The 288,358-nt window shown below is 39.0% G+C and overlaps 3 protein-coding genes and 1 long non-coding RNA gene across 6 annotated transcripts; 3 read left to right on the plus strand and 1 right to left on the minus strand.

Annotated features, from left to right (window-relative positions):
• The first annotated feature begins 1,000 nt into the window (after positions 1-1,000).
• LOC131692583 (uncharacterized) lies at positions 1,001-19,848 on the plus strand. 2 transcript variants are annotated; one of them, XM_058979719.1, is made up of 2 exons: positions 1,001-1,226; positions 18,051-19,848. In XM_058979719.1, the coding sequence occupies exons 1-2, from the start codon at positions 1,159-1,161 to the stop codon at positions 19,762-19,764; spliced, it is 1,782 nt and encodes a 593-aa protein (XP_058835702.1). In that variant the 5' UTR covers positions 1,001-1,158; the 3' UTR covers positions 19,765-19,848. The 2 variants fall into 2 exon arrangements, with proteins under 2 accessions (XP_058835702.1, XP_058835703.1); XM_058979720.1 differs by lacking the exon at positions 1,001-1,226 and adding an exon at positions 1,499-1,546.
• A 63,189-nt stretch (positions 19,849-83,037) lies between these two features.
• LOC131688025 (bromodomain-containing protein DDB_G0280777-like) lies at positions 83,038-89,307 on the plus strand. Its single transcript, XM_058972152.1, has 4 exons — positions 83,038-84,024; positions 88,247-88,927; positions 88,997-89,235; positions 89,304-89,307. The coding sequence occupies exons 1-4, from the start codon at positions 83,038-83,040 to the stop codon at positions 89,305-89,307; spliced, it is 1,911 nt and encodes a 636-aa protein (XP_058828135.1).
• Positions 89,308-102,234: 12,927 nt separating this feature from the next.
• Positions 102,235-236,612, minus strand: LOC131689152 (putative uncharacterized protein DDB_G0271606). Of its 2 annotated transcripts, none has more exons than XM_058974032.1 (4): positions 235,778-236,612; positions 116,200-116,494; positions 112,962-116,133; positions 102,235-103,486 (listed from the first exon to the last, which is right to left on the minus strand). In XM_058974032.1, the coding sequence occupies exons 1-4, from the start codon at positions 235,793-235,795 to the stop codon at positions 103,090-103,092; spliced, it is 3,882 nt and encodes a 1,293-aa protein (XP_058830015.1). In that variant the 5' UTR covers positions 235,796-236,612; the 3' UTR covers positions 102,235-103,089. The 2 variants fall into 2 exon arrangements, with proteins under 2 accessions (XP_058830015.1, XP_058830014.1); XM_058974031.1 differs by lacking the exon at positions 235,778-236,612 and adding an exon at positions 123,584-123,620.
• LOC131689153 (uncharacterized) lies at positions 125,256-126,209 on the plus strand. The gene is made up of 3 exons (XR_009305351.1): positions 125,256-125,405; positions 125,505-125,912; positions 125,969-126,209. It is a non-coding gene; the product is annotated as an uncharacterized LOC131689153 (long non-coding RNA).
• Positions 236,613-288,358: the final 51,746 nt, after the last annotated feature.

Below are 288,358 nucleotides of genomic sequence, written 5' to 3' on the forward strand. Positions count from 1 at the left end.
GAATGAAATTGAAATTTTCGGAAACACTCGAAAGTCAACCAAGTCTAGCACTACTATTTAACATACAACGCATTGAGGTCGTAAAACTAAGCTTTTGTCGCTTGGTTGACAGCAAATTAAGAGCACTGGTAAGGTTGTGAATAAGCGGCTTCTCTCTACAACGTACGTTTGCTCTGGTGATGGATAATTATGCGCTTGGTGGCACTTTTGGCTAACGATTGACGAAACGATGTGTGTAAGTTGGGGCAGTGAGCCTAATTTGGCCCCGTTTCTATTTTCACCCTACCCATGTGAATCCGTTAGTTAGAGTAACGTGTGCCATCTTTGTTTAATGCGTTGACTGAAATGGAAGGACAAAAATTCGAGTTTTCTTTACGTTCAAACACGAGCCATTTTCCGTTTTCAGGACATTTTGAATATTATATTGGTTCTTAAGAACGAATCAAAGGTGTTGATGCCAACGTATACGCATCGTTCGTAGATCGAGGAATAGCGCCAATATAGGCTCTTTACCCTATATGCGCAGTGTTCTGAGGAAGATGGTTTTTATGTTGCAGCTTCTCCGACGAAGGGTGCAATTATTCACGCTAGTGAAAATTGTGAACAATTCGGGTTTACACAGCGTTTGCCACCGTTGTCGTGTTTGGTAATGCAGTACGAAATGTGACTTCATGAAAAAAACTGGAGTGATTTGGTTTTCCAAAATTGAAAAAATCTTATACTGTTAGAAAGACTATGTGCTCAAAAATGTGTATAACACGATCCAATGGCGCATTTCAGCCAACTAACCCCTTAAATAGAGTAGACTTGTAGTAGCCTTAAAACGGGTGGCATCAAAATCTGCTGAAGGAATCATGGAAGTAGGCAGGCGAAATGGAAATTGAACTCATCACCGAGTTTCGTTTTCCTTTCGTGGCTGCGGTGGAGGAGGCATTGCATTGTCAGCAGGCGTAAAGTGTCCTCGAGAGTTGATATGATTTCAGTTGACTTTGTTATTCACGATGATCCGGTGTACTTCGATCGGTTGGCTGTGCCTTTGTGTTTGACGTTACATATTTGCTGTCATTACGAATCATTTGTCTGGAGAAAAGTGTTTGGACAATCGAATGGATTAATTTTCGAGGAACATCATCGAAGTGCTGAAACATATATCAAAACATGAATACTGGTGGTACCTATGTGAAAGCTTACAGTAACAATTGGCTGTCGCAGTTCGGACTATACAAGTGAGAATGTTTCTACAAAATTTACGTAACCGGAAATGAAAGTGATTCTATTCTACCGCACTCACGTGTATGCAGCACAATGCAATTTTTACCATCTTGCATTGAAATTAACAGTCTAAAGTGTATTCTACTTCATTATGGTTAGGTCTCTGAAATAACGCACACACCTAGAAAAAATCGTGTAAATTTACATCTCCTGACACTGACATATACGAGCATCAAAAATGACTTCCTTTTATGTTTGATTTTAATTTTACATGACGTTGAATATCGTAAATCACGTTATTTTACTCCACATAGAGCGTTTGTTCTGAATGGCAGTAAGTGTGATTTTATATCATTGTGCATGTAAAGTATAAGTTTCATGTAAAATTAAACAGAGCACGACTATATTTCGCCATTTCGTGAATTACGGTTTGTTAAATTATGTCATGCATGCAATTACGTCAACGATAAAATTCAAATTTTTTGGTGTGCATCTATTGTTTTATGGAAAAGAATAAATTAGTATAGATTTTTCGTAACCATAAATTATACAACGATGTCGGTAGAACGTCGAAAAAAAACACACCTAGAAAAAATAGTGTAAATTTACGTCTCCTGACCATGACATATACGAGCATCAAAAATGACTGAGTTTTACGTTTGCTTTTAATTTTACATGACGCTGAATTTTGTAAATCACGTAATTTTACTCCACTTATAGCGTTTATCCTGAACGGCAGGAAGTGTAATTTTATGTCATTCGGCATGTAAAGTATATGTTTCATGTAAAATTGAACGGAACACGGTAATGTCCGTCAATTCGTGAATTACGGTTTGTTAAATTGTGTCATGATTGCAATTACGTCAACGATAAAATTCATATTTTTTTGGTGTGCATGTACAGTATTGGTGGCCCATAAGAGACAAACAGAAATTATTTCGAGCTGGTACACATCGCGCAATACCATGGCTAAGTATTTTTTTAGGGGAAATCTTTAATATTTTTTCGTGGATATACTGGATATTTTCTTCATTTATGTAGTTTCGGTTCAAGCTCATTTTAAGCCTATCAGATGTATTATCAGATGTGCATTCTCTAATCGGTACCGGAAAGGCGGAAAAAGGACCACTCAGCAAGCTATGTTTCCACGCGTCTTGGGGGCCGTACACAAATGACGTAGCTTTTTTTTCGGCGATTTTGACTCCCCCTCCCCTCTCGTAGCATTTGGTCACAAAATTTTAAACTCCTCCTTGTAAATAACGTAGCATTTCCCTACACCCCCCCCCCCCCTCCCCTACCCCCTGCTCAACACGGAGGTGGGATGAAAAAAATACAAATGCTTTGCAATTCTTTTAAATTCAAACAAACTTTTATCAATATTTTAATTATAACAGCAAAATGCGAACAAAAAAGGCAATTTCAAAACAAATATAGTGTTGATAGCTTTGTTTTGAATTTTATATGTCATGGAGCATGAAGAGAAATTCTCTCAGTTCACAATCCTGCAGCTTCCAAAGATTCTAATCAATTCACAATTCCCAACCCCTGCTATAGTTTTGAATTAAAACTGACCCTCATTTTTTTAAATTTCCCTCCACAAAACTCGCACATAGAGCCTCCTGGTTACAGACACTTACGGACCACAGCTCCTGGCATCTTAACCGCAAGTTAAATAAAATGGAGAATATATTTGAAGGAACTGAGGCATTGACGAAAAATTAATAAAAGGTTTTTAAAGGGTAACCATTAGAGTGGGACATGGTTATATGAAAAAAATAAAATTTGGCTCCGAGTAACTTTTTGGGTCCAATTTAGCTCCCAGAACAACTCTGCAAATTTTTAGCTCGATCGGTGAAACTATATATTTGCGCCCACGGTTTAAAGTTTACATGGGATTTCGTATGGGAAAATTGTCTTTTGCAAATTAATTCTTCCAAGAGTCGCCCGTTATCTCCTAAAAATAAACAGATGTCTGATTTTTATAGGAAATTTGTCAAGGAAACAAAGTCTAGAAGACTGCAAAACGATCTGATGCTTGTGGAAAAAGTTATTAAGCAAAAACCGATTGATGCCCTGAAGATTGATGAAAATTTCAGTTTTCATAGCATCACTGCTTCTGACGGTCTAATTATATACAAAATTTTTAACTTTCTCTTATTATGTAAAAAAGAAGCCTCAATTTATCCCTCAAAACCTTGCGAAGTGACCAAATAGTATAGATAAACGATTTAGATACGTTAAGACAGGATTAAAACAAAATTGCGTATAATTGGACAACCAACAGCAGTGGTGCTAGAAAAAATGAATAATTTATCAATCGTCAGAGCATCAATCGGTTTCTGCTTAATAACTTTTTTTCTCAAGCATCAGATCGTTTCGTGGTTTTCGAGACTTTGTTTCTTTGTTAAATTTCCTATACAAACCACATAACGATTTATTTTTAGAAAGTAATGGGCGGCTCCTGGAGGAATTATTTTGTAAAAGTTAACTTTCCCATACAAAATCCCATGTAAACTTTAAACAGTGGGCGCAAAAATATAGTTTCACCGATCGAGCTGAGAATTTGCACAGTTGTTCTAGGACCCAAATGGTACCTAAAAAGTTGCTCGGAGCTGGAATCTATTTTTTGTCCCACCCTAGTAACCATATCAGGGTAAAAAACCAGGACAGTCGAAAGGGTACTGCTCCCCCCGTTACCTCTCAGTCGGCATTACCTTTTCCGCATGTTTTCGGCAGTTAAAAAGTGCTGGGTCTGGTAGGCAGAGCTTCGACTGTAAAAAGATTCTGGGAGTCTACGAGGAAGAGCTCTACCAGAAAGTCTCTTCGGAATTCGATCACCAAGAACTTTTTTCAGATTTACACAAAGGTAGTTCTTGCTACACCACCATCAGCAAACGTTTCGTGCTGACATGGTCTGTGCCGGACCAGCGAGGAGTTTTCAGTACTAAAAACACGACATTGACGTAAATCAGAAACATCAGCGATCCTAAGTAGCTTTCCTGTGCTATGTCTGGCAATCTTCAATCACAGCCATTATCTCTCGATTTGAGAGCTGCAAAACCTTCCGTTGTTAACAAAAATTTATCCGTTTAATTGATTGTTATATGAAAACTGGTGGATAGCTTGTGTAAATAATATTAGTTTGAGCCCGAGCTTGAAAAAATTGACATCCCTGCGTGAACTTGAGAGAAAACAAAATTCAATTCATGCCCGTCACGATGAATGAAATGTTTGGTTCGTTTCCCTCGTCATTCGTTCTCCCGACACAGCACATTCAGGTTCAGACATGTTCGGTTTCAGAAGCAAACTTATTTTTTTCCATTCTACCTATGAGAGGGATTATTGAGCAAAAGTGCAGAAATGTAGAAGATGTCAGCTTCTAAACTATCCACATAAAATCACCGCGAAAGCTTCCAAAATTCTAGGTTTCGTATTTCATGTCACAAAATTCTTTAAAAATATACAGTACTTGGAATGGGTCTACTGCGCGCTTGTCCGCTCCACCCTTTGCATCAGTTGTATAGTCTCCATTTTACCAAAATGGTGTACGGAAAATTGAAGCAATTCAACACAAGTTTGGACGCTTCGCACTTCGTCATCTTCCATGGAATTACCCCGAAAATTTTCCGAACTACAACAGCAGATGCAATTTGATATAACTTGATACACTAAGTGTTCGTCGAAATGTCGCTAAAGCTTCATTTGCTTCAGATCTAATGAAAGCCCAATATTTATTGTCCAGAGCTTCTACGGGCTCTGAGCTTCAACACCAGGAGCCGAAATTTGCGTACCCATAATTTCTTTCATTTACCTGTTTCATGGTATCAGGTCAGGTATCAGAATATATTGGCTCAAATGGCACGTTCCCCGTATGTAGTCGGGGATTTGTGCCTTGCCGTGTCTTTTCATCATTACCTGAGCGGAAGGAAAGGAGAAGGAGCAGGGAGGAAGTAGAATTGGAAGGGTGGGAAAAATAACAACACAAACATAAAAGAAAACAAACAGCAGGTAAGTTAAACTCACAAGTAGTTTAACTCGCCTGCGAGTAAGCCTAAAGCTCTTTACCACATTGGATAAGAAACTTTAGTATGTCTCTGAGTTTCAGTCGTCCAAACATGATATCTTCTATGTAAGGACGGCCGAAAACTCGAAATCGCAATTGCGCTACCGCTGGACAGTTGCATATCAGATGATATGAGGTTCCGTAGTCGGATTCACAAAGATCACATGAAAAGGACTCAGCGCGCTGAATAGTTGCCATGTGATAATTGAGTTTGCAGTGGCCGGTTAAAGCCCTGGTCAGCATGCCGCAGTGGAGCTTCGAAAAGTGTAGGAGATTTCTCGAAGTCACTGGGCACGGTTGTTCTAGAAATGCCTTTGTTTGGCGACACGTTTGTAGATTATTCCAATAATTGCGGTGCTCGGACGAAGCCCAGGACCGTATTTTTTCCCTTATCCAACTTGTCGAAATTGGCAGGGCTGGCTCAGGACCAACGAAGTCAATCGCTGAACCCGCCCTGGCCAATTCATCAGCCCATTCGTTTCCAGTTATACCGGAGTGTCCGGGCACCCAGACAAGGTAGATAGTGTTGACAATGCTTAGTTCTTCGATTTGGTTTCGGCACGCGATCACTAGCTTGGACCGTGAGTAGTTTGAGCTAAGGGCTTTGATTGCAGCTTGGCTATCGGAGCAGAAATTTATAACCTTACCGGACAATCCCTGTTGAAGGGCCGATTGTACCCCGCACATAATCGCGAAGATTTCAGCTTGGAATACAGTACAGTATCTACCTAGCGAGTGAGATTGTTCCAATCTCATTTCGCGACAGTAGACACCAGCACCAGCACGTCCCTCCATCAGAGAACCGTCAGTGTAACAGGCCACTTGCGTTTGTTGTTGTCTCTCCAAATAGCCAGACAACCACTCCTCTCTGGAAGGAAACTTCACCTGGAATGTCCTAAAAGGAAAACTACATGTGAGTGTTATGTCGCTGGGAGCAAGAATGTTTTCACCCCATGCAACCATTTGTGACCACAGTCGTGTATGACTGGTAGAAAGATCAATATGGTTACTGTTCCAGAGCCCAGTAACCTGCAGCCTGTAAGCACATGATAGTGCTTCTTGTTTAAGGTGTATGTGTAATGGTTTGATGTTTAGCAGGGCCTCAAGGGCAGCAGTTGGGGTAGTAGTGAAAGCACCGGTCAACGCCATGAGCGCCATTCTTTGCAGATGGTTTAGCTTCGACTGGACCATCGCCACCTCTCCCTTCTGCCACCACACAAGACACCCGTATGACAGTATTGGACGTACAATTGTCGTGTAAATCCAAAAGATGTATTTAGGTTTGAGACCCCAGGTCTTTCCAAAAGTTCGTCTGCATTGCCCGAAGGCCATGCACGCTTTCTTGACTCTGAACTCAATGTGAGCTGACCAGTTCAATTTGGAATCCAATATAGCTCCAACGTACTTGACTTGATCCGCACACAGCAGCTCAGAGTCAAAAAACTGTAAGGGACGAACTCCGGTTGTTATTCGCTTCTTCGTGAAAAGAACCATTGAGGTTTTGTTTGGATTAACTGTTAATTTAACGTGTTGACACCACTGTTCGACAGCTCTTAATGCTTGTTGCATTAAGTCGAAGATTGTTCCGATGCTCAGTCCGGTAATTAATATGTGATAATCGTCAGCAAACCCGTAGGTTGGAAAACCAAGCTCATTGAGCTTTTTCAACAAGCCATCGGCAACTAGGTTCCATAGCAAGGGCGACAGAACGCCCCCCTGTGGACAGCCGCAAACACTCAACTTCCTTATCTCTGCCTGTCTCAGTGACGAGCAAAGGATGCGGTTGCTAAGCATTGCGTTTATCCAACCCGAGATACATGCGGATACCCCGTGGCCGCGCGTCGCTTCCAGAATAGTCTGGAAGGACACATTGTCAAAAGCACCCTCAATATCCAGGAATACACCCAAGCTGGATTGCTTGAGCGAGAAAGCTTTCTCAATGTTGTAAACAACATCATGAAGCAGTGTGATCGTAGATTTCCCACGCTGATATGCGTGTTGCATTTTATGCAGCGGATATTCCACCAAGCATTCATTTCTGATGTGATGATCGACTATCCGTTCCAAAGCTTTCAATAGAAAAGAGCTAAGACTGATAGGCCTAAAGCTCTTGGCCTCTTCGTAGCTCGAGCGCCCACCTTTGGGAATGAATTTAACGCTTATTTCTCGCCATGCTTTAGGGATATACCCGGTAGCAAGACTGGTAAGCATAATCTTTTTCAAGACAGATTTGAGGATATCAAACCCCTTTTGCAGCAGTACAGGGAAGATTCCATCTTTTCCAGGCGATTTGTATGGAGCAAAGCTGTCAATTGCCCACTTAACCGATTCGGTGGTAACCAGTATGCGTGCTAGCGCCCACGAGTCCGAATCACCAGAATGGGATGCGTGATCACTGTTCAGCTCCAAATCCATACAACCCGGGAAATGAGTGTTGAAAAGACAATCGAGGACATTTTTTTCGTTCGTCATATAAACACCATCACTGGTTTTTAAAGAGTCCATCTCAAAATCTTTCGATTTTGAGAGAATTTTATTTAATCTGCTTGCCTCGTTCAGATTGGAGATATTTGTGCGTAGGTTTCTCCATCCAGCCCGCTCAGCAGATCTAAGACATTTTTTATACGCTTTTCGAGCTAATTTGAAAGCTCTGGAATCATCCCGCTGACGCCGATTCCAAGCTGTTCTCATATCCTTTTTCTTCTTATCCAGATCAGCCCTCCACCACGAGGTTCCCCTATAAGTTCTTACAGTACGCAGAGGACAAGCCTCCTCGTAGGATGTTACAATGAATGTGTTTGTTGTAATTACAGCTTCGTCTAGATCGTCGATTTGTTCTATTGTTGGGAGATAACCATGGAATTTTGTAGCTAGGTTCTCCGTGTATAGATCCCAGTTTGTAGATTTTGGGTTGCGATATGTCGCTATGTTTAAGGTGACATTCAGATGATCGAAAAAAATGAATTTATGGTCAGATAGAGAAGGTTCGGTTTCATTTAGAACCTGCCAGTTGCTTAGCTCGTGCAGAACTCTATCAGAGCAGAGTGTTATATCCAACACCTCTTCTCTTCCAGATTTTACAAAAGTTGGGCGGTTTCCTGTGTTGAGGATATGCAGATTTGAGCTGCTGATATATTCCATCAGCTGAGAGCCTCTCGGATTTATATCAGAGCTGCCCCAGATGATGTGATGGGCATTCGCATCACTGCCAATGATAAGTTGAAGACTATTATTTTCACAGTATGATACCACTTTCTTTAATTCATCCGTAGGAGATGGCTCATTGTGAGGCAAATATGCCGAGCAATAAACGTATTTCCTTACAATGAATTCCGTTGTCACTTTGACAACTATTGCACAAATGTCACGAGTTGTTAGTTCGGACAAAAGATGGGCCTCAATAGCATTATTTACCAGGATACATGCGCGTGGCATTTCCCGAGCATTATTCATTCCACTTTTGCTAAAAACCACAAAAGCGGGAGTTAATAGATTACCAACAAAAAAAATCCCTGTTTTGAAGTAAGGCTCCTGAGCCAAGGCTATGTGACCCTTGCCTTCCTGAAATAGACGAGAAAGGTTCAGTGTTGCAGTCCGTTTATGCTGAAGGTTTATCTGTGCCACCCTAAACATTTGTGAAGAGAGTTGATCACAGTGTAAACCTGCAGCAGAACGCGACACAGCAGCAAATTGAACCAGTCTGATTTTGGAAGAACCGTCTTTATTATCTGTGGAATGTGAATTGATTTACCCGCCCTACACAATTTCCTGTGAGAAAAGCAGAGTGGGGGAAGATGATATAAACTAACGATGAAACAAGAGTGGTTCAGGTATCGAGAACGTACACGGTATACTCCCCCTATGCCGCTCACCAGACCATCCGAGAGATCAATCAGCACTACTGAATCAGTAATCTGCATATGATCGATCTCAAAGAATGACCAGCAACCGGCACGGAGAAAGAGTTCCACCCTCGTCCCCGACCACTGAACCGCCATCAATCCAGCAGAATTTAACTCACCTCTAAGGAAAACACGAGAGGGATTTTTCGCTCTCGGGGGCAATCGCAAAATTTTTGCGATGTGGTTTCTATAAACTTCGATTTTTAGAGCGGTGCGAGGTATAAACTCTTGCATCCAAATGTGTGAAACACACGTTTTTATTCCACCTCCGCGCCAATAGTTCCCCTGCCCTAAATAAGATGGACCGAAGAACACAACACAAGGGCACGCGAGACAGACTCCTATTATCCTACATTGGGCAGTAGAGTCGACAGCAGTACTCGATTTTATTTTAAACCGAGCAAGCAGGGTAGGCGGAGAGGCCGACCGTTTAACTACCCAGCAGTGCAGGGTGAACACACGAAACGTGAAATTTTTTTGCAATTTATGACGATTTGTTTTAACCATGTATGATATATTGGTTGCAGCGGGAATAAAAGTTGCACCCGTATCAGAGCCCTATAATACGAGTGGGCAAACGCCAGATGATCCGTTCGCGACTGGATAGTGAGCCCCTCCAGCCATTCAGTCCTCGGCACGGAATTACACATTGACTTGAGGCTCCTAGTTTGGTCGCCTTTTACGACTGGGACAAGGAAACCCGTGGTGCTATTCTATGGCTTTTCAGCTGCCGGCTACCACACGGCAAGATTTGTAGTGAATAGTTCGGATGCTAAAAACAGTAAATTTCGGTTGGAAATATAGAAAGATAAATTTAATTGTTTCTTTGATGATGATAATACAACACTGTAATTGCAGAATTAGCTCAGGTTTCCCCCAAAAGGCATACGGGCTTTTTGTCGCAGCACCGTAGCTGTATTAGGGAGAAGCGGTAGTGCAGTTTAAACTCTAATCGCTCTAGGTCTCTGATCGATTTGTCATCGACTCCGATGATGATATTTTTCCTGCCGTCGGAACGGCTCCCACTGAGAGAGAGAATCCGCCAATATTTTGTGGACACTCTAGGATTCAGCCTGGAGATGTTCCTAAGAACCTCTCCGTACTGAATCCTAGACTGCCCACAAGACGGAATCATACCTGCTACTCTGTGGAGAGGCGGCGGTGGGGAATAATCCCTCACAGTAAGCCGACGTCCCCGTAAATTACCAATTTTATTCAAAGCTGCTTTCAGCCAATCAAGACTGTGCAGATTAGCCGCCTCCAGCCAGAGTTCATCTCGCTGGAAGCCGTACCCGTTGAAAATCGGCTGCTCCTGACCAACTGGAACAGCATTCTGCAAAGCGGAGAGCTCCACGAGAATAGAGTCCGCCTGTCGTTCAATTTGTCCGGATGCCGTCGCCACCAGAATCCTCAGGGACTGCGCCATCTTCATTTGCTTCTCCTCACCCGGACGCAGGATCGGAGTTAATTGTTTCCGTTTAGAAGACGAGGCACCTGCTTCGTCTGTGTTTCCTCCTATCGGGTTTTCTGGTCCTGCGCCCGTTTCGTCGGGGTCCCTTAGCAGCTCCTCCGAGTCCCATAATTTCTTTCATTTACCTGTTTCATGGACTAACTATGGTTATAATGAACCCATTTCCAGCTTCTGTCGCATATTTAATCAGTGTAGTACTGTTTTCGATTTTCACCTCTCCCGTTCTGTACTTAAACGTAAATTTATACGAATCCTATCTACTTCATAGTATAAGAGTATACCATGTTTGTTTTGTTAGGAAAAAAGGACCAAAGTAGTGACATTAACCTTTTTAGCCAATTCACTCCTAATGATTTTACCCAACCCCCTCTAATCTGAAACGGTCGGTACGGTTGTCCTCGTTTTATCCGCATTCATGTTTCAAAACGATTCGTTGGTTAAATTGTTCATTAAATGAATAATTCAATTGCTGGATAATATTGAAACATCTTCAAACCCAACTCTGCACAGTAGGCCTGGCCGTTTTAATATTTGCGACATATTATAATATGCTTCAAATACTAACAGTGGCGTAGCCAAGGGGGGGTTTTGGGGGTTAAAACCCCCTCCAAACCAAAATATTTGAATTGAAGAAAAAAAGTTTTATGCTGACTAGTTTATTAAATATTCAAATAATAATTTTGGAAGTATATTATCTGTTCATTACATTGAGAACCTAATGTTTTAAACGTAATGGGACTTTTTGTAAATTGCGAGAAAGGGATCTTGTAACCAATATTTTAGTGAGGATCCTATAGTTGATAAATCATGTAAATAGCAAGCAAAATAGCTCAATGAAAACGCCTTCATAGAAACTGATGAAAAATGGCGTTTTACGCCTAACAGGTCAGAATTGGTTTTTATGTGCATTTGATTTTTTTTTAGGTTATCACTTATATAAAGTGCTAGCTAGTGGCACTTTTTCGCTATTTGTGGTGTACATTTGGGTATCGAATTGAATGGCGCCAAGATTCCATCATTTGGAAACCGTCAGCTTTTGGAGGTTTAGTATTTAGCAGCATAATTTTGTTGATAAATTTTTCCAGTTGGATGCATTACTAATTCCAATCAAATTTAGTTCGAGACTCTTCAGCAAAGTATTCAAGAATGTTTTTGCAAATAGCTTGGTTGAAGATATGAATGCAACCCGTATTTGTGCATTTTAGGCCATATTGCACTACGATTCCCTTACTAACCATTATAGGCGGCAACGAAGAATTTGGGAGAACACCTTGTAGATGACGTTTACTATCCTAGTATGCAAAAGTGACTTCAACGCCACTTTGGTCAAAATTAACTTTTTCGTATTTTTAAGTTCACTACGAAAATTCGCATCTTTCAGTGCAAACGATTTCAAATAATAAAAAAAATAATCCGAAAAGCAAAGTGGTGAAAGCATGCTTTTACCGCACCATGCAAGATTTGAAAATTTAAAATTTTCCTGAAAAATATACTCGATGGCATTTACGTCCCCTTTGCATACAAGGCAGTTCAGTAATGTGATTAATCGGTCATTAGTTGCGAAAATCCCGCTTAACACATTTTTTATAGATGGGACATACTACTCCCTACATCCTATACTTCGGTAAAATCTCCTCCTTCCAGATCTTCAACAGCACCCAGTGGAGTGCTCTAGCCAACTCCTCTACTCTGTGTTTCAGTAGCTCACATGACAGTTGATCATTGCCAGCGGTTCAACCGTCCTATTTTTCATGAATCTTAGGTAGATCCGGCATCTGTCAACGACTGCTCCAAGCTGATTCTTGCAATACTCTTGTCGTCTACTGCTTCGCTATTTAGGTTCGTCATAATATACTTATCAATCGTGAGAATTTCTGCACATTATTTATATGGTTCACAGACTATCCTGTGCGATAACCGGTTTATACAATGCCCCCGGCCTACCAGGATGTTTTTGTCACCGATTACGAGCCCTACATTCCGCCATAGGCAGCTATCATAGACATGCTCCAGCTGCGCATAAAATGCATATTTCTCGGCTTCGTGAGGTCAGTGTACATTGATAATGCTCTAGTCGAAGAAATAGCCTTTGATCCACACTACAAACATCCTTTCGCTGATCGCCTGCCACTTGATCACGCGTTGGCGCATTTTGCCTAGTTCTTGTGCCGTCGCTCGATCCCCGCATTTCCGCACCTTCTGCCCGTCTATCAAAGCTCCTCCAATTCTATAGTTTCGAATTGGTGAGTTTTCAGCTCATCCTTTTCTGCTTGATTGTTAGTAAAGTGGTGTTTTTGGGCCACTCGTTGAACTTGACCTAACCTGTCTCGTAGTCCGCCACCCACCATAACCGACACCTACGACAGGTATTTAGTTTTGCCTACGTTAGAGTTATAGCGCCCATGCCCGCTCACACCATTCATTTTCGCTATTACTGCAGAACACGATAGTACCCAGTTGATCGCGGTCTATAGATTAAATGTCATCAATAGACCCGCCAACATTTTTGAAAAATCTAAGAATTTCGTCAAAACCCCCTCCAAACCAAATTTCTGGCTACGCCACTGAATACTAATGTAGACAAGAAAAACACTAAAGTATAACTGCAGTGTTTTCCAGGATGCTTTTCAATACTGGCTGTGTAAGGGTTAGCATAGAATAGAATACCATGTTTGTTTTGTTAGCGTATGTTACCTGTAGAATATCTGTTAGTTTAAGTTGAATATGTTGTTCTGTGTATCATTAGGATTCGATGTATTCTGTTGATGCGAAAAGATGAGGAGGTTTTATGCCTATTCAAGAGAGAATTTGTTATGTTCTGTTTGAAAGGGCTTTTCCCTGCTCTAAATAAACGAAATAAACCAAAAACAAATAAATGCTTTGGTTGGTTAAAGAATTTATATTTCTTCTGCACTCAAGCATTCCATTCTGCATGAAGTTTCAGTCAGTTGGAAAGTTATTGAATGAGGGAGACGGTGAATCTTAATTTTGTTTTCGGGAAATACAACCAGAAATAAATAATTGATTTTGAAATTTCGCAGCACTGGTTTGAGCCAGGGCCGTCTTAAGACTACGCGGGGCCCCTGGACACTATTGCGCTAAGGGGCCCCAATAATTGAACAGATGTACACAGCTGTAGAGTAGGATGATCTCAAAGAATAACTCCTAGCATTTAAGAATTATTTCTATTCCATGCCACCCTGAGACTCTTTTTCAAATTTGTGCCAAATAAGTCAATCGTGTTGAAAATATTTCAAAAAATAAAGTGGGCTTTAAAATGTATTGAGAACAAAGTGTATTTCAGATGTTCACAACCAGGTGTCGTTGCTGATGTCTAAACCGCCAAACACTCTAAATGCGGTGGTGGGAGTTCGATCTCAGTGTAATGGACTCACCAACAATGCTATAGTCTTCCTAGACTATGTAATCTGACCTTCATAGTTGTAAGACGTTGTTTGAGGATTAAAAGGGCCTCCATCAAGAAGGAGGAATGTTGGAGCATGATCTGTTAAACTTCCGTTCAACCAAAAACGAAACGCACAGCTGTTCATCATTGTTTCGTTTAGTGTTGATCTTGAGAGTTTCTTGATATTCCTGATATGATGATACTAAACAGAGTCGACTTCCGACTTAGGAAAAACGCATATTTTCTCTTTCAATCGAATATTGTAAATTTACTTACAGGTGGCCGAATTTGGGAACCTTTAAAATCAATCGATATTATTTTGAGAAAAGGCGCACGAATCTCCTTGAAATTCATTCATTTTATTCGCATTCCTTTCTGCCGGAATAGAAATTATGGGTCTTTGAAATATTATTTCTTCATTGTACGAATTGTTGACGACGTTGCTTTTTTGTTACATATATTCCGCCGTGTTGTGCATTCATTTATTGTGACCGGTTTGAGTAGGCGTAGCATTTCAAGTAATAATAATAGTATCTCTACTAAACAAATTGGTGTTTTGAAGACTGATATGGTGGTTGGTACATCTTCCTACGAGAGAGAAGTATAACCAACCGATGTGATATCTAGGGTTCTGTTGGTTGAATCGCTGCCCAGTGCGGAGAGGGACCGATGGAAAAGAAACGTGAATATTAACATTAGCTAGCTAGTTTTTAGCATTTCGGATTCTCCTCATTAGTAACTAGCATCATCTTGGTGCCAGTTATATGATAAATCTAGACTCGCAACAAAATTGGCACTGGTTTGATACTGAAACCATTTAACTAGCACCAACATTATGCTAGTTACTGATGAGGAGAATCCGAAACGTTAAAAACTAAATTTTAGTTACGTATGGTGCCTTCCGCACAAAACAATTGGGATCTACCAAAAAAAACTGTTTTTCTGCTTCCCGAAAATTAACATTTTCACTATACAATATTAGAATACTTTAATTGTCACGTAAAGTTCGTTTAAAATTGCTTTCAAAACGAAACATAAAAGTTACTCGAATCTATCAACATCATCTGAATAATTCGCGTCAATGCTTTCGTCATTTGTCTATAAGCTGTGGCATTGAATTTAACAAGGAAAAACTGAATTTGGAAAATTACATTTTTTTTTATTCTAACAGCACAAAAATGTTCTACTTGTGTGAAGCATACTTTGAGGACACACCACAATACTAGAATATTTTTAAAAATATGGACGCTATGAAATGTCCAAGGTTCTATAAATATCCTCAAAGGCACGCACATTTATAGTGGCACATTTAGTCTAATCTAGGGTAAAGCTAGGTTTGATACATGTAGACACTTTTACAAGGGCATTTTAAACTTCTTTTTTGAGATTTCATGAACATTCGTCTTCAAAATGGATTAAAACGGCTGTGATAGGACGGAGTATAGTGCAAAAACAACATTAAACACATCCACACATCGCTTGCCAAACAAGATTTTCTGGTTGGCTTGCTAAGGTCCGGTGCCTTCCAAACTTTGTATAGAGGGTGTACAAAACGTTTAATTGCTGTCGTTGAAAATAAATTGAAACTTGAATCGAAATGTTGGATTGACGTTTCAATTGGTTCGATAGTCATGCAGTGCCTCGTTTCCTGCTGCTCTGATACCTTTTAAACATCTTGATCACCTGGGATACAGTGCAATGTGCGAGTTGTTATTGATCTATTGTTACCCACATATTAAAAAGTAATGAACAATTGAGTACGATTTTTCTTTGAAATAAAGTCTACAGAAGGATTTCATATTCATCCTAAGTGGGGGCCCCCAAAATTTCGGGGCCCCTGGCCCTGGCCCAGTGTGCCCATGCGTAAAGACGGTACTGGTTTGAGCGCGACATTCCATACTCACTGTTATGTAGGATATTGGTTGGTAGCTGTTCAGCGTCCAGGCGTGAAGGCATGTTAATCGTCCATTAGCTATTTCATTTATTTAACAACGCCTCAATGCATTATCTGAGCCGTGGGTCTTTTAATATTATCAATGTGTAAATAAAAATATATAATCAAATATATTGTACATCCATCGGCTCTCGTGTACGCGATTTGTTACTTTGCGTAACGATGATCATATTTCATGTTGACGATCTATTTACTTCATTGCCTTTTGTTGCTTGTGGATCACTTAGTCCGCTTTCTCTCGGTTTATCGTTTTCGTTCATGTTATCCTTGCTGTTAATGTTGTATGGGCTTTCACGATTACCTGTTTTGAGTTGTTTGGGGGGCCTACGGGTTACGATCGCGTATCCGTGTTCTTTGTTATTTACTTTATTATAGGTGGTACTGGCACTTGATTGGGAAGTAGTAGGCGCATCACAATGATCGGACACGCTGTGCGTAGGTTCTGTTGTTCCAGTATTCGTTGGTGCCTGAGCTGCAACGCCAGTGGTTTGTGATTTAGCTGATGTTGATAAAGGGCTGTGTGATGGATATGATTGCAGATGATATTGCTTTGTTAGAGGTTTGTGTACATGGTTTCTCGTAGTGTGTCTACTTGTGTAACAACGTGGAGCACGCAGGGGTCTACGCTTCATACGTGCACAGCGTGATTTGAGATTTGGTCACGCGTTTTGCTTTGAATTGAAAGTTCAGATATGAAGGAATTGGTTCTGTCACTCGCATTCTCATGAAACAAACACCGTTGGAAATACCTAGCAAAATTTTCTACAGGTTTCAAACTTAAAGGATTCCACCGTTAAGTAGTCCGACATGATGGTTGTAATAAATTATTAATAGTTTTACAGGTGTAGATAGTGTTACTAGGTTTTAATTGCCGCAAGGTTCTACTGTATCGATTTTGTTGGCTATTTTCGGCAAATTTGAGATTAAGAGAAACGAAAGCAATGAAATTGAAAGACGGATAGGTATTCTAGAGCGAATCAGTTATAAACTTAGAACGGAAAACTAGAACTAGGCAGGCTCATATGGGCATGATCGAAAGGAAATGTGAAGAATTTGCCTTCTGCAGAGTAGGAGTTGGGCGTTTCACCCAAGTCTACCGCATGGTCTATGGTAGAACATAACTCATCATCATGTTTTACCGCCGGCGTCGGCGTAAAGTGCTGTTAGCCACGAAATAGTAACTTTTCTAATCACTACGTATGGGTTTATTGTGTAACTCAGTTGAAGTCACTCAAGTTACAGCAAAAACTGTGGTTGCCAATTGACAAAGAAGCAGTCATCGTTTTTGTTCAGCGTTGCGGGAGAACATTATTTTTGTAACATATTTTGTTATAAATTAGGTCTCGTAAGTGGTAAAAATAACAGAAATTTATAACAAGTAACAATGGGAGATATAGTTTTATGATATGATATAGTTATGACATCTCGATATCTTCGTATTGAGGCCGAGTCTTATATACTAATCGACTCAGCTCGACAATTTGGGACAATGTATGTGTGTGTGTATGTAACGGACAAACTCTCATTCGTGTTTCTCTGCAAAGGCTGAACCGATTTTATCCAAACCAATTTCAAATGAAAGGCCTAACAGCCAGACGGAAGGATTTTAATTTGTTATTGATTCTGACGTTTAGTTTCCAAGATATAGATACTTGAAAATCTAAAAAAGGTAGGTGGGTAATGTGTGGGACATAACCGGAGAGATGTAGAATACATAAGGAACCCGTACTTCAAATATGTTGATGCTCATTGGAATTTCAGTAAAGTGAGATTTGTTTGCTGATTTTCGGTGAAATATTTTCCGAGACTCAGCTATCAAACGTCACTTTTACTGAGATCTCAGCAAAAAAGTTGTTTGCTGAGAATTGAGCTGTTGAGATTTCGGCAAAAGATGCGAAAAAACCTGATATTCGGAAGAAAAAATTAAGTGTGTATTTTCCACTTCATTTTATACCATTCAGATGAAATAAAACTTTCTCTCACAATTTCAACTTGACGATAATAACTAAGTGACTACTAAGAAACCATTTTCAATATTTCAGATATGAATCGCCACATGAGACGCCCCGGATGCCTATCCGCCATCATCGTAAGATATCGCTGTATGGTATTCTTGGAATGGCATTCGTCCTATTCTTCATTCTTTTTGTCATCGTCAACAAGTCGGAGTCCAGCAAGGGGCAGTTCATTGCAGAAAGTTTCTCCAACGAAACCAGCATAGAGTCCAGCATGGGGCACATCATGCTGACGACACCCCTTTCCGCGAGTGACAATTTCCTGCTTCATCAGCAATCAAACAATGAGTCGAGTGGCGAGTCGAAGGAAGTAGCTGAAGCTATCAAACAGCGTAGATTCCGCCGGCTGGATTCGGAAACGGCTCCATTAGAGTTTAACGACAATTTGGTACTGTTCCCAAGTGCGTATCTTAAACCTCCACGGCTGGGTAGCATGCGGAAGTTCTCGGAAGAGTTTTCTTTCGATGATACCTACCAACCTGCCTCAGTTGCTAGTCCGCGTCCATTTGGAGTTCCTCTCGTTTCCGATGCAGTGACTCCGACAGGTTTTACAAAACAGAACCGATCTTACGACACAAATGATCCACAGGGCATTTACTCAACTAGACAACGAAACCATCGCGGTTTGGTGAACAACATTCAAGACGTTCTTAAACAGATATCGTCTACGAAGAATCAGAATCTTAGATATGCTCCGCAACTTGAGCAGCATCCGTCTGAATTTAGCAATCCGATGTACCGGAACCATAGAGTAAAGTTTACCGGGATTTATCGTCATCCGAGAAAGAACGGAGACATCACAACTCTCTTTGGTGACTACTCGAAACAACACGAACTTCACGTCTCGAAACCACAAACAATCAACAGTCAGCTCAGTATTCCCAGTGTCTTCATGCCGGATCCTCTGTACAACTTTCGTCCAGCAAACCCAAGTGATATAAATTTGCTTGCCACTAATCAATTCAGATTCGCTCCCGAAAGAGGCTATAGTGGTGAAGAAAGATCTCCTCACGGTATGCCCTTCTCAATCATGCTAGATGTTCAACCGATGGCCGATGGCAGCCTTAGTTTTCGACGTCCAACCACGAGAAATAGACCTACGCCAAATTTCTCCAACATGAACCTTCAGCCGAACTTCAACAACCACCATTTTGCTCAGGTCAAGCATGCCGTGCACAATCAACAGTATCCAATGGAGGACAATTATTTCCGTAGTTCAACGACTCACCACCGATCTTCGCATGCTACTCTACATTCCGCCATGAAACCGGGAAAACTAATGGTTCATTTGAATCTGTATCCGAAAAAAACATCTTCCGAAGCATCTCGCAAGTACGAATTAGATCAAAGTGATTACGACATCAATCGGCTTAGTCTCACTGGAGGAGACACCCTTCCGGATCCGGAACGACACAAAGCGCATCCAACACTGCAGCCTCCACGAAACTATCTCGAAGTGTTTCCGTACGAGTTGTTTAGTACGAGCAGCACAACGACAACAAGTCTTCCGCCGGTAGTTGCTATCAATCGTCCGCATTCGAATATTTCCGTCGAAACGATCAAGTCGCTAGAAATACCAGCGAACATTACGTTTGATCCACAACCTCATCAGCACGTTAAAAGGACACATGTGGAGCCGCGGGAAGGTTTGTCTCCGGATACGAGAAGTTTTCAGACTCCCTTTGGATATCAACCGACAAAGTTGGAAGTTTTGAATTTCGACGCACATGATGCAGTTTGAAACTAGTTGAAAACTGAAATATGGAATTGAGTAGCAGATTAATTTATTTAATATTATTTATTGATAGATCAGAAATAAATTCACATGAACCAGCTTTTTATCATATTTATCTTTTGTCGGCCTCGTGATCGCAGATTTTTCACCTAAGGTTTCCAAACCTAAGTTATACATCAACTGAACCCTTCAATAACCCTGAGATCTTCTCTGAAGCAGTGTTGTTGAGTTTAAATAGCATGCTTGCTTCGTTCTTAAGAAGCAGTAACATAAAAAAACTGGTGTGGAAAATGTAAAATACTCGCATTTGAAGGGAGTGAAAAGTCCAGTACAACGCACCTTTATTCATCCTACCATTGGACCTAATGCGTTGAATAGAGAGAGCAGAAACTGCTCTAACTAATGTATTCAAATGGGTGGGATGAATACAGAAACTAAGATGAATTAGGGCACAGTAACCCCTACAACTTGCTTAAGGCTAAGCAAACTGTAACAAAATAACAAGGCTTTCATGTTTAGCTGGGGTGCGAATGCATCCCACGAAACGGTGCCAGGAGTAGAACAATGTAATATTTTAAACACCTAGTTTTGAAAAATTCGTAATATAAAACAGAGAATTGACGTTATCGTAAGTAATTTCGGTAATTATACTTTTGGGTTCACTTCGTTGTGAACTCCAGTATAGCGACTTGACTATCAGTGTTGCATTTCTAGCATACGCATAGGCGTAAAATGATAGCGTAACGCATATCTAGTAGGACCAGTAACTCAAATTCATATTCGTACTCCTCTAGTACATTTATTTAATATTGTTTCAAAACTCGTCGCTGGTGTGCTATCTTATGACAAACGCAATTTTCGGGTAAACTGAGTTAGATACAGTGACACAATCTCATTTTCGTACACCGCTATGCGGAATGCTTATATGCATTTTACAAGTAAAAAATTAGTTTACGAGACATTTTATTTACGTAGAAATAGTCAGCATAGGGAAGATACAATAATTATCTTTGTACTACAAATGCTCGTTTTTTCAAAAAAAATATCATAATTCTAGATATAGTCAAATATATACTCAATCTAATATTCGTATAGCACACATATTTTTTTAAACATCGATTGAAATTTGTTTAATGAATATTCAATGTGGTAGTTTTTGTTTGTAAATGCTGTTTTCAAGTTCAAGTATTGGAATGCTGACCACTATTTTTTGTGTGTGTTCAACTTAAATTTTATACTATTTCTCTAAATAGTAGTTTCTAAGATCATTCTCATTATAATCCGGATCGTTTCGCACTTTTTATCCATATACTACCATTTATTTTACTAATCAGTTAATAAACGGAGTCCGCAGTGGATAATCCATAACATTTGAACAATTATAAATGTAAACGTTTTTTGCACGCCTTATGCGTTTCCCGGGCCCCGTGGTGGTGTAGGAACGCTATGTGAGAAGCTGAGCTACAAGCAACCGGGCTGGGCATAGGTGGTGGATAATGCTTAGTCGCGATAGCAAGTAGTTGTGATTCGCGAACCGAACCAGTAGCGGGGACTGACTGCGGGTATGGCAGGATGAGGTAGCGGGCTCTACACGTTCTAAGCCTAAATACCACATGTCCTAAAGCAGCCCTGACAAGGCGAGTCAGCGCCATCTTTAAATAAGCGGATAGCCCAAATCTCTCTCCTCCCGTGATCCTTCAGCGTTACTGCAAGGTTGGCGCAGGCCTAGCTACCCGAGCAGAAGAAAATATCTGCGGAATACTAAATTTAGGTATCAATATCAACGACTGTTTACCACAATATGGTAATAATGAGCTCTACATAAGAGGTAAAATACAAAAATAACACAGACATGTTCTACAAATAACTATTTGATTATGAAACGAGTTATTATAATACCTGAATAATAATAAAACATTTTTCAACCTTCCAATAATAAAATGCACTCTATGGAGGTATTCAATAAGGTATTGGTTTGGTATTTGTAAAAATAACTGGAATACATAAATAATATTAAAATAAAGTATTATACCTCATTGAGGTATTAAGCAGGTATTGAAAAATGTTTCTTCAATACCTGCTTAATACCTCAATGAGGTATAATAATCAATTAATACTAAGTTTTGGTATGAATACCAAAAAATAGTATGCTCGGGTTATTGCCCAGTTATTTTCTCCCGGTCGGGTAGCCGCCCATAAAAATAGCATGCTCAGGAAGTTCAACAAGAAATTTCGGATGGACAAAATTGGAACAGATGTACGCAACGGAAACGGACAAGAGACTGGAAACATGGGACATGGAACTACAGGTCGCTTAACTTTATCGGGAGCACTCGCATACTCGCCGATATAGAGAAAGACCGCAAGTTCGACATTGTGGCGCTGCAGGAGGTGTGTTGGAAGGGGTCTACGGTGCGGGTTTTTTGCGGGAATCACACCAGAGCTGCAGCAATACACACGAGCTGGGTACAGCTTTTATGATGGTGGGGAGATGGAAAAGCGTGTGATCGGATGGTGGCCGGTTATCGACAGAATGTGCAAGTTGAGGATCAAGGGCCGGTTTTTCAATATCAGCATAATTAACGTGCATAGTCCCCACCTCGGAAGTAGCGATGACGACAAGGACGAATTCTACGCGCAGCTGGAGCGTGAATACGATCGCTGCCCAAGACATGCTGTCAAAATCGTCATCGGCGACCTTAGTGCTCAGGTTGTCCAGGAGATGGAATACAGACCGGTAATTGGAAGGTTCAGCGCCCACCAGCAGACGAACGAGAACGGCCTAAGACTAATCGATTTCGCCACCTCCAAGAACATGGCCATAAGAAGCACCTTCTTCCAGCACCGCCTCACAGTGTTCGGAAACGCAAAAAACGTGAACTTAATTCACTAGAGGCTAAACCATCGAATATATTCACTGGGTGTCTTTGGAGGAATTGTTCATATGAATATGCCCCACAATCTGATAACAATTTAAATTAGGTATGGCTTACTACGATCGAACTAAAATAAATTGACTTTTTATACTGACTAGGTAGAAAGTTGGTGTCTTCGACAAAGTTTTAGGAATGCTCGTAGTGAAGAATTTTGTTGAAGAACTTGATCTTGTAGGACTAAAGGTTATCGATTTATAAGACGTTTTCTATGGCAACCCCCTTAAATCTAGTTTTTTTTAATATAACTTTTTCCATTGTGACTTTTCGTGCAAACTATGTTCAAAACAAATATGTAGTTATCAAAACTACATAATATTGTCGAAGACTGTTTGTAAAAATATTCATTAGTTTCAAAGTTATTGAAGATTTTTACATTTTTACATTTCTTATAAAAGAAATGTATAGAATTCGCTCAAACTTTCAAAAAAATTTCCGAGGCCCGGAGGGCCGAGTCTTATATACCAATCGATTCAGCTCGACGATTTGGGACAATGTCTGTGTGTGTGTCTGTGTGTGTGTGTATGTAACGGACAAATTCTCATTCGTGTTTCTCAGCAATGGCTGAACCGATCTTATCCAAACCAATTTTAAATGAAAGAACAAAAAAACAGTATGAACGCTATTAATTTGTTTTTGATTCTGATGTTTAGTTCCCAAGATATGAATGTTTGAATGCGTAAAAATGGCGTTTTTTGCAGTTTTTTGAATTATCTGTCGAAATTGACAATATAGATTAACAATGTATATGTTTTTAGACAGCTTTAACGAATACCTTTCGAACAAGCTATAGATTGTTGAAATCGGACTATTATCAGAAGAGATATTTAACATTAAATGATTTTTATCATTTCCCATTGCCAGAAATATGACCAAAAACATGTAATCTATTATTAACGCCAAAACGGCTTATTTTAGGTCAATAGTATCTTCGGAGAATATAATGGAGGCAATATGCCCTTTCTTTTGGTGTTGTGCTTTTTCAGATTAATCCTCCTATGAGTGAGATATTTTCACAAATTTTCTTGGAAGTGATTATATCGAAATGATGCCTTCAGCAAATTTGTAGCTCTTACTTTTGCGAATAACTTTAGTGAAGACTTCAAATATCTATTTTGAATACTTTAAAAGTTATGGCTTGTTGTTTGTGGATTACTCTTTGTCGCCTATTTTTTTGTTCAATATAGTAATAATGCATTGAAATAAGCCAAACATTATTACGATAAAACGAATTTTGTATTTCATTTTTCTATCTACAACCGCTAGAAATAATCACCGAACACTTCCAAGTTGTCTGGAAGGAACTAGATAACTTATCAGTGCAAAAATGTTCATTTGTACGAACCTTCTGACTGCAATTTTTCAAACTTATAACCATCGGATCGATCTGAAACATATCGGAAAATGAAAGCGAAGTAAATAACTCCAAGAAACGGTGTAGCCAAGAGAAGGTTTTGGGGTTTAACACCATACAACCCCCCCCCCCCCCCCCCTCCGCATCAGCCAAAAAAATATTGGATTGAAGTTGATAATTTATTGATGCTGACTGATTTAATTCAATATTACAATAACAATTATCTGATCCGTAGATTGATAACCTGTTGTGGTAAACATCATGAGGACTTTTGATAAATTGTCGGAATGGGGTCCTGATATGTAACTGATCTATTGGTCTTGATTTCACAGTTGTCTAATAGCATCAATATCAAATTCCTGCCTGAAAACATTCCAATAGAAAATTTCAGAGTTCTGTAATCAATGATAATCCTCAGATTTATTTTCAAATTGAGCTCGTTTTTGTAGAGATGTACTGTAATAAGGGTCTTTATTTAATAGAAAGCGAAGTTAAAATTGATTTAATGTCTATGAAACATAGAACTGCTCACCAAAAAAAATGCATAACTTTCAACATTTGCTAAAAATGTTTTTGCCTTTCTCATTCACTCTAAAATTCGTCAATCTAATCCCGACCGGCAGGGCCGAGTGTCATATGCCAATCGACTCAGTTCGTGAATATCGGAAAATGTCTGTTTGTGTGTATGTGTGTATGTGGAAAAAAATGTGACCTCTGTTAATCAGAGGTGGCAGGATCGATGTTCACAAATGAAATGAAAAATTTTCAGAATCAAATTTGTATTTTTGATGCCAAATGACTTTATAATGCATGAAACATTGCGATTTGATGTAAACTCGAAAAATATAATGTTTGACAAAAATTGACTTTTTTGGACTTTGGTACATTTTTGCCTTTCTCATATAGAAAGGTTATGCAATCACTCTAAAAATCGTCAATCATACCGGCCCGGAGGGAGTATGCAGTGAGGGGTTGCTACTTTAAAATTAAAACTAGTTTAAAATTTCTTAACAAGTTGAAAATTTTCGGCAGGACCCGGACCTCCCGGATCTTTCTCCATGATCCGCCGCTTGTTTTAAGCGATGTTTCAGTATCACATAGTATCTCAAGATCGTGGCTGTCGATCCATTGTACGTATGTGCAAATCGTACTGAACATGTAATATTCATTTCCACCATTGTATTGAACATAACCAGCCATGGAATCGTAGTCTGGAAAAATGAGACAAGCACAATTGCACCACTAGGTGGATTAAAACAGGTTTTTATTTTGGGAATGCGTCGAGTTGAGACGAAAACGTAATATGATTTATAACGAGGATAACACTTTCCGAATGTAGAGACAAATTTATGAAAAATGACGATTTCCATTCGACTCTAGCAGGTCCTGATCGATTTTGATGAGCATTTTATTTTTGTTGTATGACCAATTATATGTATAGGTCAAATGTTCAAAAACAGTAATTTAAGGTCAAGATAACATCATTTTGAAACCGCCAATTTCGGAGGTTTAGTATCTTCGATGAGTTTTACAAACGTTAAACAGCGCACCATTTAATACAATAATTTTGACGCTATTCCATCCAAGAAGTATTTATGGTGAATTTTCTCAGGTTAATATTCATGACTACAATAAAGTCTCAACAAATTCGCTAAAGACACGAACTCTGTTACTATTTTCTGAAAAATAATTCTGCATAAATTTAAAACTTCAAAAATTGCGGTTTCGGAATTATGCCGTTTGGACAGTAAGATCGATTTTCACCAAACCCCCACCAATTGTAAAATTGGTATTGAAAAAAAACGTAAGGGCGATACTTCAATGCTGATAGGTGGGACCGAAAAAGTAAACAATCGCCAAAGGGGCGATACTATCATTTTGTCAATTTCAATAGCAAACACAAATTTTAATTTAATAATTTCAGATACTTCATGAAGTTTTGGGTTTCGATCACTGAATCATGCAATCTAGGATGTAAAAACACAATAGTTCTTAAATAGGAAATAAAACCAAGTCTGGAAATATTCACTGTTGATTTTCTTTGAATGGTATCACTGCTAGTATCGCCCTTTTCAAGAAAAAGCGTTGATTTCTTAGTTCTCAGTCGCGTTGGAAATTTGAGTAAAGTATAAATTTCAAATCGATTCAAAGAAAAATTCGATTTTTTTGGCTCAGTACAATATACATAACCCCTTTAGGAAAATTCAGTTTTCCCACCACAATGCATTGATTGAGGAATTTAGATATTTTATTAACAGAGCATTAGCAATAATTCGTTTGTATGTCTATTTTTTGGGGCATTTTTTCGCTTTCCCATTGATTTGGTTTGAGATTTCTAGCACTGATGCTGTCATATGCTGATTTGAACGATTCTCTGAGTTCTGCCACTATCCCATGTAGTATGTGTTATCAAAAACATCGCGAAGCATCAAGTTCTAAATGTTCTCAAACGATATAATATCCGAAGAGAGTGATAAGAGTTATAAGAAATGTCTCATCACACTGTTAGGTGGATTAAAAACGTTTTTTACACCAACTTCAATTACGTATAAGAAAAAAAGGTGCATACCAAAATGCACGAACGGGAACTTTTTTCACTGTCTAAAGTATTCACAATAAAGCTAAGAAGATTTGGCGCGTGGCACTCTAGAACCCTATGAATAGGGTAGGCTTACTTTATCACATTTTTTGACATTTTCGAACAGTTCCTGTTCGTGCATTTTGGTTTGCACCTTTCTTTCTTATACGTAGGTGAAGTTGCTGTAAAAAAATGTTGAAACCATGAATAACTTTGAAACTAATGAATATTTTTACAAACAGTCTTCGACAATATTAACGTACGCGCAGCATCTTGAAGCAGCGCTGCCGCCGGAGGAGGAGCTCATCGATGCTCCCTTTGAGGACTGCTGGACCAGGACTAAAGCAGCCATAAGCAGCACTGCGGAGTGCGTCCTGGGATACGTACAGAGGAGTCGACGGAACGATTGGTTCGATGGAGAGTGCCAAGGGATATTGGACGAGAAGAATGCAGCACGCGAACGTGGAGTCATATCGACGGAGTCATATCGACGGATGCGAAAACAGCAGACTCGTCTTTTTCAGGACAAAAAGCACCGCCTGGAAGAGTCTGAGAGAGAGGAGATGGAGCTGCTGTATCGCTCTCAGGAAACGCAGGCGTTCTTCAAGAAGCTGAATGACTCTCGCAACGGTTTTGTGCCGCGGGCCGAAATGTGTAGAGACAAGGAAAGTGGCATCTTGACGGACGAACATGAGGTGGTCGAAAGGTGGAGGCAGCACTACAATGAACATCTTAATGGTGCGCAGGCGGACAATCGGGCGTTCGAGGAGGACGATTATGTCAGTGTCGCAACCGACGGGGATGTACCGGCGCCTACTATGAATGAAGTTAACGAGGCTATTCAACAGCTCAAGAACAACAAGGCAACTGGTAAGGATGGTCTAGGAGTAGAACACTTCAAGGTGGGTCCAGAAAAACTGACGGAATGCATGCACCGGATAATCGAAAGAACCTGGGACAGGGAACAGCTACCGGAGGAGTGGAAGGAAGGGGTCATCACCCCGATATACAAGAAAGGCGGCCAATTGGACTGTGAAAACTACAGAGTGATCACGGTGACAAATGCCGCTTACAAATGCTATGCCATGTACAATACACTGATTAGACCGGTGGTTCTCAACGGGCACGAAACGTGGACAATGCTCGAGCACTCGAAATCTTCGAAAGAAGGGTGCTGAGAGCGATCTTCGGTGGTGTGCAGGAGGATGACGTGTAGAGGAGAAGGATACAATATAAATATAATATAATATAAATAAACCTAATACACTGAAACCTCCATTTACGAACTCTTTTTTTACGTAATATTCGATTTACGTAACTTTTTACGAACTAAATTCGAAATAACGAACACTTTTTGGAAAGTTTGGGTTCGTACAGTACAGCATGAAGTTATATACTTATGTATTCTTAGTTAATTGTTACTAATATAAGTTGGGTATTTTCGAAACGGGGATGACGAGTGCATGACGGAAATCAATGTCTTGAGCCATTTTGGAATCCAAGATGGCGACTTCCGGTTTAGATAAATTCTCTATAACCTCAACAATATGGGTATTTTCGGTATAGAGTTGACGAGTACATGACGGAAATAGAACCCATATTGTTCGTTATCAAGAATAATGCTCAACCGGCAATCGTCATATTGAACTTGGAAAAGTTTCCAATTGTCCATTTTCAGCATCTACTTGTCAAGCCCGTTCCAAAAATACCCATATTGTTAGGGTTATCGAGAATATTGCTCAACCAACGAATATTAATAAGAATGTGAAGCAAACTTTTTTACGAACTAAATCCCAAATAACGAACACTTTTTTTACGAACTAATTCAATTTACGAACCCCTGGTTTGGTTCGTAAATGGAGGTTTCAGTGTATAAATATATGCTTTAAGTTCTTTTCCTGATCGAATTTCGAATATTCACCATTTCTTTAAAATTTATTTTAAGATAGTCATATTAAAATACACATTCTGATCATTCCATCAATAAATACCAAATTTCTAGCACTTCTAGTGGACATATTATACCCCATACAATAACTTCACTGTCCCTGCGCTTAGCTACTGTTATAAGGCTTTTATGTTCAGGTCTGAGTTCGATTTTCTCCACTCGAAACAACAGCCGTTTTAGTCAAAGATATTGAATTTGGACTCGTAGACAAAGTTTGCAATCTTTCCAATATTCCGATAAAATGTTTCAATGTTGTTTAGTAAATAACAATCAATTGTTTAATCTTCTTATTGATGAACGGTTTCTTGCTCAGAACCCAGACAGTGTAATTGTCCGTTCTCCATACATTACGAACCGTATCAGAGCAGACTTATACTAAAATGCTATGATTCAATTTATTTACCATGTATATAACATTATTTACTCGATGTTCTCAAATTTTTCTAATTAAAAATCGTTTATCCCTCATGGTAATTTTTTTACAGTTTAAGTTTTTCGCAATATCTGCTCTGCGTTTTGCCACATCAAAATTTTTAACGACATGTTAAATAGTTGGACGCAACCTTTGAACAATTTCAAAGATTTTATGAAGTGATTTAGCTTCATTTTGGTGGGTAATAATTAGTTTTCGTCCCATAATAGCAGTTAGTTTACTTTATTTAACCATTACGTTAATTTAAGGAAATTTCTTAAACTAGTGTTGAGGAAACTGTGCCATTCTGTAGTCATAAAATAAATTTTACTAAGTAAACCAAAAAAATAAAGAAATAACAGGTCTTAAATTACAAATTAATGGACTTTTCAAAACTGTACGAATATGAAATTGTGCCATTTTCACACCAAGCAATGATTTTTTATGTCTAGTGTACGGAAACTTGCACACTTTAGATTACAAGATATAAGAAAATGACAGATGATGATTGTACTACCACATTTAAAAACAATAGTACCTACATTAAATAACGCCAAAATTTATGAAACAATATTAAACATGTACACTAGATGTGAACGAATATGAGATTGTGTCACTGTATGCCACATTACATCATACCCATTGGCCCTGATTATTGAAATGAAATTGGAATTCTCACAATAACTCTGCAATTATCACGTATGATAATAACCGACAGCGAATGTAGTATCAGGACATTACTTTTAATAAAGCATTTAACTTTGAGCCGCGAAATTCACAAACAAAATAAGTAAAAGAACATTGAGTCATTAGGCCGAACATAAAATAAACCCGTCTTAACGTGGATGCACAAATCCCGTCATACACGTACCTATTATACTATTAATCTGGTTCTACTGATCGTTGGAAAACTGTGTTTATAGTATCATATACGCGATGATAGGTTAAGCAATTCGTATCATTTCAGGCCCGTGCGCAGAAAATTCTCAAGTTGGGGGGGGGGGGGGGGTTTGATTTTTTAACGTTTATTTTAAAAGAAAGAAACACTCAAACTTTGAAGATTTTTTCAGAGGCCTGGACCTAGTCTTGTGAACCAGACAACTCTGCTCAACAAATTGGGTAAATGTTTGTTATCGAGAAGGAGTCATCAAAAGACACCGCTGCATAGTGGTCGGAAACCCCAAAAACGTGAACTTAATTCACTAGAGGTCAAACAATCGAATATATTCACAAGGTATCTTTGGACGAATTGGTCGTAAGAATATTCCCCACAATCTGATAAAATTAGGCATAGCTTACTACGATCAAATTAAAAAAAAATAACTTTTTATTCTGACGAGGTAGAAAGTTGGTGACTTCGACAAAGTTTTAGAAATGCTCGTAATGAAGAATTTTGTTGAACTAGTTGAACTTGTAGGATTTAATTTTATCGATTTGTAAAGCGTTTTCAATGGCAACACCCTCAAATTTAGTTTTTTTTAATATAACTTTTTCCACTGTGACTTTTCGTGCAAACCGTGCTCCAGACAAATGTGAAGGCATCAAAACCACATAATATTGTTGAAGGCTGTAAGTAAAAATACCCAAGTAAAAAAACATTACAAAATGAGCTTAAAAAATTCTTACCTTCATTATGCGTAGTTCGGACATTGAAAATAGTGCCTGCTCGTCCATCTTGGTTTGCACCTTTCTCTCTTATACGCAGTTGAACTTGGTGTAAAAAAATTTAAAATTCTTCAATAACACTAAAACGAATGAGTATTTTTAAAAGATTTACATGCAGTCTTCAACAGTATTAAGTGGTTTTAATACCTCAACATTTGTCTGGAACATCGTTTGCACGAAAAGTCACAGCGAAAAAAGCTATATTAAAAAGCTAAATTTAAGGGGTTTGCCTTAGAAAACGCTTTATAAATCGATAACATCTACAAGCTCAAGTTGTTCAACAAATTTCTTCATTATGAGCATTCCTAAAACTTTGTCGAAGACACCAACTTTCTACCTCGTCAGTATAAAAAGTTATTTTTTCTAGTTCAATCATAGTAAGCCATGCCTCAATTTAATACGAACAATTCCGCCAACGATACCCTATGAATATATTCAATGGCTTGGTCTCTAGTGACGTTTTCGGCTTTTCCGACCACTGTGCGTTGCCTGCTGGCTCGTGGTGGATTTGGATTGGTTTGTGGTAGTTGTTAAGCCAACCGACTAAACTGAAACCTCTTGTATCCCGTAATCCTCATCCATCCGGGGCAACCGTTAAGTACTGCTTAAGTAAGGATTGTGTTCTTGCTTATTTTGTTTTGTGTTAATCATCATGTTTTTATCCATAGCTACTTTTCCTCACTTGCTGTCCAACCTTCGCGATAACCTGCTCAGGTCTGCTGCAAATATCGTCAGCTGTTGAGACAGGAGGCGTCGACCAGAGGGATTTACATTTGTTTACAACCACCTTCGCCGGGCTTCTTATCCTTCTTGGTGCTAGTCGTGCCTATTTATCAGCTAGCTGGTGCAGCGAACTTCTCGGCGGCGGTATTTCACCGTATACCGATGCCGATTTTCGCGATCTATTTCGCTGCCACTCCAACGGAATAATCATTGGCGGTAAAATTTCTCTAGGCAACAATATCCCGATTTTCTCCAACTTCGTGTTTTTCCTCTTTAGCTGCCGATGTTAGCCCGCTGACCGACATCTGCTGTCTACTCACTACTGTTGTTAATATCGAAGCTTGTCGAAACGAAAATCAATCCTTCAGAGAAGCCGTCCAACTTGGCATTCATCGCTTTCCAGCCACCCTTGCAAAGTTTCGTCCTTGGTTGCTTCATTGATTTGTTTCTAGAGTGACCAAACTCAAATGACATTTTATCAGTTTGTCTTCACATCTCGCCCTGAGCAGAAGCAAAAAATCGTCCTGCGCAAATGAAACAGTCAATTCTACCTAAAAATCAATCGGTGCCTATCACACAAGCAGTCCATATAACAATAGCCTATACCTACTGTGCGATTTAGTGATGAGTGACGGTGCCCAGCAAAAAGCAACCCAGATGCGGCCGAACTGTGTTGCTGTTGATTTTTCAAAATGCCCCGTAAGACCAGCCATTCGGGAAGTGGAACAGTTATTAAAAGTGCAGATGGAACTCAATCTGGCTGAAGTGAAAACCCTACAAATGCATCATACCAAACATTGCGTGCTGATTTCGTTCAACAACATTAACCAAGCTGAGTCATTCGCCTCGCGAAACAACATGCAGCACACCGCCGAATGCGGCAATGTTAAATATAGCATTCCCGTATACATCGAGAACGGCGCTGTAGAAGTTCGGGTCCATGATTTGGCTACGCGTACCCCTGACGGCGCGATTAAAAAATGCTTGCAAAAATACAGAGAAGTAGACTCTGTTACACATGATACATGGAGGAATTTTTTCCCGGGCATCCCTAACGGTGTTCGTGTGGTGAGAATGCGTGTGACCAAGCCAATTCCCTCTTACTTAAGCTTCACAGTGTTAGGAAGGGACGAAGCTCTCATTCAACAGACATCATCAGTCACGTACCCAGGGCATTCCTACGTGCCAGTTCTGCACGAAGAAGCTACTCCTCGGAAAACCTTGCGTAGAAACTGTTAAGGAAAACTCAAATCCAACTGAAATCAGCACACAACCATCTTCCGCTAAACCACTAACAGCTGCAAAACCAACATCTATGGATCAAGCACCAACAACCAGCAACAACAACAACGAAACGAATGCCGATAACGAACATACTAAAACGACCCTTAAGAGTAAAACACAAACTGGAACATCCGACTGCGAGCAGCAAGAAAGTAGTACGGATGAGGACATGGACGTTAACGATAACGCGAAAGAAGACAAACGAAATGAACCTCAACTTGCAGTGGACAACAGCTGCGCCTGAACGGGACCAAAAATTTAACATAGCTGTTTTTTTTATTTATTGTAAAAAAACAATCGGCCTCGTCGAGCTACCGCATTTGGGCCTAAATAAATTTATTAATTATAAAAAAAAATGACATTTTATGTGTCAAAACAGTTTGCAGTATATTTTTTTCCTGAACAGGAAGTTTTTAAATTTTTAAAGGTAATTCAAAACCCCTAATCGGGGGGTTTGTACCACCACCCCCCCCCCCCCCCTTGCGCACGGGCTTCATTACATTCTTGAATGGCTCGCCATTCACGAACTTGATGAACTACGTGTCGACGCTGAAACACTTGAAACGAAAAAAAAAAATATAATTGGCTTTATCACGATTAGCTCAATGGAATCTTCTTACTAGCTTATTCTGGCATACGGGGTGGCGGTATGAAGGCAATAAAAACCGACAACCCACAGCCAATACTCTTTTGTTAAATGATAAAATGCGAGTGCATTTCACTACAAATAATCATAGTGGAATTAAATGGCAGAAACCTGTGTAAAGTTCTACGTGCATTCCACAAAGACTTCCGTTCGCGTATATGTTCTGATGCTCAAAAAAGTTACTTGAAACTTAATTTTAAAAAAGAGCCTGGACTAGGATGACGCTTTTCAGAGTAAAGGCAAACGGTATGCCGCATACCTATTTCTATATGAGAGGTAAAAATGTGCCAAATAAATAATTCCAAAAAATCAATTTTCGTCAAAAAATATTTTCTGAGATACACTCTTAGAAAAAATGAAAATTACATATGTATGACGTATGTAACGTAGCGACATATTTTTCTGTCTGATAATAGAATTTTACATGCTATGATATGTAAAATTAAATATAAATTGTGATTCTTTTGCTGTAAAACTCAGACTGAATGACCTAGGAAAAACCGAATAACTCACATTTTTACATGTAATTAAATGTAAATTTAAGTGAATTTATGCGCATCTGGCAAGACGTTACGATATTTTTATTCTGTAAAATCTCGATTTTTCATGCAGTTTAAAGGTATTTGGCATCAAAATTATCAATTCGATTTTAACATTTTTCGGATCCTGTTTATATGGAATCAAGAACCGTCGTTGGGTCAAAGCGCCTTTGGTTTGTCATTATTGATCTAGACTGGCAAATCCAAGTAATGTTTATTAAGTTTTGCATAATTTTTATATCATCCGCTATAAAATATTTTTCTTTCATAGCCTTATAATATGGTTTATTTGGAGTAACTCTTTATTAAGGGTGCTATTTATCTGTATATGAGTACGATATATATATATATATATATATATATATATATATATATATATATATATATATATATATATATATATATATATATATATATATATATATATATATATATATATATATATATATATATATATATATATATATATATATATATATATATATATATATATATATATATATATATATATATATATATATATATATATATATATATATATATATATATATATATATATATATATATATATATATATATATATATATATATATATATATATATATATATATATATATGTTTTTATCCCCAAATTGGTACAATTTAATGTATTTAGGAAAGTTTGTGTGTGAAACTTTAAAGAATAAACCGAAATAAGTAATACTCAGATATTTATCGCTCGTTTAGATATATAGATAGTAACTTTGACAAATATTTTCCCGAGATGACATCGAAACTCGACGACGACTAAAGACTTTTAGCATCAAAAATGCTAATTCGAATGCCTTTGAAAAAAAAAATATTTCGGCTTAAACGAGAATTTCGTATATGACCTGACAAAATCGGCCCAACCATCTCTGAGAAACTGATGTGAGTTTGATAATTTTGAAATATGGTCACTTTTCCTGCCGAAACCTTTTATTGTGGGTAATGTGGCCAAAGGAAGGAGGAGGGGGGTTGGTGGGAGATATATTGTAGCTAATTTAAAATCCAGGTTCGGGAGTACCATCCCAACGGCATCTAGTCCCGCCCTCCGTTTGATGGCCCTGAATATGGTTCACTGCAGGAAGAAGTTCAATCACGTGTAAAATTTCAAGTACCTGCAGCAGACGTAGAATGACTCGGGCACTATTTGAGGCGCTGTGCGATGTAATAATTTACAATAATTAGGATTTAACCAAATTTGAAGCAAAGCTGAACACACCTGAGGAAACCGGTCAAAAATAGCATCGAACACATTGTCCGGTTGGTAGACTATTTTGGTCATAATCAGCTCTAATCGATGCATAGACCCATACTGCAGCTTGTATGAACTTGACACTTTGAATTCCCGCAAAATTTAGCGTCTTTGTCTAGGATAGAAGCGTATAAATACTTGATTAGCAGTAAAAAGCTTCTCAGTCCAAAGTAGACGTTTAGTTGGAATAAAACAAATTTTGTCAATACTTTGAATCCGCTATGGTATGTAATAGAGTTTCTGTGTGAATTGTGCATAATTACTAACGTAGTGTTTGCTTGCAGATTTGGTTGTTCCTTGGTATGTTTAGTTTAACAGAAGCACAGCTACGATACGACATTCAACCAAGTGTTGAAAGCTATGGTACGACAGACGAAAAATGCAGCGATCCAACTTGCGGTTATCAATATCCGGTTCCAAGCTGTATGTTGATGCTTCCAGAACGTGTAACAGTGACACATACGGTTCAAATGGAAGGATTCTGTGGACCTTGCAACACCTACCTCCCGGCGGCGGCGGCGGACACAAATGAAGTTATAGCTGTAAACGCTATTCGCATCGATACGGTTACTTCAACGATTCGCTTGATGGACTTAACAAAGACTACTTTTATACGAGGATTAACTTCAACTACCATTGTTACAAGCCCTCCTTATATCACAACCATCACGGAAGCACCACAAATAATAACGGAAACGATCAAGGGGAAACCTTCTACATCGATAGTTACGAGCACCGGAAGTCCGCTGTTTATTACGAAGTTAGCAACCCCAACAAGTACCACCACAATAACAGCCCCAGCAGTCACCACAACTCGAGCATATACTCCAACTATAACGATGGTACTGGAATATCCTCCGACTACGATCAGCCGAAACATCACTCGAACATCATTCATTTATTCGGAGATTGATGAAAGGACGATCACACTAACCTCGACACCGGTGTTCACCAACATTATATATGCCGATCCCATCACCAAAAATATTACGCACAGATTTACAAAAATCAACACCATCAACGGTAGTACGGTAACTGAGAACCATACTTTAACACCGGTGGCCACCAGCTTTCAGTATGCGGAGACACGCACAGTCGAACGAACTTACACACCGACCGTCACCTTTTCCGTGTTCGTAGACTCCGCGGTTACGGTAACTAGAACTTTGCGGTCTACACGTACCCTAGTGCTAGGGTATAATGAAACTACCTCAACAAGATCGACTACAACAACCTTTCTTACTACACCACTTCCATCGATCAATGGAACAAGAGTTGCTCGATCAGCTTCGGTTGAACCAATATCTGTGAGTGCTCTGCTTTCAGATCTTTATGATCCAGTTCGGAGTTCTGTTGCTGTCACGGCATCAAAAACTATACCCGTCTTCTCAAATAGTTATATTGCACCATCTAGCAGTGTGCCAGAGCGAAGCAGGTAAATAAAAACTTTCAAAAGTGCACTGAATTACGGTTTAATTTATTGTGGAAAAGCGTTGTCCGTGAATTGTTCGTGTTATATAAGTAGGAACGGAAAATTACGCTGGCGTGATTTAGAACTTGTTTTCATATGTACGAAACTGATTTTAGTGAAATAAAACATTTATCATTAGTAATAATATATTTTAAATGAGTTAGAAACACTTTTTTCGAAGACATGAAAAGTAAAGCCTTGGTCAACTTTTCTTGGAATTATCGTCTTCTGTATCACCAAACTTCGTAGCCGATTCTAAATGAACACGACAATTTCAGGGCTAGTGCTACGATTCCACTGCTTGGTCGGGGCAAAATGCCTGATGGGATCCAAAAAGCGGTTATTGATAACCAGTGGCTTGGGGGGGTGACGAAAATCGTTGATTTTTCGAAAATGCTTCAATATAATGTAAGTTTGATAAAATATTCAACGTTCAGAAACAAAACCTGTTTTAATCCACCTAGTGGTGCAATTGTGCCTTTCTCATTTGTCAAAACTACGATTCCATGGCTGCCCGATCAGAATGAAATAACAGGATTATAACAGAACACATTTTTTGTAACCTATTGTGTTATAAATTAGGTCTCGTTAGTAGTTAAAATAACAGAAATTTATAACAAGTAGCAATGCGAGATATAGTTTTTAAATATTTCTGTTATGTGTTTCTGATCGGGTGGTTATGTTCAATACAACGGTGGAAATGTATATTACATATTCAGTACGATTTGCATATACATACAATGGATCGACCGCCACGATCTTGAGGTGCTATGTGTCGACACTGAAACATCGCTTGAAACCAGCGGCGGATAAAGGAAGGGGATCCGGAGGGTCCGGACCCTGCCGAAAATTTTCAACTTGTTAAGAAATTTTAAACTAGTTTCAATTTTAAAGTAGCAATCCGTCATTACATACTCCTACCTACGCCTAAATAAGTAAAAAAATAGCCTGGATTAGGTTGACGATTTTTAGAGTGATTGCATAACCTTTCTATATGAGAAAGGCAAAAAGGTGCCAAAGTCCAAAAAAGTCAATTTTAATCAAAAATATTTTTTTCGAGGTTTCATCAAATCTCAACTTTTTATGCATTTTAAAGTCATTTGGCATCAAAAATGCAAATTAGATTTTGAATTTTTTTCTTATTCCCCCCTTTGAGAATTTTTCATTTTAGTTTATATGGGAATTTGCTGTGTGGACGCACTCTTCAACCCGAAACTCTGGAACCGGAACTCCAATCAATAAAAAAAATTCAATAGCAGCCGATGGGAAGGTTATACCTCTCATTTTAGACTAAGTTTGTGCAAATCGGTCCAGCCATCTCTGAGAAACAGAGGTGACATTTTTTCCACATACATACATACGCACACACACATACATACACACACCGACAATTTCCGATCTCGACGAACTGAGTCGAATGAAATATGACATTCGGCCCTTCGGGCTGGGATTAGTTTGACAATTTTTAGAGTGATTGCATAACCTTTCTATATGGGAAAGGCAAAAAATTGTTCCGGCTTATTTGGGAATTTCATACGTAACCGGACGATTCAGTCTATATTTCTGGAACCATAAATGCGATTCCTACGAAATTTCATGGAAATCTATGAAGATAATATCCCTTTCATTTGAGACTAATTTAGTAAAAATCGGCCCGACCATTTCCGAGAAACTAATGTGAGTTTGGTAATTTTGAACGATGGACATTTTTCCCGATACTTCCGGAACATTTTACGGTGAGCAATGTGGCCACCATGGGACTTCGAAAGAATGGTGGGCGGAAGGGTTTATCGGAGGTGTAACCAACCGCATTGTATACCTTCCATTTGATACTTGGTTTATGAAAATCGGTTCAGTCATCACCGAATAACCGATATGATTTTAATTCTGGAATATACCCGAGACCCGGGACTTCCGGAATTGTCGATAGTGGACAATAACTTCAAAGAATCTTTAATTGGCCATCAGTGATCTAGATCTGCAAATCAGAGTTATTTTTGTCCATTTCAGTAGATTTTGAACCTCTCAGATATTACGATTGTAACGGTTTATATGGGAAATTCCTGTATGACCGCATTAATCAACCTATAACTCCGGAACCTATAGTCAGATCGGAATAAAATTCAATAGCAGATAATGGCAGTGTCATTTCTTTCATTGAAAATCAAGTTTGTTCAAATCGATCAAGAATTCGTTGAGAAATAGATGGGATATTAACTTAAGAATTTGGCAAGTTCCCCGAAGGCATCAAGAACCGTCAAAGGTGGCCAATGTGGTCAAAACTACTTCAATTGGCCATTATCAATCTAGACCCGTAAATACAAGTAATATTGCATATATTTTAATATGTATTGCATCATTTGGATATCATGGTGGTACCAGTTTAATTGCTGTTTGACCGCACTCTTCAACCCGAAACTCCGAAACCGGAATTCCGATCAACAAAAAATGCAATAGCAGCCGATGGGAAGGTTGTACCTTTCATTTGAGACTATTTTTATGCAAATCGGCTCAGCCATCTCTGAGAAACAGAGGTGACATTTTTTTTCCACATACACACATACGCACATACATACACATACACACACAGACATTTTCCGATCTCGACGAACTGAGTCGAATGGTATATGTGAATCGGCCCTCAGGGCCTCGGTTAAAAAGTCGAAGTTTGGAGCGATTGCGTAACCTTTCTATATGAGAAAGGCAAAAACATTACCAGCGGTTACCATTTCATTCTAAAAATAAGAAAAAAAACCTGTTTTAATCCACCTAGCGGTGCAATTGTGCCTTTCTCATTTCTCTAAACTATGGCACGGAGGCTTTTTATATTCAACATAATTATGGCAATGTCCATTACATTCTTAGTACACTTTGCACTTATACACAATGGCATGCCTGCCACGAACTTGATGAGCTACGTGTCGACGGTGAAACACTTGAAACAAAAAAAATATCATACTCCATTAGCCTAATCAGCATTAGATCAATGTTATCTGCTTGCTAACTCATTTTGTCATGCGGGGGTGGGTATGTGAGGAGGGCGAAAGTCCCATGAACGAACGACTCCCCAGCTTAAATTGGTATGCTTTGTGATATAGTGTTGGTTTAAAGATGATGGGGTTGAAGGGGAGGGGTATGAGGGCCGAGGGGTGATTTAAGGAGATTTTTAAGGGAGGGGAGTGAACAGTAGAGGGGGGGGGGGTGTAACCCCTCTCCGTAAACCATCAACTACGCCCCTGTTAAAATCCAGAAACCTTATGCGAGTCGAAAAAAAATTAGGGATTAGGTTGACGTTTATCAGAGTGATTGCATAACCTTTCTATATGAGAAAGGCAAAAATGTGCCAAAACCCAAAAAAGTGAATCGTCGTCAAATTTTTTTCGAGTTTGCATCAAATCTCGACGTTTCATACACCTTGAACACATTTAGCATCAAAAATAAAAATTCTATTTTTAATTTTTCCTATAGTTTATATGAGAAATTTCTGTGTGGCCGCACTCTGGAACTCGTAATTCCGGAACCAGAATTCCGATCGATCCAAAATTCAATAGCAGCCGATGGGAAGGTTGCACCTTTCATTTGAGACTAAGTTTGGGCAAATCGGTCCAGCCATCTCTGAGAAAAATGAGTGACATTATTTGACACATACGCACATACATACACACACATACACATACATACACACACATACACACATACACTCACATACAGACTTTTTCCGATCTCGACGAACTGAGTCGAATGGGATATGACACTCGGCCCTCCGGGCCGGGATTAGGTTGACGTTTTTCGGAGTGATTGCATAACCTTTCTATAAGGCAAAAAGAATACTTTTCATATCTTCATAGCGTTTTAAAATGGAATATATCTTACGTTCAACATCACAAAATTTCGAAACCATCAACTTCGAAGGTTGGTCATCATATGGTGAATACTTCCCAGTGTTAACAAGCTCCTATCTCATGATTTCCTGAGCGTCTATTGATGACATTTTATCTGCAGCCCGACATCGACTGGGTACTACCGTCTTGTGCAGTAGAAGCAAAATGAGAAGGTGCGAGTGGGCATTTGCGCTATAACCCTACCGTAGACAGAACTGAATACGTGAGGTGGCAAAGAAACCCCGCGCGGCTGTCCGAAGAGACAGGAGGTTGTGTCAAACCCAACAAGCTGCCTGGAAAACTCCACGTTACGGAGAATCAGGAGGACAAGGCGGATCGGAATAATCTATCAAAGCCCACGTAACGAAAAAGGACTACGATTGGAAACTTGGCACATCGAATTGTAAGTATTTTTGCTTCCCTGGGTTCGAACGAATCCGACGAGCTGAAAATTCACAGCTTCAAAGACATAACATTGTAGAAACTTTGCTTGGCAGGACAGAATGTGTGGAAAAGCGGGCATCGCGCGGTTACATTCTACTAGAGCGACGGCACAACAAACAAGTTGGGAATCAGCTTTGTAGTGCTGTGCAAGATGCGCCAACGCGTAATCAAGTACCAGACGATCAGAGAAAGAATGTGTGTAGATCAAAGGCCATTTATACAACTACAACATCGTTAACGTGCACTGCCCTCACCAAGCGTGACCCGAGAACGAGAAAGATGCATTTTACGCGCATTTGGAGCCCGCGGCAGAATGTGAAGCTCCTCATCAGTGACATGAACCCCGCCCCTGAGATCACCTGATTAACAAACTGAGAACCAAATCGACCAAGTTTTAACGATCGAAAAAATCTTCTCCAGCATCACAAATGTGCGCATCTTCCACAGTGTGAATATAGATTCGAAATCGCCTACAGGAAGATCGGGATACCGAGGCGATGGAGCATCTGTACAGAGTTATGAAAATTCTACGAGTAGGTAAATCGCTCAAGCAAAGGCTATGTGCCGCAGGCTGACATATGAAGAGATACAATTGGAGACCTTCTCACGACCGAGTGTGAACTGATCCATAAGTGTATTATGACGAACACCGAAATAGCAGTAGACGACGAGAGTATCGCAAGAATCAGTCTGGGGACAAGCGCAGCCGACGACAGATTCCCAGCGCAAGATGTACCGAAGATTCATGAGGTGATCGGCGGGTTGAGGACTGATAAAGCCGCTGGCAATGATCAACTACCATTTGAGCTGCTAAAACACGGAAGAGAGGCGTGGTTTTAAAGTTTTTCTGGAAGAAACAGATTTTACTGGAAGATTGGATGGAGGAAGTAGTTTGTCCCATAGTTAAAAAGGGTGTTAAGCGTGATTGCTTTTTTTACGATGGAGAATACATTTACGTACTACTTTCCCCCAGGGACTACCTCTCGGTATTACTTCTGGGGGAATGGCTGTACTTGATGTACTCATTCACTCTCGCTCACGCGTTCATACGTCCTGTATGAGGCTTACTTGGGTGCTCTCTCTGTCGCACCTTGATTCACTCTCTAACACTTCACATGAGGCTGACTTTTGTGCTCACCTTTTTCATTCCTTGCTAGACTTACTTTTGTGCTAGCCTCTAACGTACCATGTGAGACTGACTTGGATGCTCACCCATGCTGTTCGGCAGTTTCGTCTACACCTGAGGAGTCAGGGCAGGCTGGGACTTCCGCGTGCCCGAACCTGTGGAGGTACTGTCGGAAGCAGCCATGGCCTGACAAGAATTGTGTCAGATGGAAGCGAACTTCCCCATGGGGTCTGCCCACCCAGCTCGATATGTTAAGTATCAGCCGGTGGGTCCACCTACCTTTCGAGGAGTTATCCCACTCACGCTGCCATCTGGCGACCGAGGTCACCCTGGTGCGCTCGCGGGCTCCTCTTTTTCCACGTAGCTCGAAGCACTCCTCATCTTCCCGAATGACCAGCCCGACTGGCATCATGCTCGCTATCACGCAGGATGCATCGTGTGATACCGTGCGGTAGGCAGATATCACTCTGAGGTACATCACGCGGTAGGTGCTCTCCAGTTTCTGTAGGTAACTGGTTACCCTCAGTGCTCTTGACCATGACGGGCCGCCGTACCTGAGGATAGATACGGCAACGCCTGCCAGTAACCTGTCTACTGGCGCACACCTTTGAGCTGTTGGACATCATCCTCGATAGTGCCGCAACAGCAGTCGATGCTCTCTGGCATCCCATATAAAATCGCAAGCGCATAACACTAAAAAACCAACTAGAGTATTCTGAGTTCTAACATAATTTTTCGTGAAGTAGACGAGAAATGATTAAAAACTACGTTTTTGGTTTACTTCTAGCAGATCAGGGTCAATTTTTATGACCGTTTGAAGATTTTCTTAATTTTGGCCAATAAAAATTTGTTTTTTATATGAGAAAATGGGAGTTTTTCCCTTCAAAACGGCATATTTCAGGATGCGCTCATATTATGTTGGGATGATAAGTGATTTTTATGTAAAACTGTCTGCGGAACGCGATGGCATTAGAATTTTCAAAATTAAAATATATGTATTGAGAGAAAAATTAACTTTTAATATTTAACCGAAAAAATCGCATAGTTGAAAGCCCTGCTGGCAAAAAAAAAACAATATTTCTAGACTCCTTGAACAATTTTCTTCAAAAACCAACTTGCGGTTTGACTCTAGAGTAGGGGAACATGGGGAGACTTGACCAAGCGCAAAATTCTATTTTTGGCTATGGCGTCTTCTATTCGATTCATAATTTTTTTTCAAAAATATTTTTATACTTGTTTCGATCCCTTAAGGTAATTTTGAAAGTTTGGAGTAAAAAATCCTTTCCTTGCAGAAAATATTACGTGATTAATAAATTTGCATTAAATGATGTAATTTTTTATCAAACTTTGTATGGACATATCTACTCGACTACTAATTACTATTAAAGGACTAATATACCATCTTAATCCTTGTGAAGCAGTGAAATGATTTTACATAAACTGGAATATTGGAATAGTTATTACTAGAATTCGCATGAAATTGAACGCAATAACTAATGATGGGGAGACTTGACCAAGATTTTATGGGGAGACTTGACCAAGTGGCGATCAGCTGAAGAAAGATACAAAATTCCTAATATTTATTATGCCTTGGTATCTACTGTTAATGTTAATCACGCCGCAAAAAAAATCCCACCCCAAACATAAGTCTTTATATTTTATAATTTGTATGCAATGTTAGCAATAGTAGGACTGATTTCGTGACGTGTTAACATGCAATGCAAGCAGTACAGTTAATCCTTAAAAAGAAATGCATTTAAAAAAATCAAAATTTATCAAATGCAACTCTTTTATATTTTTTACTGCTACCTAAGGATCTCGACAATAGGGGAAAAAATAATTACAGTATGTTTTATGTCATTATTTTTTGTTATGATTTTTCAAAATTCTCTTGGTCAAGTCTCCCCACGCACAGTGGGACGAGCCCGGACTTAAGTCCATATATGAAGGTTATGCGATATTCTCACTAGTATTTTTCTCGTATCAGCTGAGCCATCAGAGACATTTTCGCGAGATTTTAGGTGATTTGAATGCAAAATGAATTTTTGACAGCTTTTTGAAGGGCATAACTCAAGTGTTTTTTGCATTATTTGACCATAGGAACTACATACGATTTTTCCCGTTTTTCAAAGAAACGGTTGATTTTATGAATTGCATTACTTCACCAAAATTATCCGTGTGATAAAGTTACATCGTAAAATCGCCAAAAATAAGTCACTATTTGGTTTAGTTAGTGTTTAGATAACTGTTTGTCATGAATTTTTATTGAATTCGAACTTCTAAAGCGATAACAACAACGACGCCCGTGAATGCCCGCGATCACACTATGCTCATTCGAAAGCTTTTCATTTTCTCTTTAAAATGAGCCTATGCTAGTTTTGCGAAAACTTGCGATAAGCAGTCAAAATTTGAAAAAAAAACTGAATGGAGACGCATGGTTATTACTGATATTTAATTTAAATATTCACTTTATGACTAGAATAATGACACTAATTTATGCACAACTTTCAAATAGCATTTAGAGCACGATCTACAAGGGTTTTACTAGTGATCAAGAGTAAGGAGCCGAATGGGAAGTATGGTTTTTAAGTGGTAAAGGAATTAAGAATGTTTAAAATTCAGTAAATATTTTCAACCATCTGGAATGTGTCATAAAATGTTTAATGAACTATTTTTGCTAACTTACGCAATAACTGTCAAATTGAGTGAAAACAGTTGAGTTCTTGTCATTTGGTGAGGCTATTTTTTCCGAGTTTGCATAGCACTGATATAGCTTAAGGGTATGCGATATTATCCTAATAAAATAAGACCATTTTTAAATGAACCATATACGCGAAAAAAGGATTTTGGATTTAATTTAATTTATGGTGTGAAATAAACAATCTAAGCAACTTAAAACACACCTGCGAAAACAAAATCGTTAACCATCTTGTTGATTAGTGAATGTAAATCAATATTCCACTAAGACGCTCAAAATGTTTGTTTTGAAAATGAAAAATAATGTAGTTTTCATGCCAAGTAACGCACTAATGAATTAAACGTTCCAAAATTAGTCGATCACATCGTATTTCATCTTTAAAAATAATATAGTCATTTCTAAAGCCACATAATGAGAATCAATTCGTTTCAATACGGAAAATAAATTCCAAAATTACAATTGGAAGAAATCTTTATAAAAGACAAAATATTTACTTTTGAGCCACTCTAATAAGTAGTAAAGTTAATTTCTATTTTCTATAACCAACATAGGAATTCAGCGCACAAAAATGTCTTTAAAATTTTTTTTAACCTTCACAGCAAAATAATTATTTTTGAGCCATCCTAATGTATAATGATTTTTTTTTGCAAAAATTAATATCAAAAACGATTTAGCACACGAAAATTAATATACACAAATTTTAAGAACGATTTAGAAAAAAAAACATTTTTTGAGACACCCTAATGAATAGTAAATGTTTATTTTTGAAATGTTTTAATATCGAAAACGAATTCAGCGTACCAAAATTACATAAAAACGTCCTATATGAACCGATACGGAAAAGTTTGGACTTTAGTCCACCTTTTGTTCTAAGCCGTGCCACTGTGCCACGCCTTGGTCAAGTTTCCCCGCAATGGGGAGACTTGACCAGAAAAAACGATCACAGAAAAACTTTTGTAACTTTTCAAAAATTAAATTAAAAATTTTGCAAAAAATCATGAAGACGCGCAATAACTTTGCGCATTATATCTGAATGATTTTTGGGGGATTGAAGGCTTTTTTAGAGATTTATGCAGTTTTAGCTGAAAACCTGGTCAAGTCTCCCCATGTTCCCCTAAAGAGAACCGGAGATATGATCAAAAGAAAATCAAGGGTTTTGGCAATTTGCCAAAACGGGGGGTGCTCCCATGACTCGAGGGGTGGTTCAATTGCCACTAAAATTTGGGCCCTAGATGAATAATTCCTCTAATTTTGGTTCAAACCCGTGAAGGTCGATTTCAAGTTTGCATCTTTTTTTGATCACTTCGCGTGGAATGACCCATATGGATGTCTCGAGCGAGAGAAGAGCGTGAAGGTTGAAATATCTCTGAAAATACACTTACCACAATATTCATAATTTGAATATTTTCTGTGGACCTCATTTTAGCAATAAGAAACCGATAATAGATAATACGAAAATGTTTCTTAGTCTGCCACTGTTTACAGTCGCTTAATATTCATAAATACTATATTATAAACTGTAAATATTAAGCGATTCTAGTGAAGGTGATGAAAAATTTTCGTTATTGTGCGCTCGTTTCATGTTGAACTGACGAATATGTTGCAAAATATGTTTCAAGACCATTTAATTGATGACATTATTAAAAAAATGCTAAGTTTTTCATAAAGTAAATGCTTGAAATCCCTTACAGAAAAATGTGGCAAAAATGCACGATGTTTGTTTACATATTTATGATTTTTCTCTAAACTTTTGTAGAGGGCACTTTAGTACACTTGAATGTCCCCATTCCGGACAAACCGTTACTCGCCAATCATAGATGTTGGTAGTAAACAAAAGAGAAAAGTTTTCTCTTTCATAAACTGTTGTAAACTTTTATTCGGCCAGTACTGGTTTGTCCGGAATTTACCTTCAAAGAGAATTTTGACAGTTGGTATAAGTCGTTATCATGTTTGTCGAGAGTTATTCTCCAGAAATGCACACGGAAACGAAAAACTACCTAAAATTGAGTTCCTTTGACTCAATCTCGTGGTATCGTGGGGGAACTTAAAATTAGGTAAACCGTGTTGAAGGTAGTTTCCATTTAACCACGGCAAAAATTACAACTCATTGATAGGTTTTTTATACTCAAATTTAAGTTGAATTTACCTAATTTTGAGTATACCCCAAACAACTCAAAAGTACGTTCCTCCACGGAAGACCTCGACTGAGTCGAATCTCTCTTTTTGTTTTTGACAACACTAATAAGTGCGAAAGCGACGCATAACTCAAAAGTAAGTTAAAAGAACTTATTCTGCAGGTTGTTTTATTTAACCGTGCAGAGAGGCCATCGTGAGCCAGTGAAACTGTTAGACTTTAACAATGGAATTACAGGTTGCCATTTTTTCTGCATTTCTTTTCGCACATCTCTCCCTGCACTGAAAATAATCGACACGATAAAACCATATGCAATTAAACATCACTTTCATGTGCGTTCTCATGTTAAAAAGTAAAGGAAATGATTTCCCTTTGAATTTCACATGAAAATCCATTAAAATGCATTTCATGTGGTGTTCTAAATTGAATTCAAACAAATTCTACGTGAATACGACATATTTATCCATTGAATGTTCATTGCCATGCCGTTGAGTCGTAAAGTATGAACTTTCCACATGACTTTCGCATGAAAAACATGTAGTGCATTTCTACGTGTAAAACAATTGATTTCACCGATTCTTCTGCCAATGAAATCTATAAGTAAAACAAAATGATATTCACGTTTAATTCATTTGGAAAATTTAGTCAATGGTATTTCTTATGATGGTGATGCGCTTTTCACACCATGTTCGCATGAATTTCATTTGAAAACCATATTCGCCACACTCGAATGGATATTCAAGTGGCAACCGTGTGCATTTCATGTGTTTGCGGATTGAAATAATTCAATAGATTTCCACATGATATTGACGTTTTAAGTTTTTTCAGTGTGGAAGATAACTAGACAAAATCTAGGCTACCGTTGAATTATCAAACAAACGTCACGTGGAGCGCCTAGTATAAAGCAATCGATTCGATTCTGCAAGAGTAGACTTGAGGATAGACAAGACAAGACGACTAGTAATACGATTTAGGAAACCAGCTCGTAGCAAAAGAAAAGTTACACGGAATTTAAAGCACATTTTTTTAAATCTTTTGTTTTTGATGGAGTAATACGAATAACTTATGAAAAAGTGTAATTGCAAAAATACCGTATATCGTAACGAAATTTTTACACAGGATTTAATTTATTATCAGTATAAACACTGTTGCACATAAAAAAAAATTGTTGCTATGGTACCAACTTTATTTGTCTTAATTTAGGGTAACTCATCGAAAAATGTATTTCAACATGAAAAATCGCAAAAAAATGTGGCGCGCAGTTCGGTTTGGCTTAAGTTTGGACAGAGAATGCGCAAAATTCGCAAACGAAAAAAGCAGTTTTTTTTCCACACCGTATGTCAGATCTTCATAAAAATCAATCAGCGTATGTAGAATGTTGATACAGTACTGCTGATTGATTTTTATGAAGATCTGACATATGGTGTGGAAAAAAAACTGCTTTTTTAGTTTGCGAATTTTACCCTTTCTCTGTCCAACCTTAACACAGGCCTTATCAATATAGGGTAAAGTGCCTATTTTCACCATACTAAGCAGGGTGCCTCATAAATTCATTAATTTTTCGGCCTTCAATCAATGGAAAGCGTATAAATTGACATCAGCAGCTTTGCTTCGATGTTAAGAACCAATATAATAACACAAATGCGCTGAAAACAGCGAAATTCTCGTGTTTGAACGCAACGAAAACTCGAATCGAGTGGCCCTATTGCTGCGCCACCATTTGACTCAATGCGTTGAACAAAGATGGCAGACACTGCTCTAACCAACGGCTTCAAATGGGTAGGGTGATAATAGAAACATGGCGAAAATGCGCGCATCACCCTATCTAAGAAAACATCAACCTCCGCTGCAGTGACTGGTGCGGCAGTCGCCAAAATTATACAAATGGATGCAACTGCAACACGTCAGTTCAAATCGCAAATGACCCTACAGTCACTTTACTATGCAGCTGTGGGAGACTACAACTTTCACAAACTTCAACCTCTTGCTGGAGGTCACAATTCATTGTAGATACGGCGCATCCTACAAATTAGAGGAAGATGTGATAAAGTGCACCCCCTAAAAAAATAGTATTATCTTTTTGTTTGAGACTTTTATTCTTTTAACCAACACTTTTCACTGTAAACTCAGACACATTCCGAAATTATTGAAAGTGAAGAAAGTTTTTCATAAATACAAAAACAAATCTGAAAAACAATTGCACAAATTATTGCTCGGAATAAATTAAATGAAATGTAAATGTTTCTATCATCGTCTGATCCTATTTCGTTTATTTTAAGAATTCTTACGGTAGCACGGAGCTCTTGACCATGCACTGCTAGGCCCCATGCAAAACTGACTCAGACATCACTTCGCTAAAAGTTTAATAACTTCTTTTAACGAAGCCGAATTCACTAGCAGTCTTCGGCAAAGTTGTAGACAATTAAATTATCTTTCCTATTTTCACTTACAGTGATGATACGATGCATACAGTGTCACCTAGCGGCAACAATGCGAGCTAGTGGGTTTTCTCCATGTAAATTGTCGAAAAATCCCATACAAACATCAGGAACGTTGGTCCGGTAGCTAGACTTGTCCGATTTACTTCAAATTTGGTGCAAGTACTCCTGATGGGACTAGGAATCGATTCTGGGGTGGGTCGATAGGGGCCATTTTTTTCCTGTCACTCTAATGTAGACTGATGTTTAAGGTGGGATTTTTTGTGACGCGACTAACATTAACAGTAGGTTCCACAGAATAGTAAATATCAGAAATTTTGTATCTTTCTACAGCTTATTGCCACTTGATCGAGTCTCCCCATAAAATCTTAGTCAAGACTCCCTAACATTAGTTCTTATGTTCAATGTCATGCCAATTTTATTAATGTCGTTTTCAATATTCCAATTATTGTAAAATCATTTAACTACTTCATAAGGATTAAAATGGTATTTGAATTATATAATACCAAATATTACTCTAGTAGATATGTCCATACAAAGTTAGAATAAAAATTACATTATTGAACGCAAATTCATGAATTACGTAATATTTTCTATGAGGAAAAGATTTTACATTCCAAGCTCTAAAAATTGTCTGATCGGATCGAAACAAGCATAAAGGGCGAACACGAAATTATTGCGACACCGAAAATGTCATGCCAATTTTCTTATGATGTTTAAAATCAAACCAAAATTTTAGGGTAGTTTTATACATATATTTACTTCAAAAATCAAAAGAAAAGTTAATCGATGGAGCCTTGAGTGTAAAATTGAACGCATTTTCGTTGGATGCCCTTCATCAAAGTCTTTAAAGTGTCATCCGGAACCAGTTTCTCAGTTTTGTTCCATTTTCTTAACATGTCCTTCTCGTCTTTGACTGTCTTCTTGCTCTTCCGAAGTTCCCGCTTCATCATTGCCCAGTACTGCTCCACCGGGCGCAGCTCCGGACAGTTTGGCGGATTCATGTCCTTTGGAACAAAATGGACAGAATTGGCCTCATACCACTCCAGGACACTTTTAGAATAGTGGCATGATGCCAAATCTGGCCAAAATAGCGGAGAAGGCAAAAGGCGCTTCTCGAGGCACTTAGATTTGTAGATCTCGCCATTTACTGTGCCGTTTGTTACGAAAGGCTCACTCCTCAGTCCGCAAGAGCAGATGGCCTGCCAAATGAGATATTTGGAGGCGAGCTTCGACATTTTCTTCTTCTTAAATTTGTCGTCCACATAGAACTTGCTCTTGCCGGTGAAAAACGCCAACCCCGGAATTTGATTAAAATCGGCTTTTATATACGTTTCGTCGTCCATCACACAGCAGCCATATTTTGTCAGCATCTTCTCGTAGAGCTTCCGTGCCCGAGTTTTAGCCGTCGATTGTTGCCGCTCATCGCGGTTTGGGAAGCTCTGTACCTTGTATGTATGTAGTACAGCTCTCTTCTTTGCATTCTGGACGTAGCTCTGCGACATGCCGATCTTTTTAGCCAAATCACGGCTTGAGACGTTAGGATTTGCTTTAATCATCCGCTTCACCTTTCCCTCCGTCTTTTTGTTCTTCGGTCCCAGTTTTCTTCCAGCTCCTTTGCCATGATCCAACGTCAACCGCTCCTGGAACCGCTTCAACACTCTGGAGATGGTTGAATGGTGAATATTCAACATTTTCCCAACTGCCGGTGTGACAGGTCAGGAAATTCCATGTGTTTGGAAAGAATTTGTTCTCTCGACTCACGTTGGTTCTCCTCCATTTTCGTTGAATCGAAAACACGACTTCGAGTTTGACAGCATGTAAACAATACACATCAATGAGAAAGTGTGCAAAATTTGGTTGATTTTTACCCAATGGTAAAAAAGTTATGCCCTGTTGAATGTGTCGCAATAATTTCGTGTTCGCCCTTTAACAATACTTTAAAAAAATGGAAGAACCAAATAGACCACGTTATTGATAATTGTTGGTTCTCGCGCTCCCCATGTTCCTCTACTTTGACCGTCAAAATTATTTTATTAGGTGAGGTTGTGCTTTACGTTGTAGTATTGTTCGGAGATTGTAAACATTTAACCCTCTAGTGCCCAAATTTTTTTTTTGGCTTGAAAAAACTTTTGGAGGTGGGCTTCGTGATGAGAAAAACGAAAATAATGTTGAAAATTCTTGAAAGTAATGGATTTTTTATTAAAGCCTTAAAATAAGTAGGCCGCCTAGAGGCGGTGTTGGGCACCTGGGCGAATAAAAAACAAAAACTTTTTTTTTCTTCTAGTTACTTCAACATAAGCGAATATAGATGGTTGCTTATATTTTGGACTCCATCAGAACGCAAAATACCTAAATTGTAAGGAGTATTTCTCTAGTGCTTTGGTTGTTTAATTATTGACTCTTAATTTATAGTAGGGGAGTCCAGGGTCCCCTGGCGATGGTTTCACTTATCATGTTTTATGTTTTTAATTTAAGAAGATCGTGTAAAAGTGGATGCGTTGCATAAAAAAGCGGACTGTTGGCTGAATTACAGAATTTTAATTTTTTTTCAGGTGAAATTCCGAAGTAAACAAACAAAAAAAACAATTCATTTGTATTCCTAGTAATTAATGAAATTGTGAGGCACCCTTCCTAATACGACTAAAGTAGGCTCTTCACTCTAATACATGTACGAAACAGAATTTAATGCAACATAAACACATTGTAGAATAGATTAAACAGTACTTGAAGCGCAGAACTAGAGACAGCGCCATATGTCTAATATAAAAGGAGAAAAAAAGATTCCGCCAACTAGCCCCAGACTCCCCTAAATATTATTAAATGATAAGAATATCCATATTCTAACTGTAACATTCACCCAAAGTTTTTAAAACATACTTCTTTTCAGCTAAAATTGCGCATAATGCTAGTTTCGGTACGATAAGTAATCACTAATGACTGAATTTTTTTTTCGCTCAGGTGCCTAACACCACCTCTAGGCGGGCAAAGTATTTTACCAAAAAACCTAAACTTCCGAATTATTCCACTAAACCAATTCACATCTACAGTGAAATGCTAATAACAGGCTACTCAAAAATATTTTTTTTAGTTATTGAAAATTCCAAAAACAGTTAAAATTTGTTTAATGAAGATTACCACTAAACACAAAATAGTTTTTTTCCATGTTTTCCTCGAATTTGCAACTTTGAGCTACAAATGCCTTTGACAGAAAGCTACGAATATTCAAATAATGTGTGTGTTTGAAGGGTGTGAGCGTTGTGAAGAAATTCTAGTGCGGATGACAACATACAATCATGTTTTAGTAGTTTTATTTAGATTTTTATAGAGACCGCCTAGAGGCGGTGTTGGGAACTAGAGGCTTAAAATTGACAGTTTCGAAATAATGTGATCGCGACCATAAAAAAAAAGCTTTTAAGCATTAATTTTACTTTTCTTCACTATTAAAGCTCACAACTCCAGAACGAGCCTTCACATACAGAAATTTATTATACCATTCAATTCAACACTCAATATACACCATTAGTAGCCATTAACTTAAGATATTCTGAAATTTTTATTACTTTCAATTCTGCTGATGGGCTATTTATATAATTGATAATGCAAAATAAAATGAAAAAATCCTTATTAAAGCCGATCCTATTCTGCTAAAGACAAACGAAAAACGTCATTTTCCTTCTACTTTCCAAAATATTATAGTCGTTGTTAATCACACTGAGTTGATTAACGCATTCTCAAAAAAATACATTTTAGCAAATATTGAATTGTAAGCAATTTTTCGGTGAGCAAGTTTATGTTTATAAACATTAAACCGCACTTCCCATTCAAAACATTGTCCTTAATCCATATTTCGGAGCATCTCTTCCAAAAAGAGCTCATGATGATTTGACAACTATGGAACCCCGACTAAGAGATCAGTTCCAAGATCCAATGCCCACAATTTGCAAAGTCTCCATGATGCTTAAAACTATTGGTTCTGAATGTAGTGATCAGACAATATACTTCCGAAATTATCATTATGTAATACGTAATAACCTTATTTACTGAATATCAGTTTGATGGACAAATTTGGTTTGGAATAATTTTGAGATTGAAACTTATATAAAATTGAAACTAATTTGAAATTTCTCATCAAGTAAACAAATTTCGGAGGGTCCGGACCTCCAAAAACCCTCCCCCTGGATCCGCCACTGTCCACCGCACCAATTCGGTTCGAACGAGCTGCGACCAAATAAACATTTCACAGTTTTGCCAAACATGCAATTTTTCTAATTTAAAAGTAAAACTGCATTTTTCTCGCAATACATGTATTTTTCTATTGAAAATTATTACGCCAATATGTTCCTCAAACGTTTTCACACATAAAAACATCTGAAGCGTCAATATAACTAGAGGCAATCCCAAGATATAGTTCAAGCAAAAAACCAACTTAATCCACCTAGCAGTGAGGTGAGACATTTCTTACACATGTCAATGTTGGATCATTCATTAATTTGCAGATCTCGTTTATTAGTTTGCAATTTCTGGCCCTGCATGAATAAAACCTCGAATAAACTAAATAAAATATAGAAAATCAATAAAACGAACCAAATAAAAAAATAAGGCAAAAATGCAAAACAAAATGTTTTCAAATTCATAAAATGAGTACAATGATTTATATAAATTAATAATAAAATACATAAATCAAATTGGATTAACTCATTAAATGAAAAATTATTCACTGTTTAAAAATAGTTATAAAATTAATTGAACAAATAATATTGACTGAAACTAACAAACTGAACGAAATAAATAAGTGGAATGACTGATTATGAAATAATTAAAATTAAAGAAATGAACAAAATGAATCAAATTATTCAAATCAATCAAATGAATCAAATGCATCAATTAAATCAAATGAATGAAATGAAACAAATTAATCAAATGGATAGAACGAATTTAATGGATCCAGTGAAAACAACGAATCAAATGAATGAAATGCATAAAATGAATAAAATTATAGGAATGAATGAAAAGAATAAAACTAATAAAAGAATGAATGAATTGAATAAAATGAATAAATAAAACAAACGAAGCAAATAAACAAAACAAATAGAATTGATTAAATGAATAAAAATAAGATGAAAATGAATTGATTAGAATGAAAAATAAGGCGAAATTAAAAAGTTAGAAATTAATTGAAAAAAATAAATTGTGTCAAATAAATAATTTTGATGAAATGAATAAATCTGAAAAATAGTCAAATTATTAAAACGAAGACACTAAAAACATGTATGAACTAGTTAAATAATAAGTTAAATGAATGATATGAATAAAATGTACGAAAAAAATTAACTGATCAGAATGAAACCAAAGAATAAAATGAATAAAATAGATTAAATGAACCCACATCAACAAATTGAATCAAAAGAATTCTGAATGAAGTAAATAATTAAAACGCAACAAAATCATATACTTAAAACTAGTCAAATAATAATTTATTCATAAACCAGATTGTACGAAGTTGAGAACTATTATATCAGAAAGTTATAAATTGTTTTTGATAATCCCATTATCTCAAAAATGGCTAATTAATATGCAATAGACGTTTCATAATGACTTAAAACTTAAGTTTTCATTCTTCTTTGTTTTTACCTTTTTGTTTTCGTTGTTCTTTTCTTGGTGGCGTCGTTTAAGATTATCTGGTGTTTCTACCTTATTGATGGACCTTAATTAGTTATCAGGAACATGGAACGTTCAATTTATTTTGGAATTCAAAGTTATTATTTTGGTCACATATTCCCAAAAAAAAAAATTTCTGCAGAATACGTAAATATGCGCAATTGGAAATAGTAAAGTAAGACAAGGTCACATATGCTTTCATACCCCTTAAACAAAGAGCGACAGAGAAAGAATGCGATTCATGAATGAGACAGGTAGAATTTTCAAAATTTTCATTTGCATTGATGTAAATAGTGTGAAGTTTCCACGCCATGTCGGTAGCACAAAAGTCGTGCATTCAGGTGATAATAATGTACTCTCTTTCCCCGGAATACTCGTTCAGGAAATATGGATAAATGAGTCCTATACAAACCAATACTACGAAAAAGAAATGATTCAAATTTTCAGGATAAGTATTTGATTTGTTGGAAACGCACAGTAACTCTGCGTATCTCAAAACTTACTGTTGCGTAGTTTATTTTATAATGAAACGCTTTGTTGAAGATCGCATATTGATTGGAGGTTCCCCTAAAAAGTTATTTAACCTTGAAGACCAACCAATTTTTTGAAATTTCCTATTCTAAGCATGCGCGAGAAAGAGAGGCAACACATAACTTTATAGGAGAATATCTTCTTACTGCAAAATCGGATCAATTCGCAGTCTTCGGCAATGTTGATCCTTGCACCTTAAGCTATATATCTGCAGATTTTGAGATTATACTGGCATTTTGTACTGAATTTATTGTTCCAATTGCCTATTTTTCATATGTATATTTTCACGTACAAACTTGAAAATTCTTGTGAGTGAATTGGAGTTTTCGAAAAAAGCTCATATTTGACAAGTGGTATGTGAAGCCAATTACCGTTTGATTTAACAGTGTCCCAAAAAAAAGTCAAAATTGTTGCCGGTCTAACAGGCCTGCTTGACATTACAAGTCTTAATTTTCTGCGAATATGAAAAGGGTACCTTCGTGTTCATTTGTTGTTATACAGTAATATGTATGACAAAAATGTAGTCAGATCACATGTTTCAGTACACAGTACATCCAACGCCTCCCTACTAATTGTGACTGCCATTGAAACATCAATTGAATTTTACTTAGTATAGAGCAAAAATGGACAACGATAAGTAAGAAGAATCATTTTACTTGCATCGCCCATCGAGAATAGGGTCTGTAGGAGCCTTTTTTCCCGGATCTTACTCGTGGATATTTTTGGGCTTTGATCAGTTATTCTTCATAATAGTTCATACCAATACAATGAATATATCTTTTCAATAACATCATCACTAAAAAGATGTTCTTACTTTTCATATGACATATTTGAGCATATGATTAATTTAAAATTCAATTCAGATAAGAACAGTTTAAATAACGTATGTGGAATGTCTCTTCTTAAAATGTTCATCTTCAAACATCCATATTACCCAGTTAAGTCAAATATTTTTCTAGATAGCCATGAATTTCCTTAATTATAGTGTATATAAAAACTCTGAATAGAACTGAATTAAATTAGAGTTGATGTAGTTTTCGAATTTTGGTCGCCCATAGTTCAACATTTTGCAACTTTTCTCAGGAATTTATTCACCAAGTAGGATGTAATATTAAGCTTGTTTTCATACACTAAAATGCAAAAATCTATTTACGGAGTAACGGCAGACAAAAAATAGTATTGTCTTCTCAAACCTCAACAATTACATCGCACACATGATTGGACATTAATAAAAGTTTCAGGTTATCAGAAGATCTTGTCACACAACTTAGAAATGGATAGAGAAACAGCAAGAAATATGTGCGTCGTGACAGTTACCACTAACACGAAGGAAGGGAGAGAGTCAGAGAGAGAGTGAGAGTGAGAAAGGGGGAGGGGGCGTGTGAGAAATGGCAAATGCCGTGACCTTATATTTAAAGGTATATTATGCGATATATTGATTCCTTACATACTTATTATAAATAATGAAAATAGTAATTTTTACGCTATAATCAGTTTAAAAAATCTAAATCTTGCAAAAGAACAAAATTTTCGCTAGAGTTTTGGGATTCAAAAGTACAGTTGCTTTCGGTGATGCCGCGAGTATAATTATATGGGAAATCTTTTATCTCACTACTAGGTGAATTACTTGATGATCTATGTATTAATATACCATCAACATTTACCTCACGATTGAATGCAACGCCTAATCTACGAGATAATACATACATAAATACATCTCTAGAAAAAATTTCACTATGAGCACATTATTTTGTCTTTGAAATGAACTTACATATTAATTTTTGAGAAATAGTTCATTTATTATAGAGGTAATTCACAAAAAAAATTTCAATATCGAATTCCTTGAATCACGTAGATGTGTTTTCATACCCCGATATTCAAAATCGGTTTACTTTTGCCCCTAAAATACTAGTAAAGCAATGCTCTGTATGAAAAAGTCTCCTTTTTAATTAGTAGTGAAAATTGATAAGCGAGAAATGAAAATATAAAATGTTTAGTATCTCCTCCATCCGTGAACGGATTTTGACAGTCTATAGTGATCGCACTGTTCGAAAGTTTTTCGCTAAAAACCTGTTTTGTTTTGACAAGATCACCCATATTTCAGAAAGTAACAACATATCGAAAAACAAAAATAATAGTGTCAAATGAGAGCGTTAGGCCTTTCATTTGAAACTAGTTTCATTAAGATCGGTTCAGCCATTGCTGAGATAATTACATGACATTTTGTACATACATACATACACACACATACAGACATTGTCTCAATTTGCCAAGCTAAGTCGATTGGTATATGAAACTCGGCCCTCCGGGCCTCCGAATAAGTTTTCATAGTTTGAGCGAATCCTATACATTTCTTTTGTAAGAAATGTAAAATTCACAATTTCTCATCATGTTTCTCGCTATATCTCAGTAAGCAAACTGAATGTGACAATTCTGAAAACGCAACTTTATAGAGATTTTTCAGACAAGTAATGTGGCATATCCAACTCAGTTTAGGGACCATCCATAAATGACGTAGCATTATATGGGGGAGGGGGGAGTTTTGTATTTTGTGATGATGTGTGACGACAGGGAGGTAGGGGGTCATGTCATGCTACGTAGCTTTTTTAAAGGGGAATAGGGGTTGACCTGATGTCACGAGAATCTTACCCGTTTCCTCTAACTAACATCGTTTTTGATTTTTTTAAATTTTTTACGGGGAAACGAGGGGGTGAGGGTTACGGTCAAGCTACGTAATTACCAGGGGGGTATATAGAAGTTTGTGACGAAATGCTACGATGGGGGGGTTAAAAATCACTCAAAAAATGCTACGTCATTTATGGATCATCCCTTACCCCAAAATGGCGTTTGTCGTAAGATAGCACAACAGCGACGATATATCGTTGTGAAAGTTTCCCAAAGAAGATATGTATGGCAGACTTCCGGCTGGTACGATTGTTTTCAGAAATTTACACACTTGACAAGATTAGCGGATGCATTTAACCCCGTTTACCCCTACTTGTTAGTTGTCCCAGTTTAATATTCATGAAACAAATCCCACCTTATCTAGTAAACCGTGGGGACGATCTTCAATCCATCCATCACTGTACCTACCTGTGGTGTATCATTAATAGTGCAGAAGCACAAAAACTGAAAGTCAACTTTGTGCAAGAATTTACCATTTCGTTGCAAACAAAAATCCTAACCAAATAATATGTGCTAATAAATACATACCTTATTTGCATCGGTTACTCATTTCCTGGTGTTGAATGATTCGCACGTTGATAATTATGTTGAACACTGGACACTGGAAGACGAGTCAGATCGAATGAAATGCCGGACCCAAGTTATCGGCACGTGTATGTGTGTGAGTGTGTAGTCCCGTGAAGGGATGAAATCCGGGACATGGATATTGCTCACTTTATTGGACGGCAAATTCACACATTTATCAAAGTACCGTTCTCTAGCTTGATTTAAAATGAACGTTTTGTTAATGTGACTTTGTCTACGATTCTAATATATTTGTGGACTATACACTGCCGGGTACATGGTCGGGTCATCTTTTTAACGCTGTTGTGAAGCTAAAATTTGTTTCTCCCCGGTTTAAAAATGAGTCAGTCTGCTGCCTATGCACATGTTGAAGAAGAGTCTTCGATGATCATAAAGTAGCATTATCAAATAATTACTAAGTAGTGCTTCTATTTCCTACTGATTCCAAGCGTGTGTGTATTACATTTATTAATTTTCTTACCTGTGCAATTTAGTCTAATTTCTCACGAGAACTTTCCGCTATACCCCCAACCACATACCGTCTCTTGTTGGTAAACCACGAAACCGCGAATTGCCGTTTAAATATACCACAGGATTAGTGACCCACGAGCGAAAACAATGAAACCATAAAAAGTCGGTCAACCACGCGCTTCCAAAAGAGACCCCCTTCACCGGATGATCTAGGCACTTGATGTTGTTCTGTGAGAATCCAGTCCGGGGTGCCAGACGAACCTCTTCCGAAATGATTCGATTCGATTCGCTTCGTCGCCTCTTCAATTGGGTATTGTAGTAGGGAGCGTTACGAAGTATCTAGAATATGCGCTGTATGCTACACATTTGACGAATCTACCGCACCACTCGAACCTGTGAGCGATTAGATGAAAATAAATCAACACAGATAATTTAGATTTCCCGATAATTAAAGACCCGGCTAAAACCATTCATAATATAAGTCTCTTATTCGTTTGAGACCGCAGTTTTTTAATCACCTTTGTACCTAAATTTCTGGTGTCTTCGCTTCTGTTTTGGACCTCCGTTCTGCTGCTCTATCGCGGATCTTATTAGTGCCAATTAAAACCGTGTCTCATCCGATGAGCGCAGTTTAGTTGTCCGATAGTGGTCAGACGGGACGGACTGAGTGGTTTGAACGGTTTTCCGGTGTCAAGTTTCACAATTCACAACGCGGATCCCTTGCAGTAGATTGGTGAACACTGTTTGGGAGGAAAAAGGATTCAAGTATCGTTCACGTGTTGTTGGAGTTGGTATCTTAGAAACTCGCAATGGTAATTGTACGATTCAGTAGGATTAAGCTACTAAGTAATTTATGGAAGTGAGACAGAAACGGTTACTAGATTTGCGAATGTGACGAAGACTGATTGGGCTGTACTCTGTGGACAGCTTGTTTATTCGATACCTGAACAGTAGGCTGCCTATACATTCAAGATAACAATTATTACTGGAAATGGTTGTAGTAAAAACAAGGAAGAGAATAAAATTAATATTTAGTGATGATATATAACTGAAATCAACGTTTGATGGGATATGAAATTGTTAAGCAATATGTTCCTTTCCTTTAAAAAATTTAGAAATTGTGCTGATCCAAAAACAATGAATAAATTAACGGTCTAATATACATATACAAAGCTGACCAAGTGTATGGAATTTGGGAGGAAAGTACGGATTTTGGTCAAGTGTCCGGAAAAAAATGATTGTGCGGATTTGTCCGGAATTTGTACGGAATTTTTAACCTCAGTGGAAAGCGAAGTACTCCTGGAATAACTAAAATTCTTCCACAAATGGAAAACGACTAGATGACAAAAATGCAATTTTGTTAGCAAAAGTAAACTAATAAACCTGAGCGATAAGAAATTGATATTTGTTAAGTTTCTTATAACCTTTGGAACTAAGTAAATTTTAAGACTTTCTAACATAACTATTATTCAACTAGTTTATTTGATAAGGCACGGTTACGTTAGCTTAAAGGTGCCATTTTTTCTTTGTTTTATATTTTGAATTTCTTAATACTAGGGGTTACACATTTCAATATTATTTTGTTTTAATAAAATGAAACTAAAGAAATTATACAGCTAACTTATACATATACAATAGGGGATAATATAATATTCGTAAGATTAGGGGGTCGGTTTTTGTGTTTTTTGTATAGTGATGCACTTCAGGGTTTTTTAGAATGGAGATTATTGGGGCAAATAATTATTAACTAAGCGGAACATTTTACAAACTAGGAATAACTAGAGGGAGTGATTCAGGGCCGGCGGAATACGTGGATATTATGGGTAGTACTATCCACTCGAAAATTACTGAGGGGGGAATTACCCACTCGAAAGTTTGGAACAAATTAAAACCTGAGATTAACCACGTATGTGTTTTTGTTAGCACAAATTTCTTGCGTGGGAAATCCTCGATGTAAAGCAATTGTATTCAGATACAAATTTCTTTGCTTTACAATTTAAATTTCTTGAGAATAATTAGGATTTGTTTGAAATTTGGAATTATTTATTATATTTATACTCATGGAAATACATTTTGACACATCCACATCTTAAAACAATGAGTTCAGATCGATAGACAAAAAATATTAATATACAATTTTATTCAGACTATGGGATGCAGTTAGAAATATTTTTAAGGACAATATAAACAATTTGTAATTTTTTAACATGAATAATCATTTAATTAAATTTGAAACAAGGAGAAACAATCACTAGACAATCAGTAGACTTTGTATAAGGAAGGTAAAAGATTGTTGATCCCAACATCAGTAGCAGAGACCGTATCAGAGAACAATCAGAGCAAAATGACAAGGAAAAAAGAAGTTAAACTTGTAGCTTTGTGGCAAACGGAAGATCACTATCAGGACATCTTGAACCGGATCGCCAACTGGCTTCCTTGGATCCGCTTGGAACTCTTGGGATCACATTTGCAGGTACCTGTTAGTAAGTCAACCAAAAGAGTAGATATAAATAAATTTGGAGGATAGCCAGCATATCTCGGACCAGACCACGCAGATCTGGCACTACACAACTAGAAAAAAATCGTGAAAATTTACGTCTCTTGACCATGACTATACTGCCCATGATCGCAGAATATATTGGCTCAAATGGCCCATGATCGCATAATAGTCCCATAAACATAGGAAATCCCATAGACAACGGGACAACTATGCGATCATGGGTAGTATACGAGCATCAAAAATGAAATAGTTTTACATTTGATTTTAATTTAACATGTCGTTGAATTTTTCGAATCACGTAATTTAACTCCACGTATGGCGTTTGTTTAAAATGTGTAATTTTATGGCACTGCGCTTGGAAAGTACATCTTTCATGTAAAATAAATAGAACACGGTGATATTTCGTCAATTACGGTTTGTTAGATTGTGGTAAGTTTCGAAATACCTCAACGGTAAAATTAATTTTTTTTTGTGTGTAGAACACTAGGCGCACGACCAGACAACAATTTTAATGTCGCGATAGCCGTCACCGCAAGCGCAGATAACGCTCTTTACGACCCCAATACTCCGGAGATGCGCATTCAACGTATAATGATTGGACATGACCCGAGATGCCACCCGAAGGAAGTCACGACTCTCATCCATCCTTTTTAACCCAAACGCTCCTCAATATTGTTTTCGGTCATGACGAAAAATGCTAAAATTGAGGAAGACTAAGTCGGAAGTAAACCTAGAAAAATGATATGACTGAAATATAGAGACACTTGAATGTGGACTTGGATGTCCCATGTGGACTTTCCGAGACCAGGAGCCAATGTCTTGATCCTCTCCGCATTTTCCACACCGTGCCTTATTTCTACAATGCGTTCTTCAGTTCATGCCCCGGGTTACAAAAAGGCGAACAAGTAGACGAGCCCCGTTCAAAAGAACAAATTTTGGAAAATCCGGCGAAATGCTCGAAATGAGGCTGATGGAAAATAAGTTTTCTAATACTCCTCGATTTTTACTAAACACAATTGCTCGCATACCAGAATTTACACCGACTGAAGCACAGGGGTCTGGAAGGAGCCACCCCCTATTTCGCAATCAATGCTCTTCTCGGAGACTACACCATCAATATCTACTTTCCGGGCGGGTACGCAGACAAAATACTTGTTCGTACACGGTCGAGTGTTGTTTAGTTAGATCACGCGATTAATCGATGACGTTGAGTGGCTTGTCTTTGGTCTGGAAGTAGACCATCCGGGGGCCGGTTGTATTAGATATAATTTGTATCGAAAATGAGACTTATTGATATTGTTTTTGCCAACGGAGAAATATTCAAATCGACCTCCACTAAGCCTGAAAGGATGTCGGTCGACGGAGATACACATCGGCTCACACTCAGCTAGCTTCAAAGCACAGTCAGAAAAAACCGACTCGGAATAGTGGTGGGGTATTTCAGTCGTAGTTAAATTGATTTTATTTCTATCACGAACGTCAACAGCAAGGTAGCGACTGCACAAAACATTAACAGTCCTTCCCTTCATGTACGGAAAGCAAGACATATAATTTGGATCCACGTATCCGATCCGTGAGTCCGGATCCATACTCTTGTCTGGATCTAAGCACCAAATCTGGGCCTGGTTCAAGTCCCGACCTGGGAAGGGGAAAGGGGGATGGGCTAGATCCAGGGACTGGTCCATTACCGGGTATTGGTCCAGATTCGGGAATTTGATCCGGGAACTAGTCCAGATCCGGAAACTGATCCAGATCCGAAAACTGCCTAAAATTTTTCTTTCACTATCCAAGTTACCCTATAAAAAATCCGTAATTCCGTCTATTTCTGCCAAAATTGGTGCAGATTCCAACCTGAATTTGGGTAGAAATCCGCCAGAAATTCCGGCTGGTTTGACTCGATACTAATACTAATCGACCGAATTATCCTACATCGTCCTTTGCGGTAATATGAGTTTAATACCGCAATGCGCAATTACGTGGTCTGTTACCAAAAAGGCAATAGAATCTTACCCAAAAGTAATAGAAACATGCCTGTTGGATTTTGGGTGTAGTATTCAACAAACACATTTTCGCTGAGCCGTCGGACAAACAACCTTTGTAACAAAGAGTGTTTCCAAATAGCCACCAGATATTATCAGCGAATTTTCATTTTCACTTACACACGCCATATCGGAACTTTCGTCAGTACGAGGAGAAATCACTTCGAATCTTACTACCCACTCGGGAAAAAGGTGTTCCGCGGGCCCTGGAGTGATTCAATTTTATTAAGATTAGGGGAGATTAATTAGGGCTATTTTTAAGTATTGGTACTGTTGGGCATTTATTAACGAGATTATGTATTGATCAACTAAAACTATAGCATAGGGGGCACATACGTTTTGCGAAGATATTCAAGAGGGAAGAAGGGCAAGGGGTGAAGTCCTACATCTGTGTATCAAAGAGAGAGAGAGAGAGAGAGAGAGAGAGAGAGAGAGAGGGAGGGAGAGAGAGAGAGTGGACACGGCTGACAGGGGAGAGGGGATATATAAACTTTCAGTTTCCGGCATCGGGAATCAACGGTAAGGATTATAGATTCGGACGGATGCATCATGTATTGGGACGCCAGGCGGTCTTCGTCAAGCCGACAGGGGTTGCTGCAAACGATTTCGTAGTACGGCTCAGATGCGGATCGGCAACACACCGCGTTGCGCGTGTGATGTTGTGCTGTAGGTCTCGTGTTTATTGGGTTATTCGACAGAGATGTTTTGTGTCGTCTTGAAGTCGCATCAGACCATTGTTGGGGTACGGTAGGCGGAAGAGTGCACATCTGGGAATGATAAGAGAAATGATAGGGGCAGTTAAATTTAAGTATTGATGGTTTTTAGGAACGTGTATATAAGGGACATGTAGAGAGGATCGCGGCTTGCTAGTACATCTCGAACCGAGACATTGGTTGATCTTCCTCGGGCCCGAAGGGAATCGAATGGTTGATATCTGGCAGAACAGTAATCGGCGCATGCCCAGACAATATGTTCGATATCGTGATAACCGTTACCACAGATGCAGATACCACTATCCGCGAGCCCAATACGTCGGAGAGTCCAGCGTGTAGTGATTGGACATGAGCCGAGACATCACACGAATGAAATCCCGAGCCACATCCATCCACTTGAACTAGGGTATCGTCGATACCTTAGGGATTATCGAACCTTCCTAGTTCCCCATTGCTCCATGCAGTTTGCCAACTTTCGAGGGTTCTCTGATGAGTGATCATCAGCTTTCGCTGAAGCTAATTGGTCTTTCATATATGTCACCTTGTAAAGCGCCCGCCTTAGCTAAAGAGTCCGCTTCTTCATTACCTGGAATGGAGCAATGCGATGGAACCCAAACTAAGGTAATCTTGTACGATCTTACAGACAAAGCACGCAGGCGCTCCTAGATTTTCCCCAGAAAATATGGAATGTGCTTTCTAGGTTTCATTGAACGGAGAGCCTCGATTGAGCTGAGGCTATCCGAGACAATAAAGTAATGATCGGTGGGCAAAGTATCAATGATCCCAAGGGTATACTGAATAGCAGCAAGTTCTGCGACGTAAACTGAAGCGGGATCATTGAGTTTGAATGAGGCGATGAGGTTTTGATTGAATATATCGAAGCCAGTGGAGCCGTCGAGGCTTGACCCGTCGGTGTAAAACATCTATTACAGTCGATTTCTCGAAATTTACTATGAAAGATGCTTGGGATCACTTGCGGACGTATGCGATCCGGGATTCCACGAATCTCGTCTTTCATGAATGTGTCGAAGAATACAGTTGAATTAAAAGCATGGGGGAGATTGACACGGATGGGATAATAATAATGGGAAGGATTGATATTTTATGCCATGTTATCAAAGTACAAGGAGATTGGAACTCAACAAGCATTTCGAAACTTGCAAATACTAACGGGTTCAAGATATCGCATTGGATGAGCAATCGATATGACAGGTCCCAAAATCGATTTTTCAGCGGAAGGACACCCGCCAGCACTTCCAAACTCATCGTATGAGTCGAGTGCATGCAACATAAAGCAATACGCAAACAACAATATTGGATTCGTTCTAGCTTGATGAAATGTATGTTCGCAGCGGAGCGGAAACAGAAACTCCCGTACTCCATCATCGACAATATCGTTGTTTGGTACAGCCTGATAAGGTCTCCTGGGTGGGCACCCCACCATGTTCCGGTTATTGTACGGAGAAAGTTGATCCTTTGTTGGCATTTCTGTTTCAGATACCTAATGTGACATCCCCAGGTTCCTTTATAGTCGAACTAGACCCCGAGATATTTGAAAGTTGAAACCTGAGCAATAGTTTGACCCATTAATTGAAGCTGTAGTTGCGCTGGTTCACGCTTCCTTGAAAATACGACTAGCTCAGTTTTCTCCGTGGAGAACTCGATACCTAGCTGGAGGGACAAAGCAGACAAATTGTCCAATTTTCTTGCAATGGTCCTTGCAGATCGACGGCTTTGGGTCCTGTAATAAAGATCACACCGTCATCTGCAAGCTGCCTTAGCGTGCAGGAATTGACAAGATATTCGTCAATGTCATTCACGTAAAAGTTATAGAGAAGGGGGCTTACACATGAGCCCTGGGGAAGACCCATGTAGCTAAATCGTGATGTCGATAAATCACCATGCGTAAAATCCATATGTTTTTAGAGAGCAAGTTTAGCAAAAAATTGTTTAAAGTCGGCGAAAGACCTTGCTGGTGCAGCTTCTCAGAAAGAATTTTGATAGAAACTGAATCAAAAGCCCCCTTTATATCTAGGAAAACTGATGCCATCTGTTCTTTGCTAGCATAAGCCATTTGACTTTCTGTTGAGAGCAACGCAAGACAATCGTTCGTCCCTTTGCCTTTGCGGAAACCAAATTGTGTATCTGACAGTAAGCTATTTGTTTCAACCCAATTGTTGAGGCGAAACAAGATCATTTTCTCGAACAACTTTCGGATACAGGACAGCATTGCAATCGGTCGATACGAGTTGTCGTCAGAGGCTGGTTTTCCTTGTTTTTTGGATGGCAATGACCTTCACTTGCCTCCAGTCATGAGGGTCATCCTCAAGAATCATATTAAATCAATTCAACAGGCGTCTCTTGGCAGAGTGTGGAAGATTCTTTAACAAGTTAAATTTGGTTCTCTCTGGCCCTGGGGCTTTATTGTTATAGGACAAGAGAGCAAATGAGAACTCCACCATCGAAAACGGTGTTTTGTTCGCGTTATCGTGAGGGGACGCGGCGCGTTAGATCTTCTGTGCCGGGGCGGAATCCAGACAAACCTTCTTGGCAAAATCGAATATCCAACGGTTTGAATATTCCACGCTCTCGTTAGTACTGTTTCGGTTTCGTAAGCGCCGACCCGTACTTCAAAAAATGCTCATCGATGTTTCTCTCGTTAGTCCATCGACGAACCGGCGTCAGTAGCTACGTTTTTTGGCTTTCATCAAACTCTTCATGCGCGTTTCCGCCCTCGCGTACTGTCGGTAGCTAGCTGGCAGCCCGTCGTCCCGAAAGGTCTTATACGCAGCAGGCTTCTCCACGTACAAGTCTGAGCACTCTTTGTCCCACCATGGGTTGGGAGGACGCCCACGTGAGTTCGCGTCTGGTACGCGTTTAGTCTGAGCTTGAATCGCGGTATCGAGAATCAAGCCAGCCAAGAACCCGTACTCTTCCTCCGGAGGAAGCTCGTGTGTCGATTCTACTTTTTCGGATATCGCGGACGCGTAGTTCTTCCAATCAATATTTCGTGTGAGGTCATACGAAACATTGATTGTATTCGGTGGCCCTGAACCGTTAGCAATATTAATTACGATTTGCAGATGGTGGCTGCCGTGGGAATCAGAGACTACCTTCCACTTGCAATCTAACCGCAGTGATGTCGAGCAGAGGGACAGGTCTAAGGCGCTCGGACGCACTGGAGGGGCAGGAATTCGTGTCATTTCACCCGTATTCAAAATGGTCAAATTGAAGTTGTCGCAAAGCTCATGGAGTAGGGTAGATCGATTATCGTCATGAAGGCAACCCCATGCCGTGCCGTGGGAGTTGAAGTCACCTAAAACTAGCCTCGGTGCGGGGAGGAGTTCCGCAATATCGCAAAGCCGTCGGTGGCTGATTGAGGCTCTAGGGGGAATGTAGGTGGAAGCGATGCAAAGGTCTTTGCCTTTAATTCTGGTTTGGCAAGCGACAACTTCAATGCCTGGTGTCGAAGGGAAGTCGATTCGATTGAAAGAATAGCACTTTTTGATCCCCGAAAGTACTCCTCCGTAAGAGCTTTCTCGATCCAAGCGAATAACATTAAAATCGTGTAGGTCTATTTCTGAAGTAAGCCATGTGTCGCATGGTGCAAATGCATCGCATTTCAAATTATTTAGTAAGATTTTAAACGAATCAATTTTCGGGATAATGCTTCTGCAATTCCACTGTAGAACAATGATTAAATCCGTGACCTCGTTCGATGAATTAGCCATCGAAGGATACAATCGCCGAAAGGAGGGGCCATTTCGCAGTGAACTGCATCAAGAATGTTTTTACTGCGAGGAGAAAGCTTATCAAGATGCTTTTAAGGGGATCAGAAATATTTAAAGCTGTAAGAATACGGTCCACAATGTCAGAGACATTTATTAAGCCAGCGCTGTTTTCTTTCTCTGGCTGAGATATGGGAACACTTGGGGTTTTTTTTTTGTTCCTGGAAGTGCTGGGAACTCCTTTTCTGAGACCGGGAGCGACTTGCTTCGGTTTTGCACCAGTACTTCCTTGAGTAGTTATTTTAGGGGGGGGGGGGTCATGAAGAGACACCTTCTGGCCTTTACGACGAAGCTTGGGAGAGGAAATGTTCCTCCTTTTTCTATTGCTTCTAGGCACAACAGAAGATGTTCCCTCCTGGTGCTCATCACAGTCGCCTTCGTCAGTAGACAAGTTGGTATAGATTTTCGTAGAGGCCGATGGTGTAGTTATCTTAAACATTTCTGCAAAAAATCGCTTAGAGCGTCCCTGAAGGGAACGCTTAAGATTCTCCTCGCGCTGTTTGTACGCGGGACATGCCGGGAGATTATGTGGAGTTCCCCAACAGTAGAGACACTTTTCGACATCTCTTCCACAGAAATCATCCGCATGATTCCCACCGCATTTCCCACAACTGGCCTTATTGCTACAATGGGAGGCTGTGTGTCCCAATTGTTTGCAATTAGTACAGTTCATGACCCGCGGCAAAAAGAGGCGAACAGGTAGACGAACCTTATCAAAGAGGAGGTAGTTGGGTAGAGCAGAACCGGCGAAGCTCACCCGATAAGAGCCTGAGTTGACGAATATTTTCTTCCCGTCAGCTGCAACTGATGCTGAATGCAAACGTTTGCACTCCAGTATCTTCACTGGCTTAAGCATGGGGTCTATGAAACAGCCAGTCCCATATTTCAGCAGGTCCTCGCAACTCAGACTCGAATCGGAAACGACCCCGCTGACTTCAACCCTGTTAGCTGGAATAAACATTCTGTACTCCTTCGTAAAGGTCCCGTAACCAGCAATATGATTTGCTTGATTTAAGCTGTCAACAACCACCCGAAGCTTATCAGGGCGAATTTTCGATATTTCTGTCACGGCCGAATACCGATCCGTCAGAACTCGAGAAATCTGCAACAGATTCAAACACTTTTTATCTTTGGTCCGGAAGAAGATCAATAGGCCGAGCTTGGATATACTTTGAGCCGGGGAGCCGATTTTGTTTCGACATCCATCTCAACTTGAGATGAGCCGCCATCAGGAGTAGTCATTTTTGCACGGGCCCATTGCCCGGCGCACGTTGGTAAGAGAACCACGTTGGTAAGAGAACCAAGAAGGGGAAACGTAAACTAATACTTAGCTTGTGTATGTAACGGTATCCAGACGGCTTCCTAGAAAAACACTGCTTCACTGGTCACTGGCCGGCTAACGGTACTCCGAAACAGAAAATCAAGGGAGGGGAAAAAATACTGAAACCTTGACGAAGCGTAGAGTGCGCAAGATAACATTGAACGCAGGTTAGCACTATTCTTTGTCGCTATACACCACTCGGACTAGCAATAAACACTTCTATCTCGACCGAGCGCTCGAAAACGAATAATTTTTCGTTGATTGTTTGAAAAAACAAAAACTATACAGTTTTTTAAAATCGTGATTGAGTCTGACATAATGAGCTCTCAGCGACAAGGTACTGCGTTTGCTAAACTTCCGTAGTGCTGCTCTTTTCGCAATTTTTAGCTGACGCTCAGCTCTCTGCCAGGAGGATTGATCAGTTCAATATTTATCTGAGTGACATGACGCAGAATATTTCAGCGGTGGAATTCACATCATCCTTGCTTAGCACATAATCTCAGCCTGAGCAAACAGGATATCTGAAATATGTTACTATGTTTTAATTGCTGCAAGGTTCTACCGTATCGATTTTGTTGGCTATTTTCGGCAAATTTGCCGAAAATAGCCAACAAAATCGATACAGGATATCTGAAATACAACGTATCTCTATGACTTTTTCGAGTATTTTTTAAAACTTTGACAGAAAATTGTTCTATTAGTAAATTATTTGAAGAAAAAAATATCTTTACCAGAATGATGTCGAATGTTAGTGAAAACTATTTTTTTACTTCTTGAGCATTTTAGATTTCGTATTAGACATTCAACTACTCACCAACTTGTTAGAGTAACTAACTAAAGGCAAATATCTCAAAAAGGCAGTGTTTGGTACAATTTGGGATTTCAATTTTCTAATTGACATAACAAAAATAACTCAAAATTATCTAAACGAACGTTCCTTACAGGTACAATATTGCTACCTCTGATCTTCCAAAAACTCTTCGCAGAGTGTAAATAGTCACTTTTCTGTGATGATACTAGCATCTATGGGATAGACGAATTTCGCGCCAAATCTTATTCAGAGTTGGCAGCACCCTCTCAGATTCTAAAGAAACTTTCTGTACACGAAGACTTTGTCACAAAAAGCCACTTTGCATATTTTGTTTTTCCAAAAATGATCTAGATTGGCTTTTGAAAAGGGCCAAACTTTTTTACCAATTTTTTTTCAAATGGCTATAGTCTAAAAATGACAAATCCTACAAAAATTTTTTTGTGGGAGTTCTTCATTGACCCCTACACTGAAAAAATCGATATTAAAAATTTATAGTCGATTTACAAAGAAAACATTTTTGATTTGGATGAAATTTTGTTATAAGATTATGTTCTCTACCTACCGTCAAAAATTCAAGTTGGGCACTTTTAGGAAAAAAAATATTTGAAAAAAACTTTTCCTTGTCCAAACTGAATTTTTTTCTTTAGTGTATTTTTATTGAAAACGAAACCAATGAAAGTCATAATCATCTCTGAATCCAATAAAACTCAGTTTGTGAGAAGATATTGTCTAATTTAGCAACTAAGAATATGTTTTTAAGGGATTAATTCCTTTTTCATTTTCCATGAAAACGAATTTTTTATTACTTTATCTGAAAGTACAACTCCTTGAGAATGTTTTCCCAAATTTTTATAAAAAATCGATAAATAGATCGAAAGTTACAGTGCTTTCAAGCGCGCTTCGTCTACCAAGAGCAGTGGTAATTTGAAATTTTCAACTCGATTATCTTGAAATGTCGTTTTACTAAACATGGTTTTCCGTGATTACAATTGCCGAAAAACTACTCAATCAATTTTCATAATTTTTTTTTTTCAATTGATCGTAGTTAATTTTTATCGTACTTTAACGAGTCCTTTTTTATTCATAAATTTTTGTTTCATGGATTTTTAATACAATTTTTAGAGCTTAAAACAGCGATGTTTTACTAAAAACGTTCTCGAATACAGGAAAAAAATATTATTTATTCAACTAATCGTTAAGGTACGAGAAATACTCATATACTAATGAAATTTTCTGAGTTTTGGGATTTTGGATGATCTATTGGTCTCCAATTGTGATCACCACATACCTCTTAAATGAAAAAGGGTTTCGGGGAAAAATCCGTAACTCCGCCAACTATCAATTTATTTATTTATGCTTGTTTATTTTACTGAAAAATGTACTACCAAAATATTATAAGTTTGATGTAATGAAAACATTACTTTATTCCTTTTCGTATATTCAAACTTTCTTGACATTTTTATCACTAAAAGGTATGTAACCCCTTAATCAAGAATCCCATTGAAAAGAGTTTAAACAAATATTCTGTTATTACTTTTTATTTTCTTGTTTGGTGCTGAGGAAGAATCAGAGAAAGAAATAACCACCCCAACATTATGTATTGAATTTGACATAATTTTTTATTTATTTTTATATATTACATTCGTCTTAAAACTATCTTCATGCATGCTATTTTGTATCATTTCTATGCAAGGAAAATATTTTTGGTTCATCTTCTGAATTAGAATACCTTTTCGTCTCTACTTTGCCCCCAGGAATAGGCACAAAACTGTGGAATTTTTGAGTTCCAGATATTGTTTTGGCGTTTTTATACAGCTCTTAGAGTTCTTCTGACATTTTGTTGTACTGTGTGCTGCCAACATTTGTTCGAGTTGGCGCGAAATTCGTCTATAGGTAAAAGCCTTCGCTTCATTTGCAGTCGACTGCAACGAAACTTGAATATTTTTAATGTTTACCTGATCAAATGGAAAAATTATACTAAAGTGGCATAAACACAATCATACCATTAACCCTAGAACGTTGCACATGCGTTTTCCACCCTGGAACGTTGCACTGGGGTACAAAAGTACCCCACGCATTTGATCGTATTTTTCGCAGGTAAAATGCAAACAAAGGAAATGTATAATACATCATTTTCTTCGTTTTTAAATTGCGAAAACAGCTGTGTAAGTGAGAGTACAGAATATATTGAATCAATTGTACATAAATTGGTTTGAAACAAAAAAGAGCAAAAAAATCGGTTTTGACTATTTTCACAAAAATTACTATAACTTTGCGAATTTTCAACCGTTTTAAAAAAATCAAATAATTCTGAAAGTTGAAAGAATGGTCTAGAAACGGCATAAAATGGAATTTCAATATTTTTGAAAAAGTGCAATTATTTAGAAGAGTGAAAGTTTAAAATCTGGTTTTGGAAAATACCGCGAAATGGGGTGGAAATTGAAATTAAAAAAAAAGCTTCTGACCAGTAATACATTGTGTTGCCGTTTGGGATGCTTTCCCCTAGGATCTGATTCCGAGCGAACGATATGTATGTATTGTATAGTAGTGTTCTTCTTGATCTGTTGTGCGAAATTGTGAATCTAAATTGTAAGCTATATTCTATGCAACCATTAAATTAAGCTTGAGAAAAGAAAATATTGATTCCACTCCCTTTACCAACTATTAATTTAAATAATTAATTAAAAATAAATGTAATGCACATAACACATGACACACGACACATACAAAGCTATTGAGACGGGAGGAATTGGATATGGAATTAACGGATGGAATTAGGAAATGTAGGACGAAGAAGACGGAAAATGAGGTAGGAAGGGGGAGGTGAGGTATGAAGCTGGGTTTGCCATTAGTTGAGCACGTTTAAGCGATCTTTTCCACTTGAGACACCAATCAAACCAGATGTACGAAGTAATCAGAGCTATTTAGCAGTTCAAGCTTTAGTCACTAGTGATACGTTTCTAAACTAGCGACTGAAGGTTCAGTGGAGAAAATTTGAAGAAGATTTGGAAAAGCTCGACGAGAAGGCCGCCATTCTGCCTCCTACATCCCAGGAACCGCATGCTACTGCCGCCCAGCGCGGAAAACCGACAACCGTCTTCGACCGTCACCTAGCGCGCGAACTAGAAACCGCATGTGACCGTCACTTCGCGCGCATCACGTCAGCAGTATACGATCGTCACCGTCACCGTACGCCCAGCATGAGTCCCCGAATTCCTTCCCATGCGCCTGCCGGCCCCCATACAAATCTACACCACACACCGTATGCAAATAAAATTAAATAAGAGAGAGAGAGAGATGTTTTTGGACTTTTGATCAGTGCTAACGATTTTTTCTACTTCAAAATTAAATTAAATTAATTGAACAAATGATTAAAAACGATTTTATAATACTAATTGTTACTTACGTAGTAAAACAACCAGTATTAAAACTGGTATTGTCAAGAGTCACATTTCCACTGACAGCACGAAACCTGACGAAACGCTAACGGTAACCGTACACTGGGGTACAAATGTACCCCAAGCCAACTTTGACTCCTGCCTGCACGCAGGCTGTAAGCAAACTGGCTATACCACCTTTTCCTACACTTAAAGGGCGAATACGAAATTATTGCGACACCGAAAATGCCAATTTTCTTATAATGTTTAAAATCAACCCAAAATTTTAGGGTAGTTTTATACATATATTTACTTCAAAAATCAAAAGAAAAGTTAATCGATGGAGCCTTGAGTGTAAAATTGAACGCATTTTTGCTTGATGCCCTCCATCAAAGTCTTTACAGTGTCATCCGGTACCAGTTTCTCAGTTTTTTTCCATTTTCATAACATGTCCTTCTCGTCTTTGACTGTCTTCTAGCTCTTCCGAAGTTCCCGCTTCGTCATTGCCCAGTACTGCTCCACCGGGCGCAGCTCCGGACAGTTTGGCGGATTCATGTCCTTTGGAACAAAATGGACAGAATTGGCCTCATACCACTCCAGGACACTTTTAGAATAGTGGCATGATGCCAAATCTGGCCAAAATAGCGGAGCTTCGTCGTTCTGCTGCAAGAACGGCAAAAGGCGCTTCTCGAAGCACTTAGATTTGTAGATCTTGCCATTTACTGTGCCCTTTGTCACGAAAGGCTCACTCCTCAGTCCGCAAGAGCAGATGGCCTGCCAAATGAGATATTTGGAGGCGAATTTCGACATTTTCTTCTTCTTAAATTTGTCGTCCACATAGAACTTGCTCTTGCCGGTGAAAAACTCCAACCCCGGAATTTGCTTAAAATCGGCTTTTATATACGTTTCGTCGTCCATCACACAGCAGCCATATTTTGTCAGCATCTTCTCGTAGAGCTTCCGTGCCCGAGTTTTAGCCGTCGATTGTTGCCGCTCATCGCGGTTTGGGAAGTTCTGTTCCTTGTATGTATGTAGTCCAGCTCTCTTCTTTGCATTGTGGACGTAGCTCTGCGACATGCCGATCTTCTTAGCCAAATCACGGCTTGAGACGTTGGGATTTGCATTAATCATCCGCTTCAATTTATCAATTTATTTATTTATTCGATCTTCGGCAGATACCGTACAGATTAAGTGTTAATGTGTTAAAAGTTTATAATCGCTAACTTATAACTAGATTTAGTAATATGATAGTCAAAGAGTTCGGAAGTTTCATTAAATTTGCGGCAACATCTATCTACCGGATTATTCTGGCCGTATGCTGTACGGTGCCTAGGGATCAATAAAAGCGGTCGGTTTCTTATAACACGAGGAGGAACAATCAAATTAATCCTTGAAAGAATATCGGGAGAGTCAATATTGCTCGACAACATATCAAAATTGAACATTTGCAAGAAGGTACGACGTGACTCCAGCGTTGGCAAATCTAGTAGCATACATCTATTATTATACGGTGGCAGACGGATAGGGTCGTTCCATGGCAGTTTTCTTAAAGCAAACCGTACAAAGCTTCTTTGAACACGCTCTAATCGATCGCTTTGAACGGCGTTGTACGGCGCCCACACTTGTACAGCGTACTCCAAAATGCTACAGACCAGTACGCAGTATGTAGATTTCAGAGTGTAGAAATCCTCGAAGTCAGCAGTATTTCGTTTCAAAAAACCCAATGTTGCAAAAGCTTTAGCCGTTGTCGCTGTGATGTGAACGGCGTAGCGAAGTTTTCTGTCAAATAACACTCTCAGGTCACGGAGAGATTCCACGCACTCGATGACACACGCTTGAAGGGTATATTCGCAGCGCCTTAGAGTTGTCGAACGCCCGAAGCTTATCACCTTACATTTATCGACATTGATCTGCATTCCATTCAGCGAGCACCACTCTTCAATATTGACTATATCCTCTTGGAGCACAGCTGAATCGAGTCCCGAAGCAATAGAGCGAAAGATTTTCCCTCCGTCTTTTTTTCACCTTTCCTTTCCCTCTGTCTTTTTATTCTTCGGTCCCGGTTTTCTTCCAGCTCCTTTGCCGTGGTCCAACGTCCACCGCTCCTGGAACCGCTTCAACACTCTGGAGACGGTTGAATGGTGAATGTTCAACATTTTTCCCAACTGCCGGTGCGACAGGTCAGGAAATTCCAGGTGTTTGGAAAGAATTTGTTCTCTCGGCTCGCGTTGGTTCACCTCCATTTTCGTTGAATCGAAAAACACGACTTCGAGTTTGACAGCATGTAAACAATACACATCAATGAGAAAGTGTGCAAAATTTGGTTGATTTTTACCCAATGGTAAAAAACGTTATGCCCTGTTGAATGTGTCGCAATAACTTCGTGTTCGCCCTTTACTAGGGACTCTAAATTGAATTATGGTTGGGGTCCGAGGTCGGTAAATGCCGAATACTCGTCTGAGCACGGCTCCAAAGAAGGCGTGGGGTACATTTCTCGACAAACATATGATTACGGCCTAAAAGCCAACTGTCAAAATCCACTTTGAATGGAAATTCCAGACAAACCGTTACTAGTCGAACACAGTTCACAACAGTTTATGAAAGAGAAAACTTTTATCTTTCGTTTACTACCAACATCTGTGATTGGCGTGTAACGGTTTGTCCGGAATTTCCATTCAAAGTGGATTTTGACAGTTGGCTTTTAGGCCCTAATCATATGTTTGTCGAGATTTGTACCCCTGTGCAACGTTCTAGGGTTAAAGTTTATGGTTTGAATTTAACGTTTCCAGATACTTACTTTCAAGGATCACATTGAAGGAAACTGAGCAAAATGCAACAAATAAGTAAATTGTTTATATTCGCTCCTAAACAGGAATTCTGGGCTCTTCCTAAAGAACAGACTATTAGTTTATAAACAAAATATTAAGACCAGCTAGTTTATAGGCAGTGCCAATTTGGGCTAGTTGTTGTACTACCAGGGAAAAAACACTTCAAAGGATTCAGAACAAAATTCTGAAATTGATTTTGAAGTATTTTGCCTAGTTTGGTACAAACGAAATGCACAGACTTGCAAACATGGAAACCACACATAAACCCAAAATGAGAAATAAACTTGACTCACGTAACAAAATTAAATTGTAATGCTATTCTAAATGCTATTCAGTTATTGATGAATGTTCCTATTTTTTACAGATAATCCTACTACTTAGTCACTTTTTGATTGGAATAGGTGCTTCAAACGGCTACGAGCTTCCAAAACCGATAGACAAATTCTCAGGGTATAAATATCCTAAGCCATCGATTGCATTCGAAGAAGGGTATGTCTACAGTACTCCAAGCTGTCCGTTGTTACCGCCAAGCACCCATTACGTTACCGTTTCGTTGACGGAAACCAGCATCATCCAAAACAATCCACCTCCAATCACCAGTATTCAACTGCAGACCACCACCGCGTTCGTGACGCTTCCTCGCCTGACTGAGTTTTCTACCAAAACGGAGGTTCACACATTGACAACCATCTCCACTGATTATCTAACTGCCACGACAACGGAATTCAGGATTCAACCAACAACGGTTACTTCCTACGTGACATCTACTTATTGTGCTCCTACTGCTTACCTTCCACCACCCAAACCGACCAATACCTATCTCCCGGAACGGCGTGGCAATATAGAACAAACCACTCCGAACACACTCCTCGATAGTTTCGGTTTTATCCAAACGGCACCTATCAAACGTATGAGCGAGGATAACGAAGAAAACAGTGTGTACGATCCGTTGAACCAAACGCCAAATCCAAACTTTTCTAGTAGTGCAGATTTGCCAACAATGCAATCGACCAGTTCAAAGCCATCGCCGACTATCAATATTATCTATCTGGATAGTCAAACCAATCCGAATGAGGCATTCAGCGGACCACCATCGATGGACATTATGAAATGGCTTCTGTGTCGCTTCAACCTAGCCAATAACACGTGCACCAACCAGGTCTTTCCCTAGTTGTGAAAACTTTTGACGCAATAAATAATTACATTCAATGAAAATATTTTTGATTTATATATTAGTATTACTCGTTTTGATCCCAAAAAAATATTATTATGAATGTGAACCATCTAGTTAGGAGCTCCAATCTTTGAATAATTAAGTTATTTTGTACAATATAGATAAAAGATTTACAATGTCATGCCTAAGCTGACCAACCGTACGGAATTTGGGAGGCCAGTACGGATTTTTTGTCCTGTACCCGGAAAAAGTACTTGTACGGATTTGTCCGGAATTTGCAAGGAATTTTCAACCTCAGTGGAAGTGGAAATACTCCTGGGACAACAAAAAATCTTCCACAAATGGAAACAGACTAAATAATGTTGCAAACTAGGTAGAAAAATGCAATTAAAAGCACAAGGAAACCAGTGAACAAGAGTGCTAAAAATCGATTTTTGTAAATTTTCTTATACACTTTGGGACTAAGTAAACTTTAATTTTTTTTCTAATATTAAAAAATGATTTTTTTTATGTCCCGCTATCCGCCTCGACTATTTGTTTAAGCCGTTTTCTCAAGTTAGTTGGTATTTTGAAATTCAGTGTCTACCAGCCGCTAAGTCGTTCTATCTAAGTCGAAACGCAATTTACTCGATTAATTTTCGTTGTGAATAGTATAGTGCTCGATGTACACATTTGATTCAACTCAATTCGCATCCTATGAAGGTATTTGAAAATGATCCGGATTATACATTGTCTATTTTTAATCTTTTTCGGAACCAAATTATTACCGCTGCAGGTCGATTGTTTTCTGTAGTTCTGAGACGGAATACGATTAAAATCTGCAGTAGATTCTGGAACTCTTTCAAATTTTCCATTTACATATATAGATTAATAGGTTTTTGCTTTAATTTGATTTGAAAGGTTGAACCGAAAATTTCAACGTACTCGAAGAACATTAGATACAGAAACGAGGCTGTTAAGTTCAATCGAGTATTTAATTTTACGTTAGATTTTCAGCCAGATGAGCTTATCGGGCAGCTCGATACACACAAGAAACACGATGAGCATAAGTGCAAAATGCGAGGACACCTATTTTTATATTCAGTGATCAATTTCTTCTTGTACAAAGAAGCAGTTTTTTTATTATAATGTTGTGCGTTTATAAAATTATGGCATAATAGAAATTGTGATATATATCAGGCTCGTTTGTATCAAAAACCGTTCATATTTACTGCTGTAAGTTGTCGTGATGAGATCTTTTACTTCTATTTCAGTTACTGGGCTGATTTTATTTTACATGAAAGCCTCTTTGACCATAACCGGAAACTCTAGTGATATGGGAGAACTTACTCTCTTCTAATATCTGAACTATACATTGCAAATTACGTATCAGATTCAGGGTCCGCACGCAATAATTCAAGCATATACGCAAATATACGAAAAACCACACGGTTATAAAATCGAATTTATACACGCGAAGTTTCATACACGCTAGCACACGCGACAAACACGTTAACATACAAACGCTTGAGCCTTTCGCGATCATCCACGCATACCTACGCTTATGATCTTGCTAACAGGATAACACTCCGGCAGGGATGCATGAAACAAACCAAATGCAATAAGCACTGATAACGCTCGTGCTAGGTATCCGTCGTGCTCGAGCTGTAGGATTCGAAGAGCTAACACAACGGGTTAGCACGATGAGCTAGTTCGGTAAGCTGGCACGATTTTGCTCAATGAACTAGCACGATAAGCCTGCCCGATGAGCTAGAACGGTGCAGTAGAGTAAGCCATTAAACGAAAGAATAGGACAAAGCGAAAAATATAAGTTGGTAAATGTGCGACAAGTTTCTGTAAGAAACGATGCAAGCATTGTTACTCACACTAACGCGTTGTATTTTTTCTACTTTGCTATAGCTCGGAGCAGCGGTGCTCGTGCTACTTGCTAGCTCAATGAACTTAGCTCTGATACATTATGAGCCAGTGCACAGGAATAGTACACGGTGCAGCACCGTTCTTGTGCATGCCTGCACTCCGGTGAACGTGAACGCGGTCTCAAGAATGAGCCTTCACACGCTCGTGTTCTTGCGATCATGAATTCATTACGTCCAGAAGTTCTTCCTCTTGACCCTAGCAGCCTAGATCCCATGCCCTCAGCTGGACCAATCAGAAAAAAAATCACGCTCATATCCACTAGACAAAACGTTCAAGGACGACATGACCGGCAACTCTAGTGATAGAGTTGATAGTGATAGAGATCTCACCCTCTTCTAGCATCTGAACCATACACTGAAAATTAAGTATTAGATTCACGGTCCGTGCGATCATCCAAGAACACACGCGAATATGAAATGGACACCCGGTTTTAAAATCGAATTTACGCATGCGAAGTGACACGCTAGCACACGCGACATGCAAACGTCTACGCGACAAACAAACGCCCACGCAATCGAACACAATAACATACAAACGCCCGAGCCCTTCGCTATGAGCTTGAGCTTGTGCGACCACCCCTGGCTGCTACTCCGTTATCGATCTGAACTAGCAGAAGTTGCACAGAGAGTAAGTAGATAATTATGCTTGGGAGTAGCGAAACATCTTTTAATGTACAACTCCTGGTAATCATAAAGTGTTTATTGATCAATACCGGCGCCGGCCAGGCCCGAACGTAGATCGCAGAAGGAAAGGGAAGGAATGGTTAGTCCGATACTTGCTTTTTCTAGAGGCCGTATATACTACTGCCCACTCCACAAGTATCACAGGAGGAGGATATTTTTGTTAGTAAGATTATAGAAGTTGGATCTACTTCTTCTTTACCGACGTCAGAGAGGTGACTTCACTATTTGTACTATATATCGATCCACCAAACTCATAGACCGGGGACCAACGGCTTTACTTCCCTTCCAAAGGAAGACGTGACCACAGATTTTTTCACCTCAGAAAAATCTCAACGACCTCGGCTGAAATTGAACCCAGGCCAACTGGAATGAGTGGCGTTCACGCTTACCACTCAACCACCGGCGCCGTCACAAACGTCCGAGCCCTTCGCTATGGTACTCGATATCACAATCAAAATCATGGCCTGCTGCAATTGGACTTAAGCAGTAATCAGTGATTCTGGTGGGGAGTCCTTCCGTGAACTCAGCTCTACAGTTCCAGTAGGACAACTCTCGAAAAAGAAAGAAAGAAAACAAAATTTAAAATATCTATAAGAATCGCATTCTGTAATAAAATTATGTTTGTGTCTGCCAGTTAGTATGAAATTTAGAAACATGTTTAAAGCAGTTACAAGAAAAACATTTTTATCAATTACTTCTCCGCGATGCAACCACAACAAATGTTTCCATTATCTTTAGACTTTCGTTGACAAAAAAATAAGTTTTCAAAAAATGAGTTTTTTTATAGTTTTAACTTTTGATAAAATTATAAACATTTTGATAATTATTTTATTAAGCGTTTGTTTTTTTAGCGAAGAAGAGATTATTCCCTGCAATTTTTTCTCGGAGTGTTTTGCTGCACAAAATACAGATCTCAAGCCAATTTTTTTTGTAAACCCTGTAAAAACTCTTAGGCTTCTCTTTTAAAGTATTGCGCTTCAATCAAAATGCTTTGCTTTGCCGTGCAAAGTGCTCAGAACCTATGCTGGTAGAAAGTCTAATGTTTCATCGGTCATTTCCGATTTTAAAGATTTTTGGGTGAATATTGGAGGAATTACTGTATTGTAGAATCTGTCGGGAACTGCCAATTTGAACAATAATCGCTGTAATACTTTAATTCTTGCCGAAGTTGTCGTTTAGTGACGAAATGTGTGAATATGAAAAACAAAAGAGGAACTCTGGTTAAAGAACGAGTTTTTGGAATATTAGCCTTACGAAAACCACCTCTATCAGATGCTATCATAGACATCCAATAATGATAATTTCCGATAGATTGCGCCAGGCAAATAAAATCATTTTGCAGAACAATCTACAAGTCGCTGATCGTGACGCATTAGAATCAAATTCAATATCCTCGTGTTTATGGATAATGGCAAAATCGAGATTCGACTGCACGATATGGCACATCGAACTTGCGATACGGCCTTTAAAAATGTCGTTGTACAGAAAAGTGCAATCATTACAAAGGACACATGAAAAAAACTAATTATTCCTAGATATTTCAATAGTGGTTACGCGGTAAGATTGCGTCCTTCCTACCTGGACAAAACACGACAGTATGAATCCACAAACCACGCTTTGCAGTTATCAATGCCTCGCGAGTGGAAGACCCCTTAAATAACAAATGTACATGGAGAAAACCGATCAAATATTTCGATTATAGAGGTTTTAAAATGAGGGTTATTTTTTTCTTTTTTCGTGGTAGAAAAATCTCTTTTGAAAAAACTCTAACCCTGTGTGCGGGGTTTGGAATTGAACCAATCGATTTACCAACTACGCTGTGCCAACCCCTAAAACCATTGTTAAAAATCCCATTACCTGTAGTAAAATATAGTAAACAAGAGAAATACTAAACAGTCTAAATAACTTTAGCGTTCTAAATTTTGAGATAAAATGTATACGGATTTTTCCTAGCCCACAGTTGGTCAGCATGCCCAACACGCACAAAAGGCCGGAATAGCTAATCGAAAAAGTTAACTGAATTCTTTCATCAATACATAATTTTCAAAACTAACCAGATCAACTTCCATTAGCCTCTGTCCCCCGAGTTTGTTTACAACACAATGAACTGAAAAAACTAAAAGACATCTTCCACCCACGAACAACAGCTACACTAAATAACAACATTCGGTGATGGTCGATGAAGCATTTATAATAAAGCAAAAGATAATCTGATATTTCGAGTGCTTCCCTGCATGACATGCTACTGTGCAAATTTTTTTCGTACATCCAAAACAGATCAAAAGGATATTGCACTTTCAATTGAGACACCCAATCTAAACTTGTTGTTTTCGAAATTTCGTCGTCCAGGAGCACGGCCAGTTTGTCAAGCAGCCAACGGTTAATATCACTGCACGCGGACTATCCCCGCCCTGAAATTTATCAGAATTTATCCGTTTTTGGGAAGTCAACGTGGGCACATGCCAAGTTTAGTCGCCTCTGCTGCAAATCTCGAAGCGTGCGAAGATGTGCGTATAAAATCAAACGTTCTGACCATAACCTGTTTCAGTTCGATCCATTTCACGCGCTTGAGTAATACTGTTGAAAAAAAAATCAGACTGGAGGTGATTTCGGTTTTCGAGTATATTTCTGAAATTTTCTAAATTATTAACTGTTTCGATGCAGATATGACAATAATTATAATTACTCTACTTGTGCTGGGACCATGGCAGGTGTTCAGTGCCGCTTTGGAAGACGATTTCGGAGGATATGATTACCCAAAGCCCTCCTGTGCCTTGGCCTATCCAGTTACGATCACCACATCAGTGCCGCTCCTGGAGTACATCACAGTGAAACAATTTGAGACGCGAACCATTTTCAGTGTCCTGAAACCGAAAACCATCCTATCAACAGTGATTGTGCCAACGACAACAACAGATGTTAGTACAGTGACAAACTTCCGAACGGAAACGAACTATAGAACAGTTGTTGATACCGTGACGGAGACATTACCAGCCGTTACAGAAGTGTTCACCTCGATTGAAACACAATGGAAAACTTTCTCCTACCCTGTCACAACGACGGAAGTGTCTACTGAGAGGATCACATCAATCGATACAGTAACCCGTTTCAGCACAGTGATTTCAACGATAGAGCAAACGACGACCATTCCAGTTACAACTACACTCACAACAACAATTTGCACCCCAAACAACGCCTATCTTCCCGTACCGGAGAATCCAACGTGTTCACCACCTCCGCGAACATACGTTCCGATTGATTTAGCACCTCCGGACATTCCTGACACAACCAGAGCTCTGGATATCATTATCACGAGCACACCAACAATCACTCTAACCGCAACAGCCAACCCACAAACCATAACCACAACCGTGCGTCCAGCGGCTCAAGCCACGAAAACCGTTACGATCACTTTGGAGCCATCGGAAACAAGCACCCGGACCGTTCGTCCCACCAGCACCGAAGTTAGTTATCTCGATCCAACGACCATCAAACGAACGATCAAACCAACCTCAACCAGCTATGTATCGAAGGATGCGGTGACGGTAACGCTGACGGTGACAAGAACCTCGTCGGTCATAAAGTACGATCAGCGCGTTACCAAGAGTGTCACCGTTACGCCCACGCTAACGACCTACATCTACGGGGATACAGTAACAAAAACGATACTACCCAGTAAAATATTGAGCGCTGCTGGTTGACAAGTGTAACTGCGTGGGGAACGTATAGTGCAGATGTACAATAAAACTGAAGATTAGCCTACAAGTATGCAGTATTGTGTATCATCAGTCGAGACAGGGCTTCGTTTATTGCCGTCAAATGTAGATGGTATATTTCCAATATGCGGAATCAATATCCAGAAATACATAGTCATAATGATCATAACTCTTGGATAATGTTATGTTTTGTTCCATTTTGGGTTACCATTTAAAATACTCGCCCGAAGGAAATTTAAAAAATCGCGTTATAGTTTTTGTTATTTTTTAAATAAGGCAATTTCACACGTCTCAATGCGTAAAAATAAGATTGTAAGATTGTGTTAGCGCAGTTAGCTGCTGCGTGTTAAAATCCTTTTTTTTGGTTGTGTTTTAGCAGAACACGTCAAAGGCCGTTTGTTGTTTTGTTTTAGATTGGTTCTTCTTAGAACCTTCGGCGTATGACTTTCCCCCAGGTACCGTGTAGCAACAAATCTAGCTCGTAGGGATCTGACCAAGTTAGGAGCACACCGCGATTTGGTTATAGTTAATGTTTTCCAAGTTTTGAGAATACCAGGAAAAAAGATTCTCCAAGTAGGTCTTTTAACCGTTGTGTGTCTGACGCGGTACCCGGGTACCTTTTTAAGTTTCAATTAATTAAATTCCTATGTTTTATCCATAGCTGGAAATCCAAACTTTGTGACATCTTAGAACTTCACTAAGACAAGCTTTTGGGTTAATAATATTGTTGATATAGTAAGAGTGGAAGTGAGGAGGGGCTCCTGCATTTTTTACTACGTAACAGGCCGACGTGGGTACCCGGGTACCCACAAAACTAAAATGCCCGTAACTAACGTAATATCCAACCGATTTCGATACTTTTGGCCGTTTTGGATTCAGGAACTCATCCATTTTTGGACTTGGTAAAAATGAATCGGGTTACTTCATGCGGTTTTCGGGAATCCGGGTTTCCTGAAGCAGGTTCCAGTGCTGGGGTATTATTTACGAACTTCAATGGAATACTAGCAATATGGGTATCAAAATTCTTGGAATTGCATCAGTAGGCTGTATCTCGTGGTTTTGGAACCATTTTGTGATTTGACCCCGGAACGGACATTCCGGAGCAGGTTCCCGCGGGGCCGTGAGTGGTCATTCCATTCCATTTCCATTTTTCAAATTGCCATAGGGTCCCGTAACAAAAAAACAGACTTCCGAGAAGAGTTTTGATACTCATATTGCTAGTACATTATTAAAATTTACAAATCATATCCTAGTACTGGAACATTACTCCGGAAAATCCGGATTACCAAAAACCAGATCCATTATTCCGGTTCTATTGTACAGAATCAAAAAGCGGACTAGTTCCTGAATCCAAAATATCTAAAAGTGTCCAAATCGGTTAAAGGAAGCCATAGTTATGACCATTTCAATTTGTGGGTACCCGGGTACCCTCGTTGGCCTGTTAAAGGTGTTTTTTTTGTTGGACACATAACTGTTAATGTGGTCTGAAGTAGTGCACGGTTCTCGATCGTGTAAACTACAACAATTCAGTTCAAGAGACCTGTGAAGAGAAAATGTTGGGTAGGTGTAGTGACCGGAACTGTCGTGTGTGCTCTCATCTACTTCTTTCGAAAAGTTGATTGTCACAAGGACCAAGGACTACTCATCACATAGTAGGCGAGCTCTCGTTTGTGACAGATCGCTTTTTGTTTCGCTCACGAATATTTTTGCTGAATACACGAAATCTTTTCTTTACGGACATTATACAAGCTAGCCACAACATAGCTCCTACGTCGCACACACCCCTCTCCCATGCCTTACCATGTATCTGACATGAGCAAATAAAAAAAAAACGTTTTTCAATACACTAACCTTGCCGGTGCACCACGAAACTGCTACTTGAGGAAGCTGGAACATTTTCCTATACAACCAACCCGAGTTTTTGACGGAATTCCATCTGTAGCTCTTATTTTGTGCGAAAATATCACCCCGCTTCACTTGGGGTTTCTTTTCGAAACACTCTTATTTTTTGCCTTTCTCATATAAAGAAAGGCTATGCAATCACTGTAAAAATCGACTTTTTAACCGAGGCCCGGAGGGCCGAGTGTCATACACCATTCGATTCAGTTCGTCGAGATCAGCAAATGTCTGTGTGTGTGTGTATGTGTGTGTGTCATTTAAACTCACACAATTTTCTCAGAGATGGCTGAACCGATTTTCGCAAACCTAGTTTCATCTGAAAGGTATAACGCTCCCATAAGCTGCTATTGAATTTTTAGTTGATCCGACTTCCGGTTCCGGAGTTACGGGTTGAAGAGTGCGGTCACACAGCAAATTCCCATATAAACTGGTACCACCATGATGTTCAAATGATGTAAAACATATTAAAATTGATGTAACATTACTCTAGTTTGCGGGTCTGGATCACTAATGATGAATCAAAGTAGCTTTGACCACATTGGCCACCTATGACGGTTCATGACGCCCCCGGGGAACCCGCCAAGTTCCTAAGCTAATATCACACCCATTCCCCAACGAATTCTCTACCGATTTTTACAAACTTGATTTCAAATGAAAGATACAGTAATGCCATTGACTGCTGCTGAATTTCATTCGGTTCTGACTCTTGCTTCCGGAGTTACAGGGGTGTTAGTAAGGATACACTGGAATTTCCCATATAAATCGGTACAATCGTAATACCTCAGAGGCTAAAAACTATTGAAATGGTCACCAAATTACTTCTAACCGTAGATCTAGATCACTGATTGCCAATCAAACATTCTTTGAATATATTGTCCACTATCGACGATTCCGGAAATACGGAATTCCGCGCATATTCCACAATTAAAGTCACATCGGTTCATCGGTGATGACTGAACCGATTTTCTCAAACCAAGTCTCAAATGGTAGGCAAATATGCAGTTGAGTATTGCGTCGCCGCCCTTCCCCCCCCGTATGTATGTATGTATGTATGTATGTATGTATGTATGTATGTATGTATGTATGTATGTATGTATGTATGTATGTATGTATGTATGTATGTATGTATGTATGTATGTATGTATGTATGTATGTATGTATGTATGTATGTATGAATGTATGTATGTATGTATGTATGTATGTATGTATGTATGTATGTATGTATGTATGTATGTATGTATGTATGTATGTATGTATGTATGTATGTATGTATGTATGCATGTATGTATGTATGTATGTATGTATGTATGTATGTATGTGCGGATTTGTTAACAAAATGTCCACATCGGTTTCTTGGAGATGGCTGAACCGATTTTTACAAACTAAGATTCAAATGAAAGGTATAATATTCCCATAGGTTGCTATTGAATTTCATTTTCAACCGACATCTTGTTCCGGATTACGAGTTGAAGAGTATGGTTACAAAACAAAATTTGTTGATTTGTCCACATCGGTTTCTCGGAATTTTCTGAACCGATTTTGACAAACTTGATTTTAAATGAAAGGTCCATCAGCTGCTGTTGAATTTTGTGTGGATCCGAGTTCTGGTTCCTGAATTACAGGGTGATACGTACGATCACGCAGCAAATCCCGATTCTAACGAATTCTGCGATCAATGTAAAAAGGTGAATTTTTTTCCAAAATGTAAACACAACTGCTGAATTTGTAGATCTAGGTCACCAACAGTCATTCAAAGTCTCTTTGGCCACACTGGCCACCATCGACGGATCCGGAAGCATCCAAATTCAGAATAACGGTTATATTATCGATAATCGAACGCCTTTGTGTATAGACGTGTTTTTACGGTCCGCAGTTAATTGTTATTTATTTATCTTTCTACCGTCGCGCGTGTGTTCAATCCTATTAAACAACGGTTATCATAATGAGCTGCAGTGTGACATCTTGTAATATCAGCGACGATCGTTTCTTGTGGCAGTGTGAATTCTGCAGAAAATGTTATCACGCAGCTTGTGTAGGAGTCCAGCGAAATCAAGAAGAATTTATCTCGCACTTCATGATTCCCCTGTGTGCAGATTGCCAGCATAATCTAAAGGTAGGCATAGACACACGAAAAGTGCTGTACCAACAGGAAAAATTATTTGAATCTATAACTACGCAAACGGACTGCAACTTACAAATAGCAGCCGACATAAAAAAGTTCAATTCAATTGTTGACTTATTCGAAAATGTTGAGCTGCAGCTTAAAGAATCAGTGGCGAATGTGAACATAAACACATCGTCGCAAGTGGCAAATGCTGTATCGGCACTATCGCAGGCCATTGACAGTAATTCTTTTAATAAGGCCGATGAGCTGGTCACGCTGAAAAACCATATCACATCACTATTCAACATATCTATGGGATCCACAAAAAAACACATTGAAGAGTATGTAAATGATCTCACTGCCGATTTGACCAGAGAATTGAAAAAAATCTGCAGCGAAGTTCAGAACTTGAGCACCCTTACCATAGATATGGCAGCTCATTGTAATGAACACTACCTGAGTGAATCGCGTCCTACACGTGAAGTTTTAGACGAAGTGAAAATTATAACAAATTCAGTTGGCAGTGACATTCTCAAAGAAGTACAATCTCTTGCCGGCTCAATTAACACTTTGGATAGCAGTATACGCGATGCTTGTTTGCCACCAGCGGGCCCCAGCTTGATGGACGAATTAAATGCCCAATCAACAAAATCGGGTGACTCAGGTCACCGTTCCACTGCCGAAGCCACTGAAGGGTGGCGCTTTTTGGGTTCGAAGAAAGTGTGGCGCTCTGACTGGACGGAGTACGACACACGTAATCAGCATAGAATTCAACAGCAAAAGATGAAAGATAGGGCGATGGCACGAAGAAAAGCTAATAAAAAGCAGTTGCATCGGGTAATAAATGATCGCAATAAAAACAGACACCAACGTAGCCGTAATACTAATGAGACAAATAAACATCAGATATCCAGAAGCAGTTATTATAACTATAACCTCAATGACAACAATAATAGCAACAACAATAGCAATAATAATCGTAACAACAATCGCAACAACAATAGCAGCAATAATCGCAACAACAACAACAATACGCAATGCGGTCGTCCAACAGCTGGCAACTCTCTTCCCCGGGATAAGGATCTACTTGCGGCGGCAAGGGTGCAATTCTCTAGGCCTCCGTTTGAAAATCAGCGTGGTATCAGGTTTCAACGTGGTGAAACACTGAATCCATACCCGGTTGTACATCAATTTAACTCAACTTTCGCACCAGATAGGTTTGTAACCCCTGTCCTGACGAATTCCTTTTCTCAGCGCTGTTCAGCTTGTTCCTGTGAGCATTCGTGTTTTCGTCCAACCTAACGCACTCTTCAGAGGCAAACCATGACGAACCGGTTACGGATGAAAACGGATCAATAGTTTTGCATGATATTTCTAAGTATGACAAATTGCCATTAACTTTATCAGAAACGCTTTCAGAAATTTTGATATATTGTCAAAATTTTAATCGTATGCAGAGCGCATCTAAAATGAGCAAAATCTATAGTAATGTATTGAGCTCCTCTTATTCTGTTATTTTAGGCACTGAAACAAGTTGGAACGATAGCATAAAAAGTGAGGAAATTTTTGGTAGTGGCTTTAACGTATTCAGAGACGACCGAAATCTTTTAGTATCTCAAAAGAAGTCTGGTGGAGGAGTTCTTATAGGCGTTTCGGCTCAATTTAATTCTGAAATTCTTCCCACAGTGAAGTTTAAAGAATTTGAACATGTGTGGGTTAAAGCGAGCATTTCAGGTGAAATACATGTTTTTGCCTCTGTATATTTCCCACCAGAGCATGCTAATATATCATCGTATGAAGCCTTTTTCAAAATTGCTGAACAAATTTTATTTGAACTTCCGGTCGAGGTCAAAGTTCACATTTACGGAGACTTTAACCAGCGCAATGCCGATTTTATTCCGGATTCTGAAAATGAAAATATTCTAATCCCAGTCGTAGGAGAAAACGAAACATTGAATTTCATCTTTGACAAAACTGCTAGCATAGGATTAAATCAAATTAATCATGTAAAAAATCAACAGAATTGCTATCTTGACCTTTTATTTACAAACACTCAGGATGATTTCTGTGTATCTGAATCTTTGGCTCCTTTGTGGAAAAATGAAGCTTTTCATACTGCTATTGAATTTTCTTTGTTCATCCATAAAAATCAAGAACCCAACGTCTATGACTTTGAGGAAGTCTTTGAATACCATAAAGCTAATTATGACAATATCAGACGGAAGGTAGGTAATGTCGACTGGCAAAATACTCTTAGGAATGAAGCGAATATTGAAACCGCCCTGGACGTATTTTACAAAATAATTTTCGAAATTATTCATGAAGAGGTGCCCATTAAGAAGAAAAGACGACACGGTAGCTCGAAGCATCCTATTTGGTACAATAGGCAAATTAAAAATCTGAAAAATAGGAAACAAAAAGCCCACAAGCTATACAAGAAAAATCAAAATAACGAGCACTTGGAACAATATCTCGACATTTGCGATAAACTAAATATTGCCATAGATTCTGCACTTGCGGATTACAACTCCAAAACTGAACAGCAGATTAAATCCAGTCCAAAGAATTTTTTTAACTACGTCAAAACTAAATTAAAATCAGATAATTTCCCATCAACAATGCACTTGGATGACAACGTACATAATAGCCCGAAAGAAATCTGCAACCTATTTGCAACATTCTTCCAAGAAATATATACAACTTTTTCTGAACAAGACCGCGATCGCGATTATTTTGCTTTTCTTCCAGATTTTCCTATGGATATTGGCGTCAGTCATGTCATAGTGGAGGACATTTTCAATGCTCTAAACCATTTGGATTCATCAAAAGGTGCTGGCCCTGATGGAATTCCACCATTATTTATGAAAAACCTAGCAACCGAGCTTACAACTCCATTGTTCTGGCTCTTTAATATGTCTTTACAATCTGGAGAGTTTCCCAAAACATGGAAGAGTTCTTTCTTAGTACCTATATATAAATCTGGGAAAAAATCTGACGTTCGCAATTATCGTGGAATAGCCATAATCTCCAGCATTCCGAAACTTTTTGAATCAATCATTAACGAAAAAATATTTCTTCAAATAAAAAACAGAATTACTAACCTCCAACATGGCTTCTTCAAAGGTCGTTCGACCTCAACAAATTTACTAGAATTTATTAACTATTCACTGATTGCAATGGACAATGGAAACTACGTGGAAGCACTTTACACAGACTTTAGTAAAGCATTTGATCGAATCGACATCCCAATGTTACTTTATAAATTAAAAAAGATGGGAATTGAGCCTGAGCTGCGTACGTGGTTAGAATCATATCTATCCAACCGCCAGCAAATAATCAAATTCAAAGGAAAGCAATCTAATCCAATTGAAGTCACCTCAGGAGTTCCACAAGGCTCTCATTTAGGACCTCTATTGTTTATTTTATATGTGAACGATATTTCCTTCCTTCTCAAAAAACTGAAAGTACTAATCTATGCCGATGACATGAAACTTTACTTGGAGATAAGAAATGCCGAGGATATTGATACATTCCAAAACGAAGTTCTAGTTTTCCACACGTGGTGTCAAAAAAGCCTCCTACAGCTAAACGTGAAAAAATGCAATTCAATCACTTTTAGTCGAAAACGACAAACATCGAATGTTGTGATTACCTTAGGAAGACAGACTGTAGCAAAATGTGAAAGAATTAGGGATTTAGGCGTTATATTAGATTCCAAGTTAAATTTTATTGATCATTATAACACAATTATTCACAAAGCTAACAACATGCTCAGTTTTATAAAACGCTTTAGTTATCATTTTGTAGATCCGTATACAATCAAAACATTATATATTGCTTATGTTAGGTCGATATTGGAATATTGCAGCATCGTTTGGTGCCCTTTTTCAAGCACACATGAAGAAAGAATAGAATCTGTACAAAAACAATTCATATTATTTGCCCTTCGTAAACTAGGTTGGATAGCATTTCCTTTGCCATCTTATGAAGCACGCTGCATGCTTATCAATATACAAACATTGAAGGAACGTCGTGAATTTGCAATGCTTTCGTTCATTAATAATATCGTCTCGCATCGTATTGATTCAGCCGAAATTTTATCCAAATTGAACTTTTATGCACCTTCTCGACAGCTACGAAACCGAAGCATATTCTCAATAACTCCATATCGCACAAATTATGCAAAATATGGCCCTATAAATCGAATGATGGCTGTTTATAACCGCTATTGCGAATCAATTGATTTTACAATGTCCAAACTAAAACTCACACAATATTTTATACATAAAAGAAATTCTAACGCATAAGAAAATGATTCTGTAAAAGCTGAAATTGTTTTATTTATAATAAAATTACGTATATATATATTTTAGTAAATAAGAAAAATGTAAACATTACTGTAACTATACCAGTCTACATCGATTGACGAAATAAATAAATTGGTTTTTCGAAAATGGCTAGAACGATTTGATCAACTTAGTCTCAAATGAAAGGTGTTGCGTCCCCGGAAACTGATATTAAATTCCATCTCCATCCGACTTCCAGCTTCGGAGTTACTGGTTGTGGAGTGCGATCACATAGAAAACTCCGATTCAAACCGATACCTCGATGAATGCAAAAAGGTGCTCTTATATATACTTACCAAGTGTAATAAGAATGAAAGACATTTCCATAATGTTATATTGTACGAACCAGTTATTAAATCATAGTTTGGAGAAATGAGAAAGGCACAATTGCACCTATAGGTGAATTAAAACAGGTTTTCTTCTCATTTTCAGTGCACTTTTTCAAATACACTTTAATCACACACCACTGCAAAAACACTCGCGAAACTTTAATCGTTTATTAACAAAACTTCAAATTTTCTGCCAATGTGCAGATGACCGAGGGAAAATGGCCGTCAACTCTCATTTGTGCGTTTGAATTTTCACTTCGAATTCCATTTTTTCTCAATGTAAATAAGCGCGTCGGTGCCTAGCAACAAGCGTGCGTTCCTGGCTTCCACATATCTTCACCATAAATGCTTGAAAAGTTATAGGGTAATGAGTCCATTTGCGCAATATTTCTACTATCACCCTACCCATTTGAAGCCCTTGGTTAGATCAGTGTTTGCCATCTTTGTTCAACGCATTGAATCAAATAGTAGCGCAACAATAGGGGCACTCGATTCGAGTTTTCGTAACCGCAACACCTTTTGAAATAGAAAAATCATTTCAATTAACAACACTAGTGTTCTATATTCTATTATAGTTCTTCACAAAAGTGCCTATGCATTATACATAATAGCAGAGAATTATTTTTTCCAATAGATTTCGAGCTTGATTGTCTTTATCAGTGGCGTAGTAAGAAAATTTTTCGGGGGTGGGGGGATATGAATATTATTTGTATATACTGGTTGGGCCACAGCCTTGTCCAACTAACGAATTTGATTCGCTAGTTGGACCGACTGACAAATGTCAAAAACTCTCCAAAGGAGATGTTGGCAGTGTAAATGCATCTGTTCACATCTCTAAATATTGTCAGATTGATTGTCAAAGTTAATTTGGCGTAAGATTTTGGCGTTCAGTTGCTTTTTAGTTGTACAATGGTCCAACTAGCGGAGGTCCAACTAAAAAGCGGTCCAGTTAAAAAGTGTCCAACCAGCGAATCACGACTGTATAAGAAAAATTTTCAAAAACATTCTTAGCAAGAAAAAAATGTACAAAAACCAACAACCCGACCCGCTAATACAACTAATCTTGCATGGAACCTGATTCCTCCCGGGCACACAGTGGTCGGAGACCGGAAAAAACTTATGTTTCAAATATTGATGTTTTTTATTTTTTTTCTGGTTTTCTATGTATTGAATGGCATATTCTCCAAATTTTTGCGAGAACTGAATGAGAATTAGATTTTTATTAGCAATTTAAACATCACTGTGTCAATTCTAATGAAATTCATTTTCTATAGCACAGTATCTATGTTCACTTCAAAAACCTGTTACTCTTTCAATTTTAATCCGATTTGAGCACAACTAGTTTCATTTTAAAGGGCATTTAAAGGATTTTGTTGATCAATTCAACATTCTAACAATGTAATAATATTACAAATATATTTTAAGTGGATTGATAGCAAATTCTTTTTTCACAAATGTACTCTGTACAATCAGGTGTAACAGTTTGGAACGGTCACTTATTATACATTCTGTGGGAAATCATCTCTACTTTTCGAATTTCAAGGTCTCCTTTTGCCTCTTTTTGCCCGGGGGGTTTAAAATCGACATTTTAAAATGTTTGCTGAAATGGAAGAGCACGATGGTTAGTGCAAAATAACAACTAATTAAAACGTAAATAAACACTTTTTGTAGAGATTAAAAGAAGTTTTATCCATGCTATATCTAGTTTCAGTTATATCTGACCAATAAAAAATGATTTTTTTTCCCAAAAAGGATATTATGCTTATAAGAAAGGTTCGATAGCACTGTATGGGAAAATTTATTTTATCTTTTATAACTTTTGACATTAAAAATGCGCTCAGCACCCCAAAATTACCTTAGTATGTAATTTTCAGCCAGATTGGGCAACATTTTTGGTTTCGTCCGACTTTTATTCGAAGACCGGCCACTGTACGGCATTACCTTACGGCATTACTTCGGTAAGAGATTTTTTTGTGCACAGCACACACTCCTATCCAACCAGCTCTTTCAGCAGGGTTATAGCAACCATCGTCGACACACTACTAGTTTTTGACCATCCACACAACGTGGCAATTTCGGTATAGTAGTAGGAAAGCTAGTTGTGGGTCTAGAATTAGTGCTCTTCCCCTACGAGTACAATCTGCTGGGCGGCAAACTTCAGACTGTCTAATTTACTGAGCCCTTCAGTTCCCTTGTGCGATTTAGTACCACTTCCTCGTTGAGCTTCCGACTGGTTCGCGAACTACTCAGTTCAGTCCCCGACAATGGATCTAGTCTACTCCGACGAAGAGTTCCCCGGTGAGGGAAGTTCGAAAGCAAGCCAACCAGTCAGGTGCCGAGGTCAGTTCAGCGATACCAGTAGAGTAGGGCGTCCGGTTTGCTGGAGCCCCGGCGCGACGGGTGGTGTCTCGTCGCGGTTTACGCAATCAAGTTGCCGGCGGTGAATCTGACTGTACGCTGACGGAGAGTTCCCCGGCGAAAGAAGTTCTCCCGATACCGATTCTTATTTGGTTTCAGCCATTTAGCGCCGCAACTCCTTTAAGCACTTTAGTTCTTCTCTTGGGCCATTTAGAACTGCTTCCTTGATGAGCCATTCAGCTCCTCGCCATGTTCGCGAACTACTCGGTCTAGTCTCCGACAATGGACCTTACCTACTCCAACAGAGAGTTCCCCGGCGAGAGCAGTTTGGCGATTGCGGTGAAGCAGTGCGTCCGATTCACTGGTGCCTCGATGAACCGTGACTGGTGGTGTCCCGAAACCGTTGCTCAATGTTCATCACGCCGTTTCCGCTATAAGACGGTCATGATCTACATCATAACTCTGTTTACTGCGTTCCACCTCTTTACGTCGCTTGTCATTCTGTAGACTACACACTGGCGGCTCCAGGGGGTGGCACGAGGGGGCACGTGCCCCCTATTTTACCAAACCTTAGAGGATTCCTTAAGAAACATATAAAAATTAAAGGGTTGTGTACAGGACACGACCACGGTGACATTAAAAATGTAGCTTTTTTCAAGAGCGTGCAAATGAATTTTATCTATCACACATATCGACTCACGTTCTTGTTCACTCGCCTGTTTTCATATGCTACAATTTGCTATATACCCTCCCCATCAAAACATAATTTATTGAAGGTCTTTTAACGGTAATCTATTAATTAATCAAGTATCTCACTAGGTGATTGGCATTATTTGGCTGATCCATCTAGTAAAAATAGGCTGGTCTGTCCAGAAAATATATTCAAAAGAAAAGTTCCATATTGAAAACTGTTATGAGGAAGCCCACGCTCGCCAACGGAAATATACAGATTCTCCATGAAATAGGAAATTTCATTTTCCATTTAAATTTTCAATAATGTACTAATGAACTTAAGTAAACAATATTAAGTTTAAGTATTTCTTGATCGATTAGTGGTGGAAAAATGAAATTATTTGATAAATTACATTGTTATGCAACGTTCGCACTACCAGTTAAAACAGGTTTTTATGCTATCTTGGTGACATTTTTCTTGTTGCTAATTATTAAAACGTGTTATAACTCTGTAGTGTAAACATTGTATTATTAAACCAATTCTGCAGCGTTTTATGTTATATAGGTGTTTTATGTGATAATAGGACTGACATAATTATATCTTCAGTACAGCGGTTTGTTTCATAATTTAAAACATATTTATTTTAAAATTTAAATTAGTATACCCAACCGTTCTATTTGTTGTATACTTTAAAACGCAATTAGAACTGTGTTTTAAATACATAGGGTAGGACAGATATTCTGACTGGATAAACTGGGAAAACAATTTTAAGTCCAGTAACGCTTAAGACATGGCTTGAATTTGAATCGAAAAAGAACACCCGCTTCAACTGCTGCTGGGACGGTAAGTTCTGTTTTAAAATTTTCCGTTGCGTGCAGTACGAAACAAAAGTGTTTGAAATTAGAAAACAAAAAGTTCTGCTGGGAATGTAATTGTTTCCGATGCAATTACACTCAGATTTTTCACGCAGGGGATATTGGCCGTGTAAATGAAAACCGCGTAAATTTAAAAAAAAAAAACACGTTTATGAAAACCGCGTAAATTTCAAAATCCGCGTAAAAAACCTGAGTGTACCCTCCTATATAAAATACTACGCTGCTGAACAGTGCAATAACTACAGAAGCACGTTGTCAGATGCCTTACTGATAAAAAACATATAACCGAAATATGAAACATGAAAACCAATTGACTCTTTACCCTACGCAGCTACAAAGCGCCGTAAACATGGATTAACAAGTTACAACGCACACGCATGCATAAAAATAAATATATTTTTTTCAAACGCAACACTCTTAAGCAGCACACACCGTATTGAATTAAATCCAAACCACCCCGCCCACCCACTTTGCAAATCATTCTGTGACACCATGCTGGTACCCGACAAATTCGCACACGGCCACCGCTGCCGAAAATGCATAGCGTCTACCGCTTATTGTAGTGCCCAAACGCTGCAGCCATGATCTTACCCGTTCGACATAAGAACAAAAACTGATTCAAACGGGTACGCGTCACCTCTATTTATAAACTAACCGTATATGGTTTAGTCACTTAGGTGCGAGTGTGCGCAAATGCCAACGTTACCGAAAATCGATAGCGCTTATTGCATCGCCCGGAGACGACGTTGCTCGTGTGGGATAAGAGCAACAACTGATTTAAACGGACATGCGTTGCTTCTATTTATGACTTTTCGTGTTTCATTGAGCAACTAAGCTGCCCTCTTTTGACGGCTGTGTCTGAGAAATCTGCCTCACGAATGGTATTTTTCCCGTTTTTTGTGAACTTTTTAATTTTACCAATTTCCAAAAGTCTACTTTTATTGGGGAGATATTAAATTATTACCAATATTTAAGTTAGGTGTTTCTGAATCGGTTGGTGTATGAATGATTAAAATCCATCTAGTAATATCGGAGTTATAAGCGTGCAAACCTTACATAGTTTCGTTACATGGGAGATAGTTTAGATTTTAGAATGACACCTAGCCCCAGATAGTGGAGTAAGACATTTTTAATGTCAAAATAATTTCTGTGCTTCATCTGACATTTTTTTCGCCACACTCCACGCCTACCAGGAAATGCGTTTCCAAGATTCGAGATTTCATTTTCCAAATCGTGCGTCAGACACATTTTTTCAAGAAGGCTTGTCCCCCACCCCCTCTTTACCATCCGGCTGGAGCCGCCTATGAGGCTACATTATCCTCCCGCTCCCTGCACGTCACTTCAAAACTCAGACATTAAAAAACCACATGCTCCGGTGGTCTCACACTCCTCGACGTTCTCACACTCCGGGCACAGTGGTGACGATGCGTATCCGAGCCGATGAAGATACTTCCTAAGGCAGCCGTGGCTCGGTAGGAGCTGTTTCAGGTGGAAGGTGCTTTCTATTGACCCACGTCGACAGGTTTGGATGAGCCAGTAGGTCCACTTTCCTTTCTCCGTATTGTCCCATTCCAGCTGCCACATAACCATCGAATCGACTCTCATCATCTTCCTCACGTTTTTGACGCTTCATTGATTGTAGCACTTGATATCCTCCACCAGGGCGATGCAGATGGGGATCATCTTGCCAATACGGCATACTGCCTCCGGTACGCAATCGCAACTCATACGACCACCAGCCGGAACGTCCTGTTCAGCTTTTCGCTGTTCCACTTGTTTTTCAGCGCCGCACCCCAGGCAGGAGCCTCATATCGCAGTATCGATAACGAAACACTAGATAATAGACCGAAATTTCGTAGGTGTAATCAACGTGGTTGTTAAAGCTCAACCAGTCGTCGATTATCACTCCCAATTGCTTCAGTGCACGCTTCGATGCAATAACATGCCCTTCGACTGTGATCTGTATCTGCTGAACCGCTTTGCAGTTGCTGACCAACAACACATCCGTCTTGTGGTGAGCTATTTGCAGCTTGATCCCTCTCCATACAGCTCACGATCGCATCTATTGTCTCCGTCACCGACACCTCCATTTCTTCAAGTGTCTTACTCATCACCGTTAGTGACACGTCATCCACGAAACACACGATTTTCGCTTTTCCGGGCAGTCGAAGTTTTAAGACCCCATCGTACATCTCGTAGAGTTGGACAGAGAATGGAGCCCTGAGGAACGCCCGCTGCGACTCGCATTGACTTCTGCCCTTTGTTCGTCTGGTACAGTAGTACTCTACTCTGGAAGTAGATCTTCAGCATCTGGCTCATTCTTCTGTGCAGCGCTCCGGCATTGGTCAATACGAGGCTGAATGGCCCGGGTACTCCCCTGACATTGGCAGCAACATCAGCTTCTATACCTTCCTCATTTCGCAGTAGCATCCTGAATATGTCGGGATATGCCAGGATCGCAGCTTTCAGCGACATGATCGGTATTCCATCCGGAACGGGGGTTTTCTTTGATTTTAGTCACATCGACGCTTCTTTGAGCTCGTCGTTAGTCGCTTGCCACTCGGCTGTGTTACCTGTAGTTGTGCTTCAGGAAGAGTCCCTCAACGATTATCTTTAGCTTACCCGGGCATATTTCAGCTGGTGTCGACGGGCATTCATCTTCGTCATGACGACTCAGTACGTGTCCCCCAGGGATTGGCGTCTATTTCTCAGCACAGCTACATATGGCTATTGGCTTGCTAAGATCGATCTCCCGTTTTAAAGAGTCCCTAGCTTCTCGAAACGTCGCTTGCGCTCCTCTCTAACTCTCCGATTTTGCGCTCTGAGGCCGCCTTCTGGCTCTAAAACAAGCAGCGTGTAGCGTACTGAGCTACTCATTTAACCAGTAAGCTGCATGTCGTCTATTGCATGGCTCCAGTTTTCGTGGCATTGTAACGTCACAAGCCGTCACAATCGTTCCTGTTAAATCAGCCGCATCAACTTACTTGATTCCGCTGTTCGCCGAAGTTACTCAACGAAGAGGTTTTTGTTAAATACTTTCATCTTCCACTTTAACTTGCCGGTCGTCCTTCTCCTTACTGGAGCAGGGTTCCATTGGCCGTTGCGGTAGCGAATCGCCTGGTGGGGATACTTCTTGCACTCTCCAGTCTATGTTCGCCGTCAGTCAAGGACTACAGAATGTGGCGAAATTTCTTTCCCGGTACCGTTTCGTAAACAAATAAGCTCTCAGTTTTGTCACGATACCAGGAGCCATTTAGCTCCTCCCTTCGCCGTGATTTATTCGTTGTAGTTTTTGGTGATTGAGCTAGCCTCCACAACGTGCCGACAGGTAGGTGTCGGGGTGTGCCGCCAATTTTCACTACAAGGAGATATTCTCACAAGATAACTTTTGCAAATGAAACTTTGAGAATTCCATTTAAAATATTAGGTATATTTTTGTTGAACATATTTAATTTTTTCAAATTACTTCTATCATCCTGCACTAGGCCCTAGGCAAGTACAAAAATGCCTGCCCCCGACAATGATTCATCTCAAGGAGAGATGGAGGTAGTAATAAAATCGTCTATTCTGCTCACGATATATCCAGGCTCCTCGACCGAGCCATACGTGATCCTCTGCCGGGCCAAAGACAAAAGGTTTTTTAACCTACTGCAGAGTTCTACCGAAAATTCGCCCTGATAAGTTTAACGTGGTGATAAATAGTATGAAGCACGCAGATGATATTGCTGGCTACGGTGTCTTTTGCGACCGAGTACAGAGTATATGTGCCAGCTAAGCGGGTTGAAGTGGACAGGGTCGTTTCCGACTTGAGTTTTAATTGCGCTGATCGGCTGACACACGGGGTTGGCTGTTTTAAAGTCCCCATGCATCTGCCAGTGAAGCTAATGGACTACAAGTGTTTGCATTCAGCATCAGTCGCAGCTGACGGGTAGAGGAGATATATCAATTCAGACTCCTGATCACCTTCGCAGGGTCAGTTGAACCTTGTATTTTGTATCAGGGTCAGCTTTTTATTTTTCGTATGTCTAAGATATGCATTAAACGTCAAAATGTGGTTACAATTCGAAAAAAATCTGTTATTTTTCCGAAAATCCAAAAGCTCCAGAGGATACACCTATACAAAAATCACGAGATGGTGCAAGATCCGACGTTTCATACATTTCTAAGACTCCAATGAAAACTTCAATATTTTCCAAGTCCCGTAAAGGCTATCCACAAAAAAGTTTTCAAGGTGACGCTAAATTTTAACGTTTTATGACCATTTAAGCCATATTGCATCAAAACGAATTCGATTTTTGGATATTCAAAGAGTTCTTGGTGTTTCTTCACGGGTGAAATTTGTAGCACTTTCACCGCTAATACTACGTTCACACTACGAATTAAAACATGTTTTAACACTATCTTGATGACGTTTTTCTTGTTGCCAATTATTAAAACATGTTTTAACTCTGCAGTGTGACCATAGTATAAGCCCGACTCCTTTATCATGACCAATTGAGCTAAAATTTTGCATAGGGACTTTTTTGGAGGTGTCTGGTTATAAAATAAGACTATCACTTTTTCCTATACGTGCCATTGGAACCCTAATATACAATTTTCTGAATAGATGCTTTCATGAAATGCGCGGTAGTCAACACGAAGTCATCAATTTATAGTGGAATTAAATAGAAGACATCTGTCTTAACAGGATTGATCACGAAGGAAATTCGGTCGAATCTTTAAGAAATCGAGTTTTTGGGTTTTTTACAAGCTTCCAATCATCGGAAATAAATATAACTGTTGCTGAAGGGTTGAACCGCAAAGACGAGCCGAATTCCCTAAAAAATCGTCAGCTCAGTAAACTGTATACCAGTCATTCAGTCTTCCGGAACAAGCCTCCGTCTGTCACCTTTAAATACCTAGGGTCTACTGATTTCCCAAAGTCTCCGTCCGTCGCATTCAAACACCTGACTTCGAATGATATTAGAGAAAAATTTGCAGTGAACTAAACAAATGAAGCATGGGGCGCAAAACTGAGTTTCCACCAAGGGTGCCAGCAGAACACGCTACGGCTTTGGAAAGGAAACTATCCCAGTAGAAATGTTTGACACGATATCCATGTATTGAGCTATTAGTATCCTACTTTAAAATAGCATTTTTGGCAACGTATATCCCGATATTGTATGATAACACGTCCAATGGTATCAAGTTCGCTGTTCAGTCTGTCTTCTCATTTTGTTCTAAACAGAAGCTAAAACTCGTTTCGCTAAAGATACAAGTAAAACAAGGAAGAATTGACTTCCTACAGATCGGTCGCTGCCCATTCCGCAAGCGGTAATTATACCAATATCCTCTACCAAGCAAAGCCTTTCTGTTCTGAAAAGGATTATTATTGTTAATTGACTTACCCGGTATGATATGCATTATTTCCAATGTCACCATGGCCGTGTTGTGTACAATGGATTCTTTTTTATTTAAAAGTCTGTTCTCTGTGATATAATGTTTGGATAAAAAACTGCGATTTAATTTTTGCTACAACAAAAATTTATTTATATAGTAAGAATGCAGCTGGAACATAGCTTAAGAAACGAAAGAAAACTAGATTTACTCGGAGTTACTAATGTCATATTGTTGTTACGTAAACGTTTTACCTATTCTAGAAATAATCAATCATTTACAACATTTCCGAAATAGAGCATGCGTTCAGCTGAACTAGCATAACAGCATTTTTACAACACATAATTTAATTTATTTAAATAATTCCTAGCATATTTGAGTAGTATTTCCACTAAGAAGCAATTCACTGGAAATTGCTTCCATGGAAAAAGTTTCAATTAATCGCCAAAAGATTGGATTCGCTTTATTCGACTATTACAAGGTTAAGAAAATACTGTAACTGCGCATTGCGTTACGGCTTCGAACTACAATCTACTGACTTTAGTGGTCACTTGCGTCTCTATCTAAGCTTGAGTTCAAAACTCTTGATTCGCTCCTTTCGGACATGCTAAAAACCTAATTGCTTATGAACTAGTGGGTAGAGTGGCTCTTTTTGTTCGTCTTTATTTTTTTCGGACAACACTTAAACCCTTTATGGTTCGTCCATCGAAACACGCTGTGTTTGCTATGGGAAGTGAAACTTTCAATATTTACAGAAATGCCTACATTTGCTATACTAAGTAATAATCTATCTGAAAAGTGTCCTGTGTTGCATTCTAAACTGTAGACATTTTCGCTGAGCGAAATCGGTTTATGGTACGTTTGTCGAAATCGTTTTGAAAGAAATACTATAGAGGTTCAAGCAATCTTCGGATCGCGTCCAGCGTCCTGCGCACACATTCTACCATTAGAAGAAATTTGAACTATGTAGAAGACTTGATCAATTTGGCGATCTCTCACTCTCGGTCACTCTCAGTTCTACACACATGCGCCTGGTGTTTGTCTAATTCTTGATACTACTATAGCCGGAATTAATCTGCACGCTTCGGTACTTGCTGTTGATCGGGTACACGTACATCGGTTTCGGATCAAACTTGACGACCGTCTCTAAGTGTTCCGACTGTTCAGCCTGTCCGTCTTCGTTTTCCAGCGAAAAGTCCTCCTCCTGCGCACTGTATGAATCCTCTTCCTTGCTGTCATCGTCGGTTTGGCGTGAACTTTCCACCGTTTCCATCTGCTCCACGATTCCGCTGTCGACGATGGGCATCTCGTCCAGGTTGTGCGTGTTGGCATTTTCCTCGGCCACCTTGACGAAGGCCAGCGACAGTTCACCGTTCAGGTGAGTCACGCCCTTGGTCGCGATGTCATACATGAAGATCTCCTGGTCGTCGCTCTCGTTTCTGAAAGAAACAATTGATGAAAACCGAATGAATGAAGGAATTAATTTAAACCAAAAAAAAAATAAAATGATTTGAGGCGTATAGCGAACTTGATAAATGAAATAAATAAATAAAATACGCAGCCCATCTAGGCTTGATTCCCAACCTGGACATGAGAATAAAGATTGGTCTAAAAATATTTCTCTTCTCGTAAAAAGAGGCGAAGAACCCTAATGTTGAATCCTCCATAATCGAAACAGAAAAAAAAATCGATTTCTCAAATTTTATGGATTCCCTCTTTGAAAAAAAATAGTTCTGGCTAATATGAGACTTTTATATGTGACTGGACGGTCACAACCATATAACCGATCCATACGAAATTTTATAGACGTCTATGGGAACAATATATCTTTGATGTGCTAACAGAAATAATCAATGCTATACATTTATGATTTCCAAAACAATTAAATTGAAGCAAGAGCTTCCTTCGGAAGAAGAGTCTAATTTTTAGCTGACTTGAATCTCGACACCGCGATACAAGCTTAGATTAAACGAGTACCCGATACGGACACCTACTGGCGGTCTTTCACTCTGTGGTGGAACAAGAAGTCCTCAAAAGTAAACGCGAAAAAGTTATCTGGGTGTGTGAAGTTTCTGGATGTCGGAAAGCCAGACAATTTTAGAAAACGCTTAAAACGCGTATATTGACACAGGTTCGTTGATGGGTTAACAAGAGAAACATCAATTAGCAGTCGTTGAGAAACAGCCCGACGTATGCGCAAGCCAGCAACAATATTTGTGTTACGAAGAATTTGTAACTGTAGAGCGATGAAAAACACCAGGTAATGCATATGTAACTGCTGCCCGTAAACTACATTTACATTTGGGAGACCACACAGAACCTAACGTGTACTTGAGAAAAATACGAATGGTGACGACCAATCGAATTGAAAATCGAGGTGATATTTTCCGAATTCGTTGTCAAAATTGATATAAATAGTGGTTTTTTCTCCAAAAAATAACCTCGGAATTCACAGGACAAAACTGTCTGACAGTTTTCTCAAGCAAAGTTCAGTAGTATGGGATGTTTCTGAAAAATATACAGAAAGGAGACAAGTAATCAACAAACTTCAAATAGTTAATAATTGTGCTGAGGAAGGCGATTTGATAAATCATTGTGAGTGACTTCGCTAAGCGGGTTAATATCACTTTTTGGTCTTATGCTCTGGGGATGGGACAGGACGGCGCCGGTGGTTTAGTGGTATGCGTGACCGCCACTCACTCCAGTTGTCCTGGGTTCAATTCTAGCCGGAGGTCGTTGAGATTTTTCTGAGGTGAAAAAATCTGTCTTCCTTCGGAAGGGAAGTAAAGCCGTTGGTCTTCGGTCCATGAGTTGATGGATCGATATCTAGTCCAGATAGTGGAGTCACCGCTCTGGCGTCGGTAAAGAAGAAGTAGATGATCCAACTTCTATACTCTTACTAACAAAAATGCCCTCCTCCTGTGATACTTGTGGAGTGCGCAGTAGTATATAATCTAGCAAAAGCAAGTATCGGACTAACCATTCCTTCCCTTTCCTTCCACGATCTAGTTTCAGGTTTTGCCGGCGCCGGTATTGATCAATAAAAACTTTAGGATTACCAGGAGTTGCACATTGAAAGATGTTTCGTTACTCCCAAGCCTAATTATCTACTTGTTCTCTGTTCAACTTCAGCTAGTCCAGATCGATAATGGAGTAGCAGCCAGGGGTGGTCGCACAAGCTCAATCTCAAGCTTAAGCTCTGGGGATGGGACAGAAGTATTTAGCCCCTGTGCTGGCTGATGAGCCTAGGTTAAATCGCCTTTATTCACTTTAATGGAATCAAACCAATGTTCGCGTAGAAAACTGATCGGAATAAATACCGGAGTGTTAAATTGTGCCTTGCTGCAACGGTCAGTATTGGGCAGGAGCGGATCCAGAAAAATATTTCGGAGGGGGTCCAAAATTTCGATTTTGAAATATTCGTAATATGTAATACCCTCATTCAATTAAAATCAGTTTTGGTGGTGGAATTTGGTTCGAGATAATTTTGAATTTAATACGAATTTAAAATAAAAATTATTTTAAATTTTCTCAAGAAGTGAAATAATTTCGGGGGGGGGGGGGTCCAGACCCCAAGGACCCTCCCCCTGGATCCGCCACTGGTATTGGGTAAAATTTTAAACAGGATATCTCTCACACATCTTACGGCGGGTAGCCTAAAACAAAGAATAGAAAAAATGGTACGTATTTCGGCAGAGTGGAATAAAGAATTCTTGACCATTTCTGACATGGAGGGAGAGGGAGTCAATTTTAGGCATTTTTTGCGTTAAGTAACTTATAAATGATCTCTTATTTGCAGGACCGCCGAGAGGGGAGGAGACCGGAGTGTTTACCCCCGGGCCCGGAGTTCTGAAGAGGGCCCGGAATTTTAACAGAGACTATAATTTTGACAAATACTTTCTCGACAAAAATTTATTTGAGCATGCAACTAAAAATTCAATATCTTGTGTATGAGGTAACTATAATTGCGAAAATTCAAAACTGCTGCATGTTTGATATCAAGTATGTTTATACAAGCCTAATTCTCACGTCGAAACAAGATCAGACTCGAGCGGGCATAGCGGAATTTGTACATTGAATGCCATGTACGCAGCTCACCTGGGCTCGAATCCCAATCCCGCACACAGGAAAATTCCTAGCCTGAATGAAGAAGCGAATGACCTTAAAATTAAAATGTCTATAATCGAAACAAAAAAAGGGATATCAATTGACCAAATGAGTCATCAAAAACTCTTGACATACTAAAATAATTCGAGATTAATCCAAAAATTAAAATTAAAATTTAACAAAAATATGATCAGACTTGTAAGGGTCAAACAATTAAATGGTTTGATTAGAAGTCATGAAGTTGTCTTCAAATTTCTCCAATATGAAATCGATTTTTTCTATTTAAAATTCAATGGAATTTCCTGTCTTCGAAAGTGCTGGATTAGTATCGAAAGTAATTATTGAAAGAAAAAACCCTGCTTAGGGTTGCCACACCGGTTGTTGGAGGTGAATTGCGCGTCTTCATTCAAGTAAATCCGAATCCGCCCGGAAGAATCCATTAGATAATTTTGCAATTTTGCGTTACCCTTTTCTTTATGCGGCATCCTCCAGCACCCAGTCCTCGTAAACATCATCCAGGCCCAAATCGTTAAGGAGGTTCCTCTTAGTTTTGGCAAATATTATTTTAAAAGTGCCATTTGGGTTTACTTTACCCCATTGAACCTTCGCTTCAATGTGATCCACATTCCTCACAAAGATTCTCGAAAGAAACTGAAGTGTGATTCCACTCCCCGTGTTTGTTTACTGTGGAGCAGAGCAAAGTTCGCTCGTGTTATCCTTCACAGCGAGAGTGGCTGGTGCTTTTAGAATCTTTGTGAATATCCGAGCAAGCAAAGTACTACACCCAACTAAATCAACAAAACTGTTCACAAATGCAAAAACATGCAAATAAATGTGAACGGCACAGAAAAGTGGAGTGCTTTACCAAAACATTACACTCTACGGTGAATGTGAAGAAAATAAGATATTTTTCTCCCTAATGCCTACGAGCTACATAAGAAATAAAAGAGTACATATTTAATTGTTTTTAAGCGTTTTATACAATAAAAAGCCATGGAAGCGCTCCAAAATTCTGTCGAGTGATCAATTTAATTCGAAATTCTAATTGATTTCAACGCATACCCATGTGTCTCTTGAAGTCTATCCCCTGCTCAGTAAAATTCCGCTGGTCAAAGTACCACTAGAGGCGGTAACCCTACCTCTGTTTGAGAGCTCAATTGGTCAAATGAGTCATCAAAAACTCTTTATATACCAAAATAATTCGAGATTAATCCAAAAATTAAAATTTAATATACGTTCATTGCTACAGCATCCATAAAAAATCATATTCAGATGCGAGATGATATCGAAACATTTTTGTCAAGGGGTCGTACACAAATGCTGTTTTCGTTGATTTTCGACCCCTCCCTTCCTCTTCGTAGCATTTTGTCACAAAATTCTAACCTAACCATTGTACAAAACGTAGCAACTACCAATCCCCTCTTGCAAAGCGTCCAGGGATGAAAAAAAATAAATACTCTTTACAATTCATTCAAATACGGCCTTTTATCAACGTGTTCATTATAACAGCAAATTGCGTACACAACAAGCCCCTTTCCTGACGAATATAGTGTTAATAGTTTTGTTTTGAATTTTATATGTCATGGAGCATGAAGAGAAGATTTCGCAGTTCACAATCCTCCAGCTGACAATGATTGTAAGAAGCATACGTTCAACTAAATTTTACTTTTACTAAATTTTGTTTGATTGATTTAGAGAGAAAGAGAGTTTGATTGATTTCTAGAGAAATCTGCTACTAAATCAAATAGTTAGCAAGTTTAGCTAACTAATGTAGCAAGTTAAATCCGGATACAAAATCTTTTCGTTTTGGAGAAGTGAGCGTGAGATTTTGACCGACGCTTCCTGAACGTGACAATTTTATTTTTACTATTGACTAGAAATCAGTTACAACATTCTTGTAAAAAAATTTAAGATGTGATCACACCAACACAAATAACAGAATAACTCATGTTTTTATAGGATTATGAATGTTTTCGAAACCAGCGTAGCGTAAAATCCAACTACAACCCTTATTTGAAATTTGATCCATGTTTCTCATTTTTTTTCCATTTTTTCATGGATTTTTTTATTTTGTTAATATTTCATTGATCTATTTTTTCAAGATGTGGATCGCATTTGAATTTCTACAATATTGGAATTCTACCTTTTTTGTTTCTTTCCATACTTTTATTTTATCCATCTTTTCACGGTCCTTACTTTTGCTTTTTTTTCTATTGCTATCACTATCATTTACTTTTATTTATAGTTTTTTCTCTGTTATTTCATTTTATTCGCATATTTTTCAAGGAAATTCTGCTTTCTTTATTTCATTTTTCTTATTGTTTCAAATTTTAATACCCTGCTTTTGATTTGTTTCTTTTGTCATTCCATCTAATTTTTAAAATTTATCTATTTACTGCATTTATTCTTATCATAGCCTTTTACTATTTCCTTTTTTTCATATTTTTTGCATTTCCAAAAGCAATTTTACTTATTTAAATTCATTCTAATTTTGTCTTATTGTTTAATATTTTACCTTTCTCGTATTTTCTTCCTTATTTTCTAGCTTTTAGTTTTCCGTTTTTCGTAGTTTTATTTATTCCCATTGTTCATTTAACATAGTTTTATTTATTTTTTGCACATTTTCCTTAAGCTTTAATTCGTTATTGATATTCCTTCACTGTTTCCATTTAACCTATTTTGAAAGCACTTTTTCTGTTGACCATTTTACTATTCGTTTACTTTGAATTTTTTTCATTTTTTTTAATTGCATTTCTAGTGTTTTTCTATTCTTTAACCATTTTATTTTTTATTCATTTTCTTCGTGTTAATTGCTCCATTTTGTGTGTTTCTACAGTATACCATGTTGGCTTTTTGCCTTTCTCATATAGAAAGGTTATGCAATCACTCTGAAAAACGCCAACCTAATCCCGGCCCGGAGGGCCGAGTGTCATATCCCATTCGACTCAGTTCGTCGAGATAGGAAAAAGTCTGTATGTGTGTGTATGTATGTATGTGTGTGTGTATGTGTGTGTATGTATGTGCGTATGTGTCAAATAATGTCACTCATTTTTCTCAGAGATGGCTGGACCGATTTGCCCAAACTTAGTCTCAAATGAAAGGTGCAACCTTCCCATCGGCTGCAATTGAATTTTGGATCGATCGGAATTCTGGTTCCGGAATTACGGGTTTCAGAGTGCGGCCACACAGAAACTTCTCATATAAACTATAGGAAAAATTAAAAATAGAATTTTTATTTTTGATGCTAAATGTGTTCAAGGTGCATGAAACGTCGAGATTTGATGCAAACTCGAAAAAAAATTTGACGACGATTCACTTTTTTGGATTTTGGCACATTTTTGCCTTTCTCATATAGAAAGGTTATGCAATCACTCTGAAAAACGTCAACCTAATCCCGGCCAAAAATTTTTTTCGACTCGCATAAGGTTTTTGGATTTTAATAGGGGCGTAGTTGATGGTTTACGGAGAAGGGTTACACCCCCCCCCTCTACTGTTCACTCCCTTCCTTTAAAAATCTCCTTAAATCATCCCTCAGACCACCACCCCATCCAGCCCTCATACCCCTCCCTTTCAACCCCATCATCTTTAAACCACCACTATAACACAAAGCATACCAATTTAAGCTGGGGAGTCGTTTGTTCATGGGACTTTCGTCCTCCTCACATACCCACCCCCGCATGACAAAATGAGTTAGCAAGCAGATAACATTGATCTAATGCTGATTAGGCTAATGGAGTATGATATTTTTTTTGTTTCAAGTGTTTCACCGTCGACACGTAGCTCATCAAGTTCGTGGCTGGCATGCCATTGTGTATAAGTGCAAAGTGTACTAAGAATGTAATGGACATTTCCACAAGTATGTTGAACATAAAAAGCCTCCGTGCCATAGTTTAGAGAAATGAGAAAGGCACAATTGCACCGCTAGGTGGATTAAAACAGGTTTTTCTACTATTTTTTGTTTTCCATTTGGTCTGTTTGCTCCATTTTTGTTCAATACTTTCAATTTTCTTTACTTTTCCGTCTTTTCATCATTCCAATTTTTCAGTTTTCCAAAATTTTCCGGTTCTTCAATTTTTATTAATTTTTCTATGGTTATTTTATTCTTGGTTTTTATATATACTTCTCTAATTTTATGCATTCTTAACGTTTTATTTACTTTTTCTATTGCTTCAAACATGTCTTGTTTTTAATGTTAAATAAGTTTTATTATTCTTGATTTATCTAGTTTTTCAGCTTTATGCATTTTTCATATTAATGCCTGCATTATTTTTAGTATTTTTTTTTTCATTGACATTGATTCTTAAATTTTTTCCTACTTCCTACCGTATTTTAATTATTTTCATCATTTATTCAATAATGTTCGACTTCTTTGATCTTTGCATTGTGTTTTCTTAGTTTCCTGTTTTCTTTTTATTGGTTCTGTTTTGGTTTTTCTCGATTAAACATTTTTTACAATTGACATTAACTTGTTTATTTGGTTGATTTTGTTGTTTTTAGCTTTTTTGTATATTCTTTTAATATTTAGTTTTACTATTGTTTATTTATTTGTTTTTGCGTTGATGGCCGTTTAGATAATATTTGGTCGTGGCTACGACTAACGTTTCTATACAGGGGCCCCTTTCCAAAATTAAGCAAGAAACAGAAGGTAGTGCTTTGAAAGGTAATAACTTCCATTGTACTGAACAGAATTACATTATGTTTGCACTAATCATTCAGAAAAATGATAAAGAATCTTCTATTAGATTTGTAACCATGTATAACTTACTTAAATAAATAAAAATAGACATTTATTAAAATCATTCCGCTGCGCTCTCTGATTGGATAAAACTTATTTAGAAGACAGCGGAAATGTTATAAATATAAGTGGCTTTCCATCCTGTAAGTCATTCCTTTATCGTCCACCATACCAGCAATATGGGGCTGCAAATTTCGCATACGGAACTGTAAGAAGAAGCTACCATCGATTTTCTGCAGCATAATCAACTTGTTCTTTGTTGATGGATTAGCAGAGAAGCAGCTGCAGTATAATTTGTTTGAAGGTTAATAATAGAAAGCGTAGTTTATTTCTGTACGCTAGGCAAAATATCCCGATTGTTGTTTCGGGAGATTTTAGCATATTCATTTCAAAGAAAGAAAATATGAAATTTGTTCATTTCGTGAATGAATGTCTCAAGTTTCATCTTATCTCTGATCCTTCGCAAGCTACTACGTTTGGAGGTACATGCATTGATCTCGTGTTTGCCAGAACCGTCAATGTAGAAACCTAAAGATATATTTCGTACTTTTCATATCACGAACCAATACTTTGTTTGATTGATCCAGTGGTTTAATTTGGAATCTGCAATATACAACACTAGAGTGACAAGAAAAAAATGACCCCTATCGGCCCACCCCTGAGTCGATTCCTAGTCCCACCAGGAGTACTTGCTCCAAATTTGAAGCTAATCGGACAAGTCTAGCTACCGGTCCAACGTGCTCGAAGTTTGTATTGGGTTTTTCAACAATTTACATGGAGAAAACCCACTAGCGCGCATTTTCGCCGCTAGGTGGCACTGCATGCATTGCATTATTACTGTAAGTGAAAATAAGAAAGATAATTTAATTGAAGAATTGACTTTTCAAAAATTCATTATTTTCTACGGCACATCATAAAATTATAGCCGGTTAACGACCTAGACCTACACTAATCACATCAGAATCACTATCATGAACAACAGAACAGCCTGAACATACAGGACAGAAGTAAGCAGTCTTCCCATAAACATCGACAAGTTTGCACCCGCGTACAAAATTTCGTGCACGCGTTCAACCTCAAAAAGCTTTGCCTTTGTGTACAGGTTCGCATCGAACCCAAACGAACGATGTGAAAACTTAGGTTTAAACATCGTGTACGTACACCGTGTGCGTACATAAGAAAGGCACACACAAAACAGAATCAGTCAATGCTAGTGATGATGGGTGAGAGAAAGAGAAAACTATTATCAAGAACCTGTTTGTACGAACACCGCGTACGTACATGAGGTTCGGTTGTGCAGACGAACATGTGCTCGTGTTTTGGTATGCATTAGCGCGTTCGAGTTTGCACACGAAATGATGGTGTAGGATGAGCACAGAACTAGAGCGAATATGGTGTTCGATGTTCATTTGGGAAGACTGGAAGTAAGCATCATCCAACGAGCTTAAAATCCAGCGTATCACCTATCAACGCTGACGCCAACAACAAAGGTTCTTTTCAAAACCACCATAACTATCATAAAGAATAATTTGGAAACATTCCCACACATTTCATTGAATATTATTCGATTTGATTTACAAGTCAAACGTGTAGTCACGACACTCCGGTTATGTCCTGACATTACCCACCCATCTTTTTAATTTTTGTTATCACTACATTTTTAATCTTTCTCCTAACTTTCAAAAATACTATTGACAAAAATGGCGCATTTCAAAGTCACCAAAACTGTCGAAGAGGTGTTAAAAAACTTCCAAAGTATGAAAAGCTCTACGTTTTTTTCGTTCATTGGAACTACAAACAACTAGAGCAAAAAACTGTACATAAATATAAAATTTCAATGTACTATATATAATATCAGTGAATTCCAATGGATTTCAAACATCAAACTTTTTTGTACTCAGGCAATACACAGTGGTGAAGGCCCGTACGTTGAACCCCCGGGCCCGTATTTTCTCTCTGCGGCCCTGCTTATTTGGGTAATTTACTCTACAGTTCAAGTACACCTACCTACAGTGATCACGAGAAAGCAAAAATATTCAACTTCTCCCGCCACTCATACCGTTCATACTCACTTAGTAACCAGTAGGACAACACTCTGGAGATCGACATCGGTTTTGCCTTCCCGCTCCAACCATCGCTTAAAATTTTCCGTCGACGGTTTCTTTATCAGCTGTTTCAACGCTTCGTCAGCAATGAACTTGATTTTCTGCGAATCCAACAACGCATCCCGCTCGAATCGCGACTGCTCTTCGGCCTCCCGTTGTTCCTGTTCCGAATCGGCATTGATCACAAATCTATTGTTCGGCATCATGTTTTCCACCGGAGCCAAAACGACCACGCTGGAAATCCGTCTACCCCGCAGTTCGGGCACATCGGGAATCGGAAACTGCGCTCCGTTGATCTTCAGCGGCAGATACCGGTTGTAGGCCGGTCCGGATTCGTTGGCCACATCCACCGAAGGCAGCACGGTGGAATCCTGTTTGATGTACTTGTCGGTAACATTCTTCTGGCTGGATGAATCGAATCGTACCACTTTCAAATCGACATTTTGTTTCTCCGGCATGGTGACCAGTGTAGGCTGGTCCTCATCGCTCTGTTGGTCATTTTCCGGCTGACCGTCTAGAACGTACTTCACTCGTTTGTCCTTAACGTCGTAGTTTTTGGAGATAAATTTCTCTGCTACCTTGTCACCGTTGGGTTTCACAACGGAAACGACGTTGCTTGAGCTGGCCAGTTGAGAGGATCCACCGGAGCTGAAGAAGTTAGCGAGATGTTCTGGGGGCAGGTTCTCCAGTGCCGTTTCTCCGAGTTTGTCGTAATCCAGCACGCTGATGTCTGCATTTTCTAGAATTCCCGAAGAAAGCAGATGTTGGCGAATGTCATCCGGGACTTCGTCGGGTAGATCTAGCAGAGCCTTTTGCTTCTTTTCGGAACTGACTGGTGCCTCCGTTGAAGAGGAAGGTCGTTGGGTGGATGTTGTTCGAACGGTAGTCGGTTGAATTGGTGTCTTTGAGTAGGTGGACGTTGTGCGGGCTCCGAATGGTGGTAGAGTTTGCGGGTGAACGATTTCTCGTTGTTGGAACTGTGGTTGCTGAGTTCTGGGCGTGGTTTGGAATGTCGGCGAGTAGGCGTTCGGAGTGGAACGAGTTGGACCACCGTTCCAGACGAAGGAGGACTGTTGTTGTTGCTGCTGCTGTTGCTGTGATTGCTGTGCTTGATGTTGCTGTTGATGATGATGTTGTTGGTTTTGTTGAGGTTGTTGAGGCCTTGGTTGTTGTGTTTGCTGCTGGAAGTTGCTTCGTGGGGAAACGTTGATGAAATGCGAAACTTGGTTGGATATCCGTAGGTTGTTGTTCAGAGGTTCTGAGTTAGGAATTATTAGCGGGGCAGCATTACTCACGTACTGCTGAGGAGTCGGTAGCGGCTGATGGGTAACTTGCTGGACAAAGTTCCTTTGTGAATTGCTTTCCACTTGAGGAGCGACCGAGTGACTGATCAGTTCCTGAGACGGGAGAATTTTGTAAGCAGGTCCATGGGCGAATTGTGTGTTCTGAGTCGAAACAAAGTTTGGTTTCGATTGTCCTTCATTCTTAACGTGTTCAGTGATGTGAGTTTCATACTTTGGAACGCTTTGAACCAACTCACCACCAAGCGGCAGGATACTTTGAAGGTTATTCTGATGTTCTAACGAGGTAGTCGGATGTTCCGGAATACGCGTTGTTCCAAGATTGGGTGCGGCCTGCTGAACTAGACCTCCCTGAACTGGTCGTGGGATTTCGACAAAGTTGCCACGGCTGGCGTGAGGACGTTTATTTTCAGGGAAGCGTGATGGCTGTTGCTGTTGCTGGGGTTGATATGGAGGTAGCGTCTGTAGCTGAGTAGGGGTCGAAATTGGTTGATTTGAAGGCCTAGGAACCAAATGGCTTTGTTGGTGTTTATAGAAGCTGTTGAAGGGTTGATTGAACTGGTTGGATTGAGGAGCTTGTGTGTACTGTTGCCTCAGCGGTGGTTGGTTGTTGATGTTGTGCAGTGGAATTGGGATCGGTTTCGGTTGAGTATGCTGCTGGAATTCTGGTTGAGGTTGCCTGATTTGTTGGGGCGGTGGGAAAAATTGCTGCTGCTGTTGTGATTGATGTTGGGACTGATGTTGAGGCTGGTGTTGAGACTGATGTTGAGACTGATGTTGAGGTTGATGTTGATGTTGAGGTTGATGCTGTGGCTCATGTTGAGACTGATGCTGTGGGTGATGTTGTGGTTGAGGAGGTGGGGGTGGCGGAGGCGGAGGAGCCGAGAAGTGAACTTGTGGCCGAGTAGGTTGATGGATAAACTGTTGACTCTGTTGATGTGCCGTTCGATATTGTTGCGGTGGTTGAATATAGTTGCGTCCTTGGTCAAACTGTTGGAAACGGTGTGGTGGACCTTGGAACTGCTGGAACTGATATTGGGGTTGGGGGCGGTATTGAGGTGATGCAGTAGATGGACCAAAGTTTTGAACAAAATTTTGTTGGGGTTGAGGCGGCTGCTGTTGGTATTGGGGTGGAGAAGCAAATGGAGCTGATGTTGGGAAGGATCGCTGCTGAATGAACTGCTGATGCTGTTGGTAGAATTGATCCGCTTTATGTTGACTAGATTGATGATACTGATTATTATGCTGTTCTGGTTGAGGCGGCGGTGGAGGGGCAGAATGATGCTGAGCCTGCGACTGTGACTGAGCCTGAGATGACTGTTGTCCTTGTGGGAGAGCTATGACTGGTTGTGCCACACTTTCACTTTCCGTTTCGGATAGCTGATGACCGGTCTGATGCTTGTCCTCAACACCAAAAGATATCCGAATTCCACTGTTACTGTGATACTGCTCAGAGTCAGGATTAATAATGGCTCGCAATGTTGTGGTCTTTTGTGGTGGACTTGGAGTAACCACAATCGGTTCTTCGTGCAAAGAGCTATGATCCTCTTCTTCCTCGCTCTCATCAGGTAATGGTTTCAGAGCCGGCACTGGAGTATCTAGCACAATTCCATGTTTATCATCCTTGTGATATTTCACGTAAAATACTTGCACTTCTTCCTTTTTCTTCGGAGTAGGACTTGCTAGTTGGTGTTCATAGGGAACCGATTCGTTGCTTTCCTTTATAATGATTTCGATAATCGGTTCCGGAGCATCAACGTACACTGGTTGGTGATGATGTTGCGGTGCCGGTCCTGGTTGGAAATTGCCCACGGTATTGGAAAGATCACTCTCAAATCCTGCGAAAATAAAAACAATTACTTTAAGAGTGGTTTTAATTTAACTAAATAAGAAAGGTGTCATACCGTGATAGTGGTGGCCTGGAGGAGGACCAACAAGCGACTGCGGATGGTGAATATAGTTACTGGTTTGATAGTAGGGACCGGGGTCTTGATAGGCATTGGAAATTCGACGATCCGCTCGGAACGGAACTGTCTGGTAATAGTTGTAACCGTAGTTTCCCAATTCCAAATTTCGCTTGCCCCTTCCTTCATCGACGATCTTCTCCTTAGACTCCTCCTTCTTTGCAGCGGTCTCAGTTGTCGCGGAGGTTTCGTTTTTCGCTTCCACGCAGTGGTGTAATGCCAACACGGCAATCAACTGTAATCGAAAATAGAAGAAAATACGAAGAATAATCAGATTAAAAGTAAAACGAATGGCCGAACTGAAAAAATCAGATATAAACACGTGATCGGCTCAAATGACTGTAATCTTCCCATCTTCTATCGCCGAAGAGAGCTACCAAAATATATTACATTTAATTGGAGGAAATTTAAGTTTATCTATTTGATTTATAGCACTACATCTCACACATCGCTTCGCCCAACCAACGAACGGATGATTAGCCGGACCACCGCTGGGTTGCACATGTTGCGATGCCGGAATCCCTTGATCCATTATTTTATCTGAGGCGTTTCCTCCGCACACACGCGGACCAATTAGACCGATCGGAGCTGTCGAGTGTCACGTCGTTAAAGTGTGTGCGCTCGCTGGTGTCATCCGTGAGCGAGTTAACGCGAAAGCGAAAGGGTTCAACGCCTTCAGTCGCCAGCCGTTTAGGTCTCTTCCGATCTGAATCTCAAGCTCGGTTGCGTTACTGCTGGCGCGTGGAAAGTGTGCGAGTTTAGACAATGGCTTCCGCGGGGAACCGCTTGTTACGGCTTTGAGTGCTTTTTGCCCTTCCGCCGCGGTTCGTCGCCTCGTGAGATGCATGGTTGATGTGAGTTATGATGGGACATTAGACGCGATTGATTCCGGCGATTGGAGATAAAAGGCTGACGTGTTTTGGGCATCAACATTATCAGGCATGGGGTGCATTTAAATGAGTGTAATAAAATTTAGCGGGCCTCAGAGTTTAGGAAGGAAATATAGAACCGAATAAATCGTTGATTACTGCTTCCATTCATAGACCCCAACAAATATGTTATCTAAATATATAATTCTAGGCAATAAAATGTGATCACGCGTCCTTAAATTAGTTGTAGAATACAGCAGAAAGTATATAAGAAGTGTGACCACAACTCTCAATGATCACCTATCAATGTCATTTCAGTCGAACAAACGACCTCCCAAAATATATGGCTTTGATTCGTTTTTTATATGTTATTTTCTATTTGATTACATTGTTTTGTTTGCATTACATTTCTAATTTAGTATATTGGTGGTAGCCGTAAGCTCAAACGCGTACTAACTGTTTTTAAACCCGCCTAAAATATTTGGTAAGCTTTAACCAAACGATGCTGTCATTAATATGGCTACGTTCTGATCTGCGATACACGACATTTAAAAAAAAACAACAAATTCAAGTTAAAGAAAATGAGTAAATTAGACAAAATGGTGAATTGGTGAATTTCATTCCGATATTTTCTTGCAGAAAAATAGCTCTTCTTCGTCATATGTCTCGTTGTATAGCGTTTGAGAACAATTTTGTCAACTTGCACAATGCACAAAAGAAAATAAATTGGTATACATATGCATGTTTATATTTAGTTTGAATACACGCTCGTTGAGTTTAGGGTGGTTGTACCATCGGTTGTAACTGGTGCCACGATAGTTATTTTAAACTTTGATTAAAAAATTAGTTAAAATATTTCAATTCAATGTCGATGTGGTGCAGAATATTTATATTCGTTTCTAGTGAATTTTCACATGTTTGGAATAAATATCAATTATAAATAAAGGTTAGATCACTCTCTGTGAATTAAAATTGTACACGTTTTTTTAGCGAGGCTTAAATAAAAAATAAACAAAGGTAAAAAAAGATGGGTGGGTAATGTCTAGGACATAACCGGAGTGTCGTGACTACTTGTTTGACCGCAAAACCACGGGGTTGGCAACAGAGGGTTAAGTTGTTTGGAAGAGAAGACAGTTATTATATGATAACTAAAAATATAAAATTGTTCTATAAATTGCAAAGTTATTGCCGTGTTAACCGGAAAATTTGTCATTTCATTCATATAGGAACAATCATTGAAATTATGTTAATTTATGCTTTGCAAGATTTGAAATAACTTCGAAGTGTGGTCACGACACCCCTGTTATGTTGTATACATTACCAACCCACCTTTTTCCATATTGCCTTCGTCCTAATAAGGAAGGTTTGTAGATAACTATGGTGATACAAGACGAGAATCTTTTGAAACGATTTAAACCTTGTCGACGATTTGTTTCTATTGCGTACATACACAGAGTTGCCACTATTTTTCAAGCAAAATCTGGCAGTTCAGCTAAAAATGTCTGGCAAAATCTGGCACTTGACAGCGACCTCAAAGTCATCGAAATTTGTCATACATCTTAGTTTTCATAGAATCGATTTTTGTAAAATTTGGGACATAATTACCCAAATTTCCAAAATGTGTATGTAGCAGCTTCTAAAACTTAAAAATCCGGCAGAATGAGAGATTTGTCTTTTTGTCTGGAAGCTGCCAAAACCTCTGGCTGTGCCACATAAATCTGGCACAATGGCATCCCTGTACATACATATGAACATTCCCCTTTCGTAGCTTTGCATCAAGGCGTTCCCATTTATTAACTCTTCGTTGCAGATGGAAGGCCATCCTTTTGTGCGATAAATGAAAATATTTTCATCGTTCGTTTTGGTGTAACTTTCGCTTAGTGGCAGAGTTTCCACATTCACTGATTTTCTTGGAAGGAATTGCAAAAATCTTCGAGTTTGTAGATTAATTTGAAAAATATTTTCTTATATCATTATTTTTAATTATACAAATTGATAAAAGGAACTTCCTGATAAAATTATTTTTCCATTATATATTCATTCTAAGGACGGATTGCATATAACTATGACACAACTCCATCTACAATTAACAGCGCTAACGGAAAATAAGCACCACTAATTCTTTACAAGTATTTTGTTAGTCCTGAATAGGACTGTTGGCAACATTAGAGACGCGTGAATTTTTTTAACTTCTTCGGGCAGCTTTCTTGGCTGGTTTGACGGCCTTCTTTGGCTTTGGGGTCTTCGGCTTGTTCGCTGCAGCCTTCGATGTTTTGGTGGCATTTTTAGTGGCAGTTGCAACCGCCTTTTCAGTGACTACGTTTCTTAGCCATTGGCTTTTTGGCCTTCTCACCGCCACCAACGTTTTTCTTCTTCTCTCCGGTGGTAGCCGATTTGATTGGTCGTCCGATGCAGCTTCTCATGACCACACACGTCTGTTATGCACTGCGTCTTACACACGTCTGGCTTTGAGAAAAGCTGCGACATCCCTATTTATAGGTTTTATCATTAATGTTGATTCTCATTTATAGTAGTTTTTGAACTATTTAAACAAATTTTATATAGCAAACAACGTATCGGTAGCAAGCGTTGAACGTTTTCCTTCCGATTTATGAAACAAGATTAGCAATCCGTTTAGTAGAAGGAAAGTTATTAAGGTTCAAAGTTTCTCGCTCGTTCTCGTGCGATCACGAGCCTTTCCTTTCCGTCCGGCTTCTAATGGCATAACCAAAACTAATATGCCGGCTTTCCCCCACCAACTGCCCTCGTCAAGCAACCCAATACGAATAATCATAGGAACAAACATGTAGTGGACCTATATATAATCTTTTCTTTATTTTATTGTTCGGTTGGTGCACCATATTGACGGCTCTGTGCGGGATGGGCTGAAAATTTTCACTTTCCCGAGTCGTTTTCGAAAGATTTTTTAAAACACTATTTTTCCGTTGATAATGAATGTCCTACATATTCCAAAATTTAATACAACATTGGTACAAATATTTTCGACAAAATGCCGAACAAATTGATTAAATCCATTCAGTACAACAAAAGATATAAGCGCTCAAAATCTTGCATCATGTTTCTTCCGAAATTTTGAAAAGGGGCCCCTATATTGAAAGGTAAGTCGCTAGTCGCGACAAAAAAATCAAACTTTGACAGAATGATCATTTTAAATTCACAAGTGCTATATTTCATGTTTTTGTTTGCACTGTGGCAGACAGAGAATATAGATAGATTTCTGTAATGCATAAATGCAGATTGGAACTATTTTATTTGTTTTGCAAAATTTCAACGATTTTATGAATAAAATAATACAAACATTAAAACAGAAATGAAAGTTTTAAGAATCATATCATATATATTTTTACGAACACCCTGCAACTATTTGTGCCATTTTTACGTAATTTCCCTTTCAGGGGGGAGGGAGGTTTCAGCGTGAAAAAAAACAGAAATAGAACTTTGAATGAAGCAAATTTATCAAAACTCATGTACATTATAGTGTATCATTTCAACAACATGCTGAAATTTTTCTATGCAAAAATATCGACAAACGAGTTGGCGACGAAGTTTTTTGTACAACGTCTCTGGAAAAAAAAACATGATTTGCGGTGTTACCTGCCATTTTAAAACTACTTAAGAGATTTCTATCAAACTTTGCATACACATAAACACATTAAAAAATAACTAACCTCTACGTTGAGTTTTTGCGATAATTTTTCGTATAAGGGGGTGTTTATTCATAAAAAGGCGAATTTTTTCGTGAAAAATAGTAATTTTTATTTAAAATGAGTAAAAAAAAACCTTGATTGAAAATTTATCTCAAAAACTCAACATAGAATGTGATTGCAAAGTTTGAAAGAAATCGGTTAAGTAGTTATGGAATGGCAGGTAACACCGCAAATCATGTTTTTCCAGAGACGTTCTACAAAAAGCTTCGTCACCGAGTCGTTTGTCGATATTTTTGCATAGAAAAATTACAGCATGTTATTGAAATGACATTCTATAATGCACAAAAGTTTTGATCAATTCGTTTCACGCAGTTATAAAAAATCGCAAAAAAGTGTTTTTTCTACGCTGAAACCCTTACCCCTTACTCCTTAAACAAAATTAAAATCATTACAACAACTGACAGAATCATATGGTCGGTGCAAATTCCCAAATGGGAAAGTTTTGGACGAATCCAAATTTTTTGTGCATAAAGACACATACCTTACATAACGTACGGTTTTTGTTTTAGTGTTTCGGATTCTCCTCGTCAGTAACTAGCACTAGGGATTCGTCCAAAACTTTCCCATTTGGGAATTTGCATAATTTCAGGCGTTTGGGTCTTCAAACCATAAGACAGTTTCGGTTCATATTCTTCGTCGGCAAACAGAACTTCTGTGCTTACTATCGAGACATCACTCGGTATAAGCCAGTTGTTTAGTGTTCACGCAAGACGTGTGACTTTTTGGATTTTAGTGTCTAACTAGTGCTAATTTGGGTACTAGCTTAGCTACATCGTCTAACTAGACACCCAGTTGGTGCTAGTTACTGACGAGGAGAATCCGAAACACTAAAACATATGGTCGGTGTTGAGTCAGACCGGACTAAGTGACAAAATAATGATTTCGAGAAAAACGGGTTTAAAGTTTGAATCGCAGCATCCTCTACGTTATAATTGGAAATAATTTTTTGCCATAATTCTTGTTTATGGTTAGATATTTCAAATCTGGCAAAAGTTTAATGTAGCTGAAAAAATTCTTTATCCAGTGTTGTCATTATCTCATTTTTTATGTTTTGCGACTTAGTTCGGTATGACTTAACACCGACCATATATCTGTTTCATTGTTTCTAGAGTTAATTAATATTTTAATCTGACGGGTTTGTATTCCAAATTTTTGTCGTATTATTTTCTGATTCGCGGAAAAGTAGATATGTTGAGTAGATATATGTACCGCTGGTTCAGAAGTATTGAAACATTTGTCAACAATCGAAACAAATATATTGATCACCGTTGCGTTCGCGATCAATTTCAAAATATTTTGCATTTAGATGTTTTATGTGAGTTTTTTCTTATTGGAACAATGCACATATTTAAAATCACGTTATGGAGTTGTATTGTTAGTCGCTAGGCACTCCAAGAACAGAGAGAGAGAGCTTCTCTAACATTATATTTAGTAATGAGACGGTTCAGCCAAATCTGACTGTTTCAAATTAAATCATATGCTTATACAAAAATAGTTGAAGCTTAACTCTTTTGAAATGTTTGTATTTGTTACTGTTCTGCAGCACATGAAAAACGCCAAACACAATTATTTATTTGCTTTAGATAATTATGTGGTCCTTGGAATAGAAATCTGTCACTTGAGCATGGTGGAGCTTATTATACCATCCTACCCAACTACTCCACTAACCATGCATTTGAAATTTGGGAGACCTACTTTGTAATTCAAATTATCAGGACGATTGCCTAATCAAGCCTGAAATACCAAAACTTCGGTAATTGAGCTGATAATTTGACAATTTCAAATGCTGATTTTCAGCTAAGTTAATCTGTCAAATTGCTTAAATCCAAATTATAGTGAGCTTTCAACATCTTGGATTGCTAAAACGACCAGTTCAACGAAATTTTGCTGAGATTTTGCGACGTCATGCGAAAATTGAGAAAGCTTCAAATCCCAGTTACAAAATAATAAATTACAATTAATTACTTCCTATAGTCTGCAATCTGTCTGATAATGAATTGATAATTATAACTTTACAACTTGAACCTGACACTGAATGCAGAGAATGAATCTTCAGGAGGCACCCCGACAAAATGCTCAAAATGACAACATAACACAAAATTTACTGTACCAATCATTCTGAATTCCGCACAATGCTTCTTCTTCTTCGCATCATTGCCCAAATAACTACAAGAACTTTTTGCAAAATACAATAGCATGTTTATCGTTTTTAGCAATAATTAGACTTTGGCTTCAAAGTGCTACGAAAAATTCGAAAATCGACCAAAAAATAAAAAATTATAAATAGTGAAATAATGAAACACTACAAGCAAGCTTCAATATCATTTAAATAACGATCAAAATGAGAATATTTGTAGCAGATTGTTTGCCGTCCTATTTAAAAGTGTTACTTAGGTTGCATGGCATAGTTTTATTTGCAATCTTTTATTTAATCTTATTTTGGATTTGGTTCGAAAGCAGTAAAAATATAAGTAAACTTCCACTAGCTTATTGTGTTCTTTGTGAGAAGATATAACTAGAAAAGAGTACAAATTGTGATTATATATTCTTTTCTTTTTCTCTTGTTAAACTAACTAAAAAATTGTGGGCTAAATTAAACAGCTTTGTTCCTTTTGATAGCCATAAGTAAACTAATAAACGAAAACAATTTTTATTTAATGCAGCTCAGCATCCAATTATAAAATTTCGTTCTACGATTTGTTTCAAAATGATTCGACTTCTACTAACTTGCAATATAACTCTTCGACATGGCATTTTGAAATGAGCGTGCAGCACCTTATGGATAGGACGATAAAGAATATCAAAAAAATTACATTTAAAACTCGATTATACCTGTTTTTCGTACGGGATAAAACTTGCTTACTTGCCCTCATATGGTTTGTGTGCAACGTGGGCCATAATATTGCACATAAAGGTCGAAAAGTTGATTCAAATTATTGAGATGTATGCAAGAGAAACATGGCGGCCTTTTACACTGTTTTCATTTGGCTTCAGGATGCAGCCATTTCTGCAATAACAGGCACTAACGTCTTAGACCGGCCTAAACTCAGGCCTAAAATCAAAGATAATACCGTTTGGCGGTACCAACTAGTTTTAAGTTTTCCGCTAGTGTTTGCAGAAAAAAAACCTGCTTGACAGTCACACACTTCAGCGAAGCACTGTTTATCCCATTCTGAAATATTGATTTGGGTACAGGAAGAAACCATGCAAAAGCAAACCCCAATTACACTCATTGTACATATCTCAAAACATAGATTCAAACAAACACTTCCAAAGTGCCCGAAAGAAGCAAAGAGAAGCACCAAGTGCCACACCAAAGAGAAGAAAAGAGAAGTGCTTCAACTGTAGGTACATAATGATCATTATCGGCGACGCGAAAGTGATGTAACCAGCCGGCATCGTCGTCACCGCCCGGCTCACCGTCTGCCTGTTATTACCTATGTGCGAAGAAATGGTAAACAAAACAAAACAATGCAACAGTACTGGAGCGTTTGAGGTTTTGCAACTCTAGCTCAGTAAGATTTTTGGATTAATTTATCGGCATCGTTTTGCCTTCTACTTAGGTATGTAGCTCTCTATCAAGTGTGTAGCTGCGTGGCAAATATTGGACGGTCGGAGACGACCTTCTGAATTGATTGGTGAGTTTGTAACGCAATGTCTGGAACTGCATAAATCCCGCGAACTTGTTGATAATGGATTACTAAAATGTTTGAATGTTTGAAGCACTTCATATAATCGTCTATCACTCAGTCAGTTAAATGGAGTCACAGAGAGTAGTAAAATTGGAGGTGACAAATTATTGATTAGAACCAACGCCAACGCACTTTGGCGTAACTAGACCTGATTCATGGTTCAAACAGTTCGGCATATTCTTGACTTGTCATATATTAAAGAGAGGTATATATTGATTTTATGTGGCCTTGGACAATTTCCAATGGAAGTCGCTTAACCCTGATTGTTTTTCTAAACTAACATGGTTGTAATTACAACGTGTCATGAAATTCGAGGTCGTAACGTCCGGGACATTACGCCACAATCCCGCCGTCACGCAGTGACACCTCTCCATACATAGTTGTGACAAAATTATAAAAATTGGTTTATGTAGCTAAAAATTGAGATTTTAACTAATTTTGGGTCGCTGAATCCACTTCTACTATCAGTTTTGATATTTCATGATTTTTTCGGACTATTTGTATGTAAACGAGATCAAAAATCTGTGGTAGTCTGTGCATTATATCAGAAAACTGTAGAATTCTGTGCATCAAAACAGAAAACTGTGGAAATCTGTGCAGTTTTAGAAATCTGTGCAGAACATTGAAAATCTGTGAAACACATATTAATTAGTGCACCTGGCATCCCTGCAACTTACTATATGATAAGGCTACCGGGTGTGATATGTCAAAGTAAGATTTTCTGTGCCAACCTTCTTGTTTGACTGGTGATCGATAAGTGCGAAAAAAATGACACATTATAGAGAGAACCCGGGAAACTGAACTGCGAAAGCTTTTTGGGAGGACAGCTAACGCTGCCGATTTGTCATGGAAAAACCGTAAGTACAATTTTTTCATTAATTAAAATGTGCGAACTCAAGTCGCATAGAACATAACCTTACAATTTTTCACAATTCGTTTTTCTTCTTTATTAAAAGGTTTCCGACACGCAGGTACCCGATCAGAAGGAAATAACAAGATTATAAAAGAACACAATTTTTGTAACATATTGTGTTATAAATTAGGTATCGTTAAAAGAAAAGAAAATTGTTCATAGAAGAAATCTCAATATGAAGCATTGATGAAGAATACGGGGGGAGATGTTTTTAGAGAGCTTCTAGCTTACCCGGACAAAGGATGATTATTGAAAGTAACTCAGGCAACAGATGAATCGGATTACATGTTTGTTAAGGTACCTAAAGGAATAGGAAGTGCAACGGTCACAGGAAGAAGATCCAACAACCCAAGTGGCAAAAGAAAGGTAACATCAATGGAAGGACCGGCTCAACTCTAAGTATCGAATCCTCCGGATAAATTAGACCCGGAAAAAGTTGAATAAATGAAAGGTAAAAACCTCGCCTTCCTCTAGCTGAATGTATTCTTGACACAGGTTTCTTTGCAGACCGACTTTCCGAGAACAGGATCTTAATGAATGATCCTCGAGGCACTGCAGTAAAAATTGCGAAAAAAGTTCCACAATTCATCGCAATCGTTGACGCGAACAACCCAGCCCTCCGATCAGGACCCTAAGTTTCTTCATATCTAGCATATTTAGCTTATTAATTTATGGAATTAAATGCAATGTTGCTGCACATATTTTCGATCAGATAATGCTAAATTCTGGCTAATCTGTGCAGCATCAATTATTAGAACGATGAAAAAATTTCATCGAAAAATGCTAATAAAATATCCATTATATTAGGAATTGAGAAAACGATCGTTAAATCGATAATGTAACACCTTACCATGTTTCATTTACTGCACACTCCAACGTGCAAATATTAGCAGTCAATATTATAACAAACAGTAGCACTGATAAACATCTACCATTCTCAGTGGCGTAGCCAGAAATTTGGTTTGGAGGGGGTTTTGATGAAAATCGCAAATTTTTTGAAAAAATGCTAAAATTTAATATGAGTTTGATAAATTATTGAAAACTCAAATATGTAGTAGTAGTCTAAAAGATGTCATTCCAGTCTACAAACAATAAGGATCAATATGGAACAGTTTTCAAACCTCTATAGATTATTTTCTTGTATAATATGTCAATGAAGTCAAAAATTGCGATCTTTTAAAGTGGGATAAATGATCTAAAAAATTTTCAACGTTCAAGATCACCTAATATAATAATCCTTGACTTTGATGGTTTGACAACTTCGGGAAGTTATCAACATAAAACAGCGCCTGCTTTGATATAGAAATTTTAGTGATTAACTCTCATAGAGGTAATTATGGTGAATTAATTTTTCAAAAATATTAAGAGACATGGTACCTTCAGCAAAGTTTTTGATAATGTCATTTCAAACAATTTTGTTGAAAATATGAAGGCTACAGGAATTCAACATATAGGGATTTAAATGGACTGGGCCTGCTATATTTTTTCTTAGTGAAGAAAAATTTAGGTGAAAACTATTGTTTTCTGCGCTACGGATAAAACTGTTTGAAACAATCATTGCGAGTTGAGAACACAAAACCTATAACTAAATTATGGATGGATGGAACTGAAACTTGCGTTTCGACTTCATCTCATCAGAATCCGACACTAACTTGGTGGGCGGACTAAGCTTGCGCCGAATTGATGCTAGCTCCTGAAAATGGAATCACTCTTTGTGTTTTTGAGTCCTTTTAATATCTGGGAATTATTTGTTTTAAATCCAGTTCCCTTATTTTTTTTTGTAAACTTCAAAGGCACCTTGAACGCAATGTGAATTTATTATTTAATTACCGCAGAAGAGATTTATCAAATACAGTAATTTCAGAATAGCTTGTTGTAAAGGTTTTCTACTACTATATTTCGATACTCTGAATATGTGGGATATTTATGTCTTTGACAAAGTTGTTTGAAATAGCACTTTCGAAAACTTTGCTGGAGACATTAAGTCTCGACCCAAATTTGGTTGAAGAGTAATTCTTGTCTATAATTACTTCTAGGAGGATTAACCGTCAAAATTATTCTATCAGCAGATGAACAGTTTTACGTTTTGACATTCTTCAATGTTACTTAACATCGAAATTTGGCAGTTTCGAATGAATGTGATCGTGACCGTTAAAAATTTATCGAGCATTAATTTTACTTTTCTTCAATAGTCAACCTCACAACTTGCAGTACTAGTACGTAGCACACAAAATTTTAGTACGCCATTCATTGCATCCTGCTAAGAGGCTATTCATAAAGTTGATAATACAACAAAAATCCAATGCTCATAAAACCGATCCTGACCTGCTAGAGACAAAATTACATCAGCTTTCAACTAGTTTCTGAAATGTTATTATTGTTGTTAACCATATTGAATTGTTGTCTAAACTCTACACAATCTAAAAAATTACATTTTCAGCAAATGTTGAAATGTATGTAAGTTTTCGGTAAACAAGCTTATGTTTTATATGCAATCAACCTATTCAAATTTAGATTCCCATTCGAAAAATTGTCTCTAATCCATATTTTGAAGCATCTTTCCAAAATTGAGCTCATAATAATTCAGACAGTTATTTTATTTTACATTGAAGTAATTTGACAACTATGGGATTTTGGCTAAGAGATAAGTTACAAGATCCCCTTCCCACAATTTTCCAAAAGTTCTCATGACGCTTTAAACACAGTTCTCAATGTAGTGAGCAGAGAATATTTTTCCAAAAATATTTTGTGGAATATTAAATTAAATTCGTCAGCATCAATTTTTTTTTCAATCCAATTAATTTTGGTTGGGGGGGGGGGGGTTTAACCCCCAAACCCCCCCCCCCCCCCCTCGCTACGCCACTGACCATTCTTAATAAACAACGTATGAAAGACAATGAAGACATTAATTTAAATGAACGCACAAATATGAGGGCCACAATAAAAAAAATCAGAGAACGTGTTCATTAGGCACTTTGTCATCGATAACGCGTTACCTCAAACCTAAACTAATCCGACCAGTGAAAGTTTCCCCCGTCCGTCTCCCAAAAACTGGTTAACTGTTATCCGCCGTTGTGACATAATAAATCACAAATAAATATTCAAATCCCAATACGACAGAGGCGAGCATGTACCATACAACGCATGTCAGCCCATCAGATATATTAGTTCATCCATAAAACTGTCAAGTCCTACCTAAAGCTCACAGGAGAAATGTTCATAATTATGTTTATGCGGTGCTGACTTCTGATGTCTATTAATCACGTCGCATTGTGACCGGCCTGTGCTTCAAGGAACCCGCTGCTGTGCGCAGCTAGACGGGCGTAGAACTGAATGAAATCCCGTATGAACGTGTGGTGGAGAAAAGAAACAAAACGTGTTACAAAAGTGAAAGTTTCGTGTAGAATTACGAGTGGAGTTGTTTTAACTTATTCCCTGCGGTTCGCCCATTCCCAATGATGACGGCGATGATCGGTCAAGCATGACTAAACTGTTTCGATGATCCAATCGATCAGAATTGTTCGGTCCCGCGGGGTTTTTTTTCTGAGAGTCGCTGGCACTTAAGCAGATCTTTGATCATTTGTCTTTCCGATTCCACTGGATGTTGGATTAATGTAAGATTTAATTAACAGCTCAATCGATTGTTCTTTTTTTGGGTAGATTTCGACAATCGGCGAGGCCGACGAAGGAAAGCAGAAGAGGTATAGAATTTAAATGAAGTTATGTGTATACAGATAACTGTCGAAGCAAAACACCTCTGGAATTTTGGAGAGATTTCCGCCATATATAGAGACCGACGACGGCATGGTACCAGTGTGATTCGGTGCAGTTCGAAGAAACGATGAAGCAAGACTAGGAAGCAATTAAACCATTATAGGTTTTCTACTGAACTCGGAATCTGGAGATGATGCAAAACATGATACGATTTTACGTATTTCCAATGGGTTCGAGGGCTCTAGGCTTAAAATATCATCCGTGTTCTCGGTTTTTTACCTGTGAAGAACCGTTAAGATATATGACGGTGATTATACCTATTAGGTTATTGGCATCAGCTTTCATTAGGTGGTTTAATTGATACGGATTACAGCGAGCTGATGTGAATGCGTACAAATTTCTTAAAGTTCAATGACCCTTACTATGTATGCAATTACTGTTCAATTGGGCTAAAAAATAGTTTAAATCTTTGAGTTTCTTTAAGAAAAGAAGACTGCCGACTACTTCCTGTGTGACTAGAACACAATAATTTACAAATGATTACATTCCACCGGCTTGAAAAATTTAATGTTATTTTCATTGATGTTTCTTTTTACAATATATTTAGCTACATTGCCATTTACAACTATTATTCGAATTGCATACGATGTCAAAAAAGTGGTTGTATACCATTCCCCAGAAAGCCAATCTCCAGAGTTCCAGCCCCCAGAATGTACCGTTCCCCAGAAAGACATTGCCCAGAATGTACCATTCCCCAGAAAAGTTAATGTTTTTAATCATTTTTTTGTGGAGAAACCAAAGGTTTGCGCATTTCCTATTTCAAGGAACTGATGCGGTGTAAAGCTGCTGAGGGCGTGCCGCCGAATGTAGCCGCTCCTAAGGAGCAAACGTGCCATCCACTCGTAGAACCGGTTTACTCGAACATAGGGATTGGTTCCTTCTTTCAATCATGAGCAGTTTTTTGATTTCGTATGCCAAATAACTCTTGCACGCAAATTTATGATATTTTCGTCTGACCGGTTTATTCAAACATAGATGTTGATTCGTTCTTTTGAACTTTCCTTGAATCTATATTAAAATCGAAATTAATGCTCATTTTGACAAACGGTTTGGTGTGTTTCTAGAGCATTTATCTTTCTTTTGCATTGGAAATGTTTCGTACGCAAATGTACGATCTACCCGATTGCTCGGGTTATTCGAACATGTGGCACTAAATACATTCGAAGGTATTTTCATACCTTATGCCAAATGGTACTTATACCACAGACTAACAGACATAACACTCGACAACAATGCTTCGCCATTGTTAGCGGTGATTTTGAATTTATTTCAATTTGGGATAGTGATCGCCTTTACGATTATAATCCATATATGGCGCCAGGGCCGGCGAAACACCTTTTCCCCGAGTGGATAGTAAGATTCGAAGTGATTTCTCCTCGTACTGACGAAAGTTCAGATATGGCGTGTGTAAGTGAAAATGAAAATTCCCTGATAATATCTGGTGACTATTTGGAAACACTCTTTGTTAACAGGGCTGTTTGTCCGACGGCTCAGCGAAAATGTGTTTGTTAAATACTACACCCAAAATCCAACGGGCATGATTCTATTACCTTTGGGTAAGATTCTATTGCCTTTTGGTAACAGACCACGTTATTGCGCATTGCGGTATTAAACTCATATTATCGCAAAGGTAGTAAACGGTGGAATGACGATGTAGGATAATTCGGTCGATTTCTATAATAGTATTAATATCGAGTCAAACCAGCCGGAGTTCTGGCGGATTTCTACCCAAATTCAGGCTGGAATCTGCACCAATTTTGGCAGAAATATGCGGAATTACGGATTCTTTATAGGGAAACTTGGATCGTGAAAGAAAAATTTTAGGCAGTTTTCGGATCCGGCCTAGTTTCAGGATCCGACACAGATCCCGAAATGGCCCAGTTCCCAAATTTGGACCTCCCGGATCTGGATCAGTTTCCGGATCTGGACTAGTTCCGAATCTGGACCAATACCTGGTAATGGACCAGTCCCTGGATCTAGTCCATCCCCTTTTCCTCTTACCAGGTCGGGACTTGAACCAGACCCTGATTTGGCGATTAGATACAGACAAGAATCTGATTCCGGACTCTCGAATCGGTTACGTGGATCCAAACTATATGCGTTGCTTTCCATGCATGACGGGAAGGACTGTTAATGTTTTGTGCAGTCGCACCTTGCTGGTGACGTTCGTGATAGAAAAAAAATTCAATTTAACTACGACCGAAATACCCCACCATTATTCCGAGTCGGCTTTTTTCTGACTGTGCTTTGAAGCTAGCTGAGTGTAAGCCGATGGGTATCTCCGGCGACAGACAGCCTTTTAGGCTTAGTGGAGGTCGATTTGAATATTTTTTACCAATAAGTCTCATTTTCGATACAAATTATATCCAATACAACCGGCCCCCGGATGGTCTACTTCCGGACCAAAGACAAGCCATTTAATGTCATCGATAAATTGCGTGATCTAACTAAACAACACTCGACTGTGTACAAAAAAGTATTTTGTCTGCGTACCCGTCCGGGAGGTTGAGATTGATGGTGTAGTCTCCGAGAAGGGCCTTGATTACGAAATAGGGGGTGGCTCCTTCCAAACCTCTGTGCTTCAGTCAGTGTAAATTCTGGTATGCAAGCAATTGTGTTCAGTAAAAATCGAGGAGTATTAGAAAACTTATTTTCCATCAGCCTCATTTCGAGCCTTTCGCCTTTGTTCTTCCAAAATTTGTTCTTATAAACGGGGCTCGTCTACTTGTTCGCCTTCTAGTAACCCGGGGCATGAGCTGAAGAACCCATTGTAGAAATAAGGCACGGTGTGGAAAATGTGGAGAGGATCAAGACATTGGCTCCTGGTCTCGGAGAGTCTACATGGGACATCCAAAACTTCAAGTGTCTCTATATTTCAGATATATCATTTTTCTAGGTTTACTTCCGACGTAGATCTTCCTCAATTTTATCATTATTCGCCATGGCCGAAAACAATATTGAGGAGGGTTTTAGGGATCAAAACGTACTATTATTTCAATCGGATTGGCCTTTGCTCGGTACCAGGTAGTGAAGTTGTCGCTTGTTAAATTCGAATCATAGGCAAAGAATTATTGATATTCTTTCCATATACATCGCACTTCAACTGGTGCAAGAAGATTTCAACTCCCACGGCATGTCATGGGGTTGTCTTCATGCTGATAACCGATCTATCTTACTGCATGATATTCGCGACGATTTCAGTATGACCATCTTGAATACAGTGGAAATGACACGAATGCCTACCAGCGCGGCCAAGTGCGTTAGATTTATCGTTGTACTCTACCTCATTAGTGTGCCCATCGATTGAAAGAGCTACGCGTCTACTATATCCGAAACAATCGAATCAAAATGAGAAATTCATCCGGTGGCAGTGTGCAATGTTTTGGCTGGTTTGTTTTTCTATACTGAGATTAAAGGTGAGACAAATCAAATATCTGGCGCGAACAATCGTAGACGGTTTATCACTCCGTTGTGGGCAGAGAGTGCTCAGAATTGTATGCGAAAAGGTTCTATGAAGACTTTTTAAACGCCAGATCGCACAAATTTTTCCGAATATACGCGACTTTAGAAACGCAAATAAAAAACTTGATGCAAACTGAAAAACGCGGTTATTGGCACCGGTTCGTCAACGGATTAACGAGAGAAACAATATTTCGTCTAGCAGCCGGGCCCTACGGCGTGTACTCGATTCGACCTTTGATCGGAATACACGGAACTAAGAATTCTATATCGACGGCAACAGCATTCCACGTAAATCCACATTCAAATGATAGACGTTTCGCGATGAAATTATAATATTGTAAACACACAAATTTATCTTACAGAAAAGATACTCGCGTAAGCATTTTCCCCACAAAACTCACTCATATTTACCTACGACCATGTCTACATCGTTACAGTTTCAAGTAGGCGCTTCGATCGATGGAGCATGGAAAGCACTCCTAATTTTCCCGGAGAGAATATGGGCGATCCTAGATTCCTAGATTTATATTGAAATCGTTCCGGATTGCCTGATACAAATATTAGTTTGAGTCCATTCGCATTGATCTATTCTAGGTAATAAAAAAGTGACACTTAGATTAGAATGGTAATGAGAAGGCGGATACTTAGGCATTAGAAGGTAATATTTGTGAAACATCGCTCAGCTTTAACGAATTTTTCAGTTAGATTTAGAGTTAGAGGACGCTCGAAAATTGGCAAATTTTGTGGGATAATGGAAGTTTAGAAATCCCAAAGGCATCAACCAACCATGGTTGAAAAGGATGGATGCACGACGTGACTTTCTTCGGGTGGCATCTCGGATCATGTCCAATCATTATACGTTGAATGCGCATCTCCGGCGTATTAGGGTCGTAAAGAGCGCTTGCGTTGACGGCTATCGCGACATCAAACATGTTGTCTGGTAGTGCGTCTAGTGTTCTACACACCAAAAAAGATAAATTTTACCGTTGAGATATTTCGAAACTTACCACAATCTAACAAACCGTAATTGACGAAATATAAGTGTGTTTTGTTTAATTTTACATGAAAGATGTGCTTTCCAAACGCAGTGCCATAAAATTACACATTTTAAACAAACGCCATATGTGGAGTAAAATAACGTGACTCGCAAAATTCAACATGTTAAATTAAAATCACATATTAAACTATTTCATTTTTGATGCTCGTATAGTCATGGTCAAGAGACGTAAATTTACACGATTTTTTCTAGTTGTGTAGTGCCAGATCTGCGTTAAACGAATCCCTTCGGCCTGGTTCTAGTCCGAGATATGCTGGCTATCCTCCAAATTTATTTATATCTACTCTTTTGGTTGACTTACTAACAGGTACCTGCAAATGTGATCCCAAGAGTACCAAGCGGATCCAAGGAGAACAGTTGGCGATCCGGTTCATGATGTCCTGATAGTGATCTTCCGTTTACCACAAAGCTACAAGTTTAATTTCTTTTTTCCTTGTTTCTCCTTGCTTCAATTTTTAATCAAATGATTATTCATGTTAAAAAATTACAAATTGTTTCTATTGTCCTTAAAAATATTTCTAACTGCATCGCATAGTCTGAATAAAATTGTATATTAATATTTTTTGTCTATCGATCTGAACTCATTGTTTTAAGATGTAGGTGTGTCAAAATGTATTTCCATGAGTATAAATATAATAAATAATTTCAAATTTCAAACAAATGCTTATTATTCTCAAGAAATTTAAATTGTAAAACAAAGAAATTTGTATCTGAATAAAAATATGCAATTGTTTTACATCGAGGATTTCCAACGCAAGAATTTTGTGCGAAAAAACACATACGTGGTTAATCTCAGGTTTTGATTTGTTCCAAACTTTCGAGTGGGTAATTCCCCCCTCAGTAATTTTCGAGTGGGTAGTACTACCCATACTACCCACGCATTCCGCCGGCCCTGTATGGCGCCATTGACATGTGCACAAGTGTACGGGATAGACCACTAGTAAAATAAGTTCCTGGGCCTGAAGGTTAACTAATTTGTAAACGGGTGGTTAGAACCGAATAGAGTCTATGGTGGATCGTTATTTTTAAGGAATTAACCATTGTGTTATGTCTGTTTGTCTGTGCTCATGCTACACGACTGTTAGTTCAAATGGCCAACTACCATATAATGTCTTATATCAGACGATATTGTACCAAAAAACTTTATGCCGAACAAGATAGCATTGCTCAAAAGTTGGGAAAATTCTTCAAGTGTAAACCGGACAAACGTCCAAGTTTGCGTGCAAGAGTCATTTGGCATGAAAATTCAATGGACTGCTCATGTTTGAAAGAAGGAATCAATTCCTATGTTTGAGTAAATCGGGTAAGCGAATGGATAACTGGCTTACTTGCGAGGAGCCACCGCTTTCGGCAGCTCATCCTAAGCAGCTTAACACCACATCACTTCAATTACTTCGATAGTGCACAAAGTTTTGATTTCACCAAAGAACCTTACTAACATAACACTATTTCATTCTTTTGAATCCTAGGAAGGGGCGCTACTGCTTCCTATGGTTGTTGCCAAATGGCTCTCAAAACACACCTGTATTTGACTCTGCATTTTTAGATTTTTAGAAGATTTCAAATGATTCCGAAAGATGCTGCTATTATCTAACACGCGAATTATCAGATATTCAAGCAAAACTAATTTTTTTCTCGAGAGCACGCTAACGGATATAATTTTTAGACACCAGAAAATAACGATTTAAACCTGAAAGCTGTTGATCTCGGAAAATATTTTTAGGTTTACATGACGTACTGGCTATTTAGCATTTGACTGTTGAAAAAAAAAACAAAAATTTCAATGAGGCGTTAATGATTTAACAACATTTTCAAAATTTGGTATCATATTGGGTACGACGGACACAGTATGGTGGGAAATGATGGACAGATTTATTACGCGAATACAAACCAGAATGCCATCAAATTGCATACCATTAGGCTATTTTTTTATTATCGCTAAATTGTGATGTACCAACAGAAAACAAATTTTATTGATCGAGAAGCGTATCACCTTGTCCTGTGTTCATCGTATGTCTATATTACCCATGCCAGGTGTCCGACTTTCCCATCCCAGTTTTAAATGTCGTTTTTGTGCCTCTTTTTCACAACCATTTTAAACATCTATCCGTTTTAAATTTTATTAGTATAACTTACTGTATTGATGGAACGTGATCTCAAAGTACGGTTTGAGTGCAATTTGCAAGCAATGCATCAATCGATGAGCCGCATTAGCTATTTCACCGTGACGTGTCCGTCTTGGGCATGGTTTCCCTATGTAAATGTAAAAATAAAGCTTTTGTCTAATGCTGCTAGAAGTGCACTCTTCGAGGGGAGCAAAATGGCCAATATACTGAATAAGATTTTCGATTTCCATGAAGATTTTGCCAATTCAAAGCAATGTGAGTGCATTCCCATCTTGCCAAAAATGTCTAGGAAATGGTTATATCTGGGAAATGAACTTATGAGCATTGGTTTATTCTAGATAAGGTGTTTCCGAGAAAGAGTACATTCTGGAATATTGTCTTCTAGGAATTGTTGCTTTCGTGGAAATAGTTTCCTGGAGAATTGTTCTTTCTGGGGAAAACACTTCGGTATTTTATTTTGTGTGGAATGGTTTTCGGGGAAGTCGTAGAACCAATTCTTCATCGCAATATTCAACACAACATGAATTAACAAATTCCTTATTTTAAATAGGAATAAATAATGTCTTTCTAACTTCAAGTTTCAACACAATTTCATATGTGTACGAATCGAAAGCGAAGAATGTCGTTTGATGGAAGTGGGAACTAGTACAGTCGTGATTCGTTGGTTGGGCCACAGCCTATGTTCAACTAATGAATTTGATTCGTTAATTGGACCGACAGACAGACGTAAAAACTATCCAAAGGAGACGTTAGTAGTAGTGTAAATGCTTGTGTTAACATCTCTAATTATTTTCAGTTTGATTGTCAAGGTGATTTTGACACTTTTGATCACTATTTAACTGGTCCGCTTTTTAGTTGGACAATGGTTCAACTAGCGGAGGTCCAACTAAAAAGCGGTCCAGTTAAAAAGTGATCAACCAGGGAATCACGACTGTAGTACGTTAAAAGATCAAATCAATAATAAAACTTTTCTGGAGAATGACTTTCTGGGAAATAGTGCATTCTGGGGGATGGCGGTGGACAGCTATTTTCGTCCGCGTCCCTTATCACCTATTTTTATAAAGTGATTCATCAGCAGTGCTCTCATTGAAAATTAACCACCTTGGTTATGTAACTAATTTATTCCGATCTTTTTTAAAGCACATAATTAAGCAGTCTTCATTTCGTTTTATTCTGAAATACACATATTTTGTCGTATGTAATTTTAAAAGTTCTTTGATTTTATGGCATTGTAAGGGAACACGCATCCGCCGGTTGATGCCAATCGAGCTGACATTTCTTCAGACTGAGCAAACTGCTTTGTTTGTTTGTTTAGTGTTTATTTGACCAACTAGGAAACGAATCCACCGGGTCTTTCATGCGCGTGGGGAATACGCATGGTCTTGTCTGAGTGAATGATGACTTTTGAATTATGTATGAGGGTTGAGAATTGACAATTCACAAGATTAATTCAAAACCAATTACAAATTTGCGGCAATCATTTCAGCACGGGGATCAAATGATTTATTGTCACATTAAATGGTTTACTTTTAGTCCATTATATGGTCGGTCAATTATACTGAGCTAAGAATAAGTATGTATTATTTAGAGACGGGATGTGTTTGATTCGTGCATTATCATTTACGAACGCTGCATCGATTTTCTTTTTCGCGGTTTCATTGTAATATCGCAACGTTCACTCGAACGAGGTGGAAAATTTCAAATTACGGGATCTCAATATACTCGTGATAATACCTATAAAGGACCATTTATAAATTCTGCCACACTATTAGGGGAAAGAGCTATGACAAATAGTGACATAAATGAGATAGGGAGCACATCATGTGCTTTAATGCAATCGGCCGCTTTACGCACGATTGTACGATGTATATAAGAAATAGAACATAGAACATGGATACTTTTGCGTGCAGCGGCTGTATTCTGCTCCTCAAAAGAAAAAGGAAAAATCGAAATTATTTAGTTCGTATTAGACCAAGGGGATAAAGAGCGTGGTAATATGAGAGAAAGTTAGTTAGTATTGGGCAATCTTTGCGCGACATAATTTATAAATGGTCCACAATACCACTTTAAAATTCATTGTTTATATTGTCGACAGCGCTCCCGACAGCCGGCTGTTCGGAGTCACAATTATTTACTATGAAACAAACTCTCGATGAACGGTTACCCAGCGATTAAACGCCTTCACATCTAGAACATTTACGTATCCTACAGTCAATAAACTATTCAAACTTTTTATGCTCGAAAATATATTCAGTCGCATCACTTGCTTGAGGCGAATCCTGACTAACAACCCACCGACTTGTACTTATGGGAGTGTCACTGAGTCGGGGCCTTCCGTTAAGTAAGCACCACATCAACACTTCCTTTCTCATATCCCAAGTCACGGTAGAGATGGTCTTGGCCCGCAATGGTGGTTCTCAAGCGGAATTCTCGCTTAGACTGGATCAATTGTTATTCCAAAACAATGTTCCTCAAGTAGTCTGGGTGGAAATGAGAGTAATCAGTCTACAATCTACGAAGTATACCGTGCTTACGCAACGCAACACAACGCAATGGTGCATTCTAGGGGATACACAGTGTTTCCAAATAGGCAAAAACGTAATCAAAATTGTTTTGACCACGAAAAACGATTTTCGAGTTATAGCGTCTTCAGCAAAGTTTGTCTATAAAATATTCCCCATCTTATTAATTTATTATTTTGGTGATTAATCCCGCTAAAGCTGAGAAGCAAATTTTTGTTTGGTACTTTATGAAAATAATAAAAAACTGTATTCAGCAAAGTTGTCGGGAATATAATAGGAAACAACTTTGCTGAAGAGACTATGCATCTATCTTTTGATTTTAAAACACATTTGTGAAGTTTTCTATGATATACCCCTGAAAATCACTTATCAAAATAACTTTTTAGGGTGATTTTTTAGAATTTCAAAATGTTCTAAGATTTTGTTGGACTTTTTTGCTAAAATTGCACATAATGCTAGTTTCGTTACGATAAGTAATCACTAAAGACTGAAAAAAAATCGCTCTGGTGCCCAACACCGCAAAGTATTTTACCAAAAAAACTAAACTTCCGAATTATTCTACTAAACCAATTCACATCTACAGTGAACTGCTAGTAACAGGCTTCTCAAAAATATTTTTTTAGTTTATAAAATTTACAAAAATAGTTAAAATTTGGTTAATGACGATTACCACTAAACACAAGACCGCCCAGAGGCTGTTTCGGTTCATGATGCGAAATGGCGGATAAGTATGAATTATTAAAATATGCCAAAAGTTGATGCTAGGAAAACTTTTTTATTGAAAGCTTCTAAATGATCCAAATGCACTGAAAAAGTTTCTTTTACGTCTTTAAAACGATAAACATTAGATTTTTGACATTTTATGATGAAGTAACACGAATAACTTCTAAAAAGGGCATAATCATACAAATTAACTGTTTATGTTGGAACAAAATTCCAAATATCTCGAAAACTATCGCGTTTTGAAATATTTTTGTTAAATGCATTTTGATTTAAAACAAAACTTAGAATTATATTCTGTAATAAAATTACAGTTTTGTATGTCAATCAGTAAGGAATTTAAAATCACGTCTAAAGTTATTGTTAGAAAAACTTTTTTACTGATAAGTTCTCCATCATACAATCACGTTCAAAATGTTCCTTTCTATTTAGGTTTTTGTTGACAAAATATAAAAAAATTAGAAAAAAATGTTTTTTTGCAATTTAAATTTTTAACACAAATTTTTGTTTTTATGGAAAATAACACAACATTTTTTACAGTGTATATTTTATTCGTACAGAAATATTTATTCCCTGTAACTCGTTCTCAGAAAGTTTTGCTGTATAAAATACAGTAGTAGAACAAAAAAATTGAAATGAATGCACGTAGAAATGTCTACGCCCTTTTAAAAATTGCTCTTGAGTCAAAATAACCGTACTGATTGTGAAAAATGTTTAGTCTTCCATGCTGGTGAAATGTGTAAAGTTTCATTGTAATCTGTGGTGGTCGGTCACGATTTAAAAGATTTGCGGACGGATCTTCGTGGAATTCCTCAAGAGTTAAAAGACAATTTAAGTAAATAATTATGAAAAAAAATCTCAAGAATGTAATACAGGAACCAAATTTCGCACAATGGTTTATAAACCACTTTTACTCACGAGACTAGCCCTGAAATGTAGAATCAGATTGCCGAAACGAATTAAACGAATTCAACAATATTGTAGCAGGTTCTGTACGCCTTCCTGTCAAAATAAAACATTTTCGTTCTCGAAGCTCCAAACTGCTACATGATTGATAGCATAACTAACAGTCTGCGCTGTGCATCATTCAAACCTATAATTAGTATTATTACTGGCTATTTTCCTTCTCTCTTGTGTTCAGTACAATACCGTACAGCTTCCAACCTACCATTGAGCAGAAATGAGGAAAGTCGCTCCTAATGATTGGCAACTTTGACCCCCCAATCGATCGGATCAATTTTCGGTTCAAGGACCCCGCCGCCGACGGACCATGTAGAATCAAGCTTTCGCTTTTCTATTTGGAATTTGATTGATGTTCAATGTCTTACGAGGCATTTTTAATTTTGAACATGACTCATGGGTTTTGACTTTTATTTATGTTAACTCTATTGTATTGGAAACAGCTGCTGTTTTGGGGGCTATTCTAGTTTCTAACAGTTGCACGAAATAAGCCTGTCCGTGGGAACCAATGTACCTAACACGTACCGTTTGATTCTCACGCTGTGTTAATAATTTGTCAGTTACCGAATCCTAAAGTGTTTCAGAAAAAGCCCTCAAATTACAACAAAATAACTCTAGATAGAAACGGCGTTCTGAATAAAAATAGTCACGTAAATGCGTGCATTCAACTCCGAAACGCAATTTGTTTGAACAAATCCTATCGTGAATTTACACATTTCCTTATTTTGACGTTGTTTTCAGTTTTCTGTGTTTTTATGAAAATGATCAACGGAAAACTCAATAGAAAAAATATTGCCGAATCGGTGAGAAAGCGATACATCACCTATCAATTGGACACACTGAGAAAAAAAAAACTTCCCTTGAGCTGGTATCGAATCTACGATCTCCCACTTTCTAGTTGAGTGCGTTAACCAATCTACCATCGATGATCTGTTGTGAGAAATATTTGAAAACACATTACCATTGTACTCCCCCTTTTCAGTAAACCCAGAAGCTTGGTAGGATGTTTGCTCACCTGAAAAAAATAGAAAAAAAATATAAAAATTAATCATCTTACCAAGGATAAGTATACAAACATTCATATAATAAATTATTCACTATTAAGTACATGGCAAAGTGAGTATGATAGCAAACGGTTGTCTCCCTCCCCAATGAGGGAGAATGGGAACACTTGACAATTATTTCTTAGGTCAAATCGCTTCAATCTATAAAAAACATATTTGGACGATTACGACGTTTGAAAAAATTACTCTTGATGCCAAATATAAACCCATCAACTCAATCATTGTCAATAGTTTATCCCCGCTGCGTGGCTTCATTACCCGATTCTCCTTCATCTGTGCAGTTGGCCATGAACGAGTCGCATTGTAGTAAGAAGTATAAATATAAACAGAAATGTACCGCAATTTTCATCGTAATTAGCGCTGTACAATGCCCGCAGTACAGTAGCCCCGATCTATCCACCGATGGCCACGCCAATGAAAAAAGAGAAGCCTTTCTCGTGTACCCACCAGGTACGTGGCATACGACGGCCGCCAGCAGGTAAGGCAGATGAGGTGGCGACGTGATCGAGTATGTTATAGAGGCCTGCTCTGTTCTAATTGATATTAACCCATTCAACCTCCCAAGCTTTTCGTTTAAAACATATAGGGTGATGAGCCCATTATCGCTATGTTTCTATTATCACGCTACCCATTTGAAGCCGTTGGTTAGAGCAGTGTCTGCCATCTTTGTTTAACGCATTGAGTCAAATGGTAGCGCAACAATAGGGGCACTCGATTCGTGTTTTCGTTGCGCTCAAACACGAGAATTTCACTGTTTTCAACGCATTTATGTTATTATATTGGTTCTTAACAACGAAGCAAAGCGGTTGATGTCAATTTTTACGCATTCCATTGATTGTAAGGCAAGAAATTACCGAATTAGTGAGGCACCTTGCTTAGTATGGTGAAAATAGGCTCATCACCCTACATCAGTACCGAACCATCCCACGAGCAACGTTTTAGCCGACAAGACCAGCAGTTAAAGCCATTTGAGTTGTTAGCTTGGTAATGGAAACGGTTAGAGGTTTATATGTATTTGCGAAATTTGCCATGAAGAAATAATTTACCGGGTTGTATTCTTTTGAACACGGTAAAATCAAGGGTTTGCTGAACATTTTAAGTTAAGTTGTAGCATTTTAAAGCTGATTGGACTATATAAATGACATAAATGTAAAAACAATTGTCCTATAAAAACTGAAATGTGCTTCAAAAATAACACTTGCACTTCGAAATAGCATATAATCTCGAGAGAGTAGTGCACATTAATTGAAATACAGCCGTTGTACCGAAGAGTATTCTATGCTATATTTCTAAAATGGAATTAAAACCGCTTTATGCTCGAAGTTTACAGAATCCAACGTTAAGTCCAGTGATTTGCGTTTCGACTTCGCCTGATCAGTATCTGACAGTGACTTAACACCAGATTGCAGCTCATTCAAAGAAAAGTTGAATTTTGATGTTTCGCATTCTACTCGTCAGAAATGGATAGCAACTTGAGCCTAGTTAGCCGATTAATTCAAACTAACACCTAATTTGCGCCAGTTAGACACTAGATCCAAACAGCTCATATAAACTATTGGTACGCTCTTAAGCAATAAATTGTTCCCGAGTGACGGCTTGGGTAGCCAAATCCAGATGCTGGCTGACGTGAAAGAGAAAACGAGCTCTTGTCCTTAGGAACAATGCAAAATGTTGACATAAAATTTTTATTTAAGCAGTGAGCGGATATATCAACACCCCCGAAGAGATATTGTCATACAAATATGGCTTAAACTATAGCTCTTTACCACACTGGGTTAGGAACAATAGCATAACCTTGAGTTTCAGTTCTCTGTACAAAGGTTCATCTATATATGGAGAAACAAAAATCCGGATACGCAATTGCATTACTGCTGGGCAGTTACATCACAGACTAACAGACATAACAGTATGAGGGAATTCCCTCAAAAAATATCGATCCGACAATTTTCCCAGAACACTAGCTCCACCTTTTATTCACGGTCCCAAACACTTATTTACTGGTGGGTTACCCCTCAGGTTTGGGAACAATTTTTCACTAGTTGTGTATCGCCCATATGCTTGTTCATATGTCATATTTCAAATGTGGTCACAGTCCCAACTACAAATGTATTTAAAATGACCGTTAAAGTGGATGAAGCTTTCTTTTTGAGTGTTATTTCTGTTAGCCTGTGGTTACATATCAAATTATATGAAGTTCCGTAACCAGATTTACAAAGATCACACGAATAATACTCAGCAAGCTGAATAGTAGCCATGTGAAAATTAAGTTTGCAATGTCCAGTCAGTACCCTGACTAGAATACTGCAATTGTGCTTGAAAAATGCAGCAAATTCTTTGACATTTTCGGACACACATATGGCAGAAATTTTTTTGCTTAAGCTCAAGTTTGCATTTTTGGTTTATGTAGCACTTGTATTTGCTATTTGCGCTTGAAATTAAGTAATGTAGTGGTAGTAACTAGACTCCCATTTTGGTTTAAACGCAATGACAGAAATTCCCCGTTGAAGTGCAGTTTGTACGCCACAACGAACCGTAAATATTTCTCCTTGGAATAAAATACAGTATCAACCAAGCGACTGAGACTGGTTAAATCTCATTTCACAACAATAGACGCCAGCACCGGCTCGGCCCTCCAACAAAGAACCAGTCAGTACAAAAACTTCAAGTTGTCGCTTCAACCAGCCAGACAGCCATTCCTTGCGAGGAGGAACTCTCACAGTGAATGTTTTGAAAGGAAAACTACGTGTGAGTGTAGCGAGACGTTTAAATGACCAAATACGACGTACTTATGATTCGATAAGGACGGTTTTCGAGCTCGTTCGGTACGAGCCAGTTTGCCAACTCATGCGTAATACTGTCAGAACAGAGAGTTACATCTAACACCTCTTCTCTGCCATCTGGTGCAAATGTTGGACGATTTCCTACATTAAGTATATGCAGATTTGTACTGCTTAAGTATTCTATCAATTTTGTGCATCTCAAATTGATATCCTGGCTGCCTCAAATTATGTAGTGGTCATTTGCATCGCCACCGATTATGAGAGGAAACCCATTTCTGCCACAGTATGATTCAACCCTTTTGAAATTATCAGAAGGGTATGGTTCATTATGCGGCAAATACACCGAACAATAGATGTATTTCTTTTTTGTGTTATCAACAGTCATATTAAGGTTCAACTCAGAACACCTCAATAAACATATTGGAAAACGAAAAAAAAACATACTCCTACAAAGCGGTAATGCTGCCAGCGCCTTGATACTGCATTGCATTGCAGAACTTGACCTTCTATGACAACTGACTACGCAGCCGATTCTTAGAGTACTGAGCGAGGTGCTACGACCTTTCCAACCACTGAAAATCCTTCCGAACGAGTGACTTGAGACCAGCGCGGTTGACCCTCTGACCGATCAAACCAGACCAACCAAGCGATAAGTAATGTAAAATTAAATTAAACACGCGTGCACTGAAGAAGGGTTTTTCAAACAAAAACTCAATATTATTCGGAAACCACTTGAAACAGTAGAAGGTCTAACAGGCTTCTTATCCAATCCATTCATATTTCCGATTCCTTAATTTCTGTTTCTGTTCTCAAAGTTTGTTCAAAATTGATTTTCAATATATAAGGTTCACGCTCAAACGGATGTTGAAATATAATCGATTCCACGGCTAGAAATTATAGCTGTGGTCCTCATGCGGGCTGTTTGTGATTATCTTCCGCTTCAATAAAAAAGTAAAATTAAGCGCTGAAACAACGATAATCGATTGTGCCTGAAATATTAAAGATTCGCCCGAATAAGCCCAACTTAGTAACCAGATTGGAACAATCAAATGACATTACTAGCGACGACCTTTTTCGAAGGCATAGCGCGTGTAAGTACCAACAAAAGCAGTTGAGATCGACGGCGTGGTCACCGCGACGAGCTCAGCTTGGGCGAATCGGACGAAGCACGGGTTTGGCTGTTTTAAGGATCCAATAATTCTGCCAGTGAGAAACTGACAACGATTGCATTCAACAGCAGTCACAGCTAACTTTAACGGAATAACGATCTATGTCAGCTCAAACTCATATCGGGTGACCTTCCCTGGGTCTACTTTACCTAACTATCTTCTCGTTGATAAGGTTAATCAAACTGTTCGCCGTTTTGTGCCACGAGTCCTAACCGGATTAATGGTAAATAAGTAGGCAACATTAAGTGTTGTCGCCCTGTATGCCGTGAAATTTGGAGCGAGAATCTTTGAAAATCAAATGATTATGTATTAATAATATTAAACTTTTGAACGTCCTTAATGTATTGTATTTCACAAGAATCGTTCTCTCAACCAAACTTACAACAGTGTTATTCTGAACATGAACGTGAGCAGAACAACGTTCCTGTGTGTGTGAAGAAACTGAAAAAAATGACTTTCATCACGTTTTGAATCTCAATCAGCATTTCACTTTGCGAACAAAAGGCCGAATCTGGCATCACTTGAAAACAAGTAATATTGTGTTGGCCCCTTGCAAAGTAATCCATTTTCGATGGTTTTTTGTCTATCCTGAGCATGGGGCCCACTAGATCCCGGTCCTTGCCCAGTGTATCGATTCGCCAACACGGTACTTCCTTAGTTGGAGGAATCTTCTCCGATATCGACTAAGGAAGCAGCAGTCAACGATAAGACGGGATCAGAGTTCAACATGGAACCACTTTCACCCAAATTTTCAACGGAAAATGCAGTTATAGCAATTTGAAAGTGATGCAATATGATTCCGTACACCCGAGATACATCCGTGACAGTTTTCAAATTTTTGTATTTTTCAAGTGGGTAGTATTACCACCACTACCCATGTTTTCCGCCGGCCCTGAAGGTAATTGTAAATGAGAACAATTCTTCGAACTCGTTACAATCTTACCACAGGCTTCACCACCCTGGTACAACGCTTGCTATTCGAAGAGCTTTGCTCTGGTTCTGGATCAGTATCTGGTTACTTTGATCGTCGAAATGCTCACGTTTTCGGAATACAGACCAGAGCAGTGGTTGCCGGTTTCTTTGCATGCTCTGGAGTTGCTACTAAGGGGCCGCAATTTCCTGGCTATTCGAATTCGATAAAGCCTTTTGAAGATAGGTGTCCTCACCAACGAAATGTCGATATGACGCTCCCAACAAAGCGCTATATCAAAGTTTTCCTTTCTGTGTTTATTTTAAAGATTAATTAACGATGTTTCTCGAAAGGAACACTTTTGTTTAATGTTTCCGGAAGTGCTGGAAATTCTATCTTTGATCTTAATTCTTCGAGACCAGCTTCGGCTTAGTTGCGGCACTACCAATCGAGGTTACTTTCGGAGCCCCGTCAAGGGCCACCTTCCGGTCTTTATGAAGAAGTTTAGGAGGAGGAATACTCCTCCTCTTCCTATATCTTCTAGGTACCCTGGAAGATGTTCCCTCAGCCCTGCCGTCGTTAGGAGAAAAGAGAACATAGAGCTTTATTGAGGATGGAGGCGTATCTTTCTTCAGCATTTCTGCGAAGGAACTTTTGGAATGTCCCGCAAGGGAACGTTATAGTTTATACCCACATAGTTTGTACGCGGGACAAGCCGAGATAATGCTAATAAGTGTCCTTACTGTGCAGACTCTCTGCACAGTAAGGACACTTTTTAGCATTCTTACTGCCTGAATCATCCAGATGATTCTCGCCGCATTTTCCACAGTGGACCTTATTGCTACAATGGGCGGCTATGTGACCGAGTTGATTACACTTTGTGCAATTTATGGCCCGCGGTACAAATAGACGAACCTTGTGCAAAATGATATAGAGCGGTACCAGCGAAGGTCACTCGATAAGAGTTTTACGGGGGGGGGGGGTATGTTTTCAAACTATACTATACTACCACTACTGAGTGCCATCGCTTGCAATCAAGTATTTTCACTGAAATAGCCAGCCCCGTGAACAGGAAATTCTCACATGTCAAACTCTCGTCGTTGACGACACCTTCAATCTCTACCCTTACAGCTGCAATATACGCATTATAGATGCGCATAAAACGCTAGCAGTAAGCAATATCATTTCGTCGCTGTTGTGCTATCTTATGACAAACGCCATTTTGGGGTAAACTGAGTTGGATATGCCATATCACTTCTCAAAAAAGCTCTACAAATGGGCGTTTTCAGAATTTTGACATTCTTCTTGGTTATTAAGATACAGCGTGAAATGTGCTAAAAAATTTTTTTAATTTTTTACTTCAAATGGCTGTGTCTGGGGATTGGCTCAAGTTATCTTGATTTTCATGTGTAAAACTATCTGAGAAATACAAAGGCATCAACATTTTCAAAAGAAAAATACACAAGTTGTGAGAAAAATGCTGTTTTAGTTTTCAATTGGAAATATAGCATATTTGGCAACACTATGACCAAAAACAACTATTTTTTTTAAATGCATCTCACCGATTGTTTATAGACCAAATGAGGCCAAAGATATGAATAAAAGTTAATAATTGATGATTTTTTTCTATGAAAAATTTTCCATGCGCGATTTGTCATCAATACAATCCTATGACACGTGTGAGTGCGATTTTTGTTTACATTTATAGCAAAAACTCACAACATAGTCAACCGATCTTCGTAATATTGGTGCGATAAATACAGAATAGATCGAAGCATCAATTGTCTTCTTTGAATTGTTTGTTCCATTTATAAGATTCAAGATATTCAATCTCAAACTTTAAAAATCTTTTTTCTCGAAATGTGCTAAATGGTGCTTGTCATAAGATAGCACAATAGTGCCGATATACCTGTTTTGGATTAGGTAAAACGACCCTGACTTTGTCTGGCCGAACCTTTGATATTTCGGTGACAGCCGAGAACCGTTCTGTCAGGACTTGGACCGATTAAGAGTTCTGGATTTTTTTTTTGCTTATATGGCTGACTATTGTGTACTTCTTACTGCGCGAACAAGACTGTAGAATGTGGACTTAAGAACGAGCACCAATCAATACCGAGACAAAGTACTCAATAAATAGCGCACAGAGACTAAACCACACCCGAATTGTCTGAGAGTTACGGTACGAATGACCAAGACAGTTTAACCTTTGTTATGTAATTTAAAACCACGAAAACCAAATAAACAATTTTATTAAATTTGTAGATAAAATAAACATTTGGATTATGAGTAACTTTCATAACGTTGTGAACTAGTTCTCGGATAGAAAAACGATTTGGTAAGCGAAGCGGAAACCGTTAATGAAGATCCCAAAAAAACTAATAATCTCCACAACAAAAGCGTTATACAAGTGTTACTAAAGAGAAATTGAAAACAATTTTGTTCGCGGTCCTGTTTTAGTAACGCACAAATTAATCAGTATTCATGGCACTTTATTCACGAAACCCTAGAAATGAATTGTCGGACAATACCTGTGTTCGTGGAACGGAGTCATCGTACCTACCGTCTGATCGGTTAGGGAAATGACACCGATATTTCGATTCATTACCGAAAAATACAACCTCAAGAATAAGGTGTTCCTTTCATGGGAAGCCAAAAATGTCGAAAGGTCACCGAAGTTTTAACGAGACGAGAATATTCTGAAAATCAAGCCGTCAATCGTGTAGTTTTGCAGTATTAATTAATGGATCTCCTAAAACCGAAACTCACTCTGGCGTTCAGAAAATGTTTAAACCTAAATTTGTTTAAACTGCATCTATAGTACACTATCCTCTAGAGGAAGCTGATAGTTTATTTGTTTCATTATGCTTTAATAATCGAAGAGAACAATTAGTATCTTCCATGCTTCCGGGAGTGAAAATATTTCGTTTTATTTTATGTTTTGTGCCATTAGTATACCTCTCCCTAAACTCTCCTCTTCCCTAACCCCATTGCACCAGGGAAACGATTAAAAGACATTGTACGGCAAGGCACAAATCTATAAAAATGGGGCACGTGCCATTAGAGCTGCCACGTTCTGACTCCTGATTTCAGAAAACGTCCATGAACAATGCCAAATAAGCAAAAACATGCAACAGCGACAAAAGCATGGGCAACTTCGGCTAACTGAATATCAAACATCAGATGGTGACCCTGAAAACGGATTCCCTCTGCCAAACACACTCATCAGACGCAATAACAATCCGCGTGAATTAGATCCAATGAGCATCATTTTTTAATTTTGGTCGTAAAACTATTAGGCAATATTATAAAATATAGGATATCTCTGTTTCTGTTCTTCAAAGTAAAAAATCGAAAAATTTGCCTTCGGATGTATCAAAATACCTGCGCAGGTAAATCGTACAACTATTCCACATTTCATAATAAGGTACCCATTGCACAGTGTGGTCTGAACGAAAATGATGAAACTACAAACAGCTCATGTAACGACAGCTACTTTGTAACATAACCGCAGACGGCAAAGAAAACTGCATCCAAATTTCTACTCAATCCACCCAGTAACTCCTAATGCTAGTGATTCGTACTAAGTCGCCACCCATTTCTACCTGCCGGCAAGCGTGCCCAAGATCATCTCTAATACGCGCAATGTAAACCGTGCTAAACCGAACCGTGCGGTTGCGGTTTTTATTCCGCATACCGACCGACCGACCGGCGCGGCAACAGCTAATCTAGACAGGTATGCCTGTTTGTTTACGTCTGTTCACCGCTTCGCGCTTACCCATCATCAGCTGATCGCGTGAGATGCTGCAAATGATGATGGATGCGCGTGACCACCAGCAGTCCGCCAAACCAACCACACTCCCCGGCCCCCCGCCCGACCCAACGATCGACCGGGACTTTCGTTTCAAGCACGATTGCATCAGCGTAGGTAATCATATTGATGGTAATATGTACTCTTGCCGTACGTTATTTTGCCATCATCGGCAGAAGCAAAACGATTCCAAATGGGGAACAGTTTTACCGCAGGTTTAAGAGGTGCTTTTTGCCGCCTCGTTGCGAACAAAACGAGGTCCATTTCGCCGGTCAGCTCGCGTGGATGAATATTGCGGACTGCGGCCTGGGGTATTTATCATAGATGCCCACCAGATGCCGATGCATTTCTGTGCTGTGCTCTTTAGGAAAGGTTCCAGTGGAGCTTCTACGCGTTAACCGTTACCTACAAGAGGCACGTTTGGTGGAAAATGGAGACATTGCAAAAGATTATAAATAATGTTATGCAGAAGATGAGTGAGTGTGGCGATCGTTTATAATTTTTAATAGGTACCAAAGATATGCTATGTCATAGCAATAGAAAACAAGTTAGACACTAGACTTGTCCCATGGTAGAACTGCTACATAAGACATATTTCCCTTATTAGTGATCTGAAACTGCCATTTGACAAGTTGTAATGCCAATGCGAAAAATCTGTCTTGTTATTAATACTATACATCATTATTGAGAACTTGATCCAAATTTGAAACAAATCGGTCAAGTCTAGCTACACACCAAAAAAATCTGAATTTTATCGTTGACGTAATTGCAAACATGACACAATTCAACAAACCGTAATTTACGAAATGACAGAACATTACCGTGTTCCATTTAATTTTACATGAAACATATACTTTACATGCACAATGACTTAAAATTACACTTCCTACCATTCAGAACAAACGCTGTATGTGGAGTAAAATTACATGAATAACGAAATTAAACGTCATGTAAAATTAAAATCAAGCGTAAAACTAAGTCATTTTTGATGCTCGTATATGTCATGGTCAAGAGACGTAAATTTACACTAATTTTTCTAGGTGTGTACCAGACCAACGTATCTGAAGTTTGTATGAGATTTTTCGGCAATTTGCATGGACAAAAACCCACTAGCTCGCATTTTCACCGCTAGGTGGCACTGTATGCATCGTATTATCATTGTAAGTGAAAATAAGAAAGATAATTTAATTGTCTACAACTTTGCTGAAGACTGCTAGTCAATCCGACTTTGTTAAAAGAAGTTATTAAACTTTTAGCGAAGTGATGTCTGAGTCAGTTTTGCACGGGGCCAAGTCCATGGTTGTATATCAGTGCTCGATTCCCACGAACTATACATTTTTGTGAAATAATGGTTAGATTTATCCATTTATTTATTTATTTATTTGTTTATTTATTTATTTATTTATTTATTTATTTATTTATTTATTTATTTATTTATTTATTTATTTATTTATTTATTTATTTATTTATTTATTTATTTATTTATTTATTTATTTATTTATTTATTTATTTATTTATTTATTTATTTATTTATTTATTTATTTATTTATTTATTTATTCATTTATTTATTTATTTATTTATTTATTTATTTATTTATTTATTTATTTTTTTATTTATTTATTTATTTGGGAGCAGGGAAAAGCCCACTGGAGCTCTCTCTCCAGCAGGCATAAAACCTCCTCATCTTTTATAACAACGGTTAACAAATATGCAAATGATACAATTCGACACTTACAACTACCTACAGTTAAAACTATCAGCACAATCTTAATAACTATGAACTAGCGCTAGACTACAGTTAAGAAGATAATGAGCTCAAAAATGATTTCTTGACGACATTACGGCACAAATGAAAGTCGAAGTCGTTGTAACAGCTATTGAAAAGACGGCACATACTGATAAAAGGTCCGTTATAACCATAATTTGTTCTGGCTACCGGAATGCGAAAGAAAGGATGGGTTCGAAGGCTATGACGATGAATGTCGATGTCCAAAAGTTGCAGAAGTTGTAGCAGTCGATTCGAGATTGCAGTAAATCGGCAATGAAAACGGCCTTCAAAACATCTCGGCGTACAGACAGGAGATCGAGGTCAATAAGCTTACAGCGATCTATGTAGCTCGGTAGGTTCAATGGGTCCCTCCATGGGAGTCTACTAAGTGCGAAACGAACAAATTTGCGCTGAATGACTTCGATGCGTTGAATATCATTTTGGTGCTAAGGTGCCAAGACTACATTGCTGTATTCGAGTGTAGAAAGGACTTAAGCAAAATACAGTGCTTTTAAACAATGTATGTTGTTAAAGTTCTTGGTGACTCTAAAAATGAATCCTAGCTGCTTAGAGGCCTTAGAAATAGTGCGCTCAATGTGGTGTTTAAAGTTTAGTTTGGGATCTAAGTAGACTCTCAAATATTTAACATATGATTCCCGCTTGAGACCGATTTCTGAGATATTGTAGTCGAAATCAACTATCGAGTGTTTGCGAGTGAAGGATATAACCGGACACTTGAAGGCATTTAACATCGTTCTATTGGCATAGCACCAATTGGCGAACATATCCAACTGAGATTGCAAGAATTCTGCGTCTTTGACATTCCTGATAAGGTGAAATAGTTTGATGTCGTCAGCAAATGAGAGTTTCTTGCACTTAAGTAAATGGTTTCAGTCGTTTAAATAGAGTAAAAATAGGAATGGTCCGAGATGACTACCCTGAGGAACTACCGAGCTGGTAGCAAATGGTGGTGTCGTGCTGTCAAACAATTTTCACTGCCATTTCACGTTAAGTTTGGTACGAGTGAAGCCAGTCCAGGAAGGAGTCATTAAATCCAAGTCTGCTGATTTGGTAAACTGTTATCTGGTGGTTAATTTTGTCGAATGCCGCGGGGAAGTCGGTGTATATGGCATCTACTTGTAGTCTCGCTTGCAAGCATTGACTTATGAAAAATGTGTAAGATACTAAGTTTTCACAGATTTTCATAGATTTTCGGAAATATTGTGATAGCTTGGATTTATACTTCTAGCTCAGTAGCAGTCATTCAAAGTCTCTTTGGCCACCATCGCCGGATCCGGCGGCCCAGGCGGAAGCATCCAAACGTAGAATAACAATTACATAAGTTTCTCGGAGATGGCTAGACCGTTTGAAACAAACTTAAATGAAACCTTTTACTACCCGGTAAACTGCTATTAAAAATTTCGCTAAGATGTATATATGTGTCAAACAACTACCATTTGCAGTTCTAGGGCACTGAAGGCCAACTGAAGCCTCGTCGACCGCAATGACCATCATAGTGGAAGAACAAAAGTGCTGTTTCATCTCTATCTTATAACAGAATTCGTTTATCCCTGTTCTAGTCAGTATACGTATTCAATACATTATGGACCAGGCAAATACTAATTTTTTTATAATATCATTATGCTGAGTAGCTAGACGAGTGAAGGTATTTTGGGGTTTCACTAAAAGAATCTCTGCCCATAAAGGTCATAATAAATATTATTATCCACTCTTCCCCATAAAGTTTGCTCGAACCGATTGTCCACCTGGTTTGACTCGAACAGACCACACCGACCCGAAAGGGCTGCTTATCATTTCTGATAGCCGGTGTGCTTGGTCGAGTTAAATAATCAAGTCTTGAGTAATTAACTATCTCTTAGGAGCCAGTCCTGCACTCCTTTCCTGAACTAACCTTATACTCAAGGTCAAAAGAGTCGACAACTAGCAGGGTCAACATGTCCCCCACCCAAGCGAATTCATCAACTTGCAAGTAGGAGCGCATATCTACCAACCAGCCAAGAAGACTTTCGAACCAATGAGAATGGACCATGCCAGTCGAAGGCCACAGGCCTAGCGCCATATCGTACAGTTCCTGAAATAAGATGTTTGTTAGTGCTACATACAGATTTCATTTTAATGCTAGTAAGAAGTGTCTCATTCCCTCTTGTAAACCTCGCTTACCGCTGCTCATCTCTTCCGGCATTTCGACGCCGTCAGACGACCGTTTCATGGACGCGATTTCTCTCATCGAATCCTCAATTTCCATAAGAACTCGTATATGTACCTTACCTGCATCAATACTTATTTTACCATATAACAGTACTATAAAACTAAGGCCTTAAAGCAGTCTAGTAACAATAGTTGTGAAGAGCAGTTCTAGTAAAATTATCATTATGGATCAATTGTATAAATCAAAATTAAACGGTGTCAAGTGCCGTGCAAAGATAAACAATCCGAAGCGTAATCGTAATAATTTACGGCCGCCATCTTGGATTTCAACATGGCATCAGACATAAATTTCTGTCACCTACTTGTCAAGACCATTTCGAAAATACCCTACTCGTCAAGACCATTTTAAAAATAGTCAGTCAAAATTCTACACTGTGAACTCTGCACTCTTCACACTGGATTCTGAACACCGGGTTCTGGCCTCGAAATTCTGTGCTATGGACTCTGGACTCTGAACTATGATCTCTGGGGTCTTGATTCTGGACTCTGGACTCCAAACTCTAGACTCTAGACTCTGAAGTCTGGACTCTGAAATCTGCATTCTGGACTCTGGACTCTTGGCTCTCCCCTCGGGACTCTGGATTCTGCGTTGTGGTCTCTGGACTATGGACACCGAACTTTAGATTCTTGACTCTTCACTCTCATCGATGGATGATAGACTCTTGGCGCTGACCCCAAATTTCTGTACTATGCACTCAGGACTCTGAATCATGGGGTCTGGTATCTGGGTCTTGATCATTCACTCTGGAATCTGAACTCTCGACTCTGAACTTTAGGCTCTGCACTCGTATCTCTGGATTCTGGACTGTAGGGCCTCTTATCGGGACTCTGGTCTCTGGATTCTAGTCTCTAAGCTCTGGGATCTGGACTCTGGGCTCTGAACTCGGAACACTGGGCTCAGTATTTTTGTCTGAGGACACTGGTCTCTGGATTCTGGTCTCTGGGATCTGGACTCTGAACTCGGAACACTAGGCTCAGTATTTTTGCCTGAGGGCACTGGTGTCTGGGCTCTGGATTCTGGATTCTGGGCTCCGAAAGCGGGACACTGGGCTCAATATTTTCGGCTGAGGACTCTGGTCTCTGGACTCTGAACTCTTGTCTCAGTATTCTCGTTCCTGGACTCTGAGCTCTAGATTCTGGACTTTGAACTCTGGATGCTGCACTTTTCACGCTGTGTTCTAGACTCTGGACTCTCGCCTCAAGATTCTGTGTTATGGACTCTGGATTCTGGGCTCTGTGCTCTGGAGTCTGAACTCTTGTCTCAGTCTTTTGGGTTAAGTACTTCAGGCTCTAGATTCTGGTCTCAGAGCTCTGGACTCTGGCAATTAGGGTTGAGGACTCTAGGCTCCGGACTCTGGACCCAGGATTTTCGACTCTGTTCTCTGCAGTCTGAACTCTGGACTCTGCATTCTTAACTTTGGACTCGCCTAGAGATTCTGTGCTATGGACTCTGGACTGTAGACTGTTTCTGAGCCATGGGCTCTGGGTCTTGATTCTGAACTTTGGATTCTGAGCTGTGGACTATGGGATCTCTCCTCGGGTCTCTGGGTTCTGGTCGCTGGGCTATGGAATCTAAACTCTGGATTATCGAATCTGAACTCTGGATTCTGGACTCTAAGCTCTGGAATCTGGACTCTAAACTCTGGTCTCACTATTTTGGGTTAGGGGCTCTAGACTTTGGGCTCTGGGCTCTGGAGTAAGTGCTGAGGACTCTGGGCTAAGTATTTCGGGATAAGAACTCTAGACTCCGGATTCTGGTCTTTGGGCTCTGGACTCTAGGTTTTGGACTCTTGGCTCTGGCATCTGATCTCAGAAATCTGGCTATGAACTCTGCGCTCTGGATTCTGAACTCTGCACTCGGAACTCTGGATTCTGGACTCTCAGTTTTGTCTTCGGAACTCTGGGTTCCGACACTGAATCTGTATTCTGGACTCTAGACCCCAGTATTTTGGGTTATGGACTCGCGACTCTGGATTCTGGTCTCTCTCCTCGGGACTCTGGGCTACGGAACCTGGAGTCTGGGTTCTCTCCTAATAAATATACCATAATAAAAATACACTGAAAAAAATCTGTTTAGACAAGGAAAAGTTTTTTTTTTCAAATTACTTTTTTTCCTTGAAAGTGCCCAACTTGTTATGTTTTGGCTAGATCTAATTAGCTGCTACTACAGCAAGAACGTGCTGCAGTGGTACAACGACAAGTTATTCCCAAGAAGGTAGATTCCACCAAATTGTTCCTAGTTCCGTCCAATAGAGAACTATTGGGTGATGATGAACCGGAAACAGAAAATTAAGGGAGCAGTCACCAGCGGCATTGGTCGGATGAAGATTTGGTGAACTCAGTTAGTCAAAACCGTAACTACTTCTGTATGCGCCAGGAGGCGAGCGTCGTCACAAATAAGTGCAAAAATTTCTCCGAATAATGATGATTTGTTTCAAATATTTTCATGAAATAAACGGTGACCACCTTTGTAACAACAGACTTTTCACCTCAGAAAATCTCGACGACCTCGGCAGGGTTTGAACCTAGACTCACGGGGATGAGAAGCGGTTACGCTTACCACTCAACCATCGGAGCCGTCTGTGTGTATTAAGGTTCAGGAAACTTTGGGTGAGCCTCTATTAGAATTGAACGCTTGGTATTATGCGTGGGAAAAATATGCTCAGCTTCACCACCGGTTTATTCATATAAAACCGTTTCAAAATTCAAAAAAAAAAGAATATCAGTCGATTTATTAGATTATTATGATTCAAATTGTGCAAAATACTTGCTGAAAAAACTATCTGCCTAGCTGAATGGTGTTTTTTAAAAAGTAGCTGTGATTTTTTTGTCACACCACCATACTGCGCTGGGGCACGCAACACAACTGCGTAGTGAAAAAAGCACAGCCGCTTTTTCAAAAGCACCATTCCACTCGATCAATTGTTTTTCCAACAACTATTTTGCATAGTTTGAAACGTAATAAATCGACTGATATTCTTCTTTTTCAGTTTGGAAAGGGTTTTATATGGATAAACCGGTGGTCAAGTTGAACACATTTTTTCCTACATGTTCAAAAAAGGTTTCTTGAGCCTTAATGGTATTTTTTTTTTCAATTTGTTTATTTGATAAGGCACGTATGCGTTAGCTTAAAGGTGCCATTTTTTCATTGTTTTACATTTTGAATTTCTTAAAACTAGGGGGATACACATTTCAATATTATTTTGTTTTATATAATAAAACTAAAAAAAAAAAACTACAGCTAACTTATACATATAAAAGAGGGTATAATATAATATTCGTAAGATTTGGGGGACGGGTCATTTGTGTGTTCTTTGTATAGTAATTCACTTTATGATTTTTAGAAGGGAGATTGTAGAAAAAATAATTATTAACTAAGCGGAACATTTTACAAGCTTATTAACTAGAGATAACTAGAAAGAGTGGTTCAAGATTAAGGGGAATTAATTAGGACTATTTTAAAGTAGTGGTACTGTTGCGCATTTCTTAACGAGATTAAATATTGTTCAACTAAAACTAGATGATAGGGGGGCACATAAATTTTGGGAAGATATTCAAGGGGAGAAGGGGGTGAAGTCATACATCTGTGTATCAGAGACATGGGAGGGTGGGTGGACAAGGCTGAAGGGGGGGGGGGGGTGAGATATAAACTTTCAGTTTCCGGCATCAGGAATTAACGGCCAGGATTACAGATTCGAACGGATGTATCAAGTATTGGGACGCCGGGCGGTTTTCCTCGAGCCGGCAGGGGTTCCTCCAGACGATTTCGTAGTACGGCTCAGATACGGATCGGAAACACACCGCGCTGCGTGTGTGATGTTGTACTGTAGATCTCGTGTTGTTGGTTCATTCGACAGATGTTTTGTCTCGTCTTGGAGTCGTATCAAACCATCGTTGGGGTACGGTAGGCGGAAGAGGGCACTTCTGGGAATGATAAGAGAAAAGATAGGGGCATTTAAATTTGGATATTGATGGTTTTGAGGAACGTGTATATAAGGGACATGTAGAGAATATCGCGGCTTGCTAGTACATCTCGAACCGGGACATTGGGTGATCTTCCTCGGGCCCGAAGGGAATCGAATAGTTGAGATCTGGCAGAACAGTACTCGGCGCATGCCCAGACAACATGTTCGATTTCGTGATAACCGTTGCCACAAGCGCAGATACCGCTATCCACGAGCCCAATACGCCGGAGATGTGCGTCCAGCGTGTAGTGATTGGACATGAGCCGAGACATCACGCGAATGAAATCCCGACCCACATCCATCCCTCTGAACCAAGGTTTCGTCGATACCTTAGGGATTATCGAATGTAGCCACCTTCCCAGTTCACCATTGCTCCATGATGTTTGCCAACTTTCGAGGGTTCTCTGATGAGTAATACTGAAAAATTCGCTGAAGCTAATTGGTCTTTCATATATATCACCTTGCAAAGCGCCCGCCTTAGCTAAAGAGTCCGCTTCTTCATTACCTGGAATGGAGCAATGCGAGGGAACCCAAACTAAGGTAATCTTGTACGATCTTGCAGACAAAGCACGCAGGCGCTCCCAGATTTTCCCCAGAAAATATGGAATGTGCTTTCTAGGTTTCATTGAACGGAGAGCCTCGATTGAGCTGAGGCTATCCGAGACAATAAAGTAATGATCGGTGGGCAAAGTATCAATGATCCCAAGGGTATACTGAATAGCAGCAAGTTCTGCGACGTAAACTGAAGCAGGATCATTGAGTTTGAATGAGGCGGTGAGGTTTTGATTGAATATACCGAAGCCAGTGGAGCCGTCGAGGCTTGACCCGTCGGTGTAAAACATCTTGTTGCAGTCGACTTCTCGAAATTTACTATGAAAGATGCTTGGGATCACTTGCGGACGTATGTGATCCGGGATTCCACGAATCTCGTCTTTCATGGATGTGTCGAAGAATACAGTTGAATCAGAAGCATGAAAGAGATTGACACGGTTGGGATAGTATGAAGAAGGATTGATATTTTGTGCCATGTAATCGAAGTACAAGGACATAAGTCGGGTTTGAGAATTGAGCTCGATAAGCCTTTCGAAATTTGCAATTACTAACGGGTTCAAGATATCGCATCGGATGAGCAATCGATAGGAGAGTTCCCAAAATCGATTTTTCAGCGGAAGGACGCCCGCCAGCACTTCTAAACTCATCGTATGTGTCGAGTGCATACAACCCAAAGCAATACGCAAACAACAATATTGGATTCGCTCTAGTTTGATTAAATGTATGTTCGCAGCGGAGCGGAAACAGAAACTCCCGTACTCCATCACCGACAATATTGTTGTTTGGTACAGCCTGATCAGGTCTCCTGGGTGGGCACCCCACCATGTTCCGGTTATTGTACGGAGAAAGTTGATCCTTTGCTGGCACTTCTGTTTCAGATACCTAATGTGACATCCCCAGGTTCCTTTAGAGTCGAACCAGACCCCGAGATATTTGAAAGTTGAAACCTGAGCAATAGTTTGACCCATTAATTGAAGCTGTAGTTGCGCTGGTTCACGCTTCCTTGAAAATACGACTAGCTCAGTTTTCTCCGTGGAGAACTCGATACCTAGCTGGAGGGCCCAAGCAGACAAATTGTCCAAGGTATCTTGCATTGGTCCTTGCAGATCGACGGCTTTGGGACCTGTAATAGAGACCACACCGTCATCTGCAAGCTGCCTTAGCGTGCAGGAATTGATAAGACATTCGTCAATGTCATTCACGTAAAAGTTATAGAGAAGGGGGCTTAGACATGAGCCCTGGGGAAGACCCATGTAGCTAATTCGTGATGTCGATAAATCACCATGCGAAAAATGCATATGTTTTTCAGACAGCAAGTTTAGCAAAAAGTTGTTTAGAGTCGGTGAAAGACCATGCTGGTGCAGCTTCTCAGAAAGAATTTTGATAGAAACTGAGTCAAAAGCCCCCTTTATATCTAGGAAAACTGATGCCATCTGCTCTTTGCTAGCATAAGCCATTTGAATTTCTGTTGAGAGCAACGCAAGACAATCGTTCGTCCCTTTGCCTTTGCGGAAACCAAATTGTGTATCTGACAGTAAGCCATTTGCTTCAACCCAATTATCGAGGCGAAACAAGATCATTTTCTCGAACAACTTTCGGATACAGGACAGCATCGCAATCGGTCGATACGAGTTGTGGTCGGAGGCTGGTTTTCCTGGTTTTTGAATGGCAATGACCTTCACTTGCCTCCAGTCATGAGGGACAATATTACCCTCAAGAAACTTATTAAATAAATTCAATAAGCGTCTCTTGGCAGAGTCTGGCAGATTCTTTAACAAGTTAAATTTGATTCTGTCTGGCCCTGGGGCTTTATTGTTACATGATAAGAGAGCAAGTGAGAACTCCACCATCGAAAACGGTGTTTCGTTCGCGTTATTGTGAGGGGACGCGGCGCGGTAGATCTTCTGTGCCGGGGCGGAATCCGGACAAACCTTCTTGGCAAAATCGAATATCCAACGGTTTGAATATTCCACGCTCTCATTGGTACTGTTTCGGTTTCGTAAGCGCCGGGCCGTACTCCAAAGAGTGCTCATCGATGTCTCTCTCGTTAGTCCGTCGACGAACCGGCGCCAGTAGCTACGTTTTTTGGCTTTTATCAAACTCTTCATGCGCGTTTCCGCCATCGCGTACTGTCGGTAGCTAGCTGGCAGCCCGTCGTCCCGGAAGGTCTTATACGCAGCGGCCTTCTCCGCGTACACGTCTGAGCACTCTTTGTCCCACCATGGATTGGGAGGACGCCCGCGTGAATTCGCGTCTGGTACGCGTTTAGTCTGAGCTTGAATCGCGGTATCGAGAATCAAGCCAGCCAGGAACCCGTACTCTTCCTCCGGAGGAAGCTCTTGTGTCGATTCTACTTTTTCGGATATCGCGGACGCGTAGCTCTTCCAATCAATATTTCGTGTGAGGTCATACGAAACATTGATTGTATTCGGTGGCCCTGAACCGTTAGCAATATTAATTACGATTGGCAGATGGTCGCTGCCGTGGGGATCAGAGACTACCTTCCACATGCAATCTAACCGCAGCGATGTCGAGCAGAGGGACAGATCTAAGGCGCTCGGTCGCGCTGGAGGGAATCCGTGTCATTTCACCCGTATTCAAAATAGTCATATTGAAGTTGTCGCAAAGCTCATGGAGTAGGGTAGATCGATTATCGTCATGAAGGCAACCCCATGCCGTGCCGTGGGAGTTAAAGTCACCTAAAACTAGCCTCGGTGCGAGGAGGAGTTCCGCAATATCGCAAAGCCGTCGGTGGCTAACTGAGGCTCTAGGGGGGATGTAGGTGGAAGCAATGCAAAGTTCTTTGCCTTTAATTCTGGTTTGGCAAGCAACAACTTCAATGCCTGGTGTCGAGGGGAGGTCGATCCGATTGAAAGAATAGCACTTTTTGATCCCCAAAAGTACTCCTCCGTAAGAGTCTTCTCGATCCAAGCGAATAATATTAAAATCGTGGAAGTGTAGGGTTATTTCTGAAGTGAGCCATGTCTCGCATAGGGCAAATGCATCGCATTTCAAATTATTTAGTAAGATTTTAAACGAATCGATTTTCGGGATAATGCTTCTGCAATTCCACTGTAGAACAGTGATTAAATCCTTGACCTCGTTCGATGAATTAGCCATCGAAGGATACAATCGCTGAAAGGAGGGGCCATTTCGCAGTGAACTGCATCAAGAATGTTTTTACTGCGGGGAGAAAGCTTATCAAGATACTTTTAAGGGGGTCAGAAATGTTTAACGCTGTAAGAATACGGTCCACAATGTCAGAGAAATTTATTAAGCCAGCACTGTTTTCTTTCTCTGGCTGAGATATGGGAACACTTGGGGTTTTTGATGTTCCTGGAAGTGCTGGGAACTCCTTTTCTGAGCTCAGGTTACTGAGACCGGGAGCGACTTGCTTCGGTTTTGCACCAGTACTTCCTTGAGTAGTTATTTTAGGGGGACCATGAAGAGACACCTTCTGGCCTTTACGACGAAGCTTGGAAGAGGAAATGTTCTTCCTTTTTCTACTACTTCTAGGCACAGCAGAAGATGTTCCCTCCTGGGGTTCATCACAGTCGCCTTCGTCAGTAGACAAGTTGGTAAAGATGTTCGCAGAGACAGGTGGCGTAGCTATCTTAAGCATTTCTGTAAAAGATCGCTTAGAGCGTCCCTGAAGGGAACGCTTAAGATTTTCCTCGCGCTGTTTGTACGCGGGACATGAAAGGAGATCATGTGGGTTTCCCCCACAGTAGAGGCACTTTTCGACATCTCTACCACAGGAATCATCCGCATGATTCCCACCGCATTTCCCACAGCGGGCTTTATTGCTACAATGGGAGGCTGTGTGTCCCAATTGTTTGCAATTAGTACAGTTCATGACCCGCGGCACAAAGAGGCGAACAGGTAGACGAACCTTGTCAAAAAGGAGGTAATTAGGCAGGGCAGAGCCGGCGAAGGTCACCCGATAAGAGTCTGAGTTGACGTATGTTTTCTTCCCGTCAGCTGCGACTGATGCTGAATGCAAACGTTTGCATTCCAGTATCTTCACTGGCTTAAGCATGGGGTCTTTGAAACAGCCAGTCCCATATTTTAGCAGGTCCTCGCAATTCAGACTCGAATCGGAAACGACCCCACTGACTTCAACCCTGCTAGCTGGAATATACACCCTGTACTCCCTCGTAAAGGGCTCGTATCCAGCAATATCGTTTGCCTGAGTTGAACTGTTAACCACCACCCGAAGCTTATCAGGCCGAATTTTCGATATTTCTGTCACGGCCGAATACCGGTCTGTCAGAACGCGAGAAATCTGCAACAGATTCAAACACTTTTTTTCTTTGGTCCGGAAGAAGATCACAAATGGCCCGGTGGCCGAGCTCGGATATACTTTGAGCCGGGGAGCCGATTTTATTTCGACGTCCATCTCACCTTGAGATGAACCGCCGTCAGGGGAAGTCATTTTTGCACGGGCCTATTGCCCAGTGCACGTTATTAAGACAACCAAGAAGGGGAAACGAAAACTAATACTTAGCTTGTGTATGTAACGGTATCCAGACGGCTTACTAGAAGAACACTGTTTCACTTCACTGACCGGCTAACGGTACTCAGAAACAGAAACACAAAAGAAGGGAAAAATACTGAAACCTCAACTAGGCGCAGAGTGTGTAAATAACCTTGAACGCAGATTAACACTATTTGTCGCTATAGAGTGTACGGACCGATGACAAAAGACTTCTATCTCGACTGAGTGCTCGATAACGAATGAGCCTTAATGGTATTGTTTCGAGTCGAGTTGGTTGTAAGTCTATTTACTGAGCCTACATCCATCAAGATCTTATATTTTGGATTGACATTTCACAGTTTACAACAATATTTCGTACAGCGAGATTAAATAAATCCGTGGACTAGCAGTTCCTGAGCTTTACAAGGCAGAGTTATGAGATAAAATTGTGACGATAAATAATGTTAAAACAAACCCCAAATTGATTTTTTTTATCATGAAAGAACACCTCCGGGTACTCAATGATTGGAGCCGTCTGTGAACGTTGCATTACAAAGTTGCACCTCTTCCTCTATGAAGGTGTCGCTAGAGTCATACAGATCCCTTACGCACAAATAAGGATAATGGCCATCACAATCATTATAAACCCAACCCTATACGCGAGTGTTGTTAATAGATACCAGGGATGCAAACACAATATACCGCTGCCCACAACAATGCATGTAGCCCCCTGATCTGCTATGAAAATTCATCCTTCAAACCTGATTTCAGAGATCATCGAAAAAGTATCCCGCTCTAGTCAGCTCGGACAAACTAAAATAAAAACCTGCACCGCTTATCTTAATTACCTATCCGACCATCGTTGTCGTCATTATGGGGATTATATAATAGAATAAAACAAGTTCAGCCGGCCACAGTTGTACCGTCCATAGAAAAAAAGAAAGTAAAAGTAACCGTTATAGGGCAGTGCATTCACTCCAGCATCCCGCCGAGAGAAGCAAACTAAGGAAAATGGAATAATGGAGAGGAATTTCAGCGAGGTCGTGTGCTTTATCTATCTATTTTATGTTTATGTGGAGGCACCATTTTTTATTTTGCTCAATGGAACGCTAAAAAACAGATAAACTGAATGGAATAATAATTATTAAAGAAATAATAAGTAAGTTGACATGTTTTACACTGTTTCAGTGAGTGACTCCCAAAGAGTTACACAACTTCACAAAATCGCTGCAGCTACACGTCAGCTCAGATATGAAAGTACGAATCAAATTACCAATTCGTGCAACCTAACGAACCCTACCTTCTATCCAATCAGAGACTTCCAAACATTGTTACTGGAGCAGCTACCCGACTCTATTAGTTTTCATGGACTGGTTAAACCAGAAACGGGAATCAAACAATCCTACACAACTTGCACTTTCGTTTTAAGCGGGTGTAAAAACTCTATCCGGCATTCCTTTCCCCGCAAAGACCTTGTTGACGTGGTGCAACGAAATCTTGGGAAATGCCCTGCCCATATGAGAGCCACTCGGATCAACGGCAGCGGCAGATAGATGCAGTTTCAGCTGAGTGTGGGAATTCGTGCCGCTGCAAACGCGACTTAAAACAAAACACGTCATTCCAAAATGTTTATGCAATTTACATAATATGGTCATGATATTTCTATAATGAATTACCCTCGGGATATTACCATATAAATGACCATACGAAGGAGAGGCATCCGACGGAATCTCATGACGTTGATATCGATCTAAACGTTGTTGTGTGGACCGGACAGCACGGATCGTTTGTTACGGACTTTGAGTGAATTAACTTCGTTTTGGATGTGGTCCGATGATCTTATCGAGTTTTCTCCGTGCTTCTTCCAAATTAGTTACACACAGAGCGAAACGATTTACGATCTTACCTTGGAAGAAACCATTTCTCACGCGTCGTAACATCGCCCAGTGAACAGATTTATTACTGGCGGTGAGTGTTAGCGATAAATTTATGATTATTGACTGTACCCATTTGGGTGCTCTTTATTTTGACATAATTTTGACAGTTGATGGCAAGGACGCTAATGTGAGCTATTGGGCTGGAGCTTTGTATGAAATGTTTAGTAAAAGAATATATTTTGCTTAAGAAACATAATGAATCACAAATCTTTAAAAATCTACGGACATCGCAATTGAAGGTCGTCGTGTGAGAACCGAATAGAGGAAGCTTGCGCCGAAAACCGAAGAGTTCGTACCGATGAGGAAGCAGTAGCAAATATGAATGGAATTCTTCAAAAAGAGTCAAAAAACTAATAAAAGTAAAAATGATCAGGGATATTTACACATGTCAACTTACTTATGGGTAGTTTAATCCATTCATGCCCATGTTCTTTGTGGACAACAACGTTTTTAAACAAATATAACTTTTGATTGAAGCAAGATTTGCTCACAAAAACAAGTAAGGCTAATAAATGTGACTATTGCCTTTCATTTGAGTACTAACAGTTACAAGGATCAGCTCTAGAACTGAAGTTATTGCAATTGATTGGATTCCAATGGAGCAGTGCTGCCAGGGACAGTTTATGTTGACGACGAAAAATGAATTTTTCATATATCTTCGTTATGGTGCAATATTATTAAAAAATGATAAAAGTTATCCATTTAGAGTGTCTACGTTTTCCACGCTAGTGGACTATTGTAAATATTCTAGGAGAATTATATTGAGCATTAGATGGTAAAAAGCAGCTTCTAGCACTGCGAGGGAAGCACCTATCTTTATAAAAAATTACTTTTGGTGTGTTTTTAAGAAAAAATAGTTTTAAAATCCTACATGCACAAGAAAAAAGTTGAGCATGAAAGGGTTAAGTATATCGTGCATAATAAACTAGAGATCAACCGAAGGAAAAATGTTTACGGTAAAATACTACGACCATGCACTAAATTGCATACTACATGAACTATATCGTCTAAGTGGAAACTTATTTTAATGGTTTTTGAAATACAAACTAACAGAAAAACTAACTGTTTATGACATCACCGAAACCGTATGTGAAGTTCACAAAAACAAATATATCCACAAATAAATGCGTTATGCAGAAGTTACGGGAAAATTGATCACAGTTATAAAGACGTGATTGATCCAAAAGTTATGGAAATTCTTTCACGAATTCGGTAAATAATATTTTCCGTTAATCTTCACCAAAAAATCATGTGCAAGCATTACCATTCACAGCTCATCTTTTTTTACTAAATTGCACACTACCTTGTAACCTTCATATGATTCCACGTCAATTGGCCGATGCCATTTGGCGACAGTTATTTTGCCAAAATCTATTTGGCCGAAGGCCATTTGAACGAATGTCATTTGACAGAAAACCATTTAACCGAATGTATCATTTAGCTGAATATTACCATAAGACCGAATCCTTTTGAACAGCACAGGTCGTTTAACCGTTAGCTATTCGGCGGAAAGACCTACTTGGTCGGATGCCATTTGATTTAATCGAATGTTAATTTATTCGATATTTTGAATACATTCACTACCAGTCAACAGTTTAAGTTCACCCTACAATGTTAATGTAATATTTAAAAAGCTATGGTTTTCTTCATTTATTGTTATTAATTTTTATTATTTATAATTAGAGTTCGATTATGTAAAAATGTAAAATTAAGTTCCACCACAAACACACCGTGTTTTCTTCAACGAATTGTATTGTAATTTTACACGTTGATTGAAAATTACAGTTTCATGAAACGGGATACCAATCAGGCTTGTTATTTGCTCACACAATGAGCCACAAAGAGCGAAAAAATAGAGCAGCACAAAAACACTGCGATGTGCAGAACGACCGTACAAAGAGAAACTTGAAAACGAAAAAGAGTAAGATCAGTGCACCAAGAGCTGCACAATTTCGTTCAAAGAGTCACCTTGAAGAGCCACTTTTTTGTGCCTCCCCTCACTGGCAAGCAGGTAGGAAGGCGGATCAAACTACAATTCAGATAAAGTTAGATCGGAAGAACGTTTTAAAAATGTTTTATGGTTGCCTTCTCTACTTACGTGCGCGTGGGACCAAGATACACACTAAATAGCCTCTTTATTTCTACTCTTTGTGGCGTGCAGTCATGGAGTAGAAGTGTGGGAGCAATACGCATCGGAGTGAAGAGGTTTATTGCGAAAGAGAAGAGCGGTGGTTCGCATGAAAAGTGCAAAGAGCGTTTGTTATTCTTTTCTTTATTTGCTCTGAGGTGCATAACATCCCTGATACCAATGCACTTTAAAGTATATTTAATTCAATAGTGCTGTAAAATAAATGACATGTAATATCACACGAACGAAAGTGCAAAATCATATGCTTTTTGATGCTCAAATTTTTGATTCAACCTTTGTATGTTGATTTACATGTCGTTTAAATTTTATTATTTTTTGGTGTGCAGTTTGCCCTCGTCGAGTTCCGTGAGAAGGAACAAATCATCATCTACATAGTTGGTTTCGGCCAAATGGCAGGATACATGGGTTTTGGCCAAATGACAATCGGCCAAGTGACAGTCGGCCAAATGACAGTAGGTCGAATGACGGTCTGCAAAATGACAGTCAGTCAAATGACCCTCGACCAAATGACTCTCGGCCAAATGACTCAACCAAATGACTCGGCCAAATGACTTTCGGCCAAATAACTCGACCAAACGACTCTCGGCCAAATGACTCGGCCAAATGACTTTCGGCCAAATGACTCTCGGCCAAATGATCTCGGCCTAATGACTCTCGTCCAAATGACTCTCCGAAAAATGACACTCAGCCAAATGACACTCCGCAAAATGACACTCGGCCAAATAACACTCGGTCAAATGACTTTCGGCCAAATGACTCTCGTCCAAATGATTCTCCGACAAATGACACTCGGCAAAATGACACTTAGCCAAATGACACTCGGTTAAATGACTTTCGATCAAATAACTCTCGGCCAAATGACACTCGGTCAAATTACTTTCGGCTAAATGATCCTCGGCCCAATGACTCTCGCCCAAATGACTCTCCGACAAATGACACTCGACCAAATGACTCTCGGCCAAATGACTCAACCAAATGACTCGGCCAAATGACTTTCGGCCAAATAACTCGACCAAATGACTCGGCCAAATGACTTTCGGCCAAATGACTCTCGGCCAAATGATCTCGGCCTAATGACTCTCGTCCAAATGACTCTCCGAAAAATGACACTCGGCCAAATGACACTCCGCAAAATGACACTCGGCCAAATAACACTCGGTCAAATGACTTTCGGCCAAATGACTCTCGTCCAAATGATTCTCCGACAAATGACACTCGGCAAAATGACACTTAGCCAAATGACACTCGGTTAAATGACTTTCGACCAAATGACTCTCGGTCAAATGACTCGGCCAAATGACTCTCGGCTAATTGACTTTCGATCAAATAACTCTCGGCCAAATGACACTCGGTCAAATTACTTTCGGCTAAATGATCCTCGGCCCAATGACTCTCGCCAAAATGACTCTCCGACAAATGACACTCGACCAAATGACACTCGGCCAAATGACACTTGGTCAAATGACGACACTCGACCAAATGACACTCGGCCAAATGACACTCGGTCAAATGACACTCGACCAAATGACACAAGGCCAAATGATACAAGACCAAATGACAGTCGGTTTAATAAAAGTCGGTAAAATAACAGTCAAACGACAGTCGGATAAATTACAGTCGTCAAAATGGCTTTCATCTAAACGACACTCGGCCAAATTACTGTCGACCACGTGGTTTTCAGCTAAATGATAATCGGCCAAATGGCTTTCGGTCAAATTACAGTCAGTCAAATGGCTTTCGACCAAATGGCAGTCGGCCAAATGACAGTCTGCTACATGGCTTTCGACCAAACGACTTTCGGTCAAATGACTTTCGGCCAAATGACAGTGGACCAAACGATGGCTCTCGACCAAATGGTGGCTTTCGGCCAAATTTTGGCAGTCGGCCAAATGACTTACAGCCAAATGACAGTCGGAAAAACTGCTTTCGGCCAAATTGAAGTCGGCCAAATCGCTTTCAACCAAATTACAACAAATGGCTATCGATCAAATGACAGTTGACCAAAGGCTTTCGACCAAATGACCTTCGGCCAAATAAAAGTCGATTAAGTGGTTTTCGGCCAAATGACAATCGGTCAAACGACGGTCACCCAAACGACAGTTGGCCACATAATAGTATGCCAAATGACGGTCGGCTAAATTACAGTCGGTCATATGGCTACCGGCCAAATAGCTTTCAGTCAAATGGTCAGTCGATCAAATGGTTTTCGGCCAAATGACAGTAGGCCAAATAACAGTTGGCCAAATGGGTTTCGGTAAAATAACAGTCGGTCATATGGCTTTCGGCCAAGTGGCAACCAATCAAAAAGCTTTCGACCAAATGAGAGTCGGCCTAAAGCCTTTTGTCCAAATGATAGTCGGCCAAATGGCTTTTGACCAAATGGCTTTCGGCCAAATGACTTTCGGCCAAATGGCTTTCGGTCAAATGACAATCGGTCATATGGTTTTCGGCCCTATGGCTTTCGGCTAAATGGCGGACAATCAAAAACTTTTGGCCAAATGACTGCCAGTAAAATGGCTTTCGGCCAAACGACTTTCGGCCAAAGTATAGTCAGCCAAATGGTTTTCAGCCAAGTGGCTTTTGGCCAAATGACTGGTGGCCAAATGTCTGTTGACCAAATGGCTTTCGGCCAAATGATAGTAGTTCAAATGACAGTTGGCCAAATGATATTGCCCCAAACGACTTGCGGCTAAATGGTGGCTTTCGGCGAAATGGAGGCTTTCGGCCAAATGGTGGCTTTCAACCAAATGGTGGCTTTCGACCAAATAGGGGCTTTCGGACAAATTGTGGCAGTCGGCCAAATGGCTTTCGGCACAATTGCCTTCGACCAAATGAAAGTCGGCCAAATCGCTTTCATACAAATGACATTCGGCCAAACGGTTTTTAGTCAAATTGCTTTCAGCTAAATAACAGTTATGGATTTCGTTCAAATGACATTGGACCAAATAAAATTAACCAAATGGGTTTTGACTATATGGCAGTCGGCCAAATGGGTTTTAGGCCAAGTGGCTTTTGGTCAAATGACTGTTGGCCAAATGTCTGTTGGCCAAATGGCATTCGGCCAAATGATAGTAGTCCAAATGACTTTCGGCCAAATGACAGTGGATCAAACGACTTGCGGCTAAATGATGGCTTTCAGCAAAATTGTGGCTTTCGGCGAAATGGTGGCTTTCGACCAAATAGTGTCTTTCGACCAAATTGTGGCAGTCGGCCAAATGGCTATCAGTCAAATAGCTTTCAGCCGAATGACAGTCCGCAAAATTGCTTTCGGCCAAATCGCTTTCAACCAAATGACAGTTGACCAAATGGCTATCGGTCAAATGACAGTTAACCAATTGGCTTTCGACCAAATGACATTCGGCCAAATAAAAGTCGGCCAATTGGCTTTCTGCCACATGGCAGTCAACTAAATTACAGTTAGCTAAACAATAGTAGGCCAAATGACGGTTGGCCAAATGACGGTTGGCTAAATGACAGTCGGTCATATAGCTTTCGGTCAAATGGATTTCGGCCAAATGGCCTTCGGCCAAACGGCAGTCGATGAAATGGCTTTCGTCCAAATGACAGTAGGCAAAATAACAGTCGGCCAAATGATTCTCGGCCAAGGTGGCACCCCAAGTAACAATTGAAGTTTTATAGCACGCTACAAGTGCAGTCTAAGTTTTATGAGAGGCTATAAAACTACCATAAAACCTCAATTGTTACTAGGGACCCGATCAAATGACACTCGGCCTAAAGGCTTTTGGCCAAATGACTTTCGGCCAAATGGCTTTCGGCAAAATCATTTTTTCGGCCAAAATACAGTCTACCAGATGGCTTTCGGCCAAATGACAGTCGGCCTAATGGCATTCGGCCATATTACAGTCGACCAAATGGCTTTTGGCTAAATGACGGTCAACTAACATTCGATCAAATGGCTTTTGGCAAAATGGCCTTCCGCCAAATGACAGTCGGCCAAATGATATTCTACCAAATAAAAGTCGACCAAATGGTTTTTGGCCATATGACAGTCTGCCAAGTGACAGTCAACAAAATAGTGGCTTTCAGGCAGATGGTGTCTTTCGACCAAATGGTGGTTTTCGGCCAAATGGTGGCTTTCGGGTAAATGCTCGGTCAACGATGAAAAGTTTAGCAAAAGTTCATTCAATATTACACCAAAAAAATTTCCTGGAGACAATAGATGTCTTTTTTGATCTATTGAAATATTGAACGCCTTTCGCACAAAAATGTTTAAGAAAAGTTATTTCGTTAGAATTATTCGATTCGAACTACTACTAGGTTAAAATTATTTTCAAAATAATTCAAAACATTAATACACTAAAATTTCCTAAAAAATATTGCACACTAGATCGTGAAATATAAAAACTATTGTTTACAAAGCAGAAAAAAAATTCGTCAATTATATACGATTTGTAACGATTCCGCCCCACATATCACGACAAAAGGAACTGCGGTAGATTCAGGTAAGATTGTTTAATCCAAACATTAAACGTTTCTCGCGGAAAATTTCTGATACATGACTTAGTTGCAAAATAGTAGGATATTTTCAGTTTTCAGATAATTTTATTGTGAAAACGAGTTTATTGGCGGATCTGCGCTTAGATATTGATCTTGATCAATGTTACGACTACCGCTACACTCATTTGAATCTTAAAATGGGCTTGAAAAATTGCTCGAAATAAGCAATTATATAAGATGGCATCAACGCAAAGCAGTGCGTTCAAAAAAGTTATGTAATCTGCTGATATCTGAAACTTCGGTGGTTTTGCGAACCTCCCACCGTTGGTAACAAACAACTCCGACAAAAACGACAAGACTAGATTTTCCCATGAAAAAGGCCACCAAAAACGACCGAAACGTCGGGCAATCTAAATTTAAATCGTTTGCCTAGAGTATTAAGACTGAAAAAGCCGTTAAATACCTGTGAATATTCCGTAACCAGTCGACAAAAACCCAATCATAACCGAAATATTTACTGACAGCTGAAAAGTTGCCTACATATTGTTAGCATACCAAATAAAAAACCCACAGAACATCAACAACTACCTGGAAATGGCGTGCCTGAGTGCCGTCACTATTCGAACCGGTTATTGTGGATTCATGTTCTCTTTGAAAAGATTATATCGGAGGTGATCATCACTGCTATATCGTAGCTATCTGTATGGATCTATTCATTGCTTTCGACAAAATCAATAATGATATCGCAACAGCCAAACTGGCCAAAATCGGAATCCATGAACTACTGCTACATTGTATTCGAGACTATCTTTGTGACAAAATCCATTTTCCACTACATCCGCTATCCCACAAGGAAGCCATCTCAGTCCTGTTATATTCTTCCTCTACGGTAATAACGTGAATTTCAAATTACAAGAGGGGCTCTTATCTCCCCGCCAACGCCATGGAGATTTGTTTCACAAGTTCTCCAAGCGATACTAACGTAACTTAATGTAAATCAAAACCAATGAATTTTGAAAATTGAAACCTAAACACAATGTCTAAATTACATGCATTTTGCACCTGGTCATCGAACACACGGAGCAACTGCAAATTTCACAAGCGGTAAGTAGCGAGACTGGTAGCATCTAAAAGTCACGCCGACTACATAATCGTTGTCGGTGTCGATGATGCAGCAGCCGGTGTCCAAGGAAAGTTGACTCCACCGCGAACCATTTAAGTTTTACTTTATATTTGCTGACTCGCTTGGCTTTTATTTTCCTGCACTGTACTAAAAGTCCATGTTACTGTGTATGTGTAACTTGTAGCCCACGCGAGGTGCATATAGATAGTAAATGGGATGTTGAAAATTAACGGGTCTCGGGTTGGCGTCGGACCACACGCTGCTGGCTGCTGCAAGTAACCCTGATGGTCTGATATAAGGCAATTGAGGGTTGCAGTAAATTTTGCCGCATCAGATGCAACTTTTACTTTTCCGTCGGTAGCAGACATTAGTTCACGGCATGCTGAATGGGTCATCGTGTTTCGACATTTAGCGCAGCTGTCGACAGGGGGAAACCGATCACGTGGGAAGGATCATGTGTTGAAGTATGTGGCAATAGAATATTGCTTGCACTCTATTGTTCTATATAGCAGATGCAATAATTAAATTGCAAGACTCGCCGCTCACTTTTTTATTTTGTTTAAAAGGTTTAATGGATAAAATTGAGGTTATATATATTGTATTTGTAAATAAATCGATCGAATGGACTCGATGGAACTGAGGCTATCCAAAACGACAAAGGAATGGTCTACGGGTAATGTGCCAATAACCCCGAGGGTATACTGAAGAGCAGCTAACTCTGCGGCCTAAACTGAAGCAGAATCACTGATATTGTAGAAAGTGGTGAACTTTTGGTTGAAAATTGATGAATCATGATTGATGAGGAACAATAAACAGGAAATCATGAACCGATTCGCGATGCATGAATGAATTCATGAATAGTATTCCGAGATTCGTGAAATAGTTCAAGAGAAAGTATAAAGAAAAAGTATAAAGTTTTGATTTTGTGAACTAGGTCACAACTAAGAAAATAAGAACATGATAAAGATGCAGAAAATCATGGATCAGTTCACGTCGTATTGTTGGACTGTTCACAATGCTCTCAAATTTTATAAATAAAATCACCAATCAGTAATTTGTTTTTGAGCAATGTTCATAACGTTGAGTAAAGTGGCTGAAGTTCACAAAAACCATATCTCCACATATAAAAGCGTTATGCAGGCGGCGGTAGAAAAATTGAGCACAACTATGATTTTTGTTCACGGTCCTGTTTTCGTTACGTAAAAATGTGCACTGTGCCATATTTCACCCAAAAGGGGGAAAATTTTGGGTTAAAACCAAATTTTCAGCTCAAAGGAGAAAATGGAGTAAAGGCACATTTGTGCGCGAAGGGCACAAAACATGTAATTGAATTAATTACGGAATTCCCGTCTCGACTTTGTCTCATCAGAATCCGACACTAACTGACAGGGCTAAGCTAGAGCCGGATAGAGGAACGGAATAGAGGATCGGATTTTGGTTGCAACACGACCCGCTAAAACAGCTGTTCTTTCCCAGAACCTGATTTCTCCCCAGCAGTATCATACGTCATTACTTCGAGGAGGGTTTTTTATGTTCCTAGCACCCACTATAATCCAGCTGCTTAGTAGTTTGTTCCTTTAGTAGGGTCACAGCACTGCTCTTCGACACACCGTCAATTTTCCTCCATCCACATAGACTGGCAATTCCTGCATGACAGTCTGAAAGCTAGCTGTGGATCGAGTGTGCTCTTCCCCTACGAAGACTATCTGAACGGCAAACTCCAGATCGTCTAATTTACCGAGCCCTTCGGCTTCATTATACCATTCAGAACCACAACTCCCTTCTCGTATCATTCAGCACCTCTTACTCGACGAGCTCTCGACTAGTTCGCGAACTACTCAGACTAGTTTTCAACGATGGACCTAGCCTACTCCGACGAAGAATTCCCCGGCGAAAAAGGTTTCACCGAAACCGATTCAGCAGACCAGGTCTCGAGGTCAGTTCGGCGATTCCGGTGAAGCAGAGTGTCCAGTTCGCTGGTGCCCCGACGACCCCGACTGTTGGTGTCTCGTTGCGGTCTATTCAGTCTTGTTCTCGGCGGTGAATCTAGCTTACGCCGACACATAGTTCTGCGACGACAGAAGTTCTCACGAACCGATTCTTCTTGGTTTTCCCTATATTTCTCTCGGGTCTATTCGACTAGTCCGTGGCAATGAATCTAGCCTCCCGGCGGTGATTGCTCTCCCGAAACCGTTGCTGGCTGTTCATCACGCCATCTAGCAAGGTAGCCAAGATCTGTACCACCACTCTGTGACACCTCCACTTCCTCAAGTGTCTCACCCATCACCGTTAGTGACAGTTCGTCTACGAAACCCACGATTTTCATTTTCCTGGGCAGCCGCAGTATTAAGACCCCATCGTACATCCCGTTCCAAAGTTGGACCGAGAATGGAGCCCCGGGGAATGCCCGCTGTGACTCGCATTGACTTCTGCCCTTCGTTCGTCTCGTAAAGTAGCACTTTGCACTGGAAGTTGCTCTTCAGGATCTGGCATAGATAGTCGGGAAGCCTCATTCTGTGCACCGCTGCAGCGATAGCTTCCCAACTGGCGCTGTTAAATGCGTTATTCACTTATATCGTAACCACAGTGCAGTAACGATCTCCTCTACGCTTCTGTTTAGATACCTTTTCAGCACTCTCGAGCACTGTTCGAATTACATACACTGTCGATGCTTATTTGCGGAATCCGAACGTCCCTTAGTCTTGGACCGTCCGAGCTCACCCTTAGTGCATTTCGTCAGTCTGTTAAGGATGATTCTTTTCAGGAGTTTTCCGAGTGTATCTAGCGGACATATGAGCCAATACGAGGTCGGGTCGCTTGGTGGCTTCCCTAGCTTCGACAGCAACACCAGCTTCTTTAACTTCCACATTTCGGAGAAGTTGCCTTCATTTAAACACTGTTGCAGTATCATCTTTAACATGTCCGGATATGCCTGAATCTCAGCTTTCAGCACCACGTTTGGTATTCCATCCGAACCGGGGGCTTTCTTTGATTTCTTCGCCGTATGGTTTACCCGGGCACATTTCGACTGGCGTCGTCGAGCCATTAATTTTCACCATCACGACTCGGTACGCGTCGTTCCAGAGATTGGCGTCTACTTCTCGGCACAGCTCCTTGTGGCAATGTGGCTTGCTTTGATCTCCCGTTTTAAAACGACCCTAGTTTTCCGAAACGCTACCTTGCGCTCTTCTCTATCTTGCTCTCTGAACCCACCTTCCGACTCTGAAACAAGTAGCGTACTAAGCGTCTCGTTTAACCAGAAAGCTGGGCGCCATCTATTGCGTGACTCCAGTTTTCGCGGCATTGTGGCGTCATAAGCCGTCATAATCCTTCTGGTTAGATCAGCCGCATCCACGTTCTCGGTCCCGCCGTTCGACCGAAGTGCCTTAACGAAGATGTCTTTGTTGAAGGCTTTTTGCGATCACGAAACCTTCGTATCAGCGTTCTACCTTCTTCTTGAATGGGGAATTTGCCCAAAACTTGTATCACAGTCGTTCCCGATCTATCCGCCACCCAGTTACCGTTATCAGGGGGACTTGATACGGTTCTGCAATGTAGAATCTACAATCAAAGCTACGTCACACATAGTTTCTGTCGTTGACTGCCAGTGCCACAGTGATTCAGATTTATCTGGGTTATCTCCATTACTGTTGGCCTGCAGTCGCCCTCTTATAAGCAGGACATTTAAATCCATCCATCTGATGGTCGTTTTGGCCTCCGCATGCAATCTCTCGTTACTTTGCCTATCTCTCCGCATTTCCAGCACATCCTGGATCTAGCCGGGCCTTTGTAAGCATTTCCACGTTTGTTTATTCACTCGTGGGGTGGCTCTCAATGGGCATCTCGACCATCCAACTGTAACTTTGCCTACCTCCAGTGCCAGTGGCAACAGTTACCGGAACGAATCTTCGCTGTCTGAGTTCTTTCCCTTTTTAACGGGATCGTCATATACACCTCGCCCAGGTTACACTGCTGCTTCAGTGCGCCTCTCAGCTCTTCTTCCGTCGTGATCTCAGGTCCTTGCATACGCTCACCATCTCCAAGGCTTTGGCATCTGCCTGTTCACCCATTTGTTTCTTCAACTCGAAGAGCATCTCACCTTTTTGGGTACGTCAGATTCTTACCACGTTTTCCCCCAAATCCCTCAGCTCCGGGTCCTCTCTGTCCTGCTTGAGCAGTGCTGCATACGTTGTCGCATCATTGGCTTTGACGAGCACCGCTTCTCTCTTTGGCACCTTCTGACGAGCCGGAGGATTTCCTTTCCTCTTCTGCTGCCCCTTTCGCTCAACCTTCCGCTCTTACTGTTTCCCGTGCTTTTTTTTCGACCTACAACGGTACTCCAGCTTTCTCCCTGTTGGGTGACATCAATTCCTTCGGCAATGACAGCGTCCTCGCGTGTCTACCTTTTTGGGGCCAATCTGGTCTTCCGTCTCTTGGCGAGATTCTTGTCTTCATTGGAGTCACGGAAACTGGCGTGTTCTTCACCACAAATAATCAGTTTCTCCCTCCCCTACTTCGGAGAAGCTAGGGGGATAGTAGCCTTTGCCGACGTCAATACTCGCTCAGCTACATCAGCCGTTTGCGTTGCCGTGTCATACTCCTTTTCCTTAATGTATTTATGGACATTGTTTCTCGTGTCCACAAGCTTGTGGAGCTCTTCTCCCAAGCACTTCGCTGCAACTACTTTTGGATCCTGTGGAGTATTCTCATCACGCTCTGCTCTGGCTGTTATTGTTGCTGCTTTTTCTCTTCCTGGTCTTGCTGAATAACTTCAGCTGCTGCTAGTGGTGGTGACCTCACCACATAACTTATGGCGAACGTATTCGTAGCGCCTGCTCCGTTTGTGTGACTTTCTTGTTGCTTCTCTCCATTTTATTGGGTCCCAACTCCGGACCGGTATCTCCACTTGTTGCACATAGTCGCCTTTTGTGATCCCATGATTATCTCTGAAGCAGTGCGGTCATGCTAGTTTTATCTAACTAACATCGTTTTTTATCTTTTTTTATTTTTACGGGGTCAAGGGGGGAAGGTTTACCGTCTAGCTACGTAATTGCCAGGGGGTGTTTGGGGGTTTGTGACGAAATGCTACGATGGGGGAGGGGGTGCTAAAATCACTATAAAAATGCTACGTCATTTATGGATGATCCCTAATGTTAAAAGGGGGGAGTAAAGTAAATCGAAGTTGTATTTTTGACGCCAAATATCTTTAAAATGTATGAAACTTCAAGATTTGATATTAGTTGCCTTTTCGCCTTTCTGGAGAGTACACCCAAAACGTACCCGGTAAGATTCGCTTACATTAATGCAATAAATAGGAGCAAAAATTGCAAGCGTTCTGGTAATGTGCGAAAATTGCAAGAAGCTTCCTTGCATGCAGTGCAAGAAACAGAAAAAAACGAATTTTGCGTATGTATTAGCGATGTATGTGTATTGGTGACCAATATGCGTTATAAAAAAAGACTGTTGGCATTGAAACATGAACCCCGCACAAACAGATCGCTAAGCAATACTTTATCCACCCAACCATACTACCAGATAGTAATAAGTGGATAAAAGTCATATATAAACACTTGGATGATTTCACAATTAATGAAAAAAGTAAAACACCCACCCAGATTTGAACTCAGGCTCTTGCGCATCATAGCTCTAACTATAAGTACTTATCTGTCCTTACACGTAAGAACAGGACGTTAAAACTCGTACAATCGTCACATCCGCCATTTGATGCCGTCTCGTGTGTAATGAATAAACTACAAAACTGCGTTTGATGATGTTGGTGAGGAATGAATAAAAAGTAGACGGAAAATAAAAACTCGCCCTGCGTTGCTATACCAACCAGCATAGGCACGTGAATGTGGTGGTAATCCTTTGACAGTGTGTTGAAGAAAAGTATGTACGTATAGAGAGAGATGAAGTGGTTTTATCTGCTTGCAACAATTGCCAGCGGCTTTCACTGCAAAATTGCAAGCGATGCTAACATTATTTGCAAGTGATTTTCGCTTGCAATTATTGCAAGAGATTTTTGTTTTGGGTGTATGAATGCACAAGAAATGACTTCTGGGCTTATGGGACTGGGGATGCCGAGTATTTAAGTTCTAGATAGCAGTGTGCGTATTTGTCACAGATCTGCTAGAGGTTTTTAGGCTTATAGGGCGGGTTATTCAAAAGGAATACGAAGCAGATCTTTCGGAAAGGCTCAACTCGGAACTCATGGTAAATGTAAAATCCTTTTTTGTGAGTGGAGCGAAAGATCAAATCCGCAGCTTTTCTTCCATACAGTTTGAGTCAATGTGGTTGTTTTGACACTATTACATTGCTCAATCCAGAAAGCAATCCAAGTTGTGACAGACTTTTTGACGTAGGACTACGTCTTTGTTTTCGATATGGGGGTGCACTCTGCAAATTCTACAAAAATGGTATGTAACGAAAAGTGGTCCAATTTTAAACGCATATAATTCAGCCATCTCACGATAAATTTTCAATTTTTTTGCACAAATCGCCCCGAAATACTTCTAAGAATAGATTCCAATAGATAAACCCAAAGATTTTTGATATCATAGCATTAAAAAATTAAATAATATACAACCTTGTCAAAATATCGCGCATTAACACACAGAAGATAGCGCTTCCCAAGCCCTGTACGACGGATTGGTATACCTAGCGCGCAACGCTTCTATGAATGACGTCATCATCGACTATTTAAAGAACGGACTTGGCCAGACACGCTCAGTTCCCTGTTGAACGGCTGGCGAAGCAGATCACTGCGCTGTGTTTTTCACAGCCAGTGTAGCTGAGCTGGAAGTCCGTTACACTGGCTGTGGAGGGACGCTGCCCTGTGTCGTCCAACAGGCGACCGCTCCAACTGCTTCCTAAATGCCGCTGTAATGTTGCCAGTAAATTTTTGGTTTAACTAGCACATGTATTTGCTATTTGCGCTTGAAATTAAGTAATGTAGTGGTAGTAATAAGCTTCCCATTTTGGTTTAAACGCAAGGACAGTTTTTAAAACAGGATTTGATTAATTAGTTTAGCTCATCTAAGCAATTTTAAGCAATTTTTTTTCTGTGATTTAAAAGGAATTTTACGAAACTTGGTGAATTTGGCCCCACTTGCAACTGGTATAATCAACCTGCACAAAGTGTTGCATAACGCAGGGCTGTTTTTTGGAACAAAATTATGTGTTATCATTCAGCCCTTCGCTATGCAAAATCACGATATTATGACAGATGGGCTAAGCGTGGCCGTTCCTTTCAATCGGGAAAGGCCGCGTAGAATTTTGGTGAAATGCGCTAATAGTGGTGGTACTAGTTGTCTCTTTCGTTCTACCCATCATCATCAGCGTTGACTCATTTTGCATTGTACGCTTGGGTTCAATGTTTGGCGTCAATGTGTTGGTAGGTAGGGGAACTGGCGGTAAAATGAACACGTTAAGCAAAGTCATTATTTTCTAACTAATAAGTGAATGAGATATTACAATCACCTTATGTTTCTTGTTAGACATGTTTTGTACATATCTGGTAAAAATACTTCGTCATAAACACATTTTTTCAAACATGATTCTTGATTTCTAAACATGTCCAAAAATGAGACATGTTTATAGCGAGTGGGTAAAATGAACATGTGGCGGTGTTAAAATGAACAGCTTCTGGTGACCTGCAAAATGTCCTGTATGTATGCAATGCGCAGCGTTGGAAAGCATTTTCCGATCAATGCTAATATCCCAACAAATCATGAGCTTTGCATACACACAGGTCATTTTGCACGTAATATTAACCATTTTACAATCCTGTGACATCGAAACACATCTACAAACTTGGGGTTATCCATGGGTGTTTGAACTTTTAGGATCTGTTTGAGAGCAACTAGAAAGCTTGTTCTACACATGAGATATGATTATATTGTCTAAAATTTGATTTTTCTTCACCGGTCCTGTTTTTTCCCACACACTAAGTACTAAGAAAATAAATATTTTACATTAAGTAGTATAGTCCTACGTCTACAGTTCGTGCAACCCCATAGGGCTGCCCCTTGTAGTTTTAAATCGATATTTGACGCTTCGTCGTTGACAGAGCATTCTGTTAAACCCTCTGTTCTCGCATCCAAGCGTCCAATCTAAATCGTATTCACCTAAGACAAGACGTTACAATAGGGGGGGGGGGCGTTTTTGTTTCAATTTTACGTCAGAATGGTCCAGCTCCTGATTGGTTGATTCTGACTTTTTGCACCGTACGCAATGTTACTGCAGGAATAGCAAATAATGTTTGGCAATGTTGCTATATTTATAGGGAGAGATTGTCATTACTTTTGACAAATTAAATCATTAAATTAAGAAAAAATGACTAAATTGAACAGAAAATGTGCGGCAAAGTAAAAAAAGTAGTTATCATGAATTTACCGTATACGGGGTTGATTAACTTTAACAAAAATAAAAGAGAAAACAACCCCTAATCTAAAATTTTCCAAAAAATGGCTTCATCAAATCTTGCTAAACACCCAAGGCATGGAAAAACACTGCCCTTCACCAATATAGTGGATTCAAGATACAAAATATTGCCGGCATAAAATAAATTAACAAGACTCCATTCTCATTAATAAAAATAGCAACACTATTCGGAAGATGTTACTATGTTTTAATTGCCGCAAGGTTCTACTGTATCGATTTTGTTGGCTATTTTCGGCAAATTTGAGACTAAGAGAAACGAAAGCAATGAAATTGAAAGACGGATAGGTATTCTAGAGCGAATCAGTTATAAACTTAGAACGGAAAACTAGAACTAGGCAGGCTCATATGGGCATGATCGAAAGGAAATGTGAAGAATTCTTTGCCTTATGCAGAGTAGGAGTTGGGCGTTGCACCCAAGTCTACCGCATGGTCTATGGTAGAACATAACTCATCATCATGTTTTACCGCCGACGCCGGCGCCCATATGAGCCTGCCTAGTTCTAGTTTTCCGTTCAAAGTTGATAACTGATTCGCTCTAGAATACCTATCCGTCTTTCAATGAAAAATAAGAAGCAGATTGGCACGTCTTGTCTTAGGTATTCACGTCCAACCAAGGCGGATGCGTTTTTTTGCGGTAGCAGTGCTGTGCTCTGAAGCTTACTAAAACCCACAGGTTCGTCGCTTGTTCACAACGCACTCACTCGGAAAATTGAATCTTTTTAGATGTTTTTATTACAAAACCATTATACTGTCCTAATTGCGCTATTAAACATTAAATTAGTGCTACAGCCACAAACACAATTTTACCCCATGACACGCAACGACTTTTTATGCAATTGATCCGGTTAAAATTCATAATCTCATCCACGACGATTAGATCAACGGTCACACCCGGCAGCAGCCGCCGTTTCTACTCAAGACACCCAATATGGGCACCCGGGGTCCGATCCGGGTATCAAATCGAAACTATCCCCGTTCCGTAGACGCCTTCCACCACCAGCCTCTCCGACAAGTCGCGACGCATGAGTTTTGGCTTGTTTAAAGAGTTTCACAGTACCAATACGTGCGTCGCCCGTGCCTTCCGACCCCACTGTGATACGATCCGCGGTAGCCAGTAGCCAGTTATGTTTGTAATATGCGGAAGTGTTTCGCAGCAACCGTTTAAGGGTAGCAGACGTGCCAGTTGCGATACCCTGCCTGAGCACCATTTCACCTTTGCCTTTAGCAGCCAAGTACTATAGACAGGGTGCTGGCATGCGGATGGACGAACACAGTTTGGTAGCGAATTTTTTTTTCTGTCCGCTGCGGTCATTTGGTCACACCTTAGTTTCGGGTTAAAAGTGAAGAGCGTTTATGAAATGAGATGTTAATAGGACCCGTAATTGCAAATGAAGTAATTTCCGCAAATACCACTTTTCTTGTGGTCCTATTTCTGAGGGTTTAAAGTACTTAGTGTCGTAACTGCACTACTTTTTCTCTTATAACATAAAGGATATGTAATCAATTCTCTATTTAAATCTGTGTCCTATTTGAGTGAATCTTTAGTTTTAAATGTAAGTTTATTGACACGGCATGTTTCGCGGTGATTAGGGTGTCATAATAAGATACGTTTGAGTCAATTATTTAGACTTAGAAAAAACATTACATTATTAAAGAAAACATTTTTTGCCTGATCATTTGACTCTAGCACAAAATACTTAATTACGAAAATGTAGCAATGGCTTTCACGCACACGGTATAAGAAGAATTATTTTATTCCAAGATATATCAATCAACCAATTGTTTAGATCTTAATCCCTTCACAAAATGTTGGATAATTATTGAGTGCAATTTGAAGAAATCTATCTCAAAAAATACCTCCTTCACCATTAAACCCAATGGTAAGCTCTTGCCAATAAAAGCTTATCTCTAAGCTTGTACTAAGCAACCTCGGTTGCAATCAGACAAACTATTCATCATTCCGATCAGTGAAAGTTATCAAATCAACGAGGTAAAATAAATAAAGACTCAACAATACAATACAAACAGTTGTTATGATGGACAAAATTATATGCGACATGCCCAATCAGCACCGAGCACACGAATTTCTGATGGCACTGATTATTATCGCCAAAGTCGCTGGAATCATGACAAGGTACCCGCAAACCGGCTTAACGTGATTATAGTACTTTTCGATCGTCCGAAGCGAATGCTGTTTTCCTCGCGAGGTGCTAGTTGTACATATAATTTTGCATCAATTTATCAGGGGGACAAGCACCGCGACGTTGAGTCATTGGAGGATTTTTCGAAGCCTCAAAAGCATGCCTAATTGATTTTCATTTAATTCCGCGTAAGCTGCCAGGATCCTTCAAGATTGATTTCCTAAAAAAGTGCGATATTTTCAATAATACAACGATTGTCAGCGTATTTATGATGCTGCGATTTTTATAACCATCCAAATCTCCGGCACCGATTGACGGTGAAAGGTGACGGCACAACCACGGCAGGTTACTTTCTGCTATTTCGGAAGACGCCGCCACCGAACAGCACAACGAAAGCGTCCCTCGCAAAACTTAATGCAATTAACTTGCAATCAGCATCGCTCGCTGTGTGGTGTAAGAAGGGTTTATCCAACAACGTGATTTTTTTTCGTTCATCTAACATCGTACATTTGTCGACGCAACATATGTGCTTTTTCTTTTAATGTGTCTCCTTTAGCATTGCTAGCTGAGGGTTGCAGTTTTATTTTTGCTCCACTCGATTCCTACCTATACAATTCACAATTCCCTTTCGATTCTCATCGCGTGTTTGATACGGGGGCTTTTAGTGGCCCACACACTGAGATTTGAATTCGCGGCAGCTAGTTGAGGTGTGATGTGAGTTGATGGGTTGGAGTCATACTGCATTACTGTAATCGAACGAAGTGAGCTTTTTAAGGCGTTGACATTTTCGGACACCTGCGCATGGATTGTTATACAATAGAAGCCGTCACTGAAACAGATGATTGGGCCGATGACAGTTCCTGTGGGTGTACATTTGTGCTACCTTCATAACCAGAGATTCCATGGAAGCTCAATGTTTCTGCCTTTCTCATGTGTTCGTTAAAGCTTGCACAAGACTTATCCCTTCTTCGAATTGTTTTGACCAATAATGAGTTAGGTACTCTGCAATTTTCATCACTTCAATAGTTGTTAAAAATTGTTTGGATCAACTCAGATCTAGTTTCCGTTGACAAAGTTATTGATATTAGAATCTCAGATTCTACGATACATTAGCGCATCCACCATAGAACAATTATACCGTAAACCGGGGCGACTTTGATCATCGGGGTGACTTTGATCACTCGAAACTTTTTTCGTAGATCGCTTATTTAGCCAGAATAGTCTACCGAATCATTTAAATTTGAAATGAGTTTTACTCTAAACTTAAAAAATACTGATTTGTTATACTTTTTGAGTACATTGTTTGGTTTTTTTGGCACAAAAACTACAAAAAACCGAAATTTGACTTTACCTTATTTTTACTAAGCTCCGTAAAGTCTCATCTATCTATCTATCTATCTATCTATCTATATAAAAGTCAAAGTTTGTATGTATATGATTTATGGACTCCCAAACGGCTCAGCCGATTGCCGTCAAAATTTATACATAGTAGGCATTTGTTCTGGAGCGTGTTTGTGTGCTATTGGTTGGGGATTATCTGCTCGTTAGATGGCGCTTCGGAACAAATTGTGTTTTCCTCCTATTTCGTTGAAAGTCGCAGCAAAGCGTGATGGGTATTAGCTAGTTTTTTATAAAACAAATAAATCTCCGATTTTAGCAAGAGCAATAAAATCCAAGCGAGTTTTTATTTTTTCTTTAAAATGGGATGTGCCAAATTTGCTTTTATGAGTTTGCTTATTTTAAAAACAATTTTTTGTGAAACTAGTTGGCAATTATTTCAAATTATTTCAAGCTAAAATAAGATTTTTTTTTTATATTCAATATTCCAACGTGTTAAAATGGATGGATCTATTTGTACATTGATAAACCACTGAAATAAAACAAATTTAGCAATTTAAATGTATCAGATTCTTTTAGTCTAGTTGAACATAAATTATACGAATTTTGGTCATTAAAATTTTACAGTATATTGAAACACTTTGTACAATACCAATTTAGCAATGAGTATCTTTTCAAAATTAGTTTAAACAAACATTTGAATGGAAAACTTTGACATCAAAAACTTAATGTGGGTGAACATGCAGGTTATCAAAGTCACCCCGGAATACGAAAACGGATTTCAACTTGAAATCATGTTTGAAAAAATAGCCGCAAGAGGATTATTTTAGGTAAAACCATCGAATCTTGTTCTCCATACATCAGTACATGGTTTAAAAATATTAAACCTAAAAATATGTTTTGCGTCTAAAAATATGTAACAATTACTTCGAAAAGTGATCAATGTCACCCCGGTTTACGGTATGTATCTGCATTAAAGATGTTTCTGGTATTACAATGCAGTTTGAAGAATTGCTTATCCATAATAACTTCTAGGGACAGTATTCAACTGAATTGTATTTTTAAAAGACACAATGTTTTATTCTATAAAATTTCTACGAAGATACTAAACCTCAACAATTGACGGTTTCTAAATTAGGTTACCTTGTCCGTAAAAACATGTTTTTGATAATTTATTTCTGTATAGTTGATTTAACTTTTTTTGTTTTGGCGGATTTTAATTGACATTTTTCGGAGAAAATGAACGAAAAGAAGTTGGGCTGCCGTCAATTTGTTTCTTGTTTGACAGTGAAAATTTGAAATTCCGGAAAATGTATTTGACGTGAAAGTTGATATATCTTTGGAGAAAGACTAAGGAAACGCGGCATAAAATGTGGCAGAGGGACCGCTAAAGGAACAGAATGGTTCCGAAGTGGTAGAGTGAAGTTAATGTCCAGTTGGTTCGAGGTGTTTTAGACCCGATATTTGTTACCGGTGAGCTCGTTCTAGTTATATTTTATAGTCTATATTTGTTAACATTTATCTTTCTCCTGAGAAAATCAGTCTAGATGCAGTGTGGCATTGGGCAACTGGAACCAGGATTTGATCCATTGGATTCTTGCTGAAAAATTTCTTGCATCTCACCGGTTTTTAGTTTTGTTTTTAATTTTAATTGTATTTAAAATTTACTTATATATGCTCTGAATACGTTTTTATATGAAAAAGATGGGTGGGTAATGTCTGCGACATAACCGGAGAGATGTAGAATACATAAGGAACACGTTCTTCAAATATGTTGATACTCATTGGAATTTTCGGACAAAAGGTGATTAGGGCGAGGAATATTTCAAATTATTCTTTACAAAAATGATGGTGGTCCTGAAAAGGACCGGTTTTGTTGGCGTTGTTGGCCTTGGTGAGGGAGATGGCTAACGATGAAATTAATTGTTAGCATGAGGAAGTCGCGTAGTACTGGCCAATGGAAGAACAGATAATAATTGATTCCTGAAAATCAATTTTTCTTTATTCATGTAAATTATACATACTTACAAATCTAACAGAAGATTCCTGATCATATTTCTGAATCATTAGTGCGAACATTGTGTAATTTGGTTAAGTACAATGAAAGTTACAAACTTTCCAAACTCGACCTTCTGTTCATTCAGAAATATTGAAATGGGGTGTCGTGGTCACAATAAAAAAAGATGGGTGGGTAATGTCTGTCACATAACCGGAGCGTCGTGATTTCAATTCGAGACGTTAATTTAAATCTAATAATATTCAACAGAATCACGTTTGAATGGGAAATTTTCAAATAATTCTCTATGGTAATAATGGTGGTTCTGAAAAGAACCTTTGGTATCGGCGTTGGTGTTGATGGTGATGCGCTGGATCGTTGGATATTTTTGGCATGATAGTTACGTGCCTGGCGAACTGTTTTGTAGCCTCGAACAAAACGACAAGACTGGCTTCTTCGGGTACCATTACGGCTGAACTTTATAAGCTTAGCTCGACTTTGAAATCCTGCACAATCTCACGAATCAGACACTGGTAGGGCCATTTTGTTTGCTACTAGCACGGAGCTGCACAAAAAATCATTTAATGCAGTTAGTTCACGGGGGCTGCCAAAAAGCTTGAATAGAAGCATGCGACTTCAACGTTTCTCTTAAACACATGCAACAACACATTCGTTTTGGTAATACTGATAATAACAGTAGAAAGGAATGGAAAAGCAGTGCACGAAACGAGCGAGAGGATAATTTAAATTTTTGTTCCGTGTGCAAGCTACTTCTTTCCACCCAACGTATTATGTTGCTTGTTGAAAATTTGCTACACACCTTAAAATAAAAGTTTCAGTTTAACTCTCACTAGAACACAATTGATTGGTCCTGAAAAGAACCGTTGCTTTTATTGTAATTTACGCCCACTCCCACAAACCGACCAAGTAGGCATCAGTGGCTTCAATACGGCTGAGTTTTGTAAGCGTAGCTCGACTTTGAAGTAATACACAACCTTACGAACCAGACGCTGGAATGTTAGCCAGCGGATTAGTTGCTCCGTTGCCCTTTAGTTGGGGCGAAATACTAGCATGGCGACAGTTCCTGATCGGTAGTTGGTTGCGATGGGCCACCAGTAGCTGGGGCACTTTTGCGGACCGTCATCATCGCCAACTGCTTTCCTCCGGTGGACTGGCTGCTTGCTAGTGCTTGAACGAATACGAATGATGAGAAAAACCGACTGACCAATATTCATATATGAAAACACAAGAAAGCACTACTATCGCTCTCCCGCTCGTTTTCGTGCCATTCCTGTGCCTTTCCTTTCCGTTCGGCTACCAATACTAGCATAACCAAAACGAATATTCTGTCTTTCCATCGCCTTCAATCTAGTGACCAGTGCTAGCAAACTTGCATGTTCAGTTTTTCAATAACAACATTCCAACAATATTTTCAAAGAATGTTGCAGATTTGAAAAGAAGGAAGGAGAAGATTTTCACAAATTTAAATTCTCTTGTTTTATTTGTTAGCGCTGATAAAGGCTATTTAGTTTGCTACTAGCAAGGAGCTGCACAAACAAATCGATTTATGCAGTTAATCAACGGAGGCTGCCAAAAAGTTCGAATAAAAGCATGCGACTAGTGTACTTTGCATGTTCTATATTTTATCAATACTAGAGAGGATCAATAAAATAATTCAAATTGTTATAGCGACATGCAATTGTGGCAACACTGGCCATGAGATGGTGGGGGAACACGCACATTCGTTTTAGTTATGATGGTAGTAGCAGCAGAAAGGAATGGAAAAGCAGTGCACGAAAACGAGCGAGAGAAGATAATTTAAATTCTCTTTCTTTCTTTCCACACATCGTATTTCTTATATTGCTTTCTGAAAATTATTTGTTATACACCATAACATGTAAATTTCAGTTTAACTCTTATTAGAACACAATTAATTGGTCCTGTAAAGAACCGTTTATTGTTTTATTGCGGGAGCATAATTCAGACGCACTCCCCGCGGACACGGTGAGCTAGAAAGCACTATTTTGCATTCTCGAACAAACCGACCAAGTAGGCATCGTTGGCTTCTCGGGGCATCATTACGACTGTGCTTTGTAAGCGTAGCTCGACTTTGCAGTCCTGCACAATCTCACGACCCAGACGCTGGAACGATAGCCTACTCTGTTGCCCTTTAGTTGGGGCGAAATTCTTGCAGGGCGACAGTTCCTGATCGGGTTGCGATGAGTCACCAGTAGCTGGGGCACTTTTTCCGCCGTCGTCATCGCCGACTGCTTTTCTTCGGTGGACTGGCTGCTTGCTAGTGCTTGAACGAATACGAATGATGAGAAAAACCGACCGACAGATATTTATATAATCGCGCTAATATGCACTACTATCGCTTTCTCGCTCGTTTTCGTGCCGTGCATGAGCCTTTCCTTTCCGTCCGGCTTCTAATGGCCTAACCAAAGGAATATGCCGTCTTTCCCCCACCAAGTGCTCTCGTCAAGCAACCCAATGCGAATAACCATACGAACAAACATGTAATGGACCTATATATAAACTTTTCATTATTTTATTGTTCGGTTGGTCTACCATAACGACGGCTCTGTGCGGGATGGGCTGAAAATTTTCACTTTGCCGAGTCGTTTTCGAAAGATTTTTCAAAACACATTTTTTTTGTTATTAGTACATGTTATACATACTTCAAATTTTAATACAGCATAGAGGAACATATTTGCAACAAATTGGTCTAAAAATCAAATCATTCTGTTAAGTATGATAAAAGTTATTAACGTTCAAAATCTGACGCGGCGCCGCAGCCGATATTTTGAAACGGGACCCCTATATTGAAACCTTAAATGTATTCTACATTAAAAGTTTTCAATTCTACAGCTAAAAAAATCCGTACATGTAAGGTAACCTCTACGAGTTTTGTTGTAACTTTGCCCTGTATAACGAGCATTGGAATATTTATTTTCACTTACAAAGCTGCCTGAAGCAACTGCCGTGGATGATTTCAAATTTCCAGTAGCGCGGAACATCACTAGTGATTAAATTATCCCGTTGACGGCAACCGGATGCCCTTCAAGATTACCCTGCAATTGTTCCTTAATAGGTTGCTGAAAAATCCCGGCAATGTTTCTTCTTTTATTTCAATATCCATATTTTTTCCTGAAATTCTTCTGGCATTACATTGCAAAATTGATGAGCAGAAATCAATATGTGATGAAATAATAGATTCGACAATACATATTTTGAATTAATTGTTAAATAATTGTCTGGTAAACTTTTTAATCACAATTCATTTGAACATTCACATAAGGCCTAGCACGCGTTTTAGTTTTCATAACACTTAACATCAATTGCTTATCATTTTGTAGGTGGAAATAGGACAAAACAAGTAAATAGGACATTCAGCAAATATTAAATTATAGTTACGCCCACCACAAGTATTAAATATTCATGATTATTGTACCTTAATCCATGACACAGTATCATACGAACTGTATCATGGATAAGGGTACGTGGACCGACTGTCGCTAGCACATAACAATATTTACACTGACTTCCCAATCTTCGGAATTGTGTAGTTGTTGTTAATATTTCTATCTGTTACGGCACGGTAAGTTTGAGAGCGAGCAAAGGCGCTTTAACCTACGCTCATTAGCCAGGACAGGGCTAAATACCTCTGTTCCATCCCAGGAAAGGATCAAAGGAGTAACATTAACCCTCTTAGCCAAGTCACTCCCAACGATTTATTAAACCCCTATTAAATTGAAACGGTCGGTACGGTTGTCCACGTTTCTTCCTTATTCAATGTTCAAAATAATTCTTTGGTTAAATTCATTTAAAGAATAATTTGATTGCCGTATAATTTTGAATCACCTTCATTTTGTACGCTGCACAGTTGGCCTGTGATTGTGTCACATACCATACGTGCCACAAACATTAATATTGACAAGAAAAATTGTAGGGGAACGACTGCAATTTTCCAGGATCCCTACATGTATTGGCTGTGTATGTGTATACTAGACTAGACTAGAAAATGAACGGAAAGAAGTTAATAGGTTAACGTTTCGGCCTACTGTTTCTTTTCAGTCAACATCTAAACTTTACTATATAAAATAACATTAAAAATAAACTTTATTACAATTTTCATCACAATAATTAACAATAACAAATTAACACACCCAGCTATTCTGCCATTAAACAGTGGTCCAGAATGCAAATTTAGCAGAAATTTTGAGATTTTACTAAAAATAAACAAGTTAGCCTATTTATGTCTTTGGAAAAATTTTTGTAGTTTGTGAGCCACTTCTTTTTGTTGAAATAACAGTTGAGGTGGTTCTAATTTTTCCAAGTTTAAATATTTAACTTTTTTATCATTCGAGATAGAGCCATACAACCTTCAGGGAAGTTGTGGAACGACAAGTTTTAGAAAAGTTTTCTGAAGACATATAAACTATCTGTCATATCCAGCTATAATCGTTGAAAAGTAATGAGCACTTTTTTGACTTTTTGCACTATTCTTTGGAATACCTATGACGAATTTCGCGCTAAATCATATTAAGAGTTGGCAGCACTCTATCGGATTTAAATGAAACTTTCTGTACATGAAGACTTTGTCACAAAAAGCCACTTTGCATACTTTGTTTTTCCAAAAACGTCTTTTGAAAAGGGTCGAACTTTTTTAACCAATTTTTTTTTCAAATGACTATAGTCTGAAAATGACAAATCCTACAAAAATATATTGTAGGAGTGATTTTCACAAAATTAGTCAAATTTTTGAATAAAAATATAGAATAAATTCTTCATCAACTCCTACACTAAAAAAAATCGATTTTAAAAATTTAAAGTCGATTTACTAAAAAAACCCTCTTTGATTTGGATGAAATTTTGTTCCAATATAGATAATTATGTTCCCCATCTACCATCAAAAATTCAAGTTGGGAACTTTCAAGGGAAAAAATTAATCTGAAAAAAATTTACTTGCCCAAACTGAATTTTTATTGAGCGTATTTTTATCCAAAACTAAACCAATCAAAGTCACAATCATCTCAGAATCCAATAAAACTCAGTTTGTGAGAATATATTGTCTAATATAGCAACTAAGTATTAAGAGTTTATGTCTTTAAACAAATATTCCATTATTACTTCTTAATTTTCTGATTCAGTTCTGAGGAAGGATCACGTGACAAACCCGTTAACGTACAAATGCTTGAGCCCTTCGCAACCATTCACGACACCTACACACGGTTGTAAAATCGAATTTATACACGCGAAGTTACATATACGCTAGCACACGCAACATACAAACGTACACGCGATTAAACACTTTAGCGTACAAATGCTCGAGCACTTCGCGATGATACACGCGATCGCAAAATCTCGTACAATGAATATCACATTCAGAATCATGGCCCGCTGCAATTGGCTTTAAGCAGTGTTTTAGTGGAAAAAGTTGCCTGTCTTGTCTGCCATTTTAGTGTGTGATTCTGACGGAGAGTCCTTCCGAGAACCTAGCTCTAAAAATCCGGTAGGACAACTCTCGAAAAAAAAAGATTTTTAAACATTTCAGTTCCACAGAATTGTTACCATCATAGAAATACACCATTGTTTTGAACCGGATAATTTGATATGTCGAACAGTTCTTGAGTTTTTCTCATTTTTTGTTTTAAAAAAAAACCTAAAAAATTCCCCCTAGGTTGAGGGGTTTGACGGTATTGCAAACATCAGCATATTGCGTGCATCAGTGCTAAAGAAATTTTTCGAGTGTAAGGTGTCAAAAATGGCGTCCAAAATGGCAAAAGGTGTTTTAAAAACCGACCTCATCTGCGGGAACGATACAGGTCGCAAATTTGTCGTCTACAAGTAGCAAACCAAAACGATCTTGAAGATTACATTTCGTGGAGGCGCCTTAACCTAAAACACATAAAAAATCGATATAGAAACAAAACGGCGGTCACTTGAAAATAATGTATTGTTTTTTTGCATGATTTGTCCACTTTGGCCGGCTGTAAAAAAAAATCGTTAATGATCAAAATATTGTGATTTTGTAGGTTACAGCGCCCGAGAATGTTGTCTTCTTTTAGGCGGGCAAAACTCGAAGTTGATTGGTGGAATGGTTCAAAAACGAGAATGCCCGCATATTCGAAAAATCTCGTTCCGAAAAAAGTCGCCATTTTTGGCACCTTTCACTCAAAATTTTTTAGTTAATAGATGAAACCTTAGTAAACATTTCGCAGAATAGCCCACATGTCTAAGTCATTTTACTGCTTGCAAAAAATATTAAACATTAGGTACTTTTTGCCACATTTATATAAGAGAACCCGCTTAAGTAGGGCCCACCTTGATCTCGATCCAGGTTATGTCTGTCCCATTTAGATTTGTTTGGAATTGCTTGATTGTGATGTACAACGTATCTGATGTGATGAAACTGGACAGAGTCGACATCCAACTTCGGAAATAACTACATATTCTCTTCCAATAAACATTCCATTTCGCCGAATTTTGCCAACCTTGAGATCAATCGATATAATGTTGATTCTAAGCGCACATGTCGCCTTGATGTTTACTAATGTCTCATCCTCGCTGGAGGAGTAGGAATAACAGCTCTTTGTATTTTTTCTCCATTGCTGTACGGTTTTTTTTTATTAAGTGACTCAATAGACGTCTTGTACAATTGTTTATTACGAACTAAATACATTAAAGACTCGTTTTAATCAGCCCCTTGGCAAATTTTAGGCTGATGAAACTGGGACATTGACAAAATCGGAACATATATTTTTCTTTCTTTTTAACCCTTTCATGCCCAATTTTTTTCTAGTACATGTAGGGTTTCAAAACTATTTTTTCCTTGAAAACGGTGGGGTCAAAAAACACGAAAAGCCTATTTTCATAAAGATAGGCGCTTCCATGACAGTGCTAGAAGCTGGTCAATTTTTACCTTCTAATGCTCAATACAATTCTCCTAGAATAATTACAATAGTCTAATTACGTGGAAAACGTAGCCAACGACAGTCCAAATTGATAAGTTTTATCAGTTTTCAATAATATTGCACCATAACAAAGATAAATGAAAAAATCATTTTCCATCGTCAACGTAAACGGTCCCTGGTAGCACTGCCCCATCGGAATCCAATCAGACTAATTGAAATAACTTTAGTTCTGTTAATACTCAAATTAAAGGCAATAATCACATTAATGAGCCTTACTTGTTTTTGTGAGCAAATCTCGCCTCAATCAAAAGTTATAGCTGTTTAAAAACGTTGTTGTCCACAAACAACATAGGCATGAATGGGTTAATAAAGCCAGGCTCTTAAAATATTCTTCTTTGGTCCCTAGATATAGCCTCATAACCTGTTATGATTATTTAGTTTAAATTTGTCTAAAAGTGGTCTGACAGCGCAAAATTATTTTTTTTATATTTCGAATCTCTAAGATAAGAAAAGTATGCTCAAGACAGGATTTACTCGCAATCAACTTGGTTCGTCTGCTAGAGCACATCATGCTTCCAATTAGCTCTGACATCCCTTTGCATATCTACTCTGAATATAAGAAACTTCAGTTTCAATCATGTACAAATTTTTCATAAAAAGTTAAATATATAAACATTTTGATTGTTCAAAATGTGTTTTGAACAGTGACTTAAAGGAATACGATTGTACAAAATATGGTTTGTTTGCAGTCTAAAATAGCCATAGTTTACTGTCGTAGCCAAAGCGTATTTTTTCAGATTTTTTTTTCATCAGCTCCTAAAGCGGTCCACAATACCCCTGTTAGGGTAACAGTTGTATAAAAAAGCGCATTAAGCGAAAGCAAATCTTAGTTGGTACCATTTGGAAGCCCAAAGAGCTGTGCAATATTTGTGGTCAACTTATTGTTACCCAGTATTTCGCATTGCGCTTGAAATTTGTAGATGCATGAGATTCGATGAAATTTCATGCGCAAAAAAATCCATCTGTCAATGCGTTATTACTGTAGAATTTCATCATCTGACAGCTTTATAATCGCACTATTGGGAAATTACACCTCGAATTTCTTTTCCCTGGTTTGTCTCTCTCTCTCTCTCTCTCTCTCTCTCTCTCTCTCTCTCTCTATATATATATATATATATATATATATATATATATATATATATATATATATATATATATATATATATATATATATATATATATATATATATATATATATATATATATATATATATATATATATATATATATATATATATATATATATATATATATATATATATATATTGCAGAACTTTTACATGCAAACTTTAACATGCTTTAGAGGTAAATGTTGTCATTAATTAATATCGAAAATTTCAAATTAATGGGCACTCTAGTATGCAGTAATCGTCTATAATACAATTTTGCCTATGGTTCCTTACATTGTCGACGAAGTTAACCCTAAAAAGTTGCACTTGCGTTTTCCACCCCAGAACGTTGCACTGGGTTATAAATGTACTAAAAAAAATCGCGGTTTGGACTTTTTGCATAAAAATTACTGTAACTTTGCGAATTTTCAACCGATTTGACAAAAATCAAATGATTCCAAAAGAATAGTCTAGAAACGGTATAAAATTGAATCTCGATATTTTTTTAAAAAGTGCAATTATTAGGAAGAGTGAAAGTTTAAAAATGAGCTTTATTACGAAAAGTGGTGGAAATTGAAATGAAAAATATTTCTGACCAGTAATACATTGGTAACACGCAACGTTACTGTTACAGCAGTTACTGTGTGCAGATCATACTTGGGAGCCATTGTTTCGAAAAACTATAAAAAATAAACAATAAAAATCAGCAAAAATGAGAACGATTTTTTTTCTACTTCAAAATTAAATTAATTTAATTGAATAAATGAGTAAACACGATTTTATAATACTAATTGTTACTTACGTAGTAAAACAACCATGACAAACTGGTATTGTCACGAGTCACATTTCCACTGACAACACGAAACCTGACGAAACGCTAACGGCAACCGTACACTGGGGTACAAATGTACCCCACGCCAACTTTGACACCTGTTTCCACGAAGGCTATAAGCAAACTGGTTATACCACCTTTTCCTACTCTTACTAGGAACTCTAAATTGAATTATGGTTAGGGTCCCAGGTCGGTAAATGCCGAATTCTCGTCTTCATACGGTTCCAAAGAAAGCCTGGGGTACATTTGTACCACAGTGCAACGTTCTAGGGTTAACGGCTTAGAAGTGCAGTTCTTTTGTTATTAAATTCTTACCTGTAAATGAAAAAGAAAATAAAAGTTGTATTAGACTAAGAAATGCGAGGTTTATCCGTTGAAATGGATCATTCCGCGCGAAGTGATCAAAGCACGTGTAATCGAACTTCACGGATTTGAACCAATTTTGGACCATATCAAAATCCAAATATTTGCGTCAATTGAACCATACTTCGGGCTATGGGAACTACCCCCGTTTTGACAAATTGGTAAAACCTTTGATTTTCTTTTAATTAAATCATTGGTTCTATTAACTCTAAAATCAAACCGCAAGCTGCATTTTGAAGGAAATTGTTCAAGAAGTCTAGAAAAAATATTAGTTTTAGCGGCAGTGTTGCCAACGAGGCGATTTTTTCTTGCAATATATAGTGGGAGCCGGAGATATTAATACAGTGGGGGTAATTCGGACTACCACGATTTCTCAGAAAAACGTAAGACTTTCTGTCTGTCGTATATATTCGTGGAACCGCTATTTTATAACATTAATTTCGACAACTGAATCTAATTTTTGGGATTTTTAGAAAGGAGATACAACGTGTTTTATTGTTTTGCCACACTTGAAACAAAAACCATTATAATGGTAAAACCGTGATTAAAGTAACAAATAAAAGTGAAAAATACCAGGTAAGTGTTTTGGAATCCTTTAGGCTCCTATTTTATGGAATGATTTTTTGTTTGGGTGAAAACACAGATATTTTCAAGACGCTCGCCACTCTTGTGCGAAATGAGCGAACGGGGCTATTTGGTCCCCCTATTCCATCAAACACCGTTCAACGGCTTGCGGCTACGCATACCATTGCAAGCGCCATAGCAAAGAAAATACATATTGCGCAAATCGACAACCTAACCAGATTAAGTTTTCCCAACGCAATTTATTATGTTTTTGTGTCTCAAGTTGTATCTCTAATAAATATTTCATTAGTGAACTTAATTCCGCTGTAAAAAATGATGGTCTGAATTGCCCCGTAGGGAGGTTTGTATTACCCCTACGTTGTAAAAGGATGGAAAAACGTAGTTTTGCAAATCGTCGAATAGCGCTGCCATGGCGTGGTGTCATTGAACTTTATGTCACCAAAATGCAGCTGAGGTTCCAAACTATCAATTAGGATTTTTGACTGGTAATTTTTTTCAAATCTGTCCACCTAACGGGGCGATTTGCTTAGGTAGGTCTGAATAGCCCCGGGTTTCACTATATTTTAATTTTGCAAATTTTAAATCCATTGTGTTCCGCACACATTTTTACATGAAAAACACTTATAATCACAATATAATTTGAGCTTATTCTGATATATACTGTTTTAAAGCGAAAAACCACAATTTCTCATATAAAATCGCAAGCGCATAACGACAAACCCCCAACTTTAGTAAATTGAGTTCACACATAACTTATATGTGATGAAGTACACGAGAAATGACGAATGCTTCTAGAAGATCAGGGTCGGTTTTTATGACCATTTGAAAATTTTCTCAATATTTGTCGATAAAAATGGAACTTTATATGATAAAATGCGAGTTTTTTCCTTCAAAACGGTATATCTCGAGATTGGCTCAAATTATATTGAGATGAGAAGTGTTTTTTTTATGTAAGAATGTCTGAGGAACACGATGAAATTAGAATTTTTAAAATTTAAATATATGTATAACGAGAAAAATGAGCTTTGAATTTTTGCCTGGAAAAATTGGAAGTTAGCTGTTGAAAGTTGGCAGCACTGCCGCTAAAAACTATTTTTTCTAGACTCCTAGAACAATTTCCTTTTAAAACATCTTGCGGGTTGATTTCAGAGTAAATAGAACCGGAATAAACATCAAAAGAAAATCAAGAGTATTAGCAATTTGTCATAACGGGGACCCATGGATCCGTGGACCGAGGGGTGATTCAATTGACACAAAAATTTAGATTTCTGTATATTGCTAGATGAGTAATTGCTCCAAAATTGGTTCAAATCTGTGTAGGTCGATTCCAAGTTTCCATCTTTTTTTGATCACTTAGCGCGGAATGACTCGTATATACAAAAATAAAAATATCAAAAAGTAGTAGCAACAACCAATGCATTGAATGACCTCATACGAAATATCGATTGTAAGAGTTACGCGACCGCGAAATCCGAAAAAAATGATCCCCTCAAGAGCTTCCTCCAGGGAAAGAGTTCAGGTTGGGGGTAGGCGTAGCGTAGTTGGTAAATCGATTGCCTTGTACGCAGCGCACCTGGGTTCGAGCCCCGACCCCGCACATAGGGTTAGAAATTTTCATAAGAGATTTTTCTAACCCAAAGAGGCGAATGACCTTAAGGTTAAAACCTCTATAATCGAAATAAAAAAAGGGTTCAGTTTTTTGTCTGGATTAATTGACGACATCGCGAATCAAGCACAGACTAAACTAGTTCCCGATACTACCCTCCCCCCCCCCCCCCGCGAGCGGTCTCTCACCCCGTGATGGGAAAAAGAGTGCTCACACGAATACGCGGAAAAGTTCTCCGCGCATAAAATTTCCGATAGTTTCGGGAGAGGTTAATGAAAGCCAAAAGACAGTTGTTGGCGCCGGTTCGTTGACGGATTAACGAGAAAAACATCGATGAGCACTCTTTAGGGCCCTGTTCGACGTGTACGCATCCGAAGTAATACCAATAGCGTGGAACATTCAAATTTACCTCGTCGTGTCTACTGATGACACCACGAAAGAACCACTGTTTTTGATGATGGAGTTCTCACTTGCTCTCTTGTCATATAACAATAACGGCCCGGGATTAGACAAAATAAAATTCAAATCATTGAATAATTTGCGTAACTCTGCGAAAAGAACTTTGTTAAATTTGTTCTCCAATTTCCACGAGGGAAATGTTTTAGTTCATGATTGGTGGCAAGTGAAGGTTATCGCCGTTCTAAGTAATAAAAACTATTTAGTCTCCAGTCAGAACTCATATCGGCCGATTGGAAAGTTGTCATATATCAGGGTATTGATCAAGGAAATTATCCTATTCCGCCTAGTAAATTTAGATAGACTGAACAAAATAGATAGACAGAAATTCAAATGAGCTATGCTAGCGAAGAACATATGGTATTAGTGATCATGGATATTAAAGGGGCTTTTGGTTCAGTTTCGATGAAACTTTTTTTCGGCGAAGCTGCACCAGTATGGTCTTTCACCACTTTTAAATTTCTTTAGCTTATCTGAAAACCACGTGCATTTCTCGAAACTTCTCGATTTAGCTACATGGGTCACACCAAAGGTTCTTGTCTAAGTTCCCTTTTATACAATTATGACGTGAATGACAACGAAGACTGTATTGCCAATTACTGTTCATTAGGGCAGCTCGCAGAGAAAGGGGCTTAAAGGAGTCGATTTGCAAAGACCGTGTTCAGGGGTGGCGAAACACTTGACGCCCGAGTGGGTAGAAAGCATAGGGTGAGGGGTCCATTCGTAAGGATTGTTTCCCTTTTCGCAATGCACACGCTTACATTACATTCACATTAAACCACGTTCGTTTATGCAAATGGAATTGTGGTACATCGATGTTTTCAAATGTGTGTAGTGTGAGATACATGCGTTGCGCATCTAAATTTTTTGAAATTGTTCAAAATTGCGAGTGGGTAATTACCCACTCGGTTATTTTCGAGTGGGTAGTACTACCCATACTACCCACGCTTTCCGCCGGCCCTGACCGTGTTGCAATGTACCTTCGACAATTCATCGGCTTCGACTGTTTAGCCGGGTATCGAGGTCTCAACGGAGAAAACTGTAGTTGTTCTAAGAAGCATGAGCCGGCGCAACTCCTATTGATGGGTGTAGCGATCAAACAGGTTATCACAATTAAATATCTCGGGTCTGATGTGACTCTAAAGGTATGTGGGGAAGTCATATAAGATACCTGAAACAGAAATATCAACCGAGGATAAAATTTCTCCGTCCAACAATCAGAAAATGGTGAGGTGTCGGATTCTGACGAGACGAAGCAGTAAAGCAAATTCCATAACTAATTTAGGTAAAACTATTCTATTTGTAATCCAGTTGTTTTGCAATAAGGATTGATGCATCAAATCTCGGTTTTTCTCAATGTTAAAAGCTTTAAAAAACGCTTTATTGGCACATACCTCTACGAAGCTTTCGTTTATGTACCAGTAATCATCGAGAGTTGCTCCGCTAAAAAGAAAAATATATCCTCCAACCATAAACAGGCTGCCATCGGTGAACATTCATTCGACACATGAATCCGAAGCATTTGAAGCACTCTTCCACTATCAGCTTGCGCCGAACGCGACCGGTTCAGACCCTACCAACCAACCGAGGAAATAGCTCCGGTTGTGTAGAGCCGTACAATTTCCGGATTTCCCATCTCTTTTCATTTCTTCCATCCGTTCGCACCGGCACCGACGACGGAGCGTTCAACGCGCTCTCCAGTCAGGCTAATTATTTTAGCATCGTTGGTCGCCTGTGTCTGCGTTGATTGTAGCAATCAAATCAAATGCGCTCAAAGGCAAAACATGCAACAATAAAACCCCCTCTGGCAAATTTTATCGTTCACCTTTTCAATTCAATTAACCTCTTTATGAATTGAATTATGTCACATAAGCGTGTGAACTTTCGGGGAAATGCCCATGTGCTGCTGCTTAGCCTCTAACCACAATTACGCTTGTTGGTGTCTTTTTATTAATATTTTTGCTTTACGGTTAATGGCAAGTGCTCTCGTGTGTACACTTAACAAGTCATAAATCTTAGTTCAGTGTGGTAGCGGAGCAATGTGGTACCGACCACCGAAAGGTTAGTTTTGGTTTCGGGTCAACTAGCTAAACATGCAAAACACGCAACCCCAAGATATGTAGGGTTGCTTGTTGAACTCCAGCTTCTTCCAGTTTAACACTGAATGCAATTACATGGTCGAAGTTCTGGTGGAGTAGGGGCACGAGTTTAATAATACATTCTGGTTTTATTTTATTCAATTTGTCCAAATATTGCAGGCTCAAAAGTCCTTTCAAATTGCATTTTATATTTTAACAAATTAATGACTTCCCTTGGTGTCTTACGAAATATTCACGACATAGGAGCATTAAGTATTCAAAGAACACCTCCAACATTAATTGTTTGGCTCTTTAGTTGGCTTCCAATAACCGCAGACAGTAATCACGATCAATTCTCAAAGCAAATGGGTAATATATACAATCAACCAGCCGCGTGGTGCACATATGCAATGTACTATAGAAAACCGCTTTTTTGTTCCGGTTGTGAGAATTGTATCGATCAAGTTTCAGTGATTATCAGTATCTGTACGGCGGTTATGGACTTCAGAGTCTATAAAATAAGCCCACTCATTAGCATAGAGGAACGCTTGTTGAAAGATCTCATCACTGTGATCCTGAAATTTACACAATCCCACAATTGGAAATGTATTCATGAATTGAACGTTATCAGAGTATTGGTATTAAATTATACCTCCATTAATACACATGCAAAGGACACGTATACTCGTACACATTTGCATTCGTATGTATAAGTCACTCATGCTCAAACTCAAATGTAACTGCGATTGGTGGATTGTTAAAAGGCTTTCCATTTTGAATGGAAGGTTAGATTATAATCAATATTTAGATTTTTAGATCATTTTAGAACAGATTAGATCATTAGATCATCATAGGTTTTGCAGGAATAGTAACTCTGTGCAAAATAGAAATATTTAACCCTAGAACGTTGCACTGGGGTACAAATGTACCCCACGCCTTCTTTAGAGTCGTGTGAAGACGAGAATTCGGCATTTACTGACCTGGAACCCTAACCATAATTTAATTTAGAGACCCTAGTAAGAGTAGGAAAAGGTGGTATAACCAGATTGCTTATAACCTTCGTGGAGGCAGGTGTCAAAGTTGGCGTGGGGCACATTTGTACCCCAGTGTACGGTTGCCGTTAGTGTTTCGTCAGGTTTCGTGCTGTCAGTGAAAATGTGATTCGTGACAATACCAGTTTAAATGCTGGTTGTTTTACTACGTAAGTAACAATTAGTATTAAATAATCGTTTTTAATCATTTATTCAATTAGTTTAATTTAATCGTTCTCATTTTTGCTGATTTTTATTGTTTCATTGTTTATTTTTAATAGCTTTTCAAAATAATGACTCGCAAGTATAATTTGCACACAGTAACTGCTGTAACAGTAACGTTGCGTGTTACCAATGTATTACTGATCAGAATTTTTTTTTTTTCGTTTCAATTTCCACCCCATTCCGTGGTATTTTCCTAAACCCAACTTTAAAATTTTCACTCTTCCAAATAATTGCACAATTTCGCAAATGTCGAAAGTCCATTTTATACCATTCTTTAAACTTCTAGAATCATTTGATTTTTTTCAAATCGGTTGAAAATTCGCAAAGTTATAGCAATTTTTGTAAAGAAGTCAAAACAACGATATTTTATTTTTTTTGTTCAAACAAATTTATGTGGCATTGATTCATTGAATTCCGTACTTTCACTCACACAGCTGTTTTTGCAATTAAAAACGCTTTTAATCCACCTTTAGAACTTGATGCTTCGCGATGTTTTTGATAACACATACTACATGGGATAGTGAAAGGACTCAGAGAATCGCTCAAATCAGCATAGGACAACATCAGTGCTAGAAATCTCAAACCAAATCAATGGGAAAGCGAAAAAATGGCCCATAAAATAAAATATCTAAATTGTGGTGGGAAAACTGAATTTTCCCAAAGGGGTTAATTGTACTGAGCCAAAAAAATCGAATTTTTTTTTTTTTGAATCGATTTGAAGTTTATACTTTACTCAAATTTCCAACGCGACTGAGAACAAAGAAATCAACGCTTTTTCTTGAAAAGGGCGATACTAGCAGTGATACCATTCAAAGAAAATCAACAGTGAATATTTCCAGACTTGGTTTTATTTCCTATTTATGAATTTGTGTTTACATCCTAGATTGCATGATTCAGTGATCGAAACCCAAAACTTCATAAAGTATTTGAAAATATTAAATTAAAATTTGTTTTTGCTATTGAAATTGACAAAATGATAGTATCGCCCCTTTGGCGATTGTTTACTTTTTCGGTCCCACCTATCAGCATTGAAGTATCGCCCTTACGTTTTTTTACAATAACTACCGTTCTACACCACCGATTTCGTCCGTGTTTTTTCAATAGAGATCATTGTTACTATTTACAGCTGGTATCAGCTTGATAATCCTAAAAAAAATACGAAAATAACAGTTTCGCCTCCAAACTGCTAGCAAAAAAGTAACGCCCTGTTTGTCTGCATGGAGCGTGGAAGGCGAAACATTAAATAAACAAACAAAAATACAGTTTCGCCCGTTGTATTTTTTGCTGTAGTTTAAGAAAGCAATATCGTAGAACCCAAATTTTTAGGTTAATTTGTTGCATTTCAAAGCCCTCATTCGCATGTATGAAAAAAGCCTTATGTTTACATTTGTAAGTATCGCCCTTTTCACAAAAAAGCGTTGAAATGAAATCGCAGCTCCTGATATCACGCTATTTCTGAAGTGCATGCGTGCATAGTTCCAAATTTTACCTCGACATCGACTTTTTCTAAAGGTGACTTCCCAGTAGTATCCGTGATATGAATTATTATCGCTAATCCTAATGCCAAAGAACAAATAAAAACCTCTTGAAAACGAACTGTTTGGGAAAATCATCATCATTACTGGAATTTTCATTTTCACGAAACTTTTCGATAACCTTCCGTCACTTGCGTTAATGCACTGGGTGCACAGTGCTCTGAAAATCTAGCGAAATCGTCTTAGGGCACCAGCGGGTCTGTCAAGAATACTAAAAATTAATTTCTATTCCATAATTTTCAGTCCAGCAATTCGAGAGATCGTGCTCACCGCAAGCCATGAAAATTAGACTACGTTGTGAAGCGATGGTCACTATTTATTAAAAAATCACGGTTAAATAAAAAATAAAACTATTAAAAAATTTCAAATAGTTTATAATTTTCACAAACTTGTTAGGAAAAATTGTTTAATAAGCTTTCGTAATATTGTGTAGGAAAAAAGCTGAAAATTTCAGTATTTTCTCTATCTGCAACATATAACCCCTTAAGTATACTAATTAATTGGTATACGAATTGGAATAGGTTCGCCAAATTTTGGAAGAAGTCTATAAAATAACCCCTTGAAAACTACCTAAAAATTGTTGTAGTTCGATGCAATAAAAAATCCCCAAAAATGAAATGTACCTATTAATGTGAAACACAGTGAATAATACATACGATAAAGACTCATTTTTATCAGTGTCATGGTGTATTTTAGGCTGACAAAATGGTGACATTGACTAAATCGGGCTTTTTTTTCTTTATAATAAACTGAAGCTGTTAAATTATTCTTCCCGTCCCTTGATGTAGTCTGATAACTATTTCTGATTATGATGAACTTTTTATTTTTGCATATTTCCATCTTCATGATAAGGAAAACATGCTCAATAAAGGATTTACTCTTTATAGTCTTGTTCGTCTGCTAGAGCCCATTAAATATATGTTCATATTTGACTGATAAAATCGGGTTTTCAATGTATTATAATAGATATTCAGTATTCGAAGAAGTTTCTTGTGAACGACTGTAGAACGACTTTGTTTTTACTGACTTGAAGTCAGCGGCGTAGCCAGAAATTCGGTTTGGTGGGGTTTGGTGAAAATCGATCTTACTGTCCAAACGGCATAATTCCGAAATCGTAATTTTTGAAGCTTTAAAATTATGCAGAATTATTTTCAGAAAATAGTAACAGAGTTCGTGTCTTTAGCGAATTTGTTGAGACTTTATTGTAGTCATGAATATTAACCTGAGAAAATTCACCATAAATACGTCTTGGACGATATACCGTCAAAATTATTTTATCAAATTATGCGCTGTTTAACGTTTGTAAAACTCATCGAAGATACTAAACCTCCGAAATTGGCGGTTTCAAAATGATGATACCTTGACCTTAAATTACTGTTTTTGAACAATTGACCTATACATATAATTATATGTATAGGTCAATTGTTCAAAAACAGTAATACCAATTGGTCATACAACAAAAATCAAATGATCATCAAAATCGATCAGAACCTGCTAGAGTCGAATGGAAATCGTCATTTTTCATAAATTTCTCTCTACATTCGGAAAGTGTTATCCTCGTTATTAATCATATTACGTTTTCGTCTCAACTCGACGCATTCCCAAAATAAAAACCTGTTTTAATCCATCTATTGGTGCAATTGTGCTTTTCTCATTTGACTACGATTCCATGGCTGGTTATGTTCAATACAATGGTGGAAATGAATATTACATGTTCAGTACGATTTGCACATACATACAATGGATCGACAGCCACGATCTTGAGATGCTATGTGATACTGAAATATCGCTTGAAACCGGCGGCGGATCATGGAGAAAGATACGGGAGATCAGGGTCCTGCCGAAAATTTTCAACTTGTTAAGAAATTTTAAACTAATTTGACCGTTGTGTATCCGACGCGGTACCCGGGTACCTTTTTAGGTTTCAATTAATAAAATTCCCATGTTTTATCCATAGCTGGAAATCGAAACTTTGCGACATCTTAGAACTTCACTAAGTCAAGTTTTTGGGTTAATAATATTGTTAATATAGTAAGGGAGGGAGTTAGGAGGGGCTCCTGAATTTTTTTACTACGTAACAGGCCGACGTGGGTACCCGGGTACTCACAAAACTGAAATACCAATAACTAAGGTAATTTCCAACCGATTTTGATGCTTTTAGGTGTTTTGGATTCAGGAACTCATCCGCTATTGGACGTGGTAAAAATGAATTGGGTTACTTCAATCGGTTTCCGGGAATCCGGATTTCCGGAAGCAGGTTCCAGTACTGGGATACTATTTGTGAACTTCAATGGAATACTGGCAATATGGGTATCAAAATTCTTGGAATTGTATCAGTAGGCTGTATCTCGTGGTTTTGGAACCATTTGGTGATTTGACCCCGAAACGGACATTTCGGAGCAGGTTCCCGTGGGGCCGTGAGTGGCCATTCCATTCCAATTCCATTTTGACGTAGGACTACGTCTTTGTTTTCGATATGGGGGTGCACTCTGCAAATTCTACAAAAATGGTATGTAACGAAAAGTGGTCCAATTTTAAACGCATATAATTCAGCCATCTCACGATAAATTTTCAATTTTTTTGCACAAATCGCCCCGAAATACTTCTAAGAATAGATTCCAATAGATAAACCCAAAGATTTTTGATATCATAGCATTAAAAAATTAAATAATATACAACCTTGTCAAAATATCGCGCATTAACACACAGAAGATAGCGCTTCCCAAGCCCTGTACGACGGATTGGTATACCTAGCGCGCAACGCTTCTATGAATGACGTCATCATCGACTATTTAAAGAACGGACTTGGCCAGACACGCTCAGTTCCCTGTTGAACGGCTGGCGAAGCAGATCACTGCGCTGTGTTTTTCACAGCCAGTGTAGCTGAGCTGGAAGTCCGTTACACTGGCTGTGGAGGGACGCTGCCCTGTGTCGTCCAACAGGCGACCGCTCCAACTGCTTCCTAAATGCCGCTGTAATGTTGCCAGTAAATTTTTGGTTTAACTAGCACATGTATTTGCTATTTGCGCTTGAAATTAAGTAATGTAGTGGTAGTAATAAGCTTCCCATTTTGGTTTAAACGCAAGGACAGTTTTTAAAACAGGATTTGATTAATTAGTTTAGCTCATCTAAGCAATTTTAAGCAATTTTTTTTCTGTGATTTAAAAGGAATTTTACGAAACTTGGTGAATTTGGCCCCACTTGCAACTGGTATAATCAACCTGCACAAAGTGTTGCATAACGCAGGGCTGTTTTTTGGAACAAAATTATGTGTTATCATTCAGCCCTTCGCTATGCAAAATCACGATATTATGACAGATGGGCTAAGCGTGGCCGTTCCTTTCAATCGGGAAAGGCCGCGTAGAATTTTGGTGAAATGCGCTAATAGTGGTGGTACTAGTTGTCTCTTTCGTTCTACCCATCATCATCAGCGTTGACTCATTTTGCATTGTACGCTTGGGTTCAATGTTTGGCGTCAATGTGTTGGTAGGTAGGGGAACTGGCGGTAAAATGAACACGTTAAGCAAAGTCATTATTTTCTAACTAATAAGTGAATGAGATATTACAATCACCTTATGTTTCTTGTTAGACATGTTTTGTACATATCTGGTAAAAATACTTCGTCATAAACACATTTTTTCAAACATGATTCTTGATTTCTAAACATGTCCAAAAATGAGACATGTTTATAGCGAGTGGGTAAAATGAACATGTGGCGGTGTTAAAATGAACAGCTTCTGGTGACCTGCAAAATGTCCTGTATGTATGCAATGCGCAGCGTTGGAAAGCATTTTCCGATCAATGCTAATATCCCAACAAATCATGAGCTTTGCATACACACAGGTCATTTTGCACGTAATATTAACCATTTTACAATCCTGTGACATCGAAACACATCTACAAACTTGGGGTTATCCATGGGTGTTTGAACTTTTAGGATCTGTTTGAGAGCAACTAGATAGCTTGTTCTACACATGAGATATGATTATATTGTCTAAAATTTGATTTTTCTTCACCGGTCCTGTTTTTTCCCACACACTAAGTACTAAGAAAATAAATATTTTACATTAAGTAGTATAGTCCTACGTCTACAGTTCGTGCAACCCCATAGGGCTGCCCCTTGTAGTTTTTTAAATTACCATAGGGTCCCGTAAGAATAAATAACAGACTTCCGAGACAATTTGAAGAGTTTTGATACTAATATTGCTAGGACATTATCAAAATTTACTAATCATACCCTAGTACTGGAACATTACCCCGGAAAATCCGGATTACCAAGAACCAGATCCATTCATCCGGTTCAACATTACAGAATCAAAAAGTGGACGAGTTTCTGAATCCAAAACATCTAAAAGTGTCCAAATCGGTTAAAGAAAGCCATAGTTATGAGCATTTCAAATTGTGGGTACCCGGGTACCCACGTTGGCCTGTTAAAGGTGTTTTTTTGTTGGGCACATAACTGTTAAAGTAGCAACCCCTCACTGCACACTAGCTCCGGGCCGGCATGATTGACGATTTTTAGAGTGATTGCATAACCTTTCTATATGAGAAAGGCAAAAATGTACCAAAGTCCAAAAAAGTCAATTTTTGTCAAACATCTCAATGTTTCATGCATTTTAAAGTCATTTGGCATCGAAAATACAAATTTGATTTTGAAATTTTTTCATTTCAGTTCATATGGAAATTTGCTGTGTGATTGCACTCTTCAACTCGTAACTCCGGAACCGGAAGTCCAATCAATAAAAAATGCATAAGCAGGGATGGGAAGGTTGTACCTTTCATTTGAGACTAACTTTGTGCAAATCGGTCCAGCCATCTCTGAGAAACAGAGGTCACATTTTTTTCTACATACACACATTCACACACAGACATTTTCCGATCTCGACGAACTCAGTCGATTGGCATATGACACTCAGCCCTCCGGGTCGGGATTAGATTGACGAATTTTAGAGTGAATGAGAAAGGCAAAAACATTTTTAGCAAATGTTGAAAGTTGTGCAATTTTTTGGTGAGCAGTTCAATGTTTCATAGACATTAAATCAATTTTAACTTCGCTTCCTATTAAATAAAGACCCTTATTACAGTACATCTCTACAAAAACGAGCTCAATTTGAAAATAAATCTGAGGATTATGATTGATTACAGAACTCTGGAATTTTCTATTTTCTATTGGAATGCTTTTGGGCAGGAATTTGATATGATGCTATTAGACAACTGTGAAATCAAGACCAATAGATCAGTTACATACAGGACCCCATTCCGACAATTTATCAAAAGTCCTCATGATGTTGACAACAACAGGCTATCCATCTACGGATCAGATAATTGTTATTGTAATATTGAATTAAATCAGTCTGCATCAATAAATTTTCAACTCCAATATTTTTTTTGGGTTGGGTGCGGGGGGGGGGGTTGTATGGTGTTAAACCCCAAAACCTTCTCTTGGCTACGCCGTTGCATGGAGTTATTTATTTCGCTTTTCATTTTCCGATATGTTTCAGATCGATCCGATGGTCATAAGTTAGAAAAATTGTAGTCAGAAGGTTCGCACAAATGAACATTTTTGCACTGATAAGTTATCAAGTTCTTTCCAGACAACTTGGAAGTGTTCGGTGATTATTTCTAGCGGTTGTAGATAGAAAAATGAAATACAAAATTCGTTTTATCGTAATAATGTTTGGCTTATTTCAATGGATTATTACTATATTGAACAATAAATAGGCGACAAAGAGTAATCCACAAACAACAAGCCATAACTTTTAAAGTATTCAAAATAGATATTTGAAGTCTTCAGTAAAGTTATACGCAAAAGTAAGAGCTACAAATTTGCTGAAGGCATCATTTCGATATAATCACTTCCACGAAAATTTGTGAAAATATCTCACTCATAGGGGGATTAATCAGCAAAACCACAATACCAAAAGAAAGGGCATATTGCCTCCATTAAATTCTCCGAAGATACTATTGACCTAAAATAAGCCGTTTTGGCGTTAATAATAGATTACATGTTTTTGGTCATATTTCTGGCAATGGGAAATGATAAAAATCTTTCGTCCGTATTTAATTATAAATATCTCTTTTGATAATAGTCCGATTTCAAAAATCTATAGCTTGTTCGAAAAGTATTCGTTAAAGCTGTCTAAAAACATAAAAATTGTTAAACTATATTGTCAATCTCGGCAGATAATTCAAAAAAAACTGCAAAAAACGCCATTTTTACGCATTCAAACATTCATATCTTGGAAACTAAACATCAGAATCAAAAACAAATTAATAGCGTTCATACTGTTTTTTAGTTCTTTCATTTAAAATTGGTTTGGATAAGATCGGTTCAGCCATTGCTGAGAAACACGAATGAGAATTTGTCCGTTACATACACACACACACACACACACAGACACACATACACACACACACACAGACATTGTCCCAAATCGTCGAGCTGAGTCGATTGGTATATAAGACTCGGCCCTCCGGGCCTCGGAAAAAATCTTGAAAGTTTGAGCGAATTCTATACATTTCTTTTATAAGAAATGTAAAACATCTTATATAGCTGTTTGATTTTGACATTTCGTCGCTGTTGTGCTATCTTATGACAAGCGCCATTTAGCACATTTCGAGAAAAACGATTTTTAAAGTTTGAGATCGAATATCTTGAAACTTATAAACGGTAAAAACAATTCAAAGAAGACAATTAATGCTTCTATCTATTCTGTATTAAATTCTCAAATACCACGAAGTTCGGTTGACTATGTTGCGAGTTTTCACTATAAATGTAAACAAAAGTCGCACTCACACGTGTCGTAGGCGTGTATTGATGACAAAATTTGTATGGCGTTACATAATTGTGCATGGAAAATTTTCCATAGAAAAAAGCATCAATTATTAACTTTTATTAATATCTTCGGCTTTATTCGGCCTAGAAACAATCGATGGATGCATTTTGAAGGAAATCGAGCAAGTAATCTAAAAAAAACAGTAATTTTTAACTACAGTGTTGCCAAACATGAAATATTGCCAATTTAAAAGTAAAACTGCATATTTCTCGCAATACATGTATTTTTATTTTGAAATTTTTATGCCATTGTGTTCCTCAGATATTTTTACATATAAAAACATCTAAAACTTCTACATTACTTAAGCGAATCCCAAGATACAGTGATTTAAAGCAAAAAACTGGCAATCTCTCATCACTTTTTTCGCTATACCTCAGTAACCAAGCAAAATTTCAAAATTCTGAAAACGCTATTTTGAAGAGAATTATCAGATTAGTAATGTTGCATATCTAACTCAGTTTACCCCAAAATGGCGTTTGTCATAAGATAGCACAATAGCGACGATTTGCTCTTCAGTTGTGAAAATGACATTGGACCAAGAGGAGTAACGAGGTAAAATTGTGCTCGCGCATCGTAAAAATCCGAAATTATTGAATATGACCAAATCAATTGTCACCAACGCAATAAAAATGTTCGGAAAACGTTTGTCGACAGCCAAGAGGACTGGATCGGGAAGAATTCGATGCCCGGAGGTTGCAAGAACGACATAAAGAATGGCCAACTGTTTCATTCGGAATCCCAGCCTCTGCGTCCGAGATTTCGCAAGCAAGCTAAAATTGTCGTCTACAACAGTGCTTTGAGCTAAAAAAGGAGCCGAACTGTCGTCTTACAAGAAGGTGATGACTCCAAATCGTGACGAGCAAATCAAGTTGATTACAGAACGATCACGGAAGCTGTACATGAAGATGTTGGCGAAGTTTGCGTGGAACAGGATGGCGAAACCAAAGTCAAGGCAGATTTTAAACAGCTTCCTGGACAGGAATAAAAAATTTGACCGATTTACACACATTCTTGTATGATCAATTTTTGATCGTAACACCCTTTAAATCATGATATTCGTAACAGACAGCTAATTCAAACACAACAAAGCGGGGAATGCACACGATACGAAACCAACGAATGAATGCTCGGTATGGGTAAGTGAGCTACGCATGAAGATGGCTGTTGTGAATAATTGTATACACTTACTTCTCCATTAATGGTACTATTTTTAATTGCAATCATGACGCCTCAAATGTTATACGAATGCATTTCATCGCTTGTCGCGTAAACTTTACAGGGGAATGATGATTCCGTTCACTGTCCGTATTTATGTTTAAATTAAATTAAATCTACTTACCAATAAGTTACAGACAATAAACCAAAGCGAGTTCAATCTCCCCCTCCCCATCCCAACAACCCTTTCACTACTTGATATATAAAATACGAATCCGTTGGAAAAAAGTGCCATCACCAGCAGTTCCGTGGCTAATGTAAGATTTACGATGCCAGCACCTTGTACCTGCTGCTTGGTTACTGTTCATACACAACATGTAGGTAAACAGCATCCATCCTAATGGACCCGTTGCCCGATCGGAGCAAATGATAGTCATCAACCCACGATTGCGCAGCATCTCGACTGACTTTGATTCCGCAACTGGGAATCGATTTTCTCTCCCCTACTATAATTGATTACGTTTCCGGATGTGATCCAAAAGCTGCCCGATACATTCCGGTTGGATCGTTTTACAATGGATGAATCGAGCTGGATGAACCTAGACAGCTAAGTGCCAGCTTATTAGGATGTTGTAAAACAAGAAGACCAAGTTGAACGCTACTAAGCTGAGGGAGGAGTTGGAGTGGATTACGAAATTGATGCAACAGTCAAACAGTTGTTTGCCCACTGTAATTTTGGACGGGCAATTTGTAACATGTAGAGCAAACAGGGGCAGCCACAAAAGATAACCTGAATAGTGGTCGCAGTGGCAAAGTTTCTCCTAACAAAAAAACTATTATCATATATTCATCATAGTATGACCTCAAATCGATTGGCTGAATTGATGACCTACCGGTCGCTGTTCATCAGTCGTTGACGGATCGCGCCACAATTCACCCTACTGCAATGGTGGTCATCATCCGGCCACCGGGAAACCTCTTCAACATATCTTGTCTTGTTTATTCAAATTTGGGCATCACGCCGAAGAAGCAACTTCGCGAACTCATCAGTGCAAATTTCCTGCAGCAATCCGCCACTAATAAAAATACGAAGCCCCAACCGCGAGAGCGCGGGAAATTTCTTGATGATTTACATAATCTTTGTTTTTCTTCGGCCTTTGCAAAACCCATTACAATTATCATTGTGCGCTGCCAGTGTCAGTGAGTCGTGGCGGGAGGAAATGGAGCTCGTTTTTTTTTGTTTCTTTGCTAAGCCCAGACTCGATGATGAGATGATTGTTTGTAGAAAAGTGAGTGGCACTGAGTGCGCTTAGCACCTGGGGCCAGATAACAATTAGACCTAGACGAGTGAGTGGCCAGGCCACTTGTTGCTGTAGTCGGAAATGAGGCTTGCCGGTGCGTAGGCATGGTTTATGATGTTTTACTAAGCGGGGAAGTGTTTGTAGGTGCTACATCCCGCCATACCGGTTATGTTTATGAATCTGTTAAAATTATTAATACATAACCCAGGAGCGAACAGAATCTTGATTTGGTTGGAAGGAAATTGGCTAAATCAAGCCTCACATTGATCAGAGATAGAAACTCCTGTACACTGGAAACCAGAATATGCACATTTTGCATAATTCGCTTAATCCGCTGTGATTTTTATGCATTTTATGGCATATACTTCGAATATGAAGGAATAGACCGAATATATTCAATGCTTAAGGGAGGGGTAAGGATTTCAGCATGAAAAAAACACTGCGATTTTTTTTGAACTTTGCGTGAAGCGAATTGATCAAAACTTTTGTACATTATAGTGTATCCATTCAATAACATGCTGTAATTTTTCCATGCAAAAATATCGATAAACGACTCGGTGACGAAGCTTTTTGTGGAACGCGTCTGGAAAAAACATGATTTGTGGTGTTACCTGCCATTCATAAACTATTTAACCGATTTCTTTCAAACTTTGCATTGCATTCTATGTATAAAATACCTAACCCTTAGGTTGAGTTTTTTATAACATACACGGAGGGAGAGAATGGTCTATCCATTATGCAGTTCAGTTTCTTCGGAAGTGTCGTCTGTCGTGGAAACAATGGAAAGTGAGCAGAAGAAAAAGAGAAGAGGAAACCGTTTCTGCGGAGTGGTTACAATGGACCTAAAAATGCCTTCAACAGCGCTCATTTGGCTGCAATCGCTGATTCGCTGCACAGACTGAGAGTTCCCAAGCACAGCTGTAGAATTCATAGGAGCTACTTCCTGAACCGACAACTGGTCTACGATACTAACACCGGAAAAATAAGTTTAACCGAAACAGCGGGCGTTCCACAGGGTTCCATTATCGGCCCAATTCTTTGGAATGCTGTGTACCACGGATTGCTGAAGCTGAGCCTCCCCAGGGGCGTGAAGATTGTCGGTTTTTCTGACGACGTGGTGCTCCTAGTGATCGGCGAATCACTAGAGGAAGTAGAAGTGCTCGTAACGGAGGCGATAGATGTTGTGGAAGACTGGATGCGCGAGAAGAAGCTGACGTTAGCTCACTACAAAATCAAGTTGGTTTTGATAAGCAACCGAAAGGCAGTGCGGCAGGGAAGAATTTCTGTTTGAGAGTGTATCATCAACTCAAAGTGGGAAGTTAGGCAACTGGTAGTGATGATAGACAACCAGCTAAGCTTTAAGAGTCACATCGACCACACATGCGGGAGGGCCGTAAAAGTGATCTCGTAACTATCTCAGACATGTCCAACAATTCGGCGATCAGCAGTAGTAAAAAGCGACTACTGGCGAGTGTCTCAACATCGGTGCTCTGTTACGCAGGACCGGCTTGCGCGACTACACTGGAGACAAAGAGGAACGCATCTCGACTGAACAGCACGTTCAAGCTGATGGCCATACGGGAGTCTAGCGCTTATCGAACTATCTCGTCAGAGGCAACTTACGTAATAGCTGGAACGATTCGCATAAATCTTCTACTTGATGGAAATAGTGTTAGAGGGATCGAGGCACGAGAGGAGTCTATAAACGAGCCCGAGCTGATACCTTAAGCCAGCGGTTCTCAACCTTTATCGTACCACGGACCCCTTAGAAATTGCCCTGGGTTGCTGCGGACCCCCACTGATAAACATCGATTTTGTATGTATCAATATGTTATTTTCAGTTTGTTAGAAAACAATACTTGAAATTCCAATCTGCACTCGGAAAATATATTTTTCTTCGAGAATCCCCAGAAATGACATCGCGGCCCCCTGGGGGTCCGCGGACCCATGTTTAGAATAACTGCCTTAATCAATTGGTAACATCAGTGAGATAACGCTGTAAACGGTAGATGGCCCCATCGACTAATTCAAGCCTGTCAGTGTGAGTAAACAGAGCGCACGGGGAAGTGAACTTCCACATGGCGGAGTTCTTGTCTGGTCATGGCCATTTCAAAAAGTAGCGGAATAGGTTCGGTCACGCAAGATCACTGTTCTGCATCGCGTGTGGTGATGCAGAGGAAACGCCTTAGCACGTGGTCCTCGAATGCCCACGACTCGAGCACGAACAAAACAAAAGAGAACCATTGTCGATAATGATGTTTACATGAACAATATTGTCCAAAGTATGAGCGCGGACAAAGAAAAATGGGACGCCGTGAACAGAACAGTCGTTCAGATCAAGTCAGAGTTGTAACGAGACTGAAGTTCCCTCCTGGGGTCAAGATCGTCGGCTTTGCTGACGACGTAATCTTGGAGGTCTACGGGGAGTCAATTCCTGAGGTAGAACTAACCGCAGAACACGCGATCAGCACGGTGGAGGAATGGATGAGCGCGAGAGGCCTGGAGCTCGCTCATCATAAGACAGAGGTAGTTATGGTCAACAACCGCAAGTCGGCACAACATGCAGTTATTCATGTGGGAGAAGTCGCGATCACTTCACAGCGAAGTCTGAAGTCTCTCGGAGTCATTATAGACGACAAGCTGACCTTCGGCAGCCATGTTGACTATACATGCAAGAGAGCGTCGACTGCTGTTGCGGCTCTATCGAGAATGATGTCCAACAGCTCAAAGGTGTGCGCCAGTAGACGTAGGTTACTGGCAGGCGTTGCCGTATCTAGTGCCGTACCTGAGGCGGCCCGTCATGGTCAAGAGCACTGAGGGAAACCAGTTACCTACAGAAACTGGAGAGCACCTACCGCGTGATGTGCCTCAGAGTGATATCTGCCTACCGCACGGTATCACACGATGCATCCTGCGTGATAGCGAGCATGATGCCAGTCGGGCTGGTCATTCGGGAAGATGAGGAGTGTTTCGAGCTACGTGGAAATAGGGGAGCCCGCGAGCGCACCAGGGTGACTTCGGTCGCCAGATGGCAGCGTGAGTGGGACAACTCCTCGAAAGGTAGGTGGATCCACCGGCTGATACCTAGCATATCGAGCTGGGTGGGAAGACCCCATGGGGAAGTTCACTTTCACCTGATACAATTCCTGTCAGGCCATGGCTGTTTCCGACAGTACCTCCACAGGTTCGAGCACGCGGAGGTCCCAGTCTGCCCGGACTGCCCAGGTGTAGACGAAACTGCCGAACACATACTGTTCGTATGTCATCGGTTCGACGTCGAAAGAAGAGCAATGCTTGACGTCTGTGGCTGGGACAAAACCCCTGATACCCTTATTCAGCGGATGTGTCAATCGGTGGAGAAGTGGAACGCAGTCTCGGCTGCTACCATCCAGATTGCCAGTAGGCTACAGGTAATCTGGCGAACCGAGCAATAGACGACGGGCACGGCTAACTAGTGATTGGTTAGCTGGAGCGAAAAAGGCCAAGCGCAAAAAAGGGAGTGAATGGTCTGTTCATGCCGAGGCAGGTTTGGCGCAGCGACTGGCAACCGCGTAAGGGGTTAACCCAGCCACCCCGAAGCAAGACAGAAGAGTGAGTGTATAGGCGTATAAGTGGACTGCCTCATGCCAAGACGGGAAGGTCGTAGCGTAGTATGTTGGGACTTAGCTATCGATGCCTCATGGCGTGGCAGAGGAGTGAAAGGGTGAGCATCCAAGTCAGTCTCACACGGCATGTTAAGGGTGAGCACAAAAGTCAGCCTCACATGGTATGGTAGAGGCTAGCACAAAAGTCAGCCTAGCAAGGAATGAAAAAGGTGAGTACACAAGTCAGCCTCGCATGGTATGTCAGAAGTGGGGCCTAAGAAAAATGTCCCACATGGGATGCCAGGGGGAGTGACAGAGGTACAATAGAGTGGCACGATCGAGAGTGAATCAGGTGATAGGGTGAGCACCCAAGTCAGCCTCACATGGTATGGGTGGGGCGAGCACAAAAGTAAGCCTAGCAAGGAATGTGTAGTATATTACGACCTGATTAAATGTTAAGCTAGATAATAAATATGTCCCACCTTTTAAATACTATTGTAACATGGAGAATGAGGACGACCTGAGAAGTATTGATCTTGGTTTCGGCAGTGGAAGAGAGGAGGATCATAATTTCTTGGACTTCGACGGACACGGACGGAGATAAGGGAGTCAATACTACAATCTGGCGACGAGGATCGGAACAAGATATTGTACCAATAATTATAGCGCAGTTTCCGGATTTTTTTACTGGTATTCGCGAAAAGAGGAGGACTTGATAAGGTAAATGAAAAAAAACATTGGGTATCATAGAGCAGTTGCGAGAAAATGATACGGCGTCATTGTGATTGCATCATACAATCAAGCGGAAAATTTTCAGTTTTCCTCGTGAATTGCGAGAATTTAAAGAATTCTCCCGTGATTTTTAACAGTAAAAGTAGTAGCTAACGTTTGTTGAATAAACATTGCGAGAATTAGTGGAATTCTCCGGAAGACGAGAAGGCGGAAATTAGTTGAATTTCCCCGGCAAAAGCAGGAATCTTTGGGGTTCCTCTTGGTTGTAAGGAATGAAACGGAATTCTTCGTAGTTTTCCCAGAAATCGTAATTAAGATCGAATACAGCAAGGGGATATCGGTTCATGTACAAATAGTTGTACAAACGGAAGTTTGGTACATGTGTGAGTTTGGCACATATGAGATTACACTGAAAAACCTTTTTTTATCAAACGGAAGTATTTAGAGGAATAATACTAAAGTTGTTCGATCTTGTATTTTCAAATGCAAGATTCACGACCGATCCCACCGTTTCGATGTGATCAGATCGAAACAGGCAAGTTAGCTAGAGAGTGGAAAATATGGAAAGATGCTTTGGATTGCTATTTCGCAGCTTACGAAATATCCGACCAGTACATTATGCGTGCAAAACTATTACATCTTGGCGGCCCTGCTTTGCAAGTGGTATTCAGAAACTTGAAGGATTGCGATCACGTACCACTAATAGCTCTCAAGCCTAATTGGTATGAAGTAGCTATCCAGAAGCTGGATGAGTTTTTCGAGCCACAGCATCAGAGCACCTCGGAGCGCCGCAAGCTCCGACTGATGAAGCAAAAACCGGGAGAACGTTTTGCCGATTTTGCTATTCGTCTAAAGCAGCAAGTCACACACTGCGGCTTCGAAAAGTACGGCACAGAAGTGAACAAAATTCTATGTGACATATATCTTACCGATGCAGTTGTCGAAGGATGTTTAGCGTTCACTGAAATCGAAACGTTGGGTATAGCGCAGGAGGGCGTCGATCAGCAAATAGAGGATATTGTAGCACCTCTGTCACAGGAAAAGATTTTCCGTATTGGACAACAGAAACGTATACAAGGGAAGCCGATTTCGTTGAGTTCAAGAACGACTGATCGAGCTTGTTTCAACTGTGGCCGTACGGGTCATTACGCGGTATCAGCTGCTTGTCCGGCAAGGGGAAAGCAATGTCGCAATTGCAAGAGCTACAGGCATTTTGAGAAGCTGTGTCGGAAGGCAAAAAGACTGATGGAAAAATACCCCGGGAAACAAGTTCGAACAGTGGACGAGATGCCACAAGCGGAAGTACCCACATTGATCGAAAAGCACAACGACGAAACGAAAGTGTATTATGCATTCTATTCAGGAAACGAATCGAATGTCATTAAATGCATACTTGGTGGAGTCCACATTGAAATGCTCGTTGACTCGGGGGCAGACGCCAATCTTATCAGTGGAAAGATGTGGTCAAAACTGAAGGACGACAAAGTGATTGTGTTCTCATCTGAGAGATGGAGCTCTCCAATCTTACGAGCTTACGGAAGCCAGAAACCTCTGACCATACTCGGGTCATTCATGGCAGACATCTCAGTTGGAAAATTAACTGTCAGAGCAGATTTTTTCGTCGTAGACGGAGGCCAGCGTTGCTTGCTTGGTGACAAAACAGCAAAACAACTGGGAGTATTGAAGGTTGGGTTAAACATCAGTACTGTAGAGGCTAAAAGCGCACATTCGTATTGATCCCACAGCAGTTCCATTATTCCAACCGATGCGCAGAATTCCGATTCCGTTAGAGGAAGCTGTTGGAAGAAAACTGGATGATATGTTGAGACGTGATATCATCAAGGTAAAAACTGGCCCTACAACATGGGTGTCGCCTTTGGTTGTAGTTGGCAAGGCAAACGGAGATCCTCGTTTGTGTTTGGATTTACGCAGAGTAAACGAAGCGGTTCTAAGGGAACACCATCCGATGCCAATTATTGACGATTACCTGGCGAAAATTGGTAGAGGGTGCGTTTGGAGCAAACTCGACATAAAGGAGGCGTTTCTCCAAGTGGAACTTGATGAAGCATCCCGGGACGCAACAACATTTATTACCAGTCGCGGACTATACCGTTTCAAACGATTGCCATTCGGCCTGGTAACAGCCCCAGAGTTGTTTCAGAAATCAATGGACGAGATTCTCGTTGGGTGTGAGGGCACTTTTTGGTATATCGACGATGTGATTGTCGAAGGGAAAACACTGGAAGAGCACGATAAGCGCCTAGATAAGGTACTGTAATACACATTTCCAAATAAATAAAACCACCGTTTAAAATATGAAAAATTGTATCTTTTCACATGAAATGATCCTGAACAAGCCATTAGCTTCTTCTTTTCCTTTTGTTTGTTTCAGGTTCTATCCCGATTGAAATTTCGAGGAGTAGAACTAAATTGGGAGAAATGCCAATTAAGAGTCAAACAGCTGGACTTTTTAGGGCATGAGATATCACAAAATGGAATTATGCCTTCAAAAACAAAAATACAAGCCGTTCTGTCCTTCAGAGAGCCACAAAATGAAGCTGAGGTGAGGAGTTTTCTTGGCCTGGCAAACTACTTAAATAAATTCATTCCAATGTTATCAACCATGGACGAACCTCTGCGAAAATTATTGATTAAGGATACTAAGTTCGATTGGACTCGGAGACTATTCCCAGTAGTCCGTATCGAATTGCTGACTTGAGTCGTCGGGGCACCAGTGAACCAAACGAAATCCTCCACCTGGAATCGCTGGAAAGACCTCGGTATTCTGCCGGACTTCATCGAAGCAAGAATAACGCGTCCGTCAACGTCGGGGAACTCTCCGCCGAGGTAGGCTAGCTCCACCGTCGGGGACTACGCCGAGTAGCATCGAACGCGACGAACCACCAGTGTAGGGTCGTCGGCGCACCAGTAAACCGGAAGCCACCCTCCAACCTGCTCGGACTTACTATCTGCCAGGGCGGATTGTCCTACAATCCTCGGACGCCTGGATCTTCAACCCCGCGTTAGAACTCTACGGAAAAACTCCTTTCTACGATTACCGTTTAGGGGAACCCACTATGGTCACTGTTACGGGACTTCAGCGTATTTTTAACAATGTGGCGAAAATATTTTCTATCCTAGAGTGTAATTAGTTTAAACAACCACCATTGCACTATGGTCCCAAAGCCGTATTTAGGAAGACAATCTTTGCGCCCAAACCGTTGGTTTTGGATATACACACTTAATTTGAATTACTGGGTACAGTAAAATTTTACTGGGGTTTTGAACAGCAAACGGTTCGGTAATCAATGCAGTAAAACAATTCGGTTACCGAACTCTCCGCAATCCGTTCCATCCAAACGTCAAAAATACTGGTCAGTCAGCAGTTTCCTCTGAAAATTGCGGCTTGACAGATGATTTGCTGTACCTGTACTGTAAATTTTCGATGAGGTTCGGTAATGTTGCCGAAAAATCTGTCGAAATTTTACTGGATAATGTTTATGCACCAAAAAAAAATGGCAGAGCTGATAAATTCAGTGGAAAGTATTGCGGGTTTCAGCAAATTATTGTAAAAATTACTGAAAATCGCTAAAAAATGAAAACTTTTCCGCAATTTTTCAAACAATTTGCAGACAGCTTCGTAAAAATATCACTTTACTGTGCAAGTCGTCGAAAAAAACTTCTGAACGCTTTTGGCTGGCTTAGTGTGTATGGTGTATTCAGTAAACTTTCTTAATACTCTTTAACCATTCTTTTCATGTTCGTTAAGTTAGGGTGGTTAGGGTGTTCAAAGTATCAACTTTTCAGATATGAAAAATTTAACTACATTATGTTCTACAAAGTTATGAAACAAACGAGAAATTGAAGCAACTTTGTTGAACAAATTGAACAAGTTGAACAAATTGTTGAACAAGTTGAGGTTGAACGATGGGTACGTGACCCCTAAAAATCATTATTTTGCATTTGTTATTTCATACATTGATTTATCGTGAATACTTTGTTCGCGGCACTTTTAGAACTTTATATGATGCTTATTTTTTCTCAAGCAATAAAGTTATTATCTCGTCTATTGAAAAAGTTATGAACGATTTTTGTTGAAAAATATACAATATAAAAACTAATTATTTTTTTGAAGAAACAATGCTCTCTCAGTTTTTTCGCTGAAAACTAGCAGATTGAAAATCTATTTGCAATCTTCGAAGATATATAGCTTTGAAGAAAACATTTTTTTTAAATCGCTTGTAACTGTGAAACTGTGTCATTGCTACAGCAAAAATATGCAAATTTTGAAAATATCTAGAACCAAGCATTTGTAATAAATTGACACATAAAAAGATATTAAAAGAAAACCAAATTTTCAAGAACCACCATGCCTTAAATAATTTAAAAATCATAATATATGAACCATTAGAGATAATAATATAGGTTATTCAGCAAAGTTGCTTAAATTTAATTGTTTCATAGCTTTGCAGAACGTTATGTAGCTAAATTTAGCATATCTAAAAAGTAGATACTTTGAACACCCTAATTTAACCAATATGAAAATATCGGCTAAAAAGTACTAAGAAAACTTGCCGAATTACCGGTTTTGGCGCAAATAGTGTTGTCTTCCTAAATACGGCTTTGGGACCATAGTGCATTAGGGCCAGGTCTGTTGGTGAAGATACAACAAATAAACAAATAAACCGTTGAAGTTTACATGCAGGGCTTTTTTCCCACAACAGATGACAATTATGTACATTTTAATTTGAATTCTTTTTTTGGGCAACCAAAATGAAAAGAAAAACGAATTCACAGCTAATTTCAAACGGTCGTTAAATTCGCCATAGTCCGGTATGTACAGGCATTTGTGTTAAACTTTTGATCTTTAAACCGAGACGTAACATGCTTCAAACTATGACCCGGGGCCATCTTTCACCACTTCGCTTCGGGTTGCGCATACAACCTCTCAGTTTATGGAAAGTGAAACCGCCAGAAATATTAATGTGTTTATCGGCAACCTCATCAATTCGTTAGGCAAATATTTAAATTGGAGATTCCGATGGGGAGGGCCGCACCCCGCACTGACCAAACCGTTGTCAAGTTTCTCTCTAATATTCGGTTCACATCAGAAGCAGGCGACACGCACTCTGCTGTGACTTTTTGTTCCGGCGATCTCACTGCGGTCGCTGCGGCTAGGTGATGTGGTCACAACACATCGGCAGGAGGTAGACCTTTCGTCAGGTTGCGTCTCATAGCAGACAGATCTCGATTCCATCAGCGATCTTTGTCTCCCACTCGACGACCCACACGGGCTGGTAATCGAACCGAGAGTCTACCTTCGGTGTGCCTCTGGGGGGAATGGAAATATGAGTAAGCGTGAAGTGGCAAACATAATACGAATAAGAGGATGCCCTGCAGGTGAAATCGAGGCAGCAAACGGACGACACGCCAGGTCGCTTTTCTAATATTATTTGCGTTCGATTGTCTTTCGCCATCCGGTCGCGCGGTGCTCAACGGGGATGATTGAACGTACGTGTGTTATAGCAAATCCGGTAAGCAACCGGCCAACCGACCTGTCACGGAACCGAGGACTTTCCTCCGGAGCTAATTAGGGTTAACAAATTAGTTTAACTGCAGGCCATATTTCCCTGATTATATCATAGCCGGGTGATTTGGTTTGCAATCGTTTGGCAAAATTGGGCACGCCATATATCGGAGAAATTCGCATTCCTTCAGATTAAATATTACCTCAACCATTTTATGTGGTTTATAAGCTTTGGTATGAGCATTTTATGTAATTTAAGTGATCGCCGAGTGGGTGCTGCACGTTTTCCTTCTTTCGGCACTAGGATATCAAATCACTTTATTTGACTGTTGTTAGGTCACTCAAGATTTGAATGGATTCCAGGAAGCTCTTGTTTATCTGGGAAACCCCGTAGAAGCTCATTAAATAAAAAAATGCAATACATTGATCTTGGTTTATCTGTAGCATTCATCTAGAACAGAAAATTTTCATTATAATTACAAGCAATATATCACGGGTAATTAACGTTTACATCCCTTACAAGATTGATTGCAGTTGTGCAGTTGTACAAAAGATCAGATCATCCGTAAGTTTCGTTATACATTTCTCTTAGACATTATTGTTAAGGATGGACAGAAAATGGGCAAAAATCGAAAACGAAAAAAGCAGTTTTTCCACACTGTGTGTTAGATCTACATGAAAATCTATCAGCAGTACTGAAACAACATTTTACATTAGCTGATTGATTTTTATGAAGATCTAACACACGGTGTGGAAAAAAACTGCTTTTTTCTTTTTCGATTTTAGCCCATTCTCTGTCCAACCTTAAAATATTGACTTAACACGCCTACGTTGAGTAGAGCAAGCAAGGACGTAGCCATCTATAAGGCCCATCGGGTCCGCCACCCACTACTCCCCGAAACCAAAATGAAAAAAAAATGGAAGGCGATTAAAAATGGCAACTACCAGAAGTTTGGAGTCCCTAAAACCGGAAGTGAATTATTCAAAGTCCTAACGAAGATTATTTTCCTCGAGAAACATTCATTTTTCAAGACTTTCATTGATCACGTTTCTGCTATGACATCAGATCTCGACCTTTCATTTTGAAATCAAATTGGATATTAAATTGAAACGCATGGTCATTTTGGTTTCAGTCGTTTTAATAGTCAAAAGTTCAAAATCGAAAACAGAAAATTTGCCTTGTGACATCAAACAGAAAACTATTTCTGCCAGCATCATGATCAAATTGAAAAAAAAAACTACAAGGGGCAGCCCTATGGGGTTGCACGAACTGTAGACGTAGGACTATACTACTTAATGTAAAATATTTATTTTCTTAGTACTTAGTGTGTGGGAAAAAACAGGACCGGTGAAGAAAAATCAAATTTTAGACAATATAATCATATCTCATGTGTAGAACAAGCTATCTAGTTGCTCTCAAACAGATCCTAAAAGTTCAAACACCCATGGATAACCCCAAGTTTGTAGATGTGTTTCGATGTCACAGGATTGTAAAATGGTTAATATTACGTGCAAAATGACCTGTGTGTATGCAAAGCTCATGATTTGTTGGGATATTAGCATTGATCGGAAAATGCTTTCCAACGCTGCGCATTGCATACATACAGGACATTTTGCAGGTCACCAGAAGCTGTTCATTTTAACACCGCCACATGTTCATTTTACCCACTCGCTATAAACATGTCTCATTTTTGGACATGTTTAGAAATCAAGAATCATGTTTGAAAAAATGTGTTTATGACGAAGTATTTTTACCAGATATGTACAAAACATGTCTAACAAGAAACATAAGGTGATTGTAATATCTCATTCACTTATTAGTTAGAAAATAATGACTTTGCTTAACGTGTTCATTTTACCGCCAGTTCCCCTACCTACCAACACATTGACGCCAAACATTGAACCCAAGCGTACAATGCAAAATGAGTCAACGCTGATGATGATGGGTAGAACGAAAGAGACAACTAGTACCACCACTATTAGCGCATTTCACCAAAATTCTACGCGGCCTTTCCCGATTGAAAGGAACGGCCACGCTTAGCCCATCTGTCATAATATCGTGATTTTGCATAGCGAAGGGCTGAATGATAACACATAATTTTGTTCCAAAAAACAGCCCTGCGTTATGCAACACTTTGTGCAGGTTGATTATACCAGTTGCAAGTGGGGCCAAATTCACCAAGTTTCGTAAAATTCCTTTTAAATCACAGAAAAAAATTGCTTAAAATTGCTTAGATGAGCTAAACTAATTAATCAAATCCTGTTTTAAAAACTGTCCTTGCGTTTAAACCAAAATGGGAAGCTTATTACTACCACTACATTACTTAATTTCAAGCGCAAATAGCAAATACATGTGCTAGTTAAACCAAAAATTTACTAGCAACATTACAGCGGCATTTAGGAAGCAGTTGGAGCGGTCGCCTGTTGGACGACACAGGGCAGCGTCCCTCCACAGCCAGTGTAACGGACTTCCAGCTCAGCTACACTGGCTGTGAAAAACACAGCGCAGTGATCTGCTTTGCCAGCCGTTCAACAGGGAACTGAGCGTGTCTGGCCAAGTCCGTTCTTTAAATAGTCGATGATGACGTCATTCATAGAAGCGTTGCGCGCTAGGTATACCAATCCGTCGTACAGGGCTTGGGAAGCGCTATCTTCTGTGTGTTAATGCGCGATATTTTGACAAGGTTGTATATTATTTAATTTTGACATTAAAAATGTCTTACTCCACTATCTGGGGCTAGGTGTCATTCTAAAATCTAAACTATCTCCCATGTAACGAAACTATGTAAGGTTTGCATGCTTATAACTGCGATATTACTAGATGGATTTTAATCATTCATACACCAACCGATTCAGAAACACCTAACTTAAATATTGGTAATAATTTAATATCTCCCCAATAAAAGTAGACTTTTGGAAATTGGTAAAATTAAAAAGATCACGAAAAACGAGAAAATTACCATTCGTGAGGCAGATTTCTCAGACACAGCCGTCAAGAGAGGGCAGCTTAGTTGCTCAATGAAACACGAAAAGTCATAAATAGAAGCAACGCATGTCCGTTTAAATCAGTTGTTGCTCTTCTCCCATACGGGTAACATCGTCTCCGGGCGATGCAATAAGTGCTATCGATTTTCGGTAACGTTGGCATTTGCACACACTCGCACCTAAGTGACTAAACCATATACGGTTAGTTTATAAATAGAGGTGACGCGTACCCGTTTGAATCAGTTTTTGTTCTTATGTCGAACGGGTAAGATCATGGCTGCAGTGGCTGGGCACTACAATAAGTGGTAGACGCTATGCATTTCGGCAGCGGTGGCCGTGTGCGGATTTTTCGGGTACCAGCACGGTGTCACAGAATGATTTGCAAAGTGGGTGGGCGGGGTGGTTTGGATTTAATTCAATACGGTGTGTGCTGCTTAAGAGTGTTGCGTTTGAAAAAAATATATTTATTTTTATGCATGCGTGTGCGTTGTAACTTGTTAAACCATGTTTACGGCGCTTTGTAGCTGCGTAGGGTAAAGAGCCTATTGGTTTTCATGTTTCATATTTCGGTTATATGTTTTTTATCAGTAAGGCATCTGACAACGTGCTTCTGTAGTTATTGCACTGTTCAGCAGCGTAGTATTTTATATAGGAGAGTACATTCAGGTTTTTTTACGCGGATTTTGAAATTTACGCGGTTTTCATTAACGCGTTTTTTTTTAATTTACGCGGTTTTCATTTACATGGCCTGTATCCCCTGCGTGAAAAATCTGAGTGTAATTGCATCGGAAACAATCACATTCCCAGCAGAACTTTTTGTTTTCTAATTTCAAACACTTTTGTTTCGTACTGCACACAACGGAAAATTTTAAAACAGAACTTACCGTCCCAGCAGCAGTTGAAGCGGGTGTTCTTTTTCGATTCAAATTCAAGCCATGTCTTAAGCGTTACTGGACTTAAAATTGTTTTCCCAGTTTATCCAGTCAGAATATCTGTCCTACCCTATGTATTTAAAACACAGTTCTAATTGCGTTTTAAAGTATACAACAAATAGAACGGTTGGGGATACTAATTTAAATTTTAAAATAAATCTGTTTTAAATTATGAAACAAACCGCTTTACTGAAGATATAATTTTGTCAGTCCTATTACCACATAAAACACCTATATAACATAAAACGCTGCAGAATTGGTTTAATAATACAATGTTTACACTACAGAGTTATAACACGTTTTAATAATTAGCAACAAGAAAAATGTCACCAAGATAGCATAAAAACCCGTTTTAACTGGTAGTGCGAACGTTGCATAACAATGTAATTTATCAAATAATTTCATTTTTTCCACCACTAATCGATCAAGAAATACTTAAACTTAAGATTGTTTACTTAAGTTCATTAGTACATTATTGAAAATTTAAATGGAAAATGAAATTTCATATTTCATGGAGAATCTGTATATTTCCGTTGGCGGGCGTGGGCTTCCTCATCACAGCTCTCAATATGGAACTTTTCTTTTGAATATATTTTCTGGACAGACCAGCCTATTTTATTTAGATGGATCAGCCAAATAATGCCAATCACCTAGTGAGATACTTGATTAATTAATAGATTACCGTTAAAAGACCTTCAATAAATTATGTTTTGATGGGGAGGGTATATAGCAAATTGTAACATATGAAAACAGGCGAGTGTACAAGAACGTGAGTCGATATGTGTGATAGATAAAATTCATTTGCACGCTCTTGAAAAAAGCTACATTTTTAATGTCACCGTGGTCGTGTCCTGTACACAACCCTTTAACTTTTTTTAATGCTATGATATCAAAAATCTTTGGGTTTATCTATTGGAATCTATTCTTAGAAGTATTTCGGGGCGATTTGTGCAAAAAAATTGAAAATTTATCGTGAGATGGCTGAATTATATGCGTTTAAAATTGGACCACTTTTCGTTACATACCATTTTTGTAGAATTTGCAGAGTGCACCCCCATATCGAAAACAAAGACGTAGTCCTACGCCAAAAAAAAAAATTCTGATTATTTTACTCGAATTATTACTTTTGTGAATTTATGAGGCCTTTCAATGCGTGTACCTTTTTTGAAAACGATAAAAGGAATATGAAACAAGGGTAGTAACATATTTATCATGAAAATAACAGAAACAAAACATTCATCATTATTTCTAAGATTACTCGCTCTTTTCTATTTTTGCCGCTTATTAGCCGGCGCACGACCTCTCAAGTCACAGTCTTGGCTAGCTGATTACACTAATTCTTAATCCAACCAATGTAACACTGGTGATTTTTGCCCTTATCTTTATTATTGCCCATTGCTTATCTATTGGACAAAACTGGAAACAATTTGGAGGATACGCTTCTTTTTAGGATGAGCTATACTTCATTGTCGTTAAATCATTGGCGCACATTTTTGCCTCAACAACCACTGGCTAGATCGGGCCAAAACGTAACTGGACCATCATGGGACTTAATTAAGGGTGAAATCTGTTTGTTATGGCACCCCATTCTTAACATTTCCAAATTCGTAGCCTTATCCGCCACAAAAACGCTGGTTTCCCTGTCACAGGAACAGATCCCTTGCCAAACCATAATTCTTTTTTGTGAAGACAAACTTTATTCTGCCAGGAAAGATCCCGAGATCAGGAGCCTTGTAGTATTTGAACTCCACGATATGTGTAACATCGGTTTTGGCTTATGGTTCTATGTAGTTCAAGAACCATCCATTAAGATTCATCAGCATCTGGTGGTACAGCATACATTCTCGGATTTTGACCGCTATTTGGGGCTTCGATTGAGTTGTTTATTTTCTCGATAACAATTGGAGTCTTTTCAGATTCATCTTCGCCAACAGTGCAGTGGTTAATATTCAGTATTTTTCGTCAAATAATTATCAGAGATGTTGGGATAAACCTTGATTTTCCGAATGACCTTGGGTTGCTCGGAAAGTGCAGTAGCGAGCAGTTATGAGAATTGCATTCTACTTTCTAATTACTCGACTTCTGGAAAATCGTAGACGCAAAGTTTGGCGAGACAAATTAAAGATGAAACCTGAAGCGATCCAGTCGAAAATCCTTTGTAGGCCAGTATTGGCTCCATGCATACTATAATTAGTGCACCGAAATGGCAATCGGAGCATAAGTTCGTTACGCGTTATTCGAGGTGCAACATTTATATTAATCTGTTCCAAGATAGCTGGGCAATCTAGATGACTTCGCAAAAGAATCAGCAATGAACAAAGCCTTTGCAGTATTCTTTCGAACAAACAAGGATTCCTAATGAATCAGCTGACACTGGCTTTCGTAACAGTGCAGACAGATAGAATCTCTCTACGGTAGTCTACGAAGCGCAAAGCGTAATAAGCGTCGTGGATTCCGTGCCACGACAATTCTCTCAACACCGTCATTATAGTTTGGATTGACCGCTACAAAGGGCAGTACTGTGACTTTAGACAATAAATATCCTTAAAACTTTTGAAATCCTGGAGATGCATCCCAGCTAACTGTATAGTAGAAGTGCTGTTTAAACGTAAGTTGCAAATATAGATCCTTGATCCGTCACAAAGCCAAATTCTTGATCCTTGACGTGACTAATGCGTTCAATTTCTGTATCCAGTTGATGGAAGGTTAAACAAACCAGGTCTTTTTCTTTAGAATGAGATAACCGAGCACTTATTCGGATTCATACACATGTGCTACATCAATCAGCGAAGGTTTCAAACAGTTGTTGGAGCAATCTACAATTTTCAAATAGATCGAATGAGAAGAAACATCTTGAGATCGTCTGCATTGTCATCTGTCGTTGAGGTAAAGCAGAAACATCAAAGGTCTCATGTGACTGCCTGTGGTACTCCTGACTTAGAAATAAATGTGGGTGCCTGACAATCTCCAATGAGAATCACTATTTCTCTATCTGTAAGGATCGAAATAACTGCAAAAAACTGCCGTTGATTCCTTATCTGTCCTTTTTCGCGACCCTTATGTCAAGCTTAACTTTGTCAAATAAGACAGATAGGTCTGTGTAAATAATATTGGTTTGAGCGCAACATTCCATATTCTCTACTATGTAGGATGATAGGCATAGTAGGAAGCCAGGTTGATCGTCACTTAGGTACTGCTTGCAGTGAACCTGAAGAGGTTCCATAATCCCGAGGTCCCGGATTAAAGGATGATTTTCTCGCAATACGAAATTATTACGTTCCTAAAACTTATTGTTAGGCACCAAATAAGCAAATTTTGAACCGCACGCGAATTCCAGTACAATTTTTAATCGAATATACCTATCCCTACTTTCAATCTCACTCCTCCTGTGGCACTTGTGGAGTGCGCAGTAATAAAAAGTGTTGGACTAACATTCCTTCTCTTTCCTGCTTCGATTTACGTACGGACCTGGCCAGTGTCGGTATTTATCAATAAAGAACTTTATGTTACCAGGAGTTGCACATTGAATGATGGATTGTTTCGCCCAGACATTAACATCTATTGATTTTCTGTGCAATTCCAGCTAGTCCGGGTCAACAACGCTCCTAGTGTGAGCAATTAGAGTGACAGGAAAAAAAATTACCCCTATCGGCCCACCCCTGAGTCGATTCCTAGTCCCACCAGGAGTACTTGTTCCAAATTTGAAGCAAATCGGACAAGTCTAGCTACCGGACCAACGTGTCTGAAGTTTGTATACGATTTTTCGACAATTTACATGGAGAAACCCCACTAACTCGCATTTTCGCCGCTAGGTGGCACTATATGCATCGTATTATCACTGTAAGTAAAAATAAGAAAGATAATTTAATTGCCTACAACTTTGTCGAAGACTGCTAGTGAATCCGGCTTTGTTAAAGGAAGTTATTAAACTTTTAACGAAGTTATGTCTGAGTCAGTTTTGCATGGGGCGTAGCAGTGCTTGGTTGTGTATCAGTACTTGATTCGCACGAACTAAACATTTTTGTGAAATAATGGTTAGGTTTAGGGCAATAGTATGTACAGAAGATCTATAGTAAAAAATACGAGTCATATTTTGGTTAGAAATTTTTAGTTCCACATTTTACCGCATAGAAGGCGCCAACACTAACTTTTCAACGGAAAGAGATAGAGATTAGGTGTCTTCCACAAAGTTGTAGAACAAGCATTTTTAAATAATTCTTCCGAACATCTCGATATTCTGTCTCACTTCTATAAAAAGTTAGTGTTGGCGCCCTCTATGCGGTCACAGGTGGAATTAAAGTTTTCCAACCAAAACATAGCTCGTATTATGTACTACACTTCTTCTGAACATACTATTCAGCTAAATCTAGCCATTATCTAACAAAAATGTATAGTTGGTGGGAATCGAGTACTGATACACAACCATGCACTGCTAGGCTTCATGCAAAACTGACTCAGGCATCACTTCGTTAAAAGTCTAATAACTTCTTTTAACAAAGCCGGATTCACTAACAGTCTTCGACAAAGTTGTAGACAATTAAATTATCTTTCTTATTTTCACTTACAGTGATAGTACGATGCATACAATGCCATCTAGTGGCCAAAATGCGAGTTAGTGGGGTTTCTCCATGTAAATTGTAGAAAAATTCCATACAAACTTCAGACACGTTGGTTCGGTAGCTATACTTGTCCGATTTGCTTCAAATTTGGAGCAAGTACTCCTAGTGGGACTAGGAATCGACTTAGGGGTGGGCCGATAGAGTTTTCAAAAATTTATCACTGAGGTAGCACTTCGTCAATAAAAAATATTTTAATAAAAACCTGTTTTAATCCATCTAGTGGTGAAAGTGCCTTTCTCATTTATCGAAACTATAATTTAATGCCTGGATACGTTCAATAAAACTTTGTGGAAATATCTATTTCATTCTTTTTACATTTGATATGCATATATAAGTCCACGATAGGGCATTGTAATTTTTTTTTTTGATTTCTTAAAGACTGTCAATGTCAAAGTAAGCTCAGATGCAAAATTTCACATCATTTGGACAATTCTAGCCTCCCGCCCACTTCGCTTGAAATTATTGAAATTGATGCTATGGGAAAATATGGAAGAAAACTATATCAAATGCTCTAACTTTTGAAGTAGCAATCAGAAAATTACAATTTATACCTCTTTTTAAAGCAAATAACCTTAGTATTTGAATGAAGATTCCTGTTCCTAGAAAAATAAGAAAAAGTTGGGTACTGGTACTTTTTGGCCCCAAAATCTCCTATTTTTAATGATTTTTCTGGTCCGTGATGCAAATCATACATATTTTACAGTTTTTCTAATGTGAAAACAACTCAGAAATCGAACGGAACCTTTTTGACTTTTGTCCGAATGCGAAAAATTGGGGTTATAGGGCCTTTTGTCATTCGTATTAAATTTTATCATTTTCTCGTGCATATATCTCTATTATTCTTCACTCAATTTTAATAAATTGTACCTTGTTGAACGTGGAAAATCTTTAGGAACAAAATAAAAATAGATTCGTTACCGGTAAACTTCAGAAACATCAAATTATCTAACATATAGTCTCGATTTCACATTTTTATCATAAATTCGCACATATTAACTCTATTTAACAACAAAATTCTTATTTAATTTACTACTTATAGTGTAAAATACGCTTAGGGATCACATGAGAATAGTTTCATTCCTGCAAAAATAGGGGAAGTTGAGGTATTAGGACATTTAATGAAAAAAATGTGATGTGTAGAGTTAATGTCTAAAAATTGGATGTTTCCGAATGTTACCACTAACGAATCTATTTTTGTTGTATTCCTAAGAATTTTTCACGTTCAAAAAGTTACATTTTATGAAAATTGATTGAAGAATCCCTGAAAGGGTGGAGGGTGAGAGAGTGGAGGGGGAGGTTGAGAGGTAGAAGGTGGAGGGGTAGATGGAGGGTTCAACACCGAACTTCATGTTACACCTTTCATTTGAGACCAGGTTGAGGTTAATGAAAATTGGTTCAGTCATTAACGAAGTGGCTTTAGATCTGGTATATGCCCGAAACCCGGGACTTCCGGAATTATCGATAGTGGACAATGTATTCCAATAATCTTTGCTTAGCCATCAGTGATCTAGGCCTGCAAATCAAAGTAATTTGATGTTTATTTCGATAGATTTTAAACCTATGAGGTATTACGATTGTCCAGGTTTATGTGAGAAATTCCTACGTGACCGCAATAACTACTCTGTAACTCCAGAACCAAATGTCAGAACTGCATAAAATTCGAAAGCAGTCAATGAGAGTAATATTTACTTTCATTTTAAATTAAGCTTGTAAAAATCGGTCAAGAGTTTGCTGGGAAATAGGTGACATTAGCTCAGCAACTTGGCGAGTTCCCTGGGGGCATCAAGAACCGTTATAGGTGGCCAATGTGGTCAAAGCTACATTGATTAGTCATTAGTGATCTAAACCCGCAAACCTAAGTAATGTTGAACCCATTACATCATTCAGACATCAAAGGGTTACCAGTTCATATGGGAATTTGCTGTGTGAACGAACTCTTCAACCCATAACTCCAGAACCGGAAGTCGGATCAACTAAAAATTCAATAGCGTCTTATGGGAGCGTTACATCGTTCATTTGAAACTCTGAGAAAATCAAGTGACCATATTTGACACACACAGATTTTGGCGATCTCGACGAGCTGAATCGAATGGTATTTGACACTCGGTTCTCCGAGCCTCGGTTGAAAAGTTGATTTTTGGTGTGATTGATTAGTCTTTCTTTATATGAGAAAGGCAAAACGTTGCCATGAGTGATCAATAAGGTGGGACAAAAATTAGATTCCAGCTCCGAGCAACTTTTTAGGTACCATTTGGGTCCTAGAACAACTGTGCAAATTCTTAACTCGATCGGTGAAACTATATTTTTGCGCCCACTGCTCAAAGTTTACATGTGATTTTGTATGGGAAAATAAACTTTTACAAAATAATTCCTCCAGGAGTCGCCCATTACTTCTTAAAAATAAATCGTTATGTGACTTTTATAGGAAATTTAACAAAGAAACAAAGTCTCGAAAACCACAAAACGATCTGATGCTTGAGAAAAATGTTATTAGGCAGAAACCGATTGATGCTCTGACGATTGATAAAATATTCATTTTTTCTAGCACCACTGTTGGTTGTCCAATTATGCGCAATTTCATTTCAATCCTCTCTTAATGTGTCCAAATCATTTATGTACACTATTTGGCCACTTCGCAAGGTTTTGAGGGATAAATTCTTCTTTTGTACATAATAAGAGAAAGTTAAAATTTGTGTATATAATTAGACCGTCAGAAGCAGTGATGCTATGAAAAGTGAAATTTTCATCAACCTTTTTAACTTTTTCCACAAGCATCAGATCGTTTTGCAGTCTTCTAGACTTTGTTTCCTTGACAATTTTTCTATAAAAATCAGACATCTATTTATTTTTAGGAGGTAACGGGCGACTCTTGGAAGAATTAATTTGCAATAGACAATTTTCCCATAGGATCCCATGTAAACTCTAACCCATTCATGCCCATGTTGTTTGTGAACAACAACGTTTTTAAACAGCTATAACTTTTGATTGAGGTAAGATTTGCTCACAAAAACAAGTAAGGCTAATAAATATGACTGTTACCTTTCATTTGAGTATTAACACTTATAAGCACCAGCTCTTGAACTGAAGTTATTGTAATTAGTCTGATTGGATTCCGATGGAGCAGTGCCAGGGATAGTTTACCTTCACGACGGAAAATGAATTTTTCATATATCTTCGTTATGTTGCATTAATATTGAAAACTGATAAAACTTATCAATTTAGACTGTCTTTGGCAACGTATTCCACGCAAGTGGACTATTGTAAATATTGTAGGAAAATTGTATTGAGCATTGGAAGGTAACAAATGAGCAGCTTCTAGCACTGCGAGGGAAGCCTATCTTTAAGCAAAAAGGCTTTTCGTGTTTCTTGACCCCACCGTTGTCAAGGAAAAATAATTTTGAAACCCTACATGCACTAGAAAAAAGTTGGGCATGAAAGGGTTAAAACGCGGGCGCAAAAATATAGTTTCACCTATCGAGCTAAAAATTTGCAGAGTTGTTCTGGGAGCTAAATGAGACCCAAAAAGTTAATCGGAGCCTAATTTTATTTTTTTCATATAACCATGTCCCACTTTAGTGATCAAGCTTAATGGTTCGTTCGAAGTTTGCACATCTAGTGACACACTGTGAAGCTTTTTCAATCCGTTTCGCTATGTTATTCATGATGATCAGTGAGCACACTTTGGACAGCTTTGTGATCAGTTAGCAGCTGCCGCAGGTGTGAACGAATTTTCACATACCTACTTGGTTGCGCGTACCATCAGCAACACTGGGCATAACGGAAATTCGACATTATAATTTTTATCTGCACGAATTTATTTGGACACAGCTCACAACACTGTTTTCCCAGAACAACGGCCTTGTTACACATCCGCGGAGTATAAAAACTCCATAGTCCATCCAAACAGCTAACTGCAAGTGATGGTAATACCATGGTCCCATAAAAAGCGCATTTCATAAAAATACAGCATGAAAGTCGCATACAAAAATTTCAGTGTAAACATCATTTCCGGCATTCCGGCTATACTCTAATTATTCCTACATTTTCTTAACTCTGTTTCAATTCAATACAAATTCTAATTAATCTTTTTCAAGTAACTTTAACAATTTTCATCCAAATATGGGTTAAAATGCGTATATGAGATAAATCGGTTAGCCAAAAATATGTAAACAATGCCACTTTCGAATTTGGTTTTTTAATAACCACGCTAAGGCAAAGTGTGAAACTTCTACCTGGAGCGAAGGAAATGAAGATATAATTTAAAAATTTTATAACATATGAACAAGTAATAAATAAAAATAATAAAAAAAATCATTTTTGGAGACATTTTCTAGCCCAGTAGGCCATTTTTTATTTGTGGTGGTCCATAGATATAATAAATATTTTATAGATTCGTCAAACAATAATTGATTTTGCAAGCGATTTGCAGTTGGAATAAGTCTTTGAAAAGGCTACTGCAGCATAATGCTATCGAAGCAACATTGTTTACTTTAGATAGCAATATGTCCACAACTCCAACCAATCAATTAATACTGGTCAACGTTGAAACAACATTTTTACAAACTGATTTTGTATCAATGGACTACACATGCGAAGAATATGAAAAAGACCGTATACGAAGTAGCCGATTTTACTGTGCTTATATTAATCTGTGGTATTATTTGTGGTGGTCCATAGATTGTACTATTTGTACAGTTAAAGTACTTGGCGTGAAATGTTTTACTTTAAAAAGAATAAATATTACATGTATTATGAAATAACTTTGTGACCGAGGTGTAACGACACTTCAATATTATAATTGTTATGTCTTAAGTACTAAAGGTGTTACCATTCATAAAAGTATATTTTTGGTATCAAAAAAAATCACTTGAACTCTCCTCTTAATGATTCCACACAACAAATCACTCACAGCAAACTTACCACAATGAACAGCTTCATCCTGTTATCCGTTCAAATGCGTCCGTCCGTCTGGCTGGAAATCAGGAAGTTGCGAATTAACACCTCACTCTATCGTCTTCACGTACGCCACCAGAGACGGCTTCGGTGTGAAAAGTCTCCCGTCTCGAGTTAAATATATCACAGCTCACCAGATAGATTGCAACTTTCTTCCCAAGGCCTGTTTTCGGTTTTTGCCAATCTTTCCAATTCGGTAGGCCGTGTGCCACTCCAGTTTTCACCTCACCTCACTTTTACCACCAACAGACTTAATCAGTCATGTTTTGAATAAAACTCCTTTCCGCCGGTGTCACTATTGTCGGTTACTTGGAGGACCAATTTTTCACACACCAAACTTGTTACTTTGCTTCAATTTGTAATGATTAATCACCTTTAATGCTGGGACACAGTTGGGTACTTGCTACTTTGTTGCCTTTCTCTCCAAGCACAACACATTCGGCAGATTCGGTTATCTTTGCCACTTCATCTCGTTTCCTTTGTGACGCTCGACTTGACTCCCAAGCCACGAAAGGGCACTTACTTCCACTCGAATCAGTTACAGGTTGAGAGGCACTTTCAAAATGGCTCACGGAAAACTTTCCCACAAGATTAAAAATATTTTACCACAATACTGCAAAATATCACTTGCGAATTATAACCGCTTCCGAGCGCGCTTGAAACTTTCGGCAAATAATGGCACCTAGACCACTATGGATGTGCACCAATAAGAACGCCTTCCTCGATTAGAACCCTTCGGCTCTAGTGTCCACTTCCAGAGTGAGAATACCAGATCGCGCCCAAATTCCACTAAAACGTCTACCCTGTCGGACTGTTTGAGGCCTACTGAATTCCTGCCACATTAGTTAAACAAATTTTAATAAACTTCATACGGCCTTGCAGACTCCTCCAGAAGCGGTCCACTCTCGCGCTCAGTCTTTCGCGCGCCAGGTTACCTCGTGGTTCGCGCATCGCACTCTCACTTTCATTCTCCGAAGAGCGCGCATCGCACATTCACTTTCAACCGGCAGCCAGTAGTGCTTGCGTCATCATGCGCCCGTGTAGGTCTCCGAGGTGCCGTGTCGGCGTTTGGTCAGTGCATCGAGGTGCCTTCTCGAAAGCTTCGGTGCTCATCAGGTGCCTGCTTGGAGAGTCGCTCTGCGAAAGCTTTCATAGGAATAGCAGACACGTGCGAGAGAGAAAAAGCTCGAAGAGGCGTGTAACGAAATGAGAGTAAAATTCGGAGATAAAATTAGGGTGCATGTCTTCACAAAAGGTAACGGCAACTAAATGATGATACCATATCCGTTCGACATTTCTTCACTTCTGCGCTATATAATCCAAATTCGTTGGTCTAGTGACATTTGATGACTAACCGAAAGCAGCACAAAATGGTAAACGATTTCATCTGTCAAGGTTTGATATTCGGTTTCGCTCTAGGACATTTGAATACTACAATGTATAACTGTGACCTGTGATACCTTGAGGCTATAGGAAAATTCGACCACCTACGGTGGAAGCGACATCAATTTGATTAATAATGTCGAAATCCATTGACATTTTGAAGAGTTCATGTTATATTTGCATATTTACTTCATATTGTAATTTGTCTACATATGTAGAAACCCTCGCGGTTGTAGCATTTTAATTTGTTTGATACTCATAGGCGGTAAGAATGACACGTACCTCCTCTACATACCGAGCGAAAATGGGTTTGTACATGGGTCATTCCACATGAAGTGATTAAGGCACGTGTAATCGACCTTCACGGATTTGAACCAAATTTGGAGGAATTGTTCATCTAGGGCCAATATAAAAAACCCAAATTTTTGTGTCAATTGAACCGGCCATGGGAGTACCCCCCGTTTTGACAAATTGCCAAAACCCTTGATTTTCGTAATGTACACTGGGACATCAAGACACTGGCCCTGAAGAAACAAGGAAACCTCGGATTAGCCTTCAAGGAATGGAGAACCTTGGAGCAGCAAGCGGAAAGATAACCGAAAAGGAATTGTTGATGGCCAAGAAATCCTTGGAAATAATGCAAACAGTGGTACCACCCAAAGGGGAGACTTATACGGCGAAAGACAAACCCCAGGGAGCGAAACCCGCGTCACTCTCTACACAGAAGAGGCTAAGAGCTTGACCAGGTGATGCGAAACCAGGAGGTTCCCAATGTTCATAAGGAGGCCCCCGGCATCGTAGTACGCGAACAAAGAAACCACTAACGTGGGTAAAAACACCAAATAGGAATTATGCAAATAGGAAGCCGTCGGCAGCACAAAACGGAAGGCGAGCAGCAAGGATAGGTCCGAAAAGCAAAAGCTCATCATGGGACGAAACAAAGGTGAAGCACTAATAGTCAGAGCTAACGATGACTCGTACGAGTACTGCGCGCAATGCGGATAAACCCGGTACTCAAGGAGCTTGGCGTACCCGCACCGGAGGGCTGATCCTGGAATTGAAAAAGAATCCGAAATCAAACAGATTTACTTATATAGAGCTCAGCGAGAAAGCTGTGTAAGCGAGAACCTTAGTCCGGAGGCAACAATGACCATGAAGGTTGAAGCCCCAAATAAACAAACAAACAACCATCCAATGTAAGGACCTGGAAGAAATATCTTCGGAAGAAGAGCTAAGAGAAGCTCTGAAAGAACAGTGCGAGCTTAGAGAAGTGCAGATGACAATTCGAATGAGGAGGGACCTTTCGGCACGCATCCGGCTTCAATTCGGCTTCCAGTTGGAGCAACAAATAAGGCACTAAAAACCGGGAAGATCAAAGTTGGCGGGTCGGTATGTCCACAGAGTGTCTCTCAGCGACCAGAAGTGCACTTCAAGTCTCAATAGTACTGCCATCTGGCGAAAAACTGCAGTGAATCTGACAGGAGCAAATAATGCAGAAGGTGCGTGGAAGAATGCCACAAGTCAAAAGACTGCCGAGAGGCTCCGAGATATCTGATATATGCAAACGAAGCAGGTAACAAGCACGTAACAGGAGGCGGCCTGTCCGGCCTTCAAACAGGCGACTGCAACGAAATCACAGTGGAGGTAACGCAAATCAACCTCAACCACTGCGACACAGAACAAAACTTGCTACGGAAATTTCGGAGCCATACCGTATCCTGGCCAGCGATGGAAACTGGATATCACATAACGCATAATCAGCATTTGGACGACGGGAAGCTATCCATTTCAGGAAGTGGTTTATCGCGCAGATAAAGCTTTGTAATCGCCAAAATCAATTGAGTCTTCTTCTGCAACTGCTACGCACTTCCGCGGTGAACGATCGATCGATTCACAGAAATGCTCGATACTAACAGGAGAGCTTATAGATGCGGAAGTCATCCTCCCTTCGGAACCGCAGGGCTTACCTCGGTACCTAACCGACCAGTTTCAAGATACCGGTTTCGAGACAACTTTCGACGTCGAGAAATTTCTCCATCGGGGTAGGCTAGGCCCACCGCCAAGGACTAGTTCGAGTGGATCGTGAAGTAGGATCGGCAAATGGTCGTTGGGACCCCTGTGAACTGGAAGTCACTCTCCATGCAGAATCGCAGGACAGACCTCGGCATCTGCCCTGCTAGCATCGGTTTCGGAAGATCTTCCACTGCCGGCGAAACTCTTCGTCGGAGTAGGAAAGATCCACCGTCGGGGACTATTCCGAGTAGTTCATAGCGAATCATCGACTTGAATCGTCGAGGCACCAGTTAACCAGATGCAATCCTCCACCCGTCCGTCAACGGTTGCAGGAGACATTCTTTCGTCGGAGAACTCTTCGCCGAAGTAGGTTAGCTCCACCGTCGGAGACTACGCCGAGTTGCACCGAACGCGACAAATCATCAGGGTCGTCTGGGTACCAGTTGTACCGGAATCGCTGGATGGACCACGGCATCCAACTGGTCAATGCAGAGAGGAGCGCATGTAGAATGTCATGCCGTGCTGGATTGATATGGCTGTTATGAGACAAGCGAACTAGCACGACCAGCTAGACCTGGAATCAAGCGAAGTGCATGAGCACGCCTTCCCCCGAAGTAGTCATTTCAAATGGACTCCGGGGGTCAGGCAAATGTCGAGCTCCTTGGTGGAATTTTGAGGAGTAGGGTTCAGAGTCATCTTCTCTGTTCAGAGTTCCTCACTCTGGCACACGATGGACGAAATCGGTAGTATGGTCTAACTACTGAACATGTACATTCAGACATTTTCAGATCTCGACGAACTGAGTCGAATGCTATATGAGACTCGGCCCTCCGGGTCTCGGTTAAAAAGTTGAAATTCCGAGTGATTGCATAAACTTTCTATATAAGAAAAGCAAAAATTGAAAACTATCAGATGGTGTAAATTAATGAAATGAAATACAAGAATAGCTTAGTCCTGTCACTAGGTTAGTGTCGGATTTTGGTGAGACGACCTCAAAACACAAACTCTACAACTAATTTAGTCACAGGTTTTGTGCCCTTCACGCGCAAAGGTTTTTAAACAATTTTATCCTTTACAAAGGGTTTTTACCTAAATATTTCACCACTAAGGAGAAATATAGCATAGTGTGTAGTGATTGGACATGAAAAGAAACTAGGGGAATTATGGTTAAAACCGACACCTTAAGCTTAACATTTTTTCTAAGTTGCCACAAAACCAATAAAATTATAATTTTAATGCACAATTCTTCTTCAGAAAATTCTTAACAAGACTTAATTTTTTTAGCCCTTCGAAAAATTAATTTCGTTAAAAATTATTGATTGTAAAACTTGGAAAACAAAGTGACTTTTTGTAGTCACTGCGGGTAAAACCGACACCCTATAGGGGTGAGATCGACACCCCCTTTAATTTATTTTCTCTCCACTTTATTAAAATCTTTATCTTTATTAAAAATTAGATATATGCGTGATTAATAAAGTGTGAGTATGTATGATGCAAATATGTGCTTTTTATTGCTTCATCATATAGTGAGGGGAAGAAAGTTCGAAAGCGTAGTACTATAACTAAGAGTATTTTATGCTATAGAATTATTTATTGATATGAGTATTTCCAAATAATCCTTGCGCACATCACTGCAACCTCCAGTGTCATTTTATTTCGTAAGAGAAGATTTGCAAGTGTTCTACGTTCTGCTGATTGGATTCATTCACTTATAAGTGACACACACACTTCTTAGTAAAACTATCTTTTCAGATTTGATTTTTCGGACTCTGATCATCAACGATCTATTGGGGTATACATAATATCATTGTCTCATTGTGATAAAGTTCGTCTATGACAAACCAAGAGAACACTAGAAATTCGGTTTGATGAGCTTTTTGCAGAAATAGCCAAAGCTTCGATAGAATCAGATAAGCAAAAATTCCAATTTTTGATTTTTAAAGAGACTTATAAGAAATAAACACAATAAAAGTATTTCTGTGTATTTCAGCCATTACTATAGCGTGCTAATAGAGTAATTGAAGTGTCACAAAGATCCCCAGCCTTTTGTAATGAATCGCAAGTAAACACAACCATCTTAACAGTGTGTCGGTTTTACCCTAACCAAAGGGTGTCGGTTTTACCCCAACGGCGCACATTTTTTTATAAAACCAATTAAAAATATTGAATTTCTCAAACTCGTCTTCAATGCACCTAGTTGATCATAGGAAAGGCCGATAATAATAGGTACTGAAAAATGGGGTGATTTGAAAAGCTTTTGTTCGGTTAAAACCTTAAAATCTACCAACGAAATTTTACATCCAGACGAGTATGAACGCTGCTGTCGAATGTTTTGTTAATTTTTATGAGATTCGGCGCACTAACGTAAATCCAATTTTTCTTCAAATGCTCTAAATAAACGTACTAATAATATTGTATCATTATGAAATGAATAAAAATTTGATTTCTAGGAAACGTTGTGGGGTGTCGGTTTTACCCACAGTGTCGGTTTTTCCCACAATTCCCCTACACACGAATGAAATTCCGATCCACATTCATTCCTCTAAACTAAGGGTTCCTTGATACTTTCGGGACAATAGAATGTAGCCACCGCTTTTATCATATGTTTGATTTTAGTATTAGCTAAGAGCCATACAAATTAAAAATAGGTTTAAGTTAGTTTAAAGTTATTTGTCAGTGCCACGTAAAATTTGTAATTGAAGATAATATACAATTCATATGGATCTAACCCCAAAATGTATTAACCAACCTACCGCCCCATTTCGCTTTTCTGCACATAATAAGTAATATACCTTGTACTTCCAAGAACCAACCTGGAAGGTATTTTCTAGAAAACTACAGTACTATCAACAAAGTGGTTGACCCAGTGTATCATCTGGTGGCAGCGAAGTCGATCCAGTTCGTTCGCCAACACCCCACATCTGCAATCGAACCGAAACCAGGTCGATTGCAAGATAGTCTGGTTCATCTCACAAAACGCGCCCGTTATCATAGTATGGCTCAATTTCCAAATGCCTACGACAGCAGCCAGCAAAAATTTAAAAATCTCAATCATAGGAAAGGGAAAACCTGTCCAGCCACTTTCAATAATTCAAATCAGTCAGCTTTCGAAGACGATCTGCACTAGAGATTGAACCCAGCAGCCGGGTGGTATATCTTCGCAGCTGGTGGCGGTACATCGGAATTCCAAGTTGTGGTGCGAATTGTGAAAACTGAAGCTTTGAAATAAATATGGTAATTCACGTAAAAGAACAATTTAGCGACAACTTGTCAATCAAGCGTGTCGAAACATTGTAGTTTGCTCAAATTCATTCTTCATTGAGTTCTATAACCCAGACATACAGCTTTGATCTGTTGATACAGAGGAAAGCCCATTTATATAGATAAAGTTCAATATGCAACCATAACTGTTTCCTATATCTCTTATTTTGCTTCAGTTTCTGGCTTGTAGAATGCTGAATTTATGTGCCATTTAATGCGAAATGAGCATTAATAACATGTTAATCAGTCAAGCTAAAAAACTGGGCCAAAAAATGTTGCTTTCTTCTAAGAATCTAAAGAAAAAACACTCGTGAAAAAGGTTCACATTATTGATACTAGGAAATTATGAATATCTTCCTAGCTTCCCAAGAAGTCACGGTATCCAATGTAAAGGAATGAATTTTAATTATTTTTAAAATATATTATGCGTAAAGAACTGAAAAGAATCGAGTAAATCACGCAATTGAATTTTTTTACACGGAAAAAAATTGCAAAATCGAAAATATCGAAATTCCAAGAATTCTGGAACAGTCACGTTTTTACGTTACGAAAACAGGACTATGTTTAAAAATTATGTATGTTTTAATTATGCTCAATTTCCCTTCAGTAACGCCTACATAACGCTTTTTAGTGGAGATATTCGTTTTTGTTTCATGAACTTCAGTCACGGTTTCCGCAATATCATTACTAAATCGATTTTCTGAACGTGAACTAGATCACAACTTTATGAACGTTATTCATAAAATCAATGGTTGACTCGTGATGTAATTCATAGATTTAGGAGCATTATTTAGTGTCCGACAATACTAAGTGAACATCTTGAATATCTGGTTATGAATTAGTTCACCAAATTAATATTTTCTAGTGAACAAGTTTCACGAAACTTGGAATATTAGTCATGAATCTGTTGAATCTTCGTGATCTAGTTCATGATTCCTAATATATTAGTCTCGATTCAATATCTCTGCTGGTGAAATAGTTGACCAAAATCATAAAGGATTATTAATGCATTCGTGAACTATTTCCCTATTCCAGCGATTTAGTCACAACTCACTATTCGTGCTCGTGAAATTGTTCACCAAATCATGAAAAAAAAATTTATTTATTCGTGAACTAATTCATGATTCCTAGTATGATAGTCACGATTGAGCATGCGAGCCCGTGAAATAATTCACCACATTATAAAATATTGTTCATGTATTCGTGAAGTGGTTAATAGACTGGTTCATTTTTTGACTTTTAGCTCCACCAGGCTTTACTGATTCCTTTTATGACCCTTAGTAATTGTGCAAATTTTGGTACCGATCGGTTGTGTCTACGTACCCTCCAAAAATTTCAAAGTTTATATGGAAATTAGTATGGAAAATCGGTTAAAATTAAAAATAAATTCTTAAAAAATCACCTCATCAATCAATTCATGAGAACACTATATATTTCTAAAGGTATTCTTCTACCGAACACATTCGTGGCACATTGTAAGTTTGTGAAAATTCGCTGAGAAAAGTTATTAACTAAAGAAGCAGCATGACTTCAAAACAAGTGGATTTTATGTTTCAATTGCCGCAAGGTTCTACTGTATCGATTTTGTTTGCTATTTTCGGCAAATTTAAGACTAAGGACGAAATTCGCGCCAACTCGAACAAATGTTGGCAGCACCCTCTCAGATTTTAATGAAACTTTCTGTACATGAAGACTTTGTCACAAAAAGCCACTTTGCATACTTTGTTTTTCCAAAAATGATCTAGACTGTCTTTTGAAAAGGGCCAAACTCTTTTTACCAATTTTTTTCAAATTGCTATAGTCCAAAAATGACAAATCCTACAAAAAAATATTGTAGGAGTGATTTTCACAAAATTAGTCAAATCTTCGAATAAAAATATTGAAAAAAATTCTTTATTGACTCCTACACTGAAAAAATCGATTTTAAAAATTTAAAGTCGATTTACAAAAAAACCCATTTTTAATTTGGTCAAATTTTGTTACAAGATAGTTAATTATGTTCTCTACCTACCGTCAAAAATTCAAGTTGGGCACTTTTAAGAAGCAAAAGTTATTTGAAAAAAACTTTTCCTTGTCCAAATAGTTTTTTTTATCGAGAACTAAACCAATCAAAGTCATAATCATCTCAGAATCCATTTTCCCAGCTGCTAGTTGCCTGATACATGCAAAAAGTATCAGTAACGAATTTGGTATATATTCATAACAAACTTGAATGAAGACTGGAAGATTGGAAGACTAAAAGACTGGAAGACTAGAAAACTGTAAAACGGGAAGACAAGAAAACTGGAAAATTTGAAGACTGCAGTTCATTTGTTCCTCTCAAAACTGATAAATTTTATGAAACAATTCACAAACTTTTCTAAAATTTATTTTATATCTAATGGAGCAGCAGCACAATACAAAAATAAGAAAAACTTTGCAAGCTTGTGTAGATTCCAGCCAAAGTACGAGTAAAGCGCAGAATGGCATTTTGTTGTAGCATCCCATGGAAAAGGACCCTGTGATGCTTTTGATGGCACTCTCAAGCGAATGGCAAAAAGAGCCAGTCTTACTCGCGACTATGGAAATACCATAATAAGTCCCCGAGAGTTATATAACTGAGCAGTTGAACAAACTGATAAAAATATCACAAAATTAATTTTCTGGTATTCTTATTCAGAAGATGAACCAAAAATATTTTTCTTGCATAGAAATAATACAAAATAGCATGCATGAAGATAGTTTTAAGACGAATGTAATATAGAAAAATAAATAAAAAATTATGTCAAATTCAATACATAATATTGTGGTGGTTATTTTTTTCTCTGATTATTCCTCAGCACTAAACAAGAAAATAAAAAAGTAATAATGAAATATTTGTTTAACGACTTAAACTCTTTTCAATGGGATTCTTGATTAAGGAGTTACATACCTTTTAGTGATAAAAATGTCAAGAAAGTTTGAATTCACGTAAAGAAATAAAGCAATGATTTCATTACATCAAACTTATAATATTTTGGTAGTACATTTTTCAGTAAAATAAACAAGCATAAGTTCATAAAAATAAATTGATAAAATTACCTTACACGTTTCATCTAACTAACATCGTGTTTTATTTCTTTTAATTTTTTTTACTTGGACAAAGGGGTGAGGGTTACCGTCAAGCTAGGTTTTTTTTCCAACTTGACGAATTTCGCGCCAAATCGTATTCAGAGCTGGCAGCACCCTCTCCGATTTTAATGAAACTTTCTGTACATGGGAACTTTGTCACAAAAAGACACTTTGCATACTTCGTTTTTCCAAAAATGTAGGAGTGATTTTCACGAAATTAGTCCAATTTTTGAATACAAATGTTGAAAAAATTCTTCATCAACTTCTACACTGAAAAAAATAGATTTTTTTTTAAATTTAAAGTCGATCTTCAAAAAAAATCCATCTTTAATTTGTATGAAATTTGATTCCAAAATAGGTAGTTATGTTCCCTACCTACCGTCAAAAATTCAAGTTGGGCACTTTTAAGGAAAAAAAAGATATTTAGAAAAACTTTTCCTTGTTCAAACTGAATTTTTTTCAGTGTATTTTTATCGAAGACTGAACGAATGAAAGTCATAATAATCTCAGAATACAATTTCCCAACTGCTAGTTGCCTGATACATGCAAAAAGTATCAGTAACGAATTTGGTATAGCATGTCAGACTGGAATGAAACGAGGCCGAAGGGATTTGTTTAACGGAGATCTGGTACTAGAATACATGGCGCACGACTTTCGCGATTAATATCGCGATAACCGCCACCACAAGCGTATTCAGCTTTTTGTTAGTGGCTGCGTTCCCAAATGCGCACTCCACTTTGACAAGTCGTCCGTCCAATGTCAATTTTGACAAATCATCAGTCTTGTCAAATTTGACAACCCGTGCTTTAGATTCAATTTTTTGATTGTGGTAGGCGTTCACTTCTGCTCTCAACTAAAATTGAACGTCAAATTAAAATATTGTTTTTCAGTTGAAAAACTAAACTGATTTCGGTACGGATCCGCACAGTCAACTGTAGTCCCATTCAACAGTGGCACTCAACTCGAAATGTGGATACAGAACATCTGCTATTCAAAACTATTAGCTACTCGCTATCGGCATACAAAAATCGGTCGAATAATAAGGCAATTAATCAGTCTTATAATGTAATTGGGCGATTGTTATACTGAGGAAAACCAATCAGCGATACTCAATTTAGTCGAAACTAATAAGTCAGGAAAATTGCAACCGATTTTTCGGTAAACGCAGCTGCAGCTAACAATTGTCAATTCATGGTGCTAAATTTTGCTACAAATTTGTATCCAAAATCAGATGCGAACAAACATTGTTTAGGTCTAGTTTTAGGTACTGTATCGTAAAAGATGCTTTTCCGGGTGGTTTAAAAGCAAGTTTCATGTGCTATTATTAGTCATTTCATATGTGATGAATTTAGGTAAGAGCAGAGGTTCTAATCGCATAATTCTCTCGATACTTTCTAAAAGCTGAGAATCTGCTTGTAAATAAAGCAGGATATATGATAGCCATGAAACTCAAGGCTGATGAGACCGCTTGTCAAAATTGACACTGCTGACGAGTTGTCAAAGTTGACACTGTACAGACGACTTGTCAAAATAGAGTGCGCATTTAAAAACGCAGCCACCAGCAAAAAGCTGAATAGACCGCTCTCCACGACTTCAATACACCGGAGGTGGGCCTTTTACGTATAATGATTATACATGACCCGAGATATCACCCGAATGAAGTCATGACCTTCATCCATCCTCTTGGACCAAGGTTTGTTGGTACCTTTGGGATTCCTATACTTCCATCGCTCCACAAAATTTGCCAATTTTCGAGCTTACTCTGAGAAGAAATATTTAAAAACTTCTAATGCCAAAACGTCCACCTACTCATTATCATTCTCATCCAAGAGTCCGCTTTCTCATTACCCGGAATGGAGCACTGCATAAAAAATTCAAACTAAGGTAATCTGCTATGATTTATCAGATAAAGCACTCAAAAACTCCCATGTTTTCCCCAGGATATACAAAGAGTGCTTTACATGCTGCATCAAACGGAGAGCCTCCTGTAACTGTAACGATGTAGGCATTGTCGTTGATAGATAAACATAAAACCATCAGTTTTGTGGGGAGAATGTTGGCAGCACAGCCTCTTTTATGATTGCACTCACCGCTACTGTCAAAATAATTAGCATAAAAGCGATGCATAGCTCGTCGCTGTTGTGCTATCTTATGACAAACGCCATTTTGGGGTAAACTGAGTTAGATATGCCACATTACTTGTTTGAAAAATCTCTACAAAGTGGCGTTTTCAGAATTTTGAAATTCTACTTGGTTACTTAGATATAGCTAGAAACATGATGATAAATTGTGAGTTTTTTGTTTCAAATCACTATATCTAGGGATTGGCTCAAGTTATATTGAAGTTTTAGACAGTTTTATGTGTGAAAATGTCTGAGGAACACAATGGCATAAACATTTTCGAAAGAAAATTATACGAGTTGTGAGAAAAACACAGTTTTAGTTTTGAACTGGAAATAAAATATATTTGGCAACACTGTAATCAAGAATAACCATTTTTTCTAGATTCCCTGACTCATTTCCTTTAAAATGCATTTCACCGAATGTTTATAGACCATATGAACCCAAAAATATGAATCAAAGTTAAAAAGTGATGATTTTTTTCTATGGAAAATTTTCCATGCACTATTATGACACGTCATACAAATTTTGTCATCAATACACGCCTATGACACGTGTGAGTGCGACTTTTGTTTACATTCATAGTAAAAACTCGCAACATAGTCAACCGATCTTCGTAATATTTGAGAGATTACTGCAGAACAGATAGAAGCATCAGTTGTCTTTTTTGGATTGTTTATACCATTTATAAGTTTCAAGATATTCAATCTCAAACTTTAAAAATCATTTTTCTCGAAATGTGCTAAATGGCGCTTGTCATAAGATAGCACAACAGCGACGAGCTATCATCATATGACGAACGTTCCGTGTATTCCAACCACAGGATGAATCGAATACACAACGTAGGCCCTAGCCACCAAACGAAACATTGTTTCTCTGATGATCTGTCCGTTAATCCGTCGACGAACCGGTGCCAATAATCGCATTTTTTATCAAGTTTTTCATTTTCATTTGTAGCGTCGCATAGATTGGGAAAAATTCGGGCGATCCGACGTTCAAAAGTTCCTTTCGCGTATAATTCTAAGCAATCTCTGCCCACCACGAGGTAGGAGACTGTTCTTCGCGTCGGCTACTCGTTTCGTCTAACCTTTGATCGTAATGCAAATGCATTGTATGAAACCTGGGGGAAATGTAAGGAATGAAATAAAAAACACTTGGTGTTTTTAATGTACCATGTGGAAATTCCTGCTGGTTCCTAAGATTACCGAGACCAGAAACCACTTACTTCGGTTTTATAATAGCACTCTTCAAGGGACACTCTCAAGCCTTTACGAGGAAACTTAGGTGAAAAAAACTGATTTTCCTCTTTCGGAAATTCATAGGCACATTAGAAGATGTTCCCACAATAAGATCGTCAGACTCTCGCTCTTTAGTGTACAAGGTAACGTAGAAATTAGTCGTTGTCGGTGGCGTAGCGCTCTTTTGCATCATCAGAGCGTTCTTAAAAGAATGTTTTATTTTGTCCCCACATAATTTTTATGCATTTTCCACAGCGTGTCTTGTTTCTACAATAAGTCGCTATAGGCCCAACTACTTACAACAACAAAAGTTCATGCCTCGCGGCACAAAAAGGCGAACAGATAGACTAGCCCCGCCCAAAAGTTGAAAGTTTGAAAGAGCAGATTCGGCGAAAGGTTCTAAATGAGGCTTATGGAAAATAAGTTGTTTTCAAATACTCCTTGATTTTTTCCTGAACGCAATTGCTTACAAACCAGAATTTTTACTGACTGAAACAGAGAGTTTTTGAAGGAGCGAACCCCATACTTCGCAATTAAGGCCTCTGTTGGAGACTACACCATCAATCTCTACTTCCCGGGCAGGTATATAGACAAGATACCGTATTCTTCGTACACAGCCTAGTGGTATTTAGTTAAATCTCGCATATATCGATGATGTTAAATGGCTCATCTTTGCCCTCATTCAAGTTTGTCATAAATATATCCCAAATTCGTTACTTATACTTTTTGCATGTATCAGGCAACTAGCAGTTGGGAAATTGGATTCCGAGATGATTATGACTTTCATTGGTTTAATTTTCGATAAAAATACACTGAAAAAATAAATTCAGTTTGGACAAAGAAATTTTTGTTAAATAACTTTTCCTTAATAGTACCACAGTTGAATTTTTGACGGTAGGTAGGGAACATAATTACCTATCTTGAAACAAAATTTCGTCCAAATCAAAGATGGGTTTTTTTTGTAAATCGACTTTAAATTTTTAAAATCGATTTTTCCAGTGTAAGAGTCGATGAAGATTTTTTTTCAATATTTTTATTCAAAAATTTGACTAATTTTGTGAAAATCACTCCTACAACTATTTTTTGTAAGATTTGTTATTTTTGGACTATAGCCACTTGAAAAAAAAATGGTTAAAAAAGTTTGACCCTTTTCAAAAGAGAAAAGATCATTTTTGGATCAAGTGGCTTTTTGTGACAAAGCTCTCACGTACAGAAAGTTTCATTAAAATCGGAGAGGGTGCTGCCAACTCTGAATACGATTTAGCGCGAAATTCGTCAAATACCCCCTTGGTACTTACGTAGCTTGACGATAACCCTCCCCCCTTGTCCAAGTAAAAAAATTTAAACGAAATAAAACACGATGTTAGTTAGATGAAACGGGTAAGGTTGTTGTGATATCAGGTCAACCCCTATTCACCTTTACAAAAGCTACGGATCATGATATGCCCCTCTACCCTCCCCCCCCCCTTGTCATCACACATCATCACAAAATACAAAACTCCTCCCTCCCCTACATAATGCTACGTCATTTAAGGATGGTCCCTTAGATGCGTTGTATTTTTCAATGATCGATCTGCCTTTTGCAGAGTTAGTGAGTAGATAATTTGTTGTACACTGTTCTCGAGACACAGATTTTATTTTCGTCTTGTACGATGGGTGCTGTCGCGATTGACAGACGTTCATTTAGTTACACTGTAAAAAATACACGCTTAAAAATCATGCGCATCACCAATAAAACAGTTTGTTGAATCGCATAACACCATGGTTGATTAAACAAAATATGATTGAGTAAAGCCATGTCAAGTGATCCTCGATTTTTTTCGAAAAATCACCGATCTTCATGAGGTATATTTTATTGTATAGGGATTGTGGTGAATAACTTTTGGTATAAATATTTCGTTAAAATTCCTTTTTTTCTTTACGTTATTAACCCTTAAACTTTATTGCATCATAAAATTGTAAATTTCATATCTCAAAAAGTACTGAAGACAATTCAATGAATTTTTGCACACTTATGGAATGATACTTGCACTATATTATAAAAATGTTTTTACTTTATAATTGTGTGAATAACGGTACATTGCATCTATTTAAAATTTTCAATTGCATTTTTTCTTATGTTCTTCACGCTAGAAATTTTTAAAACGTATGTAAAATTATGCGGCAATCTTTCACCTTTAATAATCTGTATTGATAATTTTTCATTTTTGTTCCTATCGTGAGTTATAGAGGATTTTGTAACAGTGCGCTCTCTCAACGCACGGCCCACCTTGATGCAACCCGCGAGAACGTACATATTGGCAACGCCGCACGTCGCAACGTCCTAATGCGCATCGCTTTGAAGGAGCGTATCTCATGTTCAAAATTGGCATATCTGAGATTAAAGCAAAAAGACAAGCTTTTCTTTATGGATAATTGAAAGTGAATGTTTTCTGAGTAATTTGCACGCTCTTTAGCGTTATTATATTGTTCAGGAGTTATTTAATTTTCTGTCACTCGGACAAGCGCGCTCGGATGTTGCCAGCCGATGAGCAATTGATATACTTCACCACGTTTTATTTTCAGTTGGTTCTGTCTGAGAGGAGCATGGTATATTGCGAATCTTTTCTTAAATCCACATTGCGACTTTTCAGCCATGCGCCATCGGGTCGTGCGTTAAATTACGCGCTCATTTGATTTGCATCAGTGCGAGTGAGAAAACGTTTTGACGTTTGTTTTTGTTTCGATCGCACTTGAGTGTTTCCAATATAGAGAGAACTCGATGAAATGCTATATTATCTCAAGATATACAATATTTGCTCAAAAAAACATTCGATTGATTTATGCTATGTCGATCACACGAATGATGTATTATGTTAAAAAATTTCATCAATATGTTCGTCGTATTTTGTTTTTGTGGCATCCATGTGGAGTGATAAATTTATATTGAGTGATAAATTTATATTGGTCAACACATGTGTAGCATATGTCGTAATGGGCGCAAAAAAAACAACGAAAATAAATATAAACATGAACAAAACACAATGTTCGTTAAATTTTCAATTTTACATCCCATGTCTATATAGCAAAATTTACACGTTTAATTTTCCTTCTTATAGTGTTTGCCAAAGTAATGGAACTGGAATATTCGATGACTCAACAAGTACATGCGGAAAACTGTAACGATGATTTTGAAATAAAGATCGTAGAATCGTTAATTGAAATTCGATAAAGTAAATAATATCTTACTAGAACTTAGAGAACCACCAATTAATAGAATTAACAGAAGCAATAGTGATAAAAACCCCAATATCGATGCGATTGAACAACAGATTTTATGTAAACTTTTTTCAAAAGACACATCGTTGTTTAAAGGTAATATCACTCGTTGAAAAAAGTGAAATAAAATGCTGTTGGCATAAGATTTTCCATTTTCATATATTAATGTTGTAGACTAAAAATGAATTTGGATATAACGTAGATGTATTTTGACTAACAAAAGTGTTTTTAAAGATGTTAATTGTTAGTAACGTTAAATTATAATAATAAAAAATATATTAAACAACTATAATTTTCGTTGTGGACTTTGGTCAAAAAAAAATTAATGCATCTCAAAATATCCGGAAAAAAATTACCGTTGATAATCCGTATATAAAAGTTTGCCCTTTTGCGCTAATAGAGAGATGTGATTTCTTTTAGACATGCGATGCGCACTTCCCACGCGATGCGCATTCTGACGTAGCGACGCGCGACGTTGCCAATATGAACTTTCTCGCGGGCTGCATCAAGGTGGGCCGTGCGTTGAGAGAGCGCACTGTTACAAAATCCTTCATAGCTCTCGATAGAAACAAAAATGAAAAATTATCAATACAGATTATTGAAGATGAAAGATTGTCGCATAATTTGATACTCGTTTTGAGAATTTCTAGCGTGAAGAACACAAGAAAAAATACAATTGAAAATTTTAAATAGATACAAAGTACCGTTATTCACACAATTATAAAGTAAAAACATTTTTATAACACAGTGCAAGTATCATTCCATAAGTGTGCAAAAATTCATTGAATTATCTTCAGTACTTTTTGAGATATAAAATTTACAATTGTATGATGCAATAAAGTTTAAGGGTTAATATCGTAAAGAAAAAAAGGAATTTTAACGAAATATTTATACCAAAAGCTATTCACCACAATCCCTATACAATAAAATATACCTCATGAAGATCGGTGATTTTGCGAAAAATTCGAGGATCACTTGACATGGCTTTACTCATTGTTAAAGTGATAAAAGTGTTTGTTGATTCAACAATCAAGAGGAGTTGAATTCAAGAAACAAGTTTGTTGATTCAACCTAGCAAAATTTATGTGCGTGTATATTTGGCGCGAACTAGTTTTTTTGAAAACACAAATAGCTACATGAGTACGAGGTTTGTTATTCATAATTTCAGGAACTTTGTCACGATTTTCGTAAATTGCTAAGTTCAGTGTTTTGTTCGTGAATTCTTTGCGTGTAGTATTTTTGAATAATAAGCTGTCACACACCGATGGCACACGATAGATATGATCAGCAACGATACGAAATCATTCACTTGCTATTTAAAAAAAAAAGGTCGAACAATAAAGAAAGAACACTTCCCAACATGCAACCGATCGGTCGATCTTGATCTTCTCGGCGTGTCGAAAGCAATTTCTCCTTTGCCCATTCTTCGGTTACGAGATATTCGATAATCATGGAAATTGATTAACTCTTCCGACCAATTGTTACGCTACGGCTCCTCTCAAGTACCTCGTTTATTATTTCACATTTCGCTGCATACTTTCTCGATTTATCTATATTGGGAGTGCCGGGCGAATTCATCTTTGTCGTTATGGCAGATCCCAGCAATGAGCGTGCGAGATGATGATAGCGATGGCGGCACACCGACCGACGGTGATGACGATCGATTTTTGTCTGTTCGTACTGATTGTTTTTTCCTTCTCCTCTTGTTTGGAGAGAGTACCGACTGCGACCGGAGGCAATGCAGGTTCTAGTGAAGTCACGATTCACTGGTCGTTTCTGCACTGAGCACCGCACTGCTTTCAGCTCCAACCGCCAATTGCCGAGGCTTTAGACACATTGAAGATCTGGGTCCACAGGATCTGCCCGTTGAACTTTGACTTTGGCCGCCGATTCACTTTCAATGGGTTGTTCAGTCCAACCATTATAACCTTTTTTGCTCGTTTCCTTTCATTCAACCGAACGACAAAGATTGATGAAGATGTTTGAGTTACCAGTCACAAATCGAGAGCGGCGTGGCGTGGCGTGGCCAAGTGCGAAACTTTCAAAGATTCGCTTTGTATAGCCTTCCACCTGTTAACCTTTTTCGGGTGGACTCCTCTCCATTTGATCGGGTATCAGACACATTATTACGTGGGGTTGATTTTATTTGATTGACTCCTCGATTCCCGGGCGGACAGATCCAACAGACGATGTGATGATCGAGTGTTGTCAACCGAAAGCCCGGCCGCCATATGGGCTTGCACAATCGCAGAGATTTCGGACCGATACAAGATGTGATCTTTTGTTAGCCTTGACGCGGATGCTTTTCGCAGACGAGTCTTCTAGGAAAGTAAATCGAAAATAGGCATTTGTCTTTCGCGGTTGGAAGACCTTTCAAATCTGTGCCACGGCGGCTTATTGCTTAATTTTTTATCACCGTCATAATACATTATTCTACATCGCTTGTGTTTTGGAATGACGACGAGAAATTTTTTCCGAATGATCCATGATATGCCAATTCCACAAATCATGAATTGACTTGGAAAGTAGTTTTTTTATCTCCAAACCGATTCAGTGTTACAATGTGGCATCATCGTTCTGTTAGTGAGAAGACATTTCGCTAATACCCAGATATAATGTCATAAGGCAATCGTAAAACCCTCTTCAATTCGTTACCTGAACAAAGGTGGTGATCAACATCGATCCCTTCCGTTATGTGAACTATCCCTAAACGGTTGTGATATCACATCCAGTAAGCGATGACCAACTGACCTACTACCGTTTCATCGTGAGATCTCGTAGTTCAAATCAGTGTGTTACATAAAAAACCTGTCTTGCATGATACCGTACCAGATCTCATATGGGGTTATCTGATCGTATCATAAGTGACCCGTGGACATTCACAGGGTAGACAGGAAAAAAAGTTGTAGATTTCGATCCATCGATAGGCCGCCCAACGTTTACGAACAACAATGAGCTACAGCGATATTACAACCAGCACCGGCAATTATCGATGCAACACGGAGTATATACGAAAATGTCACACAACGATTTATTTGAAGTAGCTCGCTGCTACCATCGACGTTGTGAAGCTTTTTTCACGAAGCAAAACATCACAAAAAGGGAAAGTGAGTAATGGGTGTGATAAATTAGACGTCGAACCGTCACTGCGGTGGGTCATCTTTCCGCACAAACACAGGCTGGAATCTCGACCACCTGTACGAAAGCCACGCTATTGTCGAAGAATAATTACGTAGGCAAAACAAAGGTACTCAAAAAAGTTAATTTTGCTTGGCCAAAATTTTTTACAGATCACTATAGTTTGTCGAGAAGTTGAAATTTACAAATAAGTACCGTACGGTCATGTTTGATGGAGTCGGTAGCAATAAATTTATCAATTCACTGTATGCAGAAGCTGGCATACTTTATGACTGGTCTGGTGGTTCAGATGGTTTTTGCCTTTCTCATATAGAAAGGTTATGCAATCACTCTGAAAAACGTCAACGTAATCCCGGCCCGGAGGGCCGAGTGTCATATCCCATTCGACTCAGTTCGTCGAGATCGGAAAAAGTCTGTATGTGTGTGTATGTATGTGCGTATGTGTCAAATAATGTCACTCATTTTTCTCAGAGATGGCTGGACCGATTTGCCCAAACTTAGTCTTGGAAAGGTGCAACCTTCCCCCATCGGCTGCTATTGAATTTTGGATCGATCGAAATTCTGATTCCGGAATTACGGATTTAAGAGTGCGGCCATACAGAAATTTCCCATATAAACTATAAGAAAAATTAAAAATAGAATTTTTATTTTTGATGGTAAATGTCTTTAAGGACATTATACAAGCAAGCCACAACATAGCTCCTACGCCGCACACATCCCTCTCCCCTGCCTAACCATGTATCTGACATGAGCAAATGTAAAAATACGTTTTTCAATACACTAACCTTGCCGCTGTACCAAGAAACTGCTACTTGAGGAAGCTAGAACATTTTCCTATACATTCAACCCGAGTTTTAGACGGAATTCCATTTGTAGCTCTTATTTTGTGCGAAAATATCACCCCTTTTCCTATAGGGTTTCTTTTCGAAACACTCTTATTTTTCTTCTTCTCATTTTTAGTGCACTTTTTCAAATGCACTTTAATCACACACAACTGCAAAAACACCCGCGAAACTTTAATCGTTTACTAACAAAACTTCAAATTTTCTGCCAATGTGCAGATGGCCGAAGGAAAATGTCCGAAAACTCCCATTTGTGCGTTTGAATTTTCACTTAGAATTCCATTTTTTCTCAATGTAAACAAACGCGTCGGTGCCTAGCAACAAGCGTGCGTTACTGGCTTCCACATATCTTCACCTTAAGGTGCATGAAACGTCGAGATTTGATGCAGACTCGAAAAAATTTTTATTGGATTTTGGCACATTTTTGCCTTTTTCATATAGAAAGGTTATGCAACCGATGAATAATTAATATTATGTGAATGGTTCTGAAATGAAATCTGTACGAAACCTTTCGTAAGGATTCATGACCTTGCTCATATTAGACGTCGAAAAGGGCACCGCAACAATCTGAATAATTGGCTAAATTTGGCCATTCCCCACGTAGTTCGGAGATTAAGCAGCACGAGATTAAGCAGCTTCTGTGGCAGTCGGTCTCGGAGTCGAGGACAGATGTCGCCCTCTTATCAGACCCGTACCGCATCCCTGCCGGCAACGGCAATTGGGTGTCGGACGGGTCTGGAATGGTGGCAATCTGTACAACGGGACGGTTCCCGGTTCAAGAGGTAATACACTCCTCCGCCGAGGGTGTTGCGATTGCCAAGATCAATGGTGTGTTCTATTGTAGCTGCTACGCTCCACCAAGGTGACCCATAGAACAGTTCAACCAGATGATCGACGGGCTCTCGTCAAATCTAGTGGGCCGGAAATCGGTAGTCATAGCGGGAGACTTTACGGCTTGGGCAGTGGAGCGGGGCAGCCGCTGTGCAAATAGCAGGGGTCAAGCGCTAATGGAGGCGCTTGCGAAACTCGATACTGTGTTAGCTAATAATGGCTCCGCTAGTACATTCCGTAGAAACGGGGTGGAGGCGTGGATTGACGTAAAATTTGCCAGCCCGAGTCTGATTCCAGGCATGGAATGGAGGGTAGACGAAGGCTACACCCATAGCGATCATTTAGCGATCCGCTTTAGGATCAACTATGGTGTGCAGCATCCAAGGGCGGGAGATCCCTGTCAGGTACGCGGATGGAAGTCCAATCACTTCGACAGCGAAGCTTTCACCGCGGCCCTGGGACTGGAGATCAACACCGACAGTCCAAGCGGGGATGCGCTGGTAGCTGTTCTATCACGCGCGTGCGACGCCACCATGCCGAGAAAAACCCTGCCAAGAAACGGCAGGTGCCCGGTATACTGGTGGAGTGCCGAGATTGCAGCTCTACGATCAGCTTGCCTCAGAGCTAGACGTAGGATGCAAGAGAGAACCGCCGTGAAGTGGTTCGAGCTGCGAAATTGGCCCTTGACAAGGCTATTAAAAGCAGCAAGGGAGCGTGTTTCGACAACCTGTGTGAGAGTGCCAACGCGAATCCGTGGGGTGACGCCTTCAGGATCGTGATGGCCAAGACCAAAGGGGGTTCTTCACCCCCAGAACGGTCTTCGGACCGGTTAGCGACGATTATCGAAGTACTCTTCCCGTCTCGAGCCATAAGCCCCTGGCCACCTGCACTACGAGACAGTGCGGGCACGGCCGAAACGGTGGCTTCGGTGACGAATGAAGAACTACTCGCAGTGGCTAAATCCCTAGCAATGAACAAAGCTCCAGGGCCGGATGGAGTTCCAAACAGCGCTCTCAAGGCAGCGATCATAGCGAACCCGAACATGTTCAGGCTAGCTATGCAGAGGTGCCTTGACGAATACCGTTTCCCCGATAGATGGAAATGGCAGAAATTGGTGCTGTTGCCGAAGCCCGGGAAGCCGCCAGTCGACCCATCGGCGTACAGACCAATCTGTCTGATCGACACGACTGGCAAACTGCTTGAGAGGATTATCCTCAACAGGCTAACCCCGTACGCAGAAGGTACGGACGGCCTGTCAAGCAACCAGCTTGGCTTTCGGAAGGGTAAGTCCACAGTGGACGCTCTCAACTCAGTGATAAAGACTGCCGAGATAGCGATCCAACGAAAAAGGCGAGGCATTCGATACTGTGCGTTAGTGACACTGGACGTGAAGAACGCATTCAACAGCGCAAGCTGGAATTCCATCGCGCTCTCGTTACACCGGCTTAGCCTACCGGTGGATCTGTACCGGATCCTGGAAAGTTACTTCCAGAACCGCGTACTGCTATACGAGACCGATGCAGGTCAGAAAAGGGTTCCGATTACCGCCGGAGTCCCGCAGGGCTCGATCCTAGGCCCGGTGCTATGGAACCTCATGTATGACGGGGTTCTGAGACTGAAGTTCCCTGCTGGCGTCAAGATCGTCAGCTTTGCCGACGACGTAACCTTGGAGGTCTACGGGGAGTCAATCCCTGAGGTAGAATTAACTGCAGAACACGCGATCAACACGGTGGAGGAATGGATGAGCGCGAGAGGCCTGGAGCTCGCTCATCATAAGAAATCAGGAATCAGAATATATGGGCTCAAATGGCACGTTCCCCGTACATAGTCGGGGATTTGTGCCTCGCCGTGTGTTTTCATCATTTCCTGGGCGGAAGGAAAGGACAAGGAGGTGTGGGGAAGTAGAATTGGAAGGGTGGGAAAAATAACAGCACAAAACAAAAATAAACAACAGGTAAGTTAAACTCACAAGTAGTTCAACTTGCCTGCGAATGAGCCTAAAGCTCTTTACCACATTGGATAAGAAACTTTAGTATGTCTCTGAGATTCAGTCGTCCAAACATGGTTTCGTCTTTATAAGGACGGCTGAAGACTCGAAATCGCAATTGCGCTACCACTGGACAGTTGCATGTCAGATGATATAAGGTTCCGTAATCGGATTCACAAAGATCTCACGAAAAAGACTCAGCGCGCTGAATAGTTGCCATGTGATAATTAAGTTTGCAGTGGCCAGTTAAAGACCTGGTCAGCATGCCGAAGTGGAGCTTCGAAAAATGTAAGAGATTTTTCGAAACCACTGGGCATGGTTGTTCTAGAAACGCCTTTGTTTGGCGACACGTTTGTAGATTTCTCCAATAATTGCGGTGCTCGGACGAAGCCCAGGACCGTATTTTTCCCTTATCCAACTTGTCGAAATTGGCAGCGCGGGCTCAGGACCAACGAAGTCAATCGCTGAACCTGCCGTGGCCAATTCGTCAGCCCATTCATTTCCAGTAATACCGCAATGTCCGGGCACCCAGACAAGGTAGATAGTGTTGACAATGCTTAGTTCTTCGATTTGGGTTCGGCACGCGATCACTAGCTTGGACCGGGATTTGTCTGAGCTAAGGGCCTTGATTGCAGCCTGACTATCGGAGCAGAAGTTTATAACTCTGACGGACAAACTCAGTTGAAGGGCCGATTGCACCCCGCACATAATCGCAAAGATTTCTGCTTGGAATACAGTACAGTATCTACCTAGTGAGTGAGATTGTTCCAATCTCATTTCACGACAGTAGACACCAGTACCAGCACGTCCCTCCATCAGAGAACCGTCAGTGTAACAAACCACTTGCATTTGTTGTTGTCTTTCCATAAAGCCAGACAACCACTCCTCTCGAGAGGGAATCTTCACATGGAATGTCCTGTAAGGAAAACTACAAGTGAGTGTAATATCGCTGGGAGCAAGAATATCTTCACCCCATGTAACCATTTGTGACCACAATCGTGTATGACTGGTAGCAAGATCAACATGATTACTGTTCCAAAGCCCAGTAGCCTGCAGTCTGTATGCACATGATAGTGCTTCTTGTTTTAAGTGTATGTGTAATGGTTTGATATTTAAAAGTGCCTCAAGAGCAGCAGTCGGAGTCGTGGTGAAAGCACCAGTCAACGCCATGAGCGCCATTCTTTGCAGATGGTTTAGCTTTGACTGGACTGTCACCACCTCTCCCCTCTGCCACCACACAAAGCATCCGTATGACAGTATTGGACGTACAATTGTCGTGTAAATCCAATAGATGTATTTAGGTTTAAGACCCCAGGTCTTTCCAAAAGTTCGTCTGCACTGCCCGAAAGCCATGCACGCTTTCTTGACTCTGAACTCAATGTGAGCAGACCAATTCACTTTGGAATCCAATATGACTCCAACGTATTTGACTTGATCTGCACACAGTAGCTCAGAATCAAAGAACTGCAAGGGACGAACCCCGGTTGTTATTCGCTTCTTCGTGAAAAGAACCATTGAAGTTTTGCTTGGGTTAACTGATAGTTTAACTTGTCGACACCACTGTTCGACGGCTCTTAATGCCTGTTGCATTAAGTCAAAGATTGTTCCGATGCAAAATCCAGTAATTAGTATTTGGTAATCGTCAGTAAACCCGTAGGTTGGAAATCCAAGCTCATTGAGTTTCTTCAACAAGCCGTCAGCTACTAAGTTCCATAACAAAGGTGACAGAACGCCGCCCTGAGGACAACCGCAAATACTCAACTTCCGTATCTCAGCCTGTCGCAGTGACGAGCAAAGTATGCGGTTACTAAGCATTGCGTTTATCCAACCTGAGATACATGCAGGTATCCCATGACCGCGCGTCGCTTCCAGAATAGACTGGAAGGACACATTGTCAAAAGCACCCTCAATATCTAGGAATACATCCAAGCTAGATTGCTTGAGCGAGAAGGCTTTCTCAATGTTGTAAACAACATCGTGAAGCAGAGTGATCGTGGATTTCCCACACTGGTATGCATGTTGCATTTTGTGCAGTGGATATTCAACTAAACTAGCGTTCCTGATGTGATGATCGATTATCTGTTCCAAAGCTTTCAGAAGAAAAGAACTTAAGCTGATAGGCCTAAAACTCTTGGCTTCTTCATAGCTTGAGCGCCCCCCTTTGGGAATAAATCTAACAGTTATTTCTCGCCATGCTTTCGGAATATACCCGGTAGCAAGACTGGAAAGCAAAATCTTTTTCAAGACATGTTTAAGAATATCAAATCCCTTTTGCAGTAGCACAGGAAGTATTCCATCTTTTCCGGGTGATTTGTATGGAGCAAAGCTGTCAACTGCCAACTTGACCGATTCAGTGGAGACCAATGTGCGTGCTAACGCCCACGAGTCCGAATCACCAGAATGAGATCTGTGAACATTGTTCAACTCCGGATCGATACAACCTGGAAAGTGTGTGTCGAAGAGACAATTAAGAACATCTTTTTCGTCCGTCACATAAACACCATCTCTGGTTTTTAAGGAGTTCATCTGAAAATCATTCGATTTGGAGAGAATTTTATTTAATCTGCTAGCCTCGTTCAGACTAGAGACATTAGTGCATAGGCTTTGCCAGCCAGCCCGTTCTGCAGATCTAAGACACTTCTTATATGCACTACGAGCTGACCTGAAAGCCCTGGAGTCATCACGCTGACGCCGGTTCCAAGCTCTTCTCATAACTTTCTTCATTCTTTCAAGCTCAGCCCTCCACCAAGGGGTTCCCCTAGTCGATTTAACAGTACGAAGTGGACAAGCTTCTTCGTAGGATGCTAATATGAATGAGTTTGTCGTATCCACGACGTCATCTAAGTCGTCTAGTTGACTAATTGTTGGAAAATATCCATGAAATTTAGTTGCCAAGTTTTCCAAAAAGAGGTCCCAGTTTGTAGATTTAGGATTACGATATGTCACCACATTGAAGGTAACATCAAAATGATCGAAAAATATATATTTATGATCGGATAGAGACGGTTCAGTTTCATTTGGAACCTGCCAATTTTCCAGTTCATGCAAAATTCTATCAGAGCAAAGTGTTATGTCTAACACCTCCTCCCTCCCAGACCTCGCAAAAGTTGGTCGGTTTCCCACATTCAGAATATGGAGATTTGTACTACTTATGTACTCCATCAGTTCAGAGCCTCTCAGATTGATGTCCGAGCTGCCCCAAATGATGTGATGAGCATTCGCATCACTGCCGATAATGAGCGGAAGCCCATTTCTGCTACAATATGATACAACGCTTTTGAAATCATCAGAAGGAGATGATTCGTTATGCGGTAGGTATGCTGAACAATATATATATTTTGTCTACGTTTCCGACAGTCAGTGTAACTGTGACAACACAGATATCGCGAGTTGTGAGCTCCGATATGAGACACGCGTCAATAGCCTTATTTGCAAGAATGCAAGCACGAGGCATTTCACGTGGGTTAGTCGTGCCTGTCTTGTTGTAAGCAATGAAGGCAGTGTTGAGTAACTTTCCACAAAATAGAAGCTTCCTTTATGGAAATACGGTTCTTGAACCAATGCTATGGAAGCTTTACCTTCCTGCATGAGTCGAGATAAATTCATAGTTGCTGTACGTTTATGTTGGAGATTGATTTGTGCTATTCTAACCATTGTTGATTAGAGAACTGTACATTTCATCTCCAAAACAAATTGCACAACAACTAGAGGACACCAAGCGAGTTGGGATGTTAACGCATATAGCGAGCCATATCAGGTTTAAATGGGACATGATCATTTAATTCCCACGATTTGCGAAGAAAATAATGGTCCACTGTGTCAGAGATTCGCATAACACAGTATGGGCAAAACCCAAAATGCTCCGTGCGCGACTGGCATATTTTAGACCCTCCAGTCATTAAGTCCTCGGCACGGAACTACACCTTGACTTAGGGTCTCCTACTTTCAGTCGCCTCCTACGACATGGGAGCAGGACTCCAGTGGCTCAATTCTAGGCCGGATACCACACGGCCTCTGGGCAGGTTCATCTGTACACATCGAAATTTGATAATCGAAACTCAACAAAACTTCACCGAACTACCATCAGCCGAGAGTCTCAGCAAACCCCCAGCCAACAAAAATTCGGCAAAGTTAAGTGGATCATCGGTGAAAAAAAAAATCGGTGTGTAGAGTGAACGTTCCGCTGCGTAATGCAGCATACTGGGGAGTTCGCCCAACTCTTCCCAGGCTCCGTTCGCCATTGAGAATGTTTTAAATCCCCTCAACAATTTTACCCATAGCACGGGTCGCATGACACTATGGAATTGGGGTTCCCTGTTTGGTAGATTTTTACAACTGAAACAGGTAGTCCGTAGTGTAATTCTTAGCCGGTTGAAGCAACCACTACCGACACTACACGGCTTATCTAGGCTGTTCGGTGAAAGAAGCTGACATTGAAGAACAGCTTCCATATTTAGATGGGCGAACAGCCGCAGAAGGAAGGAAGGATAACGGGAGGAGAGGGATTTGGGATTTGGGCTAACGGGAGGAGAGGGATTTGGGATTTGGGATCCTAGGCCCGGTGCTAGGGAACCTCATGTATGACGGGGTTCTGAGACTGAAGTTCCCTGCTGGCGTCAAGATCGTCAGCTTTGCCGACGACGTAACCTTGGAGGTCTACGGGGAGTCAATCCCTGAGGTAGAATTAACCGCAGAACACGCGATCAACACGGTGGAGGAATGGATGAGCGCGAGAGGCCTGGAGCTCGCTCATCATAAGACGGAGGTAGTTATCGTCAACAACCGCAAGTCGGCACAACATGCAGTTATCCATGTGGGAGAAGTCGTGATCACTTCACAGCGGAGTCTGAAGTCTCTCGGAGTCATTATAGACAACAAGCTGACCTTCGGCAGCCACATCTGCCTACCGCACGGTATCACACGATGCATCCTGCGTGATAGCGAGCATGATGCCAGTCGGGCTGGTCATTCGGGAAGATGAGAAGTGCTTCGAGCTACGTGGAAATAGAGGAACCCGCGAGCGCACCAGGGTGACCTCGGTCGCCAGATGGCAGCGTTAGTGGGATATCTCCTCGAAAGGTAGCTGGACCCACCGGCTGATACGTAACATATCGAGCTGGGTGGGAAGACCCCATGGGGAAGTTCACTTCCACCTGACACAATTCCTGTCAGGCCATGGCTGTTTCCGACAGTGCCTCCACAGGTTCGGGCACGCGGAGGTCCCAGCCTGCCCGGACTCCAGGTGTAGACGAAACTGCCGAACACATACTGTTCGTATGTCCTCGGTTCGACGTCGAAAGAAGAGCAATGCTTGACGTCTGTGGCTGGGACACAACCCCTGATACCCTTATTCAGCGGATGTGTCAATCGGTGGAGAAGTGGAATGCAGTCTCGGCTGCTACCACCCAGATTGCCTGTAGACTACAGGTAATCTGGCGAACCGAGCAACAGACGACGGGCACGGCTAACTAGTGATTGGTTAGTTGGAGCGAAAAAGGCCGAGCGCAAAAAAGGGAGTGAATAGTCTGTTCATGCTGAGGCAGGTTTGGCGCAGCGACTGGCAACCGTGTAAGGGGTAAACCCAACCACCCCGAAGCAAGGCAGAAGAGCGAGTGTATAGGCGTATAAGTGGACTGTCTCATGCCAAGATGGGAGGGTCGTAGCGTAGTATGTTTGGACTTAGCTATCGATGCCTCGTGGCGTGGCAGAGGAGTAAAAGGGTGAGCATCCAAGTCAGTCTCACACGGTATGTTAAGGGTGAGCACAAAAGTCAGCCTCATGTGGAGTGTTGGAGAGTGAATCAAGGTGCGATAGAGAGAGCACCCAAGTAAGCCTCATACAGGACGCCTGAACGCGTGAGTGAGAGTGAATGAGTACATCAAGTACAGCCATCCCCCCAGAAGTAATACCGAGAGGTAGTTCCTGGGTGGAACGATGGCGGAGCCCAATGGAGTTTAGTCGGTATTAATGGCAGCGTCACCATTCGAGCCCGACACGCCCCCAGTACACCCCGTGTGGTAGCTTGGACACCTACCAATAGCACGTGTACTGGATTAGGACGTAAACGTCTTCTCCATCGTAAAAAAAAGCAGCACGTATCAAAACTTTGATGAGTGTTTTATACAATACGATTGTTTTGGAAAACAAATCAGCTTTTTCAAATAAAATCAGCTTTTTGACAAATGAGGAATACTTTCCGGGACGTTTTACTATGCGGGACAAGACCTTAAGATCCGGGAATGTCCCGCCCTATACGGAACATCTCGTCACATCAGAGTGCTTCTACAAAAAATCAAGGTTTGACGACACTTACTGTATTCACTTAAAACTTTAAAAAAAATTGATTATGCCGGCCACTTGTCTAGAGCCCAAGGAAATCAACGAATTAAAATGCTTTGTAAACGATTTTGCGTTGTACGAGAAAATTCCTTCTTATAACTGGTTGCCTCCCATTCCTACCGTAAATCATTTGCAAATGATATTTTGTCCTGTGGGCCAGAAATGATTATTGACCTTAAATATTCCATCTACTTTGTAAAATCACTCGCAAAACACCTTTCTGAACATTCCGCCATTAAATCAAAAAGATGCTTTCTTGTAACTATGGTAACAGTTCCGCCATATTTTGAAAAATATGCAATTTGATAAAAATTGCCTAATATTTTCAAAGTTGCTTAAAATACGAAAACGGCAACATTCGGCAGGTTTTATTTCACCATTATAACAAGGAAGAGCTGGTCTATCATATGATATATTTTATTGCACCGGAAACTACCGGAAAATCAACTTTTTTCAATTTTAGGTGAACTTGAAAATTTTCCTTCGCATCTTATCTTATCTCATGAACTTTTGAATTGAACTCACAATATTTGAGGATAAAATTCAACTCAAAAAGAAGCTAAAATCAATCGATTAGTATCTCTTGTAAGGTAGATAAACACAACATTTAAAAACCAGTAAAATCTGTCAAACGATGCGAAAATCATCACACTACACCATTAAACAGCACATAACAATGGTAACTTAATTTTAGATTTTTTGACTTTTGATCAGGTTTTGAATTAATTTACTCCTCTGTGCGCCTGTTCTTCTCCGAAAGGCGCAAAACGATCAAATTTTGAACATGAGCATAAGCATAATGATCGTACAATTCATAGTTGCTACTCCGTGATTGGCTAGAACAAGCGAAATTTGCACAGAGAATACACGGAACAGTATTATGAAAACCTTAAACTCTGCTTAATTTTTAGAAAACACATTTAATTTTCATTAGCAATTTCATCAAGATTGATCCAGTGACTTCAAAAATGATGACCATCTTCGACATTGATGAAACTTTTTACGCTTCATCTGTATGGGAGATTAAACATTTTCCACAGACAAGTAAACCATTTTCATTCAAGACTAATATTATGGAAGGGCGAATGAGATCTTGAATGCACCACTTTCAAAAAAGATTGTTAAAAAATCGCCATTTGTACAGCAAAACTATATTAAATCGTCGCTGTTGTGCTATCTTATGACAAGCACCATTTAGCACATTTCGAGAAAAACGAATTTTAAAGTTTGATATTGAATATCTTGAAACTTATAAATGGTATAAACAATCCAAAGAAGACAATAGATGCTTCTATCTATTCTGTATTAATCTCTCAAATATTACGAAGATCGGTTGACTATGTTGCGAGTTTTCACTATGAATGTAAACAAAAGTCGCACTCAACGTGTCATAGATGTGTATTGATGACAAAATTTGTATGACGTGTCATAATCGTGCATGGAAAATTTTCCATAGAAAAAAATCATCAATTTTTATTCATATCGTTAGTTTAATTTGGTCTATGAACAATCGGTTAGATGCATTTTGAAGTGAATCTATAAAAAATAGTTAAAAACTTTTGGTTACAGTGTTGCCAAATATGCTATATTTCCAGTTTAAAACCTAAGGGCATGTTTAGGAGAGTTTCAGTTATAGATGCATAATTTTGACAGTTCTATAATATAAAATTGAAAATTTTAAAACTAGAACTTGCTGTCCCCAGCAGCAGTTTTAGCGGGCGTTCTATTCAGTTTAAAATGCATATCGTTAGTTTAATTTGGTCGTTATGCCTCCAGCGTTACTGCATTCAATTTTATTTTTCCCTTGTTTAGCGGGTCTAATTGTCTGCGCTGAGTACTCTTCATGTATTTAAAACACAGTTCTAAACGTGTTTTAAAATCAGCAACAAATAGAACGGCATCGTAGGGGAACTGGGGGTAAGCCCGACACCCTGGGTAAGTCCGACACCCCACGACTTTTCCCAGATATCAAATTTTAAATCATACAATAATGACAGGATATTATTAGTACGATTATTTTAGGCATTTCGATACACATCGATGCCATATGGGTTCATTAAACGTCAACGAAATAAACAAAACAAGCGAAAGCAAAGTTGATGCGCTTTTGGATGTTATTTTTAGTTGATACATTTTAGGGTTTTAATAACACAAAAGCTTTGAAAATAACCAGTTTTTGTGTCACACATTCTATTCTACTCTTCATATCGTTATTTGTGTGTATTGAAGATATGTTTGAGTATTTCAATACTGTTAATTGAGCATTTAACAAAAATGTGCGCTGTTGGGGTAAGACCGACAGTTTTTGGGTGGGGTAAGACCGACACGGTGTTTAGATGATTGGGTTCGTTTTTGATTCGATACAAACGACTCGGTATATTTGTTGTGTTCAATTATACTATAATTACGTCATGTTAACAATTGAAATACATGGAAACTATGTTTTTTTTGCATTTATTTTTCAGTATTATCTCAAGCCGACCAAAAAAAAATTAGAATTAAATTGAACGTGATTCTTAGTTATATTACAAAAAGAAATGAAAAGTATAATCTAATATGAGATTTTCAAATAACATTGATGAAAAATAAACCATGCGCACCAAAAAAATCTGAATTTTATCGTTGACGTAATTGCAAACATCACACAATTCAACAAACCGTAATTTACCAAATGACGGAACATTATCGTGTTCCGTTTAATTTTACATGAAACATATACTTTACATGCGCAATGACATAAAATTACACTTCCTACCATTCAGAATAAACGCTGTATGTGGAGTAAAATTACATGATTTACGAAATTAAACGTCATGTAAAATTAAAATCAAACGTAAAACTAAGTCATTTTTGATGCTCGCATATGTCAGGGTCAGGAGACGTGAATTTACATTATTTTTTCTAGGTGTGTGCGTTAAACATTATTTATTCATAACACCACGCATTCCAATGTTCTTCCTCTTGCTACGCGATGAAACTACAAAAAGCATGCGTTTGCATCACACATACTCATGTACACATAATTGCACTTTATCACACATACACAATACATTTTTAATGGAAAAAAATTGGACAAAAAGAAAGTTCAAAAGGGGGTCGCTCTTGCCCCTTTGGGGTGTCGGTCTTACCCGCAGCGTTTTTAAAATGTCATTTTTCTCCATTTTTTGGCAACCAATAATTTTTAATGAATTCAATTTTTTGAAACGCTGAAAAAATTATATTTTGTTAAGAACTACCTAAACAAGGATTATGCACAGAATATACAATTTTAGGAGCTTTGTGGAATTTTAGAAAAATTATTGCGCTTAAGGTGTCGGACTTGCCCCGCGGTCCCCTATAACAGTTTTAAATTTTAAAACAAAACTGTTCGAAATTATAAAATAAAACGCTCTGCTGGGGATGTGAATGTTTCAGTTCCAGTTCTACTTTGAAACTCCTATACAAAATAAAACGCTCCTGAACATGCCCTAAGCTGTGTTTTTCTCGCAACTCGTGTATTTTTCTTTCGAAAATGTTTATGCCATTATGTTCCTCAAACATTTTTACATATAAAAATATCTAAAACTTCAATATAACTTAAGCGAATCCCAAGATACAGTGATTGGAAGCAAAAAACTCATAATTTTTCAGCATGTTTCTCGCTATATCTTAGTAACCAAGCAGAATTTCAAAATTCTGAAAACGCCACTTTGTAGAGATTTTTCAGACAAGTAATGGCATATCTAACTCATTTTATCCCAAAATGGCGTTTGTCATAAGATAGCACAACAACGACGAAATGAGATATAGGGAATTGAATCTTTTGTGTGAATATTTTTTGGTGAAGTTTTTTTAGATTTTCTTGCGACATAAAGTTATTACAACCTTTTCATAAGTTATTCACGTTTTTTCATCAAGAACAACATGTTTTTCAAAATAAACATGAAATTTCCTATAAATACTCAGTTCCCCGATCAATGATGCTTGTGTGCGACTGTACTGAAATCCTTCCTTCAATGGAAATACACAACTGTAACGTGACAGATCATTGAGAATACTACATAAAATCGAAAACAAAATTTATATTCAGCGAAACGAAATTTCTAACTCTACTTAGTTTGCCAAGCTTCAGCTTTAGCGCAAATTTGGGAACTAACTGAACAGACTTTTCAATTTCGTCGGGTAGCCTCAAAACTTACTGCGAAAATTGCGTAACGTGACGTGACTGACGTATTAAAATGTCAATAAAGACGAATTTCGCGTCAACCCGAACAAATGTTGGCAGCATCCTATCAAATGTTAATGAAACTTTCTGTACATGAGAACTTTCTCATAAAAAGCCACTTTGCATACTTTGTTTTTCTAAAAATGATCTAGACTGTCTTTGGAAAAGGGTCGAACTTTTTTTACCAATTTGTTTCAAATGGCTATAGTCTAAAAATGACAAATCCTACAAAAAAATTTGTAGGACTCACAAAATTAGTCAAATTTTTTAATAAAAACATTGAAAAACTTCTTCATCGACTCCTACACTGAAAAAAATCAATTTTAAAAATTTCAAGTCGATTTACAAAAAAAACCATCTTTGATTTGGATGAAATTATATTCCAAGATAGGTAATTATGTTCCCTACTTACCGTCAAAAATTAAAGTTGGGCACTGTCAAGGAAAAAAATTATTTGAAAAAAACTTTTCCTTGTTCAAACAGATTTTTTTCAGTGTTTTTTTATCAAAAACTAAACCAATGAAAGTCATAATCATCTCAGAATACAATTACCTAACTGCTAGTTGCCTGATACATGCAAAAAGTATCATAACAAACTTGAGTGAAGACTGGAAGACTGACAGACTGGAAGATTGGAAGTCTTCCAGTCTTCCAGTATTCCAGTATTCCAGTCTTCTAGTCTTCCAGTCTTGCAGTCCTCCAGTCTTCCAGTCTTTCAGTCTTCCAGTCTTCCAGTCTTCCAGTCTTCCAGTCTTTCAGTCTTCCGGTCTTCCAGTCTTCCAGTCTTCCAGTCTTCCAGTCTTCCAGTCTTCCAGTCTTCCAGTCTTCCAGTCTTCCAGTCTTCCAGTCTTCCAGTCTTCCAGTCTTCCAGTCTTCCAGTCTTCCAGTCTTCCAGTCTTCCAGTCTTCCAGTCTTCCAGTCTTCCAGTCTTCCAGTCTTCCAGTCTTCCAGTCTTCCAGTCTTCCAGTCTTCCAGTCTTCCAGTCTTCCAGTCTTCCAGTCTTCCAGTCTTCCAGTCTTCCAGTCTTCCAGTCTTCCAGTCTTCCAGTCTTCCAGTCTTCCAGTCTTCCAGTCTTCCAGTCTTCCAGTCTTCCAGTCTTCCAGTCTTCCAGTCTTCCAGTCTTCCAGTCTTCCAGTCTTCCAGTCTTCCAGGCTTCCAGTCTTCCAGGCTTCAAGTCTTGCAGTATTCCAGTTATTCAGTCTTTCAGTCTTTCAGTCTTCCAGTCTTCCAGTCTTCCAGTCTTCCAGTCTTCCAGTCTTCCAGTCTTCCAGTCTTCCAGTCTTCCAGTCTTCCAGTCTTCCAGTCTTCCAGTCTTCCAGTCTTCCAGTCTTCCAGTCTTCCAGTCTTCCAGTCTTCCAGTCTTCCAGTCTTCCAATGTTCCAGTCTTCCAGGCTTCCAGTCTTTCAGTCTTCAAAAAAGTTTGACCCTTTTCAAAAGACAGTCTAGATCATTTTTGGAAAAACAAAGTATGTAAAGTTACTTTATGTGAGAATGTCTTAATGTACAGAAACTTTCATTAAAATCTGAGAGGGTCCTGCCAACACTGAATACGATTTAGCGCGAAATTTGTCTAATGCGAAAACCTTTAATGATAGGAAACAGCTCTATAGAAAATAGGGGTTTAAGGACCTTAATAGTGTGAAATTATGATAAAATCTGATTTCATCGACTCATAATTTATCATTGAGTTTGACACTAATCCGGTTTAACCAAAACTGAAATCAACAGCTAAAGCAAGTTCTACTTGTGATCGATATATCAATCCATGCTCATCACAATATTTTCCGAAACAAATAAATGAAGATTGGGACGCTGCTTTCCTTTAAAGTTTTCATGGTACCGGTAGTGCAGACAGCTAGTATGAATTTATGCGCCTATCCTTATCGTGGGGCCCCAAAAATTCTAGGGCTCCTAGCACTACTACCTGCCCGCCAACGAGATGATAGGAAACAAGGTTTCACGACCATAATCCGCAAACCAAAGAAACAAATCAAAGCAATCAGCATCATCCAAGACACCAGCATGCTGCAGCAGTAACAATAGCATAGACGAAAGCGACTATCAAGGAGGCAGACAGGAGAAGAATCTGCGCTCGCACAGGTAAATTACGGACGAAGGATTCGATGATAAAACAAAATAAAATATTTTTTACAATTTATTTTGTGTAAATATGTAAAAGACCCACAGCTCCTTAAGGCATGCACATCGAGCCGTGTTGAACAAACGATAAATCTTTAAGTTTCAAAACTAGCATTAAATCCGTTTCTTATTTTCTTATTATACATTGTGCATCCCAATTACTATAATTTAATGAAACTGCAAATACCATTTCTTCTGCGGTTTGTATGGTAGATCTGAGTCCAAAAATTCGTCCGATTAAATAATGTTTACCAATCAATAATCCGCAAAAAAAATCGCAAACTGTTTTACTTTCATTGAAGCACCACATCGGTAACAGCTGATGACTTCCTAATTGATACCCGATGCCTTCTTATTAATGTGTATTTTCACTTTCATTCACGACGAAAGTCACCTGACCTAACCGCTACCATTGGGTATCGAGGCGCACCGGCGACGGTGAACCTCGACGTCTTCCATTTACAGCTGCCTAGGATATCAATAGGTATATCTAGGCAGCGAAGCGTGAACCAGTCTCCTGCACTTGATCTTCGCTTTCTGGGACGATATTGGTGTAAATTGATGCTAACAACAAAAGTTCATCGTCTTTGTCCTCCACCACAATCTGATCATCGTAACGGAATACAATATTTGTATACTTGTGAAAAGACTTTCATCTTTTATTTTCGTACAACATCTCACGCTCATCTTCGTCCATGCATGGACTGCCTGCTGATGGGGTTGTTCCACACTTCGAACTCTCGCATTAACCCGCTGACCATGGGGACAACCCTCGTCCGAGACGGTTCTGCGCTAAGCTCTTACCTTCGAACATCGCAACGAGATATGTATTATTAAAGTTTTGTCCCCCGGTTCAACTGTGCGTTGAGAATTTCTCTTTCCTTTGAACACAGTTAAGGGGGTAATTTACATAAATCCGGATCGGCATTCAAGATATTTCCCGACTGACTCTGCGTAGTCAGTTCGATCTCCGTTGGTTTGGGCGTATCTCAGCAGTCGCAATCGTCGTAGGTCTTCCGCTTGTTTACACTGACTTCCATCGCCTCTTGCCACTTTTTTCGACAAATGTTGTAGGGTGACTGTGGAAGAAAGTGAAACCATCACTTCGACCCACCAGTACGAACTGGTCGACCGGTTTTTATCGCCTTTCAATTCAATCGAATGCCGACGCGCTTTACAATAACGGACGGGACGCGGATCAACCATTAAAAAGACGCAGGATTTTATTTGTTTTTTTTCTTGTTTCCCGATGACAAGTGGAAAATTATGTAAAATGCTGGCCATCGTCGAAAGTGAACCTTCTACTTTTTTGGCATACTGACGCGAAGCATTCGGCTCACAGCACAGGCAACGCGATGTGTGTGTGTGCGAATGGGTTTGAAAGTAAAACCTGTCCTGGAACAGGTGTTGTTTCAAAATGCGACAGCGTGTGTGAAATTCCATTGTGACCCACATTTCCCGCGTTTATGATAGAGCAACTTCCGAATAGTGCAACAATGATTGCGAGTGTATGAATAATCGAAAATTGTACCTCTCTCTAAAATGAATTTTAATCCGTTGCAGCTCGATCACGATTACGACGGGTCAAGGTTGATGACCGAGTTGATGATTGCGAAATTTTTTAACACCGTCCCTTTTGTATGTGCTGTTGATGGTATGAGACGTAATGGTGCAATCCCACTACAGCGAGTACTCACCGGTACCCGGTAAGGGGTAAGAGCAACCTCAGGCCGTTCCCGAAATCAATCACTGTTGCATTATTTCTGCGCACAATTTGGTTCTTTCACTTCATCCAATATTAAGGTTGGACAGAGAATGGGCAAAAATCGAGAACGAAAAAAGCAGTTTTTTTCTACACCGTGTGTTAGATCTTCGAAAAAATCAATCAGCTTACGTAGAATGTTGTTAGAGTACTGCTGATTGATTTTTATGAAGATCGAACACACGGTATGGAAAAAAAACTGCTTTTTTCGTTTTCGATTTTTGCCCGTCCTGCTCGTTTAAATGATATGACACCCAAATCCTAGTATAATAGTCACGACTTACCAATCGTGCTCATCAAATAGTTCACAAAACCATGAAATATTATTCATGGATTCGTAAACTAGAACAGAATTGGTTCATGATTCCTAGTACATGATTTACCCTAATCATTTTCAATTTCATGCGACATTGGAATGAAATTTTCACATGAACTATTTCCCCAAAATTTGAAGTATTATTCGTTCAATCAGTTTTTTTCGATGAACTTTTCCAGGAAATGACCAGCTGCTAGCGACCAGTAATAGATAAGAGCTGTAGATATGAGAAAACTATTAGGACCTCGAACATTATTTATTTGATAAGGTTCACTGTGATGCCCGGACAGAAAAAGAAAACTGCGCCACGTACCACAAATCGTGTTCGTGATACAGTTCACTGAACAAGATACCGCGAACACGCTTTTATAATCCAGTTCATCCAGTCACGTTGCTCCGATGAAAAAAGCGATAGTGACCATAAAATAACAGATCGCGATAACGCGAAGAGAAATTTAAAATACCATGATAAAACTGCTGATATCATAAACATGAGTCACATTGCTCCACGTGTAAAATTCAAATGTAAGCTCTGGAATAAAATATCACGGTAACCTGAACAGAAATTACGAAAATCGTGACTGAATCTAAATCATGAATATAAATAAACATAAATCTCTGCTCAAGACTAAAATATCATGACAGCGTGAATAGAAAGTATGAAAATCATGACAAAGTTACAGATTTCATGATCACATTTCTTGTGATTAAAATATCATAAAATCCTGAAATGATGAACATAAATCACTCTACTCAGGACTAAAATATCACGATAACGCGAAGAGAAACTATGAAAATCGCCACTAAGATCCTGAAATCATGAATATAATCTCGCTGGTCGGACAGAAAAATCCGATAGTAAATTCATGAATAAATTAGCACGGTACCGTGATGAAAAATCACAAAAATCGCAAATGAGCTCCTGAAATCAGGAGTCGGCTGTGTATTTCCAAATTATGAACATTATGAACAAATTATAACAAAAACTAAACATACCCAGGGAACAACAACAGCAACCAAACCAAACATTCGAATATATCCCCATGTATATATTATCGGGGGCGAATTAGTTATTAGAAACCCAAATCGTTTCTTGAATATGGGGTTTATTATTCATAATATCAGGAACGTGGTCACGGTTTTCGTAATTCGTTCAGTTCACGAAATCCTGATATCTTTGTTATGTATTTATGTGCGGATTTTTTCCGTGCGCATTAAAATTTAAAAAAAACTTAATCCACCCAGCAGTGAAATGAGACATTTCTTACACGTATCAGTGTTGGATAATCCATTAGTTTGTAGAACTCATGCGAAGTAGGAACCTAACTAGAGGTGGGATGAACACAGTTTCGATTCCTGCACGAATGATACCTCGAAAAAACTGAAATCAATAAAGCAAGTGAAAATAAATAAGTGTTAAGGCAAAAAAATAAAAAAAATTAGAAAATGAGTGAAAAGAAAAAAATAAATCCAATTCTTAAAGTAAATAAATCGAATTATTTCAGCTCAATAAATGAAAAATAGATAATATTAAAAAAGTTATGAAATTTTTAGAATCGGGTAATCTATAAAGTCCGTGGGGAATTATTTCGGACTCCCTCGATTTCTCAGAAAATCGTAAGACTTTCTGACTGTCGTAAATATTCGTGGAACCGCTATTACAAAACATTAATTTTTACAGCTGAATCTAATTGTTTATTTTTTTTTTTTTTTTGGAAAGGAGATACTACGTGTTTCATTTTTTTGCCATCCTCAAAACAAAAATCATTATAATGGTAAAACCTTGATTAAAGTATCAAATGAAAGTGAAAAAATATCAGGTAAGTGTTTGGGAAAGCTAGTGGCTTCTATTTTATGGAATAATTTTGGTTTTGGTGAAAACACAGATATTTTTAAAACGCTCACCACTTTTGTGCGAAATGGGGGTATGGGGCTATTCGGTCCCCCTATTCCATCAAACACCGTTCAGCGGCTTGCGGCTAGGCACATGATTGCACACGCCATAGCAAAGAAAATACATGATGCGCCAATCGACAGCTGTGACAGATTAAGTTTTTGTAACGCAATTTATTTAATTACCGAATAAAACAAGTGAAATGCATAGAATTAATAGAATGAATAAAATTAATAATATAAATATAATCGACTAAATGAATACAATTAATGAAATGCATCAAATTAGTTAAGTGAATACAATGAATAATAAGAATAAAATGAATGAATTTAATAAATAAACAAAATGAATTAAATAAAAAAGACGAATTTGAATACTAAAGGGCGAATACGAAATTATTGCGACACATTCAACAGGGCATAACTTTTTTACCATTGGGTAAACATCAACCAAATTTTACACACTTTCTCATTGATGTGTATTGTTTACATGCTGTCAAACTCGAAGTCGTGTTTTTCGATTCAACAAAAATGGAGGTGAACCAACGCGAGTCGAGAGAACAAATTCTTTCCAAACACCTGGAATTTCCTGACCTGTCGCACCGGCAGTTGGGAAAAATGTTGAATATTCACCATTCAACCGTCTCCAGAGAGTTGAAGCGGTTTGAGGAGCGGTTGACGTTGGACCACGGCAAAGGAGCTGGAAGAAAACCGGGACCGAAGAACAAAAAGACGGAGGGAAAGGTGATTAAAGCAAATCCCAACGTCTCAAGCCGTGGATGACTAAAAAGATCGGCATGTCGCAGAGCTACGTCCAGAATGCAAAGAAGAGAGCTGGACTACATACATACAAGGTACAGAACTTCCCAAACCGCGATGAGCGGCAACAATCGACGGCTAAAACTCGGGCACGGAACCTCTACGAGAAGATGCTGACAAAATATGGCTGCTGTGTGATGGACGACGAAACGTATATAAAAGCCGATTTTAAGCAAATTCCGGGGTTGGAGTTGTTCACCGGCAAGAGCAAGTTTTATGTGGACGACAAATTTAAGAAGAAGAAAATGTCGAAGTTCGCCTCCAAATATCTCATTTGGCAGGCCATCTGCTCTTGCGGACTGAGGAGTGAGCCTTTCGTGACAAAGGGCACAGTAAATGGCGAGATCTACAAATCTGAGTGCCTCGAAAAGCGCCTTTTGCCGTTCTTGCAGCAGCACGACAAAGCTCCGCTATTTTGGCCAGATTTGGCATCATGCCACTATTCTAAAAGTGTCCTGGAGTGGTATGAGGCCAATTCCGTCCATTTTGTTCCAAAGGACATGAATCCGCCAAACTGTCCGGAGCTGCGCCCGGTGGAGCAGTACTGGGCAATAATGAAGCGGGAACTTCGGAAGAGCAAGAAGACAGTCAAAGACGAGAAGGACATGTTAAGAAAATGGAAAAAAAAACTGAGAAACTGGTACCAGATGACACTGTAAAGACTTTGATGGAGGGCATCAAGCGAAAATGCGTTCAATTTTATACTCAAGGCTCCATCGATTAACTTTTCTTTTGATTTTTGAAGTAAATATATGTATAAAACTACCCTAAAATTTTGTTTTGGTTTTAAACATTATAAGAAAATTGGCATGACATTTTCGGTGGCGCAATAATTTCGTGTTCGCCCTTTACATGTACCAAACTTGAAGCAAATCAGACAAGTGGAACAACGTGCCTGAAGTTTGTATGGCATTTTTCAACAATTTACATGGAGAAAACCTACTAGTACGCATTTTCGGCGCTAGGTGACACTGTATGCATCTTATTATCACTGTAAGTGAAAATAAGAATGATAATTTAATTGTCTACAACTTGTCGAAGACTGCTAGTCAATCCGGCTCTGTTAAAAAAAGTTATTAAACATTTAAGATTTAGCTGAATAGTATGTTTACAAGAATTGTAGTAAATAATACGAGTTATATATTGGTTAGAAAATTTTAGTTCCACCTGTGACCGCATAGAGGGCGCCAACACTAACACTAAAAGAGAGATAGAGTACCACGATGTTCGGAAGAAATACTGAAAAATGCCTGTTCTATAACTTTGTAGAAGACACCAATTTTTTATCTCTTTCCGTTGAAAAGTTAGAGTTGGCGCCCTCTATACGGTGACATGTAGAACATGACTCGTATTATTTACTATAATTCATCTGAACATAACATTGAGCTAAACCTACCGATTACTTCACAAAAATGTTTAGTTCGTGCAAATCGAGTACACTTAGGGCATTGCAAAAAATTTTTTTTGAATTCTCAAAGGCCCCCCCCTCTCATTTTGTGACAAATGCCAAAGTAAACTCAGATGCCAAATTTCACATCATTTGGACAATTTTAGACCCCCGCCCACTTCGCTTGAAATTTTTTGAAATTGGTGGTATGGGAAAATATGGAGGAAAAATACATTAAATGCTATAACTTTTGAAGTAGCAATCAGAAAATTACAATTTATACATCTTTTGAAAGGAAATAATCTTAGTATTTGAATGCAGATATTTTTGTTTCTAGCAAAATACGGGAGTGTGGGGTACTGGGTCATCTTGGCCCACAAATCATATATTTTTAATGAGTATTCTGCTCCGTGATACAAATCATACATATTTTGCAGTTTTTCTAATGTGAAAAAATCTCAGAAATCGAACGGAACCTTTTTAACATTTGTCCGAATACGAGAAGTTGGGGTTATAGGGTCTTTTGTCATTCATATTAAATTTTATCATTTTCTCGTGCATATATCTCTAATATTCTTCACTCAATTTTCATAAACTATACCTTGTTGAACGTGGAAAATCCTTAGGATTATAACAAAAATAGATTCGTTACCGGTAAAATTCAGGAACATCAAATTATCTGACATATAGTGTCGATTTCACATTTTTATCATAAATTTCACATATTAACTCCATTTAACAACAAAATTCTTATTTGATTTACTACTTTTAGTGTAAAATATGCTTAGGGATCACATGAGAAAAGTTTCATTTCTGGAAAAATAGGGGAAGTTGAGGTATTAGGACATATAATGAAAAAAATTAGATTTGTAGAGTAATTATCAAAAAGGTTGATGTTTCTGAATTTTAACTCTAGCGTTTTTATTTTTGTTTTATTCCTCAGAATTTTACACGTTCAACAAGTTACATTTTATGAAAATTGATTGAAGGATAATAGAGATATATGCATGAGAAAATGATAAAATTTAATATGAATGACAAAAAGCCCTATAACCCCAACTTCTCGTATTCGGACTAAGGTCAAAAGGGTACCGTTCGATTTCTGAGATTTTTTCACATTAGAAAAACTACAAAATATGTACGATTTGCGTTACGGAGCAGAAAAATCATTAAAAATATGGCATTTTGGGGCAAAAATGACCAAGTACCCCACATTCCCGTATTTTCCTAGAAACAAAAATATCTCCATTCAAATACCAAGATTATTTCCTTTCAACAGAGGTATAAATTGTAGTTTGCTGATTGCTACTTCAAAAGTTATAGCATTTAATGTATTTTTCCTCCATATTTTCCCATACTACCAATTTCAAAAAATTTCAAGCGGCGGTCTAAAATTGTGCAAATGATGTGAAATTTGGCATCTGAGCTTACTTTGACATTTGTCACAATATGAGAATTAAAAAAAAATGCCCTACTGATACACTACCCTGCACTGTTAGATGCAAAACTGGTTCAGACATCACTTCGTTTAAAGTTTAATTACTTCTTTTAACAAAGCCGGATTGACTAGCAGTCTACGGCAAAGTTGTAGACAATTAAATTATCTTTCTTATTTTTACTTACAGATCCTTTTTCTCGACGTTTAAGATTTTTCAACATTGTCCAATGGCGCCTGGGACTTTCAGTATACTTTCTTCAATTTAGTTCTTCTTTCGTCTTGTAAGTTACAGAACATTTTTTTCTTGTTGCATGTATCTTCGTGACATATTGGTTAAAAAATGCGGGTTACAGTTGAGTAAAGCCATGTCAAGTGATCCTCGAATTTTTCGCAAAATCACCGATCTTCATGAGGTATATTTTATTGTATAGGGATTGTGGTGAATAGCTTTTGGTATAAATATTTCGTTAAAATTCCTTTTTTTCTTTACGATATTAACCCTTAAACTTTATTGCATCATACAATTGTAAATTTTATATCTCAAAAAGTACTGAAGATAATTCAATGAATTTTTGCACACTTATGGAATGATACTTGCACTGTGTTATAAAAATGTTTTTACTTTATAATTGTGTGAATAACGGTACTTTGTATCTATTTAAAATTTTCAATTGTATTTTTTCTTGTGTTCTTCACGCTAGAAATTCTCAAAACGAGTATCAAATTATGCGACAATCTTTCATCTTCAATAATCTGTATTGATAATTTTTCATTTTTGTTTCTATCGAGAGCTATGAAGGATTTTGTAACAGTGCGCTCTCTCAACGCACGGCCCACCTTGATGCAGCCCGCGAGAAAGTTCATATTGGCAACGTCGCGCGTCGCTACGTCAGAATGCGCATCGCGTGGGAAGTGCGCATCGCATGTCTAAAAGAAATCACATCTCTCTATTAGCGCAAAAGGGCAAACTTTTATATACGGATTATCAACGGTAATTTTTTTCCGGATATTTTGAGATGCATTAATTTTTTTTTTGACCAAAGTCCACAACGAAAATTATAGTTGTTTAATATATTTTTTATTATTATAATTTAACGTTACTAACAATTAACATCTTTAAAAACACTTTTGTTAGTCAAAATACATCTACGTTATATCCAAATTCATTTTTAGTCTACAACATTAATATATGAAAATGGAAAATCTTATGCCAACAGCATTTTATTTCACTTTTTTCAACGAGTGATATTACCTTTAAACAACGATGTGTCTTTTGAAAAAAGTTTACATAAAATCTGTTGTTCAATCGCATCGATATTGGGGTTTTTATCACTATTGCTTCTGTTAATTCTATTAATTGGTGGTTCTCTAAGTTCTAGTAAGATATTATTTACTTTATCGAATTTCAATTAACGATTCTACGATCTTTATTTCAAAATCATCGTTACAGTTTTCCGCATGTACTTGTTGAGTCATCGAATATTCCAGTTCCATTACTTTGGCAAACACTATAAGAAGGAAAATTAAACGTGTAAATTTTGCTATATAGACATGGGATGTAAAATTGAAAATTTAACGAACATTGTGTTTTGTTCATGTTTATATTTATTTTCGTTGTTTTTTTTGCGCCCATTACGACATATGCTACACATGTGTTGACCAATATAAATTTATCACTCAATATAAATTTATCACTCCACATGGATGCCACAAAAACAAAATACGACGAACATATTGATGAAATTTTTTAACATAATACATCATTCGTGTGATCGACATAGCATAAATCAATCGAATGTTTTTTTGAGCAAATATTGTATATCTTGAGATAATATAGCATTTCATCGAGTTCTCTCTATATTGGAAACACTCAAGTGCGATCGAAACAAAAACAAACGTCAAAACGTTTTCTCACTCGCACTGATGCAAATCAAATGAGCGCGTAATTTAACGCACGACCCGATGGCGCATGGCTGAAAAGTCGCAATGTGGATTTAAGAAAAGATTCGCAATATACCATGCTCCTCTCAGACAGAACCAACTGAAAATAAAACGTGGTGAAGTATATCAATTGCTCATCGGCTGGCAACATCCGAGCGCGCTTGTCCGAGTGACAGAAAATTAAATAACTCCTGAACAATATAATAACGCTAAAGAGCGTGCAAATTACTCAGAAAACATTCACTTTCAATTATCCATAAAGAAAAGCTTGTCTTTTTGCTTTAATCTCAGATATGCCAATTTTGAACATGAGATACGCTCCTTCAAAGCGATGCGCATTAGGACGTTGCGACGTGCGGCGTTGCCAATATGTACGTTCTCGCGGGTTGCATCAAGGTGGGCCGTGCGTTGAGAGAGCGCACTGTTACAAAATCCTCTATAACTCACGATAGGAACAAAAATGAAAAATTATCAATACAGATTATTAAAGGTGAAAGATTGCCGCATAATTTTACATACGTTTTAAAAATTTCTAGCGTGAAGAACATAAGAAAAAATGCAATTGAAAATTTTAAATAGATGCAATGTACCGTTATTCACACAATTATAAAGTAAAAACATTTTTATAATATAGTGCAAGTATCATTCCATAAGTGTGCAAAAATTCATTGAATTGTCTTCAGTACTTTTTGAGATATGAAATTTACAATTTTATGATGCAATAAAGTTTAAGGGTTAATAACGTAAAGAAAAAAAGGAATTTTAACGAAATATTTATACCAAAAGTTATTCACCACAATCCCTATACAATAAAATATACCTCATGAAGATCGGTGATTTTTCGAAAAAAATCGAGGATCACTTGACATGGCTTTACTCAGTTGTTTGTAGAAAATTCGATGTTGGGTATTGTTGTTGCAGAAGATGTCACTATCGTCAAATTTTCAGTCTGTGCAGTGTATAGCGATAAAGAAGAGTGAAACCGTGCATTGATTAACACAAGGATACAACGACTCTATGCTCGAAATGCGGAGGTGCAGTATTTCTTCCTAAATTACCCTATTCGCTTGCAATACAAAATACGGAGTATATTTGATCATATCCGACATGTTTCAAATAATGTAAAATAAGTCAATTCAACCCCCATGGAAATTTTTATTCCACAATCTTGAATGAAGTACCATGAATTCTGCAACAATCACCTTTTTACATTACGAAAACAGGACCATGAACAGAAACCATGTGTTTCATAATTATATTCAATTTCTCTGCTGTAACGTCCTGCTCGTTTAAAAGTTCACAGAATTATTATTCATGATCTGGCTCCCGAATCCTAGCATAATAGTATAATATAATAGACTTACCAATCGTGCTCGTCAAATAGTTCACAAATTCATGAAATATTATTCATAGGATTCGTAAACTAGAATAGAATTAGTTCATGATTCCTAGTACATTTTTTACCCTTATAATTTTCAATTTCATGCGACATGGGAATGAACTTTTCACATGAACTATTACACAAAATTTGAAGTATTATTCGTGCAATCATTATTGTTCGATGAACTTTTTCATGAAATGACCAGTAATATACGAGCTGAAGATATAAGAAATCTATTAGGACCTCGAACATCATTTATTTGATGAGGTTCACTGTTATGTCAGGACAGAAAAAAACTGCGCTGAGTACCACAAATCGTGTTCGTTACAGTTCACAGAACAATATACCGCGAATCAGCCAGTCCAGTCCATATTGTTACGATACCCCAAGGAAAAAAGCGATAGTGACCAATAAATAACAGATCGCGATAAGGCAAAGAGAAATAACAAATACCATGATAAAACTGCTGATATCATGAACATGAGTCACATTGTTCCACGTGTAACATTCAAATGTAGGTTCTGGAATAAAATATCACGGTAACCTGAACAGAAATGACGAAATTCGTGACTGAATCTAAATCATGAATGTAAATAAACATAAATCTCTACTCGAGACTAAAATATCATGACAGCGTGAATAGAAAGTATGAAAATCATGACAAAGTTACAGAACTCATAATATCACATTTCTTGTGATTAAAATATCAATAATAGTGACTAAAATCCTGAAATGATGAACATAAATCACTCTCTCAGGACTAAAATATCACGATAACGTAAAGAGAAACTATGAAAATCGCTACGAAGATCCTGAAATCATGAACATAATTCCGCTGGTCGGACAGAAAAAGTCGATAGTAAACTCATGAATAAAATAGCACGGTAACGTAATAAAAATTAAAAAAAATCGCAAATAAGATCCTGAAATCCACAGCCGACTCCTGTGTATTTCCAAATCATGAACAAAAACTAAACATACCCAGGGAACAACAACAGTAACCAAACCAAACATTCGAATGTAACACCATGTGTATATTCAGGGTGAGCTAGTTCTTTGGAAATCCAATTATGGGGAATATGGGGTTTATTATTCATAATTTATGGAACTTGGTCACGGTTTTCGTAAATCGTTCAATTCATGAAATCTTCATATTTTTCTTATGTATTTATGCATGGATTTTTCCGTGTGGAATAAAATTTAAAAAAAAACACTTAATCCACCCAGCAGTGAAATGAGACATTTCTTAAACTTAACAATGTTGGATAATCCATTAGTTTGCAGAACTCATGCAAAGTAGGCACCTAACTAGAGGTGAGATGACCACAGTTTCGATTCCTGCACGAATGATACCTCGAAAAAACTGAAATCAACAAAACAAATGAAAATAAATAAGTGTTAAGGCAAAAAAATAAAAAAAATATAAAATGAGTGAAAAGATTAAAATACATCCGATTCTTAAAATAAATAAATCGAATTATTTCAGCTCAATAAATGAAAATTATATAATATTAAAAAAGTCATGAAATTATTAGAATAGGGTAACGTATAAAGTCCGTGGGGAATTAATTCGGTCTCCCTCGATTTCTCAGAAAATCGTAAGACTTTCTGACTGTCGTAAATATTCGTGGAACCGCTATTACAAAACATTAATTATTACAGCTGAATCTAATTCATTGGTTTTTTTGGAAAGGAGATACTACGTGTTTCATTTTTTTGCCATCCTCAAAACAAAAATCATTATAATGGCAAAACCATGATTAAAGTAACAAATGAAAGTGAAAAAAATATCAGGTAAGTGTTTTGGAAAGCTAGTGGCTTCTATTTTATGGAATAATTTTGGTTTGGGTGAAAACACAGATATTTTCAAAACGTTCACCACTTTTGTGCGAAATGGGGGTACGGGGCAATTCGGTCCCCCTATTCCATCAAACACCGTTCAGCGGCTTGCGGCTAGGCACATGATTGCACACGCCATAGCAAAGAAAATACATGATGCGCTAATCGACAACTGTGACAGATTAAGTTTTTGTAACGAAATTTATTTAATTACCGAATAAAACAAGTGAAATGCATAGAATTAATAGAATGAATAAAATTAATAATATAAATATAATCGATTAAATGAATAAAATTAATAAAATGCATCAAATTAGTTAGGTGAATACAATGAATAATAAGAATAAAATGTATGAATTTAATAAATAAACAAAATGAATTAAATAAAGAAGACGAATTTGAATACTATTAGGAAAACAATGAAGCCAATAAAATGAATAGAATGAATGCAATAAACTAAACGAATAAAAATACCTGTTTTAATCCACCTATCGTTGCAATTGTGCCTTTGTCAATCATGAACACTAGGATTTCATGGTTAATTATGTTTATTATAAATTTTCTAATTTATTTATTTTTATTGTACATGGATTGATAACTATATACAAAATAAAATTAATATTCGATTTCCAAAATTTTGTTAAAGAAAAAAGACTAAATCGAAAACTTGAACCACCATCACCAGTAATCGGTAGTTTGAGACATAGTTTGGTTGCTTTGATCAGTTGGTGGGAGAAGAAGGGTAATGTTCGCTCCATGTGTAGGACAGATATTTTATGTCCAAGATGTCTAAACACCACATCGGTCAAAAAGTCGATTCTTGTCCAAAAAAGGAGATAGATTTTACGATATAACATAAAATCTCGACGTTTCATGCATTGTAGAAATATTTCGCATCGAAAATATCAATTCGAGTTCGAGTACGAAATTTTATAGATGTCTGTGGGGATAATGTACCTTTCATTTGGAACTAGGTTTGTAAGAATCGTCCCAACCATTCCTTATCCGGGAAAGCCTCGGGCTCCCCGCGCCGGCAACCGTCGGGGACTCATCGAGTATCTCCGCAACTTCCCGAGTCGGGGGCGGCACGGGGAAAGGGTCTTTTTTCATGTACGGTGTGCAGGTTTTGTTGTTCATGCTGTCCCATTGTGATTTCGTGTGTACGGGTTCTGCAGATGCGGTGTAGTTGTAGCGATTTTCAGCGTTCATATCGCTGCTCCTGTAGCGGAATTGAACTGGGTGCCAGAAGCAACCGGTGACAGGTCTTAGGTTGCGGAGCCGAATGTTGGTGTGGCTGTGGTCCAGTCGATTGGGGGTCGATTCTTCTTTATTAGGTTTGTTATTTGCTCTTAGCCGGGTCAGGCGACGGATTGTTGCTCTGTGTTTCGATGGTTGGCGGCGGAGTGCCGCCTGGCGGATATTAGCTGAAAAGATTTGGGGGCAGTCGGTTGTTGACTGTTGCATTTAGTCTGGAGGTACTTGCCTGGGTAAAACCCAGGCCCGCGCCGACAGCCCCCGGGGGTGCATCGGGAGAAACAGGAAAGTGCCAGGTCAGGGTCGACGCGGGAAGATTGTTTGTTTGGTTTCGACTATTGAATGTTGTTGCTATTGTTGTCTTCTGACTGCTAAGTTGAGTGTTGTTAGGTTTATTCAGAGATGAGATTCGAGTAGTCAACGTCCGGTGGAGGTTCTTGACATAGCGTGTTGTTACCCGCATTTCATGTGCAAACTTGAACGCGCTAATTCGTACCAAAACACGTGCACATGTTCGTCTGCACATCCGAACCCCATGTACGTACGCGGTGTTCGTACACACAGGATCTTGACACTAGTTTTCTCTTTCTCTCACTCATCATCACTAGCGTTGACGCATTCTGTTTTGTGCATGCCTTTCTTGTGTACGAACACGGTGTACGTACACGGTGTTTAAACCTAAGTTTGCACATTGTTCGCTTGGGTTCGGAGTTCGATGCAAACCTGTACACAAAGGAAAAGCATGTTTGAGGTTGAAAGCGTGCACGAAATTTTGTACACGGGTGCAAACTTGTCGATGTTCATGGGAAGACTGTTTGTCAGTGTTAGTCTTCCTAGTGTCTTTCTCTTTCTGATGGCTGAATCTCCTAAGCTCCGCTTGGTTGAACAAACCAACGGGGGTTACGGTTATGAGGGCTAGTTCGATGAACTTTCCTTTCCTGGGCTTTGTTCCCGTGGAAGCAGTATCGTCGAAGGGAGTGTCCTCACGGGAGTGGACAGACGGATTTTGCCTGAGCTCGGCGACGGTGTTACGCAGTTTGGCTATTTCTGCAGTGACCGCTGCCAGCTGTTTTTGTTGTTTGACGCATTGTTCTTTCAGATAATTAATTCTCCGATCTTTGCTTTTCTCTTGGGCAATGCTTTCCTTTAGAGTTGCTAACTCCTTTTGTCAATGGGCTATTACTGTGTCCCGCTCCTCATCCTTGGTGTTTCCTTTGGCAATGCTCGCATAGCTGGGGCCTTGCTGCCGTTTAGTTACTAGAGCTCCAGCCTCAGAGAAAGTCAAGTTTTTGTCGATTCTGATCTTGGTGATCCTCCTCGACAAATTTGGGGCACTTCCTGTTGCGGGTCGAGTGTCCATCTACGCAGTTGATGCAGAGGCTAGGGTTCTTGTAGGGATTTTCCTTAGATGTCTCATGTTGTTTGCTGCAGTTCAGACAGACGGAGTTGGGGCAGAAACGGCTGCCGTGCCCGAAGTGACCGCACTCGAAGCACATCATCAGCAATGGGTAGTACGGGCGGATGCTAGTACGCAGCAGGCCGATGAATACGTTTTCTGGGAGTTTGGAGCCAGAGAAGGACAGAATAACCAGTGGTGTATTGATCGGTTTACCTTCAAGCATTTTTGTTATACGTCGAACATTTGTAACCCCTTGAACCTTGAGCTCTTCCAAGAGTCGAGCTTCTTCGACGTCTTTGGTGTCAGGGTCGTAGATGACGCCCTGTACTAAGTTAAGGGTTGGATTGGAGATAACTTCCGCCTTTTGGCTGCCTATAAGCTGGTCCAGGTTCTTAAGGGACATGAAAGCTTTCTTGGATCTGGTTCTAAGCACATATCTGGATCCCCTTGCTTCCTTCGTTGCACTCACTATGTTTCTTGGGTCGATGCCTAACACTGCTTGTACCGATTTCATAATGAGGACGGGATCAGCTGGGAGGCGTTGTTCCTCTTTTCCTGGTTCGTTGACGGCACGCAGTAATAGCGTCTGCTGGTGTACTACGTCTCCGGAATTCAGGAAGAGTAAAAGGGTATAATACTCCCCACCGGGGCAAAATGCCCCTCTTCAATTCCCAGGATTCCTGAATTATCTAAAAAGTAAAAAGGACTTATAACAGTATCGTTTCATGAAATCAACGTACTAAGTTAGTTTGGTATTTTTTATATTTGTCCAAACAACAATATACACAAAAGTCTAAAAAGAGCTATTTTGATATAAGCTTCCACTTTTTCCAATAACATTACAACCAATTAGAAACAGTCGAATTTGATAGAACTTTTTCCAGTAGCTTACTAGAATATTATAATTACTATCTTAGTTTTTAGCTTGGCTTAAAACTACGTGTGCATGTATGAATAATTGCATTCACAACAACTCATCACCGGCCAAAATGCCCCATCCATTGTTGTGGGGCATACTCACCGATTGCTGTGGGGCATACCATCCTCTTGTTGTGGGGCATATTACACTTTGACCGGGGGCATTTTACCCTGGGTGAAAGAAAAAACTAGAATTTAGGCATCTTTGAAAAATGTTCAATAATACTTGTATCAAGATGTTTTTAATAAAAAATGAAACGGGTACTAATTTCTAACTAATATAACAATAAATTAGAGTAATTGGTGCGGAGATCATAGTGTCGAATGGTGAAATATAGCTATTTTTGCTTAAGGGG

Source organism: Topomyia yanbarensis, chromosome 3, assembly GCF_030247195.1.
Source record: "Topomyia yanbarensis strain Yona2022 chromosome 3, ASM3024719v1, whole genome shotgun sequence".
In the NCBI taxonomy this organism is placed as follows: Eukaryota; Metazoa; Arthropoda; class Insecta; order Diptera; family Culicidae; genus Topomyia; species Topomyia yanbarensis.

Coding starts and splice junctions, on each gene's coding strand:
- LOC131689152 (XM_058974031.1), bottom strand. CDS start 123,610: ATGCCATGTCGAAGAGTTATATTGCAA. Junction 116,134..116,199: donor TCCAGGCCACCACTATCACG/GTATGACACCTT, acceptor TTATTTTCGCAG/GATTTGAGAGTGATCTTTCC. Junction 103,487..112,961: donor GTTGTCCTACTGGTTACTAA/GTGAGTATGAAC, acceptor TGTTTCTTTCAG/AAACGAGAGCGACGACCAGG.
- LOC131688025 (XM_058972152.1), top strand. CDS start 83,038: ATGACAATAATTATAATTACTCTACTTGTGCTGGGACCATGGCAGGTG. Junction 84,025..88,246: donor CCTACATCTACGGGGATACA/GTAACAAAAACG, acceptor GTTGAGCTGCAG/CTTAAAGAATCAGTGGCGAA. Junction 88,928..88,996: donor ATAAAAAGCAGTTGCATCGG/GTAATAAATGAT, acceptor AATAAACATCAG/ATATCCAGAAGCAGTTATTA.
- LOC131692583 (XM_058979719.1), top strand. CDS start 1,159: ATGAATACTGGTGGTACCTATGTGAAAGCTTACAGTAACAATTGGCTG. Junction 1,227..18,050: donor TCGCAGTTCGGACTATACAA/GTGAGAATGTTT, acceptor TCAATATTTCAG/ATATGAATCGCCACATGAGA.